Source organism: Tinamus guttatus, unplaced genomic scaffold (genome assembly GCF_059628265.1).
Source record: "Tinamus guttatus ecotype Peru unplaced genomic scaffold, ASM5962826v1 Tinamus_guttatus_pri_ptg000138l, whole genome shotgun sequence".
Taxonomy (NCBI): Eukaryota; Metazoa; Chordata; class Aves; order Tinamiformes; family Tinamidae; genus Tinamus; species Tinamus guttatus.
In genome coordinates, this window is record NW_028288672.1 from 1,446,584 (window position 1) to 1,734,941 (window position 288,358).

Here is a 288,358-nt window from a genome sequence, read left to right on the forward strand (position 1 = left end):
AGAAGGGGAGATGCTGCCAGCCTTTATGCTTAGTGTTGATAAACTTTCCAGCTTATATAAGAGCCAGACATATCTTTATAAAAGCATATATATTACAGTATTCTCTGTATTTTTCATAAGCACATGTGCAAAGTATGCTTTAGCTGAGTGTTGGTGGTCTGCAGAACCACCAGCCAATCTGAGTCAAACAAATAGATGTTGCAGTAAGAAATGTTAGGAAATGAAAGTGAAGCCAACATGTAGTCACCTAGGTGCATATTTTTATAAAGTGTTAATAAAACCTATCTATTTGGTGGTTTATAACCCTTTCTGTCCCTTGGCCACACTGCTTCCAGCCAGGATTCTCCAAGCACCTCTCACACTGACTTTTTTCTCTCCTGGTCAGGTCCTTCCCAGCTAGGCCTCAGGTTCATTTTGTTCCCTTAGGTTTCTTCATTGACATAGTGCCTAATAATGTCTATCTTCCTCCAAAAGCCTTGCAGAAGCATAGAATTAACTTGGGATTAGAATCCTACACAAATAAACGAAACAATGCCAGGATATCACCTGGATATTGTCCTATAATTATCTTAAATTATTCTCACACAGTCTCTGTATTGCTAGTACCAGATAATATTCTCCCAAACAGTCCCTGGCATGAGACAGTTTCCAAAAGACAGCACAGATGAAGCTACCCATGGCACCATGGGGTGGTCATAGATCATACTTAGACTCATGGCCAGAATGCAGGCTATGGCCTATTTTACTTTCTGGTGGAGACAGCCCAGCATTCTGGCTTATTAAAGATCCTGATATTTAACATATCCTACAGGATAATTATCTAAACTATAAGTACCATCAGTCTAAATATGTTGCAAAATTTCTTTTATCTTTTAAGCATGTAGTAATGTGAGTGTTCACACCTGTCCAATTTATACCGAAGAGCATAAGATTCAACCAGAGCCCATGTCCCATGTTCTCCTGCCATGGATCTCCTTTCTCATGCACTGCTATAGCAGGGTAGCAGACACATGCCTGGTCTGAATTTCACATGGCAATTGTGACCAGGCATGTGAGACAGGTCAGCAGCTGCCACACTGCACTTTATGCACTCTCTAACATGTTCATGCAGCAGAGAGGTCTTCTATAAAGCTGTCTGTATGTTCATGCATATTTCTCCAAAACATGTCAGGAATGTAGGTATGCTAACTTACTACATGCCTCAGTACACACTTCTATCTTCTTTTTTCTTTATTGTACATTTTTAATTCTATTCCACCTCTCTCTTTTTTTTTTTAATCTCTATTCTAATGTTCATTTGGAGTCTCTATGGTCTTTGTAGTTAATATTTCTTTAACCTTTAATATCTGTACCTTCTCATTCTTTTGGTATTCTTCTCTACCAGTTGTGCCATCACTTTCATAGCCCTAAGTACCATAGACTCTCCAGTTTTAATTATCCCCATAAATCTCAGTCTTGCCATAGCTACACAAAATTTCTCCTTTAAAAAAAAAAAATCATGATTCAGAAATACTCCCTTGGCCCATATCAAGGTTTGAGTTCTTCTGAGTTGCTGCAAATACCTCTTCTTATCTTTTAACTGTATTTTGCATTAAAAGAGGTTTTGCTATTTCTTTCTTGAACTCTAGCTGCCAATTTCCAAAATGCAAAGTTAAAAAATCTGATTGATTCTCTGTTAAAAAGTACTATTTTGAGCAGCAGACTTTTCATGGAATTCAGTGGAAGAAGATTGACCTCGCTACCAAGTAATCTAGATTAACATGAACATACAGTATGGCAGCCTACTCCTCTTTCTTTGCTGCTGTCATCATGTTCACTATCACCATTGATCTGTGAGCACATCTTTTTAGTTTTCTTTCCCAACATGTCTGACAAATGAACGCCTCAGCTGATAAGTCAGAGCACAGAAGATAAACACACTTGGTATGTACAACAGTTTCAAAGCAGTGAAAAAAGATGAGGTACACACTAAAGTACTTTTCAGAGCATCTCAGTATATTTCTTCCAGCTTATTTACTTTGACATTAACAGTACAAATACCATCTTCTAAGCCTGAACAAGCAAACCTCATTTACAAAAGATGTTAGGAAGTCTAAGAAAAATCTGAGAGGATCTAGTTTGTTGTCCAAGTTGCTATATTATTATTTTTAAATGATGATCAATACGCAAATAATTTGTTTATAACTATTTGAAAGAATTTAGGAAAGACATTTGACTTCTGTTACTGACTGCTCCAAGAAAGCTATGGTTACCATGAAATAGTAATTGTCTGGTGGTAAAAACTCTTTGCACATGCAAAGGAGCACAAAGAGGCAATGGTCAGTAAATACTCTGACCTCGCTTCTCCCAGGGCCATCACAGTATGATCAGCCCGTGAAAGATTTGTCTCCACATACATGAAGGGGCCCAGAAAGACAAGTACGGAGCACTTCCACAAAGGAGGAAGAGGGAACCTGCCTGGGCTGTCCCAGGAAACCATCATCCCCAGAGTCCAGGTGTGAAACCGAGCCAGATGAGGTAATGGGAGCAGCTATCTGGAGCACCTTTCAGAGTGAGGGACACTTACTGACCAGTGATATAAAACACATTCCAGGGAATAGCATTTCGGGATTGTGCAAGACTTATTATGGAAAGTTTTGAACTATAAATGACTGAGGAAAGGAAGGGATCAAGGCGATTTGAGGAGGAACAGTCACGGGAAAACAGTGAGATAAAGGGATAACAGGGCCACTTGTGTGTACACAAGCTGCTGGTCAGTCCACCTGTCTGGCTGTAACCTCTATCAAGTCTGTCTGTCTGTTCACATATATATGCGAATTGTATTTGTGTGTGTGCATATATTGGGAATGTATAAGCTCAGCCACACTGCAGGTTGGACCTGGGGGCATGGAGCTTCAGCAGCCTCACCTCTATTGGTCTGCAGATTTGGCAACACTGAAGAGTGATAAAAAATATACAAAAATACAGATTGGGATGTCATCTAGTCTTTTAAATGTTATAACCTCACAGAATAAAATCAGAGATTATGCATCTGTAAAACATTCTGTTCTATTATCTGAATTTCAGAAAAATATAGCACACATTGAAAAGGTAAGACATAAACAGTGAAATTAAATACCTGATAGAACAGCTTCAACTGGGGAAAAGTTAAAATGCAAGGCAAAATGAAAAATCCACCACACTTGGACATGGCTGCAAACGAACAAGAACAAGTTTCATAAATTTACAAAAATAAGGCTGGCTTTGTCCATGTCCTATATTAACTGAAGAAAAAAGAAAAAGGATACTAAATTAAACTAAATTCCTATCTAGTGAAACAAACTAAAATACTTTTTTTCAGTGTACATAATTAATCAATGATACTCATTAATAGCTGACTTGAGAGAGGTAGCTAAAGATGTGTTTAGCTGTGAGATGCAAATTATGCATCATTTTGATATTAAGAATGAGGATATTCAATTTTATTTCAAGCAGTATAAAAATAAAGAGAATCAAAGGCTTCATACCTCAAGGCATAAGCCAGTACCTAGTTGAGAACAGTTTGTCTCCAGTTTTGTTAATGTTGATGTTTCAAGCAGTGGAGCACATTTCAAGTCATTTTTTTTCCACAACCACTATGTTTTACCATTACATTGTATGTTGCAAAAGCAGATAGTTGTTACTTGTTCCTCCTTATTGCTGCATAATTATATATGCCATCAGTAGAATAAAATCCATAAGTAATGGAGTTCTTCAAGATGTATGATGGACTGTATATCAAAGACAGATCCTCTCTAGTGTTTCTTGCTCTTAAAGACAACACTAATCTTAACACAAAAGGCTATGTCTACTCTTTACTGAGTGGATTTGTTTTCTCTTAGCTGAAAGTCTTTGCTCTGAATGTTTTATCGTGGTGAAATTCACAATAACAAATCTGCTATTTCAGTATTGTTATTATACAGTATGTTACACATTGTCTTGGAGCAGAGTTGTCTAAAGTAAAGGAATCGTAATGTTATTGTTCAAATCATTTAAAACTGCATGTACTTATTTGTTTTGTTTTGTTTTTTAAGCTGTGTTCTTTTTCAATTTGCTTTGCATTTGCAGCAGTGATGTCAATTCAAATGGCCTATATTAAGTTTTCAGAAATTGAATCCACATCTCCAGTGAGGTTCACTCATCTAATATTTCTGGTAGCTGAATAGAAGCTGAATAGAAGCCCTTACCTCACTAAATTATCACTGCGTTTATATTAACAGCATTTTTATTAATTTAGAATAGTATGAAGAGTGGAAGAGTCATAGGAAATCTGAGAGACAAGGGATAACATTTCAGCTGAGGTTGTCAATCAGGTTTAGTACCTATTGATAGTGGCCAAATACTTGCCTATATGATTTTAAGTTTGGGTTATAAATATACATTCTGACAATGGTTTCTTACCACTGTGAGGCTTATTGTCACAAATTGCAACTATGTTTGCTGTGAGTAAAAGGGTACAGAATATGAAATTCTTCCCGTGCTTTGGAGGTCTCCCCACTAGGACCAAGAAATCTGACCAAAATCCCAATGTTTCCCTTGTTCTTTTTGTAACTTTTTCTCCTCTAAACCTCATTGTGTACAGATTTTTAGTGCTTGTGTAAGCTGTTGTAATTACATCCTTGGAGACTGAAAGTCCTTTTATGTAGTCACAAAGAAAACAAAGTGCAAGCAGCAGTAAAACACATTTTCACTCTAGCATGCATCAACCTTGACCTGATGGTACCCTCCTGTAGAGATGATAAAATGTCCTTTCCTATTCTTCTCTTAGGTGATACTGCTTGGCTGCAATTTATAGCAAGGTTGCAAATCACGCCACTTTAGCAGAAGATACATCCCTACTAACTTACACAATAACCAGAAACAGACTGCATCTCTCTGAAAGGATAGATTTTCTCCAGAGTAGAATTGCAGAGAAGTCTTTGAACAAAGCAGTCACAAAAAGTTCATTTTACTCAGACATATGATCTAGTCTTTGGTCTGAATTCCTACAATGACCTTATATAGCTCACGGGGTCTTTGCTGCTCCTGGAATCTTCAGGAAGTCGCATAATATATGGAGAGGATTTATTCTGATTTTCCTTCTGTGATCACCCAGCCTTATCAGGTAAATAACTGAGACCCTCAAAATCTCAAGTGTATTCACCTACAAACACACTTCTGAAAAGAGAGAATTGTGGTTACTATCATCTTACTATAGTCAGTTACAGAAACGTATTTAGACAACAGAAGGAGTCCCCATTAGCCTGGACATCATACCATGCTAATGTGTAGAGAATTCCACAGCTGACAGACTTCTCTCTTTCATTTTTCATGCAAAAACAATGGGGAGGATGATTGCGAAGCATCTAGAATGACAGAAAATCATTGTGGATTGACACTGGGAAAGAAGCTACTTTCTCAGAACATCAGTGAAACAACATCAAGATAAGACATATGTAAGCACATGACATAGCAGAATTGGTTTTTTTTGTGAGTAATTTTACATAGAGAATCACTCAGAAAACTATTGTTCTGGGGACAAAAATCAATTTAATTCTTCATTCCCTTCATTATCCTCCATCTCACACAGCCCTTCTTTCAGACAAACATCATTTGTGTTTCCAAATCAGCATCATAGATCTGTTCTGACTCCCTGACTGCCCACATCAAGTCTAGAACAAGTGAGACCAGCACGCATCTTTATGGAATGTAAATATTGTTAGGTCTAGAGCAGAATAACAAGGCAAATGGTTTAATGGGGTCCTCTCACTATAGACGTCCTGCTACATCAAAGACTGCAAGGAAATACTGCTTAAAATCAATTATTTCTAACTATTCAATTATTTTCAGAGTAGTATTAAAACATTTTAAGCTTCTATCCTATACTTGTTGTCAATGAGCATGTGCTATTTGTTTCTGTGCAAGCATGGTCCTTCACTTCTTTTCCCTATTCACATTTCCCTTAATATGCTTATGGGGAAATAAGAAAAAAAATGTATATCATGCAAACCAACCTTTCAATGTTTTAATGTTTTATAGTAAGAGAGATGCTTTCCATTGCACCAGTCAATCTAGATCTCTTTTCAGCTTTAGGTTTAATTAAACTTTCTTCAACTTCACTGATCAGAGTTGAGCACAGCAGTTTGTTAAGGTATTTCTGGTTCCTTTATTTTCTATATAGAGTTGAAAAATTTGGAAAATATTCCTTGAAATATTTGGAATACCCCAAAAAAGTCTGCTAGTTTGGTTTGGTTGGTTGTTTTTTTGCTTGTTTTTCAAGCAAAGTAATGCGCTTATTTTCATCTTCTGATTGTCTAATACAATACTATATTCAGTTAGTAAGTTTCCATTTTGTACAAGTAGTATTTATGGGTCATGCCCTGGCATAATATTCTAATTCTCTTTATTATTATAAATGGAGCAATCATCTATGCCAATTCCCTACTTTAGCTAAATCTGTTCTCATCTTCCTGGCCTTTTTGTCCTTCCCACCTTCACTAGTTATTCTCCCAATGTTACTGTATCTTTCACTTCACTGAGTTCCAGAGAGATCTGCCTTAAATAAATGATATTTCCCTTCACTGATCAGTTATCCTTCTCAGTAAAGGTATCCAATTAGTCTTGCATTCTATACCACTATTAAACCTGCCTACATTTCTCATTTACTTCTGTGCTTCCATTTGAGTTCATCCATACTAGTTAGAAAAGGATGTTAAGAGCAACAACGTACAAGATGAGATCATGCATGCAGTTCAAAACCTGTCTAAAGATGAGTAAATATTTATACAAATATACATCTAGCAACATTTTTATCATTTGTTTTGGCCATAAACACAAACATCTTCCTTTGTTGATGAACACATGGAACAAGTAAGAAAACAGGAAAAAAAGTTTAATTCTAGGGAAGCAGATAACAAAAGAAGATATCAGAAAATAAAATGGAATGAAGGGAAGAAAGGAAAAAGGAGGAAAGAAGGAAGGAAAGGAGACAAGAAAGAAGGAGGGAGGGAAAGAAGGAAAAAAAGGAGAGAACATAGAAAAAAAATAGGAGTTTATTCACTAAAATGTAATGCCTAAGTAAGATAAATGAACATAGAGAGGATAATATACAAATGAGAAGTCTTGAACAATCCAATAAATTCAGTAACTCTCCTTGCTCTATCAATGTGTATTAAATATAATTAACAGGGTGCTCAAGCGGTTCTGGTAAATTAAGGAGTGTTGTTGGCTGTTCAAAAAAGATATTTCCCAAGTGATTCGTGGCAGCAAGTGCAGCCAGGGACTTGTTCAATACCTGTAAGTGGCAATGAATTTAGCAGCAACTGAGGACAGTCAGTGACTCACTGGACTGGGTTTTATATAAAAATGAACTTTCACTGCTGGCCAGTTTTAGAACAGTTTCTTAATCAGCAATGTAAACTGAAGATCCCCTAAAACAATCACAATACTAACTGCTTCTTTCTTTCAAAGACAGTATGATTTGCAGAAGCCAAAATTGTAACATACATATTCCAACATTATTCTATGTTGTGAGAAAGAAGATCTCATACTGCTGTCTAATACTGAAATGTTCACTTTCTCATATGTGTAATTGACTCTCCTCTGGAACAGAATGGACACAAAGGAAATTGTGGAGAAAATTTAAATATGTGCTACTGTTGATGTTGGTTATTTTGTGTCACACTTCATTTTGACAAAACCGCAATTCATGGAGAGCCTAAAAATAATCCGCAAGGGTTCTGCTCTGAACTGTCACTGACTTCTCTGGAATCTGAAGCTGCATAAGCACTTTAGAAATGTATGCCCTGAAACAGCAAATTCATTAGAATTATAAGGGGTGGGGGGAGTGGGTGTTAAAATAAAAGTAACCTAATGTTAAGACTGTACAGCTAAACTCACAAACTGCAGTAAAATATATAATAAATTCAGAGCTTAAAATTTAAAGAGAAAGATATCCTCAACTGTTGCATATAGCTTGACATTTTTTGATGTAATTGTTAAGTGCAATATGATAAAAAGTCTTAGCCAAAAAGGAATAGAAAAATATTATAGCCTGAACAATAACATAAAGAAATACCTTTACTGACAAAGGACTAGAAAATTCTATCTATATATAGGATTGCTAAGATAACAGTATTTTTGGAAATTTATTTGATTGCCCATTTTAAGATATTTTAGGTAAAGTCTTAATACTGTATAAAAGCAATCTTAGAATATGAGTTCCTCTTGTAAAATAAACAGGAAAAAATCACATCTGTTTAATATAGCTAAAGCTTCAGTTAAACTTCAATTTTGTTTTGAGATAGGACAATTCATTGCACAGAAAACTGACAGAAACCTTTGGATTATTACAGTTCACAGCAAGTATTTCAGTGAAAGTATTTTATTTATTTTCAGCTTGCTGCAGTTTATATATTGTGAAATATTACTTTGTATAGGACATGGGTCACATTCAAAGGCAGCTGCGATCAAAAGAGAATTGTGTATATAAATATATGTCTTTCAGGGTTTCCATTGACTTTAAACTACAAATTGATTTTTTTTTTTAATTTCCTCAAAGTTATTCAAGCCATCATTCCTTTGGAAAGTTTATCTACCAAGCTCAGGTACCTCAGAGAAGGTAAGTGTGTCTGAGTCAGTACCCTTGAGTTGACCCAGATATGGAAGCCAGGGTCCCATCAGTGAAGTGCACATAAGGAGATTCACCCAGCTCTTGCTAACACCACTTCCTTTGAAGGAAATTACTACTGGCAATGTAGTATCACATCACTACGAAAATTAACGAGTACTGTTTTGTGCTGGCAAGCTCACCCTCTAAAGTGGGACAGAAAAAATGCAGGCCAGATGAACGTGCCAACAGACTATAACTACCCTGCACCTGCCCAACCCACATACTCTGACCCATCTCTTGGGACCCCCTCACCATGTGCCCTGGGCCTGGGAACTGTGGCCAAACCCATACCTTGTTGGAAGTGACACCAGGCAGCAGTATAACCTGGGCTGCTCTGCAGTGTTGTTGAGCTGAGCTGAGAAATTCATTATGGAGAGATCATAGAATCACTGTGTTTGGGCAAGACCTTCAAGATCATCAAGGCCAACTGTAAGCCCTTCAGCACTATACCTGCCAAACTATGTCCCTAAGTGCCACATGTACACGCTTCCTGAACACTGCCAGGGATGATGAGATGGTGACATTCTGTCCTCCGGGAGTCTACCATGTCAACCTAAGCAAATCACCTGAGCAGAGCATGTAGAAGTGTATGTAGGGTCCAAGGAGCATTTTCTATAGGTCAGTTGTTATATGTGCCCAGTGCCATGGGTGGATACAGCTCATCAAAATCTATTAAGAATGGCACATTTCTGCCCCAAGAAAATGCCGGTTTAAGTAGTCACAGCCCGGAAAAAGCTGTTGAGGGTCAAGGACATGATAATGAGGTACAAGCAGATACAGATGAAGATCCTACAAGTCAAAATCACAGGCTGTGCTTAATCATAGAATCATAGAATTGTTAAGGTTGGAAAGGACCTCTAGAGGTCATCTAGTCCAACCCCCCTGCATACGCAGGGTCACCTAGAGCATGTGGCACAGGACTGCATCCAAGCGGGTTTTGAAGATCTCCAGAGAAGGAGACTCCACAACCTCTCTGGGCAGCCTGTTCCAATGCTCTGTCACCCTCACTGGTAAGAAATTTTTCCTTAAGTTCCTGTGGAACTTTTGGTGCTTCAGTTTGTGGCCATTACCTCTAGTTCTGTCAGTGGCCACCACTGAAAAGAGGCCAGCACCATCCTCCTCACTCCCTCCCTTGAGGTACTTATAGATACTGATCTGGCCCTCTCAGCCTTCTCTTCTCCAGGCTGAACAGGCCCAGCTCCCTCAGCCTCTCCTCATAGGGCAGATGTTCCAGGCCCCTGATCATCCTTGCAGCCCTGCGCTGGACTGTCTTCAGTAGATCCACATCCCTCTTGTACTGTGGGTTCCAGAACTGGACACAATACTCCAGATGTGGCCTCACCAGGACTGAGTAGAGGGGAAGGATCACCTCCCTCGACGTGCTGGAGATGCTCTTCTTAATGCACCCAAGGATCTCATTGGCCTTCTTGGCCACAAGGGCACACTGCTGCCTCATGGTCAACTTGTCGTCCACCAGGACACCCAGGTCTTTCTCTGCAGAGCTGCTCTCCAGAAGGTCAGTCCCCAGCCTGTACTGGTGTCTGGGGTTATTCCTCCCCAGGTGCAAGTAATTTTAATTAGTATTTAGGAAACATTTCTTCTAGTCTATGATGTAGGAAGTAAGGAGGTGTTTGTATCCTACGTTTCAAGTAGAATCCTTTCCTCATTTATACGTAGTGAATGCTGTTTGGTGAATGTCTGTAGTTCTATTCCCTTTAGAATCTTTTTTTCCACCTCAGATATCACTATTTTACCAGGTAACTAAATTATTATTCATAATTTAAAAGAGTCAAGAGACGAGTGTTGTATGAATTATAAAGACAGATTAACACCATCCTCAGTCTTTGAAAGTATAAAATTTCAGGTTTTTGGGTTTGGGGTTTTTTTATTTGAAGTGATTTTGTTAGAGAGAGGCCCTGCTTGTGTAGGACAAGAACAAGAAGATTAAATAATTTCATTGTGGTATGTATTTACAGAAAACTAAAAACGTTGCACGTCTTTGTAAAAGTGACACTCCTTGTAAAAGACTCCTAATTATGCTGGAGAATATTTACTACAAAGTATTGTCTTGCTGGCAACATTTCTTTGTATAATGCCTCCACAGTACAAAATAAGGATTCACGATCTAATACCACCTCAAATAATGTCAAAAAGAAACTATTTTTGTCTTGAGAAATATGGTTTACCTGACCAAAAAATAAAATACCACAGGGTATAGTTGGTCAGTTAACCTACTGACTTTTTCATCATATTGCTCCATATCTAAAGCCAAACATTTATATCTCCCATCACCTGTTGGGAGATATAAATCACCACAAAAATCATACAGTCTTCCCAGACACAAATCTTGGATTCTGTGGTAATAAAAATATAAGAAAACAAACAAACAAACCAAAAACAAGTATAGTAATATGTAGAACTCAAAGCAAGTACCCAATCAGCAAACTGTGGAGAGAAAAGATCACTTTGGAAAATCATTTTTTTTTGTTTCCTCGTTCCTTAATTAGTGTCGATTCTAAAATACATAATTAATTTATGAGGTAACTAAATGGTTGAGTTAGGATACATGGAAATCATAAGTGTACATTTTATAACTTACCATGTTTGGGTGCCATATGCTGAATTTTCTATTTTAATCAAGTTTGTCTTTTATGACCATTTCTCCTGTGAGATCTTCTCATAATTTAGCAAATCATGTGAAAAGTCATGGAATACAAACAAAAACTGCACTGCAATGCTGACATTTGGGAAGCTTTTGCGATGGATTTAATGAGACAATTATCCTTTCTCCCTGCCTTTTTCTTTCTAGTGCAAAATTTCATTAATAGAACAATTCACACAAGCCTCAAAGTATAAATATTTAATGATAATTGTAAAACAAGATGGAAATTGTTATCATTTCTCGTAATAAGGTTACATTTTCTGTGAAATAAAGTTTCTTTTTTTTCTCCATCTAAGTTTGTTGCCAAGTTCATGTAATAAAGACATTAAGAAAAGTACCATTAAAAATATGCTTTGTTATTTTATTAACTTCTTTAATCATTCCTCCATTAACTTGTCTCTGATGTCCATTTCTATAAAGTAAGAATATAAAATAGGATCCTTGGCAGAATCCTGCTTCATAAAATGCTACTGATAATAATTATATGTAGCAACCACAACACATATGTTTCTATAGAGTTTGTTCTGGGATCTTGATCAATAAATCATTCTCTTAGAAACAGAGAAGCCATTCTGGTTTAAGCTAGTTAATTTTAACTATCTGGTTTAATTAAGCTTATTAATAACAGTACTACCTCAAGTTATTGTGCTTTACACTGATTTCTGCATTGACATCAGTGGAGTCATATCTCATTGTATGGAATTATGTCCTATGGAATATGTGAGAGTAGAAAGAGGTCCTATGATTAAACAAATTGTGACTACTACATTTCTGATCCTCTCCCATTTCCTGGTGCCTGCCAAAAAAGCCCAGGTTATTGCATTCTCCAAAAGAGTGTCTTCTCTGCATCCTTCAGACTTGTGCCACCTACCTACAACTCTGCTAGATGGGAGGATCTTTTACTAAAGACCTTTCCTTTTATGTATGCAAACTAATAACTTCAACAGCTAGGTAGCCATTCTTTCTGGAGAATTGGGATACAAAATTTTGGAGAAAGGATACAAAATTTTAAAACTCTGGTTTGTAACCCAGAAAACTCACTCAATCTGCCAGCAGCATCCATTTATTTTACATGATTTATTGTCTATATTGATTTAATGTAGGTTAATTAATCTGAATTTTTGTTGGCACATGTGAAAGCTATGGCCTTTGAACATAGGCCTTTTTCATCAGGATTCGTGAGAATCACATCTTTGCAGAAGTACTTTGGGCTTAAATCTTTGAGGATTGAGTATTTTTCTTAAATATTTTTGAAACACTTTAAAAAAATATATTTTTCATGTTTCTAGTTAAAAAAAATGATTTGGGCTAATTATCAGCTAGGACAATGTATTATTATTTTAATTACATCATTTAGGCTTGCTATGACTGATTCACTTTTATGTGTACTTTGCTCTAAGAAATGACAGTTTTAAAACTGATTCTTTTCTGGAATATTCACCCACAGCCTTTTCAGATTGATCCCAGTTATGCAAGTGTGTTTGCTCAAAAGAGATAGTCACCCAAATGTCAAGAAAGTAGCTATTTCATTCCAAGCTATGATTGTAGTTCTAGCCTATAACTTAATATTAGCCTTGTACTTTCAAATATCCCTCATCTTTCATCTTATTTTGTTATAAACTCTTAAATTTACTTTCACATCTGTGCTGGCACACCTGTGCTGCATTCCTAACTGTATTTTATTGAACTAAAACAAAATTTAGTATCTTTCAGGTTCCTCTTAATTAAATTTGTTATGTTTAATATATCAAGAAATGGACATCCTGGCTCAGAGGTATTATAGAAAAGCTTATTGTCTTTTATTTTTTCCTCACACATAAATTAATTCTTTCAGTTGTTTTCCCTTTTGGTCTAATATAACTTTTCTTGATTTTTTTTTTCTTTTCATTTTTAAAGAGGTCAAACTCCATTTCTGCTCAGAATGGACAACCCTGCTGAAGGGAGGGAAGGGAAGGAGACGGAAGGGAAGAGAGCTTCTTTACTTAACTCCACACTCCACGGGGAAAGAAACGACTTGACCACACCTTGACGACAAGCAAGCAGCTCTTAAAGGAAAATATTTTCTTATATATTTCCTTTAAGGTCTTTTAAAGAAGGCAAGAGGGGATTAAAAAAGAATATATGAGCATCATCAGCAACAGCACTGAGAACCAAGAGTCAAAGTGAAGATTTATTGTTGAAAAAAATGAAGTTACTTTATACCATTTCCCCAGTATTTGACGTATTTACACAAAACAAAAGGACTTTAGGATTTAGGACTCTCTGTTGATGAGATGGCTACATACGCATTCTGGAAATATGATGGAAGAATATATTCTAGTACCACAGCTAGCCTCAGATGTTTGCAATGTTAGCTACTCAACATAGGCTTCTTTTATCATCAGTGAAGAAAAAGATGTTGTTAGGCACAATTTATCAAGACTATTTTTAACATTTTTAATCTTTTTTTTTTTCAAGATGATATGTGCTGAGTCCTGTTTTGCTCTACCCTGAAGTGACTAGCTCATGTGAAGATGTCTTCATTGATCAGATAAATCTCATCTCCAAGATATATGACTGATTCAAGCATGATTACAGTTTTGAAGGAATTATATTGGAAAGTTACCAGCTGGATTCAGCTCTCTTGATATCAGTTAGGTCTCTACTCAGAAATAGAGAGGAGTGGAGAAAGCCACGTAGATCTAGGAATAAACTAATTCCTCCAAGTCTCCCTCCAAAAAACATAAGGATACTTCTTAATCTATAATTATAAAAATAGTTAGCTACACACCAGAATATTGCTGCCAATTATGAATCATTATTCTCTCATTGTTTTCTAGCTAGATCACCCTAAATGAGAAAGATTTGCAAAGAGCTATTCCTTTCCAAGACGAAGGAATTGGAAAGAGACTGTTATTTTTTTACCTGATTACTGGCTATTATAATAGTAGAGCTTCTGCTGAAGAATGTCTAATTAGGTAATTTGTGGAGTTTTTATTATATGTTGTTCTTTATCAAATGACAGCAGCTACAGATATTAATAAAGCTGTCAGCTGTGAGTAAATTCATAAGAGATTATTTCAATTTTTATTCTCAAGTGATACTTATTAGCATATTGTCTCTTTTATTGGAGGAACTAAAGGGAGAAGATTGAGTAGAATTCTCTCTCTAACATGAGATAGATAGCTTCAATTTTTGCTGAATAAAATGTTCTCCCTAGAGACAGGACCAGTATCAGTGGAATTTTAATTAGCCAGTAGACAAAGTGTTATTACTAGTGTGGACTGCATATTCAGCTGGCAATAAGAAGCATCATAAAGTATTGGAAAAGGAAGGAAAATTCACTTGCAATTTTTTAGTGATTTAGGATATATATTTGCCACAAAGTGCATCCTTAATTTCTTAAAGTGTATATTTAGAAAAGTGTCAGATGTCAAGTATTAATATGCTTTTACTGACAACAGTAATTTTGATCAACTTAGTAAATAGGCATTATTTATAACAATAGTAAATACGGCATTGGAGACTTTATCATTGATTCCAGTGGGTCCATAATTCTTCTTCAGCCTCTGCCTGCCTCAACTCTTCCAGTTCATGAACTTTCCTTGTTATTTGATACCGCTTAATTTAGACATTGATGATGTAAATGGAACTGGACAATGGAGATGGACAGGGGCTTGCTTGTATGAATCCAGTACACAGACCCTAAAATTACTGCATTTGTACTTCTACTATAAAATATGTCTTGCAATTAGTAAATAAATCTGAATTCAGTTCCTTAACAACACCACGTAAGCACAATTGCAAAATATGAATCCTTTTATTTTTCATTAATCAAACATGTAAGGGGCTTAAAGGTGGTAAAATTATCTTCATCTACTCTAACAAGAGAGAAAACATATGGATAATTATGTATCTTAAAACATATATGAATTAATTCTTTAGATACTATTGAATATTTGTCTATTTGTTATTGTACACTTGCACTATGTGCATACATACTGCTACCTCAAATGCAGTAGTGATTTGCTTTGCATGGTAATTTTTGTAGCTGACAAAAATTACGACGAATCACTCTAAGCCAAAAAATAAATTTGCAGAAGTCCCATTAATTAAAAAAAATCATTAAAAGTGCACTTTGTTAAGAAATTATTTCAAAAAAATTAATCGAAATAGTACGTTTTATAGGAGCTACATTTTTCTCCACTTCTTTGCTTAAAGGTAGTCTGTGGGTTTATCTATTAAGGACAGTGTTGAAGATCTTAACCATATGCTCATTCTGAAGTGCACCTCTGCTTGTTGAAACTGTCCCTGTTTTGAAATAACTACATTTTGTGTGTGTGTGTTTGGGGAGATAGCAGGGTTGGAGAACAGCAGAGTCAGGTGCTGCTTAGCAAAAGGACAAGTGGATAAGGTATTTGGGTACACTGTAAGACAAACAAACCAAACTCCTGCTTTCTTTGCTCTGAAGGAATTCCTTAGTCATATATTGTCTGTTTTGAAATAGGAAATTTGAAAATCATTTCTACCCAGAATCTTTCTCTCAGCTCATTGGACAGGTTGTCAAATAATTTACACCATCCATGTTCAGTTCCAATAACATGAACTGATCAAGTCTGACTGATGAAATTATTAATAGAAAGCTTATTTTAATCATACTTTCATAGCTTGGGGCAAAATTAGTTTATGCGCACATTCAGCTAGAAGATGGAAATGATAATGGACTGTGACATACCCACAGACATTCCTCAGAAGAAAGAAGTTGCACGCAGTAAATGAACTTTTCTTTCCCTATGTCAGCTGTGAAAATACACTATTTCTGGACTTGAATTGCTTGATAAACTCATCACCGGCAAAGAAGGGACTTTGCAATATGACTAAATGTGAAGTCACCCACTGAGAAAGAAGCCATATGTAAGCCATACTTAACTTATTAGTTAATTTGATAAAAAATCAGTTAAATTTCAGTTAAAACACAGAGCAGAAGAATACTGCATGGCAAAGGAAGCAGTGGCTGTATGAACAGGAAAATGATGATTAGAGTTGTCTGAAAATTGAGTCCAGATCAAATACCGTGGTTTTAAAAACATATCGGTAAGGTTAAAAAAAAAGTATTCTTCAAACAGTCACATGGATGATCAGAGGACTGGAAAATATGCCAGCCAAATAGCAAGAGATTCTAAGAGCTGAATGTGTTTAACTTGACAAAAGCCATGACTTGATCATAGTCTATAAATATGCACTTAGGGAATAGGAAATTTATAATAGAGAGCTCTTCAGCCTAGTGCATAAAGGATTAGCAAGATCCGAAGGCTAGAAGTCCAAGCTAGAGAAATTTCAAGATGGCAATAAAATGTAAATTTGTATCAGTGAGTATAATTACCTGAGGAACACTTCAGTTATACTTCAAAGAAACAGAAGGAAATTCTCTGGTCTGTGCCATGTGGGAAGCAGAATGCAAAGGATCACAGCTGTCCCAAAAGTCAACAGAATATATAACTAGCATATGAATCTACTTTGGAAAATAGGGGTGAGAATGCATATGACATTTGTGTGGTGTATATGTGAAATAAAATATGTATCCAAGCAAAAATAGTCTACCCTTAAAATATGACTGTATGTGCAGTAAAGCAAGTTATTATTTTTAATAACTAATTTCTAACTTCTTTTTAATTGTATGAAGGAAAGGAAAGTAACTTCACTGAAGAATACATTAGTCTTTTTAGATTCTACTTGCAAATCTGGAACAAATAAGTACTTGAAACTCCTGATCTCAAGCTTCATACTATGTAAAGTATTTTTTATATCTTAAAGTTGATCCATTCTAGTTTGTTTCCTCTTCCCTTCTCTTTCCCACACAGACCCAAAGCTAAAAAACACTTTTTATCTGAAGCCCTTTTCACTCTTTTATCTTGGACTTAATAGTCAGAAGATAAATCTTTGAAAACAGACCTATATTGGAAACTATGGGTAAACATAACTGCATTACCATGAGCAGGGGTGTTATCCTATCATCATTCTTTCCAATAGGTATTGTAAACATTTTAATGTTTGCTTTTTTGTCTATGGGACTCATTGGTTTGCCTTTGAAATGTAATTCACACAACTTTGAATACTATATCAATAATGTCAGCTATAATTAGTTTTAGCTGGTAGCCAGCTTGACCTATAAATTCTTATGGGAAACCATTGGCAAGATAGAGCACAGATCACTTTTCACTTTTAATAGCTAAAAAAGAAAACCTGTAGATCTGGGAATATTTTTTTTTACCTCTCTGAAATGAATAACTGCTAAAGTTCCTCTGTTGTGTTTTTACAGTTTTCTCTGAAAAATAAGAATATAAGGCATTGCTTACATAAATCAGGTTATGAATATGAACTCTTTCAGCAGGAGACACAGAGCTGGTTCTCTCCAGGAGCAGAAAATAATTTCTGCAAAGATATAATTGGTGTCTACATGTCATGTTAGTCAGAATGTCCCAATTTGTGTGGGTGTGGAATCACATGCTAATCAGGTCACTGTTCCCTATATTCCTTTAGCTAGTAGATCAGATAAAACTTTATGGATTTGGTGCATTTGTTGTACCAGTTTGATTAAACTCTGGAGCTATCATGCAAAAGGGAATTAACACAATCATTTACTTTGTAAGCATATCCTCTTGGGAGGTGGAGACCTTTAAAATAATTATGCATACATAATATTATTTCAAAATTAATATATAAGCATGTAAACAGTTATTTTTAATGAACAAAAGTTCACTTCTTTCCACTTATTTCCAGATATTATCATTATCCATAATAATGTACATACCTGAGTTTTGATAACAATACTCAAAACTGAATCTTATTCCTAATGTGATTGGGACTTTCTGCTCAGCAACTCACATTAGTAATTTTGTCTAATTAGAAATTAAGAATAAACAGCAGCAATTGTTTTTAGGTCACATTTTAGGCTTGGAAGGACCTATTATCATAATCTATTCTAACATTCCCTTAAACGGACAGAACATGAACTAATTTCTGCACTGAGGTGAAGTTTTGTCATTGTTTGTTTTGTGTAGGATATATCTTTGCAAAAAAAAAAAAAAAAAAAAAAAAAAACAGTGTTGATTTAAACATTTCAAGCAGTGAAAAATCCATCATATCCCTAAGTAATTTCTACCCCTGGTCACTTATCCTCATTCTTAAAAGGTATCTCAATAATAACCTGCATTTGACTAGAATCAATTTCCAAACATTGCTCTTGTAATGTACTTTGAAGATGAAAATTGATAATTAGCAATAGTATGGATAATTAAAATAGATTTTTTCATTATAACTTTCAAATAAGGGGGTTAGGTGTTCTTAAGTCATTTTTTTTCTTTTTTTCTTTCTTTGGTTAATTTTATTTGGAAAAATATAAAAAGTATTTAAATCCAAAACCTAATGAAAAACATCTTAGATTCATAATTGTAAAGAAGCATTTTTTTTCATTTTTATAATATCTCTGTGTACACTTAATTCAGATGCTGACCAACACTATACTGTAGGCATTGAGTGACTGACAGAATAATGAAGCCTTCTGAGACTAAAAAAAATCTATTGGTCTTGACTAAGTTTATGAATGTTATTTACACTTAAAGTAGCATTCACTTGCATGATAACTATTTTAGATAAGCTGGAAAACATGATGAATCATATTATATGTTTAGGGAATAAAGTATAGATTATTAATGATAGAGGCCAGGTTTAGACAAGAGAAGAATTTTTGTTTGGAAACTATCTGTAAGATGCTCTCTCTCTCTTGTTCCTCTTCTTTTGGAGAGGTAACCATATTTTTTCCAGGTAAGAACTTCACTGTAAAATGTAGCACTTTTTTTTTGCTCTCCTTGCACAAGCTTTTCCCAAAGTACATATGGAATTTTATAAAACAACGTAACAGCAGCAAAAAAGAAACTAAAATAAAAATAATTGAGCATTTTGAAAGGATTATTGCTACACAACAAAAATCATTCCCATTGCCAAAAAAAAGATAAACAAGCATAACCAAGCAATTCTTTCAATTCTTTACTAAAGTTGTCAAGAAAATACTTCAGTATACTGCCTCACACATGGAAAATACAAGCTTGAAGATGCTCAGAGAGTATGTCTTCATCTTGGGTGAATATACACCAAGGAAGGGATAAAATTATTGTTTCTGTGATGTTTTGATTAGTGTTTATTTTGTCAGAGGTGCCACTAGAGAGCTCGAAATTTTAAATTTTAAATTTAAATTTAAAAGTCCCTTGCACCTTTGGTCAAAGGTGCAAGGATTGCAATATTGTCAAACCCCTGAAGGAACAGCCTCATGACTTTAATGGAGTTCACAATACAGCTTGCAAAAAGCTGGTTCTCAGAATAGCAGATAAACTATTAACTCAGACTGACAGCTCAGGTAAACAACTTCTGTGCGAGTGGCAGACTCTTGGATGTGTCTTCATCGCTCTGACTTCTCAGCATCTGCTCCTCAATTTGCAGGAAGGTATGGTCTGGACATCTACAAAACTACAAGCCCACCCATCACTGCAGTTTTCATAAAAGGGCCAAAACAATATTTTGACTGGAACCAGCTTCTAGATTTTATGTACAGGTACTCCATCACTCCACTCCTCAGTAGTATATGCTTGCATATCTATTGTTGACTTTCTTACTTCAAGTTTTTTCTCAATAATATTACTTCCAAAACATCCCATGGTAGTGAGTGCTTAACACAACTGAGCACTATAAAGTTTAAGAGGACACAGATGCTTGAGGATCTGACTGCCTAAACAGTAGAGCTGAAAGTATATAAGATAACCACAAGCCAATTCAGGCACCTCAAAATGCAGGATTGTAGTTTTACATTTTGTGTGACATATCCATGCAATTAAAAATCTATCTTTAAATTCTGACAGGATGCAGTCAAAAACAGACTTTCTTGCTCTTAGGAGATGAAAGGTTGTTAGTAGTGCTGAGAATTATGGCAGTGACTCAAGCCAGGTTAGGTAGACATCACATAGCAATAGTCTCTTTATAGGTGCTATCAAAGGGAATGATGCCACACTTTCTAATATCAGAGTTGTATTCAATTCCAAAGTGTTTTTTTTTTCAATATTCCCCTTTTAAAAATAAATACACTTTTTAAAAAAATGAAAGAAATAATAAAGAAAGTTCAACCTTCCAAAATATTATTATGTCTTTTCTGACTCAGAGGATTAGCAGAAGCTTGGGAGTCTTCTATTTGTTTCCATAGTGGTATTCCTAGTCCTTTTGATAAAACTCTTTTTATTTGCAAGCAACACAGAAAATTCTATTTCCCTGAATACAGAAAGGCTAATAACAAATAGATACAGTTCCAGTCTAAGTAGTGTAAAGCCCCTCAGGATCACAACACAGCTGCTCTTCTTTAATCAAAGTAGCCAAGGAGTGGGAGGAAGCTAAGCTCTTTGTACAGATTCACAGCTCTTGTTCTGCCTTGATATCTTCGCTCATATGCTTTGGCTTTCCGTACATTCCCCAGAAATGGGAAAGGCTCATCCAGACACAATTCCAGTTGAATCAGTACCCGTATGCTTTCCCTAGTTATCAGTACTCAAGAAAATCTACTGAAGTGCCCTGCCCAGCCTTTGCTAAAAGCTGTATTACGTGCTAATGTTCTAGATGGTTCTCTTGCTCTTTCTACCTGCCTCATAAAGAAACTTAAAATTCTTTACAAATAATTTTAATCACAATTATTTTAGACACTTTTAATCCATCAAATAACATTGCTTAAGAGCTTAAGTGCTTAACCATTGCTTAAGTGATTGCAAAATACACATACACACAGTGTCGTGCTATCTTTTTAAGGAGACAATGAAATAATCAAGAGGGGCAACAATCACTGGATTTTAGTTAGCTGATTTTATTCAGCAGCACAAGATCTTAAGGGTCTTTTCCAACCATTATCATTCTATGATTCTATGATCTTTGCGATAACAACATCCACAACATCCACCATTAACTGGCACGATTGTTATAAGGGATTCCTCCACAAGACTTCCCTATCTTGCTGCTGGGGAAATGCCTCATCGTTTCTCCATTGCATCTCTGACAAATAAGCAGAGTTTATGAAATTCAGCAGTTTTATCATTAACTCACCCATCACAGAGAAAGTCAGAATAAACTTGTTAAAAGCTTGCAATGTAGAAGCATCCTGGACATGATGGGGTATTGTTAAAACCCTGCCTATACCAGGCTGAGAAGGACTTAAATTCCTTTATTGCAAACATTCTTTCCAGTTAATTCAGACACTAGGATTTTTTCATGTCTCCCTTTTTGTGTGTCTGTTCGCTCTTCTTTATATTGTTCTTCCTTCTCTCCATTCTATATCTCCTATTCAACAGCATGATCTCCAGTAGTGCATATAATTATTGGATTTAAGATTTAATAAAAATTAAGGAAGATTTTTAATACAGTAATGACAGTTAAGGAAGGGCGATTTTTGCTCCTGCAAATTTTCCATTATTTGGAGGAGAAGAAGGAATATTTATATCTAAACACATATGAAGTCATCATAGAAGCCTGACTTCCACTTTGTGTCATAAAGTCTGCATGCACTTATTCAGCAACTAAAAAAATGTAAAAATATATTCAGGTCAGGACATCATCACTAAATGAGTGATAACCCAGTTTCAAAAAGTTTTCTTCTCCTTCTCTTCACTTCTACTCCCCAGCATTGATTCTCCCATCAGAAAGAGGGGGGAGAAGGTTGGAAAAGGAAGTTGGGGAGGAGAAAAAAAAGAAAAAGAGAAAGAAAAAAAGCAATTACACACAGCTTTTTCAAGTTACAATTTACATCTCAGGATCCTCACATGACTCTCATAATCCTTCTCGGCAATGGAGGGTGGTCAACGGGTTGTGGTGATGATACTACCTCCTACATTTCCACTATCATGTGTGTGTTGAAGGAAACCAGAATAGATTGCTACTTTTTTGTAAAGCCCTATGATTTGAATATACTCATCAGGGAGACTGTTTTAGGTGAAAAAGAAAAAGAATGCCTTATATGTGAACACCACCAGAAGCTGGTCATTAGCTGAAAACTAAGTAACTTAAACCTTAAGTTAGGAGTATTTCTACTTTGTCCAGAAATTTCCCATTAAATATTCCAGATGTCATAATATCAATAATGAACGGAACCTGAACTTTATGTGTGTATCTATAAGTAGGTAAACAGTTGATTTAAGTAGGGCAATTTTGGACTTTGGTGACTTAAATCCTACCAAAGTCCCATATACCTTTCTGTGATATCCTATATCCTTTTGTGGGCTTGAAAGTCTCCTAAGAGCTAGGAGAATTTTTCTCTGTATTCCTAGTTTTAGAATCATATCCCAATTCAAATAAAACCTGAAGGGAAGCAGTTCTTGACTTTACATGACGAGCATGTACTCCTCTAAGCATATAAATAGTGAAAAGCAAATGTTAGAATAAAGCCTATGACAACAAAATATAGAGAGGCAGAGCCTTTTCACCTCCCAGCTTCATAGCACAGACCAAGTACATTATAACAGGTTCCTTGGAAATATTTCCCAAAGAAGTACTTTTGCAGGATCACTGTAAATGTTTGGAGGTCCTTTGGTTATGAAACTCTGTATCCTGAACTCTTTAAATCTTGAGCTTTTTTCTTTCCCTGCTTTATTGTGATTTACTCTTTTTTTTTTTCTTCTTTCACTGAAAGAGATTCATATACTTTTTTTCCCTTATTTCTGTAAAAGGTCATACTGATGGCTCAGTGTTTAAGTTCCCAACTCTGCTAGTGAACAGTGAAGCAACTTTTCCATCAAATACTAGGCTAAAACTGTGTCTTTGAAAAATCTGCAAGGTAGAGCCAATTTGAAGACTGTACTGTATTGTCTCATATTTTGGACCACTTCTTTCATCTTCTCTGTTGAGCTGAGCGTAACAACATCAGTATAAGCTCAGTAGGATTGAAATTATTTATCAAATCATGCCATTGAAGAAAAGTATAGGTAAGAACAGAGGCAGAAAAGCACATTTTCACTAATCTAGCAAGCAACTAAGCGGGTCCAATGTGGGAAAAGGTCCCTCTTTATCTTGTCTATGTGTTGAGTCCATTCCACTGAGTAATGTTGCCTTTCTCTTTTAAGAGAATCATAAACAGAAACAAAATATGACAATAGCACACTATTTTCTTGAAAGAGTATGAATAATGTCTGTGCTTTCTTCACTTTCAGTAGCTGGTCATTTTGGACTATTAGTCCTACCAGCTGTAATCAACAAAACCTTCATTGGTTTTTATTTTGAATTATGAAAGTTAACCTCTATTCTAATACATCTTCAAGATGCTGAAAAAGAACATACCCTCCTGCTTTCTCTTAATTTATCATATTGGTGAACAAAAAAAAATGCCTTTACACACGACATCAAGCCATCAGATTAACTTATAGTATCCTAACGCAAACCACATGTTACAAAAACACAGATGAAATCTAGGTCAGTTAAGGTGAATGAGATGTTCCAAAACACCGAACATTGTTTTTAATGAATAGAGATTGTGAGTGAAAATCATTTTTGTCTCTGTCTAAACTGTAGGAGGTAGAAAAGCTTTTGTAAAAGAAGTTCCCATAGCATCCCTGACTGTTCTTTTTTTTTTTTTAATCCAAGGTTTTCCATCTAAGCCCCTTTAAGTTTGCTGTTTTAATTAAATAGTTGAATTTTTTTACTAGATGAACAGTGTCAGGTTTCTAAAGTTAAAAGAAAGTTCAGAAGCAAATCCACAAGTGAGTAGCATAAAGGAGCCTCTCAGAAAAAGTAGTTTTACAGTTTGTTTCAATGTTATATGCTCATGAATAGAAGGGAAACTTTTCTCATTACCACAAGTAAAGAATTTATGAAGTGTCCATTATAATAAGCCTAGCTCAAAATTGAATGCACATGTTACTTAGTAGCTTTCTTAATGCAAAAATATTACTGCCCCAAGTGTAGCTGCTTCCCCTTCATTCGATGAAATTGAGGTTTAACAACCCAGAATCCTTGTGGATATGTTCTGACAGCTTTGGAGGTCACACTCAAGTACATCAGAGGGAAAACTTATTTACTATACTGCTAACCTTTGCTGAATGTATCTTTGCTGAGAAATGTGGTTTGTAGGCTCGATTAATTAACATTTGCTTCTAACAATAAACTAATGAAAAGAGCTCAATTATCCATAGATATGCAGAGAACTCACTGATTTTTTTTTCCAACAACTACAAGTAAGGCTGAACTGTATCAGGAATAATTAGCATTTTTGAGTTCTGAGTTGCCTGGCTATCAGATTTTTGTTATAAACTTAGCATGGAGATCAACAGAGTAACACAGGGAACAGATTTGGCCTTGTATACATTTGTGATTAAATCACTTCAAAATATTTTCAAATTCCTTCCATCATAAAGACATTAGTTTAGGGAGAGGTTAAGCCATTTATAATTTGAGAAGAATAATTTACATAAGTTCTAAGATCTACCTCATTTTTTTCCCCACTCAGTATTTTGATGAAGAGTAAAAACCAAAGGGTTCCCTCCTTGTCAGATGAATTCTTCATCAATCCTGCCACAACCAGAATGGGGAGACCCGCTATCTCCCTACTATCCTGATCTGTGGTTTTGCATTATACCCTCTCTTTAAATAAGCTGAAGCTGAAGCTTTGAAATGAACAAAAGAAGCATATTTATGCTGCACCTGCAATGAACTTGTGGAACTTGTTGCTGTAAAATATAAATGTTTACAGAAATAGATATTCAAATCATGGAAGAGATGTTCACTGGATAGTATACAAGTTATACAAGCAATAGCTTTCATCTCAGGAAATGCCCACACTACTGCATCTCCAAAGTGAGGAGTAATTTATCAATGTATATGTATTCTCACTGTCTTTTACTAGAGATGGCTATTAGCAGAGACATGACAGACTCTGGGTTATTTAATCTGATCCAGATCTAGTAACTCTTCTTGCTGTTCCCTAAGGGCCTGTGTGATCTAACAGGACAGTCCTTTCAGAACATCTTCAGCTCAACAGCAACTTCTCTTTCAGAACTGTTGTTACTCTCTCCCAGCAAGAATCCTCTGCAGCAATCATGAAATAAGAAATCTGTCCAGGATGATGCTGTCTCTTTAAAATGCTTATATCTCCTTTGAAATATGTACCATGTAAAATAGATATGTTAAGCAAAAAAATCAAGATCTGATTTATAGCCAATAAAACTATGATTGGTCTCTGTTAGATCATTGCAAAGCTACTGTGCTAAGGGTGCTGCAGAGATGCATAAGCTGCGCAGATCACGTAAACCACAGTTTTGGGAACTGTTCCCAACAGAAACACATATTGGCTTGCTGTAGAGGCCTCCTATGATTTCAGTGACCGCTCAGTGAGTGCAAGCACCCTCTCAGGTGTCCCCAGGAGCGGCACAGAAAGGGGTGTCGACTTTTCTTATACAGTCAGTTTGGACTCGGCCACCATGTCTACCCCAGCCCGTCTGTGCAGAAAGGCCGTTCTCAACAACAAAGCGAGGAACAAGGAGTCACAGTTACTGAGTGGTTGCCCTTTTCCAGGAAAAAAAGCTCCCAGATTAAGATGCAGCATTACTGAGTGACAGAGCAATCTCCCACTCTGGGATTGCTGCAGTGAATAATACTCTGTTTTCACCACGTGGCAGCATAGTGGATGAAGAAAATTTCTGCAGTTCCCAGTCTCAGTGTCGTTTATTTTCTAAACTCCCTGGTATGATTATTAGAACTTAGAATTAGCTGGCATTGACCCCTATGCAAAATATCCAATTTTGCATAGCTCATACTTTGCTCATATTGCACATCTTTTTTATATTATCCATTTTTCAGGCTAATACTACAGTATGTCAGTTCTCTTACACTTCGTTAATATTTTCCACCTCCACATTTTATTTGGCAATTTAAACATACTCCTCTCATACTCCATCTTCTCTCAGGGTATTTTAGGTTCTAAGAGTCTGACAGAAAAAAACAATAATTTATTAATAAATTCAGCAAGACCCTTAAAAACATTTTTCTTTTTTTTGCATCAGGATAAAAGTAAACAGTGTATTTGGAGTATATCTATATCAGAGTGCAGTCGAAATTGTCATTTCTCACAGGCTTACATCCTGAAAGAAAACTAGGTCTAAGCGTTTCTAATACCTAGATGCTCAGCATGGAATTAAAGCTATATAGCAACTCTCCTTTTAATAACCTTTTATTTTTTGTGCTACATATCCCCCTGATGCTCAAAGAGACTAAAGAGAGAATTGCTGAAGGAGATATTTCCTTAGTCAGAATATTTACTTTGTTAAATAGAAAATCTGTCTTAAACATATTAATAAAAGCCATTAAAGCTATTAATATCATAAATAGTTGCTATGAATCTTTGTAGCCAGTGAACTCAGTCTTCCCAGAACACTGTTAATTATTTTTGCTTCATTAAAGTGCTATTTGGGGAAACACTCACCTAATTTAAAACAGTGCTGCTTCAGATATGGAGCCATTGCATTTCTTAGCTCTATTCTCAACTATTCTTTAATTGTATTATGAAGTTACTCATCAGCTCCCACAGTGACAGCATTATCTACGTGCTATTTACATGTCTAAACACTCATCAAAAATAAGTGATTATTCAGTAGAGAACAAAACTGGTTTATTTCAGTGATTCTGTGACATTGTATTTAAGAATATATTATATTTAATAGGATATTGGCCTTTACCAATGCCCATATTCTTTTAAAGCTATTTCTAAAGTACAGTCCTGCTAGTAGCCAAAGTAACAGGAATATAATTTAATTTTCCCTATTCTAATCTTGAGGCTTCTCATACTGAAAACCAGTAAATAAATACCAATTCAAGGTGAAGCAGTTATTTGTATTTTTGTACTCTAGAAAGTCAGGCCTAAGCTCTTAGATATATTTTATTTTTACAATTCTTTTATCATTCTACCTTTCTGACACGTTTAAAGTTGAAAAAATAGTTCTCAAGGGCCTAAATTATTTTGTCATATTAATACTAAGTACCATTTACTCCTCAGATTTCTTTCTTTTATTTCTTCTTTTGAAGATGCAATATTTATTCGGAGCATTAAAAACAGAACTAAATTTCAACAGAGTTATGCACCATAAATTATTGTCCACAAAGCTGTACTCAAGCCTTACTCAAAGTCATTTTTTCTCCATGTCGAGCTAAAATCACCAATGTTAAAGTCAACTTTATTTTGAGAGTTTAAAATAGATCGATATTTTCATTTTAAAGCAGAATAACAACTCTAAGTTTCCAGAGCTCCTATAGAAAAATAGTTCATATTTGTTTCCAAGTGAAAATAGTTTTGTTTTGCATCCAACATGTAAATACGTGTCTCGTGTAGTGCCAGTGTGAAAAGGACCTTGCCAGTCTCCCTTGCCTGCAGCTGCATAACACCCAATTACCCTTACTGAAAACAAGTAAAAAAGCTTCACTCACTGCATACACAGGCATGTATATAGTTGCCATTAATTCAAATTCTTAAACCAATTTATACTTGCTTGTAAGAAATACTGCCTTCATTTTGTAAGACATTAATAGAGAGATCACATGAAGTGTGTTTGAATGTACATTCAGATTGCAGTATTTTATTAAAAATGAAAGTAAACAAAACCCTGTGCCTACAGTACCATATTTCTTTGTAGATGTCTGCAAACATCCCAGGAACCAATCTTTCACTGACCGTCACCTGCCCAAGCCATACAAAGCAATCTATTCCCAAGTGTTTGCTGAATCCCAGGTGATCCACAAAGACGGACAATCTGACTCGTACCTTCTCACTCATCACATAAACTCATATTGAATTCATGTTAAAACTGTGAGGAGAAAGACATATATTGATCTATGGCAATATTTCATCAGCAGCAAGCTTTGCTCAGAGTAGTTTTGTGTCTCTGTTCAAGGCATCTACATGGTACTAATGAGGTCTTTTTTCACACTGCCACTAATATTTGTCAAAGCCACTCATGCAGGTCAGTGTTTGAAGGAGAAAAAATGTTTCAGCTGATTTCTTAGAGCTTCAGTTTCTCCTCCATGCTCCACATTTTCACGGATGAAGAGGTGCTTCATCTCTACAATGGTTAGAGATGTATCTGCAGTAACAAGAGGTGACAGCATTGCTGGGCTCCCCTAGCCCTGCCCATCCCCAACACTGACCCTGGGGAGCCCTGACGCTACAATCAATAACCAAAATTTTATGTAGAGGCTACATCTTCACCCTTTCTTCATCCTCTTTTTCCAAGTCACTGTTTTGTTCAAAACAGAACAAGCTATAACTACTCATGCCAGGGCACTGCCCTCAGCACCAGCACTTCATTCAGTGGGTTAGTCCTAACCTTGAGAGCTTTCATGTGCCTGGTTCCATCAGCCCAAAGGACAGGCTCACCTTCCCACAGCAACAAACAACAAACAGAGTGTAAAAGTTCACTTGTTCCACCCAGCATTCCCAATATCATCATAAAAGGAGAAATATCCACTGACAAGAAGATGAATGTTAGGACAGATCCTCAGCTGCTTTAAAGGTGCATTGTGTGAGTGAAGACAAAAGAGCTGAGGATCCATAACCTACAGGTCCTCACAAGTTTACTACCATTTTGCCAGAAAAGGTGTCTGTTAGAAAATGATGATTTGATGAAAATGAATATTTTTAAAGGAGTATATTAATTATGTTTTAAAATGTATGATAAATAATTGAGGTAGCACATTTTATTAGTGTTAATATATTTTATTTATATCTTCTATTTTTTTTCCTTCCAACGAAATCAAAACATGTCAACTTTTATGATAATTTAATGTAATTTAATAATTAAATCACATCAGCTATTATGTCATGTCAAAATAACTTCATGAAATGGCTTATGACACCTCATATCATAACAGACTATTCCCTGTCATCTTTTGACACATTCTATTATTGACATCACATCACACTCCTAAAAAACAAAAGTACTATTTAATTGTCCTCATGACAATAGAAAAGTTTTTATCAATTTTCTATCAGTAATCCAACTACAGATGTTAACTATTGTATCCACACTTGCAGTCAGGATAAAGGTTTCAGCAAAATACAATTTTCTAATTTAAACTGTTCTTATAATTTTTATAATACTTAGATGTCCAGGTACTTTAACGATTGGGATAATACAATGAGACAGAAAAATCAAATGATGCTCCCTATATTCTTGCTTCCTTCATAGACAGGACTAAGTATTTAGGATGATTGTCAATTTGCAACCCTTCAAAGATGCTCAGGTGTTAAAATCCTCATAAAAACAAACAAAACATTTTCTGCAGATATAGGAATTTAATATTTTTCATTCTGCAATTTTAAAAGTATATTCCTCTCAGTCCTTTCTCTTTACCACTACTCAGATAATGAAAAATAGCCTTATCACCCTAAGTGATTTTAGTTATTCATCATCAGATCTGTAGTTATTACACACATAATCCAATAAGGAGTATCCATCTCTCTGGAGAAGGTCTGGGTTTTGTACGGGTTGTAGTGACATCTGTGCATTCATCTTGATACTTCTTTTCTAAAGCGACACAGATCTAAATGGTAAAATTATCAAGCACTAGGACTTTGAAACAAAGCCTAAAACAGTAGACAAGAAATGTATATAAAAGCTTTATTTGATTCTCTTACAGCAATAATGTTATTCTTAATCCTCAGCAGGAATTAGGGAACACCTGGGAGGATGGCATTCGTAGGTACAGGCTAATGAAAAGTCTGTTGGAGCTTATAGCTCACAGCACATGACAAGATGGTTGTGCCACTGAAGTCAGTGTAACAAAGAAGTTCAGTGAAATCATCAAAGGAAGGGCTCATGTGGGACAGGGAAATAAATTTATCTCTTCTCTTAGGCTATTTACCACCTGTTTCGCCCACAGGCAAAACTAATACAATGTTCCTCCATACCACAATATTCCAAAGCTGTTACATTTCAATCCAAGTTTTTCGAGACCTAACATCCTTAGAGAAAAAAAAAAAAGAGAACATTCACAACTTGGGTGATATGTTTACTTTATATAGACTTAAGCAATATCTCAGGAAAATACTTTAAAGATTGGAGCTTCTCACAGGCCCTGATTTATAACCATTTTCCAATACCTCTATTCAGACAAATATCCTGTTGGACCAGAATACTAGAATCAGAGAAATATAGGATTGGGAGAGATATTTTGGCTCAATGAACAGTAAGTAATTACTTACTGTTCATCATATTATGCAATTCTCTTTCTAAATATGCTACAATCTATATGTTAATATTAATAAATTAGAAAAGATACAATAATTGTACAACAACTTAAAGCTGGTGAAAATAACAAACATAATAACATCTTTCTTTTTCTTCTCACATTTTCTTGATGATAAAAACAGACAAAATTTAGTGATACATAATTTTTTTTTCATATACAAGTTACCTCTATAAGAGGAATGGAGGGCTTTACCGTAAACTAATCATACTATCAACCTTGTTCATCTGGTTGGTCCTCACATCTTGAACTCCCCTGAGAATATTCAAAGAAGTGATGATCTTGTAGATAGAGGAAAAATTTCTCATTGTCTTTACTGAAAGTATGTCAAAGACAAGTCATATTTAATGAGAATGTCTAATTCTCTCCTATGGATGCAGAACACATAATAAGAACAATACGTATCTTAAGCTAATATACATGAGGTTTGGATCTGTTTAACAGTTTTGGATGAGAAGTGAGATGGTAAAGAAAAGACAAAAACCAGCTGCTCTGTAAAGCATAGTGTCCCCTTTTCCAAAACCTTGAAGATCAGAGAGAAATGTTTGGTGCTTCAAGCTATGCTTCAAGCTACTTGTTCAAGCTCCATGCTTCTTCTGTTTGCTAAGAGTTACTTTTTGAAATGACTGGAAAAGAGTCATTGCAACTTTATTATTGCAAAAAACACAGTTCAATATGAAATCAATATTTACAAACTCTCAAAGTAGAGAAAATAAAGGTAAGATTTGTTATTCAAATCTGTGCAGAATTACTCTGGAGGTGTGAGGCCAAGAACTAGTGCTAAAGCACAAATTCCCTCCTATTGCATCTCTCATTTGTCTTTTTTCATGGTTTTGTTTAGATAGAGAAACTGGAAAGACAATGTGAATTATGTCCAAGAAATGTCCTGATGACTCAGTACTTTACTTGTCACTCATCTCTTGTTGCCTCAATATTCCATGAATTTAACTGCTTACTTGACAGAACTGCTTTGTAGATTTTCATAGTTGTGATGAAAACCCTTGGTCCGGGCTCAGCTCCTTTACAGCTACTATAAATTTAGTCTGTTAAGTGGGTTTCCTACCAACAATAAGGTCCTACATAGCAACAAGCAATAGCCACAAATACTTAAGGTTTTCTATCTCATCTGGAGAGACCATGACTAAGGTCATTTGGAGTGTTATTTTTAACATGGCAGTCTATATTCTAGTTACTAAAATTATTGAAAAAAAAATATGAGTCATCCTCTCTATGCACTGGTTTGTCACCGAAAAGGTCTGTCTTACGAAGTGCCCACTCGGCCTGAACTAGTGATCTAAAGGATCACTAAAGCTCTGGTGTGAAGCCTGGGGTCAATAACCTTTCTAATGGAGAGATACAGGCAAAACGTGAAGGTCATTGCTACTGGAGCCAATTCTCTCAGGGTTTACTGTGAAAAGGCCCATTCGAGCATCAACATTCTCTATCACAAGTACCAGGTGAATTTCTCTTATTTTTCTTCCTTTAATAAAAAACAGCATTGGATCCATAAAAAAATCACCTCGAACAAATAAATCAAAACAACTACCCAAATACTGCACCACAGTCATAATTCTTTACGGGGAAAAGGAAGATAAAAAGACTAAATCTTACATGATGGGCACCAGTCATGCTATTTGATTTACTAGTTTAAAGTACTCGCAGAACCATCCGGACACCAGCAGCATAAGAATCAAGGTAAACTAGAAAGCTCTTCTATTAACTTTCAGAGAAAATGTCTTTTAGCATACACGAAGTGCTGTTGCCAGACTTCTTTCTTTGATAGATTAATTTTGCTTTCTCAGACATAAATAAGATGCTTGCCCTGAAACACTTACAGTGTAGTTAGAAATGGCAGAAAAAATATGACCACAGCATTATTATTAACTGAAAATAGTAGTAAGCAGTGATTATTAACAATAATAAATATTTGAGAAGGGGAACAGTCATAAGAGGACTTAAGGGTTTTAAAGACATTCAAGTCTGAAAGCAAGAAATACTTGAAATCTATAGAGTCTCATATTTTAGATATTTTCATATTTAAGCTCACTGAATGCACAGAATTAACTTTGTAGCTCAGCTGTAGCCTAGCACCTGCTTCATGCCAAAATCCATCCGGGAGTTTGTAAGCTAAGCTTTCTCTCTGCATGCTTTGAAATGACTGGTCCTGCAGATTTTCTTAAAAATGCCTGTTTCTTCCCCATAAAATCAAATTCTCTAAGGATACAAAGGAAATACAGGAAATTCCATTTAAAGGTAAGAAGAACCTTTATCCGTGTGCGAGTGGTCAAGCACTGGAAAAGGTTTCCCAAAACAGTTGTGAAATCTCCATCCTTGGAGATGGGGGTTGCCCCCAGTGAGGGAGCAGGATAGCCAGGGCAGCCCCAGCCTGGGGTACCCATGGGAAGGGGATGGACCAAGGCTAGGTCAGGCAGTTAGCCTATGGGTTGGGATCAGGACTAGCAAGAGCCATAGCCAGACATAGACTGGGCAAGGATGTGGTGGGGTTTAAAACTGCAGTGGGGACCAAGCACTTGTTCTTCAGCTCAGAGCAGCCTTCCCAAGATGGGGTCAACCCAGCTATAACACGCCTCAGCACCTGAGGGAGCCTCTCCCCATGAGCATCACACAGAAGGTGGCTGCTCTTGGTTGACTCAACTCTGAGCTACTCTAACCCCCGGCAGCCAAATCCCAAGGGCTCTTACACCTGTGAAATAAGGGAGGGCTCCTAGTGTGTCCTTGGTTAGTACTTCAGCAAATAATAAAGCTATATTTGCATTTTTCCCAATAGCTAAGTGCCAATAACTCTGGTGCTATGTTCCTGAATAGCTGTGTTATTCTCAATAGCTTGAGGGACGAGACTCTCTGCTCTGTCTGAGACACTGTAGATCTCAGCCAAGAACAGTAATGGGAATTCACAAGCAATACAACAGCACTACAGGGAGGAGAAAAAAGCAGTGGGCTGGGAGAGGGTGAGAGACAGGTCAGGGTTATGACTATAGTAGACTGGGCAGGTCAGGATGAGACAAGGGAGTCTCTTAAGTGAAGAATCAAAAACTAAAGTGCTTCCTTTAAATGTTAAAGGGCCTTTGAGTGAATTGCTTTGGGAGATCGAATGTGTCTGCCTATATACACTTAGGTAAAATGGATTCAAATCATTGCATTTTACATGAAAAAGTCACAGAAGTCAATGCCACAGCTTAGAATGGGACTCAGATTCCTAACCAGAGAAATAATTTCAAAATGGAGTTTGCTGAACTTCAAAGTGTGTCTAGCCAAGATTGCTGGCAAATGCAAGCAGTGGGCCAAACGTACCCACTCCAGAACTACATTTTTCACTTTTTCCGTTAAAGAATGCTGTCAAAATAATACTAATAATATAAAATAAAATCACCCTGCAAGAAATATAAGTTTTTATGTCCATTTGGAAGAGGTCGCATAGAAACCTTCATCTTGGAAATTTATTATTGTCAGTGTGATTGGTGAGGTTAATCACCCGTTTTGATGTCTTTTTTTGCATGTGTCTGGAGTTAATTCTCTTCTTATCACATTCTGTGGACTTCGTATCTGGAAGAAATACTTTCCCAAAGTATTTTCCATTGCTCTTTAAAATAAACAAATAAAAGAAAATAAAGTAAAATAAAATAGTCCCAGCACATTACATATAAAAGTAAAACAGTCCTTAGATGATGCTAGAGCCATCATTCCTCACTGACGATTTTAGAGGTCCCCTGGAATGTACAAGACCTAGCTCAAATCGCTGTGGTAGGCCTCAGTGTGACTTTTCCAAATTGGAGGTAATTCAGACTACGGAATATGGCATAGTAACTTCCCACAAACCATACGAATACACTACAATGCTTAATGATTGCGTTATCACACTGATACTACTGATTAATGAGGGACATATTTTTCTAAAAGAAAGCTGCCTACAAAAACTGATAAACAGATTTTTTTTTTTTTTTGAATAACTTCTTCCAGTAAGTTTACAATTTTACAGAAGATCCATTTCCAGAAGAGTAAACTTAGGTAAACAGAGCTTATACATGCCTAACATAGAATACACAGTATTTGCTGGCTTATTACTGCCTGGACAGGAACAACATATAAGTGAATTTACTAGATTTACTTTTCATTAATTGCAGTCTATTGTAACCAAGCTTTTTCAAACCAAGCAAACAATAAGCTTGCCTTAACAAGCTTTTGAATGACATTTCAAGACCATGTGTTATCTCACTGCTGACTTCTTTCAGTATATCTTCTGGGATATTACTCTTCTCATCTAAAAAGTTCCTCCTGTATCTTCTCCATGGTTACTTGTTAAATTGTATTCAGATAAATACAGCTATGTTCTATATCACTAAATGGGCAGAAGGTAGGCTTGAAACACAAATTCAATAGAATTTTTTCTAACATCATTTTCAAAAAGAGAAAAGGCTAAGTAATTTAAAATGAGCTACAAGAAATATCTGTAAAGAATAATCCATGGGAAGTGGACAGAGAGGTAATAAAGTTATATGCAGTTGAAAAGATACCACAATGAACTGTTAAACCCCAAATCCCTTTGAAATTGTGTTAAAAGAATGATAACATGTCCTCAAAACCTAGAATTAGATTAAACAATTTTAAATTGGCAGCAGACAACACATTTTCCTGCCCCTCACCTCTCTATGACTTTTCTGTTCCTGCAGATTTGCAGGGTTATACAAGTTAAATATATCTTATTCCCTCTTCAGTTAAGCACTGCAGAACTGAGAAGATGGCGATGTGAAATTTAAATTTAGTGACTTACATTTATAAATTTCAGATCAGGACAGATCTTTCTTTTATATGGCCTGTCAATACTCGGGGTTTAGTGTTTTCTCTCAAACTAATCTGGATTTTCAGAATGAGATTATTTCTGTCTCCTACACATTCTGATCCACAGTCTTACGAACATTGCATAGAGTCATCATAAGCCAGAACATGATCTTAAAAAACATACATTAAGAACAATTATATGCAATAAATGAATTTAGTGGGCAAAGAGTAAAAATATCATGAACTTGAAGTCTTACAAAGGCTTAAGGTTTAAGTGTAGGAGAAAACTCTTTGCAGTATCAGAATCTAATATACTCCCCAAACAAGTACTTCAAGTGCCCTCTCTGCACTGTTGCTTGTGTTCACAGTGACCTGTGAAGTGCTTAGAACACAAGAACATACGTTAATGAAAAGACTTGTTAAGCAATAAGACACTGTGGGACATGAGTAATGGTAAATTACTTCATACCTGGCATGCTTTTACGGGCAAGTGTGCCTTCTGTGAAATGAGGTATGAAATAATACATCATAATTCACACACAGGAGTGTCTTATTGCAATTATAATTTTGCATTGTAAAGGGTAATTTTAAAAAATATTTGTATATGTTAAGTAATGAGGTTCATAAATTCCAAGCAGTTATTTTTATTATCATTAGACCGTTCTTTTTTTTTCCCTAAATTTAATGACAATTGAGCATGTTTTTGATTAAAATAATGCTTGCAAGACTCAAAATAATCTTGACTTATAAATCTTTTTAAAGAGCATTAGAAATATTTATTTTGTTTTCAGTGGTCTTTTTTTTTTTCCTTTCCTAAGATGTTGTTAACCATTTTTATAGCTTTTTTTTTTTCCAGAACTATCAGTTTCCTTATTTCTAACCATTATATGTCATTCTTGTTGTTGTTAATTACATTTGTTAAATAGTACGATTGAGGTAGATGATGTCTGCATCCTCCTATAACTGCTTGATATTCAGGCTCAGTCTTGAGCCTTGAGCCAAGATATTTGAGCCAAACTTCTCATCAAATCAACCCATGTTGTGTTTCTTATCTCTTGAGCCTGACACAGAGCTGTGTCTAAAGTGCAGTCCCCCAGGCGTTCGAGCTTTGGGGAGAGCGTTCAGAAATTTGTATGTGTTCATTAGCATTTTGCAATGCCTAGTATCAAGATTTATCTGTTGCTTTATAGATCTTGAATGTGCACTTCACTGATTCCCAGATAATTGCATGCCATTAATAAAGCAATAAATGGCTGCAGTCTCCATTTGATCCAACGACATGAGGTGAACAGTTTTCCCCACAAAACAACCAGCTGGTGACCCGCTGAACATGCCTGGCTTCTCTCAGAGTTGGCTGGCAACCACGTGATCCACATCCGCCTGCCAGAGCATCTCAGTTGACCTTGACAGGGAAAGCTGAACACTGCATCCCCGCCCCCAGGAACTGAAGAAAAAGGAGATCATGTCCAATATTGATTTGGGAGGAAATTGTCATTGGGAATGAAAAGGAGGATTGAAGGAGGAAGTAGCATACAGGTGGGTAGGAAGGGTTATAAGACAGAGGAGAATGAAATGAATGACAAGTTAGCGCTTGAGGGAGAACAACGGTGTTATGGTAGAAAGTTCTATTTTGTTGTTCTTTTTAACAGAGGAAAAAAGGAGTACTAATAAATTGTCATCTCTAATGGCTCACTTGTTCTTTGAATTGGGCATTTCTAGCATAGCTAAGTCTGTGGATGCTAATGAATTTCATCCTCATTAAGACTCTGATGATTTAAGCCAAATGTCATTGTTATAGGGAGAGCTGAACTTTGGTTGCTTCTCTGCTCTCCAAGAGTTTCAGAGAAGAGGAGACAGTCTTCATCACTTCTTCAGAGAAATGTTAGGCTTAGTAATTTGGAGCAGCACTTTGATAAATTAGTGCTGGTATACTTGCTTGCTGTTGTAAAAAGTGTGCAAAAAAGCATAGATGTTTGACACTTTTCATTCATAACGAAGCACTGCTAACATGAGTTCTCTCATTCCTATTGTTCTATAGACAAAGTGCAGCAGTATAATTATAAATAGTTAACTTTTGTCAGTCTTAAGTGTGTAAGCAGAATTTGCATCTCATATTTACACCAGGTAAGATGAGGCTTGACTTCACAAAGATGCATCCTGCAGAATTATGCCCAGGTTTATATAGAAAAGGGGATATTTAATATTTAAGATATTTAATTAGGTTGAGTATGTCTTGAATTACAATAACTATTCAAGAAGAATGAACTAATTTAGTTCTATTTTTAATATTTTCAGGGCTGCACTCTGACCTAGGAGGTGTACACTGAGATAGCATAGAGCATGGAACTTGTGAGAACAGCTTTGCTAAATTGTATGTGTTTGAATTCATATAACATACAGTTCTTTCTGGAACTGTGTCTTTATAAACCTTGGAAGGACTCATAAGGACTGTTCAGCTGTTTCGTGACAATGGTGACTTAAAATGTTTCTCTATAACTGCAAATTTATGCTTGAGCTTGAGTCAAAATGACAAGAAAGACCCTTGGGATGTATCTTTTGAATAGATTTTAATAGTACACTTAGAGCCAGCTTTGTATTTAGAACAACATAACGTTGGAATGATTACTAAAAGTGAGGCATTTTTCATGTACAAAATACAACAAATCCCTTTCAGATTGTATTATGAAAGCTGAAGCTGGGTATTTTATTGATCTAAAAACTTTGGAAAATGTTACAGTTCTACATAAATCACACTTTTGCATATTATTTCCATTACAGAGGGAAGATAAAGAAGAGCTGCTTTGAATAAGACTCTTTGATAGAGTACAAATGAAACAAAGTTTACATTTAGGCTAAAGCTTTTTTGATTACCCCAAAATAAGACATGAAATATTTCACTTAATGCACGATAGATAGGACAAGCCTCTTGGACAGTTCTACCTCCTAAGCAGACAGACCAGATTTGTATTAGTTGGGGGATTTTATCCATTCACCTTAATTTTATTGTATAATCCTGGAAAAAAAAAAAAAAAAAAAAAAAAAAAACTGAACATCTGCAGTCTTAGTCTGTCTCCTCATCTCTTAATTTTCAAGTAGCTTAAATGAGAGGTGAGAAGCCCTATGTAAATTTTATTTAATTATATTACAGTCTTTGGACTCTCATGGGTCATATTCAATGTATGAATGTAGCCCTTGTTCTCATAACTCTTCTTCTTTCTTCAATGAAATACTATTTTCCAATAAAAAATTATGACAAGTCAAAATAAACCCATTACAATCATTCAGGTAATTTTCTTTGCAGTTGGATTCCATATTTGAATTGAATAATCAAGTCATGAATCCCACTAATTACAGTGTGCAGTGTACACAGCTAGCTAGTAGAAAAATGCTTTGCTGCACATCAAACCAGTATTCATTTTTAGGCAAAAACTTGTATCATCTTACAGATACACAAACGTTTTATTCCAGTTAATCACTTTGCACACAGTCTTATTCTCTCTTAAATCAACATAAAATATACAGGTTTTTTTACCGTATATTTTAGATTTTGAATCCTGGTAGCTACTCAAGTAAATGAACTTCTCTTTCAACACCATCTTAATGAAGGTCGTGACTAGACTATACAAAAACTTATCAGAGGAGTATTAAATATTGATCTTGTAGTGTGTTGGAGCAGATTATGTGCTCATTTAATCAATTATTAGATTAGCTCTTCATTTTAGCATTAATTTAACGGAGCACTTGAATATAAACTTCAAGGTAACTAAACCATTTGTAGCTATTTTTATTTTTTTAAGCAGGAGTTCAGGCATCACTACTATTTTTAGAGACTTAAACCATACAACAATCCTTTCTGTAATATTTGTAGGCTATATGTTTTTTATGCAAACTCAAAAGTGGCCTTGTTTGTTTGTTTGTTTTTGTTAGGTCATCACATCATATGGTTGTATGGACATAGTTTTGTATTTGTAGCTATTACTTTCTGATTAACTTTTGAATTTGTTAATATAATTTACCCAGAGACATGGAGGTTTCAAAGACTATAGCCTCTTACAAAGAATATAAATGGCAAAGAAAAATGTTAACTCCATATCCAACATGTGAGAAATCACAAAAGATTCAGCAGACCTCTTCTTCACAGTACTACCTGTTCTTTTCTCAATTCCTCTCACAACGTTATTTCTGTTTACTATTTTGGGGAGAAGAAATAAAAAAGACAGCTCAAGGCTTAAAATCACTCTTATATGGACATCTCCTAAAAGAATGTATTAAATCAGCACTTCAGGAGACGAAGAGCTTTACCATCTTTTACGCCTTCCTGACAGTGACCTTAAAGATAGAATGAGAATCAGTGAACTCAAGGAACTAATGGAGCTGCTAGTCCTTTGAACATCTCCAAGACCAGCACCTCGACAAGTGACCAAAAGTAATGAAAGTGTGAACAACAAAGGCACCAGAGAGAGGAGTCCCAGACGACTTCTGGTGTATTTTTCCTTTCACTTTTTCTACTGCATTATTTATCAGCCTTTGTCTCTTGACTATTTGTTGCAATTCAAACCAAACATTTACCATGATTAACAAAGGTTATTCTGATTGAATTGTGAAAAGATCACGTATCTGTTTTTTCAAGATCCATCATTCAGTAAAAGCACTGTATTTTTAAGTTAAAGTTCATTAAAGTATTATAGTCACTCCACAATCTATCTCCACAGCAAATGCAGTTGCTGTTCTTAGCAGTCCAGAGAAAGGGTGTGAGAGATGCACCCATCTCACAAAATCTTTTAAAGATTTTGTCAAAAATCACAAAGTCACAAAATCTTTTAAAGATCTTGTCTTTGGAGAACAAAATAAGTGCCTTTCTTTGCAGGGTACTTCAGAAGTGTTATGGTAGAGTCTTGTAAGCACTTCAAAGTGCACCAACTTTTCTTATTCCAATGCCATTCGCCATACTGAAGTATATGTATATGTGTACCTACATCCACTGAGAGATCACTAGGCTTGCCTTCAGCATATGAACATAGGCATTATGGTGCTGAGTTCCTAGCAAAGCCTAGAAGTGAGGTACCTTAGCGTGGAAATAAGACATCCACTCATATTGTAAGGAATATATATTCCTCTTTAGGGAACCCCAAGGCTGAGAGGCTGAGTGGATGAAGCCTAGACTGGCCAATAAGGAACCAGAGAGAAACAGAGAGAAGTGTTTCATTCAACCTAGATAGTTTTTTTCATCCTTAGAAATCATTAGAGACCTCAGATAGATTTACATTCTCAATAACCATTTATTTATCACACTCAAGCCCCAAAATTTCAGTGAATTAAATAAGGAATCTATCTTGAATAAGTAATCCTGAGGTTTTAGTCTTAAAATATTTCCATTTTTTATCTAATTATTTCCCAAAATAAAGCATATAAACAGTTCTAGGATCAGGACCAGACATGGCTATTCACATTCTTAGCTGGATGCTCTAAATGGATGCTCAGTGAAGAAGTCCAAGTCTTCCTTCATACTTCTGATTTTGCTCCATTAAACTTGCAGTTGGACAGCACAGTGTCTAGCTTCAACAGAAGGGATAGAGAGTATTTCCATTCAAAATACAACAGCCAGGTTATTAATCCCAGCTGTGTAGGACCTGGAGGTTCAAGCAAAGGAAGATCTACTACCTAGACCTACTTTTTTCCTAAGTTAGCACTGCAGTCACCTGGTGCTAAATAAAATGTTATGTTCAAAGGGATTTGAAAGTCTTCCATGTATCACTAACAAATTCGTTCATCTGGAGTTTAGGCTCAAAAAAGTCTATTCCCTATATTTCCCAGATCCTCATAAAGGAGTTAGCCACTTTTGGAATCAGCTCAAGAAAGGAGATAATACCAAACACACCAGTTTCATCAATCTCTTTCATTTGCTCTTAAAGCTTTTGGTAAGTCAAAATTAAGCCTTCTTGAGTTTAGGTGTTAATTAGAGCATCGTTTTGCCTTCTTTTTCCAGAAGTAAAGGAATGTTCCTGTGTTCTCCTTGTCTATGCAGAGTACCTGTATGAAAGCTCAAAAAAAAAAAAAAAAAGAATTAACAGAAAAAGATTACTAGAAGGAAGATTGTTTTGCAAGAGAACTGAGGTTTACACATTTCAGTACAAAGAATACAATTCTGCTCTACTGATGCAACTTGTATCACTGTTAAATCTGTGTTACTTTTCCTAGTGAATGCTTTAGTGATGGCCTTGCACCAGGCATCTTCTCTGAAAGTCATTCCTCAAAGTATATTGTATTTCAGAAAAAAAAAAAAAAAAGGCATTTTCTTCACTTTCACTCCAGGAAGCTGCTAATAAAATAAAGGAAGTTCAAGCACACATAGATAATTTCCATCTCATCAAAAACAAATAAAAAATATAATAATTAAACTGCCAAGAAATACAAATGTGTTATTTGTTATTTCTATCTATTTTTGATTATTTTTGTTTTTGTTATTTATTTTTCTCAATAAAGCAACTATCCTTAAAAAGTTTTCTTTCTCTTTTATTTTCATTCTTATCCCTGGTGCAAGTGTCAGATCATTAGAAGATTTCTAAAGTGCAGCTAAGATATATTCTAGACTGGATTCGGAACCTGGTTCCCTAGTGTTAGAGATTCTTGTGTTTAGTAGTCTGTTAAATACAAGACATGAGGAGATCGCTGTTATTCACATTGTTGGACACTCTATATATCTTAGAACTTTTTCAAAAACTTCTGAATCAGAGAACTAGATTCAAATGAAATTGTATTTCATTTAAGTAACCCATTATAAATATTCATTGTTCACAAAAAAAAAAATTAGTGAAGAAAGGGTCATCCTTGTTAAACATAAGTTTATAATATTCTCTACTCTATTTGATCTTCTTTTTACAAGACAGAGAAGACTGAGTTCTGAGCTGCTCTGGAGAACAAGCATTCTTCAAGCATTAATCAAGGCTAATCATAAGAGGATAGCATTAGGATTTTATTCTTATTGATCTGTACCTTGAGATTTCAAAAGGTGATATGGAGAGTAGAAATTTGGAAGGAATGTGGCTGTGGTGAGTGTGGCTTTCAGGCACTTGTACAACCCTATTGTAATACAATCTTTCACAAAACTCGTGCTTAGGTTTGACCTAAACAAATGACAAGAAGACAGTAAAGTAAATGAGCTCCTAGTCATCCTTGAGCATCTTAAAAAAATCCAACCAGTGATGTGCTTCCTAAGTGATGTGAGAAAATAGTTGAATGGATATATACCCTTGCCCTAAAACCTTCTCAAGACTTCAATATTTACAACACCTATAGAAATGTGAGATAAGCAGATAGCATAGAAGTGTAGGGAAACATTCCATGCTTACTTAGTAGCATCAAGCAGGGAGAAAGGAAAGACAAACTGAGGAAGGAGTAACAGAGAACAGGAAAATGTAAAACAAACAGATGGAAATGGAGCACATGTAACTGAAGGCAGCAAAATGACATCTTTCAATATGCGCAGAAGACTTTCAAACTACCTAGAAGAGATCTGTGGCAGAACAGGACTAGCAGAGGCAGGGAATGAAACAGATTTGACATACCAAACAAGAGCATTTCACATAAGAAAATAGATTAAAAATAACAAACGAAAAATATAATTACAGCCCAGACAAAGGAAAAAAGAGGAAGTAAAGAGAGAGATGGATATAAAGAAAAAGAGAAAACTGGCAATAACGGACTAAAAGAGGTGGGGAGAGAGAGAAAAAAAGAGACAGAAAAGAGAAAACTGGAATATTAAATTAGCAAGGGCAAAAAGAGGATGGGGAGCTAGATTTGTGAATAAGAAGAAATTATTGGACAAACAATAGAAGGCAAGAAGAAAAGGCATTGTGAAATAGGGTTAGATGAAAATATAATCAATCAAAAGGATAAGATAGAGAAGGTCAAGAAATAAGAAAGTACTTAAAAAAAAAAATGTAGTGCCCAACCTGACCCCACAGCATTCAAGCAGGAGTACTTTGGACCAAACTAGGAGAGAATTAGGGCTGAATATCCACTGGACTTCGAAGCAGGAGGTGATGGACATGCCCATCTCAGGAAAGTAACTATGGGTAATTTCTTCTCCTCCTCTATCAGACTTCAATTAAACAGTTGTGAATACAAGGGAAGGAGGAAAAAGTTAGAGCCATTTGACCGACAGGTATTCTTACTTCTCTTCAGATATGTCACTGGAACACTTGAGACTCTAGGAAAATTGAAAATTTTCCTCTTCATACAGATTTGGGTTATAGCAATGCATTCCATGTATAGGGCATCCATCAGCCAAAGTCCTCTTATCTTCAACTCAATCTGAGAATGTAGTAGTTGCCCTACAGGCAAAAGGAAGAGAGTGGACCAGTGCCATATCAATTATACCATATCTCAGAGGGATCCATTACAAGGACTTAAACCCCTTCAATTCTGCTTCATAAAGGCAATCTGTGTCAAAAGCTGAAAGCTACTAGTTGAATTCTGAGCTGCAGATTGTCATTTTCAAGGATCTAGAGAGAAGAATATGACTGATGCCTCCTATAGTGATGAAGAAATTATTTGAAATGGTAACAAATTGAAATGCTGCAATTCCCCTATTTATCTATTTGTGCATAATTCATTTGCAGCTAATGGTGGGAAAATGTACAGGGATAAATAGTTATAAGAATGCTTTCTTTTTGGAATTATGTTTTTTCACAAAAAGAGAAATGTATAAAGTTGATGGAAACATTTTTACATTTTGCTTTGGATTTAAATTACTTTATTTTCCCTCCTTGAGATGTGCTCATTAATAATGATGACTATCTGCTGCATATTAAATCTCTGTGGCCTCTCCTATATCTCTGTTGCTGAACTTTTGCAAAATAGCAATGCCTTGATGGGAGAGAAGAATCACTGAGTTCATTTGTAGGTAGCAATGCTACTCTTCTGTCCCTATACAGCTAGGAAAGATGTCACACCCCAGCACACAGCACTATAACCTTATAATCATGAGGCAGAGAAATTTAGCCTGGAGAACAGACTTCTGGAGATCATCTCATCCAAATCTTTGCAATTTTCTTTTCATCCTTACTACAGCTTCTATCCACTTCCTTTTGTCCTTTAAAGCACTGTACATCTCTGTACATCATTTGTGCTTTAATAAAACTCAAAATTACTGCCACTACTACTCAGGGTTCATGGCAGGAGAGATTGTGTATTGTACAAGAATCACAACAGTCTGAGGCTTGACCTTCTGGAGAGCAGCTCTGCAGAGAAGGACCTGGGGTCCTGGGGAACAATAAGTTGACCATAGGGCAGCAATGTGCCCTTGTGGCTAGAAGGCCAATGGTATCCTGGGGTGCATTAGGCAGTTGCCAGCAGGTTGAGGGAGATGATCCTCCCTGTCTACTCAACCCTGGCAAGGGCACATCTGGAGTACTGCATGGGCTTCCCAGTACAAGATAGACATGGATCTACTGCAGAGAGTCCGGCATACAGCTATAAAGATATTCAGGGAACAGGAGCATTTCTCCTATGAGGAGAAGCTGAGAGAGCTGTGCCTGTTTAGCCTAAAGAAGAGAAGGCAGAGAGATTATGGTATCAGTGTGTATAAATACCATAAGGAACAGTGTCAAGAGGAGGGGGATGGACTGTTTTTTTTTAAATCAAAACACTGTTCAAAGTTTTTCTTGAGATGTTCTGTTAACCTCTTTTTTCCATAAAGAAAATCCATAGAGATTTACTTATCAGGAAAAAAAAGAAGTTTTCATTAAACTATTGATAATAATCATGATTAAATTTAACCTGCAATTCAAAGTAACTAAAATTATGCCCCAAAGCTCTGTGGCATGTTCACTGCTGCTTCATCTGCTCCATCAAGTTTCATTCCTCATCAAATCTTGAAGTTTTAAATTCCCCTTTGGCTTCATTTTCCTTTCTACCTCTTATTGTTATGAATACTTCCAATACTACAGAAGTAAATAACTTGCTCATTAATCAGTTTCCCCTGAATGTCACCTTTGTTTGTTTGGTTGTTTTCTAGCTTGTCAAGACATAATTTTTATTGCCTTTGCAAAAAATGTGTTTAACTAACAAATATTTAAATTAGTTTTGTTATTCCATTTTCTGAACTCATTGTTACATGGTGGTACTTCTTAATGAATGTTATGAATGCAATTTTCATAATGAAAGTATGAAGAGAAATTAAGTGTAATTTGTGAAATATATGCGATATGGCAGCATCCTGCTGGAAACCACTGCAGAGACATGTAAGCAATTCAATTATCAAGATGTTATTCTCTTTGTGAAATATAGAGAGTTGCTAAGAACCAAGACATATACTTGATGTTAAGTCTTTCCTTCCTATTTCTCCTTCATAAACATCACTTGCATATAAAGGCAATGAACATGGGACACAGACCAAACAATCTGACTCAACCCTTTTTTAGGTGAATCTATTTAATCATGGGGTTAAATTCATGTAAATAAAATTTTGGTGGCCTTCAGCTACATTATATAAAAAGATAAATCCTCTATTTCAATTCAGTAGAACTATAATCTGATCAAAATTCCACTTCCAAATCAAGATTGAAAATCCTGCGGAATCCCAATGGAAACATTTCATTCCAGAGCATATACGAGGTTATTTGCAAAGCGATGATTTTTTTTTGTATCAAAGCAGTTGGACTTTAAAGATGAGAAATGCGGAGATCATACACTAGGATCTACTTCCTGTTTGTGTCTCACCTAAGTGATTTGAAAGGAGGAAGCGAGGGAGTACAAGGTGGATGCCTCCAAATTAATTTTGTTCATAGATGCTTTTACTCTAGCATTTATAACTACAAAATATATAACAAAGATCTACATGAAAATATTGTCTTCTTATAGTTCAGCAAGCACCTTTTTAGGAAAAAAGATAGTACTCAATACAGATTCAGATACCGGACCAACTTCTGAAAAAGCTATTTTATGTATGGCTTATGTAAATGGATTTGCATTTCTTCTCTCTCTGAATCCTAGGGCAAGTAGCACAATTTCTAGCTTGTGAAAAGGCAGCAGTGGAGGTACTAGGAAGATGCATTGATTCACTGCTACCTCCCATCCACTTCCCATTGCTAAGACTATTAAACTTCGTTGCCAATTAAATTTGCCTTTTTACTGTTTGCTAACTGAGACCAACTAGAGAATGGTGTATTAGGAACAAGATAAGTCTTCTCTTTATGCACTTTAATGCATTTCAGCTCAGGTTTGGTTTGGTCATATTGCAGCTACAATTAGAGCAAAATGTTGCCTTCTTTAATCCATTCCTATGCAATACATCAAATGTAAATGTGAGCAGGAAAGTGTTTGAGAAAGGCATTCCTGAGAAAGGGCTCATAATAGCTCAGCTCTCCAGATTTGTGTATATTAGTCAGAGTATTACAGACCAGACCTTCAGCTGGCATTTCAGCTCCATTAACTTCCAATAGCACGATAACAAATTACAAAAATTGACGATGTGCACCATGATATTTAATATCTGATGGTAAGAGAAAAGTGGATTAAAGCACAATCAAAGGCATGCAGTCTTCTAACTCTATATACATTCCCCTGTGAGTTTAGGCTTAAATTTCTTTGTGGGTTTCATCCTTCACTTATTTTAAGCATCATATTCAAAAATTATGAAACACTATTTATCTGAGTTTGGGAGTTAGTGTGATTGTTTAGTTATACTGTAGCACCATACATTAAATAGTTTCCTCCTTGCTTTTCAGAAAATAAATGCCATGTTAATGCTTTAAGACAGAAAGGCTTAATCCAACATTATTTCGAGTAAGCATATAGTACACTTAGGGAAAATTCGAAGTAGATGATATCAGCAGTCAGAGGGATTAACTACAATTCTCCTGAGAGAAAAAATAGTGGGTGTTTATATTTTAGAAAGGAATGGGGGTCATTTTTCTGAATAATGCAACTATGACAAAAAAAATAGCAAGTTAAAACACATATTGATGATTTTTTCAATCCCTTATGAATTAAATGTTGATGAGACTAAAATAATAGTTTTCAGATATATTTTTTTCTGCTGTATTCAACTTTCATTTGAAATCCATGCAAACTGCTTCCTGCCTTGAATTCTTACTGTTTCGTGAATCTGTAGTAGAGTTGCACACATGCCTAAACTGTTCAGAGGTTCATAACTCCTATTATTAACACAAAGTCCTGTATAGCATAATTCATGAATTTATATTGGAGTCAGAAAAGTCACTTGTTAGGATGCATTTTATATCAGAATTAGACAAGTTAGTTGAAAACAATTAATGAATTAATGCCAAATTAATAAAAATTTGTTGGTGTTTTCTCTTGTCCAGTGTTATTTTGTCTCTCGTTTGTTAAGAACCTCAGAAAATATGGTCTTTTAATTTAGATGTCCTGCACTTCCACAACTATGTCTAGTAAAAGTAATGAGAATGTTCTTGGCATGCTATATTCAGAAAAAAAAAAAAAAAAAAAAAAAAAAGCCTGTTATTTCAACATTTTCAACATTTACCCAAAAGATGTCCCTGGAAAACTGTCAGTTTTGACATAGATCAAAAGAAAATTCATAGGTCACTATCTGTAAAGTATTAACTATGAATGTGTAATTCTAAAAAGGATACCAGACTTCAATACTGGTTTTCTGTAGCGCATATGGAGTATCATAAACTAAATCTCTCAGCAAGAACACTTTTCACAAATGCTAACTGCACTTCCAAAACGTATTTTAAATACATTTCATGATTTGATAAAATGTCTTCCTCCTTCTGAACTTCTACAATGAGACAGCTTCAAGAAGAGTTCCGTAACATTTTCTTGTAAAGAAATAATTGCTCTCATACAATTCTACAGTTACCAGCTGGAAAATTAAGAACCCAAGACAGCTAACCATTCAGACTGCATCTAGTAATTTCTAGATTTAGATCCAAATTCTCCTGAATCCTAAGGCATTTTGAATACAAATCTAAATATAAATCTTATATCTTCATTCCTTCTATGCTAATTATATTTATGCAATTTATACTGCATTAGCCTGATTTTCATAAATTTAGCAGTGGTCTACAAATGTTCATAATCAGAATCCACTAAAATAAATTTCACAGACATAAGAGAGTTTCTGGCTTTTTCTATCACCGTGAATGGTCTTTGTAAGACCAGCTCCTAATGTAGCACTTGTAGGGAGAAGGAAATATCAGTCTTGTTTGGCTTCCTTTAAAACTCCACCATTAATCACTTTGCCAATTCCAGCTAACCCCAGTGGATGTTTTCCACTGGCGAACCTTTCTTATAGCCCTGCAATATGAATATGAAACCCCATACTGACAGGCAGGGAATGTCTTTCTCATGTCACCTCCATCACATCTTACAGATTGACAAATGTCTAGTAAAGTTCTGCATCCTATATGCACAGACTATGAAAATAAAACTGTGATATTATTTGAATTTTTTATATAGAGTGAAACTGGGGTAATAGTGAAGTTGAACAGTGTGTGCCATCAATATCTATTAATATTCCATCTAAGCAGACAGTGCAGCCACCAGGGAGAATATAATAAGGATCTAAAAGAGTGCCAGGAGGTTTTATTGGCCATTCAAAAATATTTGCACGTGCATTTAATTTTCTGCACTTGAATAGCTTCATCAAACCTGGGGGAGCTATTCATGATTATGAAGTTAAGTACATGTGTAAATGCTTGCAGAATCTGCATCCACATGCTTTACATTTTTTGCCTTCTACACAGTCATATCATTTTTAATTTGCTGCTATATAGAATAAGCAAGATTTCATAGCGAACATAATGACATGAATAATTTCAGGAGAGGGAGGTCAAAATCTTTTAGAGCACAAAATGCATGTTGGTTGTCCTCTCATTTTTCTGTAACTAAAATATGACTAATTCAAAATGTTGTCCAAAATCTGTCATTTTGGACATCTGTCTCATCTGTACTGAGAATATAAATGACAGGTTTAAACCCAATGAGGATTAAAATGAGATTTAATAATGGAAACTCTGTCAGATCCTTAACTATAGCAGAGCTTCCAGGCACAGCAATAATACTATCAACAGTTGTTTGCAGATGTTCGTGTCATTTTAATCATCCAGTTAACAGAATTAGCAATGATCCAGAATTGTCATTAGTATTCTGTTTGCAAACTGCTACACTGTGAAAAGATGAGGAGACTCATGACACTTTAATAGAAAAAACATTAGCTCTCTTTAAAATTTATCACTTACGGTATTTTAATGTGGAGTGCTGGTAAAACTCTTAAAACTTTTATTTCAGGAACATTTCCCTTATATTTTTTACTGTAATTTTTATCTAAAGGAAAGTTAGACTATTTGCCTTCTCTCACTGTTATTGCCAGATATTCTTGCAGAGTAATGCCCTGTTGTAGCACATAATATTAGCTTATCCATTATATGCATTGCAGCCCTTACCTTCAGTGATACCAATTACATATCAAGCACATCTTAAAAACTCTATCAAGATGCAACTGAGAAAGGAAAACAGCCTCCACAGAGTTAAAAAAAAAAAGAAAGAAAAAAAACACAGAAAAAATACTCTCATAAACCTAGATTTTGTTTCTTCAGTAGCTCTATCTATTCTGTGACAATACTCTTAGAGCTTGTCTAGATTTATTCTAGTTAGCTTTGCTCTAGATAAGATCAAGTTCTAAAAATCTCAGTCATCAAAGGCACACATGAGGTGCCAGCTGAGCATAGAAATCTCTAATTATCATGGCTAAATTGCTGTCTGCCCCCAGGCAAGCTAGTTTTAAAACAGAACTGGCTCATTTACACATGGTATAGTCACTAGACTGTAACACAAACACATTAAGGTTTTGCTGTAAATGAACAGAGATTATACAGCCTAAGAATTACAGCCATGCTTTTATGCTTCAAGACATCTTCTAAAATACTTATAACATTAAAACAGGGCCTGCAGCCCACCTAAAATTGAGCCCCGCCCCCATTGTGTTAAGCGTGGTGCAAGCACAAAATGGGACTATACACTCCCTGAGGCAGGATTAACAATATCTCGGAGATTGCTCAAGTCTGAGTTTGTTTTCATTGCATGTCAAGGTACTCCAGATGGACCTCACAAAAATGAGTGGGCCAAGGGTTGGCCTACACGATGGTGAACTCAGAAGTTGCAATTGCAATTCAGGAAAGAGATTTTAGATTTATCAATAGTTCCCTAAAGTCATCAGTATGCAGTGCTAGCCAAAAAAGCCAACAAGGTATCAGGATAAAATCAAGAGTATTGAGAACAAGACAGATAGCAGAGTTTTGGTGTCATATAAAATGGAGAAGCAGCCATATCCTTGAAGAGTATGTGTTGTTCTGGCCTCTGCATCTCAGAAAACCCATTGGGATACAGATAACAATGCTAGAAGGGACAGAGCAGCTACCTTACAAGGAGAGTAAAAAAGGTTAGGACTCTTCAGTTTGGAGAGGAGAAGAATAAGAGATGATATGATCAAGGTTTACAGAAGAATATAATGACAGTGGTTAAGGCAAATGCAGAACATTTGTTATTCAACAAATTCTTCAATATACTGGGTGCTGGATAAAAATAATAGTTGATCAATTTCAAACAGATAGAAGAAAACATTTCTTAACACAGTGAGAAGTGAATTTCTGGAATATGCTGCCACAGGAGGTTGTGAAGGAAGACAGCATCAACAGGCACACAAAGGGATTTAAAGAATTCTATAGAATTCTAATAGAATATAGAATATATATTCTATTATATATCTATATATATTCTATAGAATATATAGAATAGAATATAGAATTCTATTAGAATTCTATGATTCTATCAGATCCATAAGCAGGTACTGAAAATGAGTAGTTAGAGATGTATCTTCTGTCTTCTCCAGCACAAATACATTGCAATAGAGCACAAATATGCAGAACATAGAAAGTGTTCTTTCACTCTGTTCACTCACAGAAAGTGGTGAGACTCCTTTGTTCTTCCTAAATACCCTGTCTTGATGCCACTACTTTTCCTGTTTCTAAAGTCACTACAGTAGCAGCAATACCACAGACTATGTGGAGCTAGCTCCCAGTCTATCTCCCAGCCCCAAAAACCTGTCTAATATAAAGTTCCCAAACAAAAGACTATCACCTATTAAAATGTTATTAGTTTAATAATCTTCTTACACCACCATCTTCTTTTTACTCCCCCTTCATATACTTATACACATTGAAAAGATTCCCCCTCAGAAGACTTCTCTCCAGACTGAAGTGTCACAGCTCTTTCAGTTTTTCTTCATATGAGAGATCCCTACCTGCTCAGAGTCTATAGAGTATGGTCTTTCTATTTTCAGTAGCCTTCCATTTATATTCTTAGGACCTCATTCTCAATCCCCTGTAGAAACAGTGTTTAGCCTGATCTCAGGAGGTTGCACCTTTTTTTTTATGTACAACCCAGCGATCAATAACAATCAGGTCTTTTTCCTTGAAAAGTCCTCAAATTCTCCTTTGGCCAGTCAGAGCATAAGCCAAACATCAGCTACAGGTTTCTGCTAGTGGAACTGTCCTATTCCTAATACCTTCCCCATTGGGCTGATTCAGGACCTTCTTCCAGAATGACAATAGTCCTTTCATGTAGTACTCCAGTCTCTTTGGACTATACCCTAATGCCCTAATCATCTCTAATCAACTTTTGAGGAAGTAATTTGACTACATTTGATAGAGATGATTGGGCTTTTCATTTCCAAATTTGTCTCAGTTACCTTAATAAAGGTGCTCCAAGTGGAACATTTAGACAAGCATCTGTAACCCAAACACTGTGAGGAACTTGGAGGAAGGCATAGCTACACAAAAAGACAAACTGGTGCAGGTACCATGCTGTGTCTTGTAAGGTAGTGGCTCCTCCTGCCATAGTTTCTTGGAAATGCAGTGCATTAAGCAGTTTGGGATCTGTCTTGTAAAAAACAAACAAACAACAACAAAAAAACACAGAATTTTGAACTGTTTGTGAAAACAATATTGCGCTTATATAAGAACCAAAAGATCTTAATTCCTACTGGTATGAGACTTACAGTGTTGTGCAAGGACATTCTGTTCCTGTACAAATGAATGATTTGTAGCTTCTTACAAAGTGGAGTAACCATACGTTCTCAGGTATTGCCTCAGGTATTAGACTATACTGAATTTATCCAAGTGCATATTGTTAACTGTGGAAATTAGACTTTCACAAGTGTTTGGTCTCAAATTTACAAGGCTCCCATTTAAATTTTGACTACACTACTGCAACATACTACTGGATTGCAGCTTAAACCTTAGAGGGTGAAAATCCTTGACAAAGTGCTGTTGTAGCTATACATATAGACACACTGACATTGATGCTCTCATGTTCCGAAAGTTTCCCACTTGCTTTAATCCTTCTTTGAAGTGAGGTCTTAGCCTATTAGAAAGTCAACTATTTGACACATTGATCTTTTGAAAAAAAGAAAACAAACTCTATAATCTCTTTACATTGGTATACGTCTGATCTGTTAGAGGATTTATGAAGGAAAGGTGTAGATCCTCCATTACACTGGAGTTTTTTGTGTGATTTTTGCAACTAAAGAAAAAAAAGTGGCAAGAAAGAAGAATTTATTATAACACTTCCATGCCCTACCAGGACAGCTATAGGCTGAGGAGCTAAAATTAACTTGAAAGCAGAAGTTAAATTAGATAGTACACTGCTACACATATACTTGGCCAGTTAAAAGTAGTACGTTATGTACTTAAACTAAATATAATATTTCTCTTTTCCTTTGATACAGCAAGTCAATCAATCTACCATTATCTTTTTATTTTATAAATATATTTCTAAGATCACTCTACCCATCTGTTAAAATAAAACTCCAGAAGGAGAGATTTGTTTTGTAAGTGTTCAGTATTCATTAATACATGTATTAGATTATCAGTATATTTCCTAGGAATATTCAAGGGAGAAAACATGTCTTTGACAGTGTATCTACAGCACAAAAATAACAGACAGGCTTCTCCCATCAGTCAGCATTCTTAGTAGCCGGAAAGCAAATCCCCTTAAGAAATTCTGCAAGAATGACCTCTACATTGCATTAATTTTAGCCCCCATCTGACGCAGGATGAAAAGTGATACTGCTGTTACTGCCTTTAAGGAATCTAACATCCTGGCTAGCTTATGCATTTTGAGCACAGAAATGAAGAGTCCTTGAAGAAAGCCTCTTTATACCTCTAAGCAGTACACGCTCATGGCTCAAAGTGGCATAAAAGGATCGTTGCTTTTATTCTCTCGTCTGGGAGGTGTGCTGCATCCCTGAGTGCAGGGGCGTACAAAGGAGTGAGGCAGGGAGGGCAAATGTTCACTGTCCTTGGAGTTTTTTATGAAACTATGAGCTCTTCAGTCATTCTTCAACTACCTTAAAAAGGAAATTAGATTTATAGTTAGTCACATAACACTGACGAAGATTGTGTTCATCGATTATAGTATTTTTTGCCCTTTAAATCTTTTATGTATTTGTCTTCCACTATGAATAGTTATACCTTTTCCTAATACTAGTAACTGTTGCTGTTATTGCTCTTAAAATCAGTGTACTAATCAATGGATGGCAAAATTCTCATTGATTTCAATGTCTTAGAAAATGTATCACAAAATTCCAGAGTATGTTAACTTTATGTTAAAGTATCTATCTATGCATAGGTATGTACATCCATATGTAAAGAGAAGGAAAATTAGGTGACCTAATAGGTCATCCACCTAACAGATCACCACCTTGTAAATATGAGATAACTTTAAGAACACTGTGCTATTAATTTTTTTTTTATTACACTAACTGTGTAAAATTTCAAAAATTATCTTGAACCCATTTTAAACAAAACCAAATTATTATATATTGAATTATGAAGAAAACAATTCTTTGGTCAGAATATTTTCAATACCAAAATTCCTTTTGGCTACAGAAGCTTTAGAAGGTGACTCAAAGACCATAGATAAAACTAAGACGATGTTATTGAACATGTTATTGAACTGAAAGAGAAAGGGTGCAGCTCATTAGAGACTCAAGTCAGGGGATTTCAGAGTGGACTTTTTCTAAGGTCCCCTGTGACTAAGAAAATAATTCAGTTGCAATCGTTTCTGAATTATATCATAGAAATGATATGGGAACCTAATTTCAAGATACAGCAATTCAGCTTCCCACCAAAGCCATCTGCTGTAGAGAAAGACACAGGCTCCTTTCTCTCTCCAGAAGTTTTTTGCTTTTAAGTTTGTGGGCTCTATTCCAAGAAGACTGCAAGTTTCTAATTAATAGATGGTAGCAGAGAGAGCTACCATTACTCAGTTCCCCCACCCAACTTACCTAGGTTTGGGCTTTCTCACTAATCTAAGACTATAATAAGGATTTGGATTTCATTTCTCACAAGAATTATTCACTGTAAGTGTATTTCATCACACCCCTTCCCTTTAGTTCTCATTAACTTTTCTTGTGATTATAAATATCAGATTAATAATAAACATGGTGAACTTGACATGAAAAGTGATTTTTCCACCTGACTTCCCTACACAATTTAACAATTTGGGAGTTCTCAGTTTCATCATATTACTCACATGGTGAAAGCAAAGAATCCTATTAAATGTGATTCAAGATAATTCATCAGTTAAGTAATAATCTATCACATTATTTTATATGACCATAATTTCAGATTTTATGGTTACAGACCAAAATTAATGTTGTCAAAAAGCACAGCTAAAATTAAATGTATATTGGAATCCATATTTACAACAATAATAAATGGCATAATCCAAAAAGATTTACCTTTGTGATGAAAAAACTTGGAGAACGTGATTTAAATAGCAATTTTTATTTTTCATGAAAAGGGAAAGTGTTAATTCAATCACAGATACTTTGATCCTCTTGAATAATTCTTGAGGCTCCATTTTGAATGACAGAGTTGGCTCACAAACTTTCAGAATGTCTTTGAGAAAAAGAGTTACAAGTGACTGACACTTGCTATCACAAATAGATACATCCACAAAATGTGTTCTTTATCAAACAGAGCAGCAGGCAACCCCCTGGCCATAAAACTCCAAACCTTTATCTGGATGGCATCACAAGGCTCTAATTAGAATAGGATAAGATATAGAGACTGCATGACTCAAACATGCTATCAGTCAGGTTAAACAAAAGGAATATCAAATAAGAACATAAAATCATCCCCAAAGGGGTGGACTGACAGGTTTCCAGAAAGGACATTTACAAAAATCTAATAGCATCCAGGCTCAGGAAAACATTGGCAATGTATACTGATGCAAGCAGTTTTATCTTTTTATTTTATTACATTCTATGCTTTGAGTATAGAAAATGAACTATTTTCACATCTAAAGAATCTGACCCTATGTCTGTATCTATATTCATCTGTGAAATACACCACCCTGTCCTGAAAAACTTTTCACTTCATTCCTGGGATTCACAGAGAAAAGTGTGATTGATGGTGAATGTGGGTATCAAAATCCAATCTACAACTCTCATTAACCTCTTTTCATTCTCTTATAATTCTGTAATTTAAAAGAAAATTTTTAAAGCCTACTTTTCTCAGAATAGTAAATGTAAGCCATCTTGACCTGTTTTACTCTGTATGCAAAAATATGTATCAAATTGTCTTATGGTGTGAGCTTCTGATGTGAAAATGATGGGGATGCGCATCACAGAATCAAAGAAATGCAGGCAGAAGGGGAGAGATCTTTTTAATATTTTTCCTGTAATTCTTATACATAGTCGACTTTAGCAAGCAGCAGGTGTTTTCTTATCTTTCCAGGATAATCAACAAATTACTTTCAATGTATATCTGTCAGCTTTTCCACCACTTCTTCAGTGTCTGTTCCTATTTTTACATGCCATGCTCTTCAGCATAGGTTAGTCTCCTGGCAGCTATTACAGCCTCTTCTCATCTCCTTTACTTTAGAAATTTTCAAAAACTTGGAAGTCAGATATTTATTTAAACATGTTCTCCTTTAGGAGAATTATATTTTTCCCTTAGGAAGATTAGAAAATTTGCTGACATGTCTAGTTCTTCAGGACTTTAGATAACTCGCTCAGGGTTATGATTTTGTTTTTTGCCTTCTAGTGTTAATTTTTCAGTTGCTGAATTACGACGACGTACTAACTAAAGGTGTCACATTTATTCTAGCAAAAGAAACAACACAAGGCTATGAGTCCAGCAGTGCCAAACATTTGTATGTGTGGGAATACAGAAGAGTGAGGGAGGAAAGGCATCTCCTGTCAGGGAAGCAGATAAACTTCCAAACTTAAATTCATATCTCTACCCCCAAAATGGGCTCCAGATTAAAAGTGCCCAGATATAAGAAATCAATTCTTCTTAATCGAGGAAGTTCATAGAAACTTGACCCAACCCCAAACCAAGTAAAGGATTGGAAGGATGACCTCTGTGATGTCCTTCATACCTCATAACCTAAGTCATTCTATGGCTCTTTTCTTTTTACCCTACAGAGATACCATTCCTGCCACTCCTGAGACCATATCCCTGACTGCTTGTCCTACAGTCTCTTAGCACTTCTTTGCCTACAGCCACCATTCTTCATCCTCCTTCAACTTAAAACCTATCCCATTCTCTGGAGATCTTCAAATCCCACCTGGATGCCACCCTGTGCCACGTGCTCTAGGTGTCCCTGCTTATGCAGGGGTGTTGGACTAGATGAGCTCTAGAGGTCCCTACCAACCCTAAGCATTCTGTGATTAGCACCTTCACCTTCACTAATGCTCCCCCGTCCCAAACGCATTAACACTTTTCTCACTTTTGCCTCAAATTCTTTTGCTCCTTAATATCCTGATATGATTCGACACCCTTTCAAACACTTCTTCTCCCTAACCTACATCCCATCTTGCCCACGACTCAGCTCTGAGCCTACACACTCCTTAGACATTGCTGCTAATTACTCTTGGCTCTAACTTGGTCATTCTCTCAAGTCCATTCAAATCTATGACATCTTCGTGTTGCCTGCTACAGCCACATTAGCCAACTCCGTTCCTGACTCTCCTTTTGCACCTAATCCCCAACTGTTGCTACAGGTGGTAGCTTCAAAAATCTGTGCACAATTTTGCACTTCTTAGAAATGTGCTTAAAGAGTGCCTTGAGAGAAAAAAAGGGACATGATTGAGAAAAGGTATTTTTTTTTAATCCTAGTTTGATCTTCAAGGCAAACGGTTTTCTTACTGTTACTTTATTTTTTTTTTTTTGATACATAGAATCCTGTTTCTTCAACAAATCCAAAGCCATAGATTTCTGTACCAAAGTCTGTGCCTCACAGAAGTACAAAGACTACATTAACTATGCTCTCTTAAGACACGGTCAAGCTGACAATTTATCTGATCAAAAATAAGACGACTTAACAAAATGTATGAACTATATCTCTTGCAGCTGTGTTTGACCTGTACCCAAAGAATAATGGATAGAGACATGAAAGTTGCACTAAAAAGAAGATGTAACATAAATGTTGTAAGCTTGTGTGTGTATGTGTGGGGAAGGGGAGGGTGCGCTTCTTTTTCTGAATGCTGAAAAAAGAAGGCATCATTCAGCCTTCTGATGGGAAGTGACTTGCTTTCAGGTGCAGGAGCTGTAAAGGTGTTTTCTATTTAAACATCATCCCTATTTAGGATATCTCCCTAAGGGAGAGACGTGACTGTAGAATTATGACCTGAATATTTTACTGTGAAACAAGGATCAGTTGTTTCATTAATAGATGATGGAAGCCAGGACTATTTCAAAGCCATTTTCTCTGAGTATTTTCTTGGCTTCGGCAGAGTTATATCAAAAAGAAAATATCCAGTTTAAGCAGAAATTAAGAAAAATGTTAGTAAGCAGTTCAGTCATGTATATGTTTCTCTTTTGGAACACGTTGGATTATATGACAATTATGTTCCTTTGGAAAAGTCATAAAGAGTTTACAAAGAAAAGGTAGAAAAAAGGTTAGAAATGTTAATGGTCAACAAATAAAATTATTCTAAATTTTGGATTTTTAGATGAGATATTATGCAATAAATCCTGTATAATGTGTACTCTGGAGTAAAATATAAATAACTACTTATTGAAGATATACACTGTGTCTGTGGTTAATTACAATGGGATTCACTTGGCTTTTTTTTGAAAAAAAAAAACTCATAACATTTTTTTCACATGTGGTGTCTTTTTCCTGTAAATCACTATAAAATCCTATTTTTAACGACAAAGTAATTTTATTTCTCTGGAATGTGTGCAGGCCTTTTAGCTATTTATATCTATATTTTTAACTAAAAATGATTGACTATATCACTCAATCACAACAGAAAAGGTGTAATATTGTCACAATGACTGTACCTTTTACAGGTTAAAAAATATTAACATTCAACTTTCCAGCTTTCAACTCTTCAACCCATTCTATTCAACTCTTTCTATACCTTGAAATAATTTTATCACAAGCAGAAATCTGTTAATCTGCTAAATAATTCTATTATAATAAACTGCAGCACATAGATGGCAAAGTTAGACTGAATATCTAGCTAAACAAACACAGTACTAATCGTTTGTCCCTACATGAGTTCATGTCTAATAATAAAGGCTACATGGTTCACACATTTGCAAACGCTGCGGTTATATTTCACTTAAAGGGGAAAATAGCTGAGTGCATGTTGCTTGGGTAACTGAAGGGTTATATCTATTTCTGTGAATAAGTTTCTGTCTGTTTTTGCTGGTGCCATAATGTGTGCCTTTAAATTGAATAATGAAGAAACCTAAAACTAAAAACAGCTTTGAGGTATATGTGATTATAAAAACACAATATCTGATATTGTTTTAAATTTTATAGCAGATTTATGACCATTAAAAGGAAATTATATCAATAAAAGCAACCTACAAGAAACTAGGATTTCTATGAACATGCAGAGTTGTTTCAAAACAGAAAGAAATCAGCAAGATACAGTTGTAGGCTCTTTTTTTCTATTTCTTTTTTTTATCAGTATAACAAATGCAGAGCTGGTGTTACTCAATAATGCTAAATACAACAGCTCTTAATGAAGCAGATTTACATTAGCAATTAGAAGATCTGCATATGCCCACGTCTTTCAACAATATACAGTATGCAACTAGCTGGAAAGTAATAAATTCTTTTAAACAGTGAGTGCTCATTCTGATATGTGTAAATCAAGACCTACGCAACTGGGAGAAAAGCAGTGTTTTCAGCCCATCTTGATTTTACCTAGTCACCTTCTCAGCTTTCACTATTCCTTCCTTTCAGAGTATCAGTTCTAGCTCAATCCTCAAGTAAAAACTATATGTTGAAACAAAAGGAGTAAAATTCATCAGCATTAAAGATTAATTAAGGATTCACTAAAGAATCATGAAAGATTAAAAGCATTCATTATAAACTGATTGTTGTTATACCAAATTGTACTATTAGAGTATTCTATTAGACTGTTCTTAAGGCAGCCTAAGAATACAGGATTTATGTGACCATGCAATTATAAAGCCTGGTAAAACATGAATAATGGGCATGTTCTATTTTTGCACAAATACTTCAGGCTGAAAAAAAAAAAAAAAAAGTTTACTTCTCCGTGAGACTTGACTCAGTACAAATAAATTGTACTCTGCTAAGATCTAAGTATGTGCTGTCCTCATGATTTAATCCAGTGTTTGACTAACACTTTTTTGATGTGTATTATCTATTAAAATAACTGATACTTAGTTCATTCCTGAAGAGCTTGATATAACAGGATATAGAGACCAGAAATGGAAAAAGCTCAAGACGAAAAACTAAAGACAATGTACTTGTGTATATCTTTAACCTCCAGCTCCCATGCAAGGAACACTAATTATCCAAGAATGGGCATGAAATGAAAAATCAACTGGGAAAACCACAGATAGCCTTGAAGCAAAGAAAAAATTGCACCATCTCATTACTTATCTCAGAAGAAAATAGTAACATTTTCTTCCCATTTATAGTTTAATGTCTTTCTAAAACCATTTGAGAACTGAGCGCTTGGATCCACCTGCCATCACAAAGCAGCAACAGTTCTCCTAGCACTTTTTTCTGGAAGTAGAAAAGGCTTGCTACACAAGAAAATGTGGAGGCGAAGGATCATTACAGCAGTGCTCTTGGCCAGCTTTCAGAATTCAGAGTACTTGGAGGAAGGCACTAAAATTGTTATATGACATGGAAACCTTTCCCCTTTTGTAGCAAGGAATATGAGAAAAACATCCCAAGAGAAAATTTGCAAGGATAGTTTCAGCTTTGTGTTGTTCTCTCCTTTTTTTTCCTAGAAATAGGGAAGATCTGACCAGATAACTCAAACCTAAAAGAAGATATTCACTAAAGTCATTACGAGGTTATTTTCCCATAACCATGGTTAGTTCTAGTGGTGTTTGGTACATTTCAAGCTATAAAATTATAGTAATAAAGCTGCACCCAACCTTGTTAAATCTGTTAGTTCCTCCAAATCCTTGCTCAGCTCTTCTAAGTAGATGAGTACAGGTAGTGATTTTAGATAACATTCATTATGCTTAGAAATGACATAAATTACTTTACAATTATAATTGATTGTAAAACAAAAAAAAAAGATTTTTTTTTAATAAAGCTATACATTTAGCTGCTTACAAAATATCTTCTATAGGTGTATATATATATATATATATAGATAGATAGATAGATAGATATAGATGCAATTTGCTGAAATGCTGACAAGGCTAGAACTAAATGACACACCCCTCCATCTCGTTCTAACATTCCCGCAAGAACTGTTTTAATTCTTCATCATATAATCACAGAATCATTATGGTTGGAAAAGACCTTCAAGATCTTCAAGTCCAGACATAAACCCTTCAAAACCATACCTATTAAACCATATCCCTAAGTGCCTCATCTACACATATCTTGAACACTACCTGAGATGGTGATTCCATCACTTGCCTGGACATCCTGTTCCAAAGCTTGAGTGCTCTTTCTATGTAGAAATTGTTCATAATGTCTAACATGAACCTCAACTTGCAGGCCATTTCCTCTTGTTCTATCAGTAGTTATTTTGGAGAAGAGATCAACCACCTCACTACAAATTCCTTTCAGGCAGTTGTAGAGACCGATAAGGTCTCCCCTGAGCCTCCTCCAGACTAAACAATCCCAGATCGCTCAGCCACTCCTCATAAGGTCTGTGTTCCAGCCCCTTTACCAGCTTCGTTGGCCTTCTTTGGACATGCTCCAGCACCTCAATGTCCTTCCTGCAGTGAGAGGCCAAAACTGAACACAGTATTTGAGGCCCAGCCTCACCAGCGTGGAGTACAGGTGAGTGATCACTTCCCTAGTCCTGCTGGCTACATTGTTCCTGACACAAGCCAGGAGGCTGTTGGCCTTCTTGGCCTCCTCAGCACACTGCTGGCTCATGTTCAGGCAGCTGTTGATCAACACTTCCAGATCCTTCTCTGTCATGCAGCTCTCCAGCCACTCTGCCCCAAGCCTGTAGCACTTGGGTGGTTGTGACCAAAGAGCTGAACCCAGCACTTGGTCTTACTGTACCTCAATACAGTTGGTCTCTGTCCATCTATCCAACCTGTCCAGATCCCCCTGCAGAGTTTTCCTAACCTCAAGCAGATCAACTCGTCCTCCCAGCTTGGTGTCGTCTGCAAATTTGCTGAGCTCAATCCCCTCGTCCAGGTTATTGATAAAAATATTAAAGAGGACTGGCCCCGACACTGACCCCTGGGGGACACTGCTCGTGACCAGTTGACAGCTGGATTTAACTCAGCTCACCACCCGTCTCTGGACCCAGCCGCCCAGCCAGTTCTTCATCCAGCAAAGAGTACATCTAAGCCAAGAGCTGACAGTTTCTCCAGAAGGCAGTGGGAGACTGTGTCAAAGGCCTTACTGAGGTCTAAGTAGACCACATCCACAGCCTTTCCCTCATCCACTAGGTGTGCCACCTGGTCATAGAAGATCAGGTTGGTGAGGCAGGACCTGCCTTGCATGAACCCATGTTCGTTGGACTTGATTCCCTGGTTGCCACACACATGTTTTGTGATGGCCCTCAAGATCATCTGCTCCATATCTTTCCCTGATACCAAGGTCAGGCTGACAGACCTATAGTTCCATCGATCTCGCATATGACCTTTCCTGTAGACAGGCATCATATTGGCCAGTGTCCAGTCATCTGGAACGTTCCCTGTTGACTGGGACTGATGATCAATAATGGAAAGTGGCTTTGAGAGCACTTCCGCCAGCTCCTTAAGAACCCTTGAGTGGATCCCATCTGGCCTCATAGACTTGTGGATGTCCAAGTGGAGTACAGGTCACTAATTGCTTTCTCCTGGATTATGGGGGGCTTATTCTGCACTCTATAGGTGTCTTCCAGCCCTGGGGACCAAATACCTGAAGGATAATTGATCTGACTATTAAAGACTGAGTTAAAAAAGGCGTTAAGTACTTCAGCCTTATCCTCATCCTTGGTGACAATATTCTCTGTTGTAACCAATAAAGGATGGAGAGTCTCCTTGGCCCTCTTCTTGGTAATGTATTTGAAGAAGCTTATTTTTTTTTTCCCCTGACAAAAATCCAATAGATTTACCTGGGCTAGTTCAAACAATTCTTCTGGATTTGTCTGATCTAACCCTAATTCAAGAGCTAGACAACTTAGCCTTTAATTACCTCTTCATAGTCAATTCAACCTGTATGTACAGACAATCCCAAAGCAGGTTGTCATCTATCTTTGGATTTCAGGGAAAGAGATGAATGGAATATGAAAGGAATTTGTAATGGAATGTGAAAGGAATTTGTAATGGAATGTGGAACAACCTTGTTTATAAAGAAAGAAAAAATAGTAATTCTTTCCCCCTTCAGAAATCTGCTCTAACCAGAAAACCTGTAATGCGAACCAATGAACACCCACACTTGTTAAGTGCCTAATTAAACTTACTGGGGTGTAGAAACTCTCTGGAGCAAAGAAAAGAGTAGAATAATCCAGCCCAACAGTCAGACTGCATTGACTTGCACTACTGAAAGAACAGAGCTTAAAATAAGAGTGTTTCTATCAGGCTATCTAAAGCAAAGTTCTTTAGGAAGTGATAGTATTTTTCTGAATTCTAGTAACTTAGGAGCAACTCTTTCAAGTTGGTTTATCGACAATCCAACAGTGCCATCTATCAGATTTCATTAAAATTATATTTTTCCTTATGGCAGCACAAATGTATGCATCATTATCTAGTACTAAACACTTGCAAGGTTTAAACTACTGAAATGTACATAAAAAAACATATCATATCATCATTCATATACTAAATTCATGCACACAAAGCTCTAGCTAACTGAAAAGGTACAAATGCATTTTACACACTGTACAGGGATAAAGATATTGTTCTCTGTTCTGTCAGGAAGGTAAAAAGAAAAAGCAGACTAGTTTTGTTTTTAAAAACTGCTACTTCTCTTTCTTAGAGATCAGTTATATTCACCAAATATATATATATATTCACCTTTTCTTGTTCTAGCAACATCAGCTGTCGCAAAAGTATGAAATCCTCTCTGAAACTTGCAATCTACTAGCAGAGGATACCGAATCAAATAGAAGTCGAAATAAAGTTTGTAACATAAACAAAATGTTTTTTTAAATCTAATTTCTGAAAAAGTATGTCTCCTCTTGTCCTGAAGATAAATTCAGCAGATGTATTGGAATGCAATTAGGATTTCAAAAACAGGAGACATCTATGACTTATTGTCACGGAACGAGTGGTGGTGGGGGGTGAGTGACACAATGCACTTCACTCGTGGGAAAGAAATAGGAATAGGTTTTATTGGTAATGACAATGGTTTCACGAGATTCTATGGCAAGGTCACTTATTAGTTACTGCATGGAGGTTCAAGATATACACAGAATTATCAAGGACACCCTCCCGTTGGGTCACGAGGTTCAGACTGGACCCCCTTGCTTTCCAAACTCCTTCTGAGAGGAGTCTGGGTGCGGCTGAATCCAGTCCTAGTCCCAGACCTGGTCAACGGTTTATGTCTAAGGGATTTGTGCACAAAGTAAGGTTTACAAGTTCAAAAAGAGAAAGGCGCGCTATAGTCACTTACCACGAATATGTAGTGGGAAGGATCTCTTAACCTCGAGGAGTATCCTTGAGAGGCGTCCCTGCTCAAGGGGAGATCCCAGCGTGCAGCCCGCTGCCATGCAAGGAGAGCTCAATGGGCTCTTGGGCTGTCTCCGTATTTATGGGATAAGATGATTGACTGATAGTCATTCTTTCAATTCAGAAATGACTGTTGGCTGGTGCACTCACAGTTAGCCTTATCTCCCCATCAGGATAGGGCCATCAGGACTGTTATTGATGGTTGATGTCTGGGTGGGGGAAGAAATCAGGGAGGCAACTACCAGGATCAGATAATGTGGTAGTTAACACCTGAACAGGGCTACGTGTGAGAAGTCAGGATGAGCTGGGGAAGGAGCATATCCGTCACACTCCACCCCGTGACTATAGTCAATTCATCTTATCATCACAGAGTGGTGGTACGGTCACCTCTTGCCTCTGTGCCATAAATAGTGTGTTGATAATTTTTTGCATTTACAGGTCCATGGCAAGTGAACATAGTTAGCATAAAGTATTGCTATTACATACTAATTTATACATTTTGGCTGGTTGAATTTTGGTTATTTGTTTTGTCATGTACCAGACCTTTACATACAATATGATTATAAGTAATAAACCTAATAACACTAAAGTTAGTAAAATTACAATTGGATGAAGCATGAGATTAAAAATTCCCGTTGCTATTGGCGACCATCCGAGAAGGGTTTCCCACCAGTGGTGTTCTCCATCCCTTTTCACTCTTTTCAGAACATGGTGTATTTCTTCTGTACCGTGATGAACAGTGATCAGAGTCCTTTGTCCATTGTCCTGGATGCATTTCTGTACTTGATGCAGGCCATCATGGTGTAGCAGATTTTTTTTCACCAACATGAGATTCATTCCAATGGGGGTAGGCATTAGAATCAATTTCTGTACTTGCAGTATACTTAACACGAGCATGTGACTGTGGCCACACTGGGGTTCTTTGATCACAGGTCAGGACTATTGCCAGCGTTCGGAATAGCAACATGAATACAGCATTTCCATCTCTCGTCCTGCGTGCTGCTGCAAGAGAAAATAGAAACTTGTTTCGGTGGGGTGAGGCCGAACACGTTACCCCATTTTAAAAAGAAGGAAAAATCCATCGTGCGCTAATTCTATGTTTTGCACCACTGTTATCAGTAGCTTCCCAGGCAAGTGGGCCATGAGGTTTAGTTAGAGTCATAGGCACAGTACCAATGGATGGTAAATTGACCATCACAGGCTGTCCTGGCTGTAATGTTGTTGGACATTCCCTTTTACCTCTAGGTTGAGCACTAAGCTCAGTTTTCACAAAGAATGCTCTGCTTACAGGGCTTCCAGTAGGCCCATAACGATTATTTAATTGTTGGAGCACTTTGGGAAGTCGGATATCCCATTGGGTCTTGTGTGGGTTGAGGCTCCTTTTCAACAAGCCATTAGCTCTTTCTATCATCCCATTTGATTGGGGATAGTAGGGGGTGTGAAATACCCACTGAATTCCTTCTTGCTTTGCCCAATCTTGCACTTCTTTACATGAGAAATGTGAGCCATTATCACTTTGGATAAAATCAGGAGTAGGTAGGTGTGAGAACCAAGACAATAGTCCTTGCACAGTACTCCGCCCATTGGCTTTTCTACACTTAGTTGCCAGAAGCAACCCAGAGACCACTTCCACTCCTGTGAGGATATATTGATATCCTGCAGAGGATTTGAATAGTCCGATATAATCAATTTGCCATGTAGACCACAAAGGCTTTCCCTCATTGATATGTAGAGGTGGAGCTTTAGCAGGATGATCTGCTTGCAACCTTAATCTGCACTGAGGACATTCTGTGAGAACAGTTTCACAAGTTTTCCTGTTTATGGGCCAGCCTCTACTCTGTGCAGCAAAGTAAAGTGCTTCCTTACCCGTGTGACCTAGGTTTTGATGTAACCATTCTCCCAACCGATACCACTCAGGATCTAAGGTGATTTTCCTAATTTTAGTCAACTCATCTACCTTTTGGTTCCACTTTGTGGCTGGTTGATTATCCTTAGCGTGAGCTTTCACCCATCCCATTTTAAATGGTGTTTTTCTCGCTATACCCAGCAATAGCTGCCAGTCCTGTTTTCTCCAGACTGGGGTTCTAGAGATAATCTGTTGCTTCTCCAAGTCAGCTACGACTTCAGAGATGCCACTCTGTGCCGCAGCAGAGATTGGGTATTGCGGTACATTAGTAATTTTTGAATCAGGGAGTGCAGGGGCTGTGTGAAGTACACACACTGTAGCCTCCCGATTTCTACCCAGATTGGGGTAGATGTTTGATCCAAATGACCATACACTGCCATCTGGCAAATGCCAGGTTCGCCCACTTAAAACATCGAAGCCTAAAATATTTTCATAATGATCTTTAACTGCAAAGCGAGTAGCCAACACACGCCTCTCACCCGGGAGCCATAGATTAACCTTGGCAGTTTGACACACAACACTTGCTCCATTCACACCAGTAATGGTAACTCTTTGCCGTCCAGGTTGCACATCCAGCTTTTTGGCATTCTGTGTTGTTAGTATTGAGATCTGTGCTCCTGTATCTATTAAAAACTTCACTAATTGTCGCTGAGGACCAACAGGAATTAGGATAGATGGGCCATTATCACTTATCCACTGATAAGCCTCCACTCGCCGGACAGGCAGGCCCAATTGTCTCCCCGGCATTACCCGTTTTTTGAACTCATTTCTTGCAGTTCTTCTCTAAGGTGAGAGAAGGGATTGTTTCTTTTTCCAGGGTCTGGCACTGGAGGAGTCGATGTACGCTCCTTCCTTTCGCCATTACCTCGTTTCTGGAATGCTTCAATGAGACTGAGAATTACACCTGTGGGTTTACCTTGTATAGCAGCTCTTGGAATGCCTAGAGCCAGAGCTTTTCTCCATACTTCATTCCTACATTTCTTAAATTCAGTCTGTAAGAGCTGCTGCTCTTTCCCTTTGAGCTTGTTTTCAGTTCCCTGCTTTACTGGTCTCACTCTGTGATGTTCACTTTGGGGTTTAGAGTTTGCATTGTTGTTAGGATCACACCAACCCATCTCACGGCCATAATTAGCTATGCCGTGCATTAGCTCAGCCCAAGTGGGGAGCTGTCGATGGGGGTCATTAATACCTAATTGCTCATTGTGTTCGGTGTCCCGCCTTATCTCATCCCGTTTGGCCACCAGATAGTGCTTAAGGATGGCTGGGGCACCTCTTACCAGTGGTTTTAGCATTGCAGGATTCACTATAGCAGATATGGGCGCATTGTCAGGCCCTCGTTCATGCATGGCCTGGATACAGGCAGCTTTTGTGACAGCAATAGATATGTCACTTAATGATTTGATAGGAATTATAGAGGGTTCTCCCCGGTCCATTGCATCTATTCCTCCAGCCCAGTAGGCCACTCGGCTAGTGATTGAGTGGGGAGTAGCTGGTTGGTCAGGTCCTAGGTTTAGGAAAACACCAGGGCCCCAATAGCCGTTTGCTTCATCTTCACTCAGCATTATTCGATCTCCACCACTCAAGCAGACTCGCCACAGATATTCAGTTTCTGTTTCACCTGGTTTCCTGCTATACTTCTCTTGTAGGTTAGTTAGTTGTAAAGGGTCCCAGGGAATAGTCCTGGTAGTGTATCGCGGAGCACCACCTCGGGGTCCGTCAGTTCTTTCTGTTTTCACTATAGGTCGAGCCTCATATACAGGAGGTTCGGGGGGATATGAGGGGTCATTGTCATTGTCTGAGCTACTATCCTCAGAACTGGGGGAACTTCCCCAAATGTCCCCATCCCAATCCTCAGGGGATACTATCAGTTTCTTTATTTGTACCACATCAGGAGGGCGAGGAGCCTGTAAAAGCATCATTTCTACCTTTTCCTCCAATTTTTGCCTCTTTTCCTGTTCTTCTTGTAATTGCTTTTGTAATTGCTGGATCTTTAAGGATAACAGCAATTCAGTGTTTTTCCTTTCTTCTATTTCTACTCTAAGATCCTGTTCTGTTTTAGTCCTCTCTTTACGTTCTTGTTTTGCGGCTTCCAGACAAGTTCCCAGCATCTTACAAATAATACCCTTTCCTTTACCATCCTTTAAGGAACCTCTAGCTGACTTTAAATGTTCTTCCACAGCTTCCCAATCATGCCAGTTATCACGAGCCCACTCCTCTGAGAAGTTGGGACTCGGGTTCACTCCATGCCTCCGTAAATAATTAGTGATACAACTTGCCATCCTGCCGACTACGCCAATTTTGTCACGGAACGAGTGGTGGTGGGGGGTGAGTGACACAATGCACTTCACTCGTGGGAAAGAAATAGGAATAGGTTTTATTGGTAATGACAATGCTTTCACGAGATTCTATGGCAAGGTCACTTATTAGTTACTGCATGGAGGTTCAAGATATACACAGAATTATCAAGGACACCCTCCCGTTGGGTCACGAGGTTCAGACTGGACCCCCTTGCTTTCCAAACTCCTTCTGAGAGGAGTCTGGGTGCGGCTGAATCCAGTCCTAGTCCCAGACCTGGTCAACGGTTTATGTCTAAGGGATTTGTGCACAAAGTAAGGTTTACAAGTTCAAAAAGAGAAAGGCGCGCTATAGTCACTTACCACGAATATGTAGTGGGAAGGATCTCTTAACCTCGAGGAGTATCCTTGAGAGGCGTCCCTGCTCAAGGGGAGATCCCAGCGTGCAGCCCGCTGCCATGCAAGGAGAGCTCAATGGGCTCTTGGGCTGTCTCCGTATTTATGGGATAAGATGATTGACTGATAGTCATTCTTTCAATTCAGAAATGACTGTTGGCTGGTGCACTCACAGTTAGCCTTATCTCCCCATCAGGATAGGGCCATCAGGACTGTTATTGATGGTTGATGTCTGGGTGGGGGAAGAAATCAGGGAGGCAACTACCAGGATCAGATAATGTGGTAGTTAACACCTGAACAGGGCTACGTGTGAGAAGTCAGGATGAGCTGGGGAAGGAGCATATCCGTCACACTTATCTAATTTTCAATTTTACCTGTGAATTTCAGTTTCTTTTCCTTAACTGAATAAAACTCCACTGCAGAGATGTAACATAATTTAAACAAAGACATTTGTAATAATTGCAGGTGATTCAGAGGATAAGAAAAACTCCCAATAGGGAGTTCTCCTGCTCCCAGGTAGGAGAAATAAGATGTCACCTGTGCATTTTAATAAACAATATTGCTTCTTCTCAAAATACATTGGGAAACAGCACAGTGTTACTTTTCAGAAGTCCAGAAGAACCACTTTCTGTTAACCCAGCCCCCTTGTCAATGTACAGTAGTAAACATACAGTTACAGGACAGTAAAAATCACCTATTTGCAGTTAACTCTGTTCACTACCATACAAGAATGATTGTATCCCCAGCTCAGTAAGCATTATGGAGCTATAATAGAGAGATATGCAGATGTGGGTGGTTCTGTGATGGAGTGGGGCCAAAAACTAAATGTTTCTGGTCTTGAATTTTTGTGATGAGCTTTATTCCAGTCCACAGCTACTCTGAAAAGACTGGTAACTGGATCCCAGAGAGCAAATCAGATTAAACACTATTTGACAAGTTATATGAAATTCATTGCATAAATTATTCAGTAATATTTTTTTTTCCTTTTGCCAACTTTATAGATACAGTAGAACAATTAGTAAATTATTCAGAGGTGGATGAATCTCTCTTCCAGTTCATTGGTGTTTAAACACTCTAGATTGTATGAAAAATATTTTATTCATCAGCAAAATATCTAAAGTTGTTTCCAAATTGAGCCAACATCTGAAATTTATGACCAATCACATATATGTTTAAATGACATTATTTTAAAGCAGACCCCTGCAACTCAAAATGTAAAGAAATATTTAAACAGAAATGCATATTTTGCAATGAAAAGAGAAATTAATTCTGTTAATAACTATTAAATAATTGTTCTTTTCTGGGCAACCTCAGTAGACAGATCTGCCTGAATAGTAAACTGTCTAACTTTGACTTAGACATCTAACCTACTCCCGGGCAAGATGAATTTTATCTGATACTTTGAATCAGTGGGCTACACTGATCAATATTCTGCATTACAAATAACCAAATACCATCTTAAAAATGTATATAAAGGATGATTTTCAAAAGCCTGCAGTACTGGCCTGTCTCTGCTCCCATTAAAGGCAATGGGAATTTTATCACTGACTTATGGGAGCAATAAAGCAGCAGAAAGGGGATAATTTGAAAACTTCTGATGTAGCAAATGTGGCAACATCAGGTCAGGGCTGAGCACGTTGAAAAGTCTTACCCTCTATCACAAAACCTCAAACTAAAATCTAGTATTAGCTGTTGTCATGCATTCCCAAAATATGAAACTGAGTTGTGTAGCTGGAGTTAATTTGGATCCTTATGTTTATTTTGAACAGTTTTTGATAGATATAGGAGAAACGAGAACTTCCCATTACAGTTTTTTCCCTGTTACAGTCTACAAGTCAAGAAATTAGATTTGTTGGAACAAATCTTAAAATGTCCCTCGCAATTTTATTGCATTATTTTAATTGATATTAAAGCTTGGCTCACACAGACTAAATCCCGACAATTGTGTACATTAACTTTAGCTTAACATCACCACAAGCCCGTATTCAGAACAGATACAGAAACTGCTTGTGCAGTTTACTCTGACCAGGGGAAGAGCAATGTATTTTAGATGAAGGACAGAGAGGTCAAAGACAATATTAAGTCCTCAAAACACTCAAAACATGTTTTAATCAGACATATTTTCTGTTTACATATGGAAAGTGTTCATGACATCTACCATATGTTTTTGTCCTTTGTACCATGTTCTAATATAAGAAAGGTTCTATCATAATGAACCTGAATTTTGTCAATTTTTGGCACACCCCAATGTGGGTCATTCAAATGCTAACTTTGCATTACCTCTGTTTAAGATCAGCATGTCTGTATAGACATGTATACAGATGCAGTGTGTGATCAGGGATTGACCTTCTGTGTTAGTGTATTTTCAGCAAAGAAAACAGAATTCTGCAGTAGAATTTGACAGAAAGAGTGCACTATTTTAAATAGTCCAAAGGAAAAATTCTTCAGCAAATGCAAATATAGATATGCAACAACTACAATTTTAGCACACTGCAGCAGTCCTCTGTTTATAACCAAACACACTGACATTCAGTAAACCGTGTTGCATAAAATTTCATCTCCCTGTAGGGAAAATTTAAACTTATTTCATTATTCCTTTGGAATATTTTAAATGAGAAAAAAAATGAAGATAAAGTGCAGTTGACCTTAGGCATTATAAATGCCATTAAGGCTCTCTGTCTGCTAGACCCATCTGTTGCTTTTCAGGCCAGCTATTCATTAACCTTATTAGCACCAGCCCCTATAGCCTTGAACTGACATTTCCCTGGTTAATATGGAAAGCCCATTTCTTAGCAGCCATGGAAAGGTTGATTAAAGAATTTGTATGAATGTATAATAGATGCAGCAGGATAGAGCAACACCTGGTCTGCGGTCTGCCAGATCCGATGTGAAATTCCATCCTTTGGGCTCCTAGAGCACTACGCTGTTCTTATGTATTAAAATGCAGCTTTGCACAGTTACTCTCCTAATCAAATCAGCAGAAAATCAGTCTTCTTGGCACCAGTAATAATCTCTATCTGTTGCAGCAATATAAATCCTACTGGTCTACTATTGGATTTTGTACTAGATTTACTGATGAGCTGAAAAAACAACAGCAAATGTATTCATTCAGCTGATATACGCAGCAGCTTAAAATGATAGGAAAATATAAAACATTTATCAAATTTAACCCACTGAAAGGAAGTCACAGTAAGGTGAATGGTTTGATTTTTAATACCAGTGCTTCTTCATGCTCGGCATTCATGTAATTTTTTTACTTACAGAAAGAGCATTGTGAGAAGTTTAATTTGAGGAATGAATTTAGAAGGAAATGTTTTTTTGCTTCCATTTTAGGATTTGGTATTGCAGGCATAAACATAATTCCAGGTATTTCTAAATTTGCACATGCCAGAACAAATGTTTCAGAAAGAAAACGATGTGAATTCCTTCCAGGCAGTAAATTTGGTGGCAAAAGCTGACAGCATTTCACATAGTAGAAAGGAATGATCAACTCTTTTCTGTCAAGAGCTTGTTTGCAATTATTTCTATAAAGCCTAGGAGTGAAAGCAAATGTACTAATGGGTTAAACTAGACAGGGAAAGTTCAGTACCCTTTCTCAGCATCCCTTTGGCATTTCTGGTACTTCTCCTGTCTGTGGCAATGCAAGGTAATTTTCAGATAATTTTTTCCCATAAGTAGAATGTCAAGATAATTTATAGAGGTGCCCTATTCTATCTTACTGGTTTATTTAGTTAGAAGGAAGCCTTTTAGGATTTTAAGAATAAAATTAAGATTGCCCTCTGTAAAAACACCCAACTCAGCAATTCAGCAATGCAATTAGTTAAAAATAAGATCTGACCTACAGAAATGACTACAGTTCTGTAGGCAGAAGGTGCAGGAAAGCATATAGCTGCCCAAAGCTCTATTTCTTCAAGGAGATAGTCATCAAGTATGCTACCTCTCTTAATCATTCTGTGTCTGTTCTTGTGAAGTTATCTGTCTCCGCACTACCTCTCCTAAGCATGTGTAATATACAGCCTCTCTTTTTGCATTTGAATCCTTTTCAACCATCTCTTGCAACCAAGCATTATTTGATGCAGGGAAAAAATAAAAAGAATATATGCTATAGAATAAATGAATAGATATGCTAGAGAATAAATATGATCCCATGCCCAGTGACATCATGGAAAGGTTTGCAGAATCTCCAGATGGTTTTGGAGTATGAGTTCACTGCATGAGGGCATGTGTCACTGATAGTGTTGGCCTCTTCTTCCATCCCTAATACGCTGTCCTCCCTGGACATTGGGGTGTATGAAGGTATCCAAGGACCAAGCCTGCATCTTTACTCCCTTAAAGAAATGTTGGTATTCCCAAGTGTTAAGTAACCACAAAGTTAACTCAAAAGAACATTTTAAAAATGCTGCTTTAACACAGAGAAAGAAAAAGCAGTCTCTCCTGGAATTTCTAACACAGATGTCTAAATTTTAAAGACCCAGTTTGAGTCTGATCAAAGCCTGAAAGGTTGGATGCTTATCTGAAAGTTATTGATGAAAAAATCCAAATGATTTTTATCTGCTCAGTTTAGCTGGTAATCTTAGGGAAAGAATTCTTTCAAGGCATGATGTCTAGATATGACTGAGGAAATGCAAAGGTAAATATTAAGTTTAATACCAACAAAAAGAAAAAAAGAGGAAAACAATGTGGTTTCTTCAGATCTCAGAAAGATTTATTTATGATTCGATTCAAGAAATAGGTTAAGAATGGAATGGCTCTTATTTTAATATCATTTTAGCTGTTAAATGCATTTTAAAAAATACCTGCAGCACTTTAAAAAAATATCCTTAGCATTTCAGTGAGACTATAGAGAGAGGTAACAAGCAAGAAACTGCTGCCTGATTCACTGCCTTCAATTGTCTGCAAAACACCGAGCTGCAAGCTGGAACTCTGCAATAAAATAACTCTCCTAGTCCTGGTGCAACAAATGTTTTTGCAAATGCTGAGTTTCCTGGAGAAGCAAGGCTTGAGATAACTACATAAGCTCCCTCTTCTTAAGGGAGCAGCAGGTTATCCAGCAATCATGAAGAAGCCTTTATGGGAGATTTCACGTAAAAATATAAGGCACCAAAAAGGGACATCCCACACCTAGGAAATTTCTGCCTTTTCTCAGAGTGATTTTTTTTCTTTTCCCTACATATTCAGCTCTTCCAGCATATGTCACCATAACAGCAATTTCAATAATTTGATGTCACAAAGCTTGTGCTTCCCTTTAACTTGTGTAACTTGTGCTTCCCTATAACTTGTTGCCTCATAAGTCAGTTCTGGGATCAATAATCCCTTTTAAAAGCCCTGTAAGCACAAAATAAAAGTCACTGGCCTTTATACATTGCAACAGCAAAGGTAAAATAAAGAACGTGCAGGAAAAAAGAGACATTTTCAGCCCTATTATTTAGGTGATTTCTTGTTCTTCTGCAGGCCTTGGTTCACCAGCAGAGTGAGGCCAAGCACAAAATACCACCCAAGTAATCCTTGTTAGCGCTGTTAAGAATTACCTAAGTATTAGAGGAGAATATTTCATCTTTTTTTCCTAGACAATTGGAAGAATAATCTTTTTTTCCATCAAATAAATAGGAAAAAAAATCATTATTTCAAAACAATTGTTTGCAGAGTTGTGACTCTATCAAAAAAAAAAAAAAAAAAAAACAGAACGTAAATATTTTCTTTATTTTCTTTGTGGCAATGGAAGTTCATCTCACATGCAAGAGAATTTAATGCGCATGTCTTAAATAATCTGTTTGAATGCATTTTGCTCAAATACCAAGAAACTCTTTACATCTGAAAAAGAAGAGGGTATGGTTCTCAATCTTATAGCAATTGAAGAGACGGACTGTCAAGGTTTTAAACATGCAGGGAGCAGGTGAGTTTGTACTGCTGATAGCAAAAAAGTAACCCAATAACAACTGCAAAGCCTTCCTTGTGAGCTAAGTTATGTAAATTGAAGAATGCCCTTACTGTCAGCAGGTATATTATTTCGAAGAAGATAGACAACTGTGTTAATCTCCCTTCTGCTTAATCCCTGTCTCTCCACAAATCATCATGTCGACAGTTTAAACAGATTTAGATGTGACTGAAATCAAGAAAAGGAGATAGTCTCAGGATGCTGAGGCCGATGCAGGCCTCCAAGAGGTAATTTTGTTTGTGGTAGAGAGAGAGAGTGCAGGAGAGAGAGTAAATCTAACAAATCTAACAAAGCAGCCTGCTGGCCCAGCCCTGAGGATCAAATCCAATTCTACCAAGATACACATTAAGCTCTGTCTATCACAGCTTTGCCCTTGAAAAGACAAATAATGATGAGACTCACCTCATCCTGCTCATCTCTGGGAAGAAGCGACTGAAGACACTTATGTAACCTGAACTATTGCTCATATTGAACATCTTTTGGTATTTAATTATTACCTTAGAGTAGGAGAAAAAATAAAGCACTTCTTAGCTCTGCTAGTCCTTTTAACCACTTGCTGTCCCTTAAGTAACAAGACATAATCAATAGAATAATAGTGGTCAGCTGTCAGTAAAACAGTGTTTCATGTATTATGTATCTTCAGCAAATTGTTTATTGTGAGCTACAGCTTTGCATTTCTCCTTTTAGGCAAAAAAATATATATATCCATTTCTACTTAATGCTATACTCAAAAACATTGCCTAAAATATCCCGAAAAGACTATCTGAATCTGAAAAAAAGCCCCAATGAAACTTTGTATATTTAATTTAATCATTTTCTGATAGTATAAAAGTCAGACTCACTCATTTTCTGTCTGTGCCTAAACTCTGTAAAAATCAGTCCTTTAGCACTGTTTTTCAGTACTTAATAGTCAAGTTTTAGATGAAAGAGATTCTTTTTCAATAAGAATTACTAGCATGCTGCTCTTGAAGTTTTTACAACAGAAATTCTATCGTTTAATCATTTTAGCTTTAACTGTTATCTGATTAAATTAGCATTTGGAAGGCTACACCTAAAATAACAAAAAGAGTCTTTGGAATAATCTTCAATTCAAAGAAAATTATAATTACTTAGGTGGTCTGCATGATCACAGCTTGCAATTTTATGTCTGAGAAGAAAACCAGAAAATTAATTAGTTAACGCTAGTGATACACTTTAAAGACGAGAAGTCCTATAAAAAGGCTAAGAATTATTACAGTTATTAGATAGTGCAATTAACCCCTACTCAATTAAAAACACGAAACAATTTCCCTGAACTAAAGAAAATGCCGTTGTCTCAACTACTTGGGCCAGAGCCCCAGGTTTCAGCTGATGGTTTGAGAGGAAAGCAATAGAAAAGCCAAGCAGACCTTCAATATGCAAGATCTTAGGCCCTTTGAGACCAACCATAAGGCTGCAAGTTTCAGCATCCAGCAATGGCCAAGAGATGTTCTTCAGCTGGGGAATGCAAGGGAAAAATCCCCTCTGTCTCATCCTGCAACAAGAACCATCTGTGGTATCATGGGGACTCTCCCAGCCTAAGGAGGAAAAACAAGGGGAAGTGGTGGGAAGACTTCACAACATGGGAAATGGAGCTTGTGTTTGTATTCTCCTTTGAATATTCTCCTCTGAAACTTTTCTAGACAGATTCAAATAAAATTGTTTCTGGATTCTAACAAAATAATATTTTAGTGTCAAAAATGGAATTTGTCAGAAGTGCTCTGACCTATTCTAGATGTAGAACTTCAATCCCTGGACCCTGAAGGTGACTTTTTTTGGCATGTCCTGCCACTTTGCAGCAAATGACTACCTTGCATTTTAGCACTTTTGTTTGTCTGTAGCTTTCCCTTCATTGTGAAGGTGTGAAAAATATTTTCCTGTTATTCAAAAATGCTACTATGCAGTAATTGCTACCTAGAGATTTTCTGAGGGCTTAAACTGTGTCTGCAACACCTGCCATAGATTTCGTTCTCAGCTAAGTCTCTTTACTGATGCAATATATTCTTTTAATTTTTGAGAACATTTTGAGATTATAGGAACGAAATAGCTAAGGAAACATGATATATATAACACACAAAATACATATAATAATGTTAGTATATAATTCATGGAGAATTAACTGACAATTTTAGCTTTCCTTTCTTCATTGTGAGCCACCTTTCCTGGAAGTATTCTTAATTCAGAGATACTAGAAGAATCTTTAGCTATGGTATTTTATGGATTGTTGAATATTCATAGCTTAAACTAAATTTTCTCAAGATTGCACAGAGGACCTGCAGGATGAAATTTCTATTCACCAATTGCTACACCATGCATGAAGAATTACTTGTGTTTACAAAATCAAAAATGAGTTTTTACTAGTACTTTCTCATCACTTTTAAGATTTGCTTCATGAAAACACCTTGTTCAGTGAACCACATTATCTGGATACCCACACCAATATTCTAACATCGTGCAAGTGAAAAGCCTCTGCTGGCATCAACTTTAAACTACTTCTCTGTCATGGCCATCTTGAACTTTTACTGATTTTTTTTTGTGTGTGTGTATGTAATAAATAAAAATTTATTCATTTTGAATTAGATTTCTTTCAAAAAATGTAGAGGTTATGAATGCTTGTACATATGTGTTTCCTGGGATGATGTTTCAGTTATTGTACATGCAGAGGATCTTGAAAGCCAGCAATAAGCAAAGGAAGATGAAGAATACTGAAAAGAAAAAAAAAAAAAAAAACACCCTAGCAAGGAAATAGAAGTTTGCAAAGATTTAGGAATTTTTATAAGAAGTCAATAATAATTGGAACAAAGTTAATTATATCACTGGAAATGCAGAAAAGATCTGTGACAACACTACAGCGCTTTATCTCAAAGAAAAGGCCCTACAGAGATATCAAGTGCCCTAGACAGCAGACAGTAAGTATTGCACTGAGGAGACAAATGAAGGGTGATAGCCCCCTTATCTTGCCTGTGGCAAATTAAACCTCTTTAGAGACTAGAAAAGAGAAGTGGATGTCTTTATTTTGATGCTTGCATCCTTGTTCTAGTTACTCAAATATCCATATGGAGGCAAATTTTAAGGAGAACAAGCCTATTTTCTGTACCTTCGTGAAATCTCCATGCTTTTGATAATAACACCATAGTCTCTTAGAGAAAAAGAAAAGTCAACAGTGTGCAATGGGCATACCACAGCTTACTATGGAAGCTTTTCTGCTTTTGACAAAAATGACACATCTAATCATAGACTGCTGAGCTCTCTGCATTTCCATCAAAGCCCAAGTACTTAATTCAAACTTCAAAAAGCCACTGCTTGTGTTCAGTCTGCCATGCACAAACATGCCCACCTGTGCACATGCGCTCCAGGAACACACGTGATGTAGCAGATTCCTTTGCCATTTGTAAGTCTAACTCTCCTAAGGCTACATACACAAACCATTGACATGAGAAGCAAGTCAAATTATGCTTCAGAAGCGAGGAAAAATAAATGATATCATGTTTCCATGCAATAGCATTCCCCAGCAAAAACAAGATCTGAGAGGGATACAAAGAATATGTCCTGCAGTGAAAGAAATTCTCAAGATAAAAACTGTCAAATTTCCTTTGCCTGATTCTCCCAACAATTCTGAACATTGCACTGATAAATTATTTCATTTACATGCTATGACAATGGGAAGAGGGGCTGAAATCCCAAGATTAGTTCATTAATGAAGGGTGTTTTCTGCACTGACCACAGTATACAGCAATGACAACATAGCTCACTTGCATGGAATTCATGAGATTAAGAGGAAGGGACTTTTTTTCTCTCAAGTATGATAAGAAAGACTTAACTTTTTGATGACATTGCCTTTGGATGACATTGTAACTTTTAATAAAGTGATAAAAGCGCATATACTTGATTAATATTGTTGATGTAATGATTTTAGACTTCTACAAGACCCTTGGCTTAAGAACATTTTGATTATGAAATTAAAATAACACAACACCATTGTGAAACCTATTAAAGTATTAAAGCTGGCTGATAGCTTCATAAAGGCTATGAACAACTCCCGCATTTAAACCTCTACCTCAACTGCTATTCTCCCTTGGTTCTTTCTATAAGATATGGAGAGAAGGAGAGAAAAAAATCCTTCAGAGGTCAAAAATGTAATTTGCATGCTCAGGGAAGCCGCTGGGAGATCCCCTCCTGCCGTAATTCCCGCAATTCAAACTAAAAAGTTTGTAGGGAACATAAAAGATCATGTGAAAGCTAACTGATAAGGACAGATCACTAATATTAAGGTTGGTTTGCTGCTAAAATGGATACCAGTAAGCATTCAGTATCACATTTAGAACTTTTAATGCATTTAATATGGCCAAATACAGACATACTTGGAGAACGGGAGAATCTATCTTCCATGATAGCAACTTTTTTTTAAGGACATAGGAGTCAAGAGACCTAATCAGCTGAATACAACCACCAAGTTTGGTAAAGACAGTTCATGCAAGTTTTGAATGCATAAACAGGATAGTGAGTGAGGACAGGCAAGAGATTGCCTTCTTGGACTTGGCAGAGGTACCTGGCACCTGCTAGGATATTCTGTTGTCCGGCTCCAGAATCTACAATATTATAATCATGTTATTAATGTGGAAAAAGTTTATATAAAGACAATCTATTGATTGGAAAATAAACCTCACAATAGAAGTCCTCAAGGAGTTCAATCTTTCTCTCTACCTATGTGACAAATGGACACTTCATAACGGAAGAATCATTGACCGCGCAAGTGATTCTATAATAAGATGCGATGATCTAGATGAAGCAAGCCAAATTCAGATTGAATACAAAACACTAAATGAAATAAAATACAAAGTAAAATAATAAAACATTGAAATAATTTGCCACTGATTATGGAAGCCTTATCTCTGGAAACACTTTCAACAAGACTGGGTGTTTTTCTAAAGGGAATACTCTAGTTCAAACAAGGATTAATTCAAAGAACTCTGGACTGTGTTACACAGGAGGTACCACTAAATGATCACAACGGTTCTTTCTGACTTCTTTAATCTATGGATCTCTGAACTTGGTTCAATAAAACATGAGCACACCTGTCTCAGCACAGGCCTATCAGGTAACAGACTAAGCTTTCTCCTATTCCTACCACTGATATGTAAGCTCCTGTTCGAAACTCACAGCAAACAGAGCATTGAAGTAAATTAATATATATCTCAATAGGATGGGTAAGTCTTCTGAGCCTAGTTATGTAGGACCAGAACTAAAAGAAGATTTAAATACCTAAAAAGGCAGTCTTCAAGGACAAGGTACAGATCACCAAAGACTAATCAGTTCTCACCCTAAGCAATTCACATAAGCTTTCACTGTAATTGTATAAGAGATATAGGCATTCTAGTGAGGTGATGCTACTCATCCCTAGGCTGGTGTCCAGCACAAATGGGATGACTTCCTCTCTCCTGAAGACTTTCTCCCTCACTGACTGTGGTGTACCATAAATGCCTAGCATAAGCTAAATGCCCAAGCTTTAGAGAGCGAGGCAGGGTAAATTGAGAGTAGTTGATTTAGCTTAAAACTCTTATTCAGCCTATCTATGGCTGCCTAACATTGGTGCTGTAACTGAAAACAAGTGCGTATATACAGCAGTTAGGGAGTTAGAGATCACTGTGATGGAAACGTTTAAAAAGATGATAAATCAGGGAAGCTTCACTTCACCAGATGAACAAAATGCATATTCCTAGCAGATAATTCTTACTCACTATCAATCACTGCCATGTCACACTCGAAGCATTCTGTCCTTAACAATCAACCCTCAATGCTGTGACTTCACTGTGACTGCTGGTGGTCAGTGAGCTACAGATAGCTACAGCCCACAATAGACTTTGCCACCAAGATTGACATGACCAGACCTGAGAGCTCCTCGGTGAAGGAAGCTGGAACCAAAGGGGGTTCTTTCTGCTTCTTTTAACTATCATCAGTGGGTTTTGCTCCTTGGCGTGACAACTACTCCCTTTTGCACCTGATTCCTTGAGTGGAACCAGATAAAAGAAGCAGCAACAAAACCCAGCCAATTTGCACACTGTGGCCTCTCACTCTCAGGGGCTTCTCAAAGGTAAAATGCAGCTGAACCTAGGAGCTGGTTCCTGAAGCACTAATTGCCGTTTGCATGTCGTGGACTACTCATTTTCAATTTCCATATAAAATGAATTTTTGAAATGACTCCTGTGAAAGATGCACCCAACTGAACAAGTTTAATTCCATCAACTCTATCATATAAGAAAGAGAGATAGGATTGCAGTTTTTATGAACATATTAAATGAGGTTGCATTTTGACTGACACAGAAAGTATAGGCAATTCGTCAGCATAACATATAAATAAATACAGTAAATTTTAGAACACTTAAATCATCATTTTTTTAAGGATTTCAATATACATAGGGCTTAGGTTCTTGACAAAGCTATTAGTCTAAATGCACTTGACCCAGAACTTTTGTAAAGAAAAAGTTATTTACTGCAAATTTAAGAAGTACTTCTATCACATTTAAAATCTTCTGATAGGGAAAAGGAAAGGAAAGGGAGAAGGGAAAGGAAGGGAAGGGAAGGGAAGGGAAGGGAAGGGAAGGGAAGGAAAAATTGAAGGGAAGGAAAAAGGGAAGGGAAAGGGAAAGGGGAAGGGAAAGGGAAAGGGAAAGGGAAAGGGAAAGGGAAAGGGAAAGGGAAAGGGAAAGGGAAAGGGAAAGGGAAAGGGAAAGGGAAGGGAAGGGGAAGGAAAAGGGAAGGGGAAGGAAAAGGGAAGGAAAAAGGAAAGGAAGGGGAAGGAAAAAGGAAAGGAAGGGGAAGGGAAGGAAAAAGGGAAGGAAAGGGAAAGGGAAAGGGAAAGGGAAAGGGAAAGGGAAAGGGAAAGGGAAAAGGAAAGGGAAAGGGAAGGAAAAGGGAAGGAAAAGGGAAGGAAAAGGGAAGGAAAAGGGAAGGGAAAGGGAAGGAAAAGGAAAAGAAGGGAAAAGGAAGGGAAAAGGAAGGAAAGGAAGGAAGGAGGAGAGGGAACATATGTGTGCATAGATGCATCTACACAGTACTCATGTGTTTAGAAGTATATATATGTATCAAAAAGTGTATTTGCTACAGACAGAGCTCTGTTTAGGCAGAACACAAAGGAATGAGTTCAAAAACAAGAAGGAAAAAAAGTGTTCCAATGAGAATCCTGAAGTTAGCTGACAACATACATTTCAGAGATTCAAACACTGCCGCATGCAAGAAAGAACTGTTGTGCAGCAGTGTCTGCAGTAGTAAGAAAATCCAGTGCTTTATAGTATTAAGAAAATCCAATGCTTTATAGTTAAAGTAACATTCTTGAATTTAAGAATCAATGAAATAGATGCAGTACAGCATACATGGCTTACTAAGTTGGGCACAACATTTCTGCTTGTGCTTTATGTTGCTTTAACCACAGTGTTCCAATTTTTAAACAAAGCCTCCAGATCACATGCAGAGTTAGCCTATATTTTAAATTCTGAAAAAGACAGTTTCATATATTAGAGGAAACTCAATAGGTGGGAAAATAGATTGTTTTTCTTCAGTGATTATTTTATTCCACCGATCACCGAGTTGCTAAAGGCAGTGGGACGCTCCCCTGTGGTGCTTTTTGCTCGGTATTTGTCAAGCGAGATGCAGAATTGTTCATCCAGTACTAATAAACAATCTCATTAATGCTGTCTGAGCCCTATAGCCTGCTCCAGTAAGTCTGTCCAAACCTTCATAGACCACTCACCTTTACTTCAATATACTCTCTAGTGTACAGGAGAACTCCCCCTCTCTGCTACATCACTTAACTCCTAGACTACCTCTTCATGGTCCCAGTCATCAAATTTATGTGAAACAAAAGATGTAGAAGAGGCAAAATATCAACTTTAACAGTAATATAATATTTTCACAAATTGCAATGCATTAGGCAATATAAACCATATGATCCAGGGTGCTGATAATTTTTTCTCTCATTATTTATTTATTTATTTATTTAACTCAGTGCAAATAGTCCGTTAAAACTGCAGCGGAAATTGATTTAAAGGTAAGGATTCACAACCCACTCAGGGAAACCTCCTGGTCCCCTATTTAAGGAAATCCCATTATTTATCCCTAAGGTCTGATTAGACATTCTTCAATCTGATAAAACCTTATCCATGTGGACATCTGTGTAGCGAGTCCCCAGTAATTATCCTTCCAGGTAGAAGGAGAATGAAATCATGAATATTTTGCTGAAGAAGATCCCTTAACTACTAAAGTGGTTAAGCATTTTTGCATCTCTGAATAGATCAATAGTTAGACAGCTAGTTCTATTTTTTTTGACTCAAATATTTTGCTTTGATAAGTTGAAAATTTTTAGCTGAAAATTTAGTTATTGTTTTCCTTTTATGCGCAGTCTTTATAGGTAACAGGTTTACAGTTAAATAGGATATTTATCTGCGTTATTCAAGCGTGAGAACAGGAACCAGTAATGGCAAAATGACAAGTCAGACTACTCTTATAAGAGAAGGTCTGCAGAAACAAAGGCACTGAAAAAAACGTTGTGCTACATAGACTCTCTGAACAAGATCTGAAGGCTCCGAAACTCCCAGAGTGAACAAACTAAATAAGCAGCATCGAAATAACGAGAAGCAGTTACAGAGGATGTATACATGCAGCTAGAAATCTCACATCCTCTGTTTTGAGAGCCAACCTATATACAAAACATCCAGGTGACAGATTTCTTTGGGATCAAGGGCAGGCATTCATGTGTTTACAGGTCATAACCTCCCTCTGCTGAGTCCATTTGGACTACTGATCTATAAAAATCTTTTTTTGGCAAAATCATCATTCCTTTCTGAGTGAGATGGAGTGGATTCATGGAAGGTGACAGTGCTTTTGAAAGGAATAGGAAAATAACAGCTTAATGAGGAGCTGGGTAGCATAATTTTCACTTCAAATCTTGCTTGAAACAACATCCAGGGCATCTGTATTTTTTCAGTCTTGCCCAGAATTATTCATTCATGTTGAGAAATCTCATTTATTTTATTCTGTGTGAAACATGTTTGGCAATTTACTAATGCCAAAAGGAGGAAGAGAAGACGATTCTTCAGTGTTAGATTCAGAGGCTGCTTCAGAACTGAAAAAGAGGCAGATTCAAAGGTGGGCTGACTTCCATTAATGCTATTTCACAAATTTTCCACCTGCATTCCCTCCCAAAACATTCTATCTGCCCTGCACAGCACACAAAACAGCCATCATACGAGAGTGACACAGTTACTGCAATGCCAAGATGTAAAAACACCAGTTAGAAATGAAAGGCCTTATATTCTCTAATCTCTACTTTTTAACTTCCAGTTTTCCTTTCACTAAAAATCAGTTAAAAAAAAAAAACAGTTTTACAAGTGCACACGCGCAAGTGCACAAATCAACAAGTGTAAGCGCGCAACACTTCTCAGCAATTACTACTTAATGAATATAGCTCTTGTGAGAGAAAAAAAATGGTGAAATTCAAAATAATTCTTCAGTGTCTAAAAGTCATGGTGAACAAAATTTGTGTGTGAGAGCCTTGGAAAGCAAATACAGTTTGCCATTCTTAATCTTCTGGATTCAATATTTCTGGTATTATTTGATGACCTGCTGACCACCTTTTATGTTACTCATATACATTCCTGAGGCTAAGAACACAATGAAGATGGTACCCTTAGCTGTTACTGTGAGACAAATAATAAATGCAGCACTCAAGTTTACTATTTAGTCTTTATTTCCATCATTTTTATTTGCAAAACAGAACATTGCAAAGAGTGTTAAAAATATAGGTTCTCTTTTCATGTTATAGGATTATTATGCACTAATCTTAAATGAACCCTGGGCATAATTATGTTGAATAACCAGCCAGCTAGTTCATTTCAATCTAGCCAAATCCATAATCAAGTAAAACCAGCCTATTCTTTAATTTTCTTGTTCTTGCAGTTGTCCAACTTTTCTCTTGCCATTCCATTTTATTTGATCTTTACTTCTATTCCTATGAAGCTTCCTTTCTAATTATTTTCATCCTTTTATAATAAAATCCTATTCTAGTTTTTGTTGCTTAGCAATTCTAGTCTAAGAACTTTCCTTCTCTCCTGCTGTCTTCACCCCTTCCCAACATGTGGGTCCCCAGGTTAGCAGTGACCATCTCTGATTCAGCTACACCTGGGCAGCGCTTCAGCAGCCAGGCGAGTCCGCATCCCTTGCATGCCTCGTGCCCTGGCACTGCTCACGGAGTTACCTAGGTCAACGAAAACATTTCTGTACCAGTGATGCAGCTGTGACCAAAAAAAAAGACAAAAGACAAAAGGACAACTACCCTTGTGCTCTTACTTGGCAGAGTGGCTGATGGCCATTTGTAAACTGGAGAATGAAACTTGAAACAATCCTAACATTTTTGGATTTAGATAACCTTTTAATAGTATTTAGTTAGAAAGATTAGAAGTTAGAAAGTTCTGTTTAGTTAGAAAGATTATTACGCACACATATATGCATAAAAATGTGTGTGTGTGTATATATGTATATATATAATTTTTATTACTGCTATGTAACCTGAATTTCCTCAGACCCTCAGAAATCTGGGAACCCTAAAATTAGGATGCTGCCTGGGTTACTTAGGAACATACCAGAGCTATCTTGAATCCCACCTGCAAAAATATCACTGAGATACCATAGCTTAAAAAAAGTCTTTAAGAACGTCTCTCTCTAAAGAAAACTAGCTAAGTTATCCTGATAAACACCAAAAAGCATTCGTGACACCAGATAAGCAGGGCAGCAAGTTAATGCAAACAAGAATCCTTGGAATCTTTTGTGGCAAAATCTGACAGCATAGAGTCACCCAACAGATTCTTCCTTAAATGGTATATACAAGGTTGCAGCAAACACTGCTAAAATGTGCAGGTAACCCTTTTCCTCAGAATCAAACTAACTATCAAGTAGTTTCTACACCGGTGCAATATATGCACTGTGTCAGTGCAGGGCAGGGGTGTATCCACAGTGCAGAACTGTTTCATGTAACGGCTATTGCCTATTTCAAATAAAAGCAGCACAGTCACAGGAATGTCCCTCCCTCTGTGGACAGCACACACAGTCCTGATACCAGTGTGTCTATGAGAATGACATTTTGCAAACACTTTTTATCACATTAGCCCTGTGATGGAGGGATGTGTTATTTGCTGATTTCTAGATTTGAAAACTAACACACAGACAGGTGAAATGCAAGATCTTAACTTAGGAGTGTGACAGAGCAACCTCAAAAAGTGATTACAGGATGTTGCCCACCAGAAATTGCTACAGACTCTGTCAGATTTGTGAGATTTATACTGGCGAAGGCTGTGGATTGTGAGTACGAACAGCATTTGTTCAGGACTGAGCACAGACACAGTTGAACAATATTTTCTTATTATTTATTTAAGCATCTTTATGTGTTTATGTCATCTTGTCCATGTCCTGACCACAGATTATTATTTATTACTTTAAATACTGAAGTTTTACAATTCTTTTCATTTAATTTGCTTTGATAACTGCAAGATAGGTGGGATATTTCATCGCAGTCCTATTTCTTAGACCAAAATCACACTATGGCATATTCTGATAAATGTACAACTAAGTAACAGTGGTATTGAGTCCCTAATATGACTTAAAGTAACTTTACTCCCAATTTGCACCAGTTTGTGCTAGCCCATCTCTCAGCTTTTTGGAACAGCCAAGGACTAGAAAGGTCTGTGCCCTTTGGATATAGTTTTTTGTACTCTGCCATAGCAAAGTCTAAGGTATTTACGTAATGGAGGCTTTTGTTCCTTAATTGCTTTGGGGAAAGATCAAAATCTAATCTAGAGTATTCAGAAATGTGTATTCTGAAAGTCTTCTGCAGCTACTGTTAGACACGTGACAACCTTTGACACAGAGCAGTGTCTGCATAGTACTAAAATGGTTCAGAAATTTCTTACTGTGGTCAAAATCAGCATAAACTCCTTTTGATGAATAAATTGAAGGATGATGTATTACCCAATTTTTATTGTGCTTTGCTGATAATAATAATAGCCTTGAATGTAGAAACTATAAAGTCGTGCAGCTATATAACAGATATTTTGAATATTTTAGTTTTTGCTTTCCTGGCCTAAGAGCAGCTGAAAAACAAACAGAATCATTGAGTAGGCTTTCCACTGCTGAAACTTTTTCTTTGACTAAATTTGAATACCAAATAAAATCTCATTCACTGCCAGAGGATTGCAAAAGGTTTTCTTTGAATACAGCAACCTTCAAATGTCTGTGTCAAACTGCCCTTAATATAGTAGCTGGACTGATCTAAGTATCATGAACATCAAAGAGTTTCCAGAAACATAGTCATTAAATATTTTTTCTTTTCCTAGTATTAAAAAGTGACTTCTGGCTTTATTAGCCTAAGTTTTCTCTTTAATTGGCTGCTAATGATGGTATTTTTTCAAGGATTTTCATGGCTAGTACCTTGGGGTAAGTAAACATATAAATAGGTTTGGTAAGCTCTGGGGATGAAATCTCAGGGTAACATCATCATTATAAAGAGGATATACAATTACAACACTGTGTATTTGTTTAAATCAACTTTCGTACTTTGCATTTCAAAATGAGTTATAACATGATCAAAGTCATTAATGTATGCCTAGCCATAAAATAAATAGTGGGTTTTGTTTGCAGCTTGAGACAATTCTAAACAGCTATTTACTGAATTTCACAGTGATGCATTATTTAACAATAAACTTGTTTGCTATTTGCGCTCTGAAATGAACTCAAAATGGAATGAAGTCCTCAAGTAAGAAAATCCCTTTCAGGTGACCAGAGTCTGGTGAAACAAGATCTCATAGCAACATTCGTAACACACATTATATTTTTTTTTTCCAAATATTTTACTCGAGACTGTTTGTTCACTGTAACCACAACTGAGGTTTTTTGGTACATTCTGTGCTCGTGTACCACCCATTATTGTGCCAGAGAATTTCAGGGACATGATCAAGCTTCTCTCCTCTGTGACTCAGAAGGAGTCCAAGCAAAACCTCCTTTTTTATCTCTTTTTCCTGGCAATGTAGGAGACAGAGAGGTGTGAGGGCTGTCGCTGACTCTATTTGTATCATGAGACTTGCCAGTGATGAAGCACTGTAAGCCCTGGTCCTACCTTGTCTCAGTCTAGTAGCAACAGAAGTCATTATTCTTTAGGAAAAGCACAATAGCTCCCTGTCATTGACCTCCAGGCACGCAGAAAGTCCTGCTTTCCACCATGGAATGTCTTCCTTTCTGTTCTTAAAACACGACAACTTCTGCACTGATATTCTGGGGAAAGAATGAATCAAGATATTAGTGGATTTTATGCACTTACCTTAGCAACAGTGGCTTTAGCTAGAATATATTATTGTTTAGTAAATGTTCTTTCTTATTCTGAAGAAGGTCACCTTGCAGAGGTAAATGTTGCCTTACACTAGGCAAGGAAAAATAGAAGCTGGCTAAAAGTCTTCTGTGCTGCAGACTTCCTAGGTGAAATATCCCTTTAAATCTTCAGAGGTTTAAGAACTATAAGGCAAACGAACTAGCAACTCTCTGTTCATCATGAATCTTGATGTGGTACCATTTTAATCAAGGTGATAATTTGATAGCCTATGAAATAAGAATGGGGGAAAGATAAACTAGAAAAGTTCGTGTTGAATAAGTTCACCTTCAAAATTTTGTGTTTCTTTATAGTATTTTATAGTCTCCATATTTTACTATGGAATATAAATCAAACTACACAGAATTTAAGAAAGAAAATGGATATGTATCTCACTCTATCAAAAGGAAAATACTTAACAACATCTTGATGAAATGAAAAAATGAGAATGACTCTTTTTATTTAGTTCCTATCAAATTTTTCACTGCAAGGAGTGAGTTCCTCTACAGCATTTAAGGAAAATGACTGTTGTCTCTCAACACATCGTTAGTTGCTCAGAGGCAGTGGAGCAGTCGGTGCCTTGCTTCTGAATAACCCACACTGAGACTTTCTCCTGGCTGTGGGGTTTGAGCACTTACCAGGCCACTGCAGAGCATCCCCTGTGCTATTCTATCACACCTGTTAAGTTTTTCAGTGTCCCATAAAACCCTTTTATTTTCTTTTCTCTGAAAGCCATATAATTTAACTTTTGAATGTAATTCTTGTATTTCACTTTCTTACCTTTCCTGTGGAACTATGGACAGTATTACCCACAGTGTTGAAAATCCTTCTATTCTAAAGATTTTCAGCTTCCCCAAAAAAACAAATTCTAATAAAACAATTTCAGATTATTCATTTTATGTTGAAACAGGGCAACATTTCACTGTGACAAAAAAGAATCTGTTTCATAACATTTTTCCTTCTTCTCTGAGGAAGATACAAATGCAACAGTCTGATATGACAGGCTGAGACCACACTTCCTCTTTGCAGAAGTTCAGCGTGCCCGTCAGTCTCCCTGTGCCTATAGCTATATGAATGCTTTACCTTCTTCAGCAAAGCCCCATGGTCAGCCAGCATCCTGCGCTCAGCATTCAGCTCCAGACAGATGTGCAGGATATTAATCATGTCAGTGTTTTACCTGCTGGTGTCCTCACCTTTTCTGGAGAAAGCAAAGGTCTTCTCTGAAATAGAATACTTTAAAGAGGATATTAATTTGGGTTGAATCCTCCTCATTTTGTGCTAGAATGCAAGCTAAAAACTCTGCTGAAGCCAATGGAATTATGTTACCAAAAAGCAGAGCCTTCACCCCCTAGAAGAGAGGAGCTTTTCTTTTTTTTTCCCCTTCATTTAAGAACAAAACATCTTTATTAAAATTGAGCTGTCATACTAAGCTGCCTGAAATATTAAAGACATTAAATTAAGGATATATATATTCTATGTAAATGATACACTTTGGATTCTTTTTCAGCCAAACTGAAACCATCGTGATGGCAGCTTAGTAATTTCATATAAATAGTAATTAACTAATGTTAAAATTGCTCCTGATAATTGCTGATTTCTTTCAGCCCCTTACTAGTACAGTTATGAATACATGAAAATACCCAGTTTTGATTTCTTATTTTAAGTAAGTTTCTGTTTGCTGGTGCTACAGTGGAAAGCATGAAAATGTCTTTCAAATGCTTATACCTAAGGGCCTAAAAAGTTTACATAAAAAAATAAAAAGAAAGGAAAAGAGATGAAAAAGAAAAAAGAGAAAAGAAAAAGAAAAACAACTCACACTATTAGAGACAAACTGATAATATTTTGGAAGCCAGTTCACGCTATCTGAACCTTTGAGGCTGCTGTTAGTCCCACTTCACAAGGGATACCTCTGGAGCAGCAAGCGATGAACGGGAGTGAAGGAGGGAGCCCTTCTTGAAAACCAGCCTGAAAGTGCAGGGCCGCCTTCATCAACCCGCTTGTCTCCATCGCCACATAATGTATGAAAATCTTTTTTTTATTTTTTTTTAATTTTTATTCTTTTTTTTTACTAGGGTATTTTTCTAGATTTTGGGGGGTGATAACCTCCAGAGTTCAACAGTCAATTAGCAAGTGACTGCTTTTTAAGATATTTATGAGATATAAATGAAAGATAATTACTTTCATGCTTGTTAGTATATGTAAGAAATAAAAGGATAGTATAGACAGTACATATGCTTTCTGCAGAGAAACATTCTCCTTTTAATTATTCTACAGATAATACAGCTTTACACATAAATATATAGATTAGCAGATGTACAAAGTAAACAGAAGTTAAAAAAAAATCCCATCATGTACACATGCTGTTATGCTTCTTTCCACACTTTGGCATGAAGAAAGACTATTACTGGAAGATTCTAAGAGTAAAAGAAATTAACACAAGTAATGGTTGACTGCTTACTTTCTATGGGGATTATGTACCTTTTATTAAAATGAGCTGAAAGACTTCTCATTACTTAATACTAATTTTTATATCTCCTTTGCCCTGCTGTGTTGGTGTATTGTAGTTTTGCTGCCATCAGAGATATAAAGAGCAACGATAAGGGTAGGTTCTCTTAGTGTTTACATTACCCTTTTTACAAACTTCCTTAGTGCAGAGCTGTAGTAGATAAGGCAAACCTGCCACTCGTATTATAGACTCAGCCCTGTCCTCAGTAAGCATGAGATACTAAGGGACAATTATTGCAGAATGGTCTAAATTCATCTCTGTCAGTGAAACACCCTGTCACTCAGTAATATTACATTCTGGTAAGATCACTTTTTTTTTTTTTTTTTTTTTTTTTTTCCCAGAAATACTAGCTGGAATGCGCAGAACATGATTTTCCTATATATACAGAATCAAAAAAATATTGCAGGTGACCTGCATAGAGGAGAAAAAGATTTATTAAAGCACTTTGTGTAATGCCTCATAAAACCTTAATACCTCAAAAATTAATTTCAATCGGAATAGCAATAAACAGTATTGTAGAGTACAAAAACTATCTGAATATCCATAAATATAGGTTAACGTTAAACATCAAAGTTCTGATTTGTGGGCAAAAGTATTAAAGAGCCTGGCAACAGATCAAATTTTGTTTAAAATTTCTCTGTCAGACCTGGGAGTAGAAGGAAAACATGATGCTAATAGAAGGACATTTGAGAAATAAAACCAAGGTGTCTGGGGAAATTAGTATTGTGATATCAAAAAACAGTACAGGTTAAGGAAATAAAAGACTCATACCTCTGAGTAAGATTGTTGTAGATAAAAACATGAAAGAAGGAGAAATAAGGAAAGCAAATACATCAGAGAAGGTGAAGCTGATGCTGATTTCCCACTGTCGCAGCTCTGGCCAGCATGGCTTTCCCCACCAAGCCGCAGGCAACAGCTCCCTCCCTGGAGCAGCTCTTGACCCTAAACTAGTGCAAGCAGTATTGAGCAGCTACAGCTTGTTCACTAAATTATTGCAGTAAATAACAAAAAATAAAAATTGGCATTACTCTAAAGATAGATAAGGCTGTGTCCTCATTTCGGTTTTGAAATCCTATTTTAAGTAAGAAAGAACAACAGACAATGAGACATCCAGGGCCAATTCACAGGTCTAACACTTGTACTCTCTATGACCTCATGAAAAGACTTAACTCCTCAGGTCTTCCCTTTTCCCATTAGTGAAGTCTTTTACAACAAGACAGCTGAAGTGTTTTAGAGGATTGTCCTAATAACTGTGCTGTATTAAATAGTCTGATCTTAAAATTAGCCTACTACCTTTAAATCTTCACATGCCCCATGAAATGGCAGGACAGCTCATTCCAGGTGAGGTTATACATGGTGAGTATGGTAGAACCATTGGAGTCACACTAGTTTATAAAGTTGAGAAGCAAATTTTGTGCTGACTTGCTAATACTGACTACTTAAATTAAGTGATGATACCTCTGCTGCAGAGACAGCTCTTATGACTCTGATTAGTCCAAAAGGGTGTCTAAAGCGAAATTTCATCAGGATTTAGATCCCTTAATCCATGTGTCATTGTTCTTTAAAGCACTTGACATGTGACAGCTGTAGGCAACCATGTATTTACAGGACTCTATCCAGTATAAAGACACCTGAAGTGAATACACTGGAAACTGGTTAGAGCAAATAGTGCATATTTTTTGCATTGCTTGAACTGTCAGTTTGGAGGGGAGTGATGCCCCATGCAGAAGTGCTGCTGCTCACTTCAGGAGCGACTGCGGCACAGAGCAAGCACATGAGGCATCATATCGACTTCCAAAGCTGCGACCGCAGCGGCACTATCAAAGCAATAATTTGTGGAGGCACTCTCAATCCAAGAATGCCATCTTGTGGATTGGGTTTGCAAAAGAAAAGTTTAAAATACAGCCTTGCTGTGCTGTGATCCCTGAGGAAGACAAATTTTTGCATCGCCCATTTATTGCCTTCAAAAAAAAAATTTTTTTTTAAGACTCTTTAAGGAACCCTTAAGAGTAAAGTAGGGACGTTAGGTACTTCTGACATTAGAGACATTGCAATTTACAAAAAAATTAATAATATCTAATAATAAATATGACCGCAATGCTTTACAATTATAGAGAGCAGTTTTATGTGCAAGAATTTTCAATTTAATGGTTTATTAATTCACACATAAAAATTAAATTAAATACTTTAGAGAGTGGCTTGATAAAGAAATCTGCTCTCACAGCAGACATAACAGCAAAGCAGCTGGAGTACAAGAAAACGTTCTCCTATCCACTTACACATATGAGCGTGGTTTCTTTGGAAAGATTAGCAAATATAAGTATTTTATTTATTCAACATTTTGATCTAAATATTTTAACATATCTACATCCTAAACGTATTCTAGAAAGCTCACGAAAAGTGTGTGCAAAGAAAATAAGGGAAAATTTTAAGCATCACTAGCTGGTTTGGGTAGCATGTATCTGATATATATACCTCATGCATTGCTGTATGCAGGATATACTTAATTTTCTTGCTGTCACCCTTTCTCAGACTGCCTGTTCTGCAAGTGCACTGTCCTTCCGTAGCCTTATTGCTGGGCTTGGGAAACTCAGGCAATCAGAAGCTGCCAGCAGAAGGGCACATCTGGAGAATGCAGGTTCATTATGGGGAACTACGAGCCTCACTCCCTGCTCTGTCATCTACCATCAAGGAGACTATTTCATCCAAAGATAAAAGCTCAGAGCATTGTTTCATGTTTGCTCAGGCCCAGCAGCATGCACGGCTCCTTCTTTGTACTGTTAATATAAAGAGACCTCAAAATGCCCAAATTCATTTCAGAACCCAATCAGCGTGTGATGAAAGGGCTCCTTGATCAGTATTAACAAAATACGGATGATACACTATATAGTGTATCAACCCCGGAGTGTCAACCCGGGACGTTCCTAAGGACATTCTGTTTTTGTTTAAACATTTAGCACTTTTTTATTTCAGAGTGGCAACTTACAAACAATAACATGAATTTGAAACTTAATCATATAGCAATAATGTAGTAATAATGATTAATATCAATCTGATATGCATTTCACTTACCAGTCCTTTTTTGGGGGGAAACTTTTTTAAAAAATATTTTACAAGGTACTATGCTCCTGAGAAACACAAGAACATAGATCTATTCTAATAAAAATGGTGGACCAGGTGTTTGAAAGAAATTTGTAAAGAATCCTTCTGTGAAACACAATAAATAACTCCTCAGTCAAATCCATATGATTGACTCAGGAAAATGAAGGCAGAAATTAGACCTCTGAAAAATAACCTGCAAATGTTAGAAGTTTAATCTAGGACGAGGATACATTTTGGGTGGTCTTTACTCCTTTGAAAAAAAATCAAACACCAATAGAAGAGTTTTATATGTATGTGTCCTGCTCAATAAAAGCATATACCTGAAGTATTTTACCTTTCAGACAATAGCTAAACTCCTCTAGACTGAAATCAATAAAACTGATAAGGTTGTGCACAGTTACAGCTTTTCAGGGCTAACATATTTTATTCATGCAAATTGATTTTTTTAACAACTGATTTTAGCACTAATTAGAATCTTGCATTTACAGGGAATGATTTTGGTCTATCAAAGCAATGGAGATTTCTTGGGAATTTCTGTATGCACAAATTAATCACCTGCTGGTCCATACATTTACTGCAGCCATGAGCTGAAATTTGCTCAAAAAATTCCTCGATTAAAAAGTGACAGCCGTTGCTCTGAAATTTACTTTTTTTGAAAGAAGATAATATTGGTTAGATTCCTGTAGTTTAATATATCCTCAGTGTATACAAGCACACTGTACTAACATCATGCAGAAACCAACAGAACAAATTCTTTTTGTAAACCAGCTTTAAATTTTAGTGGTTTTAAAACAGACTTGAAACACAATCTTGCTATGCTTCATTTATAGAACCAAATGTTGTGGTGTGTCCACACATACCTACAACGAGTCACATTTTCAGTGTCACTCTCATGATATGCTGAAAAATTAAGCCTAAATGGTTTTGCACCTGCATTCAACACCTGTGCAAGTAGATATTCTTGGTGGACATATGGGAATAATCTTAAAATGGGCTACAAAATGAGCCTTGGCATTATTTCCTGCAGGTATATCATGTTATGGGAATTCTCCGTGACCCAAACATGAACTAACTCACTTTGAACCAATTCCCTTCACAGTGCAGTGGTATCAGATATGTTTCCACAGAAAACTGGAGAAATTGGCCTGTGCTCACAGATCCCGTTCCTGATTTAAAGGAAAAGCTGGAAAAGAAACTGTTGCAGTTCCTTGTGCTGGGCTGCCCGAAAGCACAAGGTTGGATTACAAGCTTAGCCTGGCAGCACAAGCAACTAGGCAGCTGTGGAGAAACCTTCTGAGACAGAGGGATTCTCCATGCCCTGGGGAATGCGCTGCAGGGCACAGAGGTTTTGGTGGAGTTTAGTTATAGGGATATCCACATCACACACAGGAACTTTACTGCTGACCTCTTGTCCAGAATAAGGAGAGAACCTTCCAGATCTTATTTTTGGACAGGAGGCTAACAGGAGTTAATCACCTGTCTTTAAGGATATTTGGGACCAGGTCTGTATGACCTTCATGATATTTTAGATTTGTTTCAACAGACACTTCCTGCCTAAGCAAAACTGTGGCATTATCCACCACAGAAAGGGACTGCAGCATAAAGAGCAGTCATTCATGGGAGGGAAGAAAACAGATAAAACAAATTAAAAATAAATACAAAAATAAAAATGGCTCAATAACTATACAACCCAAAGCTCTCAATATTCCTGAGTTTTCATTTAAATAATATTTGGTGCTTTCTCTAAGGAAAGATTGAGTGAAATTAAGGCCAGCATGTTCATTAAAATATTAAAAAAGAATTTGAATATGAAAAAGTTAAACAAGACTAAGTTTTGGAAAAAAAGCACAAACAATTACCCTTGGGTTTAGGAGGTTTCTTAGATCTTAACATCTGTGTTTTTTGAAAATAGATATTTGATTAGATTTTGGTGACATCTAAACTAGCTTTTGAGGACATTTTGTCTCTCCTTTGCCCATAAGCCTCCAGAGTTTCAGGGCACATATTGGACCAATGAACATTAAAAATCATAGAATCAAATAAGGATCAAATAAGAATCAAATACGGATATAAAATCCGTACTAATGGATTCCATAATAATCTTCTATTAAAATTATAATAAAATGCACCACACTGTCATAGTAGAACAAAGATATTCTTAAAGTTTCAACTATTCTATTAATTTCAAAGTTATCGCCTCTGCCATTTGTGAAGTTATTTTAAATGCCAGTAATGTTAATTATTTCACAATTCAAAGACTGTGAGAAATGCAATGAAGTTCATTGTAAATACTTACATCAGTATTCTAAACATGGATAATGTTACACGCATGAAAATATTGTTCAAATTGAAATATATTAGTGTCTAACAGGTCAGGTGAAATCTCAAGCATGAGTAAGTGCAATTTCAACAAACTAATTTAGCTTAGCATTTTTCAATTTTACAAATACAAGCAAAGAAAAAAGAAAAAGATAAGAAAATTACTTGTTTGTGTTACTGTCTACAAATAATTGAAATGGAAGTGTCTTTTTTATAGCGTTAAAGAGCTTGCTGCCCATGTTTAGTTTTAACTCACTCACTCTAACTCACTCAAATAAAAATGTAAAAATGTTTCACCTCACATATAAAAAGTTTCATCACAATAAAATTTAAATATAAAGATAATGAAAGCATATTGAACTATTACTACACATACACACACAAAAATCATTAAATATTGCTCAGTTAGAAATTTCAAGAATCTGCTGTTCACATTTGATTCTCCAATTCACAGCATGTAAAATTAGAAGCCAACTCTACTTTGTAGTTTTGCTGGATTGTTGGAAGTCTCGACAAACCCCCAGACTGCTTCCAGGGGAAGAGCCTGCTTCACACTACATGAAGCTTCCAGTAAGATGGAGTTAGCAGGGCTTGGGCTGTTGCTTTGTCCTGTTGGGAAAACTAAGAGGAAGAAAACGACAGGAATAACTGCAAAAAAAGTAACATCTTGAAAAGAAAATAGTATTTGGACCTTTCTGGAATCAAATGTTCCTCATCAGGTTGTCATTAAAAGTTTATGTGGTGACTGTATATAGTTTTCTTCTGTGCATTTATATGAGTCAGGATCCTGTAATGAGACCCATCCTGTAATCCTGAACCTATGTTGGGTTCAGTTACACCTATCACACTGCAAGAGGAGGACCACAGTCTCCAACCTAACTAAAAGCATCAAAATACTGCAAAAAAGGTCTGATGTGCGTAAAAACCTTACTGAAGAATAAAATGGTTAACAGTTATTGGTAGATTTCGTGTGTAGTCTCATGTGGAACATTTGGTACACATTTCCCCCACACCCCCAAAAATCTTGCATGGATTAATTTGGTGTATATCTTCAGGATATCTGAAACTGTCACTTGCTCTGTTTCCTTTGAAGTAGGAATGATTTTACATTACCTAATTCTGTAGCCTTGAGACACCAGTTGGTTATTTAGATATGAAAGGGAAGCCACCTCTTTTAGAGACTTCAAGATAAAAAGAGTAACTGATCAACCTTTGACAGTTGTTGTCACTTTGAAGACTTCATTAACAACAAAAGAATAACTATCTTAAAATATCTGCTTTAACATCAGATTCCTTTAAATCGCTGGTCATACATACTGCAAAATGATGGATTTGCAATTTGATCCAAAGACCAGTGAACACTCTTTTAATAGTAAAGCCACTTACCAATTTCAGCAGATTTAAGATGAAAGTCCAGCTAAAATATTTTGATATGTCAAACAGCAGATGATCAATTGGCAGGCAGAGCCAAATTAATGATCAGGAATCAGGAAAAGTATGAAGTTAGTTTTACCTTTCCTGTGTCTTCTGGACACAAGGAAATAATAGCATTCTGTAAATGGTCTTAATGAGGTATTGTGAAAATGTAAAAAAATCCCCAAAATATGCTAACTCCAGTGAGTGAGTGATCTAGCACTGATGAAAATATGGCATTTAATGTAACGGCTTTAGGAAATATGGCTAGGTACCTGGATATAACATGATAGTTGAAATTATATATATAAAAAAAAACAATGAAAACAAACAAAAAAACACATTTTTTTCAAATACACATATTTAGTCCTTATATAAGTAGATAAGATCCAAATCTTTAATCTGAGGTAAAAGTTACACAGCATATGCATTGATGAGATCTCCCTCAGTGTTATCTCTTCCATGCTGAAGAGTCTCATCTCTCTCAGGCTTTCCTCATAGAAGAGATGCTCCAGTTCATCAATTAGTTCATCATCTTAGAAGCCATTCATCGGATTCAGCCCAGTAGGTCCATGTCTCTCTGAAAGCCCAGAACTGGACACAGGACTCCAGGTGTGGCCTCCTCAGGCTGATCAGGGCGGGAGCATCACGTCGCTGGGTGTGCTGACAATGCTGTGCCTAATGCACCCCAGGATACCAATGGCCTTGGCCACAAGGTTGCACTGCTGCCTCGTTGTCAACTTATCCCCCAAGGATCTTGGATCCACCCAAGGATCCTTCTTTGGATCCTGCTGAGGGTGCACTCTGTCATGTCACCGATGAGAAAGTCGAACAAGACTGACCTCTGGTAGGCATTGCTAGCTGCAGGCCTTCAACTGGACTTTGCACCACTGAGCACAACCCTCTGAGCTTTGCTTTTTTAGCCGATACTCAATCCATCTCACTGTCTGCTCATCTATCCTGCACTTCCTAAGCTTGCTTATGAGGACGTTAAAGGAGACGACATCAAAAACCCTGCTGAAGTGAAAGCAGACAGCAGCCCATCTATTCACCTAGCCATCCTATCATAGGAGGCTAACAGATTAAGTAAGCATGATTTCCCCCTGGTGAATCCATGTGACTACTCCAAATCACCTTCTTGTCCTTCATATGCTCAGAAATAGTGTCTAGGATAAACTACTCTATCACTTTTCCAGGGTCTGAGGCACCTCTCCTGGTCACCATAACCTTTCAAAGATAATTGAGAACGGTCTTGAAATGACATCTGCCAGCTCCCTCAGCACTTGCAGGTGTGTCCCATCAAGGTCCAAATTTCCTTTAGTTTTTAACTCCTCAGACTCTATAAAACATACAGGAAACAAAAAATACTGCTAGTATCTACATTACATGTTTGCCCTAAGCCCAAGCTTTTCACTTCAAAAGCTTCAAAATCTAGACCATTAGTTCCTTAGCTCACCTTCAGCATGGAGTTACTCAGGAGGCCGCAAAGAGATGGCAGCCCTTCCTGTCAGGCTTTACACCCTCCAGTATACAATACGACACATAAATATATAGGCTGAAAAATAAAAACTGATAGCACTTAGACTTTTTTGTTTTGTTCTGCTAACTGACAGGAGAACTTGCCTGGGTGAGTATTCCTCTCTCATTCCAAAGCACAGTTACACAAATTAGCTTAAATCATCATGGTAGGCTACCTTGTTGAATGAGAAAGATCTTTCTTACTGCTGCTGATGACATTATCCTGCTTTAATAAGTTATTACTCCTGGGAAGAGTCTGAACTTATAACCTCTTACATCTTAAGTTTGTTCCCTAACGTACAGAGTAAGTCTCTGTAGAAATACCTTAACATTTGCTGAAGTGGAGCAACTCTACCAAAAAGAACTCCAAAAACAAACAGAGAGAAAAAAAAAGACCCACTAAATAGTTTGACGGCACTGCAATCAAAGACTGTGGTGAAAATATTTGCATTACATGCACCACATCTGGGTTCAAATTGTTCAAATTCCTCGGGCTCAAATTCAAGTAGGCAGGGAGATCATCTCTGATATCCATCCCAAGTGATTGCTGATAGCTTGCTGGGATCACTAGAATTGCTTCCTTAACGGGTTAACAAAAAAGCCTTTGACCTCAGAATATTCATTTAGAAAAACAGTATTAAAATTTCTCCATTTCATGAAGTTTGAGGGTTCAATAAACTGATCTTTTCTGATGAAAATCTTTTAAATGGAAAAGTGGCCAACCTGTTATGCCATAAAGACTTGTTATTTACAGAGTTTTTCAGTATCTTCCCTAGAGCACAAGTCAGGATTGTAATTCTGTCACATCCTAGGGCTTCCCAATCTTCTAGATAGTTAACTTTCATAATTCAGTAGTCTTAAGAAATTATCTGCCTTCTCTGCCCAAAGCCTATTGACTTTGCTATTCTTATATGATCCTTAGACATCATTAACAGCAAGTCAACTTTGCATTATCACTTGCAGTTGAAGGACACAGCAAACTGCATCTCATTTCTATATACATGAATTAAACAATTGCAGATAGTTATAAATTGAGCAAAAGGTTCTTTTGATTAAAAAAGCTATACTTTTTGTACTTTTGACAACTATGCCATAATCTACAAAAAGGTATTAATAAGAAAAGCATTAATTTACTGACACATTTTCACATGGATCTGTTCCTTTTTGCAGGGTGCAGACATATTTACTAAATAATAAATGTTTTCATTATTTTTAAATTATTTCCATATATTTAATCTGTTTGAGCTTTCAGTCATATTGTCTGCAAATGAGCATCTTCCCTGGTTTGTATGCATTGGAAATCTGTGTTATTTTTAAAGAAGTAATACAAGAAGCCCAGCTGAACTGCTACTTACTAGTTTCTTATTTGGTCTTTATTTTCATGCACTTGTCAGTGTGTTTTATCTGAACAAGATCTAGTTAACCCGTTTCTTGAGCACCTTCTTGCTCTCACATTATGCTATGGCAAAAGTCCTATTCTGAATATGTCTCTGATGTGAAGATGAGGATGTTTGTTTGAGTTGAGGGAGCAGATAGTCATAACACATCAACCTTCATCTTCAGGACAAGGAAATATAAAACCAGCAGGAATGGGAGCAGCCTGATAGCAGCTCTGCTTTAGCAGGTATAGATCCCCTAGAAGCACCCTATAGGCTGAAAGGAGACTCAGCTTCCTTCCAGCAGGTCCCTTATTTCCTGCATTATCGTCAAAGAGGATGTTACAATTCCTCTGCCTCCTAAATGGAGCTCTTACATATATTTGGATCACTTAATCTCTAAACTTTATTTAACTATATAGTTTAATATCAGGCATTTTATATCAGGTATTTTATCCTAAATCTCTAGATCTGAGAAAAATCAGTTCCTGAAAGTATTAGTCTCTTACATCTGAGACCTCTTTAGCTAAGTTCGCACGCACTTAATTAATAAAAATGAGCTCTGTTTATTAAATGTATTTAAGCAGTTTATAATTTAATAGCATTTTCACAATGAGCTGGTATTAATGAGGAATGTGACATCTAAATTACAGCTAAACCACCATAAGGGCATGGGGGAGGGTGAAGAAGGAACCCAAAGTGACAGAATGGGAATGCAGGCACCAGAAGTCCAGTAAGCAATAGTACAAGGAACTGAGCAAAGCTGAAGAAATACCTTTCCTTTTAGAGTTTGTTCCTTCATGTATCTATGTTCGTACACACCACACATGATGAGCACATGATACTTGATTAATTCATACCACCTGATGCGAGGATGGAATCATTACAATCACTGAGTTTTTCCCCAGCCTACATACACAACCCATAGGTGGTTCCACCTGGGCTGTCAGCCACAGGCAGCATTAACAGGTTGTTGCAGTTTTGTACGTGGCTCAACTATATCGTTTCTATTAGCAGGCTACTGCTGTTCCTTACCATCCTTTAAGATAAAGTTTCTCCCCAATGTTCAAAAGCAAGCTTTCCTCCAAGAAGAGTCTTCTACTTTTACCAGCACTGATCGATGCAAATAGTTTTGCAATGCAATTAGCGAAACTAAGCAATACATTACTTTTCTTAGGTTCTAAATCTGTTTTCCCTCCTATATCACTGTACACATTAAGTGTACACTATTGTACACATTAAATGTGCACATTTAATTAACGCTTTAGTGCTAGCATTAAATAAAAGGCAAGACCTAACATGAACTGCAGACTGTGCCAGCACTAGTTTTAGAAAGACAGGTAATAAAACAGCCTGGTGAAGTTCATTAACTATATGTAGGTCTTGGGCTGATGTAATACATCACTGTCAACTTTAGTAACCTTGCAAATAAAAGTGTCAGACTAGAAAAGATTAATGAAAACACTGTGTTAAATACAAAACAAGCGCAGTGTTCTCAAAGCCAAAAATTTTTATTGTCGAGATGCTAAAATAGTAATGGTTTATTTTTGTGCAAGTAGTTTACATGAAGCACAAAAGATTTGACGGACACTTTGAGCTATTGCAGTAATAAGGAAGCACCGTGAGCAGGGCTCCTGTCATACAAGGTTCCAGGGGAAATGTCATGCGACTACCAAGGCTGCTCTTGTCATTGACCTTTCTTATTTTATTCTGGCTTTAAATTGAGAGCCGCCTGTGCTCATTTTCTATGCAACCTATTATTCCTTGCCTAGAAATTAGATCTTTTTATAAAATAAGGATGCTAGAACTTTTCAGTTCTGCTTGTCAAATTCAGCTCTATTTGGCTGATTTTTGTAGATTATTTCTGGCTAACAGATATAGCTAATCGCTGATAAATTAAGCAATTCAGCAACATCTCTAACAGTTCCCTTCTACTGCTTATTTTGAAGCATTTTCCATTTTATTCCAAAATATTTTTCAATAATTAACATGAATTATACTGGTTTCTTATTTTAGACAGACTATCATCATCCCTAATTGGTTAGAGCTTTTCTTTTTTTTTTTTTTTAAACCTATTAATGATAAACATGGCATGAACATCACCATCACCTCCACCCGTGGAAGAAGGTAATGCATTATGAAGTAACTAATAATGTGACTTTCTAAGACAAGGTTTTAGGAGCAAGCGCCCAGTATGTTTGCTTTTCTCACTTTTGGGACTATTACATCTGATGATTTATTCCAAGTATATATTTTGATGCATGAGTTAGGGTGGGAAATTCATAGAGAGAAAATTCTTTATTAGAGAAACTTATTAAAAACAGCTAAAAAGCTATAAACAAGTCATAGTCACCCCTCACGGGGCTCTTAACAGCTAGGACATACCACCACCATGGCTGAAGAGACCTTCTGGGCCATCAAGGACAGGCACTTGTTAGTGCAAGCAATTGAGCTACACAATCTCTTCCAGAAAATAACCAAGCTCACTTTTTTGTTGCTTTGCCCAGTTAAACTTTATTGCCCATTTGCCTCTAACCTATTGCTTCAGTGGCTATATGTCAAATCAGCTGTCAAAACCCTCTTGCTTCCTTTGCCCATGTGTTAGTGCACTTCGTGAATCACAGGGCTGCAGAGCAGAACACGATGATTATCCAAACCCCAGGACATTACTTCTTCTCTGTAACATGTTGTGATTTTAGAGGTTTTCATGCATCCTAAAAGGCTTTTGCTCACTGACATATTCTTAACGAAAGGGAAACAGCTAAGGATGGACAGGTTTTGTTTATAGAGTAAAAACCAGAATCGCTGTAAAAGGAAAGCTTGCAATAAATAATGCTGTACCAATTATTTAGTTTCAAAGCAGTGTTAGTTTTACAGGTTAAGATGAGCTTATTACTTTTATTTTAACATTTTGAAATGATGCATAAAAGTGTGCTAAAGAGAAGTCTAAGCAGCAGCACTTCTGGGATACCACTGTAACCTTTAAGTCTGTTTTTAAATAAGTCCTAAGAAAAGATCAGATGTGATAAGGGAATAAAAAAAGTCCAAGTTTAATAGAATATGAGGCCTAGCAGACTGAACATTGCAATGTGCTTTAGGAAACACAAGCTTCTTGATCCATTTTGGAATACCATTTCACTTGCTGTGGCTCTCTTTCCCCATCTGTAAAATGCAAACAACAGTATTGATTTGTTCTGGAAAACATGCTGACATATTAAAATATTACAAAAAATGCTTGCAATAGTATGCAAATCTGTTACTATATACAGACTATGCAGCCAACATCAAGCAGCAAAAAATAACATGATACATTAATTTCTCATGAGGCTTTAGTCTTACTGCCCCATCCCCATTTATCCCTTATAATTTAAACTAACTTGGAATGTTACAATATCCTTGCAAATTATGCACATTAGAAAATGAGAATCTTAACACATTTCAGTGATTTGACACAATCACCTCTTTACTGTAACTAAAACACACAGACATGAAGGACCTCAGCTCAGAGTACAAGAAACACGCTGCACCTTAATAAGACAGACATTAAATTCATTTTTTTTTTTACATGTCTGTCACTAGCAGACTTATTCTGTTTCATGGAATTAAGTAAAACATTGACCACGAACTTACTACGTGTCTCCAAATTACCTTTCCTTATTCCAGTGACATGCACTGCTAATTTCCCACTGTGGGCTGAATAGCAATCTTCAAAGGCATGATTTGTAAATTTGATGGATTCTCTCTAGGAGAATGCAAAAGACCTCTCTTGTTAAAATATGTATGGATGGCACACGAAATGCAAAGAAGCAGAGGCTCCGTAGTCTTGAATCCCAACTACAACAAAAAGATTTTGAAAAGGAGTCTATTCTGACTCAGATTAATTTATCAAAAGAGTAAGATCTGAGAATGTCTAAGAAGAATGAAAACATCTTGGATAGTTTCATTTAAGAGACGCCTTTACGGCTTCTCTTGGATGAAAGCATTTACCTTTTTCCACAAAACACCCAAAGAATTTGTATGTAGGCTGTCTTCAAGAAGCCAAACAGAGCACTAGTAGATTCTACAGAACTTCAGATAAACATTACCTATTAAATAAAAAGAATAAGACTGTAATTTACATATATATACACACACATCTCAACAATCTTACGGAAATCAAAATACACCAAAGACAAACAGAGGATTTTAAAGAGATCTTATTCATTAGGTCTACTGAATGATTTTAGACTTAAAAAAAGGGAAATGGGAAATCAGGACAAAAACATATATAAGAAAAACTAAGAGAAAAAGATCTCAAATAACCTGAATTGCAGATGTTGAGATCTTGCACTTCTTCCCCCACTCCCCAGACTAACAGAGACATAAAGGTTTCATAGCAGTTTCTATCATATAGGCAGTGAAAAAAGCTTAATATAGTAAACAGATTAAAATAAATTTAAAGTCTCCTCCCAAACACCAAATTATATAAAGTTTTTAGAAAGCTTTTTGCTTTTAACATTTTGAATTTATTCCAAAAGAGTAATTTAAGCTTCAAAAACTTTCATGAGTTTCAATTCATTACTTTTCTACCTCATCAGAGAAGCTCTAGGGGAAATGAACCTTTCCAGAACAGATAAAATAGGTAAGTCATTATAACTGAATGATGTTACATAAAAATGTACACAAGATAACCAAAAGCTGTTAAGGAAAATGTGGACAGTAAATCTTACCTCCATTTGCATTCCACTTGCATTTCTGGGAGAAACTCACAGAAAAGTGCTTTCCTTACACTGATAACGATATTCACCCGCATAACCACACAAAGAACTAATTTTGATTCCCCTGTGAATATTCTAGAGATAACCTTTCTTTGCCACCTTGCAGGACAGAGGGGTTGTCTCATCTCTCACCTTCATCTCCAAGCTTGAATTTTGCCATCAGTTACTATGTACTTGACTTGCATGATGCTACTGACAGGACCCAACTCACTCTGTCTGTGACATTATGAATTAACACATAGCACCACACCACACATCTGAGAAGAAACTAACAGCCAAATAAAATTCAAGGTAAAAAACTACTTGTCTGCCACAAGAAATGAGAGATTTGAAGTGAGACTGTCAGAAAATAGGAGTTCCTGTTGTACACGCTAGTTTTTCAAACAGTAAAATATAAAACAACCAAGCAAGTTCCTAAAATGCTTACTTGCCGCAAAATTCAGACCATTTCAGAGAAAGCTACTTTTAATAAAGTACAAATAGATAAGCAAAAAACAGATTATCAAAAAGTTTTAACATCAGATTTTTAAAAAGCAAATACTCAAATGCTTATTCTACAAATGTTGGCAGTGTGGGTGTGTTGCTCCCTCTAGTGTAAAAATACAAAAATCACAATAAACAGCCATTGCAAGCACCACAGAGTTATACTGGGAGGTATTGTTATTTTCCCTTCATTTTCCTCCATTCCTCCAAGAACGTAACTTTCTCCCTACAATTACTTTGCAGACAGTGTTGTACTAAGAACTTGGTCTAAAACAGAGAATATTTTGGGGTGCTTATTCACCTATCATACAGAGTTAGATTATAAATTTTGAAAATATTTGTAGATCAAGCTTACTTTTCTAAATAGATATGAAATCCTTTAAAATTAGCACTAGATAGTGACACATCAGAGAAAATGGTTTACATCTGAACATAGTCTGTCAGGCCACAGGATCATACTTGACATTTTAAGAGTCTTGGGGAAGCTGTAGCCATTGCTGCAGACACCTTCTGAGAGGGATTCCTAGTATAGTGTCCAGGCAATTTCAGTTTTAAATGCATATATAAAAGTAACATAGCCTTTCTGGTAAGTTCACATAAAAAGAATATGCACTGTGCATTTTGTAAGATGTCTAAACGGTGGCTTTTAAGCAATAAAAATTCTTTCTTGTTTGGAATTCTGTTGTATGCATGCAGATACTTGTAAGATCAAGAAAGCAAAATTGTCCTCTTCAAGAATTGATGGAGCTTCTGGAGATAAAATCCAGAAAATGAATCTTGAAGTCTCAGCCAAGTTCAAACCAAAGCTTTCGCTAAAGATGTGCTGAAGTATTTTGCACAAAATCATAGAACTGCTATTACTGGAAAACAAACAACAACAACAACAACCCCCCCAAAAAACAAACAAACAAAAACTTTACAGATAACCAAAATCATCATCATACAGGTAGTACCTCTCTATTCCAAACTGTAGTTTTACCAAGATCTGAGACATCCAAAACATTTTCACTGCTTGCCAGATGGAGGCTGAGGCTGTGAATCATCATTCAATTCCAAACTCACTAGTTTTGAGTATATTTGAGAGCCCAAGTTTGAAATATGATCCAATTTTTAGGAAAACAAGGTTCTCTTGAAAGAGACAACTGTATCAAATCGCAAGCGGTTTTAGGGTCTTCATATTGTGCAGGAAGCTCCATTCATGTCAAAGATGGGCAACGTTTACAAGGCAGATCCTCCAAGTCACTTCACGATGTTCTAATCATGTCAAACATTTTTTATTGAAGTTTTTACCCGACGTAGCAAATGTTTCTGTCACAGCACTACAACCACAGTCCTCATGAGGTACCTGCTCTCCTTACTCCCCATCAAGCTGTGTTTACCACCTAGACCAAAAAAACAATTTGCTCAATCAGCGGTGGAATTTATCTAACAAAATTTATAGACTCCACATAATCTTTGCCATTGTGACTACCCATCATCGGCAGCTGGTCTCAACTACTGTAGCCCGAGTGGAATAACCAGCACGTAGAGGTCTGAGCAAGTCAGGGCACTGCTTGCCACACGGCAACAAAAACCATCGGGCTCTCGAAATAGCAATTTTTTTTTAGCAACTCTGTTATGGAGTAAGAGTGGGAACTACAGCAAAATTTCAGGGGCTAAATTCAGGACAAAATTAACAGTTGAGAAAGAAATTTTATTTCAAGCTTCTAAGGGGGTATTACAAACAATAGAGAATAAAAACATTAAAAACTATTTAAAAAGTAATTGTCCCTTTAAAATAAAGATTCAAGCAGGTTTAACAATGAAGTATGCTATTCAATGAAGTTCTTTTTTTCTTTAAAAAAAAAGATTTAAAAAGTATTGGTTTTGCTGTATTTGCTAGTCTTTTATAAAAAAGCTGGGCATAAATACTTCGTGCATTCATATGCATTATTTGGTGTTTCATATTATATAACTTGGTACAGTATTTAAGATATCACTGCAAAAGAGTTCAAACACAGTGCATTTATAAATAATGGAGTCATTATAAATCACATTGCAAACATACCTTGCCATTTTCATTGTTACAAATTCAGTATTTCAGTGAATGTAGGAATAAAGTAGCTTCAACAATCAATATCTTGACTTTATTTTTGTTTTTAATATAAAAATGCAGTTCTGGAAACCCACCCTCGTTCTTCCCCCTGCCCAAACATAATGCTTTACTTCTTAAAAATAAAAATAAAGTACTAATTCTATATACATCACATGTACCATACAAAAATGTATCCAAAGTTTCTATTGCTACCAAAGTGTTCTAAATTAAAAGTTACATAAATCCCCTCATTGGAAACAAAAGATTACAAGTTACAAAAAAAAAAAAAAAAAAAAAAAAAAAAAAGTACACACAAACCATCAAGTTATTTTATACAATTTCCAATACATTTTTTCTCCCAAAGCAAGTTGTCTTCTCATGTGCCTGTATAAAAATGCATATCAATATATTTGTCAATTTTATTTTTCATTATAAAGCAAATTAATACATTTTCTACAATAAATAAAACACAGGGAGGCACCTATATGAACAAAAAATAAAACCCATGGGAGATGAATGGGATATGGTTTTAAAAGAAATAATGTGCTTGCAGGCTTTAAGCCATGTTTGTTTAAAACAAAAACAATCGTAAGAAGTTATTTTGGGCAACAATGGAGTGTTTTTGGTGATTTGCAAGTGATGTACATAGCATAATTTTTCTCTTGATGTCTTTCTCACAAAGTACCCTCCAAAATAATGCAATTTGCTCTCTTAAAATACATATTTGTAACTGTAAATTTACATCAATCTTAAATACGTGGTACTTTGTGCAAAGAGCAATGATTTACACAAACATTCAGAAGTCTTTTTCAGAAGCTACAGACCAAGGAAGAAATGATACAAGCAGCACCATATTGTATATGATTTAGGCAAACATATATTTGATGTCATTTTGATATTAGGCTTCAAATACACTAAACACCGTAAGCTGGAAGATGGTGCTTAGATAACTAAAGGAAAAAAAAAAAAGGCATGGAAACAAAAGCCAACTCCCTCCCCAGCAAAATTATAAAAAGAATTAAAGAACTACCTCTAAAATCAGAATAAGTTAAGTGTTGAATATACATTTATGTACAAATATGAACACTATGAACAAGACATTTTAAACAGGTTTAGTGGAAAACCCTCCAAACTACAACACGATAATATCATTAATCAATATGGCAATGGTGATTTAGGAATTGCTCGACTATTTCAAGTTTGCAGAACTCAGCCACTGAATCAACAATTAAGGGGTTGTATCTTCAATACATTCTTTTAGACAAAGAGGTTCATTAGTAGAGTTCAAGTCAGTGTATGGTATTTTTCATGCCTCAGTAGAATCTTTGTTAGTCAATATCACTGAAGTCACTGACTGGCTCTCCATGGACTCTGCTCAGATGATTCATAGCACGATCAAAAGCAATTCTTACTGCTTTACGAATGCTTGAGTTACGGCCTTCCATCATTTTTAACTTGTCTATGGTTTCATCTATTCCAAGGGGCACCATTTTGGATTTAGGAAGCCACTGCCTGCAAGAAAGAGCAAAATAATTAAGTTAAATTTCAAATAAAATGAAGGAGTTTGTCTGCAATGTTCCTTGTAAGGGGTGTTACATGTTTTTCATTTAGTGAGTCAAAAATTTCCCATCTTAATTAAAGTGATAAAATTCCTATTAATTAATGCTTAGTTGCCTTAATCTATCTTTTAAAGAGACATAGTACTAAGTAAGTTTCTTTTGTGGATCAAAAACTACATTAAAATTCAACAAATAATGTATCGTATAATGACAAATATCAACTAAAAAGAATTAAAATAAAACACTGATAATTTATTTTGGGGACTACCGCAATTAAATGCATGTGGCTCAAGATGCAGTTGACAGTACTACTTTGCTTCATTCTTTCTTTTCCAGTATTACAATGAATTTTCAGGTGATGCCTTGCATTTTGAAGAAAACTCTGTTTGGTCTTTATGTGGAAAAGGAGAGTATTTTTATCCTGTAGTATGAAATGCCACTAAGTCACTATTCAGAGTACTTTTCTCTTTTAAGTTCCAGAAATACCATTACCAGCTGGAGATGGAGGAGTGATAAAGAAAAAAGATTCACACCCCCATGCTTCTAGATAGAGGAGGAAAAAAAAACTGTTTAAATAAAAAGGTATCAAATATATTTTGTTCATTTTTATAAATCAGTGTTTTAATTTTGTTTTCTTAAGTTATATATATTAAGAAAACTAAGGAGTTGATAAGAAACCATGCTTCTTCCTAAAGAATCCATTTGTGACTCCATTTACAGCTAAACAAACTACAAATGGTTGATGTAAAAGTATGCCATGTTAACATTTTTATCTGAGTTTTTCTCTTTTCGCTCTCCTTCAAGAGTAGCGCAAAAAGTTTCTCTTGAAATACTATTTCTATTACAGCACTCTAGACTACAATCCCAAAGCACACAGCATAAAGATTGAGCCTAAAAACATTCAAAAAGACAAACCAAGGATACAGACAGAACAGTAAAGATTAATCTTATCAATGATAAGCATGATGGACAAAAATCCAAGTATTATCCTTTTAATACAGATCACAAAAAAAAAGTTTTAAAAATGTGTTTTTTGGAGGAAGCTTTCAGAAAGTCCTCCAAATGCAAAGAAAAAAAAGGTTTATTTGAAAAGATTCATAGAATCTGAAGATAACAGATATCCTGATGTGGAGCTAAAGAGCGTAAGGTCCACTTACATTTCACGTGAAGCCAAAATAAGTTAATGATGGATGGTTAAACGGCAGAAATCATGTTAAAGGCAGCACATTAGCCATTACATAGGGAGGGGGAAAAAAAAAAAAGTCTAATAGTTAAAACACAGTATTTGCCAAATTTAGGATAAATAGATGTGAAAACCGAGAGAGATGAAAGGACTCTCAAGATCATGCAATAGGTAGTCACAGCAACCATTACTACAGTGGTTAGAGACACTTCACATTACACTGGTGGTACCAACCACAGCACGAGAATGACGTTACTGAACCTCTTTGAAAAACTGAGGTTCTCCACTGAGACTGCAGAGGAAAGCTGCTCTCAGAAGGAATCTCATAAAATCATGCACACCTGAACAAAGAAGATTCTCTGAAGGACATGCCAAAGAAGTAGTAATAATAATAATAATAAAAGAATCAATGAACAGAAAGAAGCAAGCGAAAGAATAATGATAATGCCAATAAATCCAAGGGGTCCAAAAGGAATTTCCAGTTCTGGATTTTAGGCAAGAAGTCACGTAGGCTACAGTGCACTATTGACAGACAGAATCTGAAGGATGGCAGCATTTATAAATACCCGATTTAATCAGCTAATAAGGAAAATAGTATCTGGTAGCTTAAACTGTGAAGAAAACAAGAAGGGAGAAGGAAACCAAGAAAATGAGAGCACAGGGAAGAAAGAGAAATCCTGATGAAAGGAAGATAAAGAAATAGGTGAGAAATGTCTTTGCCTGAGTATCTGACAAAAAAAAAACAAACAAAAAATGAACAAAGAAATAAAGGAGACAGAAGAGAAAGAATTGTTTTACGGTGTGCATTGTCCCCTCAGACTCCACACAGCATATTGCTGATACTGAAAGAGATGGAGAAAAAGGAAGGTTTGATGAAGGATGGCAGAGAACTGCAAAAAAGAATGTTAAAAAAGCATTTGTCTGTGGAGATCATAATGTGAGAGTACACCTGAGTAGAGCAAGAGACGTGTTGTCTTTGGAAAGCAAAGCTGAAAGCTCAGAGACAAGTAACTAAAGATGACTAACTTTAGTCAAGACTAAAGTCAGAAAGCTTGTAAATCAAACCAAAAAAAGGGACTATCTAACAATCTGCATTATCTGCTTCCAAACTGGTCGTAAGTATTTTCAGTAGTGTTATGCTTTGGCCTAAGTACAGACTCAAATATACACATGCATAGGAAAGACAGTATTTCAATTTTCTTTTACACTTAAGGTACAGGTTTTTAAAATTCTAAATCACTGCATTAACCAATATAGTTCAGTAACATACCAACTTCTTTTATTGTCAAAAAACAGTACTAAGAAAAGCTTCTCATCTGATTTGGTCTGCATTTGTTCTCCAATTTTCAGTACATCGAGAGGTGGGACTGGTATTGTAACACCATTGTGATGGCCAGCAACACGAGGCATCTTAGGGTCAATAATCTATAAAAACAGAAAAAAAATGAAAGTTTCTAATTTCTAAAGCTACATCATCCACTCTAACAGCTTTTATGTTATGAATAAAGTTACTGGGAAAAGAACCATAATCTGAACAGTCACTGTATATAAAGTGTATTTGGCTTTGTATTACAGACACCTGTAACTTTTTAAGCTTAAGTTGAATAAGCAGAGGGGTAAAATTAATTGAAATAAATATGACAGCCAAAAAACAAAGCAAAACAAACAAAAAAACTGCACAAACGAAAAACAAATATAGAGCAGTTTCCACTATATTAGTTTTTCTCTATGTCACATTTCAGTTTCACTTAGTACAACTTTGCAAACTGACAATCAGTCTTCCAATGAGAAAGCTGAACTGAAATTTCTAAGAACAACTAGTGATAACTGATCTCAAGTTTAGAGTTTTGAATTTCAGACACCCTAAGGAAACAGCCTCTGTTACAGTATGATTATTTCTTTCTGGAAAAAGATGTCATACATGCAGAAATAGAAGCATGAAAATCCTAACCAAGAAAAAAAAGAAAGAAAAAAAAAAGAAAAGAAATAGATGAAACTCTTAAACTCTTAAGCTGCTTTCAAAATATTGCCCAAATTAACGATCACAAGTAGTACTCACTTTTCCATTGAAACATTTAATGACAATCACAAATTGTTTCATATGAAAGACCAAAACCAGAATAAATATAACACAGCTAACAGCACACAACTCTTCAGCTGATGGAGGAAGCGCTCGGTGGGAAGCCCTCTGTGTTATCAAGCGCTCAGCAGCTGCCCAAGAGGAGCAGCCCCTTCCATGCCCTTTCTCACCACCTCCTCCTTAATAAACAAATCCGTTTTTCCAGCCTCAGCACTGGTTTCACACTCCACAGTATTGCAGAGTAAACTGATTAAGGAAACTACGACAACAAAAAGCTAATACTGGGGTACGCGTAAAAGTCTTTACACATAGTTCAGTTCTTCAGGCAAATCATCCCGGGGCTCTGAAACTCCCCTCCACTAGTTTCAACCTGACTCTGTATGTTTTCCTGTCCTATCTTGCCAAGTATTAACACAGTCATAAAATTACAGTCTTCATATAAATTGAGCCCTAATATCTGCAAAGTTTCTAACGCTCACAAATGCATGAAGCCATTGAAACCCTTTCTCTGCAGGTTATTCATTTTAATAGAACTGTATGCATTTCTCATAAAATAATAAGGGTACAACAGTTTCAAGTCCCTGTCAAGTGATTTAGAACTGCATACAATTACCTAATTTATTTCAACTCTTTGTCTTTAATAAGCTGCAGATCATTTCTTTCTATTAACTTAAAAACTGAAAATATATAGTTCTAAGACTGTCAAGAAGTCAGTCAAACGCTTCATCAGCCAATCCTTTACACATCGATCACATATAACCTATATTACATAAGAAAGAGTAGCACAAAAATAAGAAACATATATAAGAAAGAGTAGCAAGAGAAGTAACTAGATAATGGGACAGATAAACAATTTGTTGACCCCCTCATCAGATACTGTAATAGTTTTATAAACTGGATTAACAAAAAGCTTTAGAGGGCAAAATAATTCACTTTTACTCAAACTGAACGGGAACTTAAGGAGGTATCCAAAATCTATCCAAGATTTTCAGACCAGAAACAGTACCACTGGGGTACTAGTGGGCGGAAGCTGCGTACTCACCAGAGCTGGGTAAGAGGGATATCCACTGCATTTGGCCCATACCACTTTTAGAGGCTCAAGAACAGATGTTGCAGCATCAGTTGAAATCCACATATTGCTATGCCCAACTTCTGAGAAGAAATAATAATTAAATTCAATATTAATACTGTAAAGAATCAAATGTTAAATAATCTCCCTTTATTTGATTTCTCACCCATATCTCATGACTATTAGAATTAAAACTTATCCCTAATACCACCCTTCATTCTTGTATCAGGAAACACGTAATGTTCATAACATCTCTTCACATTAAAATAGTATTTTCATCCAGTCCATAAACACAAAATAAGTTTTAGAAGCTTCTAGAGACTGCAAATCCTAAGAACTCTTAATTCTCAGAAGGCAAGCATTCAAACTCCAATAATCACTTCCCTCTGCAAAATCTCAAAACATAAAACCAATGTACCCCAAATCACTAGTTTCTTCTGAAAATATGACAGTCCCATCAGAGCTGGTGGCACTGAAAGCACAACTTTGCATCAACATTTCAAAAGCTTTGTACATACCTGTAACATGATTATCACCTGATAACTTAGACTGCCTGTCTGATATACATACATTTTTTAATCAGTCTTCATGGTCTCTGCCTAGTTCTTTTGTGCAACAGATTTCAAGACGACTAGCAGGATGTCAAGAATTATGTAGCTCCAACAGTGTTTTTTCCTTTTCGGCAGGCAGTATAACAGACAGTTGTTTATGCTACTGCTTTCCTCTACCACTTACAGCTCCCCTCTAAGCTGAAGGACAAGCTTAAATTCTCCAGTCAGCTGTAACTGCGGTCCCCTAAAGACTCACAGGGTACGAAAGGTCAGTGGGTTATTAGCCCCTCAAGATGGAACTGGGAAAGGAGGCAGTAAGAAGACAGGAATGAAAGAGAGCAGGAGCTGAGAAGATGAGGCACTTGCTGTACCTGTTAACAAAAGACCCTTAAGGGGTTACGGTCACAATTCTTTAGCTGCAAGATAATACTAGATAGAAGTAGCTAAAAAGTGCAACAAAATTCAAGAGGAAGATTTACTTTCCATCTGAAGATCAAGGCAAGAGATAACAGAAGATGGCCTCAAACCTCACAACAGCAAAACCTTGCAAATAGCAAAGAGGAAGTGATTAAGGTGATCAGCAGAAGAGGGCAGTTGTTTTTTGCAATATGTTCTAGGATAATTTTCCAACACAGGCTTTTAATTGAATTATAATTTATTTTCAATCAATCTTTTTCAAAGAAAATACTTTATCAGGAAATAAAATTTTAGAGTTCCCCAACTTTACAAAACACCAGCTATTATAAAGCAAAGTTTCTTAACAACTTGACGTCGGAGCAGGAGCTTACTTAACTAAAATAACCTCGTAAAAAAAGCTATTAAATCTATTCACTGGTTAACCTTTTATTTATTCCTTTGCGCGTACCTTTAGAGAAATTTAAATACCAGTCTAGGATGTTATTTGCCTTCTCATGAAAAGCCGTAACAGTATTTTTCAGGTGTATAAGCACCAAAATAAATACATACAGACATTCCTATACTTTGCAATTTTGGAATTTTAAAAACTGACTTTTATGGAAAAACATACTAAATCTGAATGAACAATTCTGGTAGTGCCAGCTGATCAAATTAATTTCCAACACAACAGGAATAGTAATTTTAGACAGGTTTTTGTTTCTCTACTCTATTATTACCAGTGCATATAATATTCAGATAACAACTAGACAATCATAAATATTTAGATGAATGCGTCCTTCACACTCAGACTATTTGTATTTCGAAAACATACACAGAGCAGTAACTGATAAATAAAAGGAGTCCTGTTCTTAAGGGCAGCTAACAAAAAGAAAAGCAGCTTACATTATCCTCAGCTGCAAAGCTCATGCAAAGCCTCCAGCATTTAAATACTGGAGGGCATAAATAATCTCACTGGATGTATTAACAAAGCTCCCTCAAAGAATTCTCAGGTACATAATCAGTAAGGGAGATTCTTTCAGCCTTTTCATTGTAAGAATTTGTTTTCTGATAAGAGCTGTTGCACTAATGTGTATGGTTAGCAGTTTTGTCTGGCTTTTTTGTTACTGTTTTTTTCCCCTCTTCCTACTGACTCACTACATCTAACAACATTTTTAAAACTACCTTTTTCTTTCCCCTTCCAATGAACATTTTCTTAATAAAGTTGATATTTAATTCCAGCAGGAAACTTCAGGAAAAAAATAAAAATAAAATTATTAAATTTTATTTTAAACAAGAAATAAACAGGAGAGTCTATTTGCTGAACTATGGCTGCAGAAAGTGTTGTGCACACAGAGTATAGAGATACGGAGCACACAGAGACTACTTTCATGCCAGTGATGCCAAGCACAGCGAACTCCTCCTGTTACCCACGAGGTACCTGCGATACCTCCAGAGCAACTGATTGATCACACTTTAGCAAAAATGGTAAATTGAGACTTTCCCTTTTACTGTGCAAGTCCTGGCTGGGCAAATCTTCTGTTCAATCTCTTCAGGAACTTACCATTGAAATGAAGACCACGCAAAGGATAAAGCTCTTTGGGACAAATGCAGAAAAGTGGTCACTAACCTGCTTCCCTCTAACCAACCCTCAAAGTGGTCAAACCATCACAGTAATATGCCCCGTGTTTGTTTCTAAAGCATGTAAACTTGTAAAGCAGAATTGTTCGAGACATTTTGCTAAGAATCGACAATCCTGCAATTCATTTTTTGTAAAATCTGTGATTTTACAAGAGAAAGTAAATCATGACGAAGATCCAGTTATACACGGAACGAATGCTGGACATTTCACTTTCCTTCCTGCCTACTTGTTTCACCCCTTTTCGATCTACTGAGATATCAGAATGCACAAGGTGGTCAAAAGAGTACAGAGGTTAGAGGAAATAAAATAATGCAGCTAAATATAATCAAGAGAGACCAAGGAGAGTAAGAGGTAAAGGAGATAAAGAGGGGTGCAGGAATTTCAAGTAGAAATGTAATAAAAATATAAAACTAAGAGCAACTGAACAGCAGAAGAAAACAGATAAGCTGCAAAGAATAGAACAAAACATGCATGAGAAGGACATAACAGACTAAGGCAAACAGTCTGTTTGCATGATAGAGACTTGCAGGAGGCCTGGACAGGGAACACCCAAGATAAGGGGGAAAACAGTTGCAAAGTTAGACCCTGGAAACAGGCCTGCTCGACACAGCCAGGCTGAGGCAGGGGCAACGCTGTATTCCACAGACAAAGACCTGCTGTATGAAGCTACCTATGAAATACAATTAGAATAAAGAAAATAATAGAAAATGTATCACCTAGCATCAAATTTTTCCTCAAATTTGGTAAACTATGATGTCACTCTTGGAAATTTCCAATTTCCACAGAAATTTTAAAATTTTCTTCAATTTCAGTTTTTCCTGAACAAAAAGGGACCATTTCTTACTTATCTTTCAACACACTTATGCAAAAGAGTAAATAAAGAATAGGCCTTAGAACAGAAAGCTCAAATAAACAATGTCAACAGAAACACAAGTAGTACCTTATTCTAAATTTTGTTCGTACTGCTAGAGTAGCCTTATTGACACCAGAAAAAACTTAGTTTTCAGGAGATCTGGTATTACTACTTTTTCTTCAAAGTTTTAAAGAGTTGATAGCATGCATTAGTAGTTTCTGCGATGCTACAAACAGCACTTTCAGAATGCTATAATGTATTTCAGCAGAGAAAATAAGAAAGTTATAAACTATTAAGTAAACACACAGAATATAATTATATTGTATTCTTAGGAATACAACTGTCTGTAGTTACCTGCTGCAATTCTTGCTGCTTTGGCATAATTTCCATTTTCAATGCACGATATCAATTCACTTCGATCTTCCAACGTGTGTCTTCGTATAAGTGCTGGTTTACCTTTACCACACTTTGGTAGGCTGAAACTGCAAAGGTACTGATATTAAAAGCATTACTCGATAACTAACTTCATTTGCTAAAAATCAAGACCTGGAACAGGAATTTAAAATTTATCAGTACATTCTGCAATAAGAGCAGTAAGTTCTAATTTCATAAAACAAGCAATATTAACAATTCCCCTTTAGCAAATATCCACTATGTTCCCTATTTTTCCTGACAGCCCAACTACGTATAAAAATGTAAGTATCACAGAATCCCAGAATGGTTGAGGTTGGAAGGGACCTCTACAGATCATCTAGTCCAACCCCCTGCTCCAGCAGAGACACCTAGAGCACGTGGCACAGGGTGGCATCCAGATGGTTTTGAAGATCTCCAGAGAAGGAGACTCCACAACCTCTCTGGGCAGCCTGTTCCAGGGCTCTGGCACCCTCACAGGAAAGAAGTTCTTCCTCATATGGAGGTGGAACTGCCTGTGTTTCAACTTACACCCATTACCCTTCACCCTGTCACCAGTCACCATGGAGAAGAGCCTGGCCTCATCCTCCCTACAATCACCGCTCAGGTACTTTTATTTTTCGTTAACAAATTCAAATCTTTCAACTGTAGATAGAAATGTCTCCACAAAGTAGAAATCTTTTTCTCCACAGTCTCTACTGCATGCTTGAATTTTTCTTATGAGATCAAAGAATCTGAAGAGGAATTATTCCAATACACTTAATATATCACATTCACAAGAGAAGAAATACTAAATTCTCTGTTTTTGAAAGCCTGTTTGACATCAATGCATTAACACCACTCCCTTAAGCAATTTAATACCAATCATAAGCATATGAACAAAGCCTTTTTTTTTTTTTCCCCCCCCCAACAGATTTGTCCTACATTTCTGTATGCCTGATACCTCATCCCACTCTAATAAGCTTCATTTTTCTATTACATTATTTTCAACCTTACCACCTCCTCCACTGCATGAACAACTGAGATTTGCACCATCTACAGATCACGTTAGGCCAGCAAAGCACAGAACAGTTGTCACTGCACGGGCCAAACAAACCTAACAAATACCACCCGTTCTGTGTATTCCACTTCCATTCAAATCTCACACACCCTAGGGCTGGGGTTAGCTGCCTCTCATCAGAGAGGAGAATGTTTTTGGAATATGTGCATTGGTGACACAGAAATATGTATCGATGACAGAAATCACCATTCTGGCTGACAGGCGGCCTTCTTTCCTGTTCTAAAGTATCAAAAGGGTGTGCAGTTCCATACCATCTCTTTTCATCTAGTTCAAAGACTTTTAAGAAAAGACTCCACAAACAGGTCAACAGTTGGTACATAGGAACTATCATCACTAAAGTAACTGGCCAGTAACCTAAATCATGACCTATATTCTACATTTCTGCAGCTACAGAAATCACCTTCCCCAGGCAAAAGACTCGGTTCTGGTAATCACTTTCCCTCCCTTCCTCCTCACCATAAAAATCTCTTATTTTTAGTTTTTAGAACACATGTAATTTTTTAAATATATATGCATAAATATATATATATATATATACATATATACACATATATACATATTGAGAGAGGGAGAATGTGCACACCAAAGAGATGAGGTGTAACTGAATCTGCAATAATCTGAACATGAAAAAAGAATACTGGCATCTCTCAAAGCTGTCTTAGATTTGATACACAACTTTAAATGTGACTTTTTTAAATGGTCGTGATCCTCCAGTATGGGTCACAAGCAGTATATAAAACCGATATATGCAACCACAATTTTCTATTTCAGATTTGTACTTTTACCTTGAATTACATAAAAGACTGTTACTAGATGAAATACTAGATTCAGATGCACAACGTCGGCGAGGCTCAACTTTTCGTCCAGAAGTATCGTCTAATGTTCTCTCTTTACTTCCATCTCCAAAACCATTTGACAGACCTGTAACATAAGAACACACTCCATTAAACTAAAAATCACACTGTTTTAATTAAGAATTACATATTTTCATTAAAAAGTTTGCATATACATACATATCATTATTGTTCTGTAACTCCTAAGTACTTTTACATAACCAAAAGGAAAGAACACACACAAAAAGATAAAACCTTTAATTTTAAAAACATAATATTGTAATTAGGAGGCTTCAATAGTCCAGTTTTTAAAGTCAGCTTGGAAAATTATATAACATTAACAAGGTGAAGATTATAGTATGGGAAATGCCAAATGGATTATCAAATTAGTCTCTCTATGTAATGTTTCTACAGGTGGTATATTAAGACAGTCACAATCAGTCTGGAGAAGTTGGGCAGAAGAAACATAAAAAAAAAATATTTAAAAGGTTGCAGATTCATAATCTCAACAAAATACTCACTTGTCTGCAATGTTGCAGCTGTAAGTCAAGCACTACTGATAATCATTCTTAAGAATCCATAGTAAAGGGAAATAGGGATTCTCTTACCACCTTATTTAATTCTTACTACAAAATCAATGCAAATCTTTCAATTGGTATCTTCAGATGTGACAGAATGTGACCTCATTCTCAGATTCTGACTATTCTCTATACAAGAGAAAAAATGAAGGGGGCAATGTCTTGCATGTTGAAGCATCCAATTACAAACTACTGATTAATCTTATGCTCATTCTCAGGAAGTCATCAAGTCATTACAAACAACTGGGGATTAGCTGGGTTCAGTCCTCGACTGTGACGAAAAGATCTGTGAATCAGTATGTTTTCTGAGAAAACTAACTTGAAATCCCCTATGAACCACCAGAGTAGCTTTTCAGAGCATCTGAGACAAAAAACAAAGCAAAACAAACAAAACTCAAAACTGAAAAGCCCTTTTGTAAAGATAAAAGGCAACTTCTTAGGTTTTTGCAGATAACTACCTTTTATTCTTGGGTATCTGGTCAGACTGTTTGCAAGTGAGGTCTAAAAAATGCTTTGTTTTCATCCCGCCACAAGTCAGAGACACATTACTCAAGTTAGTACTTGGTTATCTAGGTATTACCTCATCTGTCACCAGATCGATCCACGTGAGATTACAAATTAATCCCTTAATTCTAGAGGACTGAATAAAGAGTTTCCAGAACCACAGTAGAGTTCAGGTTCCCAACAGACTGAGAAAGCCAAAGGAGACGCATGCTTCATCTTGGAAGGATGAGTCTAAACATTCTACCACACGTGTCACAAATGTGTCACCTCTCTCTTAGGTACATGCACCAGTTCTCGTTTAAGCTGTTTCTTACATGGTGCTTCTTTGAGGGGAAGGAGGAGGGTTGCTTTTCAGTTACTTCAGTCAGCCCATGAATGTACTGCTGCTGAGACAGCCTGTTCAGCTCTCTACCCCATATTTTCATACTCCCTGTGTCAGTGCCAACACAAATATGGCACCAAAATAGTTTACAGCCAATAGTTTACAGGTGCGCAAAGCAACCAAAACCAGCCAGATCAATAACTCATTTCACCATGTGATCACCTGAGTGCTGATGCTGACACAGACAAGCGATGGAAACAGGCAGCTACAAAGATGATGCCCTCTTCAGCAGTAGTTCAGTGTTGCATCGGTTTAAACATAACCCATATTAAACATTAAATGACTCATTTAATTCACTAACCTATGTTTTAAGGAGTGCAGTAAGCAAGGCTTTTAAGGAGTCAACAGTGGTGTTAACAAACCCAGCACATACCAGTCTTGGCTGTTTGATATTATAGGGTTTGAAATCCCACAGCTTATTTCCTCACACACAGGACTTTGTGAAGAATAATAAAGGATTAATTGCAATTCAACCATAAAACAAGACTCGCAGTTTGTTAGCCTCAAATTGTATTTCAAGTTTAGCAGTAAGATTGCATATGGAAGTGCTTGAGAAACTCTGAAGCTTTCAACAAATTCAGTTATTTCTCATTACTCTTTTCTGAAAGGAGCTAATTAAACTCATTTTCAGAAACTGTTCTTTGTAATCTGTAGAATGTTCACCAAAACAACACTACATTTAAATGCTGCAACTGGAAACTTGTTTTCTGGATCACTACAGAACTCCTTCTGCCATGCAGAAGCATCTAATCCCCCATAGCTAGTTGAAGTGGTGAGATTAAATATCCCCATTTATTTTAAGGCCCTTGTATTTTACTGACTGGCGTAAGATATTACTAAGAAGGTACAATAGTAAAATCTATGGGAGAGACAGCTCACCCCGCTTTTTCAAGTTACTAGCCTGGGTAGGTTTGCATAAATCCATGCATGTCCATATGCTTTCAGAAAGCTCATGATTTTGGTACATAAAATGAGCTTCCTCAACAGTTATGATAGATTATACACGTAGAGATACACTTCAGCGAAGGTCATGGGGCAGAACTTCATCAGGTCGAGTACTGCAATACTGACACGCTCCCAACTTCAAGTGGAAGAGATGTCAAAACAAAAAACTTTAATTACTGGATGATTCATTTTTCTCTTCTGTCTGCTTTTGAATTTCTTTAAAAAGTAAACAATTACCAACAAAAAACAACCCGCCTCCCCTCAAAAACAAACAAACCAAAACCATCGGTCACCTCTTACAGGCAGAAATCAAACATTTTCCTAAGGAAAAGAAAAAGAAAAAAAAAGAAAAAAGAAAAAAAGACAGCAAGACAGCTGCCAATATGAAATGCAGCATTATTGATCGTGCCAATCTTAAGTTCTAAACTTCAATTTACAAATAAATTCTATGATATGAACTATATGAACCAGTTTATGCCATATGGAACGAAGTACAAATGTAAACATCTAAAAATAAAGAAACCCCAATAACCACAGACATAAACTTAAGGAAAAAAAAAAAAGCCAAGGAAGATCAGTTTAATGACTGTTCACAGGTTAATAATAAATATCACTTCAGGGCAGTGAGAACGTTTCTACTTTGTCTTAACAGTAGCAGTTTGTTCTCTATACTGCAATTAAATTATTCATTAACTGCCTGCATCAAACAAGTCAGAATCCTGATGTCTGTATCAAATTGACTGGAGCTGGAAAAGGTAAACTGCAGGACAGCAGAGCAGAAGTTTGGAAAATGGAAGAGGAACAAAATGCAGGAAGGTCCAAAGAGCAGCAGGTTCTATGAACGTACAACATGCTAACCCTAGAACACGCAGTTGTGCATTTAAGGCTGCAATCTCATTTTGTAGTCCTGCCGACATACAAATTAAGAAGCAGCGCTCATATACATAAAGGTTGAATAGCTTTTAAAATGTGTTATGTACAGCTTGATGTAAAAGTTTAAAAATCCAAATATTTAAATATAAGTGTTGTATTATAGACAGCTGAAGAGCTGAGAAAAGATGAAATTTTAGAAATATTTTCAACCACTAAGCCAGTTGGAGTGTACAAAAGGACTGCACAGAGTTCACCAGCACCTACATAAAACTACTTAATTTTACCAAGCAAATAGTTGGACCAAGCCCTGACTTGTGCACTTACCAGTATGAGTTAAAATCCCTTAACCAGACTCATTAAAAAGCAGTTTTTGAAAAGTGCATTTTTTAAAACAAAACTATCTAAATGCACAAAAATAGGTAGAGCATTTCTTGTATGCTTTTCTTCTCCGAAGAAGGTTAGACTAGTTTGGGGTGAAAGGAAAGAGGATGGAGATGTAACATCCATAACTAATCAGCTCTCTCAGAGCACATTCTGGGAATAAGAACACTGGGATTGTTAAAAAGGTGGGACCAATTTGTGTCACATATACTACAACAGGTACAACTTTGTAACTTACGGAAATGGGGGAATATATGGAATGAAGAGCATATTTTCATATATGCCAAAGACTTCCTCCAACAGTGCTCATGTTTGGTTTTTGTTTTGTTTTGTTTTAAGGACGAGTGGTGTCTCCAACAAGATCCAAAATAATTACTTCAAATGTAATTGTCTTTCTGCATTCCAAAATGATCATTTAATTGTATTCCATTCCATGTTGAGGATAACAGAAAATAATTAGGATCCAAAGAGATAAATACCCAGCATGATATTAGTTAATATGAGAACCTGGAAGACAGTGAAAAAGCCATTAAGTCTCACTGAAAGGAAACAGAGCTTTTAAATAAATAAGCCATCCTTACAGCAGCGTCCAGAGACAGTGCGGAAGATAAAAGTGTTCCACGTACTCTAACACTAACACTCAGCGCAAGCTTCAAACAGGAGAAGACTGATTTAGAGACCTCGCTTTGAGTCAGTGCTTTTTTTTCAGAAAGAACTTTTTCTAAGCCAGAGAACAGAATATAACCTTCATTAAGAACATGTTTTGAAATGTATCTAAAATCCCTCCACAAGAAAAAGAAGAGAGATGACCCTATTTTACTAAGAGTTTATGTACACTGATAGGCACCGAATGGGCAAAGAAATAGTCTATGTTAATAAATAACCAGAAGTCTTAAATATTCAAACCTTGAAAATGTGCAAACTGCAGCAAAATGAAGGCATCTACAAAGCTTTCCCTCGCACTGACCCTAGGAATGCCTCTTTCCAACAGTAAATTCTCAAGAGCATTAAGAACAGTGGGAACAATCCTTCTGTCAGATTACACTGATGGGTATTTGAGTATGACAGTGTACTGATTCTCAAAACAGTCTTTATTGTACGCAGACAACATGGGACATAATTATTTTAACATCAGGATAACAAAGTCAGGATAAAGAGTAACTTTGCAAATAAGTTTACAAAATCTGCAAAAATCTTGAGCATGACCAAAGATTCAAAGGTTCAAAGATAGCTAAGAAAGCTCAATGTGAGCCCAAAACATAGACAGTGCTGATGCCTATCTGCTAAAGTGCAGCAGCCTTCAAGGTCCTGAACAGGAAATTTTCATGTTTAGAAATGTAGGTAACATCTAATGAATAGTCTGGTGGCTTACAGAAGAGTCAATGTTTGAAGTCTTTCAACAGAATTGTTAAGGATTCATCATATGTCTACTAGCATCCTTTTAAAACCATGAGTGAGAAGTCTCTCTGCCTCCTCAGAAGAACCTACTAGAGCAGCCAAATGTGAAGTGCACAACAGGAAGGAAAAATCATGAACATCTGTAACTGCAGCTTTCCCAAGATAAGGAAAGTTGCACTTGTGGCCTGTACAGTGCAACAGTGGGAGCACAACCATTGCTTATGATATTTTAAAATATACACCTGGGAGAAAATGCTGGTGGAAGAATTTGAAAACACTCCAGACAAACAAAAAAAACATATTACAGAACATACAAGCAAAAAAGTTTCATAAATTTTTTGAACTCTGTCCTAGAAAGCAAAACTGTTCTAATGGCACAGAAATGACTGATGACAGGATTATATATGACCCGTCATCAAATGTAACACAAAAAACTTGAGCAGTTTAAAAATAACTTCACAATATGAATTCAGTTGGCTCTAGCTTGTATGAATTATGGTCAATGCACACATAGTCTTGTATTTTACAACTACTTAAGTGCTTGAATTGCATCCAGGCCAAGGATATATCAATTCAGGATCAAAAATATAATGACCATAGAAAGTCATTAATATTTAGGATTGTTTACCTCTAGAGTACCTTGACACAGACTACTTAAAATCAGAACTGACTTTTTTTTCTTCAATTCTGAAGTAATACAAATAGTAAAGACATCTCAGGAAAAATACTTATGCATTTCCCATCTAAGCACTTCTACCTTCTTATCTACTGAATACTAAATGAAAATTGGAAAGAAGTGATAAGAACTTGAGTGAAAAAACTCAAGTTTTTCATGAGGAAGCATGAGAACTAACTATCAACATCTTTTATCAAAATCCTAGAGCCTCGCAGTCTTTCAGAGCAGCCCAACAAGACCTGCTCAGGCAGACCTTTGGATTTTTTGGTTTCTTGCAACCTATTTTTTTTCCCCTCCTTAAATTATCATCTTAAAGATTTTGTGCAGAGCTTTTGCCAAGGCATTATTTTCTTTGAATATACATATTCCCTATAACTTGGGGAATATAATTGCTGGGCATGGAATCAAAGGGGGGAAAAATAAAGAAAAAGATATGCAAGAAAACCGCAAAGTTCTTACGTGAGCACATTCAGAAATTATGTTCTCTTGGGAAGGTAACAAGCCATTTATTTACCTTTTATTTCTAACAGAAACAGTTCTTAATTTCTGCCTCATTATCAAAAAGCGAGCAGAAACTGGAGCTGCCATCTGAGAACACTGAAAGCTGAAGCGTTTGCCAGAGCTCCAGCACTCTTCATGCACCAAGCAGGATAACCTAGTACACTGCAGCACCCTGCACTAGTTATTATTCAGCTGTATTTTTGACCTATTTTTTCATGTCTTTTGTCCATCTTGAGAGGAAATTCATACAAGGAGGTAAAAACTCCCAGTGATTTAATATAAATGATCCAATGCATGTGGTAATTTGCACTGAAGCTGAAGATAGCATTCCTTGCACTTTTTTTTTTTTTTTTTTTTAGATCATCTACTAAAACTTAACACTAGTAAGTTATAAGCAGTGCTTTCAATTCCAACATTGCCTTCCCGACTTCAACAATAGCACATAAAAAGACAATCCATGTTTCAAGGCTCATGCAATCAGCCTGCCTGCTCTTGATGAGTCTTCAAGTGAAGGTAATCAAGGGCTATTAAACATCAACTCAACTTTGATTATATAAATAGGCCGTTCAGCCTTATTTTAACTCTTCCTGTTCAGTGCTGCCTAAGAATATCAAACTACAGCATGTTTTCTGCGCTCAGACTTAAAATACATGAAAGTATTCTAGTTTATATTTTGCAATACCAAAATATATTTTAATAGGATTTGATCTCCACCTTTTCCAATGAAATGTTTTTGACGTAATTTCAGAGTGACAACAATATTTTATCAGATATGGAGGAAAATAGGAGGGGAGAAGAGAGAAAGCAAAAGATAAAGATAAATGAAAGTGGGAGATGGGAACTACTATGTTGGGACAGCAGGGCCTCAAGAGTTCAGGCCAGGAAACGACAAAGGAGAAGTCGTGCTTACCAACAAATCAAAGTAACTTCTCTGCAGCTACTACTTGTTTCAAAAATAGGTAAAATATTACTTTGTATCAGATACCAGTTCCTTCAAGAGAAATTATGTCTGTGTACTATAACAGGAAAGATGTGTGAGAGCTATCAATTAAAAACGTCCCATTTGAAAATATCCACAAGACTGAGTAAGGGATTCTCAGCCAGATATGCTATTAACCTTAAATTGGAAAAGTCAACGGACAGGAAAAGAACAAGATTTTTTGAATAAAGAATTAACCTCTGTTAATCTGATAAGGGAACTTGAAGAAAATGGGAAGTAAGAAAATTCTAAATTCGGGGTGAGGGGGAGACAGTATATTGTTCACCACCACTTCTAACAATACGCTCATTAGAATTCCTGTTCCTGCGATTACAGAATTGTGGATAATTATACTGGACTACTGGACATGAGAACTTGCTTTTCTACTGAGCAAGGCACACATGAACCACCATCTCAATTTTGTGGACAGTAAACTGCTCCAGTTAAAAGCAGAATGTTGCTGTCCAAGCAGCTCTATTGTAATTTCAAAGGTTTACGAGTTTTCCCTGTCAACACGCAGTGCTCACCAAGCCTTCATTCATCATACATACTGTAACGCTACGTGACTCATTCAACAGAGCAGTTCATTTTACCATTCAGAGGGATGTCTTTGAAATAAACAAGTAAATAGCAGGTACCATAAAAACAAAAACTGCAACATAGCTCAAGTATTTAATATTGCCATACCCGTTAAGTTCTGAAACACAAGATGATTACGTTTCCTGCCCAGTTTATAAAACATGTAAAATTTTCTTGAATGTAATTCTTTAAAGACACAAGGTGTACTTTCTAACAAATTGCTGCTTTTACTTTTTTTTCTTAAATATTGTTTTATTACAACAGCTCCCTTTGTGTTCTAGCAAAAAAAAATATGGCAGAATAGATTTCACTTTGAGGATAAATTGAAGAATACAGTTCCCTGTAAAAAGACATTAAGTTGATAAGTCAAGAACACATGACAAAATAGTAACTGCCCTCTGTATGTTAAACAATATCCCTAAATTTAAAGGATTCATTTAAATGTCATTTCCTACTCTATCAACTGTAGATATTAGTGTTATTTAGACAGTGTCATTAGCTCTCACTGCATCAACATTATAATTAGAGAACATTACAAACACTCAAGGAAAAAAAATACAGTTCCAGTTTTTGTAAAAGTAATCACTGAATTTTTTCATAGCATGAAAAGCACAACTCAAACATTTTTGACAATATGCTGTGTGACTACCACAGAGTATTTCATGGCAAATTTTCCTTCCCAGAGAGGAATCTTTGGAATATTAATTACCTTTTCTTCAAATTCTTAATTTTGCTTACAGTACTGCCTTGGCAGAAACTTTAATCAATCTCTCCTCCAACTCTGTAAAAAGCATTTTCAAGCTCTGTTTTTGTAAAGCAATTAAGTCCAGCACTCCAGAATGGCAGGATGCCCTTTTCTAAATGAATATGGAAGATTCTTGGTTTAGTGGAGGAAAAAAAAAAAAAAAAAAAAAAAAAGGAAAATACAGAAACAGAGAGATTATGTAACAAAGGCTTATAAACCAGTAAGGAACTCCTGATTTTTGAAAAATTTACTCTGTCAGAACAACAAGAACAACAGAACAACAACTATATTATAAATGAAGGATTAGTATTTTTTCCCCACTGATCACAATACAGAAAGACTTTTTTTTTTGAGCTATAAACAGTGATAATTGCAAGAAGGTACAATACTAATGCAGCAGCCCAAAATAAAGTTGTTCACCTTGCTATAGTCGCAATGCTTTTCAAGACATTATGTCCTGTGAAAGCCAGATTTCAAGATTCCATTTACTCCAAGGAGCAAAACTCACCAAAACCTTCTTATTGGTAACAACACGGCTTATGCTTTCCAATATACAGAAACATGAACAGACAGTATTTCATCTTCTGAGAATAGTTCTATGCTTAAATGGTACAGGGTCCTTTTTTCGGAGGTGAGGGGTTTGTGGAAGGGAGAAGCAGCTGCAAAAACTTGCTGTTTAATTAAGAAAGAGGTATTTGATTTATAATGCAAGTACAATTGTTTTAAACACAGCTTTTCTTACAAGCTTCTATACAGATCTTCTGTCTCACTTGGAGAGAGAGAGAAGACAAAAAAAGAAAAAAAAGAAAAGATTAAGTTCATCTCCTCCCTCCCAAGAAAATGACCAATGGGAACAGATAACCAGGTTACCCATTTGTGTGTGGCATACATTAACCAAGAAAAAATGTACGTTACTCTTTCTGGAATCTGATCAATATATACAAACCCCTGAGGGGAAAATGTACGGAGGATGGGGTCAAACTCTTCTTGGTGGTGGCCAGTGATAGGACAAGGGGTATTGGGTATAAATTAAAGCACAGGTGGTCCCATCTCCATGTGAGGAAGAACTTCACTGTGAGGGTGACAGAGCCCTGGAACAGGCTGCCCAAGGAGGTTGTGGAGTCTCCTTCTCTGGAGATCTTCAAAAGCTGCCTGGATGCCACCCTGTGCCACGTGCTCTAGGTGTCCCTGCTGGAGCAGGGGGATTGGACTAGTTGATCTTTCAGCCCTTCAACCTGGTCCCTTCAACCTCAACCATTCTGTGAACACAACAAGGAGAAATTGTGGAGAGCTGAGCCCCTCTCCAAAAGGGAACCGACAGGAGTATTCATTGTAAATTGAACAGTTCATGACCCAAAAGGTACACTCCTGATATGAAGTTTATCACGTTGTTACTCTAGTGCGGTTTTTATTACCATTAATGAGACGTTACCTGAAAAACTGCCATAGAGGCAGTAGAAGATCTGTGAGTTAAAAGTGAACACTCTCTCTATATATATATTTATATATTTAGCTAGTAAACAATAACAACCAAAAGCTAGGTTTCTGCTATAATAAATATCAAGGTGACAAAGGTGTCTTTTTATATATAAAAAGAGTATAAATATTATAAATAACATGTATTTCTTTATAACCTTCTTTTTTCTTCCCACACTTGGCTTTCTAATATGTGTGGAGTCTTCTAAAGTTAGGCCAGAGTTTGTCTCCACCATCTATACTAATACAGCTATTCATGGAACTAGGCTTTGCACAAAATTAACTCAAGTAAATAAACAAATAAATAATAAAAATATGAGATTTTATTTATTTTGGGTGGAAGGCATGAATTAAATTTCAAGCAAAACGAATTATTTAAAAAAACAACACATTTCAATCTGTATCCAAGAGCTACATAGTAGGAAAATTAAAGGGTATTTTTAACCTATGAGGTATTTATATATTTTATATTGGGGCTCTCATCTGTATTTGAATATAGCAGTGGTCTAAATATATATTGTAGGATACAAAAAGAAACACTATTATTTTATAGTGACATTGAAGCAGAAAGTATGTTGCACTTGCATCACTACAAGGGAAAATCGGCAGGATATCGGGCTGTCAGTTCACAGCTCTGCAGCTGAAAACTCTCTGCTAAGTAAATACTCATCAGTCCTTTTCCTAGGCCCAGGAACTGCTCCAGGGACAGCAAGAGGCCAGTACAAATCCTAGACTAGTTTTGCTCTACCTGGAATTCTCTTGTTCGCAACGCAGCCCTCTGAAAAATACTAACCCTAAAATATTAACTCTAACCCTATTAACCCTAGTTTGCTGATACCAGAGTAAAAACGGATAGGTGTTAAAAAGCAATCTAAAACATCCGTGTTTACTTTTTAAGTGCATTTTAAAATATATATATATATAATACCTATATAACATATATATAGCCGATAACTACTGAAATTGTAACACAGATCTTTGCAAATTAGATGTGAGAATAGACTTCTGGGTTACTGTAATCAAACTGTATCTGAGAAAAAGGCAACATTTATGATTTAGTCTCTTCCCTGCCTCCCCCTCTTTTTTCTCTTTTTAATATACCTCAGGCGAATATAAAACACTGTATAGGAAAAGAATGAAATCAAAACAATTCACTGGCTGACTTCAGGAGTAATCCCGAGTTTGAAATACTAGAATGACAATACTGCGATCCATAATCTCTCTTGGATCTTACAGATATCTCTCTGTGCATGCAACTACAATATCTGTTCCCATCTAGGAAAAAAATTCCAATTTCATGAGACATTCATCTCATAGTCGATCATACTGAGGGAACTATCCCCCTGCAGACTTTAGAGGAAGGAATCCCGCAATGACTGCATTTTCGACCTTCCAGCTCAGTGCCTAAAGTTACTGAGGGACTTAAGAATCACTTGATTATCATGATCCAACTCTTGGGAGGAGGAAAAAAACAACAATAACAACAAAAAACTAAACACACACACACATCAAAAAAAAAAACACTACACACGCACACACACACACAAAAAAAAAAACATAAAAAAAACAAACACCTTTAAGCAAATCTAAACAGGTCAAATACGATGATAATCTGATCAGCTCTGGTACTTCATATGTACCTGACATGAGTGACTTTAGTATAGGGGAGTTTATAGGGAGTTTGAAGCTGTATTGTCTGTACTCAGCCCCAACATCAAGGCAAGTGTGTCCCTAATTCATAAGCATAATGTGGATCTCCAATTTCACTATTTTTTTTTCCTCTTTAAATACGCCTTCAGAAAAAAACACAGCAGATTAATTCTCTGATCATTATCTGCACCATGCAAAAAAAGGTTTAGTATTAACTGCCACAGATGAATCACAGAACACAATATTCTGTTTTTTAGAAAGTCAAAAGTGGCCCCCAGAAAAGCATGCTACGCAGTACAAGAAAATGAAATACAAAATTTTATAAAAAAGTCCACAATTCTTACAGCACCAAGAAAAAATGAAGGGTTATCTGGCAACATTTTACTATTACAAAAGCATTCAGTTATACTGACAATAGAAAAAAATGGCATTTGCAATTTGGGTGTTAAGAATTAGCTTTTTAAAACAACCCTCTAAAGATAGTGCTTTTCAAGACAGCATTCCCACCAAAAAGCCCTGTTTTGAGGTCAAAATACAATCAAAACTGTGTCAAAAATTATAAAAAAATACTTAAGTCCCCACTCTCTGGGAAATTTTGATAGCATTCCCCTCAAAACTGGCACCTTTCCTGCACCTTGGGTGCCTATAAGCAGCTGAGCTGCTGTAGGCCGCGTATCTCTATGCTGACTCATTTAACAACCAGGGGACAACTCATCTCAAGCACTCACAAACTCCAATGCTTCATTTCAGTTTGCAAAACCATTTTTAAATGTTTATGTTTTCAAACTTCCCGGAGAAATGCAGTTGACAATTTTGGCCTTCACTAATCAGTATGTATCTAAAAAATATAAAACAAAAAGAGCAGCTTAATCCAAAGTATGAGGACTCTGTCAGTTCATTTCATCAAATTATTGGATTTTACTTATGAAAGTGGACATACACTATTATTCTTGTCCATACTAAGAGGACTTCAGTGATTTTGACTATTTATTTTTTTAATTGAGATGACTAATTTAAGCTGTGATTTACACAGAGGACATGTGTTATGTTCTTAAATATACATATTATACTTGTTCTCCCATTTAGGGAGAAGTCCATTCAACTGTTAATCTGATTGGCCTTTGCTCCAGAGAGACTCAGAGACTTATTATAAATCAAATGTTGAAGAACAGAGGAAATAACCCATATTTAGTCTTACCCAAAACAGAATCTCTATCCTTATGACACCAAATAAAATTGAACAAAAGCAGTCATCTTTACAATACGATACTATATCGGCTCTAAGTGGAATTCATATATAGGCAGCCTGCATGCCAGCTTTAAGTGCCATCAAACACTTTACGGTATGAGGACTGAAACAAAATCAGATCAACTTTTATTAACTGTATTAACAAGATATAATTAGATTTGTCATATACTTATACTCATATGCAAAGTACATGTTAGTAAATAATAAATTTAGACACTGAAGAGAGTTTTTTTTTTTTTTTTACTGTGTTAAATGCTATAATTTAGTGATCCATGGTTTAGGTATTTGTTGACATCTCTTTCAGTGTCCTGAGGAAAACTATGCAGTTGGTAGCAAGAATAATACTGAGCAAATAGTACCTTCCAGTGATGTTTTTCATTACTGTTCCTTAGCCAAGTAATAAGGAAAAAAGGAGTGTACTGTAATGCATTAATAAACATTTGTGATTCTAATTTTATGATAACTGAACATAACTCGGTTATGAGAGCAAATTCTAAATACTTCAGTTCGGCCTAGAATACAGAGTACTAACAGTAACAGAATTTATTTCTCAGACTTGTAAAAGGCTAAAAGGTAATTGATTAAAAAAAGGAAAAATATAAAATGGTAAATTAGACTCAGAGCAAATTTCCAAAATACTCAAAAGGCACACCATACTTAATGGTCACCAAAAATCTGTCTTCTAGCCATTGATCATCTTTATTTTCCTCTAACAACTGCACCAATTAATTTTAAGTTCTTAACCTGATGAAAAGCACACAGGTTTTCAATGACAAAAACAAAATGCAAGGAAAGTCTATGAGATCCTTCCTCTGTCTTTTGGATACTAAGTCAGCAACACTACTCACCTTGTAAGTAATTCAAAAGGGCAGGATAAAAGGCAGTAAGGTAGTAAGAACAATGAAACATTAGACGAAGTAAGCATGGCTTTACTGAGCTAGATTAGGTAAGTTTGAGTCTTCTTTTGAACTTCTTTCTTAAGAGTAACATTAAAAGTTACATTAAAAGGGTATATTTTCAGAAGACTGAATAAGGGGAGGGATAATACAGTATCATGAAATTACAATTTTGTGATAAACACCTAAATAGGGAAAGGGAAAGAAGAATGTTTACTCTATAGATCATCTCATCTTTGCATGAATCCACCACAGTTTGCATAAATAAAACTACAATAACTCAGTGGGGTTTACATCTTGCAAAGCATTTGGGGTTTGTGCAGACAGAACTAATTCCTGCCAAACCATAGCTCAATATAGCTAATAATAATAAAATGCTGAAAATAATATGATGCCACAAATTTGAAAATAATGCATAAAGTTCTCAATATGAAAGCAAAATTTTTGATTGCAAACATAAAAAGAAATAAGATTTAATGAACACATATTTTATATACATACTTATAAAAAAAAGAGAAAAAGTGAAAGATTCAAACTTCTGTATAAATTCAGTTTATAGTCAGATATAGTCTCTTCTAAAGTGAAACAAAACACTAGACAACACACATGCTCCTATGTATTAGAACTATTTATAGTTTATTTCCATGCGTAATTTTCATGAGTTTCAATAAAAGGCTACACTAATAATTTTAGCAACAAAATAATTTCTTCTAGCATTGTTTTTTTTTTCTTTTTATGTGATATGTATAAATATTCTGAAATGAGAAATGCATTAAATCTAGGAAAGATTATGCATTAAAAAAGATAATCAAAGCTTATGTCTCACATACATATACACCACAAGGAGAGAAGGAACAGAATTCTGATTTATTGATTTATTTAAGAATTAGGCAATTTTTTCATTAAAAACATTCTTATTATTCCTGCTAAGAACATGTGTCTTCTTAATTTATCAGATCAGATATATGGGTTTTTTCTACCCTTTCTCAAACGAGAATCCAGAATGGGAGTGCGGGAAATAGATGGACAAGAATACTTCCCTCTCTCTTCTCCTCCTCAAAAAACAAAAAAGCTCCCCCCACACATTTCAGAACACATCTTCAAAATAAATAATTTTGTAATTAAATTTTTATGGCTTTCATTCAACAGCATAAAAATTACATGCTGTATTTGTACCAGCAGACATGTTACCAACACAAGGAAACACAATGCTTATTTAAAAAGTAATAGAAGTTGTAACATCATGAAAAACAACAGGGAAATGCACTTTAGAAATTTCCTGATGTCGCTATTCTTCCTGAAATAGTGTTTCATTCAGTTTCTCCAAATAGAACTACGGTTTGTGAAGAAAAGGTGTAGTTAGTTTCTCAACTGTACTGCAATATCAAAATCAGCTTTCTTTTAAGCCTCATTAAGATCATCATCTTGTATTTAGATCCTTCAACTTTAAATAAGCAAGTTCACAGACTTGAGAAAGAGAGGAAACATCATTACACTTTGGGATTTTAACACTGCCATATAATGTGTTATACACTGGTACATACACACCATCTGTTGTACAATCTCGGAATATGCACACAGTCATATTACAGCAAAATAAAGTTATTCACTGAGAATGTATTTTTTCCATGCCCTTCCAGAGTTTTCTAGTTTTGGTACCATATATGAGGTTGCTTTGTAATTCAGCAGGAAATTTCCAAAAAGAGAAGCTCATTTACCTTTTCTATAGGATGGAACAGAGGAAAGGGAAAACAACTGAAAAAACGCAACCAAAACACCACACACTAAGGTAACTTGAGGATCTAGCTACTAAAATGAAATCTGTGAAATGGTAAAACTCGGTTTACTCCAAGTCCAACTGTAAGAGCCAACTTAACGATGAATTGGTAATTTTCCTACAGTAATCAAATAGCTGTACATGTTTATTCAGCTATAAGGAAAACCTGCTGAACCGAGAATTAACAATTATATGTAGATCAAAAATTAACAGGTATGTTATCTTTCAAGATGTATCCATTGAAATAAATTGTGTAACATTTACCTGTGTCCAGGCGCTTTACAGGGGACTCATCATCAACCTCAGTATCTCCACATGCACTCCTTGATCTTTTCCTTGGGTGCAGAAGTGTCTCCAACCTTGGAAGGACTACAGACAAAAAGGTTTTGGTCCCTAGCTGTGGAGAAGTTGGCTGGGTTTCAGTGTTCTTTGCAGACTTTTGGGGGCTTATACTTTTCGATTTGCAGAAGAGAATGGATGTACGTCTGTTTACATCAGTTGATGACTCAGCTACAGCAGAAACAGTCGACTCATTGAGATTACTGTCAAGTAAGTGTTCTGGAGTGTGTCCATTTATTTCTTTCTGAATGGAAGTGCTATATAATTCATTATCAAATTTTACTCTTTTGTAAAGCTTACTCTGCTCTGGATTGAGTTCTACTGGTTTGAGGGTTGGTGGTTCTGAATTAGTCTCCAAGTTTGAAGGAAGAGGTAATGCATCTGATGGTTCAAGTTTAGGGGGAGATTTATCTCCTGAAAAAATTATAAATAGAGTGTGATTTTTGAAAACTCATAGTTAGAAAGTCTATTATAAAACTCACTATAAATGTGCACCCACCAAATAAACTGTTGTTTGGAAACAAAGCATAACATTTTAAAAACAAACCTGGTCTAGCAACAATCTGTCCTAGTTAGTAGTTCCTACTTTTATACCGGGAATGTAACACGGATGAAAAGTAGGTGTTTATATTTGGTGTGTTAACAATTTACACCTGGATAAATACTTTTTACCTCTCATGCAGTAGTGTTAATTTCATAACTAAATCTAACAAGTTTGTTTTTTTGATTGTTTAACCAAAAATTGGGGTGGTGTAGGATTTATCTGTTACACGTAGCTATACCACCTTTAGAGCCAGATGTCTGACATGTTACATTTTACAAACTTGTATATTCACCTTACCTGCCTAAGGCAAATTTTATGAAGTAAGCATTTTAAAAAGCTATAGTTCTAACCTGATCTATTAGACTGACTTAGTGTGAATTATAAAATTTAGACATGCACGTTTTGCAAAGCTGCTTTACAATTGTGGATAGCATTGTGGATGGCAGTTTAATTTAACCAAAAAAAAAAAAATAGCCACTATTAGCAAATAGACTGTTGCAGACTTGACAGGAGAAGTCAGAAAAACCACCCTCTACCAATTTTTTCTTCATTCCCCTTCTTTTATACAATCATTTCCCAGTTAATTTCAACAGTTCCATGCTGGGAAAATGTAATGGAGATGTAACTAGGAGCCTAGAAAGCTAATTTTAGCTTTGCATCCCAAGTGATGGAGAAAAACAAAAAACAACATTCTACTCTCAAGAGTATTCCCAAATACAAGTAAAATAACTTTCTAACCCAAAATTATATACACAAATGTACACAGATATTAAAACTTTCTAGTTTTAACAGGAAGACTCTTAAGATTTGAGTTAATTAGGAGAAAGATGATGCTTATTCTACAGTAGTTGTGTAAGAACAATGTATCCAACAAACATTTATGCTGTCAAACAATTTTTGTTAATTTTCTATCACTTGAATAAACTCTTAGTGTTACACAATTTTTAAGTCCTGTATCTACCATGAATTTAAAATTATCAGGGAATTGTTTTGATTTTGGCTCCACAATGCATATTCTAATATCAATGTCTTGTGCATATCAAAAAGACCGCTCCATCTGTATAAAATTTCTGTATGAAATAATTCATATTAATAACATACACTGTTAAAATATAGTGTGACAGTGTTCACATTCTTTCAAGGTATACAAGAACTAGAATTGGTAAATAATATTTCAATACCTTAAGAATAAGATCCATAGGCAGATATGCACATTTAAAGCACCATTAAAAAAAAATCTTAAGAATGGCGTGTGCTTTTGAACTGATTTTAGGTTAACATAAATTTTCATTATCATTTCCAAAGATTCAGAAAAGTCTTTTCAAACATTCTCACAAAGACTTAAGCACAGAAAGCCCTTAAAAACTATTTTGACACTACAAGACTAAGTTCACTGAGTTATTTTGGTACCATATGCCATAGGAGTTTAAGATAGTTTGTCACATGATTAGAAATTCAAAACAGAATTACAAAGGGCAATTCACAGCAATTCTAAAGTTGGCTCATGTAAGGATGCACATTTTCAACAGATGCTTCTACTGACTCTTTCTCTCTCTTACAGCAGTTTGTTTCTTTTCTCTTCCAATCACATTCCATTTCATAATCTAAATCTGAATTAACGTTTGCTGTTCTTGACTAGATTGTAATTATAACCATGATGTCAATCGACTCTAGATAATACAGTAAAAAGCATTAAGTATTTCAAACTAAAAAAAATAGTTACTGGTTATTAGCAATAAAAGGCTGTCATAAAAATGTTAAGCTAAAAGTAACAAGAAAAGCAGTATATTTATTATCTTCCAAAAATTACGTCCCTGAATAACTACGTGTTAAGTGGCACCATTACAGGAAGGGAGAAGAAATAAGAAAGAGAAGAAAGGGGGGCTGGGCAGGGGAAACTTCCTCCCTCCCAATAAACTGTAAGCACCATGAAACATTTTAAGAATAATTATCATCTAAAAACTTAACGGATAAGTTAGATGCTTCATCAGGTGTCATTCAAATCTCAAGCAACTTAACAGTTTTGAAATACAGATTCTCTTAATCACACTAAGAATTAAACATCCAGCTGCTGCTGTATGAACTGCTGCTGAAGACAGGCGTTTTATATAGTTCAACTTGCAAAAATTTTGACAGTGTCAAGCTGCTCTATACAAACGACTGTTTTTAAACTATGCTTCCACTTTGCCTTCCATCTTTTCCTCCCTCATCTGATGCAGTTAGTCAAGATGTGACACAACTCTACCCCTCCTCAAGTAAATTAAGTAATGACACAACTTTTTAGAGGAGAGAATGAAATGCTGATCATGGAACAAACTTTCAATAACGCGTCATTTAAGGAGGAGTAATAAAGACATCAGTAACTGATTTCAAGGCAAAAAGTCAACACAACATTCAACTGTAACCTGAAGTCAGCTCTTTTTTGTGTGTTGCTTTCATTAAAATTAGTTGGGAAATACTAGGAAGATAACGCTCTGAGATCACTATTTTGAGCAGCAAGAGGGGCACCAGGGAAGGGCAGTTAGACATGGGGGTCTTCATTATAAAACATCAAGTCTGGTGAATCCTATAATTAATTAGATTAAAAAAAAAAAAAAAAAACGAACAAAGGCAGTAGGACAGCTGGAGTCAGTGCCACTGACTTAAACTTACATGACCCCTGTACACATTCCTTCATTTTGGATTTCCAAAGTACTAAACAGCATTGAGACTTCCAAATCCATTTCCATTCTGATACTGTTTCTATTTTAATTTTTTATTTATTTATTTTTAGTATTTTGGAAACTAAAAGGACATTTATGGAAAGGATATTGGTTAAAAAATGAGAGTCTTAAAAAAAATATTAACTGTAAACAAGTATTAAATGGCCATTTAAAAATATGTGACTAAATAAATTCTAGAATATGATCAGAGCACCTGATTGAACAAGTCCACAGTAGTACTGAAATACAGTTTAAAATCTTACCTTCTTCTTCTCCTTCTTGTTCTAATGCTGCACTTTCTTCTTCAAAACTTCCAATACCTGATTCTATTTGAGGAGCTTGGTTGTGTTGCTGACTTAGTTTGTTGCGGATAACGCTGATTTCTTTCTTTAACAGCTTTGCTCTTTTGCTCCTTGACCCACTGGATTTCATTGCACAGGTGAGATCAAGCTTTTCTAACAGCTCTCTCAGCTGTTCTTCCAAGGACATATGCACTCTGTTTGCAGGATTCAGTAATCTATCCACTGAAGTCAAAATATATGCAAATGTGTTAATTTTTGCCAGACTATTAACAACCATACCAACAAGAAGAAAATAAATAAATAAATAAATAAATCACATTCTGGGATTTAAAAAAAAATGCCAAAAAGCTACTTTGACTGCAGTAGCTTCACTGTCACCAGCGAAGAAATATGTGATATTACTAGAATTCTTCACCATCAGGGTGCTGTTTAAGAAAACCAGGTAGAGCAGCAAAGAATTTTTAGGTCTGAATGAAGACATCTTAACATGTAATTTGCTTCTTTTCAAAGAGCAAGGTGACATTACAGTCATAAACAAAGCATGTCATCTCTCCTTCACTAGCACATATCTTGAAATTCTGAGTTTTTAAGACTTTAATTCTCAATATTACAAACTTGATTTCTTTTAATTGAAGAAGAAAGCTAAAACTATTATTAAGCATTAAATTCCTGACTGATTAGGCAATTTAAGTATGTGCTTATTTTTATGCACACTACCAGCCATGTTCTATGACTTATGGGCATATATAACCATTGAAAAGAAAGCATTCAAAATTCAAAATCCATTTTCATATGTATTTTTTAGATTTAAATTTTAAATTAATTCTAAGTTAAAAATATAGTATAGAAGGAACTGTTTTCTATTGATAGAAGCAGTAGAAGAGAATCAACTGAATCATCAAAAGAAAAACCCTGTATTAGGAAAAGATATATTTCTCATCAGAAAAGTGAATAAATTTTGATTTGTTCATAATTTTAAACATGTGTAAGGTATGTAAAGTCTGTATTTAATGAAAAACATAAGTTAAAAAAATTCCGAAAACATCTTACCTTCTTCCCATGAGAAAGGCTGGGGTGACTCAAGTTTAGGCCGTTCAGGTAAGTGCATTCCAGTTTCATTATTATAACCGATCCCTTCAGCATCTCGCCTAGCTTGCCTGAGAACAACTCCTCCTTGATCTCTTAACCGCACTGCAGCTCTATAGAATATTGTATCTTTTGCATTATATTTCATACAGTTATCTACGATAAGATTGAAGTCTTCTTCAAACTCACTGAGGTTTTTATAGCCTTGAGCATCTAACCGTTTTCTCATTGTGGAGAAATCCATAGGATGCTTAATATGATCCAAATAATCCGGAACCTTTGAATAAATATTTAAAGCAAAAATATGTAAAACCGTATTCAAATTATTTTATTAAAGACAAAGTAACATTAGTTATTAACGAATTCTTTTTTTCCCCTCATATTTGCTAACGCCTCAAATCAGGAGCTGAGCAATGTAGCTTAAAATTGCACATTTTGATCTTGCCCATATTTACACCTCAACAGAAGCTTACATATTACATGATTCTGAATCTCATAATAAACCTGAGCTCTAACAACAGACGTTCAGAATATTTATTTCTAGAATTCTGGAAGAGTGTGTGTGCGTGTGTGTGCGTGTGCACACACATCTATACACATATGCCCTGAGATAATTTGATTTCTAAAATAAAAAGAAGTGGGAATTTATCTCCAATTAAAGCATGCTATCCACATTTAATTTTTTACTAAGAAGCCCTTCAAACTTGCTTTATCAAATAACAGTATGTTAGAAGTAAAACAAAAAAGAAACAAACATAAAAGAACAACCCTAAACCCTTTAGCAGTTTTTAATTTTGTATGAAGCGGTTTAGGTTAATATGTGCTCACTTCATTCCATGCTAATGTTTCCCAAAGGAAATTATTTGGGTATATGAACATAGATCATGACTTAACTGCTATGAAAATCTGTTTAAGTTACCAGAATAGAAATATATACAGAGAGAAGATATATATTATTACATTTTATATCTAAGTATAAATATACAAATAAATAAATATATAACACCACTCCCAATTCTGCAGTGCAATTATTTATTTCTTGTTATTAAATGAAACAAATCGCATCCAGACATGAGGAAACGTTTTGGAAACATCAAGTTCAAGACATACCTCTTTAAGGTTCACTGGCTGAGCAAATATACGAGCAGGATCCTTTTCCTGCAGCTGATCCAGAACTGACCGCAGAAGTACAGTGAATGGAGTAAGCTGAAGCTCCATAGCAACTTGCTCAATCTTGACCTAAACAAGCAATAATTACCCAGTTAAGTACTTTTCATTAAGATAGTGTTCTGAGTTGTTCTGCAGTAAGAGAAAGGTACTTGATACCAGAATTTAAGTCACTGAGTTCCTTAGTTGAAATATAAAAGAAAAATTCATTTTCAAGAATAACACTTCTAGGGTTTATGCTACTTTCAAGATCATTAGTTGGCATTGGTCTTACATACATTTTCACTTAATGCCTAAATAATCACTCTCATCCCTTTGCTGTAAACTCAACTTCAACTCCAGCTTCACAATTTTTCAAAACTCAGATTCAGGTTTTTGATGATTTTTGTTCTAGTTTTTAACTGTTTTTTTTTTTTAAAGAAAACACATGCAAAGCTATTCTTGTGTAATAAAACAGCCAACTGTGAAAATAAGAGCAAAAATTTAAAGATAACCTGCTTAAAATCAAGTTGTTGTAGTTGTAGAACTATGTTCAAAACATAGTAAATGAAATTACAACAGTGATCAATGTTAACACGCCAAGTAAAACAAACAAAAAAAGTTGTTTTAAAAGATAGTGTTCATTCCATGCAAATGCCAATAAAAATCATTTTAAAAAATCAGCTTTTTCAAATATTTGGTTACCTTTAGAATTGCCATTACTTTTGACTATTTTAAGACTCCTTTAAAGCTTTATTTTCAGGACATTTGAAAAGATACCAGCATTGAAACAGGTTTGTTACAGCAATGATACATTAATGCTGTGTTTACAAGCATGTGTGCATATATGTGTGCCAATTTAATAATAATATGCAAAGTATACATAATGACATACAAAGACACACAAATAGGTATCTTCCTATAGCTAATGATACATGAACGTATCCAAGATTTTCCGACAATCATTATCTCACAATGAGTTGTACAGCCTACAGAAGACAGAAGTTCAGTGCTGTCTGTATAGCAAAGGTTGGCTAATGACTAACAGTAGGGCAAAACTTGTTGCTTTCACAGGTTTCTTACACAGTGTTGTCTTCCTTACCAATTCCTCACTTCCCTTCTCCCAGCTATTAATACTTAATAATGCTGTATGATTTAAATGCTGCTTATTTGCCACAAAAAAAAATCAGTATAGTTGCTGGCAGAACCAATTAGATTTTTTTTCAGTTAGAAATGCATCTTCTTCACAAGCCTAACTGAAAGGCCTACTAAATAATTTTGTTTTAAACTATGTGTGTGCGTACACACGTGTACCCATGTGCTTCCTGATCCTAAATAAAGATGCAAAGGCAAATTCTTACCACAAGACTTTTGTGCAAGAATACTTAAATTATCTTTTGTTTTAGAAAAATTTAACCAAATTTAAAAAGTAGTCTACTGACCTGTTCTCGTTTTAATTTTTCACGCTTACGTATAAGTTCAATTAGCAAACGTGCTCTTTCAAGATCATGGCGCAGCCTTTGCCAGTACTTCAATTTGTCTTTTAAGGCTTGCATTTCTTCATCATCTTCTCTCTAAGAAAATAATCAAAAAGTTTTAACAAAAATTGAAAACACTGATTTTTTTTTATACAATTATACAACTTATTCATGGGAAAAGAGAAACTCTTGTTTTACAGTCACAGCACTCAGCCATAAGCTTCACACTGCAGAACAAAAACAGCAACAGAAAATGGGGTCAGGACATCCTCAATTTCTAAGTTCTGTAGCTGAAAGTAACATCTGTAAATCCAGAAAGCAATCCTATGATGAAGACAATAGACATAGGAAAAATTAATATAGCAAATAACAATTTAGGAATCTAATAAGCTGCAAAATAAGATCAAATATTTTAACACTGAAATCCAAAAAAGCAAGAACACTACTAGCTTCTTCAGAATCGTCCAACTGAAACTGGGAAAAGCAAGACAGCAGACAGGACCACTCATAACAGAGTAACAAGATGACTATGAATTAAGGACAGGAAGTGAAATCAGTTATCCAATAAAAGGAGAAGAGGAGAGAAAATAAAAACAGTTTCTGAAAAAGTTAAGACACCATCAAGGCTGTAAATACAGCCACTTCAAGCAACTAAGATAAGCATTTTTTTTTATTTTAAATCAACATATCCAAAATCTGTAAGCTGTTAATAGTAGATGACAGGGGAATAAAGACGATCGGTTGGTAAGCTTGGGGACAATGGAAAGGATTACACTACAGACTGTTACAAGCAAAATAATTTCCTAACCGAAGTAAATTTAGAAATATTACAGAACCTCTAAATAAAGTTTTCTCCTGCTTTCCAGGCAGAAGGTTCTAAAAATAAAGTTGCAAGAACTGGTAGTTTAAAAATTTCTAATATATTTATGAGTACTCAACAGATCCACACAATATTTTACTTCTTTATGTACTTTGAAACTGTAAACATAAGTACCTATGGAAGTTATGAAGTTTGTTTTCTTCAAATGTCTTACTGCAGTACAGTCTAAAATCCCTAATTGTCTGTATAAAATACAGAAATCTTGTTCCTCTTTCAAAAAAGAAAAAAGACTGAAAAAGTGGAGGCATAAAATTTTATTTCTTTTTCCTAATTACTGCGACTATTGACAGTCCCCTTTCTTTTAAGTAGTTAGGCCCAAAGTTAGGTACTTTTTACATAATTTAATTGATAAGGGTGGTATTTCAGAGTTAATTTTGACAGTAGAACAACTATTAGCATAGAGAGTTTCTATTCCTTAGACTTCTGAGGGACTTACTGAACTTGAAAATCCGCACTGCCACTAATGCCTGTCCTCACACACCTCATCATTTTGGAGCACAGACCCCATATGCAGAAAAATAACCTGTTACCTGATATTATAGCTATATATATTTTTTCACGGTTTTACTGGTTTTCAGGACCAAAGACAAACTTTGGCTGTTGCTCGAAGCAGAGGTCTTGTCCTCTCTTTGCTTGCAGTCACTCAATGTTGTCTGCTCTTTTGCCCTATGCAATTGCATAACAACTGCTCCTGCTGAAAGCTCAGCCAACAAAAGCAAATTAGTTTTAAGGCAGAACACAGAACTTAATTGCAGCTAAGAAAAGGTTACTTTCTCATACCAGGTTCTGGGGTGGTTTACTTGAGACCTAAGTATTTGGCTAATTCTGGAGATGCAGCTGTAGTTTAAAAAAATAAAAGAAAAAGAAAACATAACAAAGAAACAACTTGTATTCAGTTTTTTGAAAGCATTGTTCTTGTAGTTGGATCAGCTTCTTGATCCAGTGCAGGCACTTCCACTGCACAAACACCTGATTCCACTCTATAACACAGACACATTGGTTTAAATCTGCAGATGTGACCTGAAGTATCAACAGCATCTATTCCTTTGCTCTTTTGCTGTGTGCACAACAAAACCCTGAATGATACTTCTGCTTGTGGACTAACAAGAGCCCCCAGATTTTTGCTACTGCTATGTAAAGTGACACTGGCAGATATGGCAACACCAGCTGTGATTAATCCCTTTTACACTTACCTATTACCTGACATACAACATATACCTTACTAAGAATAAAAAGTTTCAAAAAAGCTGAAAAGAGCACAGGCTAATATCTAACAAAAGCTAAGACAAAATTCCTTTTTAAACTTCCCCCTTTCCAAGTTTTTAGTTCTGTAAAGCTTTCTGACAAGCAAAGGTCCTTCCTTCTGTTAAACTCCATAGAAGTTCTTCAAATTTCTTTCTTACTGCAACAAATCCTCCAGCTGACAAAACAAGAGAAAAATAGAAGCTGCATAACACTCTACACTCAGAATATGCATTTATTGAGAACTAATATTCATCTTGAATTCCCACCATGAAAAATATGTTACTACTGTATACTGGTAGGAGTAGTACCACTGTGTGCCAACAAATTATTCCTTGTGCTGCATGCAAATGTGAGGATAGTTTCGCCCTTCACAGGGTCTGTAATTCAAGCCAAACAAAATTAATCACATGAATCAAGATCAAATTTTAATCACTATAATTCTATTTAAGATCCTTGTATGACAGTCAGCTAATGACATTTTGTGACTGCAACTAATGCAGTGTTCCTGCTGAAAACTCTAATGCAGTTATGACCATAGTTACCAGCAGTTCTACTTTGTTTTTCAAAACAGCAGTTTTTGAACAGTCTCACTGCAGCAGGAACAGCTGCTGCACTGGGATTTCACGCCTCGTTTTCATACAGACACTCTTTTAACTATGGAGGGGAAAAAAAGAAGAAAAAAGAGGATGTAAGATAGTTTAGGATATCTGCAATATCTCCTCTGAAACTTTGAGATCAGATGAAAGGGGAATGACAGGATGAAGAAAAACATTAATCTCATATTTGAGAGTGTTCATCTTCCTTCTAGCAGCATATAAACCAAGGTCTTTCCACTGTGTTCAGGACTGTTTTATAGCATCACCTTGCAAAGCGTATCACAATTTAGCTCAAAAGCACACTCATTAGGCAGCTATTCTAAATCATGGAAAGTTTTTTCCCCTGCCATATTCATTCTAATAAATTTTGTTTAGAATACCTGGTTTTATTATTTCTTTTCAGTTAAAAATTATATTCGAGATTTGCATCTCAGTGTATATGTTCCTTGTATTAAATGAAATCTTATTTATGGTTCTTTGATAATTTGACTTCTTCCATAAGACAAAAAAAAATCTTCCTATCTAGACTGAAATTATGAAGTAATGATGCTTGCTTTTCCCACATGATTGGAGCAAGTAATCTGTTGCACAACTATGAGGAGTTCCTCATAGTAGGTACACCACAGCTAATTATTAAAGTATTCATTACGGCTTGGCTTATACTTGGGATAACAAAGATGACTAACACACATGAATCGCTTTGCAGTTACAACTGTTTCAATAGGTGTTCATAAGAACATTTGACAATAGTATGGAAAGATGCACAATGACAGAGTTATTACTCGCTGACGAGCTCTAACAACACATTTTCCATCAACAGCACCATTTATTATTCAACTTTCCTTGAAACTTTTGTTTTCTTTTCTTTTCAAAAGATGAAGTTCAGATCAATTGTACAAGTTTTCAACAATAAAACAAACAAGTACCCTAGTTTTTAAATCAAGAAGTATAAATATTTCATTTCAAATTAAATAATGCAGTATTTTAGTACTTGAGAACAGTGCGTTGTTCTGAAATTTAAAAGAAAAAGAAGTGTTTGGGCAGGGACACAAAAAATGAAAGCATTTTAAACAGCTAACGACTCGCTTTTGTAAAAGCGAACATCAAATATAATAATTATTTTACTTTGGCAGTTATTAACTTATTCTTTAGAAATTTTGCCCTTCTGATTCACAAAGAAAACATGACATCTTAACAGCAGAAGTACTTCCAACCATCTACCAGTAAATACAATGTTTTCAGGAACTGTAATTCTAGTTTAGCTAGGTATGTACTTCCAACTGGCAGATATACTACTCTGAAGAACAGAAAATTCTGGTACTGAATTGAAGGGGTTCAACATGCTCTGGTTTAGAGTTTACCTGCATAACCCACAATTTCTGATTCAAATAAGCAGCACTCCACCTACATAATTTTCTATAGAAGTTCAGTCCTGCAACCACTGAAATTAATATGTAAAATTCATACTGACATCTGATAAGCAATTATTTAATATATATATTAAATCATACTCTGAATTCAAAATTTAAAAATGGGGAAGTTACTACCCCCCCTAAAAAGTATCATAAAATTGAAATAATGAAGAAGGAAAGACTGATGAAAAGTGGTCCATTTATAATCAAAGTTAACTGCACCTAAAAAGACAAAAAAGAGTATCAATGAATTAATGATTAGTGGGTTTTTTTTCCATGAAAATCTAAGAAAAGAAACACAGAAGAAAAAGGAAAGATCAGAAAGAACTAGGAAGCATTGTTTACCATAGTGTTTCTACGACTCTATCAATGATTTATCAGCAAATAATAACACAATTCAGTCAGAAATAACAGTTAAGCTCTACAGGGAAAAAAAAAATCTGAACCTAATACAAGCAAACGATAGTCATACTAAAATCTTAATGCTATAAAAGGTATTCATAAGTCCTAGAAGGCATTTTACAATAAAAAATCCCCTGGAAGTCATAAACATCTGCAGAACAACAAAGAACACAGCCAATTATATTTCTAGTTTAATTTAAAAAGGGTGAGGGTATGCAGTAAGAATATCTACACTATGCTGTTTCACTGCATTTTAATGATTACATACATAGGTCTATTCACAGAATTCAAACAAGGTTTTAATTTTTTTCAGTCACTTAATGACTTAAAACGAAACATTAAGATCTTCTGATACCTCTAACATGGATCATATTACAAAAATGGGAAGCAGAGAAGTATTGCTTTCTTATTCTGTTATAAACTTGAGCAATTTTTTCTTCACGATTTTCAGCTATTCTGATTGCTAAACAAATAGAAGTTTAACCAGCTTAGATGTATTTTAGACAGTGATTTTCACCCATACAAAATAATCAGTATAAATTTATGCTCATCTATAGCCCTGCTGAACTACGTCAAAAGTGAAACTGAAAGTGGAATAAAAAGGTCTTTTAACTTCAACCATGATTTGTTCGTTGTTCTCCTGTCAGCAAACAATGGGCAAAAAGAAACCAAACCTCAAACACTGTAAACTAGTATGACTAACCTTTACTCTGTAAAATTTTCCATTTTTCTGAGTTCTATGCTGCAAAGTCTTTACTTTGCATCTTCTAATGGATTTAAAATTAAATTTACTTTTATCTTACTAAGATTCATGACACATTGAGGCCAAAAGATGTAGTATTAATCCATAACTATAATACTAGAAGAGTTTTGGTGACAATTGTTTTTTGTGAAATATTTAAGCAAAACAAAAGATAATCCAAATATTTTGTACATCTGAAAAGAAATTTAAAAGTTGTAAGAGTTATATCATGTCTAATATAATAGATTCCCCATTTTCTAGATAGAGAAAAAAGGGAGAGTTTTCACTCAATGCTATCTTTTCTTCTTATTAGGTATTCATAAAAACAGAGACCTCTTGATTTCTTCTTTTAAGTAAAAAGTGTGTCACATACCTGTTGTGTGTTTCTTTGCGACTGTAAACTGGACTGCAGCCTTCTCAACAGAGGAACACCATTCCTAGACAGCCTTTTAAGCAACCAGTAACTGTGCACTCGTTCAACAAACTGCTTCTTCCGCTGAATGGCCACCTGATTCATTATTTTATTTAATCTAAAATATGGAAAAACTGATATTGTATTTTTTGCAGCAAAGCACAGAATATATTTGTCTATGGAAGTTCAACATCAAGAATATATAAATATATAAAAGAACAACAGCAATGACTATCATATTACTAATGTCTTTCAACTACATTATTCTTAGTCCAGTTAGTTCCCAGCAACAACTTACTACCAAATACATCTCCTTGGCAATTTAGTTTATATCAAAAATCAGAGCTCAGTCTAAAATGTCATCTGAATTTAAAAATAACTATATTTAAAATAAAATTAGGAATAAAGCTCTAAATGCATATTGAAGTTTCCAGATCATTTGTTGCCTATTTAATATCACAACATAATGCAGAATTAAGTCACATACACAATTAGTAACTTCCTTTGAAGAAAATTTAAACTTTTTATATAAAAAATTCTGAGCTTGCTTTACTGAAGAACTAACATTAACCTTTTATTAAGAGGAGAAAAACTTGAAAAGAGCAAATGCTTAGGATTTTATCCTATATATATATATATGATAAAAACACCCACACAGAAAGGCTGCAAGAGAGAATGATAAATCATTTAAATGAAATACCTTGATTAAATAAATACTTTCTTTAAAATTGTTTTTTAAACAGATGCAAGTATTATGTCCTGGGGCTCCAAGCATCTGCATTCTTTTTTTTTTATTATTTGTTATTGTTTTAATTTGTGTTTTTTTTTGTTGTTGTTGTTGTTGTTTTTTTGTTTTATTTGGTTTGGTTTCAGGGGGTGGACATCTTGGAGTTTTTTTTTTCTTCCTCTCTAGCTGACCTTGATTGAGCAGGAGGTTGTATCAGACAATCTACCAATGATTCTTCCAGGCTTAACTATTCTGTGATTCTGTTTCTTGTTTGTTTCTTTTGGGGCAGGGAGGCAGCTGAAGAAAGGTAAGGTTTTACCTCAGCCGGTGGAAAAAAGAGAATTACAGGATGATGGAAATGAACAGAAGTGTTAAGTGTTCTTTGCAGTATATTACTGCTTATCACAAAACTCTATACAAGATAGCATATTTATCAGATTCGCCAACTAAGTTTAACATAGAAAATTCAGGAGAAGTGTCCATTTGTGTAGTCCAAGGCACTACACAATGAGCCTTAGAACACACACATCATGAACACACACATAAGTTTTTCTTTCTTCTTTTTAATATTAGAAATAAAGCAGCTTCTCAGCTAAATGATATAAGAAAAAAAAACAGTCAACTACATACAGTAAATGTAAAATTATAAGGACCCTAGATAAAATTATTTTTGAGAATATTTTCTGGAGACTACTTGAGAAATTTGTACAGTAGTTTTCAAAAAAAACCATACAGGTCAATTTACTCTGATTTCACCCAAATCCACCATATCCAAGGTTACTTTTTACAAGGTCCCTTGGTGGTAAGGTGTAGCAGTTCTGTTCAGTGCTAGGCTAACTGTAGCTACAGACCTTTTGGTCACGACCGCAGAATACAGGCAGCACAAGCACAGGTCTCCTTCCCTTCTTCAACTAAACTGTTTTTCAATGAATAACTAAGCCTGTTAGGCAGTCTTGAAATATTCTAGCTTAATTAAAGGAAGCTCAGGCCTGACTCAGATAAGACTCAGGACTATTTTTAAAGTCTTCACTGAAAGACAGAAGGGGTGCTCAGAGTTATGTGACTATATTAAACTTCATACACAACCAAATTACGATTAATTACAAAATGCAATCACTTTCACGTCTCTTAAACTGTAAAACACATTGAACTAAAGACAAGAAAAAAAAAATGAGCCAAATATATACGTATCTGGAGAGACCAGAGAACCATAACTCAGCATGAAGAAAGGTGCCTTGGCTTCATGCCTATCAGATGTGGCAAGACTAAGCAAACACCTTTAATTACAGCTGTAAGTACATTTGCCTTTTCACAGAAGAAACCATTCTATTCACAGATAACTATGATAGTAAAATACTAGAATAAGCTTTGAAGACATGTTAGCAGAAGATATTCTTCTACTTCCAAAATCCAGATAAAAACAAGTGTTTCAGAAACTAACCTAGAATGATATAAAAACTTACACTTCTCTCCCCCTCCAAAAAAAATAAACACTGGCTGATCATATTTCATTTAGATACCAAGCTTAATTATCTATCTTATATAATCTATAAAATCATGCCTTAATTTACCTAAATACAGTGAAGCTCAGAGACTCTTCACACAGCAAATATCTATAAGCACCTACACTACGGTCTTATTGTTTTAAGCAAGGACATTACAACCACAAAAATCCTCTATCTACAACAAAGTACTTTTATCATCTTTCTGCTTAGTCACCTACTCCCAGCTAGACTCTTTGTTGCCTGCAAGTATTCAAGTTTTGACAGATATAATACAACAATTTGGGGGAAATAAGGCAAGAATAATCTGCTGCTGTAGACCCCTGCAAGTAACACAGACGGGTTACTGACTTTCAAGTTCCCAACCTTTATCATCATCACACAGGTACCATCCTACTGTGAAAGAAAGTCTTGTTCACAAAGACACATGAAGCAATAATGAATTTGAACACATTAATGAAATCAAATACATGCATGTCAGTCCTGAACAAGGATCTTCCTGCTCCTCCCTGAGGTAACACTAAAAGAATATAAAATTCTTAGAGATCCCAAAGGAGGTTGCTGAAGGCTCCATTTTCTTTTATTTTCTTTAATAAGATGTAAAATAAAGGACTTTAAGAATAATGAAAACAAGCACACTTTAGATAGGTCAGGGAGAGCTGCCTGAAGAGTTTATAGTTTGTAATATGGATTCTGACTGGTACAATACAGGGCTAAGGGCTGCACCACACTGACAAATTCCCCAAGCAGAAGCAAAGTTTACAAAAGGATGTAGATCAGTTCCCAGAACAAATCATATAAGCATTTTTACTGTCTTTCTAGAGCTTTTACTTGGTGTAAAACATCTCAGAAAGAATAATACTCTGTAAAGTCTTTTTAACAAGTGCCAACTGCAAGTCAAGCATATAAGCACTGAGAGAGAAAAAAAAAAAAGAGATTTAAAATATATGCATAAAATATTATATTACTTTAAGCTGTAGTACTTTCCCTTCAGAAAACAACAGATCAATCTCACTGTGTATTTCTTACTCTGTTGAGACGGACAAAAACAAAACTACTGTGCAAAACAGCCTGAAGAAGTTAGCACAGGAAGGCACATTTGGAAAACATGGCCAGAGTTACTGTCGCTCCTATCATATAATCAACTTTAGACAGGTCAAAAATAAAGAGCCACAACTCTAGTTACCACAGAAAGCAGGCAAAAAAGATCAGAAGTATTATTGCCGTTATAGTTCCTTACAGAACAGAGAATTTGTTAGACAATTCCCAAGTGATCTTCTGAAAAAGCCTATATTAAGTGCTAAACATCTCTCAAAACATCAAAATGATTAACACAATTAAGTTCACAGGAAAAGTGTTCTTACACTGTACACTAAGTGAGCAACTGTAACCTGTGTCAGGGTGTTCAGACTTAAACAGCTACAGTAAAACATGTTGTTTCCCCGACAGACAATTTCTTTTTTTTTTTTTTTTTTTAAAAAAAAAACAAAAACAGAGACAAGATCTGTAAATAAGATTAATGCATTTTCCTAAGCTGTCTCTCTATAACCATGCAAATTAAAACAAATTTAGCAGCCAAAAAAGCCTTGTAAAAATTTAGGTATTTCAAATAATCTTTAAGAGGTAACTGTGTTCCCATGAATTCCAGTACCCTTTTTTAAGTAACTGATCCTGTAACGGGAGCGTGAGGTTTTGGGTTGATAAAAGCCACCAGAACTGATGCACGAACTATCATTGCAGGCCAGCCATTTTCTCAAGCTGTCTGACTACTGTTGCCTTTCGATTTCTTGGCATGCTGACCAGGCATACTCCCTGTTGATTTTCTTGTTTTTGGGCTATGTTCCAAGACTACAGAGATGTCAAAACATTTTTGAAAACCATTGTATTTGTTCCACAGCAACTGCGAAAGGCCAGAACTGCCTCCCTCCCCCAGCTCCACACATATCCTACTCTAAAGCACTGCAACACGTACTGCAAATACGATACCGAAGTACCTTACAATTCATCTGCTTGCCTTTCAGCAGGGGGAAGCTCCCTTTTCAAGTCAAGTTTTCAAAGCTGTACAATTGTGATCCTGAACTGTGGTGTGTCAGGATGAGAGCAAGTTACAGCACTAAAAATATCCTGCATTTACAAAAGCAACAGAAGGACAAGGGAAGTAAACTGTTCTGTTTTGAATGAGTATGACAGATTCTTACCACGAATATTACATTTGATTTTAAATGAAATTATATTTTGATTTTACATCAAAATATCTTTGGTGAGAATTTGTCATTTATCATCTATTCTGAACTAACCCTCTCTTCACACAGAGATATCTGGTGGATAATCCACCACATAAGAGGGTGATGCTCTTAATGCAGTGCACTGTATCCTATGTTTCTCTCTCAATAAATAAATAAATAAATAAATAAAGCATAAACATTTTCCCCAATATAAGAGATCTGCTCTTTCATATGTGTAATTTCATAACCTCCGTCTTCCTGCTCATGGCTGCTTCCTCTCTCAATTTCAGTAGATATCGTTTTGGCAACTACTGCAATTAGTTACAAGAAAAACCTGAAAACAGTATTTTTGGTGCCCAGCTATACAGTAGTTTGACACAAAGCCATCAAAAGAGAGAACCAGCCACTTTGCCTGCACAGTAGTGGGCATTAAAGCAACAGTTATTGTACAATATCTGCTTTCACAGATTTCACCTCTAATATTATCTGTGTCTATACAATATAGGTGTCTACAGTATTTCTCCATTCTTAAGGTTTCAAAATATAAGTTCTTCAAAATATAAATCTGAGAGAAAATTTCCATCCCACAGCAAATATGTGATTGTTTCACTCTAATTGCCACAACAACTCAGGAAGAAGAGACTTAATCCAATAATTTGTAAGATTCAGTAAGATTAAATACCCACAAAAAAAAAAAAAAAAAGCTTTTAAACATGAACTAAATGTAGTATTCCAATTGCAATGCTTTCACACTACTCGCACTAAAATATCAAAAATACCAACTTCTCATTTATGGTAATGCCTATAAATAATCAAATGAAGTTCCACTGTATTGGGCAAATAAATAGTTCTCCTCTTATTTTTCCAATGCAAAGATTATAGATATGATTTTTAAAACTGCTAGAACAAAACATTAAATGTCTAAATTGAATCAAGTTGAGTAAACTGACTTTCAAGAACCCTGGAAATTCCAAGTCCTTTCCTGATAAAATTCCATAGATATACTGACATACAAGTGTAGAAAGGAGGGAAAAATAACACTGATAATCACATAGTAACAGTAATTCCACAGACACTAATTGAAAAAAGAATCACCACAAGAAAAAAAAAAAAAAAGCTATGAAAGTTTCTATTTTGAGAATTAGAAAGAATTCTGGGCCCTTGCCAATTACTCCTCCAACTCTGTACCAAAAATTTCAACTTCCAGAGATGAGAAGGAGTATCTGGACTGACAACATTCAAATCCTCTCATATAAAACCTTTAGCAGTGGCTATCTATCCAAACTTTTCAATATACCTTTTTCTAAGCTGTGGAAAGAGAGTATTCCCTTCCCCATGAAGAATTTGAATTTCTCCTTTACAAAAAAACAAAAAGAAAAAAAAAAAACACACACACACAAAACAAAAACTCTTTGATTGGCTTTAAAGAAAAAGCCAACACATGAACATATGAATAACTATGTAAAATCAGGTCCCATTTGAATTTCTTATTTCCTTTTGAACAAGATAAGACTTCTTTTGTAACTAGCCAAAGTCAGTGGACAGATTTCCACCCATTTCAATGGGATACAGACCTAATGCTGCAGACACTAGCAATTTCATTTAAATCTCTGAGCAACACAAGTCTATAGAATTTCCATGACTCATATACGCCTCCCTAATTATGACTGTTTCCTAGGTTTTGCATTAAAGGTTCCAAGAAATAGGACTTTTAATCATATCCTTTACTAGTCTAGTGCACTCTTTAATCACTTCAGAATCGTATGCTTTTCCCTTCTGTTTGTGTGTTCAAATTTCCTGCTATAAATTTTGCTTTTCTCTGCTAAGTTGAGGATCCAATAAATCCACTGACATATTTCCTGAAGCATGGAAGTTTTTCCAGGTTCCTATTCTTTTCTTTACATTTGTCAGTATATGCATAATATTTGGGTTTGAACATGTAGGAAGCCCTTTTCCCTACTACACATGACTATGAAACTGGGCTTCTACTTCTCCTAAGACTCGTATTTGAACAATTAGCTTGCATTTTTTTTCTTAGACAGGAAAGTAGAACGTTAAACTTAAAGAGTTACAAAAATATTTTGCTGCTACAAGTTAACTCCACTTTAGCTGTTTAATGTTCCTTAACAGTTATATTTATCATCTTCCAAAACTTGGAGAGAAAACAAAAACAAAACAAACAACAACACAAACAGTCATACTGAAAACTTCCTTAGTCTTTTCAGAAAAGTCATATGCATAGATTCACTTCTACCACCTTCTATACTTCATATATTCTATGTTATGACTTTTCTTTAAAGTTACTCAAAAATACTTTCTCCACTTTCTGCACATAGTCATATAATACGAGATTTGGAAATAATCTCAAAATGCTAAATCTACTGGAAGATAGGGTATTAATTGAAAAATGTATTTCATTTGTAATAAAATAAGTCTCAGCATTAACTTGACGATTTTTTGTTCATTCTCTAGGTTGACTGTCAAACAAATGAGCTGCCAGGAGACAATTCTTCCAACACTGTATGCTAAAAATCATATTTCTTTAGCATTTATAAGATTCTGTACCCTGTCATTGGAGGAGAAAAAAAAAATCAAAAAATTCACACAATCGGAGAAACTGAAAAATATATGAGAATAAAACTATTTGAAATAGCTACAGTGTTTTACTATTAATAAGTCAGGAGCATTAATTTTGATCTTATTAACTGAATAACAAAAATAAGCAGAACTGCAATCACTGATGCCTGAGATTCTCAGAGGACACTTAGGTGACAGAGCCCTGGAAGAGACTGTCCAGAGAGGCTGTGGAGTCTCCTTCTCTCGAGATCTTCAAAACCTGCCTGGATGCCACCCTGTGCCACGTGCTCTAGGTGTCCCTACTTGAGCAGGGGGGTTGGGCTGGGCGATCTCTAGAGGTCCCTTCCAACCTCAACCATCCTGTGACTCTGCGATGCTAATGATGCACCTTACAGGAATCCTTAGTCTATACTAATTACCATTTTAAGTTTTTTTGCTTAAAGTAGTAGTCTTGCTTCTGTTACAGTACTTCTATTGCTTCATTATACCTCTGAAAGAAATAGAAAGGAAGGAATAGAATACAAAGAAAAGACACCTATATTCCCTTTTTAAAAACTTCAAATAAGATGCATCATTTCCTTCCTGTGGGCTTTTATATAGGGGAACATCCCCTCTCCTTGACATCAGTCAAGATAAATGCTTTTAACTCCACACACACCACCACCTTCCCCATTAAAACAAACAAAAAAATCCATTTCTACAATGTATTAAAGAAAAACACACATTTTCTCAACCAGATTCATTAAACTCAGACAGAGCCATGAATTCAAGAGAAGAAAGCTCTAAAGTTACCTTATCATTTTTTAAAATACTAGCGACGCAAAGTTCGTGAGCTCTTTTCTTGATTTAAGCAAAATTCTTTTTTGGACTTAACTAAAGAGGGCACTGGCTTAAGCAGTAGTTTCCAGAGAGACCAGAAGGGTTCTAAAGCTAACTGATCTTAGAAGAAACATCAGATTTTACTAGTGATACTCCCCCAAAATAGCTCTTTTAGAGTCCACAAGTTTCTTATAATAATCTGATTATCCAAGCAGCTACCAAGCAACATTCAAAACTCAATAATGTTATATAGTAAGCGTTCTGTAAAACTGTTATTCCACCTTGCCAAGGTGGTTTAATTTTCTAATTAGGTGAGGCTATAAGGCATAATCTGCCTTATGTTCTGTTCTAATTCAAATAAATACTTTCAAAACATTTTGTGGAAGTACACGCACTCATAAATCCAAGGATAAAGGATTAGGAAAAAATAGTTTGGATTTACCTAGCTTCCCATGTTGTTGCACTGCTGTCTCCAGAAGTGTATTCCATACTTATTTATGTCGGGTCTTAAACAACATTTCTTGTTATTTCCCCCTACTTAAGAAGTTCCTGAAAACATTCTTAATAAATAAATGTCCCAATCAGCTGAAAAAGAAGCATTGGCTGTACTAGCAGTCTAGGGTTTCAAAAGAATGTTTGTAAATGCTTGTCTGTAAGTGCTGCTTTTCAGGTTATTTTGCATTTCATCATTTCTTTTACTAACACTATGGAGTAATACACCTGATGCACAAGTACACCACCTTGTTCCTGTTTGTTATGAAACTGGGTATGTGAGAGCGCTGCTTATTTTTTCTCCCTGTAACTACTGCATTTCAGATACTTTCTTAATTTCAGAGACTATATACGTCACATAGAAACAAAGATGAAAATGAAGATTTATATATCTGCTTCCCCTTAGAAGAGCACTGCTTGCATGGATGACATTGTAAGAAAGCAGTTTACACTGTATTGCAATGTGCATTTCCCAAACATACTGAAGAATTTAGATGACATTCAGTTTTTGCCCTGAGTATATGCCTCCACAACATGCTAGCTGCACAAGATTTTTAGATGTTGTGAACATTGATACTGACTTCACTACTCAATCACATTTTAGATGCCTCTCTTGGTACAGAAGATAAAAAGACTAGACCAAAACAATATTATTTCTGTTACAAATCAAACACTCAAAAATAAGAGAAGACAGCTAAAGTTTGCCAGCTAACACTATGATTCTGCTTCTTTTGATATCTATCCTACTCACTACATAAAGTAGTTATTAAAGTAGAAGGAAAAACAGCAAAAAAGAGGAAAAAATCTGCAAGAAATGGAATTGAGAACTAGTACAGAATCAAAACTCACACAGACAAGGAACAAAACTTAAGATCATAAACTGTAAAATTTTAGATTTCCTAACTTTTAAGTTTTGTACCTGCAGCCTAAATAAAATACTGCAGAAGAGAATCATTTATCTATTTCTCCACCATTGCACATCAACAGAGTGTGAACCCTGGCATCACAGACACGATTTGCTATTGTTTACAGATAAATAAATAAGCTGGTGGCAGCAGGAGACCAGCATTCTGTGCACTGGTTATCAAAGGGTCCAAGTGCTACCTGGAGTCCAAGCTTTCACCCAACACAGACACAATGCAGCTCCTCTCACACTCACAGAAGCAGTACGGACTACCTGAGACTAAGTCTCATATGCAGGCTTAGTGAGTTTTCTTTTTGTTATTCTATTTTTTAACTATTATTTTAAAGAAAGGCACACAAAAAAATCTCCTGCTTAAAGGAAGGCAGGGAAATCAAGCAAGGGGGCATTCTCCTCCTATAATCACCATTTCAACATTTGCAAAATCTGACCACATGCTCCTGTGTCACTAGTTCACAAATGAGAGCCTGTGAGGTCATATAATTAGTTTACAAATGATCTTGGAATGTCACTATCCACAGAACTTGTAAAGGAAAAGCTTGAAGTATGACATCTCTGTAGGAAATTCTGGTAACTGGAAACAGAACAGTTCTCAAAATCATTCAAGGCAGTAGCTCAGAAACCTGACATACAGATAGGACAATAAAAATAAATAAAAAGCTACAAAAAGTGTGCAGAAATAATGAATTATGAATGAAGTTTACACCTTTTAACACAGCTGGGCTATGAAGACAAGCGTTTTGGAGAACAGCATAATTGCAAATATTAAGGTCTTTTAAGACACAATCTTTCCCATATACTCAAGGAAACAATTGTATCGCTATCATCTTAACAAAGCTAATCTGCTGCAAGTATCTTCTCTAAAGAACCAATTACCTACCAAGTAGACATATCACTATTCTAGATATTAAGCACTAAGAAATTAAATCAAACACTTTCACAAAGGTACCCTAGTTATCTGAGATGTGGAAAACATTTATTTCAATTTCTTTAGCAGAAAAGGAGGAGAGCGAAAAAAATAAAAGAAAAACACAGTATTTAAACTTGGAGCCTATATGATTCTCCTCTAATAATTTAAATGGTTTGCTTTCCTTAAGATCTCTGTCAGGAAAGGCAAATCAGGTTTCAGCTCCAAGAAAAAACAAACAAACAGAAAAACAAAACAAACTCGATTAAAGGGACTATTTAAATGCCTGCTGTGAACTGTTTTACATCATTCATTACTAATACAAGGACACATATTAAAAAAAAAATGCGCAAGGAAAAGAAGAACTAAAGAAAATTTGGCAACTTGAGATTTGGGTCTGGATTTCTGTCAATACAAGGATCCAGGTTAGTTTTCAGCAAAATGAGATCAAGCATATCTGCAAGAAAGCCGAGCACCTGAACAGTTTTGAATTATAAAAAAAAAAAAAAAACAAAACAAAAAAAACAGTATTTATGTATTTGTCCTGACATTTAATGATGCTGCTAAAAAACATTTAATTCTAATGATAATATCTGTTTAGTATTGAGTGTAACAAAAATTCTCTAGGAGAAGAACTGACAGAATTGGAAGTAGGGATATTCATTCTAATTCCCAAATACCATTTACTTCATGTTCTTTCTTATTTTGTCTTTCACAAAACAATCAAAAAACCTCAAACCAAATTGTCCTAATTCAGTCAAGATCAAGTTATTTCAAATGAATTTCCCCACGACCGTAAACAAGAGTGCAGTATTTGCTGCCTGCTATCACCTTGAGCTTTTCTTTAGCTCACTAAACAAAAAAAACATGCAATTCTACTGTGCAAACCAACTAAACTGATGCTTGTAAACACCACTTCGGAACTAAAGGCTGTATTTTGAAGTCAGTCAGCAATTAGTACAACACATTAATAAAAATGGACTGCAGTTTCAAAATAATTGTTTATTTAGATTAATTTGACTAGCTTTATGTACTATCAGACTTGGATTTAGCTTCCAAATAAGCAGAGTTTGTCATAAAAGCATTCACTGTTTCAACATTTAGAGTCCAAACATAAAGCATATAATGAAACTGCACACAGAAATTGTGTTTTTATAAACTCTGAGGTACCATTCTGTCAAACTCAAAGGGTAAGCAAACACAGAGATGTACTAAATGCTGAAAATAAATGTGGAGCAATCACAACAAATTTGTATTTGTATCTTCATACATTTTTGCCTTTTTGGTTTTCGTATTTTAATTGATGCTAAATTTTGCATTTTTGAACAGTGTCTTACTAAGTCTCAAACATTTAGTGAATCCAAAGCTTCATCTTTCTATCCCAGTACAAATTTGTAAACAAAGTAAAGATTAAGATTAAAGCTCTTTTATCGCATGCACTTTTTTTTTCCTCCTCCATATAGAAACATTCTATTTAAGTCAAAAGGACAGCTATTTGCATCACTGTACAAAAAGCCACACATCTCCGTGTTCAATGACTAAGAATGCATTAGACAACTAACTTATCACCTATGGAGAACCAAGTACCAAGATTTCTGAGCCTTGATAAACATCACTGCACTGGCAAAAGGAAAATGCAGATTTAGGAAGAGCCTCCTGAGAAGTTGCTCTGCATCACAAGAGAAATACTTCTTAGCGGCTTTCCAGTACTATTTGCATAGATTTTAGAGTACAGGTTTATACTTAAGTTAGGTGAGACAAAACAAGATTCAAATCTTACCATATACAGATCTGATTTTCTTTTTGGATCCATTACAACTGGGAACAGAAGTCTGGATTCCCAATTCATGAATACAGTTAATGCCCACCCTGCCTGTATTATGAAATGAAGCAGAGTGTGTGTGTGCATGTGTATGCATGCACATACATACACACAAACACACACATATATAGGCTATTCTAAAGCAGTTAACTCTCAAAGGTATCATGAACAGCTACTACTCAGTACTAAGCACTGACAAAAGAATAACATTTCTGAAGACAAGCCAGACCATCTACTGATTTCTGTGGGGAAGCTAGTGCATTTTTAATACATTTCAATAAAGTATGGCATATACGATTTGCATTAATCCTCTCAGTATGATCTTTAAGGAAGACATAAAAAATGCATAAAGACTTTACATCTGTACTCCTAAGCATTGGCTTTAAATTAAACAGACAAATAAAGTGTACACTTCTTTCAGCTGGATAGTTTGCTTACCTCTGGGGGGGTATATAAGGAGCAGATACTGTTGGCATAACCGTACAGGGCTCAACCACTGTTTTCTTGGCCTTTTTTGTCTTTTTTCTGACTTTCGATGAAGACCTAGCAGTTCTGACAGATCCCTCCTTTCTACAAACGCCGTTTTTGAATTCAGATTCTCCATAAATATTTAGAGGTCTCCGTATACAGCCTGGTGGAGTATGTACATCACAATAGGCAGTCTTTTTCACAGAGAATGTTGTCCCGCTGCCAGTTAGTTCTTTCACAGGTTCCATTTTCATATACAGACCAGCTTTTTGAGCACACGTCACATGGAATGCAGTATAGCAATTTGCTTTGTGGCACTGGATGCAGGCACCAACACCTTTCTGTTTACAGAGGTAGCATGTTAACTTCCATCTGGCTGGGGGAATGTTCCTGACACCATCAATTGGCTCAATAAAAACTGTATTGGCAAATCCAACTTCTGGAATCCACAAAGCACATACAACATGTCCCCAACGATCATCATCAGTCTTTTTAAAGGCACCTCCCTTGTTTGGGCACAGCACACAGTCTACAGGCCGAGAACGGGACTGCAGGCAGTGTCTGCAGAGCCACTGGCCCTCAGGTATATATGGCACCCCATAGCATTCCTGATGTACTGCTAAATTACACATATCACAAAACAGGATTACATTGCTGTTTTGACATTCACCATCCATGCATATACAACACACTGCATCTTCATCAATTAAAGACTGATGATCACCCTGTTTTTGATTCTCACAATAAGACTCTTTTTCGAACCTATCCATAAGGAATTCAAACATATTTTGTGACACAACGGACACTCCATCGCTCTTCCGCTTTTCATTTATTATTTCTAACCATGCATAATCTTCTTCATCCATGTCATATTCCACTTCATTATCAAGTTCCTCTGCTGATTTTTCAATAAATTTATAATAAACTGGAGGTCGCCGAGGAGCAGAAGGTGGACTGTATTCAACAATCCGCACTTTTGGTTCTGGAAGCGGAGCCGCTGTAGCAGGTATGCCATGGGAGCTTGGAAGAGCCTCATTTTTCTTTTTCACTTTGTTATTTTTATGCCGTTTGCTTCTTAGGCAAACTGGTGGTCTTTCACTATTTTCTTTATTGCTGTTGCATTCACTCATTTCCTGGGCTGTAAGATCATCTTCCAATATAATCTCCAAAGGATCAAATATACTGATCCTATGCAGGCGACCTTCAATTTCTATTTCAACCATTCTCTGAGCTTGAGCGTACGTCAAGGTTTCTCGCGTGGGGGAGTGCTTAATACTGCATGGGGAAGAAGAATGCCTTGCTGCCGATACTCGATGACATCTTCCTTTTCTCCTCATTTGGTAATGTTTACCTAAAATTAGAGCAACAGTTAGTAAAATGAACTAAAACATTTGTATTAAAATACTCATTTTATTTTAGTAGGAAAACCCCTTAAAGCTGTCTATCCAAACTATTAACCTGTCACCTGTTATTGAACAGGACTGTACTCACGCTGTTGGAAAACTTTTACCTGGTGATAACAAGCAAGATCTCCACTGTATAGAATTCATAATATAAAAAAATGCTACAGAAACACTATTTGTAACAATTCTGTAACAGAAAAGTAACTTTTCAGAAGTGTCACAAAGACAAAAACAAAACACAGTTTTGATATACTGCAAGAACAATCTCTGTAATAAAAGATTTCTGATTAATAAGGGTGTCTATACCACGAAATTTGTTCAACATCTACAGGCTTTCTCCAGCTCTCCCTTAAGTTTATTTGTTATATTCAAGAATCACATTATCACCATTACTAGAGAGCTACCAGCACCAACATAATCTTACTGTTTTAAAGAGGCCCACGCTAGGAGGATGATCCCCGCCCAGTGCTACAATTTTAAACTCTGCTAAGATGTGCAAAATAACAACAATACTAGAATCTAGCCTGCCAGACAGTGAAGCATACATGCATTCATGTATGCATATACATGCATAAACATGCACATACATACATACACACACACCCTTCTGTCTTAACCATTTTTTCAGGATTTCTTCCCAGAGCAATTAGGATAGATAAAAATCTCACTTGCTTTAAATCCTAAAACAAGCCTATTCTAAATAAAACTATCTTCATTTGCAAGTTTATTGTTGTTTACTGGAATGAGAGCCGCACATGTACCATACACCATACAAAAAGGCAGTCTTTCCCCCCATCATTAAGCACACATTTTGATTACAAAATATCTAATTGAGAACTCTATGTATTTAAAATCGAGGGTTTTCTGGTATTTTAGTGCTATCTTTTTGCGAGGGTGGAAAATATTTTTAAAGACAAAATGACATGTCAAGTTAAAAAGTTCTTATATTCCCTTCCCTTTTCTTTCTAACAATTTTCTAATAAAGAAACAGCAAGCATAATCATGAGCTACAAAAGAAAATATTCTTGATCTTTAACCATTTGCTTAAAGCATTACGGCCTCATCACTCTAATTCTGACCAATCCAGAAATTCTGAATTTCAAGTCAGTGCTATCTATTTGCTGAAATAATTCAACTACTGTTAGCATACAACAAATAGACAAATACGGAGATTACTCTGAAAGAGAGCACAACTACTAATACATGAAGAAAATAGGAAAGAATGAAACAATTAAGGCATTAATTATTCATAGCCCGCATTTGCTCTTGCTCAGTTTATGATGTCAATCCCTCTGAGAATGCACCTTCAAAGTTCTGAGGGAACCCCTTTAAAGGGAAGGACGGATTAGTCTCTCCCATTAGATCAGACCACCTCAAGAGCTAGTTGTATCTTACAACTGACCTTGTTTTCCCAAAGAAAAAATGAAAAAAAAAATAAAAGTTTTATTATTCATGACAGTGTTACTTACAGATCTGACTAAGGATGGATATTCCTTAAGTCGAATATATGTTTTATAGCACAAACCCACACCAAAAAGACAATTCTCAGCAATTAAGCATTACAGATCTTTCACTGTCTCTCTCTAAATGACAGAGAGATATACAGATTATGCTCCTTCACATACGACTGGGTGAAAAACTTAGTATTTTAATTCTGTGAGACAATATACAAGTAATGCACTTGTATACTTGTACCTGAAAAAGTTTAGAACATTAACAGTTCTATAAAATGTACTAATAACTAGAGAGACACTGATAGTTTAACTGGAATTAAAAGTTCCTACATCGGAATCTGCAATTCAGGGGCCAAAGATAACACACTGGCCTCGAAATCTGCTTACTAACATACATAGCAACATTAGGGATTATTCGGAACAAAACACACTGATGTACAGCAACGCACTACAGATAAGTATGGTATCATTTCATGCTGCTTTCTTTTTCATACACATATAAATATATATTTTTGTCTCTCATTTACAAGCAAGGGAAAAAAAACAGGTCACTAACAAGGTCTCCCTCTTAATCTGCATTTAGGAAAAAAAGAGACTTTAATGTCTAGACAAAGTTAATGTCTTTTCCTACAAATACTAAACACACACAACAACACTCATCGTTACAGTGATTACCTTGACGATTTCATGAGGGAGAGACAAGACAAACGGCCTTCGGAAATCAGAAAAATATCTTACTTGTCCACACTTACCTATCCAACTTAATCCAGTACTACAGAACAAAAATAGTAACGCTAGATTTCCAACATCTCACCCTTTCCCTCTTCTTAAGCAAGGCTGCAACCAGGCAACAAGGAAGAAAATATTTTAAAGCACAAGTTCTGCCTTTAGACCTTAGAACTGTAAAAGAAACTGTATGTACCAGAGGATAAAAAAAACCAACTGGGGTAGCATCTAAGCATCTTTCCTGTAATACAACTATACATAAAGCTAAAAATCATAAAAGATTACAGCCACAGTCAAATGGAAAATGGATAATGGATACAAACACAATGAAATAAATGCAGAATTGGATCTGGCACTACTCTGGCCTAATTTTCTAGAAATTCAGTGCGAGTAACTTAAAAAACAAACTTCCTGGAGTTGGAGCATTTAACTCCCGTTTACAAATATCCAAAAACTATCCCAGAGAAAGAGCAGATTTCTGCATAACGAATTCATGGCTGGCAAAGTGGCTTCCTTTTCCTGACTAATTATCACAGGCACCTCTCCCCTCCTCTCAGCACAGGGATGGAAACCATGGGCACAGGTTTGAGAACCAGTAAACTAAGATACCACTTTCTGTTCACCACTGAGATTCTGACCCTTACAGCGACCCAAAGCCTGCAGGAGATAAAACTGGAAAGTTACCCACTGCTTCCCTCTGTTAGAATTACATCAGCTGCTTGTAAGAAAGTCCCAGCAGACACTTTCCCTCATCACAGAAAAAGCGCACAAAAACAGCTGCTTATGGGGAACGCTTAGTATGGGGCAAAACTACTTTTTATTGAGGTGTGGGACAGCTTTTCCAAGAGAAAAGCATAATAACCCAAGCTTTTTGATTAGGGATCCCTTTTCCAACCTCTCTCCTGGTTACCTTACTCTTCTTCAGAGAATTGTCCCTGGAGCAGGGTCCCCTGCCCAGCGGAGAGGGCAATTCCGTTCTCAATGGACACTTTCATGCAGACCATTAAGAGGAGAAAGGCACAGGAATGCTCTTCAGCCCTACACAATAAGGACAAGCGGACGCTGCTTTGCGGGGACGACGCCACCATGGGCCCCGGCCATCTCCCTCGGGGGCAAGGCCCGGGGCTCCGCAGCCCTCCCCCACACGAGGCCGCCCCCGGAGCCGCCGCTTTCCCCGCGGGGCGGCCCCCAGCGCCGGTTGCGGCCCTGCCGCTCCCGCGCCGCCCCCGTCCCGCTCCTGCGCGGCGCTTCCTGCCCACGCCCAGGGCGCCTCCCGCGCACACCCCCCTCCGCCGCGATGGTTCCGGCCCGGCCGGGCTGCCCCCGTCTCCCCCCTCGCGGGCGCCGCCGCGATGGTTCTTGCCCAGGCCCATCGGCTCCGGCCCTTCCCCAACAGTCGCCTCCCTCCCCGCCGCGAAAATACGCGGCCCACCAAGATGGCGGCTGACAAAACAGCCCGAGCGGCGCCCTCCCCCAGCGCGCCGCGCCGCGCTCGGCTCCCCCCGCGCCGCCTCCGCGCCCGCTGCGCCCCGCGCCGCCCGCCCTCCCCTCGCCCGCCGCACTCACGCTGTGGGAGCCGCCGGGGCGCGGCTGACAGACTCTCCCGCTCCGCCTGTGCGCCCGGCGCCGCGGCCGCTCTAATGGCGGAGGTGCTGCCGGCGCTGCCGCCTGCTCCGGCGCCCAGCAGGGGCGAGCGGGCGCTGCGAGGGCCGCGCTGCCGGCGGCGGCGGCGAGGGGCCGTGCGCGGGCGGAGGGCTGCGGGCGGGCGCGGCGCATTCGTGAGGCGCGGCGCGCTCCGCAGGGCTCTCGCGGCGCTGCCCGGCGCTGCGCGGCGCTGCCCTGCGCGGCGCTGCGCTCCGCACCTCCCCTCCCCCCGCGCCACAAACAATGCGGCTCCTCCGAGCGCTGCGCCGACGGGGGGGCGGGCGCGCGCGCGAGCGGGCGGCGGGGGCACCGCCCCGCGGGGGGCGGGGCCTGTGGCGGCCACGCCCCCCGCCGCCGTCAGCGCCCGCGCCCGCGCGGGGAGGGCGGCGGAGCCTCGCGCGGCGCCCGCGGGAGCGCGCGGGAAGCGGCCGCCGCGGAGCCGCCGCCGGCCGAAGCTGGGCGCGAGCGGCCTCGTGGCGGCTCGGGGCACGCGGCGCCCGCGGGCTCCCCGCCGTGTCCGCCCCGGGTGAACAAAATGGGGGGCATTTCCATGGCAGGACCATGGAAAACCGAGGCTCAGCACTACAAAAATTGCCATTTATTATTTCTTCTTGAAAGTTAACTCTTATCTAGGCCACACTTTTAAGTCATCAGCAGTATCCTCCCATTTTGACAAAGCAAAAGCAAGGTATTTCAGGCTCTGCCTGCAAAGAACACCCTTTGTTGCACAGTATTTTTAGACAGCCATTATGGCTGTGTTCCAGATCCGGAGGATTTTACTGTGGATGCTTCTGTGAAACACCTGCAACCACATGCCCAAGTGTCTCCTTTTAAGCCAGCCCTGTCCTAGCAAACACATGCCTTTGCCTATCACTTGCCTACGAGGCAATTCCTGTATATGTTAAAAAGAAAAGCAGTAAAGATGCTAAAATATGGTCCTCTTCAAGTAACTCATGCACGAAAGTTTTCTTCAAAACAGCTTACGTGTTTACCCTTCCCTGATTCCTAGTACTACTGTGCTTGCCTCAAGCAACAGCTTGTCGCACAATAAGTTTATGACTAGGACATCAGGAATAGATACACCTGTCATTATTTACCTGTACAAAGTGAATTAAGGTCCAGGGAGATTAAATAATTTAGCTCGTGAATTCCAGGGAAATAGGCAGTGTGAAAAACTCATTTTTCCCCCACTCAGAGACCATCTAGTGGGTTACTTTTTAACAAAGCAGGATGCACTAAAAGAACTAACATTTGGACAGTGCACTCAGTGCAGAAACAGATCGTCAGCGTCAGATTGGCAAGGCATCTTCAATTTTAAATTTCACAAGATATGAAAGAAAAATAAATCCACTATATGAACTACAGAGCTCATTTGTGACCTGCTTGTGAGGAATCACTTTCTGGTTACAATAATTTAAAGACTCAGAAGTCTTAAAACACACTGAGTTAAGTTCATGCAGTTGGATGGGAATTCAGCTTGTAAGAGAAAGATACTAAAAACGAAGCATCGTACTAAATTACATACATTAGTGCAGCTGTCAGTATCAGGCCAAGATAAAAATGATTAGGGAGACAAATGCTGTCAAGAAGCTAATGCTAACAATAATAAAAGCTCACATAGGGTAGAAAACATGTTGTTCTGTCTTTGATGTAATAATCCATATATATATATATCTGTCCTGAAGCTGCACAAATGCTTTATAATAGGAGACAGTTTTCCCACAGACCACTTGATGGTGTCCATATTCTCACACCTTATACACAAGCCTGGTACTTCTCCAGTTTCTTTTTATCACTAGCAAAGCTACAATGTTCCACAGCTCGACAGCCCTTCAATAAGGCAATGCTCCTTACATTTACCTTACTATATAACAAGTAACTATTTCTTGCAGCCTGAGGCCATGTTTTGTTCTTTGCTAAGCAATATGTGCATGACCTTTCACAAGATACATTTTCCAGCTGTATCTCCTGAGCATAGGGCAAATTTTGTAAGTATCCCGTCATGAGGTGCAGCCTCCTAAAATTCAGGCTGATAAGGGCACTAAGTGGTAGTACAAAAATGGTTTCATAAGAAATTAACAGCAGCCTCACTGATCCCAACAGCCTATTGACATAGAACTTGCAGCACAGCTTGACTCTGCCATGAGAGTGTGTGCTGTGGTGTCAAAACTTGATTTACCATAGTACTTAAATGAGAGGCTTCTTTGGCCTCTCTTTGGCCTACTTCAGCCTAATGCATATAGGCTGCCCAGATTCCCTGTAGAATTTCAAAGGACTGCTGAGCTTCATTTTCTGCTGTCCATAGTGAAGATAGGGACTCTAGCTGGAATTGCTGACCCCCTGGCAAGGTTCATCAATGTTCTCTATCCTCTTAACTATTCTCGATGAGAAAGTATGAGGATTTTTTTTTGGCTGTCAGAGAAGGCAAGCACTAACTCCTTACATAGTAATCTCAGCAATGGCACAAATTCAGAGCAGGTACCCAGTACTAGAGGCCTTGCACATCTTTTGAATTGCCTCTCCATTATCTTTTTGACAGGATCAGGGCCCTCAGACCCTGATGTTAAACATCAGTATGTTAGCTTGTTAGCCCAAACAATGCTACTAGGATAGTATATCACTTCAAGTGGAAATATAACTGGCCCCATCTGAATCAATGCACCCTCCCTGGAGGGCAACAGCACTCTCACTGCCCTTTTTATTTTATTTATTTATTTATTTTATTTATTTTATTTTTCAGCAAGTTAGGGGTCCTCATCCACCAGCGGAGGAGGAAAAAAAAAAAAAAAAACACTTCTACAGAAAGCTCATCTACTACACTGACAAGGCACTTGGGGGTATGACGGCAAAGCAGTTCTTAGAAAGAGAGATTGCTCAAATCTCTCAAATTGGCCTCAAATATTAAAGAAATGCTTTGACCATTCTTAGTCCTAAATCTTTGTTGAATACGCTCATGGTTCTATCCTTAGAGAAACTTATGCACATAAATTTGGTAAGCTGGATTCCTCTTATCCTATTTTTTTGACCATATTGTTACAAAAAGGTCAACAGAGATGAAATGCTACTGGTATCATCCGTGTTCATGGATTGCTGAAGAGTCCATGCATAAACCTCTGATGTTTACTACGCGCTAATACTTCAGCTAGTATAATTAATTTAAAATTCAATCAGCACTGAGACACAAATCCAGTCTTAATTACTTTACTACCTCTCCTTCATTCATTCCAGAAAACAGACCTAGTCTGCAGATTATTAAGATGGTATGCGGTGGAGGAGGCTTTGGTGTTAGAATCCCTAGTCACTTACTGCAGAAGAAATCCCAGAATGGATGGGCTCATTCAGAATTAAAGCCCTATTTCCTCATTTGCATGGGGAAGGACTACAAAGCAAGGTCACATCAAAATCCAGAGAGGAAAACTAAAATAGAAAATTAAAAAATAATTTTTTAAAAAAAGCCAAAAGCAAGATTACAAGCAAAACTTCCATAAAAAAATAAAAAATAATAAAAAAAATAAGAATAAAAAAAAAAAAACCCCACACAGACATAACTCATTGCTTCATAAGAGCCCGGAGAAAGGCATCTTCTGTTCCGGGTAACCCTACTCCTATGTATCAGTTAACAAGTATACAGTAAGGAGCCCCATGCAGGTTTCTTTACCTTGTCTCTGACACGGCTGCCTTGGCCAGAGCATGTCTTGGCTGGCTAATCTTCTGAATTCATATATAAATCATGTATTAGGCAATGTGGCCCTGTAATGCCAGCAGAATCTCAATAAGCTCCAAAAGGTGCTAGAATAGGATCTTCTACTTCAGCATTCCTAACAGACATGTTGTATGCCTGCTCCATTCACAGTAGGAATGAATCCTACAAACATCCTGTTATACATACAGCTCCACACCAGCGCTGCTAACATAAAACATTGGCATACTATAAATCCAGGACAAAAGAGAGATTAGCCAGTTGCGTTCATAATAACGGAATGGAAAACAACGGGAATGCAATGGGAAACAAATTCTATATTTGTCTCTGCCATAGAGGCTCTGGATTATGCCAGGCAAATTACTGAGAATTTCTCCTAAGCAAGCAGTAACTGCCTCTTTGTTTTTACTTATTTCAATTTTTGAACACTTAGTTTCATACCCTGGATACTATAAACAGTGTCAAGTGCCAGCTAAAGTTAACAGGATGTGTACGCTAAATATAAAGTAATCTTTTAATTTTTTTTTTTTTAAATCATACCCCTGGGAAATCAAACTGTACATCCAAATTTAATACACCCAACCTTCCAGGTTTTGACTATCAAGTCTGCTTGGTCTAAACAGGATCCTGCAATAGGCTGGATTTTGTACAAAAAGAAAAGTTATTTTATTGACCATTATCTTAATGCATACAAAAGGCAGATATTCTGTGTGCTTGACTTAACAAGTATCATCTCTTTACACAGTTTTTGTCTTCATAGTTTCATACTGGATGTATCACTGATACATTAAGTTGTCAGCAATGAGGCTGAAATTGAGTGATTCAGTGGGAAAAACAGGATTGTCAGAGTAGCTTTGAAGATTATACATTAGCAGCATAATTCTGTTAAAATTTGGTTACTCCAGTATAAGGAATATTAACTGTTTTGATGCTGTTTTCTATAGCCCATTAAAACATTCACTGTTTCTAATGCTATAGAAATTCAGGAACAGAACCATATCAAATAATCATTACCGCATCAATGTTATCTTCACTACCAAGAAATAGATGGATGAAAGAGAGGAAAATTTTAGATTAAGGTGAACAGGTGGCCAAATAGACTCTAGGACCACAGAGTACAAAGCTCTGTCTGAATTAAAAGAAGCTTTATGACCTTCTAATAAAAGTGTAACATAGAACACTGTCAAGAGAAGCGGACATTTTAAAGAAGTATTCCAAGTTTTATAATAGCAGTGTGCTCCCTAATATTGAGAATGACAGAGAATAAGATACTTGGACCTACTGGGGCGATGCTCCCTTCTTCATCTATATTTGAGAGAATCAAATCCCTTTCTTTGGGATTGCGCTTCCTTAGGTTCCAATATTTTACAGAGCAGAACTGGGAGCTAGGTACTCTGTGATTGTTAAAGGCACCAGCTAATAAGTTTGCTACAGTTATGAATGAGGAATGACTTATTGATGTTTAGTTACTTTGAAATCACTTTTAATTCATGACAAGCAAAGTTAAAAGTGCAAACAAAGGTGTTTATTCACAATATCTGAAACAGATAACACAACTTTATAGAAGGCATAAGCGGTGGCAAGGGCGAAGATGGAAAACAAAATACAAGACCTAAGCCCTACATTTACTCTATTGAGATTAATTAAGTACTGCTTTCTTCCTTTCCAGATGCCTTGCATGGACCTTGCTGATATCCATCTTACTAAATGTTGTTATTTCATATATTCACAACTTGGATTGCATACTTTATAGATAACCTACATCTTACAACCTACATTATCACTACGCCAAGAGTGCAGCACTCACCACAAGCTGGCAGTCTGGAGCCTTCCCTACATATTGCAATGACTTTCTTTCAGGTTGTGTCACCAAATCACTGTCAATTCTTGGTTTTATTTGGTCTTCATCTTAATTAGTTGTTTGTGAGATGTTTTTCTCAGCCCCTGTTTTGGTCATTTTTTAAAGTCTACTTGCTTAACTTGTAGATGTATTTCTGTAAAGTATCCCTGTAGAACAGAAATAAAAGTCCAATTATTTCACCCAGTATGTACCTACATGGTTCTCAGGTTACTTAGAAGATTATTTCTTTAAATTATTAACTCATTGAAGTCTAACAAAATTTTCCAAATAGAGCCTACACAAAAAGAGTAGAAAAAGGTGCATATGAAAACAAAAGTGTGCAATGGAAGATTTTTTTTTCTACTATGCACTTGGAGAACCCCTGCTACAAAAGGCAGTTAACCATGTCACATGTTACCATGCTTTCCATAGTATGACAACAAGGACCATATAATTCTAAGCCAAAAATGAATGCATTTTTTTAAAATGTTATCGCACAATAAGAGATGTTTTAGGAGATAATAGATTTATACTTATTATTATTGTTGTATGTTAAATAACCACCATAATTACCAGCCTACAGACTTGTGACATGACCTTGTTAGCTAAGTTCTTAGAGATCTATTACTGCCTCCATTTTGCAGATTTGGCCAAGGCCAAACTCTAGTTTTAAGTAGCCCTGTTCATTTAAATGCGCTTTTGTAATAGTGAGAAAATAGGACAAATCAAAGTAACTTCACCACAATATTTTATACTAGTTTTTCCACTTTTGTAACTACATTACTACAAGCCTACTTTAAGTTAAGATATATTGTGCAAAAAAGGACTTCAGCACAATGTCTTCTTGTAACTTTGAGTAGCATATGAATGAAAAACCTTAACAAGAGATTTCCAAAAGAAGCATTGATCATAATAGATCAGTTACTTTATGCAGACCGTCACCATCCATTTAGAAAACTCTTCTAAAACAAGTATTTTATAAGAAAGTTCAAGAGGTCTTGCTACTTCAAGATTGAAGCAAAATGATCAGTTGACTCTCTATATACTGTTATATATTTATCATCATCATCAAAAAAAAAAAATGCTTAAATTTGATCAACAGGTCCAAAGAGCTATCAGTCAACTGATGAAGACAACTCAGGGTAATAAACAGGTAGTTGCTTTAACACTTTGCCAAAGAATATACATATGCATATATATACATAGATATAAACCCTTCTACTACTAAGCACTACCTTGATGGAAAAGACAGCTGTGCTTTCAAAGAGCATTTTACCGTCAGTTTTACTTCCTTTCCCACAGAGGCGGCTCCCACTCGCAATGGTAAACCATGGTCAGTCACATCAGAATCAGCTATACAGATAATCAAAGAAGGTCAAGTTCTGACAAGCATTCTGACACTAGGAATAGTGATATAAATGCAAAAAGGCTCAACGGATCATAACTTATTTGTATGGAATAGATAACATATGTTTAAAAAAATACATATATATGTATATATATATGTGTGTGTATATATATATATAATGAAATATATATATATATAATATAAATCACTTAGATAAACAAACAACTCTGACTAACCCCTCGGCCACAGAAGACATCCGATAGACACCCGGCCACGACAGCAGGGAAGACTCTACTGTTGCCGGTTGCCCCCCACGGCAACAACGGCGTTTTAACCGTCACCCCCAGCCCTCCCGCCCTGGAAACCCTTCCCGATAACGAGGCGGCTCCGCTCCGGGCAGCGCGGTCCTGCTCCCAGCGGCCAGGCGGGCGCCCCGCATGCCGGACACCCCCAGGAGCCGGCCCGGAGCGGCCGCCTCACAGGCGGCGAGGGAGGAGGCGGCGGGGGAGGAGGCGGGCGCAGGCGAAGGCCACCCCGTAACGGCGACTGCCGCAGCCGGAACCGGGCAGCCATTTCACGGGGCGCGGCGCGCATGACATGTTGTGCGTCGTGCGTGCACCGCCCCGCCCCGCCCCGCCCCGCATGGCACCGCCCCCCCGCGCGGCGCCTGCGCACTGCGCCCGCGGCGGCCGGGCCGGGCAGGCTGCGGAGCGCCGCGGCGGCGGCGGCTGCAGACAAAGCGCGCGGCTAATGAATGGGACGGTCCCGCCCGGCCCTTCCTCTTAACCCCTTCGCGCCCGGCGCGACCCGGCCCGCGGCCACCTCCGGCCTCCCCCGCGGCGCCCGGCCGGGAGGTGAGTGTCCCGGCGGCGGCGGCGGGAGGGGGCCGGGGCAGCGGCAGGGGCAGCGGCACCGCGATCCGCCGCTGCCCTCTGCGCCGCCGCCATCCGGCCGTGCCGCCGCTGCCCGTGCGGAGCGGCTCCCGCGGAGAGCAGCGGAGCGGCGCCCGGCCCCCCGCGCCGCGCGGAGCGGAGTGCAGCGCCCGCGGGACGGCGCCGCCAGGCCGGGCGGGCGCGGAGGGGGCGCGGAGCGGCGCAGGAAGCCGGGCTAGGCCCGCTCCGCCGCCCCATTGTCTGCGAGGCCCCGCGGGGGGCTCCGCGCCGGGCGCTGCGGGCGGCTCCGCACCTGCCCGCGGGTCTCCCGCAACGCCTGGGGGGCCGCGGAGGATCCGCCCCGGCGCTCTGGCCCGCGGGCGGCATCGTGTGCGCCGGGCTGGACTGGACTGGGCCGGGCCGGGCCAGGCCGGGCCGGCGGCTCCCGGCGCGGGCTGCTCGGCCCGTCCCACCTGGAGGGCGCCGCCGCGAGCCGGTCCGAGCGTGTGGCGGGCGCTGCCGGCGCGCAGGAAGCGCCGCGGGCAGCGCGGCCGCCCCGCGCCTCTTCCTGCGTCGCCTGAAGCCCCGGCCGGGGGTTGCTGAGCGCGGGATCGGGCCCGGCGCCCGGCAGGGACATCTGGGAACGCGGCTGCTCCGCTCGCCTTCGCTTTTCCCTGCGGCCACGCGTGAAAATCGCCTTCCAACTCCGAGAGCTGCGCTGGGACAGCAGCTGGCAGCGCGCTGCGGTGGTGCCGTGGCTCCTAGCTGCGGGATTTCAAAGCGGATCCCGTGTGTCCTCTACGCTCAGAGCTGTCTGCTGCACGTGCAGCCTCCTGCAAGCGTAAAAACACTAATGGGATGAAAGCTAAGTATCCGGGAGGCCTGTTTGGCGTCGTCAGTGATTCTAATCGTTGTTGCTGAGTGTAGCAATACTTTGCTTTATAGGGTAGGAAAAAGTTGGCGCTCTCCCTTTGCTTCCCGGTTCTTCTGTGTTAGAACCATTTGCAACTCTTATAGTTTGTTTTTTGTTTGTTTGTTTTTGAAGAGTTTCAATAATTTGCCATGAGCTGTCGTGATAGAACTGTAAGGCTGAGCAAGGAAAGGCTTTCAAGCCCCCATAATGTAAACATACTTATCGGGCTTTCGGCATGTGTTGTTTTCCATATGTGCTGTGCTGTGTTTGCATGTGTTTTGTTTTTTAGGACAGTGAGCACAAATCTCTTCTTCTGAAGATTACCTTTCCATAATGCAACATTTTGCTTCAAAATTATTTTTTTAGGTGAAAAAGTTTTAGGTTTTTGCATCGCTGCAAGGATATTTGTGGAGTCTGTGTTTGATGAAGTGAAGCATGGGAAACTTATCATTTTTCCCCAAAATACTTCACTGTCACTAGAAATCCTCTATTTGTAAAAGTTTGGAGGGTGTTGGAAGTTTATGTTAGGAAATCTATTTATTGCGGGGATTTCAGTATTGCTAATATCTTCCTGCTTCAACAGATATCGAGAGTAAGAATTTATTTTGCGCAAGTGCTGTATATCAAAAGACAAGTATAAAAATGAATGAAGTAAAATGAGCCTCACAAATACCTAAACTGAGCATCTTGGAGGGAAAAAGTGTTTTCTAATCATTTTGATTTTTTTAGTGGTAGCTGTCCAAATCATTTACCGGGACAGGGCAAAACTGACACATAGAGCATCCTCAATTAGGATGCAGAAGTCAAAATCTGCAGCTGATGAGCTCAGAGAGTAGCACTTACAGGGTTTCTGTTACCTCCTCTCCTACTGCCTTCATCTCTGTTTGGGATGTCCACCTATTCAGGCTCATTATAAACTAAGGCTACTTTCTGAGCAGGAACGATTTGACAAAACAGCTGATATTGTGAGGTCCTAAATCTTGGTTAGTGCTGAGCAGGTCAATTTTAATACAGATATTATATCAATAAGTGGTTATTTGGAAATTCATGAAGGCAATTCAGTTTCACTTTTCATTTAAAGTTGTCTATCTTGTTTTATACACACAGTATGCAATAAATGGGATCCTGTGGACAAAAATTCTTAACAAGTACCTACTGGAAAAGGAAGACTTAGCAAACCCTTAGCTTATAGGGAATGGCTGCTGTTTTATGTGTCTTTTGTCTCTTACTTTGTTTTTTGTCTCCTTTTCCTTGGAACTTGTCTTGTTTTTTTTTTTTTTTTTTTTTTTTTAGTTCTCCACAACCTAAAGATGAAGCTTTGTAGTGATTCCTTTATGGCCTTAGAGGGAGTTTGAGTAAAGGAATACATGTGTTTTGAGACATACCTTCCAACATACGCTGCATTTTATCTCCATTGATAGCCTCCTCTGTATAAGGAGACTCTGTATATTCTGTCTTTTGAGACTTGGTTTTAATCTATAAGAGTTCTCATGTTTAAAATCAGCATATTGTGTCTGCCAGGGTAAGGTATGATGAAAACTATTAAAATGCAAAAAGCATTTTTGCCGATATACAGGTATATTTGGTTAGATTTAGATAGAAAGCACTATTATAGATAATTTAGTTGCAAACTTTGCACAGTGTATTCCATAATATTTAATATACCTTCGTGTTTGACTTTTATTCTTAAATAAGAAAATAGTTTGAGTATTTTATTAGCATTGATGGAAATAAAAGTAATCTGTGCAATGTTGTCCATTCTAAGTCCATTCTATCTTTTAAAATATGGAGGTAGGTGTTCTCTTGCATAGCAAATACACATTTTCAGTGCAACCTCAGCTCTTTGTTTTTCATTTACTACAGGCATCATTGCTATCCGTTGACACTCACAAACATGGGACTGTTTAATTTCAGCTGTTTAGTGAAAAAATAGAGTAGTTCCTGTGGCCTAAAGATAGCTTTTAGATGTAAGATACATGGTTTACACACACAGTTTTTCCTTCCTCTCTGGAGAGGTACAGCATAATACGATGACCTGCTAAAATAAAAGCAGAGAAACACCTTGTTTTTCTAAAGTCCTTATTTTTGTTCAAGTTTAGTAACCCAAAACAACTGACACTTTTTAATATTGAACAACACATTGGAAAGAAAAGTATCTGTCTTTGACAGCAGTAGTGTAATATTGTTTTCAGTGGATGTTGACATAAGAAATAGTGTGGCATTACCATCTTTATTTGATGCAGCCTATGTGCACTGCTGAGCTATTACAGAACACTTGCCTCTCTCCATCTCCGTTTTTCCCTCCTACTCTGTTTGGCAGTGACATGCAGAGTTGAACAGTCACTTGTGAAGGTTTAGGTAAGGTATATCGTTGTCTTTCTGTTGTTTTGTTGTTGTTGTTTGTAAGTCATCTTAAAGTACTAGTTTGCATTTTCTACTTCCATGTGGATTTTTTTTTCTCTTCCCCACTGGTGTGGTAAAACATTAATTTGAATTGAATTAAATATTTGGTTCAAATTTATACCTTCTTTTCTAGTTTTTCTTTACAAATGAAAAAAATGGTAATGGAAGAGATCTTTTTTGTTTATTTATTTAAGACATCAGGAAGGATAAAGACTCATTATTTGTGCCCCTGATGGCTCTGGCACTTGCAAGGAATGTGGGAGAGCCGGGTTCGTGTCCCTTCCTCACCTGAGGAGTCGAATCCACATTTCCAGAGAGTCCCTAACTGCTCCTGCTGAGTAGTTAGTGTTGGGTGGGTCTCCGTCTCCTTAGCTGACACCTTCCACTTTGTATACATCATTTAAATGTTCAGGAGAATGGGGACAACTGAAGTGTCCTGTCTTAACAGGCAAATTTCCTCACCACAGAGCTCTAAAAATGTTTCCTCTTGCTTAATAGGGAGTCTTGAACTTTTTTAGTGAAAATGTCAGTAAAAGGGATTGTATATGTAATTCAGTCTGTAATGCACAGTAAATCAGCTATATTTTGAAGTGCCTTGCAGTCTGAGGACACGCGATAAGCACTGAGTATTGCCGAGAATGCATTGCTAACTCCTAACCCCTGTTGGCACCTCACCTATATGAAGTTTAAAAAAGGGGATGAAGCACCATATGGATGACTAGCCACTGCAGAACCCAGCGTTTTCTGCATTCAGACTGAGAGAAGTTGACTACATGGATTTTTTTAAGATGGCAAAAGGTTTCTTGGTGTATTTTTAGTGCTTGGTGGAGCAGCTGGTTATCATCACAATGGTGCTTGTGTCTGCATGAAAATCAGGGCAACTAGAGAAGCAGAATTCTGAAAATGTGTCCTATGATAGACTGTTTTAATCTTTTTTGCTGTGGTTGTTGCTCGGTCAAAATATCTAGCTCAATGTGCCCCACTTGCAGTCTGTCTTCTGTTTGGGGATTGGTAATTGTGTTGGTCCTATGCTATTACATGTAGATTAATTCAGATGCCTGGCGCAACATGGAAGTGGTATGTTTAGGTCATGAAGAGAAGGCATAACAGGCTACCAAATGGAGCCTGTAGTGCATAAAAAGGTGTTTACAAGCACCTTTGAAATGCTGTAGTGTAAACTATGTTCATGAGGTGGAGTGATTAAGTTGCCTTGGATTCATCCTGGAGACTAGAATTTCACATGGTTATCCCAAAACATAAAAAGAATCCAGAAATCAACCCTGGGCTTGTTTAACTATTATTTATTTATTTATTAAAGACTTCTAAGTCTTAGGTTTTTTTTTGTTTTTTTTTTTTTGTTTGTTTTTTTTTTTTGAGGCCTGGAGTTGAGAATGTTCAATTTTGCTTGACTAGTGCAAGAGCTTGAGATTTTAGGAAAAAAAGGCAAGAACTAATCATGTAATTCCTGGAGCTGTGACCTAAAGAGAAATCTCAAGACACTTATGATCGTTAAGATGACTTAAAATTCCATGAAAAGGAAGTACTTTCTTCTTTCTTAGAAACAATCATCATCACTAATTTTGAGTACCGAGTATTTAATCTGTAATGAAGCCTCCTGTATACAGTGCAATAGATGTGTAAGGTTGTTGGTTGTGTTTTTTTTTTTTTTTTCTTCTCTCTCTAAACAAGCAACTAGTAGATAGCTTGCTTTCTTGGCTAGGGTCTTGTGTTATTACTACTGTTAATTTAGAGCAAGCCAATGGATAATAGATCTAAATAAACATGTATCTGTGAATTAATTGGTGTAGAACTTAATAATTTGTTTGTGCAGGTGTCTGAGATTTAAAAAAATGTTTTTGGAAACATGGGTGTCTTTACAGCATCACAATAATGCTTGTAATCTATGATGCACCTCTTACTCTATGGCAATTGCCTGTGTAATATATAGACCTTACTCTGCAGTTTGCCCCTTAAAAAGGAGGAAATAACTTGCATGCTGTACACTCATCCTATATCTTAATTATGCTTGTTCAGGTGTTCATATTCTCACTGGCAGAGTAAACTTCAGCCTTCTAGGATTTTTGTCTGAAACTTTATTTACATATTAATTCTAGCTCTGAGCACAGATTTTTCAGAAGCACAAGATTTAAGATTCATTTCATGCCTGTTTAAGATGCATTGGAAAAAAATGTTTATATGTAGATTAACATTGCAATAAACACTATTCTTGTATAAAGTTTCAGAGCATGCTGTTTGTCTCTTCATGTCTCCCTGGTAAATACAGTGCAATTTTTAAGTTGTCTGTATTATCAGTTAGCGTGTGTGTTGGCAACAGATGAGCAAAATGTGATAGCTGAAGTGTTGAGCTGGAAAACCTTGGTGGCTAGAAAGTCTTAAGCCTCTGTTAGCCTCAATATGGAAGGAAAACTAGAAGCGTAATTGAGATTAATTTCTTAAAGGGAAGTTTTCTTACGTGACACGTATAGAAGCTGTGGGAGATTGTTACATACTCTATTTGCTTGTGGATCTTTATTTTTTTTAAAGTCTAAGTGAATTCTAAGCCAATAACACAGCTGAAGAATAAGAAAGAATAGTTTTCAATTCCAACAGCCTCTCAAGTCACTTCTGGAGCCTTGTAAGTAAATTTTACAGAAAGGACTGTGTTTTTGCCAGAATATCCATCCAGAAGTTTGCTCTCATATATTTAATGCTTAATTCTCAAATATACTTGTCGAGGTCACTTTATTCTTTGTGCCATTTTGTTACGTGATGGTAGCGTTTTATAGTTCTAGCCAAAGTGACTTTCTGATATAACTCTCAAGGTTGAAAATACCACTTTAGTACCACCTGTCTACTGGAAACGAGTATTTTGTCTTAGTATCTTCACACTGTTTATTGAATTATAATCCCAGATTATACCTGTTGACTGTAAATTGAAATGTTTCAGTAGATGAGAAATCTACAAGTTACTGCTCTAAAAATAAGTGCTCATAAAAGTGCCAACAGAAACATCTGCATTTCTGTTACTTATTTTTGGTCATCAGTGCTGTGCTGAAATTTGTATTGTAAGCACTATGGAGTCGAGTCTACACAAAACTAAGTATAATTTTTGTCAACCTAAAAATGTATGCATAAACTGTATTTCTTGACAAACAGTCTTTGTTTTTAACCATATTGTTAAATGGAGTTAAACATTCCACATGTTACCATTCCTTATGTTAGAGAATATAACATGTAATGAATGTGCTAAAACTATTATGTTTTTAACAAATCTCATACTACTTGCTGCTTGGCATTGCTCATTTAGACTTTATCAAATTTAACTTGCACTTAAAAATACTTTCCTTCATGTCATGGTTGTTGTCTTCAACCAATATGCAATATATGATGTATTCAGCCATAGAGGTGGGGTGCTCCAGAGATGGTGTGTGAACGAGTCATTGCATACGAAGCCCTGGAGATGGGCCGGCATTTGGCGGGTGTTCCTTTTGCCTGTGATGGTTTCTTCATACGTGATCAGTGGAACTGCTTTGGTAGGATGTCTACCTATATCGATCTGAAGAGTTCTTGAGAACTAAAGGCCAGGCATTATCTTCTCTTCTATAATATTTCAGAGCTACTTAAAGTGTTAAGTCTACATTCTTTAGCATTCACTATCAATAAGAATAAAATTATTCAGTGGATATTGTGTGCCATGGCTTTTATTAGCAGTTTGGAGAAGATGTAGTTCCCAGTTAAATGGACCTAACAGTGCTAGATGCACAGTGAAACGGTGGAGGAGGACAGGGAAGGACTGAACTGGGAGGCTGTTCTGAACCTCCACTGAAGTATAAGGTCCTGGCTTTTTGGAGCCTTTCTTATATAAGATTGGTAACAGTGAATCCATGCTAAAATGTAACAGCAACAATGGCAATCTTACCTTATTTTCTACTTTCTGCTTTTATCCTCTGGTTCCCCTCCTCCTTGATAAAAAGTGTGAACATAAGTGAGTAGCTGTGAGAGCCTACGTACAGTTGAGAAGACAAGCGCAGCGTGGCTGACGTGCCATGAAAGGGTTGCGCTTGTTGCTGCTCGCATTCGTTGCCATCAGGCACTAATGGTAGGAAGAACAGGTCAAGGAGCCGCTGTGCAGACGCGCCGTTGGCGGCCTTTGGAACAGGAGGGACTGAGGTTTCCGTCCGCTCTTCCTTGCCTGGTGCCTTCGAGTTATCTCCTGTGGCCAACTGCACTGTGAGGAGACCATAATCTGATGAATGCAATAGTGCTCATAAAAATCAGGGTGCTTCATGAGCCTTCCTGTTTCTCTAACTGTTTGTATTTACTTCCTTTTGTTTATGCAGTGGGTTTACAAAACAGTAGGTTTATTAAAATAATTATTTTGATTTTGGTAGATTGATAGAAATCAAGTAAATAGATACAGCAAAGGCTCTCACTTTCTTTACCTGTTTTTGTACTAAACATATTCTAGATCCTGCTCTGAATAAATTTACCCAAGTTACCGTATTTACTTATTTATATTGCACATTGTATAAAAATAAATTGAATTTCATACCGTGCATTGGTAGAAGAGGTACTGTAGAAATTTTTATTTATTTGTTGGTTCATTTTTTTTATTACCTCTGAGCAAAACTCTACATGCTCAAATTGAAATTTGTGTCTGCAGCAATGGAGTGGTTGTCCCATAACCAGTCCTTTGGGGTAAAAGAGACAGAGCTATTTGTTTGCCAGCAACAGGAGCATTTTCTGGATTTCCAGCTAATGTTCAATGTGGTGCTGGGGGGACGCAGTGCAGGTTTTCCTGGAAGGGTTGTCCCTGTTGGCTGTGTCTTTATGCAGAGAATCACCTTGCCTTGCTTAGGGTTAAAGGAATGCAACCCTCAAAGAGGCTGGGAGGGAGAGGATGCCTTGTCACAGAGCCAGGGTGTTTTGGAGGCTGAAGGACAGGCTGCCCCAAAAGGGAAAGGAGCAGTCTCTGTGCTCAGTTCTCGTGTTCTCATTTCCCTCTCCACAATTTTACAAACCAGAATGTTTGTTTTTAGGGGGACAAAATTAAGGTCACTGAAATTAAACTAAGGAATTGGGTGAACATGTTAATATGTTAATATTAGTCACTACTCATGAACATATGGTTTATTTTGAAAATGCTGTGTGACAAAAAATAGCTCAAAAGGATATCAAAGTTTGCTGCTAACATGGTCACAATCAATTGTGCCTGCATCTCTTAGGGAACTTTAGGTTTAAAATAAACTAGTTGTTTTTGTTGCAGCTCTCGTTCCTATTATGTTCTTGCTCTATCTTGTTCTTATAAAACATAAGGTCTCTCAGGTCTAAAAAGGTCTCTCAGATACTACTGTGATTCTGATTTTCTGTTGTATTTGATAAAGAGTTAATTGAGGTGATCGTTTCCTGACTCCAGATAAAATCTGGAGGCGCTCCTTCCGATTACCAGGTAGGGAAAAGGAAGACACCTGGGAAGTAGAGGTGTTCTTTTTGAGGATCTTTTGCAATTTATGGTAGCTACTGATTCAAAATAAAGCTTTGTGGCAAAAGAATGATTAAATTCAGTTGTAAAAATCCTACGGAATATATAAACTAGTAAACTAACAACCTAGCAAGTATTTTTAAGAGGGTATCTAGTGTGTTGTCCTTCTAGCCTGCCTTTACATATGTAAGTTACAAGTTTCAGGATATAAATGCTTATTGGAAAGATAGTGCAGTGTCTCATTACAGATAGAAAAATAAGATCTAATTAAATCTCAGAAAAACCTCTCCACAGCAAAAGTGAAATCTGAGGTCATGCAACTAACTGACATCAATATGAGCATGGAATTACAGTAATGGGTAATTGTGAAGTGTTTTTTAAACAGACTTTTTAGTGTCTGATTTTGATTATCAGTTAAAGATGATTTTTTAGTAATAGCTTCCTAATCAAAACAATATATTCTAAATTAAAAATACCCAATTTTCTCATAGTATTTACATGACTGCTTTCAGCAAGAGTTCCAAGAAATCTCACTGTACAGCAAACGTGGCGCATATCTCCTAACTCCTTTTTCATCCTTTGCCATCCTGCTTATTCAGTTTTGTAACCCACAGCTTTCTCCTTTATAGCCACCTCACTTTTAACTTGTTGGACTCATCCGTACTCTCACCCTTGTCTGTTTTAAAGAAGGACGTTAACACAATAAAAGTGTGTTTTCTAGCGTATTGCAAGCTAGGAAGTAGTCAGGTGAAGAACCACTGTCCTGATTATATCCCACTATTTTCTCCAGCTGTTTGCTGTGTGGGAGGACAAGTGCTTGGGGATAGCTGGAGGGATGGATCCTCTGGGGTCTAAGTGCCAGGGGAGCTCTGAGCTCTCCGATTCCTCTGAATGCAGAGCCCTGTTCTCTGACAAGCAGCAGCGAGTTATTTTGTTTTGTCTTTAATTCTTTCTGAACTTACCTGTTGTTACTGTGTTCTTGGTTGTGTTGTTTTTACCATTGCTTGATATTACTGATATGTCTTCCCTACTTCTGTCCTTATTTTTGTTTTCCATTTTTCATAATTTGTCATTGGGACCCTTGTTCATGTTCCCTTCCCCCAGCTGCATGAGATATTAAAAGCAGTGTGGATGTCCTGCACTAAAAATATTGTGATCCAAAATGTGCACATTTTAACTCTTTTTTAAAAAAATAATCTGCATTTTCCATATATGACACCTTTTTAAGAATTGGCCTGTTTTATTAGCATTAGTTATATATCCAAAACTGTACATGATAAAAATCTCAAAATAAGAGTAAAATCTGCTCCTGGCAGTAGTATCATCCTGCTTCGGTAGTACCATACCAGGTGATGGGAGAGGTTTTCCAGCACTCCAGGGACAATTCAGATTCTGGATAAAAAATATAATTTACCTACCTTGAGAAATCCATTTTTATTAGGAATTATCTTCGTTAAAGCCAGAACAGAAATGATTAACCTCCTGCCTCCCCCTTCCTATCGCTACATGCAGGGGAAGGAGCAAAGGACTCATGAGGGAAGATATCCCCATTTGAGATCTGAGGATATTTTTAGTGTACTAGGGAGAGAGGGGAAAAAAGAAGAAGAAAAAAAAGGCAGAAATTAGAGGTTTGGCTGGTGATTGTTGTACAAGTTGTTGCTATGTCTGGTGATGCATAATTTTATGTACAGTGATACATAATAGCATAGTGATATTTTCTTTTATATATGCAACTTTGTATTTGGAATGGCATTGTTTAGGCTTAGATGAAATTTAGTTTCTATTGGTTTTAGCTTGGCATTTTTTTGCATTTTTAAGATAAATACTATTTCAAATAATGTGGAATAAGGATTTGACAGTGTTTAGCATAGAGTTGGTTAAACCTAGGTGATGTCAGCCAATGCTTTAAATATTTAAACATTTCAAATAAAGACCAATATTTTTTCAGAAATAATTTTGTATTTTGATTCCCTACCTCAGATCCTTGCTTTCTTAAGAAATGCTGAGCAGTCAGCCTGCATCGTTGTGCTCAGGTGAAACGTTTGGGTACACAGTGTGTTTCACAAGTAGTGTTAGTCACTCAGTAGGGATGCAGGAACTAAACTTTGACAAGATGCAAATAATATTTATGTTAACACAAATACGCTTATTTATATGAGACTGCAAAATAATAAATACGTAACATAGAACCTAAAAAAAAAAAAAAAAGGAAAAAAAATGCCATCTCTTTTAAAAGTTGTATGATTCACATGCTGATGTAAGAACTGCATTAAGAACGAGATAAGGTTTTTAAATGACTTTTTCTGAGAATGAAATCTTAGGTTTTGCCTTTTGTATATTTCAAAAGCATTTTTTAATAAAGATGCTAATCTGCAGATCATACTATTTTGCTCTAAGCATTTTTATTAATTATTTTTACTTATGAACATCTCAAGAGTCAGTCTATGCCCTTGGCAGGGGCAGCTGGTGCTTACAGTTTTTTCCATACATTGTGATGCAGATGATTGAGATGAAGGCCTTTAAACAAGGATGAGAGGCAAGGGGAATAATTTACAATAGGAACAAGATTTCAGTTCTTGAACCTTTTTTGAATTTTGGGGGAATATCTGAAAATGACAGGTAGAGTCCCACAGACCTTTCGAAGTTTAGAACAGTAACTACAGAAGATAAGTAAAAGCATAAACTGGCTTTTAAAAGAGTAGAAGGCTAAATCAGTTTGTTTTTTCCAGTGTCAGTTTTCTACCATGTGTTCGATAGATTTCTGACTTGATGATATCATTTTAAGAAGAATCGAAAATCTCAACCTGTCACCTCTGAGCTTTTTTGCTGGCTGTTTCAACATTATATTGTAATTCAGTAGTGGAAGGTGTTTGGTTTGTCTTTCACGATTTCCTTTCTCAGAGAGAACTTTGAAAACAACTACAAAAGATTTTTCATGTTTTAAAGTGTTTCAGGAGTACTCGGAGAACATTAGAGTGAGATCTTGAGGGATGAGGTGGGTAGTAAGATGACTGTAAAGCCGAGCAGGAGTAGAGAGAATAACAAAAGAAAGATGAATGTAAAGTTGTATGAACCCCTTAAGCGTAAGGGACACATGCAGGGAGAAATCTGAACTTCTCTGGGATCCAACAGCTTCTGACAGAACAAGAACTAAACCCAGATGCAATTATTTCTGAATCAGTATTCAACAGGGTTATATTTCTTTTTTTTCTGTTACTTTAGGCATTTGTTTTTAAGATAGAAGCTAAAAAAATTGGAAATTTTAAATAAAAATACTTTGTGTCTAACATTAGATCTTCCTCATATACACACTTTAGCAGTTGCAGTTATTTTTATCTCTGTTTATGCTCTTTTTTACTAGCTTAGATATGACTTTGGTGATGATGCTTCCCATTCTTTCATAGCACACTTTTCTTTTTATACCCCTAAGTACACAAATTTCTCAATTCTTTTATTTAACATTAATAAAAATGTCTAACATTACTTGACCAAATTGTTACGTTCAGTTCCATTCCAAGAACAACACTATGTTTAAGCAAAGAATATTCCTGTCAATGGGATGCAACATGCAGTATTGCTGACCCCATTCCCTCGCTTTACTGCTCATGTCCAGGTGGAGAGCCAGAGGTGGCTGCTGCCACAGGAGGCTATTTTACAGGTTGGAGAGACAATATTTGTAAAACTGCAGAGGTTTCAAATCAATGTAATCTAAAATGCAGCTCACATTCTGGATTAAATGTAAATGTAGCTGAGCAAGGAAGTAGCAGGCTGTCTGGAAGCTGTGGAATAAGAAATATGGCTTTGCCCTCTTCTTTTTTACCCCCTTTACCAGGGGAAAAACCTTTACCCCCTTTTACCCCTTGTCCTCTACAAATCGTACCTCCTCTGAGATCCAGAACAACTTGTTTCTTTTCAGTATTAAGTGTAACTGTCTGGAATTTGTTCGTAATTATGAAGTTGCATCCCTTGTGGTTCATGCTTGGACTTAAGTACGCGTCTCTTCCAATACTGCATCTTAATCGCTCAGTGTCTTGCAAACTTCTCTAAGTCTTTTTGGGTGAGCTCTGCCTCTCATATTCAAGCCTCTGTAAAAAGTAAAATAAAGTGTCAATTTCTTCATTTTCCTTTTTCAAAGGATTTATAACTCAGAAAAGCTTTTCTGCGTAGCACCTGGCATTGAAGTCGTAGTTAATAATTTCTCTTATGTCTCCTCTTCTCTTGTATAGCTTTATGAATGTTTTGTGTTGATGTTCTTAATGATGTACATACAGTGCAAACCTTATTTATTTTAGGAAATGTTCCTTTAAAGCTCACATTCATTGATGCAAATTGATGCTTAAGTGCTTTTTAAAACTTCTTCCTACTCCCAAAGTCGATCACTACTATTGGTGTTTGTTTGAAATTAGTGAATAATTTTCTTTTCATTTTGTCTCCATATTTTTGAAAGTGCTATGCTTGCATTTTGCATGAAGTGTATGCAAGTCTATTTTTACTTACCCTATATGCACATATAATTTAAGGTGTGTTATTTTAAACTACATTCACTAGGCCATTAATTGCACTAAGGTTCTGTAAAATAATTAACTCCATGATTATCACCCAGCCACTCAATTTAAAAGCCAAATTAGCTTCAAGCTGGCCGGGTGCTATCTGCTTTAGAAACAAGTTATCTGCTCATGGTTCAGTGTTCCCGCATACTCTTCATACTTCTCTGAATGCTAATATGTGTCCCTAAATATCAGTGTTTCTCTCTCTTCCTTCTTTTTTTTCAGTTTTTTTTTAAGCCACCTCCTTATTAGTGATTATTCTGGTCATGATGATCTGCAGTGACAATTTGCACTTTTTGGATCAGTGACATCCCCTGACATTTGTCAACCACCATACATTTTCAGTAGTCCAATTTTGAATGGAAAAAATCGTATAAAATGTTTCTGTATGCTACTTAGCATACCAAACCACTGACTGTCTACTGTAGTTCAGGAATTTTCAGTCTAGAGAAGTAGATTTGAGTAGATAATTGTTTTCTGTTTCAATTTATTTTCCTTGAAGACCTTTTTTACAATGTGACTTTTAATTCTTTGCATTTCATTGCATGTCTGTGTCTAACTGAGAAGATTTCAAAGGCATAAAACACTTTAATGTTGATCTAGCTGCCTTTTGTACCTTCCAAAAGATTTTCCTACTCCTTAAATATCCAGTCGGTTTAGCAGTAGTCCTGAACTTTGAGTGTTTTGTGTCCACAGGCTCGAGGTGGTCATAAGTAAATTTCTAGTTTGTTCTAGGCTAGGCTGCTTTCAAAATAGGATAGAATAGGCTGGTTCTCTCTTTTCTGGCTCTTACATAGAGTTGGCATGTCAGGGAGAGATGAAAAATGAAGATAAATCCATGTTTCTCACCTGGTCCTGTCAGGGACTGTCTTTCAGAAAACTTTGTTAGGTTTAAGCCCTTGAGGGTGCTTGGGGTTTAAGAGTTTGACTTAATTTTATAGTATAACGTTCAAAGTAATAGAGATTGCACATAGGTGTATGAAAGAAAACGGGGAAAAAGTGTGCAAAATCTTCTAAGGGGCATCCAACAATGGGGATTTCCTGGAAAGTGATACGGCAGCACAGACGAGTAGTGCATCTAAGAATCTTCGCTATTATGAATTCCCGAAATTAGGTAATAACACCTAGAAAAACTGCACTAACACACATAAAATAGTTGCTAAGCAACATATAATTGATGTGTTCTTGTCTTGAATCCAGACATCCCCACACTGCAGTAACACTGCTAGTCGTGTAACCACCAACAGTGTAAAAGCATTTGGTAACATAACTAAGCATAAGGGTATAAAATAATGTATAAATGCAAAAGGGCAAAGGGAGACCTGTCTTTAATTGTGCAAACGGGATGCAGAAAAATGTGTGAGTGAACACTTCAAGTAGTAAGTACATTGAAGTAAAAGCAAAGTGTACAAAATAAGCAAGACCCATATGTGGTGTCCCTCAAAAAACTGTCAGGAGCAGATGAGATTCCTTCGCAAAGGTTTTATGTTTGTTTATTTTTGGTGGAGGGGATGACAAGCATTATGAAGCAACAGCAAGGAAAAAATGGCAAAGAAAACCCTCTCACCTGGATTCCTGCTTCGGAGTGCAAGCAAGTCCTTCACCTCCTCACCCCAGCTGCAGCCCCTGAGACCATCAAGGAGCATTGGCCATCACTGCTAATTACATGGCCTCAGCTCAGTGGTGTTGTGTACTCACAGCTAATTTAGGATAAAATGATTAAGGACTAACTGTTTGAATATGTAGTGATAATGACTGATAATAATTAAGGACAAACAGTGACAATGTGTATTGTTAATGTGTGTCAGTCTAGTGAAGTGTTGTTTTGAAGCTGGCTTGATGTGACAGTCTTTGTAAGTGCTTAACTGTGCTAATCAGTGACTGCCTCTCAGGGCAGGGGCAAATACAGCAGCTACATGGACTATTCTGGTAAGAGTCAGAAGGCACAGGAAGGAGATTATAGACTGTAGATGCAAGGCCTGTTTTGAGGCAAAAAAAAAAAAATCCACGAATTTATCAGAACCCAGTGTTGATGGAAGTGTGCTTTATGTGAATCTGCCTAAGAATTTATAATATCTGTACCATAAATTGGCTCTTGTGTGCATTGGTTATGTTCTGCTAGCTGTGCGTGGAGTGACCTGCTCGTGGGACTACTCTGCGATACTGCGTCGCAGCCTGTGTGCCATATATTCTTGCTGTTCTCATTTGTAATACAAGCTCAAAATTCACAAGTTATGTCCAAATGAAGTTGAGAAAGTAAAAATATGTTTGATCCGTTTTGACCCAAAATGTCGATCCTCTTTCTGTCTTGTGCACTTGCTCCCAAGGCTATCAATAAGTGTGGGATCGCTAACTCTTACTTCATTCAGTTTTATACTGAGCAATAACTCGAACTGTGCTGCAAGAGCTGTTGATCTGAGACAGTCAGATGTGATTTCACAAGTCTGTGGAAAGTGAGTTAGGGAGCTAGGGTCTTTTTACAAATGTAAGGTGTCTTTTTTTTGTGTAGCTCCTGCTCCCTTCCCTAGAAATGGAGTTCTTCATCCTTAATCCTTGTATTTTTTGGCTTTTGAAAAGATTGTTCCCTTAGCAATTACATAGGGCATTTATCCTAAATCGTAGAATGCTTAAAGTTGGAAGGGACCTCTAGAGATCATCTAGTCCAACCCCCCTGCACACGCAGGGTCACCTAAAGCACGTGGCACAGGGTGGCATCCAAGCGGGTTTTGAAGATCTCCAGAGAAGGAGACTCCACAACCTCTCTGGGCAGCCTGTTCCAGTGCTCTGTCACCCTCACTGTTAAAAAAAAATTCCTTAAGTTCCTGTGGAACTTTTGGTGCTTCAGTTTGTGGCCATTACCTCTAGTTCTGTCAGCGGGCACCAGTGAAAAGAGGCCAGCACCATCCTCCTCACTGCCTCCCTTGAGGTACTTACAGACACTGATCAGGTTCCCTCTCAGCCTTCTCATCTCCAGGCTGAACAGGCCCAGCTCCCTCAGCCTCTCCTCATAGGGCAGGTGTTCCAGGCCCCTGATCATCCTTGTGGCCCTGCACTGGACTCTCTCCAGCAGCTCCACATCCCTCTTGTATTGTGGAGCCCAGAACTGGACACAATACTCCAGATGTGGCCTCACCAGGGCTGAGTAAAACATTCAATTTTTAATCAGAATAACCTAAAAGTAGCTTGTTTCCATGGAATATTCTTGCCTGGAAGCATTATGGAGTGAATATGACTATATGAGAATATGCTCAGAGGATCAGAGAATAATGTGACTAAGCGCTGGACACCTTTACAGAGGGCAGTCATAATATTTTGTTTCCTGTAAAATGTAGCATTTTTAATCACCGCTGTCAAGAATGATGGGATCACACCTTCCAGAGAATAAGTTTACATTTGTTTTTAACATATGCTTTAAGTTTATATATGCTTTTTGCATATTTGTGTCAGTACAACTAAATGTCTGCTTGTGTGTTTTTTTTTTTTTTGATACACATATATATACATATATATATGAATGATAATGGAGTGGTTGAATTAGGATGTGAGGTAGATGTAGGTATGTGTAACCAAACAGAGATGGGATGCTTGGGGTCTATGTTTTGCGAAAGCAGCATGATATAGATATGTATTTGCCTACAGTAGGTGTATAAAGTGATTTTTTTTTCTAATAATATATATTGACATATTATCTTAAAAAATAGTGTATGTTTTCAATATATATTCATTACAGATACTTGCAACATGAGAGTTAATTTTGTCTTTTGTTTGTTTTATTTCTAGGTGGTGTAAAAGAATCCCAACTGCCCAGTCAAGATGAACAGAATGGCTTCCTTGACCAAGAAACCAGAACATTCACTTTTTAGGGTTATGTCTACAACATGAAGCATTTAACAGTAGCTGTCTCTGAGAACATTCATCTATGACCTGAAATGTCCTGATCCTGGGGAAAAAAAATGAGATTACATCAATTAAGTTTATAATTTTAATGTATTACACTACTAATTCAGTCGTATTTGCTTATGCACAACACAGACACAAAATTCATAAACCAGAGATTATTTTAACAAATAAGCACATTTGTGTTTGTGCATTCACTGTTCAAGATATATCGTTTAAATCATTTTTAAAATAATTTAAAAGAGAATCTATATTTATTAATAAATGACTATTTGGCAAAAATAATTTTTGAGCCATGGAAAAGAGTAAAGCAAGTTCCCCCAGAATGGATAATAATTTTGTTTTGGGTAAAATCAACAATTTAAAGGTAGAGCATGAGCAAGACAGCATTAACTGTACTCTGGAAAGAATGGATATAAAGACCGAACAAGATGATTTCAGACATGCAGACAGCAGCGATGAACAAGAAGACAAAGAAAAAAACTTCATTACCAACAATCCTGGCAAATTTCTGTCTACAGAAAATGAAGATGATTATGGTTCTCTTTTTTCTCAGTATAGTAGTACACTATATGATGTAGCAATGGAAGCTGTGACACAAAGTCTTCTTTCTAGTAGAAATATAAGCTCTAGGAAAAAATCACCTGCTTGGAATCATTTTTTTATATCTCCAAGAGATAGCACTAAAGCAATATGTATGTACTGTATGAAAGAATTTAGCAGGGGTAAAAATGAAAAGGATCTAAGTACGAGTTGTCTTATGAGACATGTGAGGAGAGCCCATCCTACTGTACTAATTCAAGAAAACGGAAGTATGCCAGGTATATCCTCCTTTTCTTCGCCTACATTGTTGCTTCCTCCTCAGTCTGCAGATGTCGGAGATCTGAGTACGATGTTATCCCCTATAAAACTGGTAAAGAAAATGGCATCTAAAATACCATCTCCGGATCAAATAATTGAGGAATCGGTTTCTATTGTTTCTCCTGAAGAAATATCAGATCTCTCAGTTTCTGAAAAGTGCAGCAAAGAAGAAATAATGGTTGGGTCATCGCCACAGCTACCCAACAACCAGTATGATGAAACTATGGAAAATGTAGCAGAAAAAACTGTTATAATTCCAAAGAGTACATCAGGTTCCAGAAGGAGATCTGCTGTCTGGAAACACTTTTATTTGTCACCTCTAGATAATTCTAAAGCGGTTTGCATCCACTGCATGAATGAATTCAGTAGAGGAAAGAATGGGAAAGACTTGGGAACAAGCTGTTTGATTAGGCACATGTGGAGAGCCCATCGTTCCATTGTCCTGCAGGAGAACGGAGGTGGTACCAGTATACCACCCCTCTACACTGCACCTCCAACCCTGTTGCCTTCTTTACTACCCTCAGATAGTGATCTGAACTCTATGTCATCCTCTCCTGGAAAACTGATGAAAGAATCAACCTCTGTCTCTTCTTCTCCAGACAGACTGACTGAGGACATCCATAATCTCTCTTCCGGAGATGTTCTGGTGGAAGACTCATCAGTGCTGTCATCTTCTGATGATATAGGTGAAGTCTCCTTTATTTCTTCACCTGAGAAGCAGTGTGAGGGATTAGGTTCACTAATATTTGAACCTGCTGCTGTACTTCAGCAAAACAAAAGGATTATGAAGAGGCTTAAATCGGAAGTTTGGCATCACTTTTCAGTGTCTTCTGCAGACAGTCTAAAAGCAGTATGTAAATACTGCAACTGTGTGATAAGTCGTGGTAAAAAAGGAGATGTGGGCACAAGCTGCTTGATGAGACATCTATGTAGACGCCATCCTGATATAATTCAAAACCAAAAGAGCTTTATCGATGTTAGTTTGGCAAATTCTCCTTATGCCACCCTTGCTTCTGCAGAATGTTCATCCTCAAAGTTGACAGACTTGCCCACAATGGTAACCCATGATAATCAAATTATATTTCCTGTTAATAGCAAGAAGACCTCAAAACTGTGGAATCACTTTTCAATTTGTTCTGCAGATTCAACGAAAGTAATATGTATGCACTGTGGACGTACAATAAGTAGGGGGAAAAAGCCAACAAACCTGGGCACAAGTTGCCTTTTAAGACATTTGCAGCGGTTTCATAGCAATGTATTGAAAACTGATGTCTCAGAGCCAGTATTATCCTCATCTACGGATAATCATGTGCCACTGAGCACAGAATTATTAGGAACTTCAACTTTCGATGAAACCAATGACAAGTTTTGTGACTCTCACCCAGTTGCCAAAAAAATCACAAGTCTTGTAGCTGAAATGATTGCACTTGACCTCCAGCCATATTCTTTTGTAGACAACATTGGCTTTAACAGGCTTCTTGAATACTTGCAACCTCAGTATTCTTTACCTTCTCCATCTTATTTTTCTAGGACAGCAATTCCAGATATGTATGACAATGTAAAACAAATAATCATTTCACATCTTAAGGAAGCTGAAAGTGGAGTGATCCATTTTACATCTGGAATATGGATGAGCAACCAAACACGAGAATATCTAACCCTTACAGCCCATTGGGTAACGTTTGAATCCTCATTTCGACCGCAGTGTGAGGATTACCATTGTTCAGCACTGTTAAATGTATCGCAGGTTGATTGTGACTACAATGGGATCAGCATCCAAAAGCAGTTAGAGTACTGGTGGGAAACGTGGATTACCTCGATTGGCCTCCAGATTGGGATTACTGTTACTGATAATCAGAGTATAGAGAAAACCTTAAATGAAGGTGATCATTCAAGTGTGCAGTGTTTTAGTCACACCGTTAATATCATAGTAAACGAGGCTATTAAAAGCCAGAGAATGGTTCAGAATTTGCTTAGTATTGCAAGAAAGATCTGTGAACGCGTCCATCGGTCAGCAAAAGCAAAAGAGAAGTTAGCCGAGTTGCAGAAAGAGTACGAGTTGCCTCAGCATCAGCTTATTCAAGATGTTCCATCAAAGTGGAATACATCATTTCATATGCTTGAACGTCTTATTGAACAGAAGAGAGCAATTGATGAAATGTCAATAGAGTGCAGCTTTAGGGAGCTGATAAGTTGTGACCAGTGGGAGGTTATGCAGTCAGTGTGTCACGCTCTCAAACCTTTTGAAGTTGCAAGTAGGGAAATGAGTACGCACATGTCTACTTTAAGCCAGGTGATTCCAATGATTCACATACTTAACAGGAAAATAGAAATGTTATTTGAGGAAACAATGGGCATAGACACCATGCTGAAATCTTTGAAAGAAGCTATGGTGAGTAGGTTGTCCTCCACACTTCATGATCCTAGGTACATTTTTGCTACACTTCTGGATCCCCGCTATAAAACATCCCTATTTACAGAAGAGGAGGCTGAACAATACAAACAAGACTTAATCAGGGAGCTGGAAATAATGAGTTCTACCTCAGACGATGATAAACCTGTTTCCAATGGATGTGATATAGGTTCACCATCTACAAATTCATATGGGGAAGATAATCTTTGGTCACTCATGGGTGACATGAAGAAAACGAAAGACCTGAAAGAGAGGGCAAAGTTACCAGAGGAAATGGTGCTTTCTTACCTGGAGGAAGAAGTGCTTGAGCATAACTGTGATCCTCTAACTTACTGGAACTTTAAGAAATCATCATGGCCAGTACTGTCAAAATTGGCTGTCAGGTTCTTGGGTTGTCCACCAAGCATTGTTCCTTCAGAGAGATTGTTCAATACATCCAATGAAAGCAACAACTTCAGTCAGTCAAGGCTAATGATTGAACACTTTGAAAAGCTTATCTTTTTGAAAGTGAATCTTCCTTTAATATACTTCCAGTATTGAAACTAATGAACAAACTGCTAGACTAAATCTATTGTTGCTCACTGGATATTAACTATCTATAACCTGGATTGTTAAATTGCTCCAATAGGGGCCATGTATGACATCTAATCAGTGACTATAATTCCAAATTCTAGTTTCCTTTTTTCAGCTTTCAATATGTCTACATGTGCCTTATTCATAGTACTTCAGGCCAGATATTGTATATATGTTTTTTAAAAGTTCACACTAGAGATAGCCTGTCTTGTCAATTATACAGAATTATGTAGGTTTTAATCCATAAATGTAAATGAACTTTAAAAAAGCTCATTTGTTTTAATAGAATGGCAAAAAAAAGATGTAAACAGTTCTATTCTGTAGTTTTTTATTCAATTATTATGTAAAAACCATAAACCAGGTACTGTATTTTAGTTGAACATTGCTTTAATTGCAACAAACAGCTTTTGTAGACGTCAAAAGAAAGCTATATATGAAAGATGGGGTTAAAGCCATCTCTTTTCTTGTGGTATTTTCTTAACCACAAGCCCTAAAGTACTTAAAGAATTAAGAATTATTGAGGAATATGTGTTTACAGGAGACTATTGACTTATTTGAAAAGAAAAAAAAAAAGTTAAATTTGAGATGATATGGAATATCGGTTATACAGGAATCTGTAGTAAAACTTCCCATTCTGGTTCTCCTGTTCAGGTTTTACATTTTAAGTGAACTACAGAAATATTCTGGGTATTTATAAAAGCTCTTTGGAAATTTTATCAAAGTTTGTGAATTAATGCTTGTTATTTAATGCTGTGTACAAAAAAAAAAAGAAGGCAAGAAATTTACAGTGAAAACTCTAATGTCATTCTAAGGCCTTTTCTAATGTTTAGTGCATCACAATTATAAGGTCCCCATTGTAAAAATTGAGCCCTTATTCCTAATGTAATTTCAGTTGTGTAGAGCAACCTGTCTTAACGTTTCTAGTACAAAAATAACTGATCTTCTGATTTTCAGTAATAGCCTTATGGATACAGTGCACTACTTAGAATTTTGTGTAGTAGGGTTGATTCATAACTGTCAGTGTCCAGCAGGCAAATGGGTTATCTTAGCGCCCTCAGAACTTCAAGTAAGGTGGAAAAAAAAAAAAAGAAATAGCCAGCATTTTTATTTGAAATGAACGTTCTCCATGTTTTTTATCTTTAGAAAGATTAATATTCTCATTTCAGTTTTCATTAAATACTTTTTGGAAAATAAGTCATCATTTGCCTATGACCTTTTAGAAAAGTTGTAGCTTTGTTAAAATACTGTACCTATGCCTAATCTAATTTTGCATTTACTATGTTTTAGTGTATTTATAAATGGTGAACTCAGTTTCTGAAATTAAACATTTTATTTGCAATTTTCTAGTGGTAGTCAACACCGCCTTTTTCTTTTCAGATGGATTCAAGACAACCATTGAATAAAAATTGCTATAATCATAAATGTACCACAGAACATGTAGTGTGAAAACATTAGTTTTCTGTTTAGCTCTCTAGACTTTTAGGCCCGGAGTCTAGTGCTTTTAATTTCATTCAAACTATTTAACCTCAGTCAGATTTGTTAAATTCTTTTCCAAGTGGCTTAGGTTTTCGTATGACATTCCTGTGAACATTTGAATAGTTTCCACCATTTCAGTTATCATTTAATCAGCTACACTTACATTTCTACTACTTAAGTAAATCACAATTAGAAGAACTAATACTGCATTTTGTTTCAAGTATTTTAAAAGACAACTTCTAGTACTGTTAGTACTAGCAGTACAACGATCACTAGTACAACAATCAGTACTTCTCTCTCTCAGGATTAACAAAGAAGCACATTCTGCAGCAATAAAACAACTTGTTCTAGTCTAGGTGTAGCTGAAACTAGACAAGTTTGCAGCAGCTTATTGGGAAACATGTTTAAATGGTTGCTAGTTAATTATTATCTCAGTTTTTTTCTACAATATATTTTAACTGTGAATATAACCTTGACCTTTGTAAGGAGATGTTTAAGCTCTCCAAAGGAGTAGCGAGGTAGGAAGATGAAGAAGCAGTGAAGCAGGAGTGCTGGGAAATGAGAAACCTCCCCAGAACTCCCAGGACGCTGGAAAGGAGCATCTTGGCTCTTCTGTTTTAAGACACTCTTCAGTGTAGCTCCTGTGGAAAGTTGAAATGATTGTATTTTGTAGCCTCCGATTTACCTTTTCTGCCTCGTATGGATATTTAATTGAATAGTCATGCTTTTTGTCAAAGCTTTTCCGGGGAGTACATGAGAACTCTAGTCACTATTTTAAAAAGTAAATCTTACTGTTTTATTTGTAACGATAAGATCCTTTTTTGAAAGGTATGAGTTCTTAAGCCTACATTGTTTTGGTATCAGCTTGGTTGAGAATTAATTATATGTTTAGATTAGATCTTTATAATTTGCAGGCCTGAAAAGGCCTTGAAATTCAGAGATGCAGTCATTTTAAACCTGAATAAACACATGAGGGACCAAAAGCGCAAAGTTACCATTGGTTTGTATGTAAGCTGTGATCCTTCTGTAGGAGTTACAGGAGCATCCCAAACTCCAGTTCAGGCACTGACTTCTTTGGGAAAAGAACGACTTCTAAAGAAAGGCTGTAAGTGTTCGTGAAATCATGGCGGTAAGTTATTGAAGGGGCAGATTTTGTGTTGTTTTTCACTCGTTGAACTTCTTTTTCACCTGAATATTGTTTTTAATATAGGTTCTTGGTGATTGCAAAAGCTCTGTTTCCTTCCATCCCTTCTCAGATTTGTAATACATAGAAAGCTCCCTTATTTTCATTGCATATTTCAGTGCACATCCTCTCAGAAGGTAATAAAAGCGCAAGCACCATTATCACTGGGCATTTTCACAGTTAAGTTTGTGCTGAAACAAGTCCTGCAGCAGGAGACAACACCCAACAACACACTGATTTGACAAACCAGGATAGTGATATTAGCTTAAAATCGAGTGAATTTCAAGACAACTTAAGAAGTAACATTTTTGTTTTCTTCATAGAGATACTTATATAGAGAGAGAAAATTCTTTATGCACCACCAAAATCCTAAGGATCTCGGAACTTGTTTCTTATAGAAGTCGGCAGTAATAAGGTAACTTGTATACTATGCAGCAAGATATCTCAAGTATTAAAGGTAGGAGGGGGAAGAAGCTGAAATCTGTGACACCTCCGAAATATTTCAAGTTTTGTAATTTATATTTTGCAAATATATTTATATTATATAAAGTATCTATTGAGATCTACATTATCCTCCAGGAACTTGTGGATAACGGTTCCTACACCCCAGACTCCCATCTTGGATCTTTGCATTTGGCCTACCTCCCTCCTGGCCAGTCAAAAGGGAATTAACTTGTTTGATTTCAGAGTTTAGCTGGTGATCATTTACTAGGAATGCACATGACTTTTCCCACCCAAGATTAGCTTCTGAATTGCCAAAGAACAGAAATCTCAGTCTAGAATACAGTCTAATTCCAGCATAAGGATGTGATTAATCTAATTAAGTGTAAATATAGAGAACCACCACAAAGTAGCTTTGTACCCCTTTGTTAGGATCTGTCCTTTAAAAGGAACATTTTTTTTTTCTCTATCATAATACAGAGCTGACAATAAGATACTGAAATGTAGATATCTCCAAATCCAGGAAAATAGAGTTAGCAAACAGCATTTTCTGATTCCAGATTATTCAGATTTTATAAGATGCTTATAATATAAGATTTCTTGATTCAAATGGTCAATTTTAAAGGAAAGGGCTGGATATATTTCCAAAAGTGCTTTTACCTTAGATTTGACATAAGTGGACACAAACCAAGCGTTGGTACGGGTTGGTGGATGCAAACCAAGGCCAGTCGCAGCTAAAATAAAGTAGGATTTGTGAAAGACAGAGAGATTTACTGTTTCAGGAAAAACACCAAACATCCTTGCTGTTATAAAAGTCTGAAGTGAACATCCAGAAGTAATTGGAATTGATAAACTAAGCAGAAGAGCTGATATGGGAGTCGGATACACACACAAAAAAATCATTTATTTAAAAATAGAAATCATCCACATCTAAAGCAAAAACGAAGAAAAGCTTCACTGTGGTTTTCTAATGTCACATCAGGAATTTTTGAAAGCATTATTTTAATCTTCTGTGCCCTGTGTTAACCAGGTAGTGATGAATTTCATTTCAGTCATGGAGACTAATTATGTAACCAACTACTCGAGACAGCTGTGGCTAAGCACTTGTGAGGATAAACTTGGTCAGAGGTTTTGTGCTTCTGCAAACAGCAAATGAAGTCACTTGCACAACAAAGACTGAAGACCCTCTGAGGGGGTAAGGGGAGGTTTTAAGAATGAAGACAGGTGCAAAGTGAGGAAGGTGGCAGTAGACCTCTGTGCAAGTCTACTTTTACATTTTAATACATATGAAAAAGACTTCTCAAATACCAGGGAACAGAAGAGAAGCTATGTGTAACTTCTTGCTCAAAACCTCTAAATGAATGTATGCTTTGCAGAACAAAATGAAATTTAAAAGTACTCCCCCCATTCCCTCCACACACACTTGCTTTGATGTAACACACAGCAAACAAGTGCTTAAACTTCCTATTACCTTTTAACCACCTTTTCCAAAATTCCATAGAATTATGGACAGAAGTTTTAGAACAGTTTTCCCTCAGCACGCGGTGAGGCAGCAGTCTCAGTCTTGCTTACTTAAATGTGTACTCTGTTGTACCTATAGGATCTGTGAAATGAGAAAGGGATCGACCTTTCTAAAGCTCTCTAAATGCCAGGAGTGGCATTTTGCAGTTAGGTTGCATTGAGTCGCTGCTTTGAAGGAAACAGATGGTGTGGGAAAGAACCTGGGAGATACCTTCTCACTTTTCTCTGCATTAACAGGTAAATATTTACATGCATATGACCCAGTGGAGCAAATCTCCATTTCCTCCTCCACAAAATTCTCTTGAGAGACACCTCTAGCAGCTACTTAGGGAAGGTTGTAAGGTAAAAGTCTGGTATTTTCCCTGGCTCCGAACACTATTTCTTGGAGACTTCAAGAACTGCAAGTTGGACCTTGATCTTCTTGATGAGATACTGATTTGTTTAATTCTGTTTTGAAACTCATTTAGCATCCAAAATACCCAAGTTCCACAACTTTTTGATGCAATATAAAATTATTTTATTTAGTTTTCCATCTGCCTACTAATTTAGATGATGTCACAAATCTTCTGCTACAAAACTGACTCTTCATCTTCTTTGGGCCTTTCCTGGTAATATATGTGTGTCCTACTCAGGTGTTAGCCATGTATTTACAGGTACAAACCTTGCTTGTAAGAAATTAAGTCAAACTTCAAATGACAATACATGATAATACTCACCATTTGATGACCTTTGGGAAGTTTAAAAGACACCCTAAAGTAAATCTCACTTTACAGCACTATTAAACATATTAAGTGCATTTTCTTCATACTGTATTGTGTTTGACTCATAGATGTAGCAACTTACAGATAAATGGTACTGTATATTTTTGTGTTAATTGGGCACTCAATTATTTGAATGATAGTTATGTCTGCTCTTAATAAGAAAAGCTGTATTTAAGCCGGAGTTGTTTGCAGTCAGTCGACATAAAAGGATTTTTTTTTCTTAAAAAAAAAAAAGTATTTTAAAGTCCCTTGGTACTTTCCAAGGCAGTTCTGAGAGGATGTCTTTTACCTACATGTCATTAAGTTGGGGCTTCCTCCAACCTTCCCTTGCCCCCCTCCTCCAGAAGCCAGAAAAGTTTGTAATAAAATCTGTACTTGTAAAAGGTGTAGGAGACTCACTTAGTACCCTGTTATATCTATGGGGACATAAACCCCACATTTTATTTCTTCTGTATCAATCTACATTAAAGAGTACTAATCTACAGTAAAGAAAATAAGCTGCACGTTTCCTGTGGAAACTCTGCCCACAAACCTTCGTTGAGCTAAAGAAAGACCAAGGCTCAGAACGTTCATTTTAAAGGAAAGGAGAGGTAGCTTTCGGTTTCTCTTCCACGGAAGGTGTGTGGGAAGAGAGCAGCCTCTGAGGGAAAACGGCAGCAACGCTTGTCCGAGCGCGGGGGGCGCCCTTCCTCCTTGCGGAGGGGGCTGCTCCCGCACTGAGCCGAGCAGCTTTCACACCTCTAACCAAGACCTTTTCAAGAACCCTGCAAGCAGAGCAAGATGCAAGGGGTCCTCCAACTTGAGAAACTGCCCAGAGCTGCAGTACATCTGGTTTTTGTCATCTTGGTCACATTTTCCTTTCCTCTACCCCAAGCAACTGCACTGGACGCTGGAGATCGCTCCTGTTTACCCTGGTAGCTCTGCCCAGGCGGAGCAGAGCACAGCTTAGCACTAGCCCTGCCGAAAGCTCAGCCAGTACCTGGAGGTGTGTGAAGGACCCCCTCAGCTAACTGTGCCCAGCGCTTGGTGAGATGAAGCTCTTTGTGCACTAGAGCACCAAATGTCTGCATATTACGTGCCACTTGAGGCCTCAGCTTGAGGTGCAAAGGTTGCACACATAGTATATCTTGGTTTTCTCTAGGTAGCAGAAAAAGCTTGCTGCAGAAGGGGCTCAGGCCACCATCACTTTCAAAGGCTGGAATAACCATATGTGCAAGTTTAGTAGATCTTCTTCACTGGGGCAGGGTATATTTGAGTTTATGTACTTCATTTACAGATTCCATTGCAGGGGATGAACTGAAAAGTTACTTATTTTTGCTTAATACACAAGAGCCTACATCCTTACCAGATTTTTCTCCTTTGCATTCTTCCAAATTATCAGGTATTTGCACATGTACTTCCTTCTGCACCATGTAAACCATTTGATGTTCAAATTGGCTCTGGAGGAAGTTCATTTTTCTTCCAGAGAGAAATCAAATAGATAATAGTTCAGTAATTTCAGGAGAAGCAGGAGACTGGAGTAACCAGTTGGGCAGGGGGCCGTTGCCAGCCGTGAGCGTGAGGAAGCGGCGCAGCCGCCACCCAGCACGGGGCAGGCTCCACCCCGCCAGATCCCTCCTTCTGATACACAAACTGGAGCCTAAAAACAAAAACATGACCCTAAAAACTGAGACGCAGGTACAGGAAAAGTAGGTCCCTGAATGAAATATGCTTTAAGACAGGATACATATATATATACACACACATATGTATATATATATACACACACACACACACACATACACCACACAATCAGATTTTTTTTTCTCCACTCTTGAGGCTTCAGTCAAGTAAGGAATATTTTTCTGCCACACTTATTTCAAAAACACTTTTTTTTTTTTTTTTTAAACTATCGGAGTTCCTGTCAAATTACAACTGCTTTTAACTGAAATTCTAATGCCTTTTCTTGGTATACACCTTAAATTCTTCTACTCAGCAAACTAGATGGACAACCTCAACAGAAAATTATCTTTCTTTTCTGTAAAATCCAAGTCGCACTTATTCATACAGTGTTGTAATAAATACAGACATCCTTTACTACTCAAATCTGTTATGAAACAGTGCTTGCCAAGATATACAACTGCTTTTCAACTTAATTGTTCACTTTAATTAGTTTGGTAGCCTACAGGGCACAATTAGGTATTGTGATGAGGCTACAATAAATATGGCTTTGCTGTGATGCTAACATAATTAGAAGTTTCACACAGGCAATCTGACAACTGAGGGGGGTCACAATCCTGCAGATATGTTAAATGATACATCTTTGCACACAGAGATTACATATCTAATCACAGCAGTAGCACAAACCAGTTCCATTATACATCTTATATAGGACAATTAGGACATAGCCATGCTGCATTATGAAACAGCTACCAGAATGAAGTACATGGGTTTTATTTAATAGTGTTAAAGTTGTATTCTCAAATCAAATTTAGCTAACAATGTAGCTCAGTATTTAAGTACATACTGCCTAGGAATGTGTTGCAATATATATGTAAAAACCAGAGGTAAATGCCAATCAATACCAACATTATTTTCCATACCTTTTCACAGAAGCTGAACTGTGGCCCTAGAATGACAATTTGCAGTTGTCTTATTCACTCATTGGGAAAATTACATCAAAAAGACTTACTTAAAATTCACAGTCAGGACAATGAGGGAAGCTTTTCTAACAGTACTAATTTTGGTTTTAAGTTTAAAGTAAAAGGAGGTAGTGTAGTAAGGTTCAACCCGATTTTACTGATGCCAGATATATTTGCCAGTGGCTTGTGGGTTGTTTTGTAATGTAATATTTGAAGAGGATTTGTTTCCATCAGTATGTGTGTGTATGAAAACATCATCTGGTCTCCTGGTTTAACATCTTCTCTTTTGTCATACCTGCAAAGAATACAGAAAGCTTATTTACATTGCTCTCTCTACATATTAAATGTCTGTATTACCACAAGGCCATGTAGTATCCAAGATGAAATACAAAAGTTAACATTCTCAGGTATATCACATGATTAAATTAAACCTGAGAGTTTGCAGTCATTCTAAGCAAGTCTTTCTGTTGCAACTGTGAATAAAAAAAAAAAAAAAAAAAAAAAAAACAGGACAGCCAAAATGCTTCCTATCTTATCCTTTATTTTGGCCCTATAGAGAAGAATTCTTTACAGCAAAGCCTAACATTGTAGAAAACTGGACTCATTAACTTCTAATTCTATGAATCTTGAGGTTTAGGTGAGGTTTGTTTGTTTGTTTTAATTTCAAATAAATTTCTGGGGCACTTGAGTAGAAACTTTTCTCTTCTGATAGTATAATGTTACATTAGGATCCTGAGAGAATAGCGTGAAAAGGACTTTCCTGGATACTCTACAGAAAAAAAAAAAAATCTAGCAATTACAGCATTAACCTGGCTCCTGTTACTTGTGAATTCAGTTGCCTGATACATGCAAACTTTATGTTTGGGCAGGGCCCTTTGGGTCAGCCTTTATAAACATAGGCACCTAAACATAAACAAGAATATAAAAGTGAACGCTCGCACACACTTGCACGTGTGTGTGTGTGTGTGTGTGTGTACACATGCTTTGTTATAAATAAAAGCAATTGTCAAGTTCTAAAACCATTTAACTTGTACTCTTTGAGTATGTAGAAGGAGGAAAACATTTTAGCCTCACAAGGCACTTTTGTCAGCTTAGCCATAGAGGTTAATTTACAGGATCACACAATTACTCATATAAATAGATTGTCTTTTATATCACAGAAAGCAACTCGAGCATTTGGATGGCGTACGGAAGATCTAGGTGCAAGTTCAGTCAATCTCCGTTTGATCTGGGCTTAGAACTGGAAGTTCCTCATCTCCAAGGGCTGTGTGGACCTTTCTGCTTTACAAAATTTGAAGTAGATCTCTCACTTACACAGACACTGCTCTAGTTCACAGCTGTTTTTTACTCGCTCAGGGAATAGAAGCAGGTGGAATTAATAGCCCAAGGAGCTGCTTACATAGGCAGTCTATTATGTTAGGTAGCAACTTCTGCAAGGAAGAATAGGATTAAATCCATCCCAAAACGCTCTACAAACCATCATTTAATTTATTTCCAAGATGTAGGTTAAAATCTTTGTTCTTTATCCTTAGCAAAGTATTCTATGCTGACAGCAAGTAACATTCTAGAAGACAGAGGTTAAGGTGGAAGTTACTTGCTGTTAGTTTTGTGTAGGACAGGACTGTCCTGGGCACCTAACTACACAGTATTCATCCCATATATCCCAAGTGAAGAACAGTATCCAATTCTTCAGCCTTTGTGCTGCCATCCCTTACAAACTATTTCCACCAGCTTTTTTATCTCCTATTCCTAGGCACTTCATTCCTCCCACACATTTCACAAGTAACTTACTCAAGGCTGCAGCCTTTGTTACATGCACGGACACAGATGGGGAAGTGCTGCAATCAAATACCCTAAATACTCCTAGAGCTACACAGAACCAAATTCCAAAATTACAGTTCCCTCCCCCCTGCCCCCCACATGTATTTTTGAATTTTTGGCCTCTAGTGTTTCTGAACTCCTCTGCGAAAAAATGGAAGCGATCTTAATTTCTGCTATCTAAGGTAATGTTGTAAAGATAAAATCATTAACATTTAAGATACTACCAAGTATGATAAAATAAAGACTTGTGTATACTGTTAACTAAAATTTTGGAGGTGTCAAAAGGAAACAGACCCGAGAGTGACAGAATCTGAAGCGTCAGTAAATACACCACACAATACAGAATTAGATCTTGCACATTAATTCTGCCTTCTACTAAAATTTCACACTAACTTTATCTGCTTATTTCCAGAAAGATCACACTATCACTTAAGAGGGCACATGTACCCTGACTGGCAGAAGGAACAGCATATTTAGTAACAACTTTACCAGTAAACTCGAAATTTCACGTTGTGCTCATCAGCAAACAAAGGGCCTTTCATCTGGTTGCAAGCATTTCTGAGTTTTATTATTTTTAAATACTTCAAGCTTACACAGCATATTTATTCCTGGTTCTGAGAGACTGCACTAATTGAAGATAAGACCATAACACCTGTCCATGCTAAAGCCCACATAAACAAGCCTTCTTTCCACCACTCTTGGAAAAACAAACAAACAAAAAAAAACAGTGGATCACCTGAATTTTTCTTGAGGCAAATAGATCTAATCTGTACACAGTGAAAGCTGGTAACTTTTAAGGCACTTCTACTTATGGCTTGTAGCTATTCAGATAAGTAATTGTTCTTCATAGCCACTCCATCCATAAATCTTTTTTTCATCTGGTATATACAGTCTGGAAAGATGGTAGATTTTTTTGTCCATCTGAAAGGCTGTCACTCCTACATATAAGAAGACAGAGAGCTGCGGCCACCACACTTTGGGGCACTGCGCTGACAGACAACGTGACACTCCTGTGTGACACTCAGTTGCTGATTTTGCATGACCCTTTTTTTTATATTAAACTTTATGATGAATCAGCCCTCCTTTAAGGCATTTTTTGTGATGAGTCTGATAAAAGTGAGAGAGAAAAACTGCCCTTCAGCTGCAACAGTATGAAAGGTCCATCAGTGACAGAAATATTACTCATCTGATTTCCAATCCCACTGCACTGCAATCTTGCAAGCAAAAATCACTTGCAATAAAAAGAAAATATAAATAAAAACACATTGAATTAAAATTTAGAGAATTAGTAAACACATTGTACTGAATTTAGAGAATATGGAAATTATGGCTAAAACTGCAACATTTTAGCTAACATGTCTGTTTTATAATATGCACACTAGCAGTTTGAGGTTTCTTCTTAACTGTTCATTAGTTAGGAAGAACTAACTCCAGATTGAGTATACAAAAATCAATTTAAAAATAAACATTGCAGTGGTAACTGTGAGGGAAATCACAGTTTAAAACTATCAGTACCATCAAGATAATACAAAAAAGCACAGTAATAAAATAAGGCATATCAACCTAGACAGTGCCTGCAGATTCCCCAAAAGCCTACTTTTTCTTCTTCCTCCTCAAATCATTGCCATAACTAAACTGTGTTTATTCACCTGTTAAACAAGAGGATAACTAGAGAAAAAACTCCATACTCAGAAAGCATCTTAAGTTGAAACCAGAATCAGCTTGTACTGCTTTTGTGCACAAATTAATCAAGGTACTTTGTACCTTTATTCTGAATCATTTCATTAAGATTGTATTTTAAATGAAAAAAGTAGATTTTGGTTGAAGTGCTAAGAATCGAAAGTGTGTCTCATTTTTTGGTCTGCATCCTAAAAAGCAGGCAATACCAGAAATGTCTCCTACTTGTCATTTAAATATTCTGATTCTTACAACTACTTGTTTATCACTGCTACTTACAGTGCTCGTCTATAGCTCATTTTTTTGTACCACATGATGTTGCAGGAAAACTACCGGAGATTTAATTAGCTTATAATATTTTTTGCATTGTTCCTTATGACTACAAAGAACCCATGATACTTAGACCAAAAAGAACCAAAACAGTTAAAAAAAAATACTGCAGTTTTCCAGTTTTACATTGGTAGCACTGCAGACATCATCAAAGCTGCCTAGAGATTCACATTGTCCTTGACCTAGCTTAGTAAGTGTGCTGCAACAGAAACTATATTCATCACATTTGCCATTGTATAAATACCAAAAAACAAAACAAAACAAACAAACAAAAAGCAGGCACCTATCTTTAAATCTTTAAATCAAAATCCCTTGTTCATAACATACCTCCAGTCTGAATTGATTTCTAGAAATCGAGAAACTCCTGTTTGTGCAGCAGCCACATCAATATGAACAGAAACCTCTGCATAAACAAACAGAATACAGTATAAAAAAATCTTGAAAGAACACTCTGTTTAGTAAGTTAGCAAAATAGTAATGGAAAGAATGCACAAAAACAGTAAGAAGAAACGATGTCCAATATGTGTAGGGAAAAAGATATATTAGCAGGAAAAAAAATACAATTAAAATGAGATGAGAATAAATCATACCAGCTTTACACACCTGTTGTTGAGGGCACCAACTCATGTAACTTCTGAATTGCTACTCCTCCAGGGTAATTGAAATACGAAACATATAAAGATGTTCCTGAATAAGCTGCATTAACTATAAGATGTATTATAACGAAGAGAGACCCAAGTTTGTATAGCCAGGATTTCCGGGAGTTGTTTAGACTAGGAAGAAGGGGAAAAAAAAAAAAAAAAAGAAGAAGAAATAATTGTTCATTTTCCCTCATATTTCAACTGGTCACTGGTTATTTTAATAGAACTTTTGTGGAAGAACTCCCTTGTAAGATAACAAAGATAAATGCAAACTTTATACAGCAGTTGTTTATAAGGAATGCACATTTATTATCCATTTCTAAAGACTAACTTCAGTGACAAATATTTAAGATTTGAATAAATATTCTCATTAATAAGTTAAATATTTCTGTGTTTGTAACCATTAGCTATAAATGTACTCTCTTTGAAGTTCAGAATTTAACTTCAATTTGTTTATTCAGTATGACCCAGCTAAAATATTTGATACAAACACCATGTTTTGTGAGCCTCAATTGTATATTAAACTATCTCCTGACAAAAGTTACAGTAATAACATAGTACTACATTGGAATGTGCCTGTCTCCTTGGTGGATAAAATAAACTGCATTGCAACATCATTTGTGACAGAAAATTAGGCCTCTATTCCTGACTCTGTCACAGACTTGCCAAATGACCCTGTCATTTCCCTCACAAGTAGAATTTGCAAAATGAGAATCTCGAGATAATCCTAGTTCCAAAATAATAATAATAATAATAATAAACATAAAAATAGCACATGAAGTTTTACATTATTTTATATTTTCAAGGGAGAAAAAAAAAAAAAAAAAAGCAATTTCAAACTTACATTCGTGAGCAAGTTCTAGCAGCCACTATATTGAAGACTGGGAAAGTATATATGATAAACCGCAGCTCTTTGTGCGGAAGAAACGAATACAAGAAAATAAAACCCAGTGCTGGCCAAAGTAATATGCGAGTCCTCTTTTCTGCAGCACCTAAGGGTACAAATATAATGCTACATCCCAAAGCACGAGGCAAGGCTGAATAGAAATACCACAAGAACGGGGAGGTCTTCAAGATGAAAAGGAGAGTTAAGGACAATTTCATTGCTAACAAGTGTGTAAAGTAAACTATTCTTTACATTAGCCTACGTAGATTTTGCAAATACGCAGTATGTTTTTTTTTTTCTGTATCACATTTTCCCAGGCATTTCATTTTCGTACTTTACTCTGAGAAAGAAAGGGTGCCTGACTACATTCACATCATGCAACAAAGCTACATCAAATAGTGCTAATGGTGGAAATGTGAACAATCAAAGGGGAAAAGAAGGGATTTATATTTGTAGAACAGGAACAAACACGAAGAATAGATCAACAGAGGAAAGTTAAAATTTAGAGAGACTTAAGGAACAGACATCACAAGTTAAAATCATTTCTACTACTCTCATCAATTACTTCATCAACATCATAACTGAATCTCAGGAATTAATTACGTGAAAGGTTTTGTTTAGCTGACATCATTCTATAGCTCCCTTTTTTCCTAAACATTCCAAAGGATACTCCCCAGTTGGAACTCTTGTTTAAAATTGTGTTATACCAGAGCACTTTCCCTTCAGGCCACACAAGTTGCCTCCAAAATATAGAGTCCACAGCAACCGTTAGTCCTAAAACAAATATAGATCTGCATGAATTAAAAAGAAAAGAAATTCAAACACACACATCCAAGCCATATGGCAAACTGGAACACACACCATAAGCCTCGCCCAAAGCCCTGAAGAAGGCTGAACCTATCTCACAACAGAAGTGCAGGGGAGGGTTGCTACACTTTGCACTTCTTGATAGAAAACTTAATTGAAGCATATTACATAGGAAACTCGTTGAGATTTTTCCAACCCCCAAGAGTCATAAACAGTGGCTTAACTAAAGTTTTTTAAAAATATATATATTAGCATGTTGAATGTAATGAATAGTAAGAAACCTGCTTTAAATTCATATGGTACTAAGTGGATTTTTGCCAAAAACAGTGATGCTTCTGGAGAAGTTGATGAGTTAAGTAAAACAAACCTCCAGTGGTTTCCTAGTATCTATTGGGACAGAGTGAAGAAGGATAATGGATGAAGAAGGATAAAAGGCACATGGACAGCAAGAGCAGGAAATCTGTCAATCCTGCTTCTTCCATTCACTTGTATGAAAATTGCTCTGGTATTTTGCAAGTTCACAGGGTGAGAGAATGGGAGTACGGGTGACTCATTTCTGTTGGGCTCCAAGCTCTTATGCTATGAGGAAACTTCCAATGGGCACAGAATGATCTTTCACTGCTTCTGCTGCCCGCACTGGAAGAGGCAGCACACAGCCAGAGTTTATCACCAGACACTTGTCAACAGCGTTTGTAATTAGGGCTGTCTCAGACAGACTGGCACCCTCTCAGAAGCTTAGAATATTTACATGCACGTGCACAAGTCTTTCACAGACAGGTAAAACTAAGGAGATTTTTCAACCTCTCCAGCCATCACCAAAGGCACTAAAATTAATGCATAGATGCCTGAAGAATTTTCTTTAAAACTTTGAGAATTGTCCATAATACTAAACTGTGACTGTCCCCACCATCTTCTTGCTCCATAATCCTTTGTGCCTTGCTGTGTTATATTTTATCCTAGGGTTTAGCTTCTTATCATGAAAATAGATACTGAATATAGTTTATAATGTGCAGGCAACTAGGAATGGAAACTAATGATATTAAGTTGTACTTAGATATCTAAGCCTTTTCAAGGCCAGGACCTAATACTATAAGCATCTAAAATCAAGGGTCTTGGTATCTTTCTACAGTTTTGGGTACACGTACTTCCTCACAAAAAAAAAAAAAAAAAAAAAAAAAAAAAAAAACACTCTTGTAATAATACTACTAAATGGAACTACAGGCAAACAATACGTAAGAGAAGGCAGGCAAATCTTTACTGTAATATATATGGAAAATTCTAAATATTTCAAAAGATTTAAGACTTCAATTGGATTTCATATTCAACTTTGTTTTTTCCCCACAGACAAACACTTACCCAGCCAAAACATTCCAGCGGGAACAGCATGGGAAAGCACCTTTAAAACTGAGACTCTTTTATTCAGTAATGTCACCAGAAGCATGAGGCCTAGGAATATACAGAGCTCTGATCTGAAGACTATAATTGCCAAAGCTGAGAACCAAATGAACAGCCTTAGCTTTTGCTGTATCCAAAATGTCAATGCCAGGAGCACTGCAAAAAAAAAATAAAAATAAAACAAACCATCTGACACACTGAACATCTTCACTGTTTGTTTCCTGCAGGCAAATGCCTCCCTTAATTCATGTTCTTGTTCCTCTGTTTTCATTCCCTTCGCTACCTAATGCTTCCTAGCACGTCTAGTCCAATAATTTTCCCTCTGTGAGAGGAATGTAATTTGGAATAATGTGCAACATTCCATCATTGATGCTTAACTAATTAGGAGAAGTGTAATCACGGAAAGAATTTGAGAGTTCTTCCTGGATAGTTTATTTAATAGCTTTCTAAACAAGACCAAACTTAAGAGTACTAAAAGTTTTTCAAACAAAGATTTGTGATTATTATTGCTCATCGTCAGCTGGTGAGTTTATTCTCTTGGTTGAGTATATCCTGTATTAATGCTAATGGCAACGCATTTGAAGTATAAAAAGAGAGTACAGGCAACTGCTCAGGAAGAAGGAACTATAAATCCGTATGTGTGGTTAGCTGGAAATCTCTACAGATGGAGATTTCTCCCACTTTTTCCACAGTTTAAACCACATGGTAATACTGCTTATATTGTAAAGTGGTCATGATCTTAAGGAAAATGCAAGAGAACAACAAAAATGGATTGTATGTGAAACAGTAGTAGTAAAAAGAAAAACAAACATACAAAACGTGTTTTAATACCTGGAATACCTAATGGTCTGGAAAAAATACCACTACACAAGATTTATCTGACAATTCAGCTGTTTTTTGTTTGTTTTGTTTGTTTTGTTTTGTTTTTAAATTTGACCTAAACAGGTTCCTAACCCAACCTCATGATTTTAATAATGCTTCACTGGAAGTTTTTTAAGTGACTCAACTAAAATCTGTCACATGTGATTAATTTTTCCTCATTATCATCTCTGGGGAAAAACTATATGAGTAGGTTAAGCTTAGTTTTGAGTCTGTATACTTCCAGTATGGGAGGGAGGGAAAATAAAACTCTAGAAAAGGAAGAGGGAATTTGTTCTAGTCTCATGAGAAAACTGTTTTCCGCACAGACTGTATTTTTTTTTTCAATACAGGTGTACCAGCAACTTTTCAACAGATGCATATTTTATGTATCACTTATGTTCTCGAACCCTTGGGTAATCAAATTCATCTGATTAAAAACTATGTATATTCAGATTCAGTAAAAAATATGACTAAAGTCATTTTAGGCACATGCTATAATAAAAACACAACTTAAATTTTCCACCTTAGTTATCACATAACCTAGTCACCAAGTACGTACATTAGTCTGACTATATATTTTCCATATGTTTCAATTATCAATTGGAAAATAATATTGATATGTAGATACTTACCAAAAGGAAGTGCAAACACATTGGGAAGGGTTCGTGTACAGTAGAACATCAAGTGAAACTGAGTAACAGTTATGAGACAGAAGACTGTTGATGCAGTTGCTCCAAACTGCTTTCTAACTTCTTTTTGTAGCTTCCATAATGCATAAATCACACTGAGCCCCAAAGTTCCTCGGACTATTGGAAGAATAAAGTGTGAAATTAAAGTAATATCAGATTGATTGCTGAAGGACAAATGTTTCCATACTGTAATGGAAAAAAGGTACAAAACCCACCTTAAAGTTACCCAAGTTAGGTCTACCTAATTTAATTCTATTTTAAATAGCTCTATACTTTTGCACAAAAGACAATGCTTCTCCACTCAAATAAAACAGTGTAAGTGCTGGGAGAGTATTCTGTGAAGACACTTTTCCAACACTGTTAGACATATATGTTATCTTATGTTATCTTATTTTATCACAGAAGTTTTTTTGTGTTGTGAGTTGGTCCCCAACCGTTTCCCCCACCAAAAATAAGGGGGGGGGTGGGGAGAGCTAAAATTGCCATGTTGGTAGTAACTACACTTCTACAGTTTGCAAAATCCCTCAGTAAGAAAATATCATGTTTTAATACATGTATATCATGTTTTAAACATTGATCCAAACACTGAATGTTACAACGTTACATATTAGGCCAAAAGAAAAAATATCTGTACTCTGACTGGAAAGTTCTCATACCTATTAGCTGGGAGTAGAACTTGGACATTTGTAATACTGAAAGTACATATATAGCTGGGCTGGAAAGAGCAGCAATAAAAATCGGTCCAAGGAACGTTCTTGGGACAACTCCTGGAAATTCATGATGATCATACTGCAAAAAGGAAAATTTCAGTAAGATAGGCAAACAAAAAACGAAGGAAAATTGGGACAAATCATATTCCTATTGCCATGCTCTTGTACATGAATAATACACAAATGATACATGCAATCCTCAACAGAGTACTAGAAGAAACAACTTACCTTATCCAAGTCTAGACGATGGTACACAACGTCATGAATCGCTTGCAGGTTAAAGCTTTCTTCCACTTTTGTAAAGGGGCAGACAGTTAAATGTACAAAGGCCACAACAATAATGAGCAGCAGCCATGGGAATGACCACCTCCTAGAGCTCCTCTTCTGAGGCATCCTGAGTTTGAAATTCACAAAGATTCTGTCAGCTCTGGAGATTAAAAGAAAAAGGAAACCCACTAGCATCACAGCACAATGTGTACAAGCAGAAAAGATAAATAAGCTTGATTCGTAAGCAAAGTCAAGACTGTAAAAGAAGGATAAACAATGAATAGTGAAAGAAATAATTTCAAATCAAATAATCAAAAATCAAGTAATCAAAATGCCTTTTTCTTAAAAAAAAAAGTGAGAGACTAACATCCCTGTGACAAGACAGAAGCTATGAACCTACTTAAGAAAGTATTTCCAGCACCAGGCCGGTACCACGATCAGTGCTGAGAGCACCATCTCATTTAGGTCTGCTTCATGGGAGCATGGGCTTTGTAATTTGCTCTCATTTTAATCCTTCCCTGGATTTGTACATGATCTTTAGAACTTACTCTCTTTTCTCTAGGACTCTGAAATTAGTAGGAGAGGAAGCGTGAGGGTGAGAGATGGTTCAGGATAACAAACAGATGCTCTGAACTTGTGAGCTCCCGAGTCTGCAGGGGCCACGTCTGGACTCAGCAGGTAACGAAGACGCCCTGGCCCGCGCAGCACAGGCCATCGCATCATTCCTGTGTGACTGAGCACCAAACCCAAACACAACCCCTCATGCTCCGCTTGGAAGGAAGGGCCATCCATGCCTAGCACTCAGCTTCACAATGCTGCACTGAACCATCTTACTGTATTATTTAGATGTTGTCACGAATACAAAAAACATTGATATTTTAACAGCTTGTCCTTTTAAGCTTCAAATGATGTACTAGTAAAGGGACCATCCTTTTGCATGAAAATTTGTAGGTAATCTAGTTCATGTTTTTTAATTTTTCTAAGTTTTTTTTCTAACTTTACAGTTTAGTAGAATACAGGATATTTCAAATACTGTTATTCTTGTTCTGTTCTCACAGAAACATTCGTAACAATAGCACCTATATAAGGTACAACTGGGATTTTGGATAGAGACGTTTTTTCCTATGCTTTGGTCTAAGCATGTCCATCAAACAGATGCAAGACAGTTGGCAGATTTATCAGGATCACTTGCAAACTGTTCCCTAGAGTTTCTTTTTCCCCTAATGGATAGATTTATCCTGCTCAATACTAAAAATAAGGCAGATAAAGAGCTTTTTTTCCACTGGTAACATACATACACACATTTTGGGATTTATTCACTGTACATTGCATATATCCACATAATACAGTATATATTACACTGTTAACATTTCTTTTTTCTCATAACTGTTACAGACCATAACTAAAGCTTTAGACCAAGCCAGCAAATTCTGCAGTCACTCTTTATGATTTTTGGCTTGTTCTGCAGCATTAAGAGTCTAAATAAATACCCCCATGAAGTGGGAATAAGTCTTTTTAAACTGTGCCTAGTATTACTTCTTTAAGAGGATGGATAAAAATGGGTTATGCTACAACTGCTTTTTCCACAGCAGTAGTAAATGAAGTTTTGGACCATCATCAGTGCAACTCTGAGAAGTGCTTGGCATGAGTTAAGTCTCTGCACAGTGCAATTTATCTCGTACAAAACCTTGCCTCCAGCAAGCTCTCTTACTGAATTCTTCCAATAAATAAAAAAGCATCTTACATTTCTGGCCAAATTTGCTTGAGAGAAAAATGGACAGTGAAGAATCCATCTACACCAGGTTACACAGCAACAGAGCCACCCAGAGGGCCCGAGTTTCACATGAAATAGGGGGTAGAACCCAATAGCGGGTAGCATAGTGGGCAGGTCAGGCACTCCTCAGTCAGGAGCCTCTGCTTCCCAAAATTTCAAGCATTTTAGGACCTTTGCAGAAGGGCTCAAGTCCTAAAAGCTATTTTTCTCAATCCTAATAGAAAGATATTACCCTCACCTGTAAACACTGCATTGATAATACTCTGGCCAGTCTATGATACCAAATATTCTTACCTCTTTAATTATCTCCACATATACTATTAATCCCTGGTTTTCCAAATTTTCTGAATGACAGTGAACACGGATATCCCATACATAGTTTATCACAAGGATTTTTATCTTGTTGACTTAAATCCTACTTCACGCCTAAAGAAAATGAGCTTGCCAGCAAACTCAGATACTTTGAAGATAATTATATGCATTGTACACACTGCAGTTCCCTAAAGGGAAACACTTTAGAAGATTAAAAGGCAAAGCGCAAAGACAACAACTAAGCCTCTGAGATAAAAACTATAAATTTAAGTATCTTGTCAAATTTCAAGATAATTTGCTTAGTCAAAAATAGATGTTGGCAAACCTCAAGATTCAAGTGGAGTTTTTCAAGACAGTCAGGTAGATATTGAATTTAAAATTTAAAACAAGCTTTCAACATAAAGGCAAAATATCTCTAGCTGAAGGTTAATATTCTCAAAAAAAAAAAAACACCCCCACACACACAGTCTCTCTTGAGAAACGGGGAAACAGACTTTTACTTAATTAAGTTTTTTTTAGTAATGAAGGTGATACGGCTGTCAATTTGATCCATCCTTAACACTCTGACCTCCCTTAGAAGAAACTTCCTCAGGTCCTTACAGCACTGCCACGTGTATTTTTTGTCAGATGTTGACATGGAATCCCAAGATAGGAGAGATTTTCACCACAAACAGTATTTATCACAGTTTTTTTTTTTTTTTTTAAAAAAAAAAGAGAGCTGAAACAGTTTCATTAGAAGTGGCTGATGCCCCCACTTTGTCTGTGGAAGAATCTCAAGAATGTACATTTTATTCATTCCATGAAAGCCTACTAAATATGAATAACTTGCATTTTTTCAGACATGCTCAATATGAATATGTTAGCGTCTGGCAGCCAAACAGCATGTTAAATCAGTCTAGGAAAACTGTATTATGCCTTCTCACATATGAAATGTGGCACAGAGGTCTCTCTATACGCCACCAAGAGAATCTCACAGCTTCTTACCTTGACCTAGCTTGGGTGAAGCTTCCATTTTCGTTTTATTTTTGTTTGTTCTTATAAAATCTGCTTTAAAGGTAATTTCTGGATGAATTTAAAGTCTGTAGTTGTTGGGATGACCTTTTCATCTTTTCCAAGAAAGAAAACGACACTTGCTATTCTCAGGCATGTTTCCAGCTGAGTTTTCTGACTGGTTAAAGGTGGGTGGGAAAACAGAAATTGTCCCAGGGAAGGATATTTGGGACAGCACCAACTGGAGAAGTAGCTGGAAGCTACATAGAAAATATCATCCTTGGAACTGGAGAAGAGAAACGCAGAATTCTCTTAAGTCAAAAAATAGATGTGTGGGAGCTTAGCTGGACTGCTAGGGCAAGCAGCCTCCCAAAGCTCTCCCAGAAGGATGTGTCCGATCTCCCCCTAGTGGCCTTAAGGGACAGGAACCGACCACAACCCGCTGTCACCTGCGGCAGCAGCTCTTGGTGGAAGGAACCACCTGCAGCCACACAGACATTCCCACGTGTCCCTGAATCCTTCTGCCCTGTCCTTCCTCAAAGCCGCAATAAGTGATAGCCACAACGGGCAAAAATGCTGAAGCCACCAAATTACTCAAAACCCTAAGAAACACAAAATTAAGCTTGCTGATAAACAGACTAACTTGCACAGCTTTTCTAATATTTAGGACTATTTTTAATTACCACCTACATTTCCCTCCCAAAGTGCCCATGATGCTCAGTAGTCATTAAACGGATAGTTACATCAGGTATCAGTATCTCAGGGCATGTTAATCATATCTTCTGTATTGCATGCTTTCAGTCCTCAATCTAAACAGAGAGTAACAAAATAGCCCTTGGGAGTTTTTTTTTTTTTCAAGTATATTTTTGAATGCTGCTGACTCCCGTGAATGAATCTCGCTTGTTAAATACTTTTATCATACAGGCTACGGGGACATCACTCCAATTCTACAAGTGTGAAACTGAGTCAAAGAAATAATAACCACTAACAAAAATCAGTAACTAACCCGAGATTGCAATACTGGAAAAAAAATCTGCTGATAATAACTAACGACTGGACAATACACAACTATTACAAGCTATTTTAAAATATTTTCTGCGTAACTTTAAGCGTTAAAAAATAGGCGGCTCCAGGCAGGCTGACAGGTTGGGCACACAACAGCTTATTTGCACCGCTCCTAATGCACGTTATGAGCAGCCCCTTCGGGCCAGGCCCATCACGAAGGATCTTTCCTGGGAGCGGGAGACTACGCGGGAGACATCGAGACTACGCGGCGAGCCCAGAGTCTCCAGCAAAAGGACCGAGGCAGCAGCGCGCAACAGAGAACGGAAAACACGCAGGGAAAACCCATCTAGGCGCCGCCGCGACCGTTACCGACCGTTACCGCCCCGCACTCACCGCCTGCGCGTCCACGTGGCCGCCCCGCAAAGGGCGCCGCCGACGTCACGTGACGCTCCACGGAGAGGGGGCGGCGCCGCACTGCCCCACCCACGTGACAGCGCTCCGGCTCGCCATGTTAGGTGAGGGCAGAGCGCGCCCACACAGCGGAAAGGCTCCGAGTCGGCTGCTGGCTGCCAAATAAAAAATGGCGGCCAACTCTGAAGCCCCCCAGGGACCACCGCCTGCCCACACTTACGATGGCGGCAGACCTCGGGTAGACAAGTACTGCTCCTCCTCCCCAGCCCCCCTCCGCGCACGCGGGAGGCTCCCATTGGCCCGTGGCGTGGCGCGCGCTGATTGGGCCACGTCCCTCCGCTGGGGCCGCTCTGCCAATGAGCGCCTGGAGCCGGGGCGCGCGCAGGGCTGACGCGGAAATCCGAATGGGGCTCGCGGGCCGGCGGCCGCGCCGTTGCTACGGTGGCCGGGGCGGGGCGCCGCGCGGCCGCGGGTAGCGGGCTCGGCCACCGCCGCCTCGGCCGCGCGCGGCCCCGCGCTCCGGCTCCCCGCGCTCCGGCTCCCCGCGCTCCGCTCCGCTCCCGCCGCGCGCCATGCGGGCCGCGCTGCGCGCCGCGTCCCTGTGCGCCGCTCTCCTCCTGCTGCTGCTGCCGCCGCCGGCTCCGGGCGCCGCCGAGCGCCGCCGCCTGGCGTGCGCCACCTGCCGCGGCCTCGTGGAGCGCTTCAACCAGGTGCGGCTGGGCGCTGCGGGCGGCGCGGGGCGCCTCGGCCGAGGGGGAGCTGCGCGGGCGGCCTCTGGGGCCGCGGCGGCACGAACGCCTAAACCCTGCGGTGTTTATCGTTAGTGCTGTAGGCGTCCTAAATCTGTTCAGCTCGTGAGTTTCGTGTGTGTGTGTGTGTGTATGTGCTGTGTAATTTATCATATAAGTACTGCTCGTAACTCCGGGTGCTTTAGCTGAACCCCTCTGCTGTGGTTAAGATAGAATGACCTGTTCCGTGGTAACAGTGAGTACCGGCGGAGAGCAGTGAGATGAAAACGGAGTAGGGGCCAGTTCAACCCGCACAGCCTCTGAGAGAACGGTTTAACCCTTGACAGCTGTTCCCTTTTTCTTTTTTTTTTCTTTTCTTTTGAGATAAAAGAAGATTATCGTGAAGTCTGTTCTTCATTATTATGAAATTCAAGATGTGGTGTAATGGTATCAGCTATCCTTTCTCCCTTCTCATCAGTTGCCCTTTTCAGTATAACAGCTGGATTAGCAGCTGTAGAGCCATCCTGAAAGTGAAAGCACTTTTCACAGTTTTTATTTAACTATTAACTTCTGCTCTTAGTTTTGCCTAGAATTAAACACTGTGTTCTACTTGTCTTCTTTTGGTGCTTTCACTTGGCAGGGCCTTGCAGATACAGCAAAAAAGAATTTTGGTGGTGGAAACACTGCTTGGGAAGAGAAGACCCTATCAAAGTATGAATCCAGGTAAGCTGTCTTGGTGCTTTTGGTCCAGCTGTGCTTTAATATTCACTGCATGTGAATCGGAAATATTCACTGCATGCGTATCGGAACTTAGAATCCGAACCAGCTAAAGGTTCGTGTGTCAGAATTCTAAATTCTTACTAAAATGTAGCAGGTTACACTGTATTTGCAATTTGAAGATTGAAATTTCTTATTAATAGTCTGGCTTATTTCTAACAGCAGTGAAAGCTAATTTTGGTTAGAGTCCATGTGTTGGTGGGGTGGTTTGTTTGTTTGCTTCCTTTCTTTAAAGTTATCCAAGTCCTCAAATAGTGATACTACGTTATAACTAAGTTGTTGTTATAAAAGTTGTGGATTTAGCCATGGAGTGTTGCTATACCTGTAAATTGGTAGCTGCTGTCTAATGCCTGCACCCTCTTTTGATGCGGAACAGGTAACCATAAAAAGTGCATTTTTCTGTACTACTTTGTATGTATGTTTGATTACTAAGTGATCTGGTATATCCTTCTCCCAGGTTTCAGATTAAATTTTTAATCTTAGCTTGATTACGGAGATACAAGTGTGTGAATTCTAGACTTAATTTACTTTCAGCTTACTGGGCTAATATTGCTAATACCCAAAATTTATTGTTGTATTTGGGAAAAAATACTACACTTAAAACTTGTTGGAAAGATAAAAATCTAATAAACCTCTATTCTGTAAATCTAATAAATACAGGACAAGCTAGAGTGCCTTTTGTAGTGCTCCTTCTGATCTTTTTAGTTGAAACTAGTTAACTGTTTTTTATTCCTGTATTTGCTTTGTCTTGGAGTTATTTCAGAACACACCATGAACTGATCAAGTTGTCTAGGCTGAAGCTTAACTTCTGTTATCATATCTAGAGTAGTGTCACATACTATTTTAAAATTGAACTAATGACTCTTTCGCACATTCCCTCTCAGTGAAATCCGTCTAGTGGAGATCATAGAGAATCTGTGTGACAGCAGCAACTTTGAATGCAACAATATGGTAGAAGAGCATGAAGAACAGATAGAGAAGTGGTGGTTCAAACTGTAAGTACACCTTTTATTCTTTAGTACAGCTCTGTGCATGGACAAATGCCTAAGAGGTTACACTGTTAGTATAAATCACGTCTGATCAGTAAGTCAGCTGTTGATGTAGCACAGGGCTAGCAAACATATTTAGGAGTTCACTTTGTTCTCTTTACAGTTGTGACATACAGATTGTTGGGCAAGCCCGAAGAATCATTATGAGCTTAATTTGTACTTCACGCTTTGTTACATTTCTGCTCTTGAATGAAAGTAGTGCCCAATAGCAGGAAGTGGGGAGAACATCTAAATATGCTTAGGATAGAAAAGAAAGCTTGCTGAAGGATATTGTTTGCTTAAAATTATTAGTATTTGTTCTTATATTTTAAGACCATATGATCTTTGAATGAGTGCTCGTGTGTGGTGTTTTTAAAATTTTTCTCTCCAGGTTTCTCGGTAGAGGTTTTTCCTCTCTATGGTAGGAATGTTTTATTTGGTCAAGTCAAGCAGTGATATAGATGTCTTGTCTTGGGGATCCCGTGATGTGGCTTGGAGAGCTGAAGGCTCCTCTGCACCTGCTTTTTCTGCTTCATCCCATGCAGACCTGGTTTGGCTAATTCTTTGTCACGCTTTAAGAGTTGCCCCGCGTTCAGGCTAACTTTTCCAGTGCTTTTGCACTTAATTTCACTTGCTTTTAAACTTGTGCTTAACTCCAGCATTTTTATTTCCCGAAGTGCTGCACCAAAATACCCAATCTTGCCTCTCGTATGTTATCTCCTACTGCCTTTCCAGTTAGCAGTATTGAGGCAAGCTAATGTTGAAAAACTTTGGATTTTAGTACTTTGATCCCAATATTTTCTCTCTTCCCTTGCTTTTAAACTATAGGAGAAACTTTGTTCCCTGTATCTTTTCTTCATGTTAGTAACTCTCCAAGTTACATACCTTGAGGTTGGTAGTGTAGCAGCTGTTCCTGTCTGCTTTCTAAACTGTCCCATGTGTTCCCCTATAAATGAGTTTTTGTTGTTGTTTTTAGTTTTTTTTTTTTTTTTTTTTTTTTAAGGGATTGTGGCACATAACTTTATTTTGTTGACTCCAAATCACGTTTATTGTAAGTTTCCCTTCCTTCCTTAGACTTCCACCACTACCAGAATTTAGTAGGATAAACTGTCATTCTACCACTTCATCACTGGATAAGGATTTCTACCAATATCTTTTGTCCTTAATTACTGCCTCATAGCTCATGTTGTTACTTGACTGTACAGGCATTGAATGTACACTAACATGAGAATTAAAGCAAACATAAGCTACACAAGCCCCAATAAGATATAGTTCCTTTACTTGAAGCTTTTAATTTTGTAGAACTGAAAGACATTGGCTTTAAATTAGGGAATTTGACCAAGGGGATCTAAAACTGCGTCGAACTCATAGGTTAAATATATGTTAATAGTGTCCTTTTTTTAAAGTGTGTCTATTTGATAGGCTTGAGTGCAATCAATTAACTTGGCTTTCTGTCCTTCTACAGTCGCAGAAGACCTAACTACTGTCTGATATTAAATTTCAAAACCTTCAATAGAAACTTCTTTTTATGAAAATTACTGGGATTTTGCCCAGTGTTTATACCATGGGACTTAGTCCTTTGAATTATGAGCTGTTGTCTTTAGGCTTGCTCACAAAATAATACTTACTAATATTACTGTTAATTTGGAGTATATTCTTGTTACAGAGTAGCACATAACTTATACCTTTTTAATATAAAAAAGTCCTTCTGAAATATTATTTGATTCATGTTAAAAAAGAGGAATTTTAATGTGCACGCTGTTAAGAAGTGAGGTCTTCTGCGGTCTGCAAGTTTTAAGTTCGGGGTTCTCCTTCACATTCCTTAGAAGAAAGGAATTTCTAAAGACAGATAAGTCCTCTTTAGTCTTATTTATGTCTTTATTTTTATTTAACTGAAGTGGTTTTACTGGTAACTTATCTCAACTTCTGTTTAAATACAAGCTATAAAATATGAGCAGAGTATGATAATATTGTTGTGGTTTAAAAAGGTAGACTTAAAAGTTGAGCTGGACAACTCCTAGAAACTGGTTTATGATATAATCTTGTTTTCTTAGCTTTAGAAAAGAAGACATTGCATTGGTGTCTAGTCTTCTGTCATGTGCAATAAATGTCTTGCATGATTCTTAAATAACTGTTACTCTTTTCAAGACTATTTTTGGGTTGCCTTGTACAAATTGAATTTGTACAATCCAAACAAGTTCTCTTCTTTTAATTGATAAATGAATGTCTTCTGTATACAGAAAGAAGAAATACCCTGATTTGTTTAAGTGGTTTTGCATAGAAACAATAGAAGTTTGCTGTCCTCCTGGAACATATGGACCAGATTGCCTTGGTAATTTTTTAAATAAAAACTGTGTGCTTTTTACTCATTTGTCTCAGTCTTTCCACAAATATATAAAGCACAATACTTTGAGACACCACCTGCAGCATAGTAAGCACTTGTCTGCTGCCTTATAGCTGTCTTGAACATCCTGCCTGAACAAAGTCTTCCAGGCATGAAGGAATGTACAAAATCAAGTGTATTTCCCTGAGGTCCATGTGATCTGATGATGTTCACATCTATGTCTGAACTACACTTAAAGGATCTCTGACATCTGTTGATTAAATGGCCTTTCGGAAGCTATGTAAACAGTAGTTCTTGACTGATTTCAAGAAAAAAATGACAAAAACACTATTGGGGATTAAATGAACAAATTCAAAGTTAAGATTAGGTAAACATGCAGTGGGACAAATAGGTGGGAGTCAGTTGGAGAAAAATAAGGTTGATGAGTGAGAGCAATGGAGGAGGCATTTCAGTCACTGGACCTTTTGTAACTTATACATTTGTAAAATTTTGCACCTGCTTAGAGAGAAGCTTTGGCCTCTTACATTAGCAGTTGTTAAAAGTGAAGTGTTTCGCAACACTGATCTCGGTGATCAGTGGTAGCTTTTGCAACTGCTGTGTGATCATTCTCAGAAATCCAGAATAAGTAAAGATACCAACTTCAGTCATTAAGCTAGGAAAATAGATAAAAGTTTCAAGTCATGATCTTTACCCAAAATGGAGTTTAGAATTTGGTTTTCCTGGAGTTTATTTTGATTTCTTCTTGTACTTTAACATGTTAGTGAGAATTCTTTGTTCCGTGTTTTTTGCTTGTCAAGGGAAAAAAAGATTCTGGAGAGTCTGTTTTAGTGTATTTTAGCACTATTTTCACATTTTACTCTGCATGAAGTAAGGGACTTGAGGTGATTGTGGCTGAGAATAGCAAGCTACTTCCTTTAACATCTGGTTTTAAAAAAAAATGTTTTTGATCCTTTTTAGCTTGTCGTGGTGGGTCAGAGAGACCTTGTCATGGGAATGGCCACTGCGATGGTGATGGCACTAGAAGTGGAGATGGCTCCTGTAGCTGCAACAAAGAATATGCAGGAGAATTTTGTTTGGACTGTTCTGATGGTTACTTCAGTACCTTGAAAAATGAGACACATTCCGTTTGTACAGGTAACAAACTACTGTTAATGCACTTACATGCTTGTCTTCAATCTTCACTTTTTCTGGACAAAAAGAGGAGCACTTGTAAATGGGCAAGTGGACAAAAAGTAGTTACAGGAAAATGGTCTTTGATTACTCATCTTTAACTGTAAAGAAAGTCAGCTGTTGATCTGTAATATCAAGCGTTTGGCAAGTTACCTTACAGCCCCTGCCTTGATTTTATTAACAAACATTATTTTATCTTGGAGGCAGTAGGGGTTAATTTTTTTAGCCGAACTATCATGGGGAAAATCTTGAGCTGAAATTGATCAGGAGTTAATGGAGTGTTTTTAGAGCCATTCATGTCTCTGATATATCTAATTGGGATAAATGGACTTGAAAATAGCTGTTCTGTAATGTAGACTACATAGATTCCCTTTAAGTATTTGCAAATTTCCCCAGATTTTAGGAATTATTTTTACTATTTTTTACCATTTTCTTAGGAGTCAGTTTGCATTACTGTAGGGTTTTTTCTTTTTTTTTTTTTTTGCATATTGAATAAGGTTATAAGTAACCAAATCATTGCTAAATGTAATAATGTTGAATAAATAACTTTGTCTACATTGTTTTTTTCATCTAGCTGTGTAATAATTCTTGTGTACACACACTTGCACACAAATTTGTTTTACAACAAAAGGCTTGTCCAGTCAACTGAATTTCTAGTGTGTTTCCCTGAATCTTAACTTTAGTATTGCTTTACACTTTGGTCTCGTAGCCACTTGCAAATGAAGTAATCTCCTGATTCATTCGATATTAGTGCAGAGTCTAGTGTTAATAATGTGTCGTCTCATCACACCAGTTGGAGTGAAGTTTATTTTCTTGAGATCTCTTCTCCCCAAGTATTTTAAATCTGGCCCCACCACATGTAGTCAGTAGAATTTTATGACACTAAGTGGTGCACACCTCAGTAATTGCAAGCTTTGATTTCATCACTCCAAACATATTTCTGAAAAATAGCTTGCTGTATGGTTCTTAGTTTGGATGGCTGGTTTTGGTAGGATGGAGCTGCATTTTTATAAACTATATTGCCTTAATTTTGAAAGATAATCTTGTGAATGGGATTGAGGCTAGTAAAGTGGGATGGCTTCCAGGGAACCGTAAATAACATTCTTGGAGAATTTGTAGGTGTAAATCCATTTTGGAGACTGTCTTCATAGCTTTCTCTTTTCTCAGCCTGCCATGCTGCTTGTAAAACTTGTACCGGATCAAGTAATAAGGACTGCCAGGATTGTAAAGCAGGCTGGATCAAAAACGAAGACGCGGCTTGTGTGGGTGAGTAAGCCTTGCTAGACTTCAAACAGGATTTGCAACAGCACTGGCTTATAAGATTATATTGCATCAAGTTCTACAGTATTTAGAATGTTCCATCATTGCATTAGATTTATGCAATTTGTTTTTTTTTTTCTTAAGTACTTTTACATTACAGAGAAGTATGAGCCAAATTACTTGGTCCCATCCCCCTCCCACTGCCCTAATCACCTGGTAATGATAATTGCCTTCAGCAAACTTGACCACTTCTTATGTTTTTAGTTCAATGGATTACAGGTAATAGGAAGTGGGGTGCTCCTTTAAGATATGGTGTTTATTTTTATATTAAAGAGTGCCCGACTTTTTTTGTATTTTTTTTTACTGCTTTCAAACTACTAGAAGACTGTCAACTTACAAAAATATTTTTTGCTAGTTACCCAATTGTTTTCATTGTTATAAATATTCAGCCCTGGTAGGGTTCAAGTTCAGCCACACCAGCTTTTCCAGTTATACCAGAAAAGATAAAGCACTGGAAGAAGGACTTCCAATGTTTCTACACACTTGTCCCATAACTTTATCTGAAACTTAAGGGAAACACTTAAGGGAAAACACTAACGCTGAAAATACTCCCAGTGCAGGACTGTGTTAAGGGAAAGAGCAACACATTCCAGTCGAGTTCTTTATCAAGTAGATGAAGTATCCCATAGCACTGTTTAATTGGTCTAATTAAAACAGTAAAAAGTACTTTTTCTAGCCCTACATTAAAGTATCTTAAAAGTTGCGTGAATTCGCATCTTTTTGAAAAATATTACCAAGAATTAAGATTTAAATTATGGCTGCTTGCGATATCTGTTAGGCAACTGTAAAGCCCTCTTAAGAGACTTTTAAGATATTCCAGTGTTCTGTCATCTTTACAGCTGTTTTGCAAAATAATTATAGCAACTGATCAAGTACAAGTTAAACTAACAAATTAGTAGGAATGATGCCATCAGTGACAAGATGAGATGACTGCAAGGATGACTGATAGCCTTTCTTTATCTGTTTTTTTTTTTTTTTTTTTTTTTTTTTTTTTGGTTGTGAGTACTGTTGTGCTATTTGCTTGATTTGACAAGACTAGCATCTTTTAACTACCTAGGTAGAACTGCTTTTCAGCTTGTCTGACCCTAACCAAAACTTTGCTTTCTCCAGTTTGTCCTTTGAATAAGAAACTAAACCGTATGCATGCACTTGTGGGTTTTTGTTTGTTTTAAATATACTTTAAAAGTTCCATAGCTTAGTAATGTAGGGTTAACAAAATCAAAAGTATTCCAGAACAGTAGCTGCCTGCTTATTTGAGCAAAAAGCAAAAAGCACACATGCGAAATACTGACTTGGGAGGAACAAGGATGGCAGGTATTCTGGAAGCTTGACCTTCTGGTATTTATCATCACATCTGTTTGTTTTTTTTTTTTTTTATCATCACAAAACAGCTTCTAGGCATCACAACTCTGTTCTGTTTTTGCAAGTCCAAGCTGGACAACTGAGTATATGAGTTACTAAGTTACTCTTCTGTCCAGAATATCCCAGAACTGATCCTAAAATCATTATATTGGTTACCTTGAGTGTGGTGTGAGCTTATAGCTTTTGTGCCCATTCTTACAGGATTTTGAAGCATAGCATTAAAATATTGATCCAGCTACTTAAGCATGACAACTATTTTAGGTAACTTGTCACTAATTTTATTTCAGATGTAGATGAGTGTGATGGTTCTCCTTGCAAAGATGATCAGTATTGTTTGAACACAGATGGATCCTTCTCATGCAAAGGTTTCTTTCTAATCTTCTTGTTTATTTTCTAGAATTGCATTCTAGAAAGAACAATATTTGCATTTTACTCACCAAAATGCATTTTTTGAAAAATACTTATGCTAAGTATGTTAAGTAAAATTGGAAAAAGAGTTAAACCATTGTAGTGATTCTCTAATAATTTATCTTCATTGTTTTGTTGTTTTGTTTGACAGAAGAACATCTTGTGGGGAGTGGGATGGTCCTGTTTCTTTTGGTTGTTGGGAAGAGAAGCCTTTTCAGTATAATCCAGCCTTTCTGTCCTGAAAACTTGCATGGTTTTTTAAGAGTGTAAACTTCTTGCCTAATAAGTTTCAAAGGAGGCTTATTCCTGCTTTTCAAGATGAAATAGGTTAAGAAAAAAGATTAGTCTCTTGTTATACATTTAAAGCATGTCTTGAGATAACATTACAGAAGCACCTCCTACTAGGCATCTAGTATGATGCTGGTGCAGACTGGGGAGGGGGAGACTTTAGTAGCTGGAGGAAGGTGAAACATCGTTTCTCGTGTGGGTAGGCTGAGTGGCTTAACAGTGAATATTTTCTTAACCTGTGTTTGTTTATATTTTTATGCTTACATTATTTTTTTCTTTAGCATGTGATGCTACCTGTGTAGGTTGCACAGGGGAAGGTTCTGACAAGTGTAAGACCTGTGCATCTGGATACATAAAGGAAGATGAAAACTGTACAGGTTGGTGGATTTAATAGCATATTGTAGAACACTGTTTAACTCCTCCTTACATAGTCAAGCTGAGGAACTGTCAAGCATTTTCACATTAGTCTGCTTCAATGTTTGAGTCTATGGAAGTACCACAGCAGTTGGTTTCAAAAAAAAATGAGTATCAGCAATGAAAGTTTTCTGTTATTGTTCTTTATGTAAGTTGATATGTAGGACTAGACTTAAAAGTGAAACACGCTTAAAGTATTTTATTGATGATTCAATAAACATATACATGGGTCACATTCAGTTACTTATTTCCTTAGAACTTAGAGTCTGTATCCAGTTCTGAAAGAGCAATAAAGCCTCAATAGGAAGTCTGTTCTGTTTCTTTTAATTCATAGATGTCCAAGATAGAGATTATAGTGAATTATAACACTGAAATAATAGTAAAAAATGGAGTTACCTTTCAGGAGAACAATAGAAGGTACTGAGGCTAAGTACCTGCTAACTGATTATGTTATTGCAGTATTTACAGGTTCCCTTCCCTTTAGTGGTACCTTGATGGCATCAAAAGAATATCACCATGGGAAATCTTTGGTAGTTTGAGAGGAATTAAATTACCTAATTCATTCCCTTACATAAGGTCTACAAAACATGTCAAATGATGTTATCTCAATACATTTGAAACTTGGTCTGAAGCAAGTTTATAACAACAGATTATTTTAACAGAAGTTAGGTCTATTGCAGCAGCATTTTGCTCCTCGGTGTTTCTATTAGGCAATTACCTGCAGTGCTGTGAATGCTTGGATCCTGTTTGTGTGATTGGATGGAATTGTGTTTATGTGGCTGAGCAGAAGTAACAAAGCGATAACGGTGGAATCTTTCTTTTCTCTCCTATTTCTAGATATAAATGAATGTAACCTTCCAGAAAAAGTATGCACTAGAGAGAATGAAGATTGCTTTAATACTAAAGGTAGTTACAAGTGTGTATGTTCAAAAGGCTTTGAAGAGAAGGATGGAACATGCGCTCCAGTCGTAAAAACAGGCAAGTAGCTTTTTTAACTTCAGATACTTGAAGTCTTGTGTATCTACAGCCTAGAAGCATATTTCTGTAGAGGTTTTGTCACCTCTTACATATATATATATATATATATATATATATATATATGTATATATGTTATAACCAATATGTGTATATGTGTGTATATGTATATATGTTATAAGCAGCACATATAACATCTTTTCATACAGATAGTTTCCAGTTGTTTGTAGTGGAGTCCACTTAATCTGGCACACATATTTTCTTCCTCGACACAATGCATTTTGTCCTGTTGTGTTAATATCATTTTTCTTTTTTGCTTAACTCGAGGTTGTGTTTGAAAGCCACACATGTCTGTTCTTTACATGGTTAAAGTGAGCTAGCAGACTGTTGCTATTGTAAAAGGAAAGCCCTCCTCTTTCTCATTCTTTTTTCTTTATTATTAATTGTACTGCCTTATGGGTTTGTTGGTTTGTATAAGAAGCCGACTTGATTCCATGAAATCTCAAAAAGCTAAGCAGAGTTCTCTTTGGTGGGCAGGTGAGCTGAGTTTGATTATTTTGTGATCACACAAGTAGCAGAGTTTATATAAAGTAGATGGTAAGAAGGAGAAAGATAACATATGTTTTAGTGGTAGGGAGCTATTGTTTTGACTGTGCCGTGGGTTGTACCTTTCAGCAAAAAGTTCAAATGTAGCGTTACATTTTATAATTTGAACTTGCATGTATGAAACATTATGCACAGAATTATGTTCAATACGGTTTTAATTTCTGGGAGGCAGGAGGAAGAGTTGAAGTTGGGATGTGTGTTTTGCTTTTTTGTTTCTTTGTTTCTTTGCTTTTTTGTGTGTATGTTGCTATCTTTGGCTTTGGAATAAAAATAAAAAAACAGAAAAGAACTACTTAGAGTAGTTGTTCTGTATGGCTTTATTGGTTGTCTGTTCCTGATGAATATGCTGATGCTTTTAACACTTCCTATAGTCAAAACTAAATGGTTTAATTAATACATATCCTTATTTGTATTCTAATTACGATGTTTAACTTTGCAGGAGAGGAAGTAGAGACTGTAGCATCCGAGCATTCACCTGGTGGGCATGATGACTTATGATCTTCATTCAGAATCAAGACATTCCTATCTACACTTAAATTATTGGACTGAGGTTCTTCTAGCTGACATACTGTGGAAACTGTATAAATATACAAGTTGCCATTAGGATTTTTTTAATGATGGGAAACTGCTCTTTAAGCTTCATTTCTTTATTCTTAAATACCACTTTTATACAATTCTTTAAAAACAAGACTCTAGATGGGTAAGTATAAAATTTGAATTAACATAGTGTTGTACCCAGCAATTGTGTACAAGTTGCAGATTTCTCATTCTAGTGCCTACTGGAAACTGTCATCTTTTTGGAAGGACTTATGTTGTACTTCATAATTCCAGGAAGAAAAAAAAAATCTGAAGTTTGGTATTTTTTGGCATGAGAAGTATTTCTATATCTGAAGTACAGTTTTTAGAAATTGTCAACGGGATTTTCTTTGGGCTGGGAGGAAAAATGTTGTTCCCTAAAATGAGATAGAATGCCTAATACTGCATTCAATAAAAGTTTATTTTGTTTGAGTATGTCTTAAGCTTTTTAAATATTAATACCTTTGTTGTTGTATGTATTTTTATTTGGGCAGAGAATGTTCTCTGGAATTGATGAATGGGATTTGCTTTTTCTTTCTTCACCAAAGTCTGCTGCTACACGTAATAGTTTCCTTTTTTTTTTTTTTTTTTTTCTCTCTCCTCTCTAGAGCAAGCATAATACAGGCACCTCGTCTACCTTGTCCTCTTGTGCTGTTTAGGAGGGAAAGCTAATAAGCCTGTCATGGACAACACTTTCTACATGTTTCTAAGCTTAGAGGCAAGTTTAAGAACCAAAACTAATTGCTGTATTCAGGATCTTTCTGGTTGTAAGTGAATTTAGGCACACATGGATGCATTAGCTAAAACTCTTATGGAAGTCATTAAAAATCTGGAATACACACTCTGGAAGGAGTGGAGAATTTGGTTACAAAGAGCATTTCATCTGAGCATTGGGACACAATCTCAAAGGTGGGATTTACTGGGATGAATACCCAGAAATTCCATCATATATCCTAATTTCTGTGCAAAGCATAATGTCATACATTTTATAAATACAGTAAAAGGTGTGTCTTGTATAGCAATTATTAATTAGGTCGTTCATTGAGGAAGCCAGAGATCATCAGAAAAGTTTCAAGGCTCTGTCTTTTCTCAGGAGAAACGTCAAAGCCCATAGAGAATAGATGAGCTCAAGAGACAGGTCACTGAAGAATGTGGATTATCCTGTATGAACACAACTATCTTTACTTGTTAGGTGGATTGATGTATGCCATGTGAATGAATGGGGAAGAGGTACTCTTCAGCCAGCTAATTAACACTGCTAGCCTTTGGGTTGACATTTACAAGCTGAAGAAGCAACAAGAAAGAAGCTCTTGCTTCCCTCAGTCAGTCTGCCTTAGCTTATTTCTTGAGATTATGTCTTATCTGTTCTTAAAGAACTTCTAGGGTTACTCAGAGCAGCTGCTGTGCTTTTTTTTTTCTTCCTTAGATCAAAGTGGAATCTTCCTCATCTCTTTCAGCTGCTTCTCATGATAATTATTTTTTTATTTTCAGTTCCAATGTTAATCCTGATCTGATAAAGATCAAATAAGTCTTGCCTTTTTCTGACTTCTGCTCTTAGAACTGGATTTTAATAGAAGTAGTCTTTCTCTTGCACTAGGCTATCAGATTTTCTTTCTTACTTGAAAGAATCTTTGAAACTTTATCTATCGTACCATGCCTCTTCTGCAGCCTTTTTGGTTTGTCTTGATTTTTAACTCTTTTTCCCCAAGTTTTCTACATTATTTTACATATTTTGAGTTTATAGTTCTTCTTACAGGACTGGAAGCCTCTAACTTAATTTCAAGTCTATGGATTGTTCTTTTGTGACCTCACATGACCACATATAAAGTAATTTAGATAATAGGCATGTTCTTCCCACCCTCTTTTTGTCAAGTTTCTTTCTTTTGGGGCTGGGGTGGGTGGGGAAGTTACTATTGGTCCTATTGAATCTAAATTGCTTAAACCAAAGCTCTGGGAAGTGGAGGAATCTTTGGGTTTGTCTTCTGTGAGATGAAACACCTAGACTTGTACTTAATTCTCCTGCTTTCTGAGATTACTTTAACTTTACAGTGATTAGGTGAGGAAGAATTCTAGCTACATATCAAAAGGAGAGAATAAGCTCATCCTCCAATGAGTGTCTATCACCAGTAGATTATTTCAAATCACAGATTCTGATGGCTCATCCTAGGGTCTTGTTAGGGGTCTCATGTCTTCTTTGGAAGTGGCAGAGGGTTGTTGGCTGTGTGTGTGTGTGTGTGTGTATTTTTTGTTTTTAGCTGCTGAACTTTATTCAGAATTTAGATGTCAGAGTCCCTAAATATTGAGGTTAGAACATGTTGCTGTTACTGTTGACATTTGTCTCACAGCTGGTAGGTGCCTGACTCCAAGAGTGAAATCCAGCAGCCCAGATCATAGAGAGAGCAAGCAGTTACATGGAAGTCCTAACTGTGTCCTCCCTCTGCACCACTCCAGGCAGAGCACAGTGGAAAATACCAGAGTAACCTGAGATAAGGTGGGACTCGATTAGTAAGACTCTGTTTTGCTGCTATGGTGTTAAGGCCCTTAACTGAAGGTCCTGATTATCTCCCCTCCCCAAGGATACCCATTGATAATGCATTGAGATTGGGTTGGCAAGGAGTTAAGTTACCTTTCATAAATGCGCTGCCTCTTAAACTTGCCTGTGACCCCACTACCCCTTACTGCAGGCAAAAGTCATTCTGCCACTCAAACAAAATTGAGTCTTGTTGCCAGGAATAAAAGTTAGTTAAGTTTGAGGTTGCAGAATCGTGGAGTGGTTGAGGCTGGAAGGCACCTTTTGGAAATCTTCCAGTTCAACAGCCCTGCAGGGTCAACTAGAACAGGTAGCCTGGGACTGTGTCCTGCTGGGTTTTGAGTATTCCTAACAACAGGGACTCCGTAACCTGCTTAGGCAAGTAAACAGATAAATGACACTCGCTGCTCTCCCCTGATCTACTGACCTAGGCATCTCATCTGCAGAAAGCTACCATGGTGCTCAGGTAGAATTTTCCCTTTTTAAATCCTTATTGATGACTCTCAAACACCTCCTTGTCTTGATTAAGTTTGGAAGAGGAATTTTCTCTATCATTTTCCCAGGGATCAAGGTGAGGCTGACCAATGTATAGTTCCCCAAATTTTCCTTGAAAGTAGGTTTTGCTTTCTTCTAATCTTATGGAACATCTCCTGAATGCCATGATCTTATGAAACAACCAAGAGCAGCCTTACCCTGACATCAGCTGCCAGGGCTTATTGATTTGTGCCTGTCTGGCTTAAGTTTTCTTAAGATTCCCTTTCACAGAGGGTATGTTTTCTTTTCTCCAAACTCTCCCACTGTCCTTTTAAGGACTATGATACTTTAACGCAAATATTCTACTAAAGACCATGGCACAAAAGGCATTAAGTACCTCAGTACTTTTGATGTCCTTTGTCAGAAGGCACTCTTTCAGCACCAGATCCACATTTTTCCTAGGCTTCCTATTGCCTATAAAAGCTTTTCTTTTTGATCTTTGCTCCTATTGCAAGATACAGCTATAAGTGGGCTTCTGTTTTCCTGATCCTATCCTCCCGCATGTTTGGGCAGGGTCTCTGCATTCTTTCTAGGTTGCCTGTTGCTGCTTCCACCTTTTGTGTGCTGCTTTTTTTGAACTTAGTCAGGAGCTCTGTGCCGTCTTCCCTGGGAGTCTTCCAAGTTGATTACTGGGTAGCTCAAACTGCTCTCCTTAAGTTTGAAGTTGTGGTCCTGCTATTTGTCCTTTTGCCAAAATAGTATTTTGTTATAGCGGTTTGGCTGCTGACACAACAATATTGCCTTTCTTGCTCCTTAATAGCATTGTTTTATTGGATTGGAACCTCTCAGTTTACAACCTTTATTGTATGTAAGGAGACTGGAAACTTTTTAGGACTGGGCGTCATCTTTGTGGTCTGATTTTGTTTAATGGTATTCTGTCCTAATCTTCAGTGATGGCCTCAGTTTTCACTGTGCAAGGATCCACATCTATCTTTGCAGAAATTGCTTGAATAATGCCTAGAAAATTGTGCCTCTCTGAGAAACCTTTTCCCACTTAGTTATCTGTGTTTATGGGACAGAAGTAATTCAAGAATAAATTTTTAAAAAGCTGAACTGTTCATGAGATAGGGGCTCAAATAGGATAATCATCTTTAAATTCCTGGAAAAATAGTTCTGTTCAAGAAAACATTCTGTATACTTTGGTAGTGGTGCTTCTTGTTTTGCAGACTTGTATATAATGTCCACACAGAATAATCTGCCATTTTAGTAGAGTTTGCATAAAATATGTTTACTTAGTATTTTTGTCTGCTTTTTGTGAGACATACCTGGACTAACTGTATTTATCTTGTTCAAGTAGGCACCTTAATTTAAATCTTTAAGTCTTTTACATTCATTCTTTTTCAATATCTTTTTGGAAGGCAGTCAAGAAATCAGAGCTCTATTCTTCTTGCCTATCGGGTGTACCTATAAGAAAAAAAAATGTTTATAGTTCCAGTATTTCTTTATGATTTTTTTTCTTTTCCTTAGTTTAAAACAAAATTTGGTGCTTATTCATGTTTCTGATGAAATTAGTAGAGGGAGGAACACATGCCTTAAAACCAAAAAATTAGATGGCCTACATACATTTTTTGCATAGCAAGAAAAGCTACATGGAAAATATTGTGTGCATAAACAAATCTCCTACCAGGAGAAACCTTGTGGATCATGTTATACTTTTCTTGCCAAAGGTGAGATTGTTCTTTGCAGGCTGCTTGGGAGTGTAGTGCTCAATTATAAAAATACTGAGGTAATGTCACTTCTGTCATTTCCAATTATTTTATCTACCAAATTGTATTGTCAATAACTCATCTGATAATCTTTTTTTAATGATTCTCATAATAAATAAAACCCTCCCCCATGTAGCTAGGCTCATGGCCTCATTTGTTAGAGGTAATGTGCACACACAAAAGATGGTTCCATGTAAAAGCTTTTGGCTGTGGAAAGGGGCAGCATTCACAGTTAATGGCAATCTCTTAAATTTTTTTCAGTCCAAGAATCTGGACTGAAATGGACTTCTTAGTCATACTAGGAAATGCAGAAAGGTTTCTCAACTCCATCTTTATATGTATTGTCAAGTCTGTAAATATATAAATGCTTATGTGTATGAGAGCATACTTGCATATGTGGACAAATAGTCTGTTGTCATTATACATTAGAAAGCTAAACTGTATGTGTTATATTTTTTCTTCAGTGATTGATGTACATTCTTTCTAACTGGTGTCAAAGTTTCAACAAGAAACTCAGCTGTGGCATGTGCTGGAGAAGGTGGAAAAGTTCTTCCAAGGAGTGCGCAAGGGAGAAAGATGGCTCATCAAGACAAGCTGTTCCATCTTTCAGGACATAATTCCATTATCAATTCATTGCACACTGTTCATGTTCAGAACAAGTGTCCCCAGAATAAGTCTTTATATTAAGCTATTCACACAGATGGTGTTTGAGAGAGTGTTTGGCAGGACAAGCATTCTAATGGAATGAAAAAAATTGGAATTCTTGTTAAGGAAAGAATCTTAGTAGGTGTAGTTTGATATTGCTTTAGGCAGTCCCTTTGTAGGTGATAAATGTAGCAACACAGCTGTGTGCCCCATGCAGCCGTGTACAGCTGTGCTACATACGGAAAAAGTGCATCTATAAAATACTTTGAGTAGGTTGTACTGTAGATTTTTACAACTTTCCTGTTAAGCCAGCAGAGGGTACTCTGAAGCTTCCAAAGTGTTAAACTGACTGCTTCAGGAGGCCAGCGTCTAGAACAGAGCTACAGCAGGTGGGGCCAAAAGTGTTATTACTGACAATATATGAGACTGATTAATTACAGAATAGTTGAGATTGGAAGAGACCTCTGGAGTTTATCTAGCCCAACCCCATCCTTGCAGAGTCATCTAAAGCACTTTGCTCAGGATTGTGTCTAGATGGCTTTTGAGAGTCTTCAGTGGAGGAGACTCTGTGCCTTTCTGGGCAACCTGTTCCAGTGCTCTGTTACCCTCACAGTTGAGGTTTTCTCTCATGTTCAGATGGAACTACCTGTGTTTCAGTTGGTGTCCATTGCCTTTCATCCTGTTGCTGGACACTGTGGACTCTGCTGCCATCCTTTCTACCCCTTCCCCTCAGAAACTTAGACACATTGGTGAGAAGTGGCCACTCCTCCCAGTTTTGTGTATCTGCAAACTTGCTGAGGGTGCACTCTGTGCCTTTATGCAGGTCTCTCATGAATATGTTGGACGGGATTGGATCCCTGAGGGACTCTGCTAGCTGCATACCTCCACATAGACTTTGTGCCGTTGGCTACAACACTTTAAGCTCTGCCGTTCAACCAGCTCTCAGTCCACTTCACTCTCCAGCCCACACTTCCTGGAATTGTCTGTGAGGATGTTACAGGGACCTGTCCAAAACCCTTCCTTCAGTTAAGAAAGACAATGTCCATTTCACTCATTTACCCAGCTAGTCCTCCCCTTATAGAAGGTGATCAGATTGGTCATCATTTCCCCTTGGTGAATCTGTGCTGACTGCTCCTGCTCCCCTTCTTGTCCTTCAGCTACTTGGAGATGGCATCTGGTATGAACTGTTCTATCCTCTTTCCAGAGATGGAAAGTAAAACTAATGATTAGGTTACGTGCTTCTTTAAATACATCTTCTGCAACCCATTCTTTCCAAAAGCAAACAGCCACGATCTTCCCAGTCAGATGAAATCATGTAAACATAAGAAAAAAAAAAAAAAAAAAAGCAGGTTGGAAAGAACTTCAGGACTGCTCTAATCCAGCCTTTTGCTGAAAGGGCACTCAAATTTATACAGCCTTTAAAGCCTCCAAACCTGGCAATGGCACAGCCTCTTTTAGCAACTCTTTCCCTGTGCGACTCTCTTTGTGGTCAAAGTCATTTTCCTCTGTGCTGAGCCAGCACAGCTCTCAATGTTTTTCACACTGGGCAAGTGCTCCACCCTCAGCGATCTTGGTCACTCCCCAAAATGAGCTTATTCCAGTTTAATCAACACTTTTCTTGTCCTGAAGAGCCATGCAACTATACACAATGTTCTAGATGATCCAGTGAGTGCACCGTAGAGGAGGGGATCATCCTTTCCCTTGATCTGCTGACTGTGTTCTTCTCAATACAGCCCTGAATGTAGTTGTCCTTGTTTGCTGCTGAAGTGCTGTTGGCTCATACTCATCCCACTGTGTGCCAGGACCCTCTGGGTGCTTTCTGCAGAGCTGCTCCCCAGCTGTGGGGCTGTGGCTTGTTTCATTGCAAGGGGCTCATCTCCTCCTGGATGCAGGGCTTTGTCCTTGTTGGCTTTCCTAAGATTCCTATCAGCCTATTCTGCTAGCCTGGATAGATTCCAATTCTGTGAATACATAGGAATCAGTACACATCAGTAGTTCCAGTGTGTTTTATAGATTAGTTGCATGTATAAAACTTAAAGGCTTGTAGGCTTGTGGATAATCAGTTTCTACATAAAGTAGATACCAACAGACTTAGTTTGTACTGAATTAAATCAAGGAGTTTCAACCTATTCAGCAAATGACAGGAATGAAATTTTATTTTTTCTTTGAAAAATCAGACAGAATAATTGCAAAAGAAAAATCAGCTTGTTCTTAAATAGTTTACATACCTGTTGTGTGCTGCAATAGTCAGCGTAGGAGGTACAAATGCAGGGTCTGCTGTACTTGACAAGATTTTATAGACTTTATTATGAGAAGGACGTTGCTTTTAAAGGCTCATAATCTTTCTCCACAAAACAGATTATGTTCACATCATTACTCACCTGTACAAATAGCTTGTTCAAATAAGAGCACAAGAGTTGCTCTGTCACTGCTTTTTAATCTTTCCATCTGCTGGACAGTTAAACCAGCAGTTACTCCTATTGCTCTATATGTTTTCAGCAAATTAGGACAATGATGTAACCAGAAACACCTGGAACTGCTTTATGATTCTTATTGGCACATCTGGAGCTCCCACAGTCATTGGGGTGCTAAGTCTAATATAATCACCTTTTATTGTGAATTTGCAGCCTAGCACCACATGTACCAGATGTGCTTTAAGGGCCACTGACTTGTCACTACATTCAATGAAATTCTACCATTTCCTTCCCAACTTTGTGAAAGTCCTCTAAAGGGAAAATCCTATAACTCCTTCTAAAGCTGTTATATTCTGATGTACCACTGTATTATTTGTTTATTTATTTATGATTTTATAGTTACAAAAGAAAGATTAGCAAGGAGTAAGCTAGCAACTGAAATATATAGAGGTTTGAACTGCTGGTGCAGGCTGAAGGTGAAGTCTCTCTTTTGCTTGTTAGAACTATTTTATTTTTCTAACCATCATCACTGTAAATATTTTTTTTTCTTTTTAATTCTTTGTTATCCCTACTGCAAAAAGTATACAGAGTGTGATATAAATGTCAAATAGAATAACTACAAATGTCACTTCCATCCAGTTTAACATAAGCAACATACGTTGCTTCAAATGCAAAATTTTTGTGTATGTGTCTATTTTACCTGGTCTAGGAATTCTCCAGAAGAAAGTAAATCCATGCAAATATGCATGCGTCCACCCTTATTTTCTGAGGTAACTAAAGATTAAGTACAAGGTACTTAAAGCCAGACGTATATGTAGTCTTTTTTTCCCATAAAGTCCCATAAAGGATTTAAGCATAGGCTTAACAACTTTACTGAGTCAAGTATATGTATTCAGCGTTGATCTTGAGGGTTCCTGTAGCATATTGTATCTTGAAGAGAGAGGATCTCTACCTATGGTTGAAATTCTTCAGTTAGGGCAGGAATCAACAGCACATGGCATAAGTGCAAAAGGCTGGAAAGATGTAGCTCCTGAATGACACTTGGATGCCATAAAGGACAGGGGCTACTGAATCCTGATAGGATGTTTGGTGTTTCTTCTGATTCCATCTGAGGTCAGAGCTCAGAAATCCCTGCCTCACCAAGTGGTAAAACAGCTCCATCATTCCTTTGGGAATGCCCAAAAGCCCATGCCCTATCTCCCACTGCGTTCCTACCAACACACTTCTCATTTGGGGAAAAGTAGTAGTCTGACACACTGCATTTGGGAAGAGGCTGATCCCTATTCTCCAGCTCACTTCCATGGGAAACACCCATAGTTGTTAAATTTAGCTATATCAGAGCATGTATTCCAAATCCTGTGAACTTTTATGTCTATTAACAGCAGTTTAAAAGCCTGACAATATTCATGGTACACTATAAAAATGAAATACTTCTAGAGAGTTGTTTGCTATTACTCTAAAAATAGTATGATATTTACTAGGGGAAGTCATTGTCAGTTGTGGGACAAGCTCCCTGTTGGCTTACATTCTTTATTGTGATAATATTCAGGCTTCCCATAATGTGAAATAAGAACACAGTGTTTACACAAGTAAGAAGCACAGTACTGGAAAGAAGCAACTACATGAGTTAATGTTCCTTGAATAGCAGTTGAATAAACATCCATGGGAAATTTGTTTATTTCTGAACTTAAAAATGGCTCCGGGAAATATTCATGCTGTAAAGAAGTCTCACTATTCACTGAGTAGAAGAGGGATTTTATCAAGGGATTGTGGCATTCTGGATTTGCCAGTGAAGGGATGGAAGTGCTGAACTTTTTATTCTAAGTCCTCATATATATAACATAAAGAAAGAAGTTAAAAAAATTCATAATACCAGAAACCAGTTCAAACAGTTTTATTTAAGATCCAGGAGGAAAATTACAATTCTTAGTAGCAGGTTGAAGCAGATGATGATGGGCATTCATAAAGACAAGCAGGTGTGGAAAGCAGTTGCTGGTGAGCTTTGTCATTGCAAATATCTCCTCTCCTAATGCTGTTTTCTTCTGAATATGCAGCAAACATAGGATTTTTATGAAAACATCCAAACTCTGAGATAGACGTGATGACATGTAGAAAACAAGAATAATCTCAAGCATACAGTGAAGATGATACCAATGAAATTGAAAGAACAGACCTTTACCACAGAAATCATTTTAGCAGCACATCAGCATTTAGCTTTGGCTGTCAGGAAGATATGTAGAACATGTCATGAAAACTTTTCGGTATAGCTCTATGCAGCAATCAGCAAGGATACATGTAGCTGATGACTTAAGACAGGTGCAGTGATAGCACGCCAAGGCATCAATCAATTACACCCTGTAAGCTAAGAACAAAGATTGTTATCATTTTTTTTTTCCAGGAACAGACTTGAAGTACCTTTTTGCAAGTACAAGAAGTTCAAATAGCATGTCAGTAGATAAATCCATGGGAAGTCTTGAAGAATAATAGCAGTGATAAGACTTCTGAGTTACAAGTCTAGCATTGCAATAAATTACCTGTGTGATTTTTATATCCTTTACTTGCTCTAAGCTTTATTTTTCAGGCAGGCCTGTACTTGACAGGTCCAATAGTCTGGCTGGCTCAGGGAGCGTTAGCCCTGTGTCCTTCAGTATATGGGGTGAAGTGACTCCAATGCCACTCATTGAATCCAAAGGTCTGACTCAGGGATGGAAAGCTTTCACCATAGGCTGTCATAATAAGGAAACTCAGTTAGCATAGTGGCTATTTGACCTGTAATTAGTATTATTCAGAGCATTCTTAGGGTTTTCTAACTTGTCTTGGAGAACTCGACAAGCCTATCGCGATGTTGGTTTGGCTGAGTGTAGTGGCATCTGGCACAAACAGAACACCACTAGTGACCATGGGAATCAAGACACTTTTGTGCTTCCTTTTGGTTCTGTGAAACTTGTTATCACCACTGAAAAGCACTCAAATACCCCAATGAGAAGTAGCTAAAATGGTAAAATAATTACAGGCTTTAGATTATGGAGTGTATATAGTAGTGGCTTTATCCACATTCCATTTTAAACAAAACTGAGGATTAGTGTGCACATCTCTCCCTCTCTCTCTCTCTCTTTCTCTGTATATATATAATTATATATATATATATAAGGACAGGTGACTGCATTTCTTTTCGGAAGAACTCAAGAAAATGTGGATGTGGAAGAAAAAGTTGCTTTTAGTTGTACAAGGTTTAGTCATATGTTCATTGTTGAAATTTATGTAGCCTCTTGTTCACGGAAATTGGCAGTTTCCTATATTCCCACATCATTAGAAGAAGTAATGGATGTACAAAAGAGATTAAAAAATTTAACATAGCAAATGCAGACTGTCCTCTTTCTTCATCTTTCCCATATTCGTTTAAATTTTCTGTTTTTCTTTCCAAAAAAAGTCAAGTCTAATAAAAGACACTTTGTTAAAATTGACATTAAAAGAAGGACAAAATGCTCTTTCTTCTTAGCAAAATCTATTTTTCTTTTGAGGTGATGTGTTAAGAAATATCAGACTTCAAAAAATTTCTTTAACCTCGTACTTTCATGGCAAGTGATGAATGTCCTGGTGACAAATGATGAATGATTTTGTAGAGTACTGCCTGTTTCTGCTGGCAGGAGTCTGAGCATATTTTCCAGAAAAAAAAAAAAAAAAAAAAAAAAAAAAAAAAAAAAAGCTAAAGCTCTTAGATGCAGTGATTCCTGCTTAAAGTAGAAATTGATTTTCAGAATCTCCACTATAGCAGAATACTATCGCTGAATCTGGACAGAAGTTGTTTCTTTCTTTTTTTTTTTTTTTTTCCATCTGTGAATGCAAATTAAGTTATTTTGCTTAGACAACCTTCTTCACATTCAGTCCTGCACGTTCAGTTAATTAGTAAAGTTATGCACTTATGCATAGGAGAGAAGGACAGTTTTTAACACCAAGCTGACTTTCAGAATGACTGCTGATATTGATTAAGCAATGAACATTTTTTTTTCTAGCTAACTTCTAGCTTACTTCTGATTAAGTAAAAATCATTTTTTTCTAACTAACTCCTTGGCATATCCCTCACAGTTCTCCTTTGGCACCTGCTACATTCTTCTGACATTCCCTCCTGATTTTAGCTGCAGCCTCTCTCCTTTCCGTCATGCCACAGCTGTCCATAGCTCTCTCTTATATTTTTTTCCACTCAGTCTCGACTTACCTCACATGTGCTGGCAAACAGAGACATTTCAGCTGCAGCTTTTCCTTGCTAGTAAAATCTTGATGATTTGCAGGGATTCAGCACTCCAGAAGAGTTGCGACTAGTCAGTGAATAGCGAGCCTCAGTTTCAACTAAACTGTAATCGCCGCCATGATCAATGGGAGAATTTACCACAGCTTTTAATTAGCCCATGACTGAGGCCTTAGATTGCTGAAAATGCATGAGAAGATGCAATAGTCTCCCTGCCAGTATTTTAAACTGGGCTGTCACAGGGAAAAACATCCCAGATGTTGGGGACTCCTTTATATTTTGGGGTCATTTTGGGTCATTTTTGGGACTTCTTTTATATTTTGGGTCAGAGAGCTCTTAGAAAAACTTGACATCCATAAATCCATGGACCCTGACGGGATGCACCCAAAAGTGCTGCGGGAGCTGGTGAATGTTATTGCTGAGCCATTCTCCATCATCTTCAAAATGTCCTGGAGAACAGGGCAGGTGCCAGAAGACTGGAAGAAAGCCAATGTCATGCCAGTCTTCAAAAATGTCAAGAAGAAGGACCCAGGCAACTACAGGCCCGTGAGCCTCACCTCCATACCTGGAAAAGTCATGGAGCAACTCATCCTGACTGTTGTTTCCAAACATGTGGAAGATAAGAAGTTGCTCAGGAGTAGTCAGCATGGATTCACCAAGGGAAAATCATGCTTGACTAACTTGATAGCCTTCTGTGATGGAATGACTGGGTAGATGAGGGGAGAGTGGTGGATGTCATATATCTGGATTTCAGCAAGGCTTTTACCACTGGGCAAGCTCCAAAAATGTGGGATAGATGAGTGGACAGGGAGCTGGAATAGGAACTGGCTGGATGGCAGAGCCCAGAGGGTGGTGATCAGCGGTGCAGAGTCTAGTTGGAGGCCTGTAGCTAGCAGGGTCCCCCAGGGGTCAGTCCTTGACCCAGTCCTGTTCAATTTATTCATCAATGACCTGGATGAAGGCACAGAGTGCTCCCTCAGCAAGTTTGCTGATGATACCAAACTGGGAGGAGTAGCCGATACCTCAGAGGGCTGCGCTGCCATCCAGAGGGACCTGGACAGACTGGATAACTGAGCGAGGAAAAACCTCATGAAATTCAACAAGGCCAAATGCAAAGTCCTGCACCTGGGGAGGAATAACCACAAACACCAGTATAGGCTGAGGACCGACCTTCTGGAGAGCAGCTCTGCAGAGAAAGACCCTGGGTGTCATGGTGGATGACAAGTTGACCATGAGGCAGCAGTGTGCCCTTGTGGCCAAGAAGGCCAATGGGATCCTGGGGTGCATTAAGAAGAGCGTCTCCAGCAGGTCGAGGGAGGTGATCCTGCCCCTCTACTCAGCCCTGGTGAGGCCACATCTGGAGTATTGTGCCCAGTTCTGGGCCCCACAGTACAAGAGGGATGTGGAGCTGCTGGAGAGAGTCCAGCACAGGGCCACAAGGATGATCAGGGGCCTGGAACATCTGCCCTATGAGGAGAGGCTGGAACATCTGCCCTATGAGGAGAGGCTGAGGGAGCTGGGCCTGTTCAGCTTGGAGAAGAGAAGGCTGAGAGGGGATCTAATCAGTGTCTATAAGTACCTCAAGGGAGGCAGTGAGGAGGATGGTACTGGCCTCTTTTCAGTGGTGGCCACTGACAGAACTAGAGGAAATGGCCACAAACTGAAGCATCAAAAGTTCCACAGGAACTTAAGGAAAAATTTCTTGACAGTGAGGGTTATGGAACGCTGGAACAGGTTGCCAAGAGAGATTGTGGAATCTCTGTCTCTGGATCTTCAAAACCCGCCTGGACACAGTCCTGTGCCACGTGCTCTAGGTGACCCTGCGTGTGCAGGGGGGTTGGGCTAGATGACCTCTAGAGGTCCCTTCCAACCTTAACGATTCTATGATTCTGTGATTCTATGATATTGGAGCAAATGAGCCTTTAGAAAGGACCAAAGGCTTCAGAAAGAAAATAAATAAGATTTTTCCCCCTTAGATGGAATGTTCTGGAAAATAAGAAGTCCCAAATGTGTCCTGGAGCTAAAATTTAGATAAATATGAGGATATGTGTGACTGGGTCTCTGGGACTCAGGAGAGAAGTGCCTGCAGAAGGCTCATGCCCCATAATGCAGGGCTGGGCTGACGGGAATAAAGAGCACACAAGAGGCTTCCCAGAACTACCTGTGAGGTGTTTGATATGTCCGTAGACCTTCTCTACAAGGGTTAGGCAATACTGAACACAGTTGGCAGCATGTTTAAATCTCTTTAAAAAAAATCTGATACGTCACAAATACAAATATTTATGAAACTGCTTTCCAAGTCAAACATAGGTAGTATTTTTGAACAAAAGGACTGTTACCCATCATTGAATAAAGTGTTGTTATCCTTAGTGATGATTTGCTTACTTTGAAAGTATCAATAGTTTAGAACTAAGTCTAAGTATTATATTCTGCCGAAGCTGAGAAAAAACAAAACAAAACAAGGCAAAAAAGTAGAGCTAAGAAAACAAAATCAGAACCTCCCTCTTTAGAAATGTAAAGTCATTTGTCTTGCAGGGAGGCTTAATTTGGCTGGAATTATCAAAAATGACATTGCAATGTCACACAGTGATGTAAATCAAGCTTGGCAGTAGGGGACTGCACCCCTCTGAATGCAGATTATCACAGAGTTAAGAGTACAAATGAGTCTTGGATGCAAAAGCGCTAGGGCTTCAGAATCAGCATATATTTTGTCTTCAAGGCAGATCTGCATTGCAGTTTCACCCAGGAAAAGAACACAAAAGATGCCTTTTTCTTTCTCATTGCACATTTTTTTTTCACAGACTGAACAAAATCAACAGATAGCCATATTTTATAAATTGAATTTTATCAAATTAGTAAGAATTTGTAGCTGCACAATTATGATGGGGCCAAACAATGGTAATTAATCCAATAGCCTGTCAGCTATATCATAGCTGTAGTGCTATTTTATTACTAATAAATAACATAATATTTATTTCAGGGTAAAGCTTCTTACGTAATGTGTGTATTTTTAAAATGTAAGATTCTATTGTTATGCTATTTGAATATGTCTATTCATTCTTTAGTAAATCCTATATTTCTCTATTTATTATTGTCATTAGTTAAATAGTTTGTTGATAGGTTGTAATTGGTAATAATCATCTGTGAAAAACAATTTTGTGTACCAATTTTTTAGTTTCTCCAAGAACTCTGAAAGCTGTAATTTTATGTGATAGTTTGTGGTAAGTCATCAGACCCCTTGGGTGCAAATCAGGACTATATCCATGTGATGCAATTACATTTATTTAGTATTTATAATAATATCTGCTTAGTACCTGCCAAGTCTTCCAAAGGAAAACATGAATTTTCTATGTGCCGAGCTTTGTGTATCTAAAATTTAAATGTCCATCAATGGCAGCTTTTACGATTACCTAGGAATTATTTGGTTTTCTACCATGTAAAAGATTTCAACTGTTGAAGTTTTATGTAATTTGTTCTAAAATATCTAGGCTGGATTGTGCCCTAGGCTGCCCATGTGGGATTCTCCCTAATGCAAAGACAGTTAAATGGGGGTCCCTCTCCATGCCCAAGTGGTGACTCCAGACTAGTGGGTGCAGCTGAAGTTGACCCACCTTTGCTCTGGCTGTGAAACCCCTTCAGAGTGGGCGCACTGGGACCTCGAGTCAGCCTTGTCAGATGAGTTTGAGGAAAATTTTCATCCAGACATTCAAGAACCTCATTCAAAAACAACCCCCAAGTTAGAAGTTATAGGCAGAAAACTTTACTCAGTTGCCATGCCTAGATGAGTACCCCTCTTCCAGGCTCTTTTTGTGTGCTCTTACCTTACACACTACCTGCTGATTTACTCAGCTGGGCAGCTAAGGATTCGCTTGGCATAAAGGCCTCACAGATGGATCTAAAACCACATAGCAGCAGGAGAAATTTGTTCCGTAGCTAGAAACATGGCTCTTAGGAACAAGGTAGCCTATGTGTTACTAGAAACTCCTGAAGGAGTATGTTTGGCCTCTGGCTGGCCTGAAGGATATGAGATCAGGGAAATATATCCCTATTTTTCACTGGGGAGAGGCTGCTCACCCTTTACTCATGGCAAGTGGGAGGTTTCATCACTAGGCCTCTAATCCTGAATGTGTGAAACCCCATAGATGTCCACTACACGCTGCCCACCTGAATGTCTTCAGGCAGAAACAGACCCGCTATTACGAAGCTATTTTATGGATTAGGATTAAAAATACCTTAAGAAATAAAAAACATCTGTGAAGTATTAAGGGCTCATGTCTTACATGCAGTAGAACAGGAAATTACTTTCTTCTTAGGAGAGACTTCTGTGGATTTATAACTAGGAAAACTATGATGTAAGGTGCCCACTCAGTGAGAAAAGAACTTGCTGAAATAGAGAAGGAGAAAAACATATTGTTAATTCTTGATTTCAGAGTAATTAGGAATTCAGAAATGCTTGTTTTTGTTGAGTGTTCATTTTAATAATAATAATAATAATTAAAGAGTTTTCAGAAGACATTTAGGTTCTTGTAGAATATAGCAATTCGTTAAACACAAGCAACAAAAATGTCTGAAACCACCTGTTTCCGTTTCTTCCCTAGCAAAGAGAGTACCACAGGGTAACTGGCCAGCACATGATACAGCCTGTGTGGTCTCTTTACCTTGCATCCTTCAAAATACTGTGAAGATATTGAATAGAGAGATCTCACTATTGCCTTTTTCAAGACAAATCACATACCTGTTTTCAGAAATGCCGGTGTTCTGTTATTTTGTGTCATACCCAGCACTGTCTTTCCAGTGCCTTATACATAATATGTGTCTGTACTGTGGGCTCCTGGGATTAGTTGCACTGATATTTGAAGGCATTATGTGTCATAATATTAGGATTGCATTGTTTAGATTTTTTTTTTGATTAATGGAATGTAATGAGTGAAAAAAAGAAGTGTGTATATACACAAACATATGTATGTGTGTGTGTATGTATGTATATAATTTTAATTGGCCAGCCCCTTAGCTGGCAAAACTTCAATTTTGTCCTTCGACTGGGTCTTCAGACTCTGGAAAAATTAAATCTGAGAAAGATGTATCTAAAGACATTAGCATGTATAAATGTATTTACATTGTATATGTAATGGTTTGCTGTACAGTAGCTGCTAATTGATAATTCAACAAAGCACTATCAGCCATCCAGATAACATCAAATATATTACACATCTGCATTTTGATCTTTCCAGAAAATGCAACTGTCACAGCCTATGATTGACATTAATGTTGTTGACGCTTACTCTGCAGTATGCATGGTTAAATAAACATGAATGTAAAAAAAATCTGGTTTTACTATCTGTTAGAAAAGCACAGTTATCCAGCCTACTTTATTAATGTATCACTGTCCTGAGGTAGAAATCCAGGAGCTTGTTATACTAGATAATCACAAAATGAATTTGTGACTTCATTCCCCAAAGCTGTTTTCCCTTCGATCCTTGAGTAACGTGGAAGTGACTCATCAGTGCTGTTAGCAAGTGCAGCTACACGGAGCATATTTGTTCGGTGTCTCTTCCCGGTTCTGTCTGAGTTTTCCTGGAGGGACAGCACAGGTCAGAACCAACAGTGAAGTGACACATGCTTGAACTAGGGCATATGCAAAACTTTGGTCTTTAATAGCTTGGCAGTGGATCACATGTGAATTAGGGATGAAAGCAACAGATGTTTTGTGTTCAGGCACCTGGATAAAGAAAAGAAAACCTGAAAGCTACATATATTATTTTGACAAAGCAAAATGGTGAAGCTTGCATTTGTCTATGATGTCCCATCCTATTCAGATAAGGTGCTGTTTGTTTTTAAATGGAAATATGGCTTGGCATAACATGACAAACCGTAAAGGCCCTTGTGGCCATGTTACATCTGGGTCAGATATATTTGATGTTCTTACTTTGATCTCCGGTGTAATCAGTGTGTTTTCAGCCTAGATCTTGAATCCACATCTCTTGTAAACAAGAACAATTCCCAGACCTTTTGATCTGCAAAATGACTCATTCTTCCACAATTCTACTTCAGGATGATGCAGAGAAGCATTTCCTATTCCTAGGAGTTGCTCTCTGTGAGAGACATGCCAACATTGTCTCTTAAAAAAAATGAAAGAGTCAAAATGAGGTTCCTCCTGCAGCTTCTTTGACATCTCTAAGGAGGCTTTGCTTGGTTACTTTGAAAGGATGGATAAAGTTCCCTCTGAAAACTATGTTCATATATTTTATTACTTGAGGTAAGTTAGATGAAGACTCAAGAGACTGGAAATTACAAAAAGTAAATAGTAGGTTGTAGGTTGTAGGGAGTCCTACAGGTAAGTGTACTCTGGAGATGAAGAGAGGGCAAACAGAAAAAGTAGAGCCAACAAGGAGTTTCATTGAGCACTGAGACTGCTTAGGGAAGGAAATTAGGACAAGGAGCTGATGTGCATCCATGATGAGACACTGCAACCCGCTCAGGAATTGGAAGAAGTGAGAACTCTGAGCTCCAGGATGACGAACGGAGTGTAGGTAGGGAGAAGGGATGCATAGGCAGACAGGAACAGGAAAAGCAGGCCTGGCTTGTTGGGAGGGAAGTGAGAGCAAGACAGGGAGTTGGAAAAGAAAAGAAGGAGGCCAAGCCTTTTGGAGAGAGAAGGAAAGTTTAGAGGAAATGGGTGAGAAATGGAGGCCACTAAGAACATGCTCCTCCCAAGGCAACCATCACTATTAATCCCCACTTCTCGCCTTTGTGGGAAAAATCAGAAAAGCATTCTGTTTCTTTTTGAGAGGGTAGAATTCTTTCCCTCTCTTCTATGAATTTAAGCAGTTACATTTAAAAGCCTTATTAGCCTTGTAATAAAAGTCTCAGAATTTGTTTCAGTGCAGAAAAATTTTTTTTTTTGGAAGCTTACAAACTTCTGGAAAAACTTCTCCCTATCCCTCTCTATTACATTCAAACAGACAGCACTAGATAAGATACAGATCATGCTAAAAATAGCATAAGATTGTGTAAGGAAAGACATTATGGGTGCATTTACAGAAGGCTGAATTAGATAATCCTTTATGTTGGCGCATTTTGACTTTTCAGGTCATGTTTTATAGTACTCCTTTGTAACAGATGTTTGTATGACTAGATATAAACATTTCTAGTTCATACACTAAGGATGTTGTCTATGATGTCTATTTCTGCGTGCCTCCTCTATTGTGCTTTTTTTGAGTGATGTACTCAGAGTGGATGATAGCTATTAGGCATATTTTTAGTACGCAGTACAATAGATGTGAGCAATGGATCACATCTAAAAGACGGAGATGAAGTCTGCAGAACATATCTCATTACGTGGTATTAAAAATATATAGCTCACAGATAATTTGAAATACAGCAACCTCCCACGACCTGTGCACAGCAAGACGTGAAACCTGTAAGGGTATAATCAAACAGAAATAGAAAACATTGGCACATTTCCTTAAGTGTTGGATCCCATCCAACATCTCTACTGGTTATTTTGACACCCAGTTACTACACAGGTACAAGGGGATCTGGCTTTCATGTCTCAATTTCCCAATTAAATTTCATGCTGTTTCTTTCCTCAACTCAGCCACAGGGGAAGTGTCTATGTGTCCTTACCTCGCTTCCTTAACTCTAGGCATTTTCAACCTGAAAACTACTTCTGAAAGTTGGAAAACTTGCTGGAACATATCACTCCCTGGGGGTTTCTGTTCCGGCATATTCAGGACTTATGGTATTCAGAGAGGCTGTGAAATTCCAGACTGATGAGTGTTTCCTGGCATGCTTTCACCTCAGGCACAGGGGCATGTTTAAAATACATGGCTCAGGACACAGTCAAGTGACCTGGCGAGCCATTTTCTCACTAAGAGAAGCACTGGCTCATTATGTCAATCTTAACTTTTGGCTCACAGTCTGCTTTGCTGAGAGAAGCTGGGAGTTTCCCTGGTATTTTCCATTGGAAACAATCAACATCCTGTTATTGGGGTGCTGTTCCTCTTACTTTCATGAAGCAATGTCCGGGAATTTCATGTTTATCCTTCCCAAACTCTTTCTGGCTCACGTCTGACTGCAAGCAGTAAATGCCTAAATAGAAAGGGAATTTTTATCTAGTAAGGTGCTGACTTAAATGCAAATCAGACAGCACTGTCATTAACATATGTACATGTAAGCATAAATGCACGTGTATAAATATGTTAAACTTTGTGTGATAAGTCCTAAAAAGCTCATCCTTGGGATCTAAAAGCATTTGCACTCAGAAGTGAAAATACTCTATGTAGATATCTTTACCTATTTCTATACAAGCATAAATGTGTGTATATCTCTTTATTTCCTTAAGTTCTATGCATCTCTGTGGAACTACCCTCTGGTCTCTTTAAGATACGGATGAGTTTTCCTTTATGGGAAGCAGCCACTAGAGGGGACTAACGCTCTGTGCTAGAGGGTTCGAGATTTAGGGGCATTTACGCCCGGCCTATCTGTTGCTAATACATCCATGCCTAACACTGTGTTATCAGGCCTGGCCTGTGTCTTTGATAAGCCTGGGATAACTAGCTGGGCTGGGAATTTTCCCTTTCACCCAGTTGGAATTCCAGGCAGGGGGTTGTGCCTCTGTCAGTGCTGCTGGTCAGGAAGCTGGATGAGCGGGAATCTTCTCCCAGCGCGGAACATCCCATTGGACAATGTCCCGGCAGCACAAGGGTGACCCCCAGGCTCCCTGGGTGGCAGTGAAAGTTTTACTCTACATGTTTACAAGTACTTGGATGACGTGTCCTGTGTGAGACTTACAAGAGGTCCTGACAGGAATTCCTGTAGGAAAAAGAAACTTGATCAGGCAAAAATTTAATTTATGCCCTTCCTGACCCCCCATTCCCATAATCAAGCAAGAAGCAGAAACATAGCTGGCTGCAGGGGAAAGCCATTTAGTGATATTTCTTTAAGTGATGAATCTATTGCCTTTATTTTTTTATGGAACTGAGGAATTTAAAAATATATGTGTGCAGTATCTAGGTATATTTGAGTTTGTGGGATGTGGTAATCCCTCTTAAAAGAGAAATATATTTGTTTCAGAAAAACAAAAGCAGTCCCTTAATTTTACTACAGAGGCCTATGATTGCTCCCAAGAAGAAACCCATGTTGATGAAATAACTTTGATTCCCTTGGGAAAAAAGAAATCCACATTTTATGCTTGAGTATTTGCAAGGTGGGAAGGAGAAGCATGCTGGTTAGCTTGGAATAAGCTGCTGGCTGGGTGAACCATTACCCTCACTAGAGTGGCTCTAACTTATATAACTGGCTGGGCATATGGGGCCTTCTCCAAGTCTCAACTGAATAGCAAACCCCCTATTCACAGTGGTACTAATTCTGTTTGGTGCCTGTCTCTCTGTGGGACTCAGTACTTTGAGCTATGCTCAGAGAATTAGAGGCCCTGGAGGAATCAGTAAGATTATTTAATAGCTTCCAAGAAAGCAGCTGACACAAGAAAAATAGCTGGAAATCCCTTTTTCTCAAAAAAAAAAAAAAAAAAAGGCCAGGCAATTTCAAAAATGCCAACTCATTATAAAAGGCAGCAAGTCAGAAAGAGGAAAGTGAGGACAGCCTCGAAACAGCTCTTTTAAAAGCAATAGAAGAGGGGATCCCCTAAGATATGATTTGTAAGGAAACGACTGGGGACAGGAAGCAGGTGATATAGTTCAGTCATGATGGGAAACCAGGCTTTGCTGCTTTGTGTGATATCCCTGGGTTTCTGTGCAGTAGCCTGGTATCTTGAACACCGATATTGGTTTAGGCGAGTGACCCTGGCGAGAAGGAGCTGAGAAGTCACCCAGTCTGCAGAGCACGCTGAGGGCCCCTCCAGTCCAGCCAGAGACCTGCTCCTCTTTTGTCCTTCCAAGGAGTCCTAGAAAGTGGTGCTTGCTTTCTACTGAGAATGCCTCAAAGGCTGCCTGTGCTAGAGGCTTTGTGCTTATACCAAGCACAGAGCAAAATGACTTCTGAGTAATGAGGATAACCTAAGAAACCTCTCTGCCTTGCTGTCAGCCTACTCTGTGGCTCTAAGCAGGTGACTAAGTGCTTTACACACTCTGCTGTGCACGCCAAACCCCGTCCCCCTCCTGTCAACCCTAAGCAACATCCACTATTTTCCTTTTTTACTTATTTATCTCTGTAAGTTTTTATTAGTTTGTTTTCTCTGCTGCTTAGTTATATATTTCTTTTCAGCTGCAAATAATTGCTTTGGTTGGTTTCTTGCTTGTTTGGTCTGACTGATCCTGTTGATCTAAAATAGAAAAATAGAAAAATCCAAGTTAACATAACAAAGAACCAAAGTGAGGATGACTTCTGAGTAGGTCATTTTTAATAAATTGATTTTTTTCAGTTACTGTTTGATTCACTTACTATTTTCCTGCCAAGCAGGGCCAGCCATCAGTATGTCTCTCCCTCTCTTGTGTGCACACACACTCACACACTGCTTTCACAGTCAGACTTTGCCAATAAATGGAGAATAATGTTAAGCGTGCCCTTTTCGCCTGTTCATATGATTTATCTGTATTTGATTCTGAATGCTGTTGAATGCTATCTGTAAGGTGCTTAATGACGTTGGATGTCACACAATGTGCCACTCCAGCTCGTCATTTAAGTACCAGGCTGCTAAAGCATGGGTGTGTGAAGTGGATTTCAATGTCAATGGAAAATATACTTTTTTGCTTAAAAACCCTACATAAGTACGCTCCTTTAGTTTAGACAAAGGTATGAAACACTTCACTTGTGACTGTGTAGTAGAGATAAAGGTAGAAGCCCACAAATTTATTTACAGACGGCTTTATATCAGGTTGTAAGCCAAAGGCGTTTAAAAAATACATATAAAGACTCTTGTATACACATTTTATAGTACAATAGTTCAAGAAAGTTCAAATTCAACACAAGTTTTATTCTTTAGATATAAACATAAATTTCCAAGTAGCACTGTAGCCAAAACATATCACTGACATATCATATCAAATCATCAAAAGACAAGGGAACACTTGGTTGCAATGTGTCCAAATTAGCTACAGTGAGTTGTGCATACATTTATATAGAGAGCTGAAGTTCATAATTTTCTAGGTGCATTACAAAGACCAATTTTTATAATTGATAATTGAGAAGGGCTGGGCTGGGGGTTGAGAAATAAATTAGATGTAGAGTTAGTTAAGGACATAAATGTCAGGCACATTATCACACTAGCGAAATGTGTTTATGGAATAGAATGATTTGAATTTGCATATTTGGCGCTGTTTAGTTTTTAGTTCTCTAAAACGCTGAGGATAGAAATATCAGCCAAATCTCATAAAATTGACTCCTGCCTTGTACTGGCATGCTGTAAAACATGTATTTTAAACCTTAGCAGCAACCTCCCTTCTGCTCTGCTACTACAATACCAGCTGCCACCGGTCAGCCTGACCTTGCACGCTTGCACAGTAGTCACCAGTAGGAGGAGGGCCATGATGGTGGGAAAATTAGTTAGTTATTAAAGTCTAAGATGTCAAAGTTTAAGTTTATTTCATCCTTAACCAGATGCACATATATCAGTGTTCAGCTATCTAACACAGGTGTCTTAGTGTCTTTTAAAATGCTGTAGGACGTTGCAGCTGGTCTCTAGCTGCTGTTCCAAAGGGTTTCAAATATTTTGTAAATTCTGTCATATCTGGTCCTGAGAGGAGGCCTCAAGTCCCTTAGAGTATCTTAACTGAAACAAGACACCTACAAATGGATCTTAAACACTTTTGACATTGAAATTCAATTGTCTTAAGCAGGTGCTAAATTCTGCCCACCAAATTTGGTGATACCTATTCCCAACCAACAGACTGCAGAACTTATATTTGCAGATGTCCATCAACATGTTTGTACTATTAAGTAACCAGACTATTGCACCGATTTAGTAACCATGCTTTCCCACTTGTTTCCAAGGACCTTGGACAGGCTTAAACTAATTATTAAATCTGATTATTAGTCTTTGAAAGTATGAAGGAATAAAGTTTGTCTTTCCTTGAATGGCTCATGGAGCAGCACAACTCTTAAAATTTGGATGGTAAAAATTACTATGTTAGAAATAATGATAAAGAGAACAACACTCAATAATCTCACACATAATAAGCTGTCATCAGTTACTGAATACAATCTGGAAGCTGGAGATGTTACTGTGTTCTTTTTGGGAACCTGTTTTATTTATATAAAGGAACATTTCATTCAGTCAAACTGCAAGGTCTCCTTGAGCCTCAAGTTTGTTCAGAACATGGCAACGTGTGAATGTTAGCAAAATGAAGTCCAAGATTTCCTCCCAGGAATGGAACCATTTGCTGTTAAGAACTCACAAATAATGATCTCTCCCAAGCAGAAATAAATCCTTGCCTAAGACTTACATAGCCAAGTCAGAAGAACAAATAAGTTCAGCATGTTCAGCATGTTCAAAGGGAGCTACTCTGTGGACATAGTTTACAATTCCCTCAAATGACATTAGGTAATCTGATAAATGTTCTTTTCTCTTGTTATAGCTGCATTCGTATTAAGAATTTTTCCAGTACATCAAGGTTATTAAAGTGTTAAAAGTTTGTTTTAAAATCCAGCCAAAACTACTGTGTAAAATTCCGAATTTCTAGGGTCTAGTGATCCTGGTGCAGACTGGAGTCCCTTTCTATAAACTTTAGTTGTAAGTAAAAGGAAAATGCTGGTTGTTCAAAGAAGACCAAACCGTACCTTTAGAACTCTACTTAGATGTCTGATGGTGGTTACAGTCTTGCAGGAGGTCTAGACCCTGCAAACGTGAGGCTTATTTTGGCTTTGTAGAACAAGAAGCCTCATCTATTTTTTCCTGATCAAGCTGTTTGAAACAGACCCCTACCGCAACATCACCCGTGAGGGCCTGCCCACTAACTCTGACCCCTAAGCTCTTAGCTGGCTCGCCGTCCATCCCCAAGCAGAGCTTCATGCATGCTGCTCCCTCATGCATAAGGTCACTCCCCTTCCTGATCTGTTCTTTCCAAAGAGCCTACATTCAATGTCGTGAGCTATCACATGGTATCTCTGTGATCCCAGCGAGATCATACCCCTGCAATTGCACACAGACCTCTCATTGCTGCCCTCTGTTCCCTGAACTGCACGTGTACAGGCACTTCAGATAGGAATGCAAAAAAAAAAAAATGTGAGAGTATGCTCCATAGTGCTGTACTCTTGGCACTCCCCCATTTCTGTGCATATGCAGATGGTTGTCTCTGTTCAGCTGTGTTTGGTCATTTTCAAGAGTCTCTCCATTGGTATGGCATTTGTCTACCTGAAAAGCCTAGTATGTTCTGAAAATGTTTAGATTTCACACTTGCTTTCTGATATGCTTTTTCATATTACTATCAGACGATCAAGCCTGAATGACAGATTTTTAAATGCACTACTTTAAACCTTTAATATTCCACAGGAGTTTATCCAGCCAGACATGGCTTCTGAGGAAAGACAAGGCATGGATTCCACAGCAAAGTGCAAAAGACATCAAGCATACTAAGACCTTCTGTTTCCAAAATGTGCATGTGAATGTGTTTGTTGGGGTTTACTTCCACACACTGTGATGGCTAGGGTGTTTTCCTGCTAGAGACAGCTATGATCTAAGCAATTTAATCTGCATATCAATGTTGTGCTACTTTTGACCTCACTGCTTATTGTGGACTCTGTGCGGTCCTGTGCAAAGACTGGGCCATAACTTCTGCTTCTACTGTATCATTTGAACATTGGTAACTCTAAGCTTTGGATATGAATACAGACTCTGCTTTTATCACTCATCTGATTTATTGTCTTGGGCTCTGTCTGACTGGTGTCAGGTAGCTAATTACAGTTTTGGGGCAGTGGCTGTTCTTCCATGGACCAGCTCTGTTCCTATCCACGAGTATTCACCCAGCCTCAGAGGAGTAGGAGATTTATCACCTGGGAGCAACCACATCATAATGAAGCTGGCTGTCAGTTAATCCAATTCATCCGACATACTACTGAAAGAGTATTTCACAGTAGCTTCAGACTTATTTGAGCATGTCTCAGTTTATTGTTACCATTTTAATTTACTTGTAGGAACGGATGTCACTGATTTTACGGAATTAGGCCTTTAGCTTAAAAAATATCTTCCATAGGTGCAAAGTAGAACTTGCCATGAAGGATAGGGCTTGTATTTTTATTTTGCTTTTTTGCTTTGTGTATTTTGTAGGAGACAATCTGTTCCTTGTTCTCAAATGTTCCCAATTTATTGTCATGGATAAACTACACCTCTAATTCTGCAAAATATAGAAGAGAAATGTATTTTTGATTTTCACAGAACTTCCAGGTGGATGGAGCAATTTACTGAACCTTCCTCAAAAAATATTCCACTGTTTGACAGAAAGTAAAAAGGAAAAAATTCTGCCTATTGCAAAATACAGGGATTATAACCCCTATATAACTATGTAAAACATGCATGTGCTCACAAAGCAGTCCTTCCCACAAATCACAAATGTATTATGTGCTTTCTAACAATTTATCTCAGGTAGATGCATGGTTGCCAAGTTTCTGTGTGCTTCACAATATTTAATGTTTTCTCTCATAACATCTCTACTAAAGAGAAAATGCCTCTGTCCTCATTTAGCAGAGAGGAAACTGGGCAAGAGTTCAAAGTATTGTCTTACAAAGACGGCTGGACTGCACTTGAACACCTCAATTTGTTCCAGCAAACAAACTGCCGTGGCTCGAGGCCGATGTGCTGTGCTCTTTAGCCATCCCTGATGTGGAGACAGGAAATGTCCAGAAGAGAAAACGTCTATGGAATGCTGTAAGTAGCTATATAGAGAAATATAGTTATGCAAATGCATAGCTCTGCTAATGCAGATATCAGTCCTGGCTAATTGAAAGCAATGCCAGTTAGTCCAGACAAGCTCCACTGATTCCAGGCCAGACCAGGCTGCTCAGCGTTGACTTGGATGTTCCACATGACACAGCAGTGCCTTGGACATTGTCTTCCTTCACATGTAGAGGCAGTCACAGCTCTGTGGCTTGTGCCTTGGGGCACAAGGACTAGGACAGATTTCACACTTCTGCCTTATGTTGAAGACAACCTGGGAGCAAGATAACTGCTGTATACTGAGAATATCAAGTTCGGTACAGAACCTTGGGCTTGTCTGCACCACAACTTCTCTATAAACTACTTTAGATGCTGATCTTGAAAATATTTGAAGAGATTTCAGCAGTTAAGAAAGGCAATGTTTCGGATGAATTGTTTCCCACTCGAGGGAGAGGCATGGTGTTACTCATCTGCTATTCCACGGGCCCTCTTAAGAACAGAGGGAATGAATGGTGTGCTGTGAGCACACTGAGTTTCCTCCTCTTTCTTCCACAGATTTATTTCTTTTCTTTATTGAGCCTGGATAAAATTTTTCTTTTTTCTTTTTAATTTAAATTTTAATTCATAATTCTTTTAAGACAGATTGTAAAACAAGTTTTGCAATTCAGGTCAATCTTTGAAGCTCCGGGCTAGTGCAGAACAGAATACTTGAGATACAAAACTAGGCAAATCCATTACTCAGTCATTTAAATGGCTGAGTTCCTCACTGGTAGACAAATAAGCTGTAAGTATCATGTCAGATATTTTAAAGAAATAGATTCTCCACACTTCAGGGATCATAGTGCACTGGTGCCGGCTTTTTGCTTTATAATACTGCTTACTAGAATGGGAAACTTTATTGACAAATTCTGCCAGTGTACAGAGTTACAGTCAGCAGTCATTTATTATCTACTATTGAGAGAATGTGATATTTCTTATCAGTTTATACGTTTTTCAGGAACATTAGAAAGATATTTAAGTAGAGTGAGAGATACAATATCCAGCTAGGGCAAGATCTTGAAATCTGTGGATTAAGGTAAGGGATGTGTACAATAACTGGAATGCTCCCATTTCTAATCTGCCAGTGACAGACCAAAAAAAACACTTTAATCATTTTCCTTCTGTGGTCACCAGAGCCTTATCCAACATTGTGATAAGAAGTCATTCTGCCAGTTATTCAAATCCCTGCTAAATAACAAATGCAAAGTTGAAAATTTGTCAAACATTTATCTAATAAGTAAACAAGGTTGTTAGTAACAATACTTTTTAATATCAACAAGACTTTCCCTTATCACCACACTTGAAAGTAGTTACAATACCTCTGGTAAAATGCATCAAATCAGTCATTCTGAACTGTTGAGTTACAGAACAGATTTGACTGATATTTATTGTTTCAGGTAGTATCCTATGACTGTTTCTTAGTACTTTGTTTCTTAAATAGTTGATTATAAAAAAATTCTAAACTCCACAATCTGCAAATAATTTAATGCATTGAAGAACTAAGATTATTTCAGGATTTTATTTCAGTTTTTAAAGCTTATTAAAAATTGGATTTCATTATCTGCCTTTTTCTTTTTTCTCTCTCTCTTTAAAATGTGTCTAAGTGCAGAAACAGTAATGCGGAATGAAAGCAAGTAATTGCACAAGAGAGCTGGTAAAGAACAGTGAGCAGCTGAAGCAATAAGTCTGACATTGATAAAGTTGGCATTTTATTTCTGGTTCTTGGATTTTGGTGAAGTAAGACTAGGTTTTGCAATGGAACATGCTCAAGCTAGCCCTGAGCTAGCTCTGAGTGACAGCTGTGTCTACAAAGTGCAATGCTGCACTGGACTCTGTTTCTGGCTTGGTCATGGAAACACTGTATTGCTGTGAACACTGCCCTGAGCCCAAACCTCTAGTTTGGCATCAGGTCTGTGCAACCAGCACTATGTTACTCGCTGTCTACTAACTGCTAGAATCAGCCTCCCAGGGCTCTGGAGCGGTTCCTCCGTGGGCTGCAGTCACCTCTGGACGCTCCACTGGCCTTGGGTCTTGCCACCCCAGGTCTGCAGAGTTCCACATACTGCTGGGTCATGTGCCAAAGAACAGGCAAGAATGAGATTTGTTGTTTTTTGTTTCAGTCTGCTTCACTGACAACGCTATTTGAAGGTTTGAGAGAGACTTCAGACTCAGCTTGTTTTAAAAGACATCTCTATGTCTCACTGCCCATACGCTGACACTTGACCTTCCTGTACACTTTTGCATTGGTCGATCATTAGCACATTGACTGCTCTCTCTCGCTTTATAATTTAGCTAGTCTGAGATTTTTAAAAATAGATCATCTTCCTAAGCAGAGTGCATCAGAGGAGAGCAACTGCTTTCCTTCTCAGCTTTGAATGAATCATGTAGTTAATCATGGACACTTAAAAAGCTATATTTCCAAATACCAGGAAGCTATTTAAAACCTGTGATCAGCTGTCATTGTGTCCTGATGGAGGTTGGATGGCTCTGAAATGTTGACAAATGCACCATTTGAAAATAAAAGCAAGTTATATCACACCAGACTGCAAGCATCTGTACTGTGAAGGCTGGATACAAAGCTTAGAAAAGAATTCAGAGTGGGATTTCATACTGACAGTTCACAGGCATTTTTATTCAAATGTTTCATTTAGGATGATTTAAGACCTCTGTGAGCAATGCTAACTAACTAAATAAATAAATAAATGTAGATTATAAGCATGTAGCTTTTATGGGAGAGTGACGAACAAATACCCACATATGACACCCTAATGGGGTCCCAAGTAGTCCACAGACTTGTTGCGTTTCACTCTTTTCTTACTGTTATCAAAGCCATGCACTGATTCCCGATGATGTACAGATGTGACATTGCTAAACATTCCCAAATATGTGCTTGTGCACACAGACACAGGCAAGCACATTCCCATGTATCTGTGAATCTGCTTGTGAGGACACAATATTAATAAGAGAACAAACAGTATGGGAAACTACCTTAGGAGCTGGGGAGATGGTAAAGCATATGTAGTCATTCCCCAATGCCTTCTGCCTATCTAGAAGGACAGTTATCCAATGGTAATATTCACAATATTCTCCCAGTCACCTGTGATCTTGGGCCAAGGAGTTTCCTGGGGCAGGCAAGGTGTCTTTGTTTTCAACAACTTGTTCTGGATTTTTCTTCCATAAATTGGTTCAAATTATTTAGATGCTGTGTCAGCGTTTAGCATCTATTGCCACTTGAGGCAAGATCTATACCTTAAATCTGCACTGGATGGAGACATACTTCCTGGTGTTTGTTAATTTGGTGCTCTGTAGCCATGATGTCCATCACAGAGCCTCCTTACCTGAGAACCATAGCCAGAATTCTTTGCTTCTAGAGTTCCCTTAATGTCTTCAGATTGGTGCCCAATAATGGCATTACAGCAGTTTTGAAGCATCCTGACACAAAACTGTGGATGCACTATGCTAGGCACTGTACACATACACAAATAGATATGCTGACTTGTGGTACTGAAGGTGAGAGTCTTACATTGCTTTCCGCAGTTCTTTTCAAGAGTGTGCACAAACAAGATTTTTTAAAACTGTGAGGACATTGTATTTCTATAGGAATGTTTCCTTGTGTTTATATTTCATAGTAACACTTAAACTCTTAGCAAAGCAGATAAAAAGAAGAGGAAAAAAAAACATTAGTTCTGTTTTGCAGATGGAGAAAGAAAGTGCAGAAAATGATTGTCTCAATTGCCTGGGGTCACCCAGGAATGTTCTGCACTTCATTTGACCTGTGTCTCTTGATGAGACAAATGTTTGTTGGAGCATTTTTAGCCCTGGAAGTTCTTGGAAAGGTGTGTCAGGATGCTAGATCACAGAATCGCAGAATGGTTGAGGTTGGAAGGGACCCCTAGAGATCATCTAGTCCTGAAGCGTGAAGCTTGCAGGTCTGGCATAACAAAATTAAGTGAGATGACACATCCCCATTTTTTCCCTTTGAAAACCAACAATATTCCCCTTCCTTCCCCCATTTTAAGCTGCATTTCTGTTTCTGTGACACAGAATGTTACCAAATTTCATTAAGGTGGCTACAGCAAATTAGCATTGGACAAACTAGTTTCTTGGTGAACTCTTTTTATCTTTTTATGTGTGGAAAATACTGTGGAACCAATTATAAATGGAGGTATAGGTTAGGAAAAATCAGAGATCTAGTCCTATGGCTCATCGGTATGTAAGGAGTAAGAGTCTTCTTCAGGTCTTTCCTCTGAGGAATCTCTAAATGCCACAGAAGTGATTAAGAGAAACTCATGGCTTATGCTTAGGAAAAAATTTCCTGGATTATGAGATTTTAAATATCAAGCACAGACTTGAATCTGTCATGTCCTGTGGTTGTTTCAGATGAGCATTTTTTTTTTGGCTAGCAAAACTCATCATCATCATTTTATTATTAATCTCAACTTTTCCTTCTTTTATTTTTTCCCCAGCTGAAAGTAAAAAGTAATTCAACACAGCTTGCAGCTTGCAGTGTCTCCTGTTTTGTGTTGCCGCTCATCTAAAATCTAAAAGCAAATTTTTGGGGCAGGGACCACATCCTTGGTGCCACCTGTGAGACACACATTGTACAGCATGAATATAGTAATAGCTGACACCCCAGAAGTTCCACAGAAGTTAACCAGATTTATTTTTGTCTTAATCCATGACATTATGCATAGATAATCTTCTCAACTCTAAAGAAAACAGTTTCTTGAGGAATTCATGCACTCATTTCTAAGAAATCTTTTAGTAAATACCTGTCCATACTTCTCTTTGATACGGTGAACATAGATGCTGTTTTATTTCTCTGCAATAATCAGGGCTACAAGACTTTTATCCTTTCAGTCAATAAAGCTATAAGAGAAAAAGAGAGTGTTTGCTGTTTTTAGTCCCCATGTGAAAACAGAGAGTTTTTCATCAAATTACAAATTGATTTATATAAACTGGGACTGGGTCCTTTTCGTGGACACTCATCAATCTGTCCTGGTGCCTAAAATTAATACACAACCAATCAAATACATTTCTTGTAGAAACACATGGGAGTTACATTGATTTTAGCTAAATCAGTTTGAAAATTTTTAGGTAAATTAGTATAATCTCTGCATCTAGCTATGCCTTGGTCACAGTGTTAATCGAGACGATTTTTATGGGAAATTTACTCCATCTTTTATCTTTTTAGTGAGACAGTAGAAATTAGTGACTGTGTTGTAAGGTGACTCAGCACAAGTAAGACAGCATTAATCATCAGGACCAAATCTTCTTTGGCACAAATCAAAACAAGCTTCCTGAAATAAAGCAAATAAAGCTTCCCCAGCCTGTGCTCCCACTTCAACAGGTTATAGCACCCAGCCTTCCCACAGAAGTGACAACCTTCCCAATGACTTTTTTCTTACTTCGCTTTTTTCAAGAACCTGCGTGACAGAAGGCAGCGTGAAGATAGCATTAACACCTAGCTATGAGCAAGCTTGACGCATCTGGGTCCCTCATTTAGGTTATATGCATGGCAGTAGATGGGGGCAGTAGATAGTGAGTACCCTGAGTGAGTACAGCCAAGTCAGCTAACTTGTGTGTGTCATGGCATTAAACAAATACTGTTTGATGTGCTCTGCTTTCAGGATATCTGATCCCAGGGAAAGCTAGAGCAAGATTTTCTAATGGATATCTATTGAAGTAAGATTTCTGTGGGAATCAGATAAAACAGAGCTCTACCCTGGGATGTAACCTCTCTTTTGGCATGCATCAGATCCTAAATCCCAAAACATCATCTGCAAGAGGTCCAGCAGCAATGAGAAGACAGCAGTGCAGACCGGACTGATGCAAGTGTGGGAAGGTACACACCACTAAGGGACTTCCCAGTGACGATTAGCGACCTTCTAGGAAGTTTCTTCTGAGCATGACTCACAGGCTCCACACTAAAGATGTGCGCATGCATTTTTAGGAGGCAAAGGCAACAGAAGGATGAGTGCTGTTATTGGTGGGAGTCTTTGTATTGACTTCAGTGGAAATCTGTGTGAATGGTCTGATTTCCAGGATAAAGGGATCTGTGATTTATATTTGAGCTCGCTATTGTTTGTCTACATGGGAAATGCAGAGAACAACATCAAAGTTAGCAACAGAAACCATTTCAGCATTTTATCATCTACAGGGACTTGCACACTTATGAGATCTTGATTCCTCCTGCTGTAAATGGTATCACTCAGAGAGGTTCAAAATATTTTGGTGCAAGTACTTAAGAGATGAGCTCAGGCTTGGATTTAGCTTCTATGTTTGAAGGTGCTATTGCATCCAGCTGTGAATTCCGAACTCCGTCCTTTGTGTTTAAAGGTGGAGCAATGTTGTTCAGCCTGGAACAATTATCCATTCATTGGTTACAGGGGCAACAATCATGAAAGAGGGAAGAAGCAGAAAACCTGGTGGGTTACCTGGTGCGGTAACAACTTAATTCATTGCACTTAAGCTTTTCTTTCTGAGTCCCAAAATAAGATATTTCAATTTATAAAAAGGTTTTGTGGGTAACGTGATAACCTGCAATGTATAGGAGCGCAGACTAGATAATTTAATGGTATAAACAGAAGATATAGACTCTGCACACATGATAATTATTGCTTCTATTATTCGGCTGGATGGATGGTTTAGATTTGTTCCAGGCACCACTGCTGCTTCACAAAAACGCATGTATCTGGTGGGGGAGTGATGTACAGGGGTTTGGATTGCAGGCAGCTACGCAGAAAGAATAAAATATGAAGGTTAGATCTCTATTTTATGCTTATAAGCATTCTGCCTGGATGCAGAATTTTCATATAATCCATAAATGAATCGACCAGCTAGAAAAAAGGAAATAAACAAAATATGGATACGAATTAATATTACCTGGCAAGTGAAAGACAATTGTTTCAAAGAATCTGTTGGAAATAACATATGCTTTTCCAAACACTAAAATCTTATTCAAATGCTCAGTTTGTAAAAGATCATTATTTTAGGCATCATTATTGCCAATAGCCAAAATAACTCATAAGGAATTAAAAAGATACCAACCAGAGCAAGCTATAAACGGAAACAGTTTGGGCATGTGGAAGTTCAAGATTAAAATGTTATATCCTCTGATGTATGATTAAAAAGACAAAAAACACCCTGTTGAGTGTCATTCCTCAGAGCCATGGGCAAAACTCTCCACACAACCCTCTCTGTAGGCAGGCGGCCCATAAGGAACAGGACCTACATTTCACTGGATGAGTTTTGAACACAGACCTGAAGGGGCCACTTGATACTTGCTTTATTTAACCCTGGAATTAAAGCAGTAAAAAACTCAATGCATATTATTCCTTGCATCATGACCTAATTGAGGTATATATTGTGGTGGTGAACAGAGTGTAAATACTATATATGTATATATATAAAAAAGAAGCACTGTCCATAATTAGAGACAAGATTGAAAAGAAATCCATCATCCAAATTAGCCATAAATGTTAATTGAAACAGTAGCCTCAGGTATATAGCATGTGGCCTAAAAACTACAACATATTTCAAAAAAAGGCTTTTAAAAATGTCGAAGTTTAAAAAAAAAAGGCAGCATTTTTTTGGTGCCAAACAATTTAGACTTTTTTTTTTTTTTCATAGTGTATATCTCTGGATTTAACCCTACCAGTTTTCTTTCTTTCTTTCTTTTTTTTTTTTTAACTGATATTGTTGTATTTGATCTCCAGGCCTGAAAAAAACACACCGCAGTGGAAACACAGGCATACGCGTGCTTTAGGAGGACTGTTTTGTTTTACAAGATTTGGACAAGGTGCTTTAGTTAGTTCAATCTTTTTGAACCTTCTGCTTGATTTAATACTTGTCATTCTTTTCAGTGCTTAAATAAACCTCTATTTTATTTATCGCCTTTACACAAACATTCCCCTGATGAAATCAAATTTTTGCTGTGTAAAAACTCCTAGCTCTGCTGAAATCAATGTTTGCCCCATATTTAAATGAAAATTGTTATTTCTGAAACTCCTAGAGCACAGCGTCATCCAGCGGGGAACTGAAATAATTTAAATAATTTAGATGCCAGACTCCATGCTGTCCGAAAGGCAGTTTAATGATCTTCTGCTATTAATCTTTACTACTAATAATATAAAGTTAATCGCTCCTTCCAGCAAAGCCAAAATAAAGCAGACCAGACTCATTTATCTTTTTTTACACTGCTGTTTTGATCTCCTGGCTTGCTGTCCTGAAGAAAAAAAGATACAGTTTTCTTTTAGACATAAATCTTAGTATGATCTTTCATCTTTACACTTCAGAAAGTTTTTGTCTGGAACAAACTTTCACAGATATAAATTCCTGAAAACAGAGATTTATGATAGAAAACTTGTTACTACATTAATTCTGGTAGAATAAATGTGCTGCTGCTTCTATACTTAGTCCCTGCTTAAAAATAAAAACAAAGGGAAGACAATGTTTTGGCATGAAGTGTCTCCTGACAGTAGCCAATGTTAAAATGGTCAATATTTAGTCAACTATGTTTTTAAAAACTGATAGGTATGGTACACTTCCATGGATTTTTTTTTTTTGAGATCTTTCATCTGTTGGTATGAAGAAGATTACATTGCTGCTGATGGATTTGAATTTGAATAGAGTGAAAATATATATATATATATATTATATATATAAAATATACATATATATATAATATATATAATATATAAATATAATATATAATATTATATTTATATAAAATATACATATATATATAATATATATAATATATAAATATAATATATAATATTATATTTATATAAAATATACATATATATATATAATATATATAATATATAAATGCAATGTAATCTTCTTCATACCAACAGATGAAAGATCTCAAAAAAAAAAAAATCCATGGAAGTGTACCATACCTATCAGTTTTTAAAAACATAGTATAAAATATATATATATATAATATATATATAATATATAATATATATATTATATATATTATATATATTATATATATATATTATATATTATATATATTATATATATAAAATATACATATATATTATATATATATATTATATATATGTATATTTTATATATATAATATATATAATATATATAATATATAATATATATATATATATATAAAGCTTCACTGGATGATAAAAAATATCTTGGATGTTTACTTAGAAAAACTATTAGCTGGTTTGCATTTTTTTTTCTTTGTTTCTGTCTTTGTCAGCAGTTTGGATTAAAGACTATAAATGTAGTGTTTTCTATCGATCTCCTGTAGGTCTTGGCTTCCTACTGCCTTTAACTTATGCTCGTTCTTTAGCCTTTAAATGAATTTAGAGGAGTCACTTAAACAATGCAAATGATTGAATATGGTAAACTTTGCAGGCATTTAATAAATTGTGAGTTTGTGTTTGGTTTAGGCATGATACAGACAGCATATGTTGTAATATGTTGGTATGAATTTGTTTGGCTTGGGAAAAATGCATAAAAAAACTACAAAGTTCACAATGATAATCTTCCAAGGAAAATCCTAACATAATTCTAAAGGAAAAATCGTCTGGTGATACAGTATACTGTCCTGAAAGATTTTCTGGAATTCAAAAGACATATAATAAGCATAACAAATAAAAAATGCTTATGAAATGAAAATAGATACCTTTCATGTTACAAAGTAGTATCATAAAGCTGACACTGCAATCCAAAGATTTTTGGCTTTGGTTGCAGTATTTGTGATGCGGTGGATTTTAAAAGTTCACAGCTTATGTACTTAACCCATTGCAAGAATTAGCATGTGAGAGAAGGATTTTTTAACAAGCCTGAATTTAAACAGAAGAAAAGAGTGGGTAGTTTGGCAGTTCCATTATGATATTTATTAAGATGCTGGATGCAAGACAGAAAAAAAGATTTAATTTTTTATTGCTCGATTTGAGTTCTTCCAGGCTCTGCTCTATTAGTTGGCTTGTGCCATTCCTTAAATTTGAATTCTTTCTCTGCATAATTGCATCACATAATCATCTACTCCCACTTCCTTTCTTAAACACATTTCTTCTTATGAGGCTGCTTAACGTTACGTCTTCAGTCGAAGGAGAATGACTAGGAATCTTCTGAAAGAGCAGCCCTTCTCCAGAACCATCTTGGGGATCAGTGCTGAGAGATCTGGCAGTATTACAAAACACGTTAATCTTGTTCCAACTCTCGCTGGGTACAGAAAAAAATGTTCAGTGCACCTTGAAAAGAAAGTGTTTCTTCATTATCATCTCATTTATGCAACATTTTGACTGGTCTTCATTTTCTCTTCACAATACACGGATCAGCCAAAAATAACTGTGAACAAATACTGTTACTGTTGGCTCTAGGTCACAAACCAGCACAGGCAAAATATGGTGCTTTCTTGTCATTGCATGCAAACTAGCAAAATAGCAGTGTATTCTGCAGAATATCTTAGTTGTCCCCCGGGGCAAAGGAGGTCTGAATGATTCTGTCACCTGGGGAGCCCATCCAGGTAGTGCCTGTGGGAACGTGCAATAGCCTGGAAGCACAACTGGAGAGATGAATAAACATTTCTTACTTTTAACATCACTATTTTTCTGACTCTGGAAATAGGTGTTACTTAAATACTTAGATATTTTCCTCTCTTAAAACAAAATAAAAATCCCCAGAAAGAGCAATTAATGCATAATAATACTCCAGTGAAGACAGGGCAGTATATAGATTTTGAATGCAACATTGAGCTGAAGGCCAAATGAGAACTATGAGGTTCTTTCTTTGCCTTTTCTAGGATATTACCTTAGCTATTGAAAGTAAGAACATCTTTTTTTTTTTTTCTTTTTTTCTTTTTTTTTTTTCATTACTGAAGGCTTTTCATCTGCATACCAAAGCAAAAGAACATTTAACTCAGAATCCAGATTTTGCAATTTGGGTCCATCTGTGATAAGAAAAGAGTGTGAACTAATGGAAATGCTTGTGTGAATTTTTAATAAAATGTCACGAGCCTATTATGATGTAAGCTAGAAAACTGCACATAAATGCATCGAGAAAATACAATGTAGAAAAGTCCCTGGCACAGAATCCAGTTTGCAATTTACAGTCCTGCCCTGCGAGATGCTGGGTATCCTCTGTTGGCCTAGGGAGCAACTCCCTGCATCTCACAGAGTCGTTGCAGGGTTAATAAAGGGTCATAAGTGGTGAGAAGCCCTGAGTACTTTATGGGCACAACACAGAACAACAAACCATAGAAGAAGCTTTATGTTTAATCTAGTTACCTGATTAAAAGCTATTGTCTTATTTTCAGCAAAAAAAAAGAAAAAAAATCCCTTTTTTTTGGTTAAATATTCTTAAAAAGACACAAAGTTTTAAAAAAGAACTTAAAGTATTTTAATATGTGGTCCTCAAAGAATCAGGACAGATTTTTCTGTTTTTCCAAGGCAATAAGGAAAAAAGAGATAATTTTGTGTCAAATTATCTTTTATTTTATTATTTTATCCCTTTTTAGGCAACTAAACCAAAGAAACAGATATTTATATAAATCTGTTTTGTAGTTCTGCTGGTGGCAATTTTCCAAGATGTATTAGGTAGTAAGTTAGGTTCCCACAAATCCACTGATTAGGAAGAAAAATATAAATCATGGTTTCATAAATCTGTTTTACATTACACTTGTATTCAGTTTTCAGGATTGTAAGGAGGAAAAAAAACCATGTCTTTTCAAGGTGAAGCACATAAACTTGAACTTAGTGTGTGATGTAAAGAACAGCAATTCCTTCCTTCCTGGGAAGAGTTTGAATGCTTCTTTAGCAGATTTCATGGACCCACAGTGATAATCTGAATTATGTTAAGATATGCAAATAGTTTTCTATGGAAACTAGAAAAAGCTGCAAACTTTAAATCCCAGATGGAGTTCTTATTAAGGAAACCTCATACTTTGAAAATCCTATTTCTCCATCTGTTTGTAATAGTTTTCAAGTATCTCTACATGTAACTGTAATGATGGTCTCTTCAGGTCGCATATTGTCTATAGTTTACTGTACAGTTGCATTCTTCCCCCACAATGCAAATATTCAGCTTATCAGGCAGGAAAGACTAAATTCAGTTTTGTTGCTGATCCAGGCAGGGGAAAGCGGCAAAGTTATGTCAGCTCAGCAAAGGCTCCACGAGGGAAGCCTATGGCTTGTAATTCTCATCCTCCACAAACCTCCTCGGAGATGAATTTCATGACGAGGGCCCCTCTCCTGTTCGTGCGATATGACTCATTCTGACTCACCGAGTGTGAGAAAGCTGCGAGTTTTACTCATTCAGAGCAAGCTCGGAGCAATCCTGCTCCAAATAAAAGCAAAGGAGCAAGTTCCAAGTATCTCAAAATAAATAAATAAATAAATAAAAGGAAGAAAGAGAGAAAGGAGAGAAATAAGAAGTTATTCTTTGTGGTCCAGTATTAAACTGCAGTGCAATTTTGATTTTTGTCTTATTTTTGTTTCCTGACTGGGGATGTGATGCTCATAGGTTGTGTTCCGTACGTGCCTTGTGTGAATGGGAGGCAATATTTAGTTAGTTAAATTTCTATTTCAAACTGTTATTCAAAGGTGATTAGCCAAATGCTTAAGTTTTAAGAATGCAAGTAATTTCATTGACTTCAGTACATTTTTCAAGTGTATTAGTTTAAGCCTCTGTTGATTTACTTAAAGTGCTGTGGTTTCTCAATGGACATTCTTGCCATTAACCTTATTTGCTTGAAGGTTCCTGAGAAGGTAACACAAAGCTGTAGGTTCACTACACACGTGGAAAAAATCAAAACAGTATTTAATAGAAAATGCTTATGCCAAATGACATTTTTTAGTTGGGAACGTCTCAAGGTTGCTGTAATAAAAAAGGAGTATCTGCCCTGAGAGCAGCTACACAAGAAAGGGAGCCTTTGGCTTCTCCAGCTTCTGTAGGGTGCACCCAGACACTGCTGTGTGTGTGCTGAAAATCCCTCACTTGGAACTGCAGGTTGAAATATTCTATTTTTGGGGCTAGAAACAATAATCCACCTAGATGAAATGCATTAATGAAGCCCGCAAACTCCATAGTAGCCAGCTGGTGTCAGTCTTGCATTAAAGCTTTATAATTACTCTCCCCATGATACTCTACAGAATATAATAAATTCTGCTGCTCAAATTTTTCACCTGTACCTGCCTAGCAAAAAAAAAAAAAAAAAAAAAAAAAAGTAGTGACTTGCTAAAATCTGTTGTGAGCAGGTCATGGACTGTCCTTGAATTGCAGTGAGCTTTTGCAGATCAGAGTGTAAAATCTGCATTTTCTTAAATCTAAAAAGTCCTCTCAGAAAAATTGCCTAACCTGTCTGGCTAGGTTTTATTGTCATGATAACTGATTCTTGATCAAGCAGAAATGCCTGTTATCAGGGAAATAATCATTTCCCAGGGAGAGAATCAGAAAATAAAAAATGCTTACAGGAATTAAAAGGGACTCAGAATGCCCAGAATTTCAAAATAAAAAGAAGTGATTGATAGGCCTTCTTTAGATAAGGCACTATTAACAATGAAAATCTCATACATACAAAGTCATAACACATCACTGAAACGCTAATTACTAATAAACCATTAGTTCATGCAAGCACTATGGGTTTTTGGATGAGCTGTAATACCAAGTTCTTGGCTAATTTGACCTTCAGAAGTGCTTTGGCACTTTAGACAAAGTCAGGGTTCTGTCCAGATTCCATTTGGGTAACATTTTGCCTGACTGACATTTCAATGTAGTGAAGTTAGACACCTTATTGTTCCCTCTTTGTCTCCACTGTAATATTAAGAGCTGCTGCTCTCTTGCCAGGGGTTTTAATATCCCAGAGAACATCCAGTAGATTCCTGTTAGCACTAGTACTGAATTTGTGGTCAATGTTTTGGGAATCTTCAGTGATGCAAATAGATGTCCATAATCATAACTCTACTTCAAATATCAGAAATACCCTGGAAGTTTTTGCATTTGCTAATGAAGCTGAACTGTTGAGACTGCTGGCAATATTATGGGAACTGGTTAGCACTCCTGGCAAGCTCTGAATAAATAAAAAAAGAAAACTAATGAGAAGTCTCAAGAAATAAACCGTGTCTGTAGTTTTATGAACTTCATTTAAACTATTTATTTAAACTATTTATTTAAAAGCTATCTATTTAGGAGTCTATCCAAAACCTGCAAACTGCTTCTTATCTGAGCAGCTTCTGTCTCTAAAAGCAGATTTGATGGGTAGGGGTTTCAAAGTAAAAGAGAAACATCCACTGTTGGACATTGAGTTCCTAGATGGCTTCCCTGGAAGGGAATATTTCACTTCCTACCTTTTATATACATCATCTTAAATGCAATCTGTGCTGTTCTGGACAAAGGCAATCATCATGCTGGTTGATATTATTCAGAACATTGCAATTAGGACTTTTGTTCTGGCTTTCTGATCAGAAAGGCAGAATTAATAAAGCAGAAGAGATTTGTTTCGCTGGAAAACCAAGAGAAATAGGACAGAGGAGGACACAGAATGATTCTTCCTGACCCATGTGCTCCACTCTTCTCAACATACCTAGTCATATTGGAGAATTTATTCAGGAAAAGTGATAGTTGTCAGGCCTATATAGTAGGAACATTTAATGGGATTTTTTCAGGGCTTAGCAGACTGTGGAGTTGTGAAACTTTCAAGAAACCATCTGAGCAAAGCTCTCTCTCACAGCTCAGCTGCTACCAAGGCAGAGGCTCTCTCCAAAGCTCCACATCATCTTTCCTGCAGTCAAACCCTCCGAAAGTTCTTCTGAGACTTCATTAGTTTGGATTAAACTTGTTCATTTAATATCACTAGAAAAAATGGTGACACTTCTCTCTTCACAGCCTGACATCAGTAGGGACTTTCAATCGCTAACATTTCATATTTGCCTCATGGGAGCATGAGATAAAGTAATTGATTTCCAGTTCTCCCCCTTATACCTTGCTCCTGTGAGCAGATTGCTCTCAGAAGTCTTACACCATCCAGCGGCATTGCCCTCCATTTACCTTCCATCCTGACAGTCATTATTCCAGGCTTGACATTTATCAATTTAATTTTCTGTTTTAGTAAAGGCAGCACAAAACAGCAATAAAAGCTGGTACTGTGTGGTAGGCGGAGGGAGAGAGAAAAAAGTGATGCATTATGAATATTATGATGAAAAGCTTCAATGCAGTGCGTAGTGCTCAGTTCATTATGATAGTTGCTATACAGAATGAGGGGAAATCCCAGCTCTCACACAAACGAGTTTCCGATACATTTTATATATTGTAAAGTCAAAAGCATAATTTGTTTCCAAGCTGAAATAAATACAAAGAAAAGCTGCTATGCATAATGGATACCAGATGATTCTGATTTTCCTTTTTGCTCGGTCCAGGTCAGATTTCTTATCCCAAGAGTGTTACTCTAGATATTATAATCTAGTATTAGTCCATTTATAGTTTTGATGGCTCATATAGCCATATTATGAGAACCCTAAGAAATCTTTGACTTGGTGGATTATTTTTCTCCAATGATTTCACAATCCTTAGAGAAGGTCTTCCCAGCTCTTTTGTGGTCTTGAAATCACAAGGAATTTAAACAGAGGAGTATATTCTGCCTCTGACATGCTCCCACATCACTCCACTTCTCTGGAATTATCTGGATCTACATGAGTGTAAATAAGAGCAGAATTTGTTCTAAAAATACATCACTTACTTAGATAGGTTAAGCTCTGATTCAGACGTTGGCTAGCATGGCTGGCATTAACAATATCACTGTATTCAAACATCCAGCCAGCTCTCCTCCAATTTAATTTCCTCTTAGCTTTTTTATATCTCTTGGTAATAATACTGATAATAATACTGGTCAAGATGATGGGTTGCCTTAACTAGCAATGCAGGATGTAAAATGACAGAAAATATTGAAATAGTGGGAGAATGTTGGCTAGCACAGAAAGTAGCAGTGCCATCCACACCCTGCGAGTGCCTGAATCTCAGAAGACAGCGAACATTTTCCAAAAATGAAGTAAAAATTGGGGGTAAAAAAAAGGCTGTAAGGCCTTTTATGTCCTTGTTATTGCCAATGCTGTAAAGAAAAGAAATTAACAAACACAGGGCCCTGCCCAGAACAAGCTTTTCCTGGTCACAGAATGGCCTGAGACTCAGCTGGACATCTCAGTTCACTTTGGGCATTCTTTATTCTTTTGGAATTACCTTACCCCTAGGCCTCCTTCAAAGTTTCTTTTCCACTCAGATGAAGGGACATGTATGCTAAGTAAGTCCTCTTTTCATAATAACCTTGGGTTTGTTTCCTTGTTGACAAACAAATCTTCATTTGCCCTGTCGAATTGCAGTGGTATGCTAGGCTCAAATTCTTTAGCACAGTGTCTCCACTGGGAGAGACATTCCATAGGAGTAACATATGGAGTGTTCTCTAGGTGTCTTAGAACATGCCACATGGTATATTAAGTGACCCAGAGATCTTGGTTTGGACCTTGGTCTCCAGAGCCCTTGGTTTAACAGCATTCTATGGGGTTCCCATGTGGAAGATTGGATTATCCACCCTCTTCCATATTGACACTGTCGCACTAACAGTACATCTTTGAATCTTTTTGTGCATATCTCAGAAAGTTATTTTATGTAGTCTGTATCACCAAAGTCCAACACATTCATTTAACACCTTTCCACCATGCATAATATGGTTCTTCAAAAATCCAATTGCAAGAACACATATAATACGGCACCTTCATGGCAAACGTATCGGTTATTGTTGAGGTGAAAGCACAAGGCAGACATCTAATAAATCCCACAGATGCCTGTACATATGGAGGAAATGCACGCAAAGCCAGAATTTAGGCTCTGTAACTACAGACATGAGGAATCTTCAATTATATTTTTTTGCAGTGGAGCTTATCCTGTCTCCAGCAAGCAGTGATGATGCATGGTGTCACATCCAAAGATCAGCTGGCAGGGAGGGACTGCTTAGTATATTATTTTGCAAATTTCCATGAGGGGATGAAGCACAAAGGATTTGCTTATAACAAATTTCTTTGCCAAAGAGCTATAGGAATCTGGCCAGATTAGATAGAACAGTGCCAAACCACTTTGGGCTAAAAATGCATGTATTGCCACTGTGGAGCTCCTTGACCAGAAAACAACAACAACAACAAAACAGAAAAGAAGGTGCTTTGCATCATGAAATTAGCAAATCTTGATCATTACTGGTCTGGCCTTTTGGAATGCTGAATCTAATTTCCTACCTAACAGGCTACCTGAAGAATGCTAGGCAAATTCGTCAGGAGCTAAAGCACCTAAGAATTACGTACTTGGCCTTATGACTTGGTGTTGTAACGCACTGTTAGGCACTTAATTGCTATTAAATGACACCTGAAACTATTAACATGCTGAGTACACTGCTACTTAGCACAAACTACTAGGATATGCTGAGGATGGGAACATGTCTGATTCTGGATTTTTTTTTTTTCCTAGAAATACATGCTTATAGCATTCTTTTGAAGACTGATGCTTTTCTTTTTACACATACACAGAACAGGAAGCCCAGCAACTCTTTATGCAAGGCTCTCCTAACGAGATCATTTGCCCAGGAGCTTAGGACTTTGGTTGGACAGCAACATTAGCTCATGATGGTTTGACTTTCCATTTCTTTAACCACTAGACAATTCAATAAAATATTATCTGTAATATCAGGTTTGAACTGAACTTACTGCTGCCTGTCAATAATATGTTTGGTCTGAGAAAATATAATACTAGAACAGATGAATACTAGAACAGTGGGATTCAGATATCCCCTTTTCCTCTTTGAGAATCACAGAAGGTCTTACCAGTTTAGACTGAAATGCTTGTAGGAATCTGTGTTTTGGCAGCCAGGCATTTTTACAGTCCAGTACAAATGTGAGAACTGCTCTGGCAGCCTGGGTAGTGGACATTCTACATTTGCATTAACAAGAGAGACACAATTAAGTTTCACTTGCCTCTATTTTAGGCAACATGGAAGCAATCAGAATATCCTCTGATTCTCAGTACAATTGTAAAACTGAGTGTAATCGCCTCTATTCTACCTCTCAGACTTTGAGGCAAAGAGGTCCTGCTGATATCACATAAAGGCAATCATTTAGCATCTATCTACCTGGAAAGCAACAGAAAATCCAATCAAACGCCACAGGACAAGATGTTTTTATCAGTGATAGGGACCTAATATCTCAACATATTTTAACATAGCTACTGAATGGATGGCTCTAATCAGTTCTTTCATAGGAAGCATCTGTACTGTTTATATAACTTATTAATGCATCCAGTTTTTCACACTCATTGGTACAATTTTAATAATAGTATGCTACAGTAGAGTGCATAGAAAAAAAATTAACAACTGAAGCTTCTTACCCAAACAAATTTTATCTTTTTTAAACCAGAATAGACTTTTAGAATAGAAAATCAGATGTAAATATTCATACAAAAGTCACACAAATATTTTACTATTTTTCAAAGTCAAAGTATTATTATCTAGGAAAACTGGAAAGTGATATAGTAAGCTATGCAAGTAAAAAAGGAGAGTGAATAGTATCTCTAGGCAAATATAATCTTTTTTTTTCACTGCCTTTCTCTGAATCATCATTACACAAGAAAGTCAGCAGGCAGGTATACGTTCAGCATAACTACTGAGATTCTCATGTTAACAGTCATGGGATGATTAAATTAGGATGGTGAAATAAATTAATGTGATACGCTTACCTTGACGATGAACTATTGCTTTCAAACACCTTAAAGCACCTTTGAAACGTGGCCAGAAACCTCAGTATGGACAAGAACAAGCAGCTGAACGAGAGGGAAAAAAGGAATAGGGAAGAATACAGAAATAAGGATGTAAAAGGATTATTTAGTGTCAGTGTAAATCCCTTGGAGAGCAATGAAGGCTGAAAAATTTTCTAAATTATGAATCATTGTATTTAAGGAAACTTTTGTAACTGCTCCAAGGGAAATTCCTCTGAAATAGTAGTTGGGCTGTCTGGTAAATCTGGGTTCTTTCTGAGGGAATATTAGTTCATTAGAAATTTGTTAAAAGTATTTCTATTTTCCATTGGATGTTATCAACCACAAATGAAATAATCTAACTTTTAAAATATGAACCAAAACTTATTTTAAATTGTGTAAACTATGAAAACTATTTTAATTTTATGCAATATTTAGTTATTGTAGCAAAAAAAAAAATGAATTTTTGATAGAAGCCCAGAAAGAATTATTTGAATTTTATATGCACTATTTCAAGACTTTAATATGACATACATAAGTACCAGTGCAAGTTTAACTTAAGTGTTAATTTAACTGAGACTGTTGTGTTGTACTCATGTTATACTTTACATCAAAGACTGAGTGGATTTTTAGGACTATTAAGCAATTTTGTGAGTCTCAATCAAACAAAATAAATGATGGAGGCATATCTAAGTCTGTCTTTGATAATATGAAATTGGAATCAACTTGGTTCAGAACACTCTATGGAAAAACATGAGAAATGCTTTTCAAGCAATTTTTCAAGTCTGCAATTTCATTAGAGCTTGAGGGTTCTGATTCAGATTCTAACATAGTGATGTAGAATAAACTTTTCCTTAAATTTAAATATTCCAGTATCCAAAAAAATTCTGGTGATAAAGCCAAATATCAGAATAAAGACCTATCTTTAACTATGAGGAAAAGCTGCTGAGGTCTAGCTTACATCTCAAAAGGTTCTCCGTATGGAGTGTCTTCCTAAAATGCATTAATATAAGAGGTGAACTGAATGCACTAATGTAAAATCGGTGTAGTGGGAACAGAACAGAATCAAGTTGTCAAGTTTTCCATCAAGTTTTTTCTTTTTTTTTTTTTTAACAGAAAGGTTTATATAATTCTTTTTCTTCTTCCACTTCTGACAATTCGGTTCAATTCAGGCAAAGTTTAGGCCTAAAAAGATAACTACACTAAGTAGGCAAACAATTAAAACAAATTTTCATAAAAGAGCAGGCTGATTTTTCAGAGCAGGCATCATTTTTATGTGAACATCAATATAACTTCCTAAATGTCTCACAGATGCAGTCTGAAAGGAGTTGCATCCCCCACCTAATCAAAATATCTTAGCCACCTCAAAGAACAGACCATCTGGAGGCTTACTCACATTGGGGATGTTGACTTAATTCAGTGAAAGTCCAAATAAGTCTTAAGAAAAGGCATGTTGAGAAATAGCACTAGATTATAAAGTATTTTAAAGCAATGTAGCTTCATTTGGTGATTTTTCTTCAGTATTATTACTACTTAATTAGTTGTATTTTACCATATCTAGGAATTCTAGTTGTAAATGAGAACACATTTTTGAAGACAGAAGAGATTTTCTTAAATACTGTTATATGGATTTACATTAAAAGTCATTTGAAATACAGTAATATTTCAGTAATATAATCCATAAAAATAGATATTTATCTTCTGATATGTGGTTTTCCCTTGGCAACTTCTTGTTTTCAGATTTGTACAGATAAAGTAGTTTAAGAAAAGAAAATTAGCTAAGTCTCTGAAGTTATCCAAAAATTAAGACATGTGACTCCCACTATCTAAAAAAAAGTTTCCAATCAAATCTATACTCTGCTTTGAAATCCTAAGGAGGGTGATGGAGCACTAGAGTAGTATAGGGAGTTTTATCCGCATGATTTGCATTAGAGTTAATGGAAACTATGCAGACAAATGCAGCAAAACTGCTTACAAATGTATTCCTGAAAGTAATTTTTGTAAGAAGGTCCTGTTGAGGAAAGTTTTTTAATAGAATGAATATCTATTTTTTGTGCCAGTGTTAATACAGTACCGAGTTTGTGCCTGAGAGAAAATAAAGATCACTTCAGGCTCTAGTGTGAGGAGCTCTGTGTGTATGCATGTGTGCAGGCCCAGGAGCTTTTAAGAGTTTTTAGTATTTGGAGGAGAATTCGATTAGCAGACTTTCAAATGAAGAGATGATAACAAAACAAATGTACTCACTCTCTGGTCCAAAGAGGTGACTCCATGTGTGTGGAAGAGGTTCTTAGCCATGATTGAAAAGTGCAACACAGGTGTCCACCAAGATAGCTGGGCATGACACAGGATTATCAACTGGCTGCTTCCTAGCTCTTCTGGGTGGCTTCTTCTGGATTGCCAGTTGCTGTTGGGAAATTGCTGTGACTCTGCAGACTGCTCTGCATTATTCAAAGCTGCCACTTGTGTGAAGCAATTGAAGATTTGTTAGTACTTCAGAACACAATTTATGATTTTCAGTCTGGAGAAACCTCCAGAATTTAATCTGGATGCTGTCCTATCTAAATTACAGATCACTCCTCAGCCTGTTGTGCTTATCCTGAGGTGGGCTCCTGAGATGCCTAGAGCATTGCACATCCCTGTTTGCAGTCTCTGTGCCAAGTACTGACACGACATGACTTAAAGAATGATCATCAGAAGACAGTCTTGTTACTCAGTGATAGTGCAGGGCCAGAGGCTTTTTATGTAATTCGAAAGGAGTGAGTATTGCCATGTCACCTATACATCACACTTTTCTAGTTTGAGACTTCTCTTTGCTCTTTGACTTTGATTCTTTCAATGTACAGTATCTCTTCCTTCACTGGTTTTACTCTGTATAACTTAAACTAGTCCTCTTCCAGTGATTAAAGATTTTTAGATCTCAAGCCATGACTGTAATATTTAACCTCCTTCTTCCATTATTATATGGAAATAATTATCTAGATCTGTCTACTTTTTGACTCCAGTGGGACTGGGTTTGATAAGTATTGGGTTGATTAGACATTTCCCAAATTTTTGAAGTTCATACCAGAATAAATGGGATTAGACACCTAAATATATCTGAGGATCTGTGTCTTATTGTTTCTGGGTGCTATCCAGTGACTGTCTTAGGAAAACAGATTCCCGATTATATTGTGGTGCCTAATTGTAATCCAAAATTTAATTTCATCATGAAGACTATAAAAGCCCAACAGTTAACATCAGATTGGGAATTAGAGAACAAAGCTCAAGTTCTCTTTGCTCTCTGAGACCAAACCAATGACAGGCACAAACTCCTAAAGATTGCTGTGGACGAACTTTGCTTTTTCTCATGCTGAGGTTGTTCCAAGACCAAAATCAACTATATTTTCTCCAGTGAGAAGGAGACTGATTCTGTAAACTGAACAGAGCAGGCAGAGTATTCAGATGGAACAGAATGTAGAGAGGCTCTAGGACTCCGTGAGTATATTAAATGAAATAATTTAAGGTCCTCTATTACTGTACTCCAGTGCTTTCTACAGCTGACTTTGAAGGAAATTCTGTTCTAGTCTTTCAGTTTTCCTGCAGCCTTCTATTCTTTCCAGAATTGAAAGCGTTCCTCTTAATTCCTGTGTTCTTAACCGAGCCTATCACTTTCAGGCCATGAATTCATGGTACCCTTCACCTTTCTTCAGATAACTGATTTGCCTGTTTTATCATCTAAGTATTTCTACTTCAGTAAAACAGTGTTACTGCAACACTACTTCTAGTAGCATAAAAGAGAGAAAGGGATGGAGAAGAACAATGAGGGAGCTGGGATGACAAAAGAGAAGAAGAAATAGAGAAGGAGGAAGGGACCCGAAGTGAAAGAAAGAAATCAGGAGCAGGAACAGGGGATCTTGAAGCAAAGGAAATCATGGAGAGAATGAGGCAATCACATGAAAAAAACAGAAATGTAAAATAAGAAATAGTCAATGAACACATGAAAAGATGAAGAAGCATACAGGCATTATGAAGTAGGACCTCTGCCTCAGTGATGGACTTATAGTTGTCCACACTTTTAATATGTGATAAACATGTCTTTTTAAAAACTTGGGGATTATAGATGAAATTAAATACTTTGTAGATGATATAACACTGTATATAACTTTTTTATATTTTTCCCAAATTGGGCTATGTAGTATATTATTTATAACAAATATCAAAATAGAAAAAATACACTGTGCTGTTACGTGGAAATTTGAAAAAGAAATTACAAACCTCACATCTTATGACAGAGGTAGAAAGCAGTGTTATGTATGCTTCCAAATCTGTGGAAGCTATTGTGACCAGTGTCCAGCCTTCACTTTATACATTACTCAGTGTAAAAGATGATGTCACCAAAAGATTAGGTCTAATCCTGATGAAGAAAGCCTTGTGATGACTCAACAAAGAGCAGAAAAGAGGGAACTAAATCAGCTTAAATTCGGGCAGTATGGTTTGGAACGGATCAGCACATTGCGTGGGTAATCATGCTTTGCACACAACAACATGCTCAGTTCCTGATGAATCCCACTTTATGACTTTCTATTCGTGCCTCCCATTCCATCATACCGCTGACCTAGTATTTGGCTGTCACTAACACAAAACAGGGGAATATGCTCCAGGAGCAACACAAGGAACATTTTAAATGTTAGCATAGCTCCTGACACCATGTAAATCTCGCAGTGGATTGAGAAATGAAAATAGCTAAACAGCATATCTGAGTAGGTCTTCAGCTGTCAGAGTAGAAAATGTAACTGATGCCAGACAAAAAATAAATAAATAAATAAATAAGGTGTTTCAGATCTCAAGGTCCTTTTGTAGACTTTGAATCTTCAGTCTAATGAAGCAAGGACAAAGTTTAAGTCATTACATTACTCACTGGCTAAATGCTTGGTGTGGACTGCTTCTCTGGTTCTCCAACCCCAGAACTCTGCTCAGCCCAGTTGTGTGACTGCAGGGTGGACTGTCCTTCTACAAATCTTTCTTTAAATGTTGTGTGTAATTGACGTAGAAACTATCTATATGACCATGACTTTGCAGCAAGTCCTTCAGTCAGTCCTTCACTTACAGGGGAATCAGACAGTAAGATGCTCTAGGTATCTCAGTATTATCTGAATCAGAAGAGTGAATGATTTGTGTGATAAGTGGTCACTGTAAAGCAAGTCTGGTTCTAACAACTAGCACTGAAGAAATCTTCCCATGTAGTGAAATGAAAGCAAGCAGTATGCAGAGATTTATAGAACATTTATTTTAACATTTTTTTTTTTTTTGGAAAAGAACCAGAATCCTGTTTGAAGACGCAGCAAATGGAAAATTACTTTGCAGCTCATCATGTCTGTGACAGATATTTCCTATTTATTTATTCTGGAAGATTCACAGAAGTGAGTGATAATTGCAGCAGAGATTATTTAGTTTGTTTCAAGCTGGTATCATTTAAAAGTATTCTTTAATTTTTAAGCAAATTAAAAAGACGAGAACTCCAGCAACGGATCCCAGTGTAATGTTGCTTTATTCGCCCTGCTGTTTTCTGTCTCAGCAACAATTACCTCATTGAAAGGTGCTGTTTAGACAGAACAGATTTTTAAAGGACTGGCAGCTTTATTTCCAAAACTTGCTAGACAGTGTGGGGGCTGCTGTAAAAACTCTGTGTTGCAACTGTCAATTTAAAACTTAAAATGGGAGGGCCAAATCCTTCCCAGATGTAAGTCCATTAACACTATGGACATTAGAGTTGGAAAGAATTTGGTCTGTTATTTTCAGTGCTGGTTATTCAACATTTAAATGACTGTTGCAAGGCTTGGAAATGCAAGAAAAAAAGTAAAGAAAGGAGATTCTAACATATGAAATATAAGTGGGAAAAACAATTACACTGAAATATTATATAAACTGGGAGAAATATGGATACTGAAATTCAGTTACAATTGTTATATGATACTCTTGTGATCCTGTACATAATAGATTCATGCTCCTGGTCACTTCCCGTGAACAGTTGTCAATCATCTGTCAGAACTGCATTCCAGTTGGAACTGTTTCGCATAGTGGCTATGGGTCTCAGTCTGAGGAACAAGGGAGTCCCAGAACCCCAGACACATGGAAAGGGAAGCGAGCTGTCCTCATATGCTCCTTTAAGAGAGGATAACAAACAGTAGACAGAGTCAACCCAGAGCCTGGTGGTCCTTTCCTCACTATCAAAAGTATTCTGGTAGGTGGACCTCTCTTCTCTCTTGACCGAGGATTTTTTTCTTCCTTCCAGAATTGCTTCTAGCTTTTGGGAGGAGACAGAATAAATATCCATCAGGAACTGGGGAAAGTTGGTAAAATTTTATGATATCATCTCATGATCCTTCTAGTAAGTCTTCCTAGACCATTGAAGTAGTGAATTCTGAGCACAGAAATAGAAAAACACTTCAAAATCCTGTGTTTCCCAGAATGATCAGGAAGAGAGAACTGATCTACAAAAAAAAAAAAAAAAAAAGACAGAAAAACCCACATGGACAGATCCACAAAAAGATTCGGTTTTGATCCCTTTTGGAATTGAGGAAGTTCTGGTGGAATGTAACTGTAACTGAATGTAATTATGATCCCCAAGTTCCCTTCACAGATGCCGCTAACCCCATATTAGATGCCTAAACTCACTAGGGGCCTCTTTGTTTGATGTTAAACATTACTATTATGAGAATTCAGCTCTGTGCAGCCCATCTCAGATTGCCCCAGTAAGAGAAGCTCAGCAGCTGGTTCAACACTTGATCAGGTTTCAGAAATAAGAATTTTCCTTCTAAGTCCCTCTTTAACTTACAAAATATTCTCAGAACATTCTGAGCAAACACTGAGAACAGTGAGCTGCTTGGAGAACAGTCATGCATTTTTTTAAAACAAACAGAAGGGAACTTGTGAAATTCCATTCATAATATGATAAGATCTAAACATTTTTTTCCAGCATTTCTGGAAAAAAATACAAAATTTGGTCTGTAGGTCTTCCCTAGACTGAAAAACTTCAAAGGCAAGCTCCATTATTCTGGTGAGTATCATGATATTTAGATGCAGTTATTCTGTGGTCCTCAGTGCATTTTTTGGGGGGAGGGCTGAAGCTGGAACATGACACAGAAAAAAAAAAGACTAACTGAATCAAAAAACTGACAAAATAAAACTTGACCCTGAAGCTTAGGGATTTCAGAATTCACATATCAGGATGAGGCAAGTGCTCTTGATGCTGCTACTACTTTCAGGAATGTTTGCTCATCTTATATGGTGATTGCTTAATATCAAAATAGGAGGAGAAATGAATTTGAATTCTTGTTGTTTGAAAAGGGAAATAAAGCCAAAGCTCATGCTTCCCAGGAAAATTTTTCAAATCCAGGTTTGGGTGTTCTGAATTTTTTTCATGGAGGGAGTTATAATAGGTTGTAGAAAAAGGAATAGCAAAATTCGTGACCAATGAATTGCCTTCATGATCAATAGATTTAATTTGCTATGCCTTACATAATCAAAATTTTAAGTGGGAAAATTCATGTTTGAGAGTGACATTTCAACTTTTCACATGAGCTAGTATAGATAAAAAAAATTGTCATGTAACTGACTGAATGAAAGTAGTTTAAAAGTATATATCCTTTCTTCCACTACCCTCTCCCGTAAAACAAAATCCTTGTTCATGGCATTAGATGGGGATTACGGTTCAGCTAGTGCCAAGGTATACTGTTTCAGAAACGTGTCACAGCAAATACACTTGGATTAGTTTCCAATGACTCTGTTTCAGGAGGTTTCCTCCCACTCCCAAAAGCTGTCAGATCACTTGCCCTTCCATCCATTCTGTCTCTTGTTTCACTGTTTAAGTTTGATCACTAGATAACTAGAGTTAGATAGATGCTCTTAACTCTTGGTTCTGATATCCTGTGTCACGGTCTTCCTTGTGTCCCTATCTTTGCCTAATTCATGCAGCTTCTTGCTTTCCTAGCCCTGGAGAAAATCCTGGGATCCAGGATCAGAGGAACCTCCACTGTTCTCGGCTCACCAGGACATGGCTGCAGATTAGACCAAAAAAAAATGGGATGTTCACCCTTTTGGCAACTCTTAAAAGACTCTTCAAGCGGTTTCATGCTTCTGAAACAGGAGTCTTCCTGCTTAAAATTTGAAGCACACCACGTGAAATGCAGGATTACACTTACTACTTTGCATTTCACATGGTTTACTCATGTGTACTGGATCAGGCTTCTCAACTCAGAGGGACAGAGAATATGCCATTCAGGAAACATGACTATGCTTGTAAATTGGATAGATCTTGAGCTGATCAGTCTGTGTCAATTCTAGGAATGCACAACAGCAGAACTTCAGCTGTCCAGGGAAATGGGGGTAAAATACAGAGCCTGTATCAGTCATTAATATATATTGAAGTAAGCTTCATTCTTGGATTAAGTCAGAAAATACATGTCTACGAACATCTCTCTCTCATTTAGCTCCAGAAGCCCGACATGCATAATTGTTTCCAGAGTTATAATGTAACTAAAAACTTTTTAGATTCAGGTCTTTTTGGTACTGATAAAAGGGCATTTTTGAATTAACTTGCATTTCTTTCCATTTTTTTTCTTAATTTGTCAATAGAACTTAATGAAGATGTAGCCAAAAGCAAAATTTTAACTGCCTGTTAATTATTCTGGTATAATACTGAGAAACTTAATTTTCATCTAATGATTCTAGATAGAACCACAATATAATTACTCTCATGCATATCAGATACAAGTCTACAGTAATTATAAGTTGTTTTGTGAACTTAAAATGAATCTGCTGATGCTCAGGTATATAATTAAGCGCTAATTTTGAGTATTTCAGAATTAAGTAGGGATAATATGCAATTAAACAATATATGAATGATTTTTTTTTTATGTTCAGGTAGCCACATAATAACAAAAATGCATAGAATTTACTAATCAGTTTCTGCTTCTCTTGCAGAATAATTAGTGTCACTTCCTGCTTCATAAAATATTTATTTTCATCTTTATCTTTTCCCTGTCCTCATGGTTATTCGTGATGACAGCTTTATACCTAGGGACATTATTTTATGTAAAGAAAATGAATTGAATGAACTTTCAAATTATTATTCAAAAACCTACCAAAGGAAAAAAAAAAAAGCTTTTATATACATCTTCAGTTAAACTATATTTGTCTTTTTCTATCCTCAGGGTCTCACCAGTATTGATTTCTGATGAGTACAGTCTGTGTCCAGGATTTCTACTTATTTTGTGTGAGAGCAACCTAAGAAAATGAGTCTCTGAGACGTTGGCTAATGAGATGATAGTACTAAAGTCTGGCAGTCTAGAGAAGAGTTATATATGGGCAAAACTGTTCAGTAAACATACAGAGAATAGGATAGGAACAATGGTGAGAACACCGAGTTGGGGATGTGGAACAGAGGGGAAGCTGGAGAGAAAACTGCAGTGGGGAATAGAGGGAGAATTTAAGGTCTAGAGAAATATTTGATAAAGGGTTTAGAGCAGAAAGGCAGGAGCGCTAAGGGAGGCTTGGGGCTCAAAAAGTAGGAGGCTTGAATTGTGAGGATTGAGAGGACTGGCTCTGGATATTATGTTAATAAAGATTAAGGGAAGGTATGGGAAAACAGTTGCAAGAAGTGAGGGAAATCTAAGGAGGAGGAGCTGGAGACAAAGATGAGTGGTTTATGTGCAGGCAAAAAATGCTTTGAAAAGGTAAAGACTGCCTTTGGATATTGTGGGAACTTTGGCACAGAAAGTGTTCAGAGAACTTTGATGCAGGAAGAACTGAGAAATTTCATACCTGAGTCAGAAGGGACAGAGGGCAATAGAGTTTGAGGGGGAGGTTAGGTTTACCAATCTGCTGCCCACTAAACATCTCTAACTGGGCTCTGGTGACTATAGACACATACACAGAGATTCCTTCCTCTCCCCCTGAAGAGCTCCTCCTTTATCTTCTGCTTTTAGAAAATTCAATAACCCTACTTGCCTAGTTGGACTAAATAACATAAAAAACCTCTTAAAGCCACAATTGACCTGAAATCTGAGTGATTTGGAGAATTATTACACAATATGAAAATTTGCTAGAGAACTGTGATTTGAAACACTGAGATTTAATGTTTTTGAACATTTCTCCCACAGAAAATTTGTCTAATAAATCCAGATTTAAAACTAGAGACTTCTTGACAGTGACATGTATCACTTTCATCTTAGCTGTTCCCTTAAATATCTCTGCTCTGTAGGATTTTGCTTCTCAATCCTTTTGTCAGATCCCAGATCCTTCAATGTATGGTCAGATAATTCTACTCTCCATGTGTGCTATGAGCATTGGATTTACATAAGATCATGTCAGCACACATTAGTGCTCTATTGTAGTTATATTCCGTTTTTCCTTTTGGATAAGCCAACACTGAGCTTATTTGAAATCTACTCCATAATGTGTGGCTATTTACAAACCACTTGATACAGAAGTCACAGCACATATTTGTGTTGGCTAATAATCCTTGGTGAACGATGGATGAAGATCAGGTGTAATTGTGGATTTTTTTGGACATGTCAGCTGCCTTCCGTACTGTTGACCATGAACCGACGTGCACCGTGGCAGCATGGAAACAAGGACGAACTGGATGAGTTGTGGAGCTCAGTTATGCGTTGCTTTGAGCCTTGAAGCAGGTTGGCAGGGGATCGAGGCAGGGATGTCACAGAGATCTGGAATGGTTTAAGACTGCTATAAAATCCAGCTGATTCTTCATTTCACAGCATTTCTTAATAATACATTTACTATTAATATCTTGATGTTGCAGCTTTAGCATTTTTTTTTTAGGTCTCTGTTTCTTTGTCTCATAAATTAGAAAAGTTACTGTAACTTTAGGCAAAACGCTTTTTATAAATACCTTCCCCACACTTTCTCACTTTTATCTCATACTATTTCAACTGCCTCAAAAATAGAGGGGAAAAATAAAAGCTGTACTCAATGCTGCAAAATCAAAAAATACAGAAAAAGCTGAGACAAAAAAAAAAAAGAAAAAAAACACAGTCTGTTGAACTCTAGGGTATGGAACAGGCTTTATAATCAAAGGCAGAGGTAACTGTGATAAACAGTTCCTCTCATTCATGATGACTCCATCACCCATATCTTTTCTGTTCTCAGCTGTGGGATATTGCAGCATGTTAGTTTTCTCAGTGCTGTCAGAATTTGGGTTATACAAAGCTCTAAGAGAGCTCTTCAATAACATATATTACAACTCAGAAGATGATAGAGGAGAGAGGGAAGTCCTATACTTTTCTGTCTCCACTTCTCTATCTTGTGTGGGGAAGCAGAAACTTTATTTTGAGTTGTCCCTAGATTGCCAACCTCAAGCTAGCATTCTGAAGTCACCTGGAAACATCTGCCATATCTAGCTTAGATCCCTGCCAATGTGAATTTCTCAGTTCAGGAAGCCTATGTGATCCATTGGACTGAGCCACTAAGATTTAGGGACAAGAACTTTGTATCCCAGGATGATCTGGGATCTGAGATTTCTCTGCCTTGTATTTATTTGGCTTGTCATGTACGCCAGTTAGAGAGACAGATAATTGCTGTGGAGACATAATGTAATGATTAAGAGCAAATGCTGATTGGTTCAGCACAGAAATCATGGGTAGGTGCTCTGAGGACAAAGTATTTGGCCTTTCACAAAAAATCAAGTACAGTCCAGAGTTTTCTTTTTTTCTTCCTTCTTTCTTTCTTTCTTTCTTTCTTTCTTTCTTTCTTTCTTTCTTTCTTTCTTTCTTTCTTCTTTCTTTCTTTCTTTCTTTCTTTCTTTCTTTCTTTCTTTCTTTCTTTCTTTCTTTCTTTCTTTCTTTTCTTTCTTTCTTTCTTTCTTTCTTTCTTTCTTTCTTTCTTTCTTTCTTTCTTTCTTTCTTTCTTTCTTTCTTTCTTTCTTTCTTTCTCTCTTTCTCTCTTTCTCTCTTTCTTTCTCTCTCTCTTTATTTCTTTCTCTTTCTCTCTTTCTTTCTCTCTCTTTTCTCTCTTTCTTTCTTTCTTTCTTTCTTTCTTTCTTTCTTTCTTTCTTTCTTTCTTTCTTTCTTTCTTTCTTTCTTTCTTTCTTTCTTTCTTTCTTTCTTTCTTTCTTTTCTTTCTTTCTTTCTTTCTTTCTTTCTTTCTTTCTTTCTTTCTTTCTTTCTTTCTTTCTTTCTTTCTTTCTTTCTTTCTTTCTGATTTAGCTACATGACAGCAATGGTGGAAGGCTGGTACTCCTTATTGCTCAATAGTTAGAGGAGGCATATAAAATCTTACATCAGTCAGACACTATTAAATCAATGTCCTCTTCCAGAGAAGTGAGCCATTCCCTCATGACTTGTATATGTCATATTAATTTCTCCAGCCCTTTGCAGAAGTGAGGAAGAAAAGAGCAAATAATAAGGTGGTTGATTACATAATCCTGATATTTGTCCACTTGTTGTTGCTTTTCTTGGTCCCTCTTTAGCCAAAGACATGAGCGTCAGGAAGCAGACAGATCTCCCTGAGGAATCTGAGCCACTGCAGTGCCACAGTCAACAGCTTTAGCCACTTGGAAAAAGTACTATGTTGTGTCTTCCAAAAACTGTTCCCAGGGCTTCATAATATTTGGTGATTAGACCAGGGTTGTTTACTGTAGAATGGCAGCTACACTGAGTACAAATTTCTTGCTTTATTATGCACTGGTTCAACCTGTTTATGCAATACTTTACATGTGGTGATAAAGTCAGTAAAACATTGGATACAATGTAGTGCTATTTCGTAAACTATAATTGCCTCCTTTTTGCTCTTTCCAACACAGTGCACTGAGGATAGGTGCATTTATACTGTCTTACTGTGCTAAAAGAAAGAAAATTTTTATTTGTAAGGCATAATCGATTACAGTGAGATTGGCTTATTATGTGGACTCAAATCTACCCTATAATCCTATAATATTCCACCCTAAATTGCTGTTGTCTTTATTCCCTGCTTTTTCTGGCCTTCTTTTTTGTCAG

The 288,358-nt window shown here is 37.1% G+C and overlaps 4 protein-coding genes across 7 annotated transcripts; 2 read left to right on the plus strand and 2 right to left on the minus strand.

The window, feature by feature from the left end:
- Positions 1-108,071: 108,071 nt before the first annotated feature.
- BRD1 (bromodomain containing 1) lies at positions 108,072-172,028 on the minus strand. Of its 4 annotated transcripts, none has more exons than XM_088521877.1 (13): positions 171,750-172,028; positions 160,986-162,366; positions 148,516-148,672; positions 142,830-142,961; positions 141,352-141,480; positions 140,206-140,518; positions 139,117-139,377; positions 135,533-136,021; positions 119,632-119,767; positions 117,730-117,857; positions 113,910-114,019; positions 112,058-112,212; positions 108,072-109,557 (listed from the first exon to the last, which is right to left on the minus strand). In XM_088521877.1, exons 2-13 carry the CDS (start codon positions 162,350-162,352, stop codon positions 109,374-109,376), a joined length of 3,561 nt encoding a protein of 1,186 aa, XP_088378003.1. In that variant the 5' UTR covers positions 162,353-162,366; positions 171,750-172,028; the 3' UTR covers positions 108,072-109,373. The 4 variants fall into 4 exon arrangements, with proteins under 4 accessions (XP_088378003.1, XP_088378005.1, XP_088378004.1 ...); XM_088521879.1 differs by lacking the exon at positions 171,750-172,028 and adding an exon at positions 166,165-166,306; XM_088521878.1 differs by lacking the exon at positions 171,750-172,028 and adding an exon at positions 166,165-166,281 and having other exon boundaries at positions 135,533-135,637.
- Positions 172,029-173,822: 1,794 nt separating this feature from the next.
- ZBED4 (zinc finger BED-type containing 4) lies at positions 173,823-196,435 on the plus strand. Its single transcript, XM_088521881.1, has 2 exons — positions 173,823-173,984; positions 191,128-196,435. Exon 2 carries the CDS (start codon positions 191,540-191,542, stop codon positions 195,056-195,058), a length of 3,519 nt encoding a protein of 1,172 aa, XP_088378007.1. The 5' UTR covers positions 173,823-173,984; positions 191,128-191,539; the 3' UTR covers positions 195,059-196,435.
- Positions 196,436-202,555: 6,120 nt separating this feature from the next.
- ALG12 (ALG12 alpha-1,6-mannosyltransferase) lies at positions 202,556-217,666 on the minus strand. Its single transcript, XM_010215551.2, has 10 exons — positions 217,653-217,666; positions 213,140-213,338; positions 212,858-212,990; positions 212,145-212,318; positions 210,613-210,807; positions 209,120-209,223; positions 208,408-208,631; positions 207,526-207,695; positions 207,250-207,325; positions 202,556-203,389 (listed from the first exon to the last, which is right to left on the minus strand). The coding sequence occupies exons 2-10, from the start codon at positions 213,302-213,304 to the stop codon at positions 203,158-203,160; spliced, it is 1,473 nt and encodes a 490-aa protein (XP_010213853.2). The 5' UTR covers positions 213,305-213,338; positions 217,653-217,666; the 3' UTR covers positions 202,556-203,157.
- A 575-nt stretch (positions 217,667-218,241) lies between these two features.
- CRELD2 (CRELD disulfide isomerase 2) lies at positions 218,242-230,098 on the plus strand. The gene is made up of 10 exons (XM_088521912.1): positions 218,242-218,380; positions 219,039-219,121; positions 220,060-220,170; positions 222,444-222,535; positions 223,505-223,681; positions 224,885-224,983; positions 226,687-226,764; positions 227,377-227,472; positions 228,347-228,487; positions 229,530-230,098. The coding sequence occupies exons 1-10, from the start codon at positions 218,243-218,245 to the stop codon at positions 229,586-229,588; spliced, it is 1,074 nt and encodes a 357-aa protein (XP_088378038.1). The 5' UTR covers position 218,242; the 3' UTR covers positions 229,589-230,098.
- Positions 230,099-288,358: the final 58,260 nt, after the last annotated feature.

Coding starts and splice junctions, on each gene's coding strand:
- BRD1 (XM_088521877.1), bottom strand. CDS start 162,352: ATGAGGAGAAAAGGAAGATGTCATCGAGTATCGGCAGCAAGGCATTCT. Junction 141,481..142,829: donor AAAAATTAAAACGAGAACAG/GTCAGTAGACTA, acceptor TTGCTTGTTTAG/GTCAAGATTGAGCAAGTTGC. Junction 140,519..141,351: donor AGCCAGTGAACCTTAAAGAG/GTATGTCTTGAA, acceptor ATTTATTCAAAG/GTTCCGGATTATTTGGATCA.
- CRELD2 (XM_088521912.1), top strand. CDS start 218,243: ATGCGGGCCGCGCTGCGCGCCGCGTCCCTGTGCGCCGCTCTCCTCCTG. Junction 222,536..223,504: donor ATATGGACCAGATTGCCTTG/GTAATTTTTTAA, acceptor GATCCTTTTTAG/CTTGTCGTGGTGGGTCAGAG. Junction 223,682..224,884: donor GACACATTCCGTTTGTACAG/GTAACAAACTAC, acceptor CTCTTTTCTCAG/CCTGCCATGCTGCTTGTAAA.
- ALG12 (XM_010215551.2), bottom strand. CDS start 213,304: ATGCCTCAGAAGAGGAGCTCTAGGAGGTGGTCATTCCCATGGCTGCTG. Junction 212,319..212,857: donor GTTCTACTCCCAGCTAATAG/GTATGAGAACTT, acceptor TTCTTCCAATAG/TCCGAGGAACTTTGGGGCTC. Junction 209,224..210,612: donor CGCTGGAATGTTTTGGCTGG/GTAAGTGTTTGT, acceptor TATTTGTTTTAG/GACTAACGGTTGCTGTGGAC.
- ZBED4 (XM_088521881.1), top strand. CDS start 191,540: ATGGAAAAGAGTAAAGCAAGTTCCCCCAGAATGGATAATAATTTTGTT.